Raw genomic sequence first — 286,573 nt, forward strand, 5'->3', positions numbered from 1 at the left:
GTGTGTAGTGTGAATATCTCTATTGAACAGTGTGGGACAGTGTTTTATGAAGCTTGCTTAGATTTGTAGGTTCCTAAATATTTTTCAAAGGATTTATTCTCCGTTGCCTTTTATGCACACCCCAGAGGCAACCTACAACATCTACATCTGGAAGCCTGCAGAAGTAGAGGACTGAGTTTAAAAAGGTGCTCCTCTTCCTGCAGAGAAGCTGGCTCTTAAATAATCACAAATGGTCCTCAACGCAGCCTCAGCCCCAGTGTTCAACTATCTGGCACTCAGAAGAAGAGTTTGGCACTCAGAAGAAGAGTTAATACCTCTGCCCATCAAACCAACACTCCTTTTCCTCCAGGGCTGTCATTTTTCTTTCGAGGTTTCCCATCTAAGTGGCAAACACTTTTGTGCCATCTATAAGCCTGGCTCAGAATGAAAGGTTTGCTTGGCAACTTTCTCTTTATGTAGTGCCTGATTATAAATACCTGCCTTTTGACACAAGAATGAGAATTTGCTGGGTTTGGCTGTTGTCAGTAAAACAAGAGCTGAGTGTGAGCCATGGCTCAGTCAGGCATTTCCTTGTGTTGCACACAGGCTTTCCATGAGGAAAGATGACACATAGAGCCAGTTTTACTCTCGTTACATCCTAAATATTTGAAATAAGGAAATTTGAGAGGTTTTAATGTCATACAATTTCCATTAGAGATTCAGCAGAGGAGGAGGAAAGGGTGGAGCTGGCTACTCAGCCAAAGTGTGCTGACGTTTCAGTCTACAGATGAAGTTCCCAGGCTTTACTGGCTCAAAGAGCTAAGCCAGGCTGTTCTGAAATTTCTCCCACAGTCTTGACTCTGAAGGCTGTGTCCTAGCTGTTGGGGAGATTCTCCAAGATCAGGCGACCTTTTGGCGTGACTTAGTTTCCTTTGGTAGGAAGCCAGGTGCACGGGGGAACATATTGCAGCTTCATCTTTCCTCATTGTAGTATCAGGATGTGGACCAGACTCCAGTCATGGGACATTGTGACCCTTGTTTTAACTTCTTAGGACACCAAGAAGCCAGAATTCATTTTCCCATGCTTCCAGCACCTGGAAGATTGAGCTGATGATAATGCTTTCTTTCCCCTTACCTGTGAGCATTTCTCATGCTGTTTTCTGGAAAATGTGTACGCTCAACAGCATTATTTGTGGATCAATAATTACTCCTAATGCCTCGTTTTGAAGGTCAATGCAAATTTTTCCTTTCCTCTGACTAGCTGTTCTCATTTTTGATGTATGTGGTGCTGGCCACAGGAAAGTCTGTGTAGAAGCCTTAAAAGAAGACATGTTTTCAATGAGCCAATGATGCTCTCACATCTGCCTTTCCTTTCATTGAACGCCAATGACTCCTGGGCTTGCAGTGATCCAAATTTTCCACAAGGTCTCTCATGTAGTTCCATTTCTTCCTTCTACAAACTCAGGCTTATGTTCAAGCTCAGCATGAGTAACAGGCCCAAGTGGTAGCCACAAGAAGCAGACAAGCTGCTGGTGGAGAACAGTTTATTGAATGATCTTATACCATGTTTCTGCTTTGGGAATTATGAGTATGAACCAGAACTATGCAGGCTTTCCATAGACTTAAGTGGTAACTGCATCATAGCCTGACTGTGAATGAGATTTTCTTTTTTCTAAGTTAATTATTCTTAAACATTCTTTTATTTTTTGGCCAGTTCTGTGCCAGTTTGCCATCTGCCCAGTACTGGTCATATGCATGTTACTTGCTCAGCTTTTTAACTACATTTGGGTAGATAATTGAAAGAGCACAAAGGGAGCAGGCTTTATGACGAAACTGGAAATAAGTATTCCCCAACATATCCCCTTCTAGCCATGGACATTTACATAAAAGTGATCTTTCCTGAGACCCAGAATGCAGAACTAGTTATAGAAGAGCACATTCAAACCAGATCCAACCCAAAGAAGGTGAGTGGGAGTGGGAACAGGAGGCATTCAGCTTATTAAGACATTTGCAACTCTACATTTGTAAAGGTGTTAGCTGGGTCTTGAACTAACACCTGCTGAAACATGTTTCATTTTTTCCCTTAATGCTTTTGTGAACTGTGTGTACATAAAATCAGTCGGAGGAGCAAGGTGGGGGTGCAGACAATAGTGAAAACTCCACACCTCCAGCTGAGCTTAGGACCTCATCTTTGCTTTCACTCTTGGAGGATGAGCACTTGTGTAACTCTTCTCCACAGTGAACAGCCAGGCCTGTTGCTTCTTCCTAATTTGGAGTCCTGATATTTATTTCAGGAATGTTTTGCATTTCTTTGATTAGGCACTTTTTTTTTGCCTTAAATGCATTTTCTCAGTTACATATCCAACTTCTTGTGTTCACATGTTTATGCAAAACACATTTTATGACCTTTTTATAATGGAGATTTTCTTGGCCCCAAATTTTAAAACAAAACAGAGCAAAACTCACAAGAAACATTCATCTCTTACCAGTATCCCAGCTCCCAGAATGCCATGGAAAAACCAGACCAAATCAGTTATCTCGCTGAACTGCAGTACTTGTCCATTGGGGAAGTACAGGAGAATGTTGGAGACAATGGCACATACTGCCAGTGGGAAGAGGGTGATCCCAATGCACTTCGAACACTTGCCCGTGCACATGGCAGCTCTCTGCTCAGAAAAGATACAGGGAGGTTTGGGTTACTGCAGTTCAGGGAGTACTGCATTTCAGCAGTTTTATTCTTTAATGAAAGAAGAATCAACTTTGTAGAAAGAAATGCTCCAGGTATGACTTACACAGGTAATCCTGTTCTGTAGATCCCATTCCCTTCAGAGAATTTATTTAAAATTGAATTATTCAAAGCTGGGATGTTTAATTGAATTTATTTAAATTGTAGGACTAAACCTGTGTTGATAGGAATTTAACAGTTTCATTTCAGTTGTTACTGGACAATTGTCTGTCCATTAGAAGTATCAGCAACAAAACCATGACCCCACAAACAGATACCCTGGCTGGCAGTCAGGACTAAGGCATTGAGTGGAAGGAGAGGTGGATGCACTGGGTTTTCTGGGACCACTGTCTCAGGAAGCAGATGTGAAATCTCTTGCACTGAAGGTCTAGAGGAGCAGGAAATGGCTTCTGTCGCGGTTTAATGATGTGTGGTTTTCAGCTGGGTGAGTGGTTCCCTGTGGGGATCTGGCAGAGCCAGTCAGCTGGCTAGGTTTGAAGATTGAAACCCAGTTAAGCCACTTAAAAGAGTAGAACATGCCTCTATGGAAAACACATTTAAAAATTAACAAAACCCAGGAAAGGCTCTCTTGGCTTCTGGCCATCAAACAAGTGCTGTGCAGGGCCAGCCCTGCACGGCCAGGTCAGCTGAGATTTCTGGCCCCGAGGGGAGCCCACTGGTCCTTTTTCCGGCAGTGCCGCCAGGCCACGCCAGCCAGAGGCTATATCAGCATTGGGAACAACCCCATGGCAGGGACCAGTGCCAGGAGTGGCTGCGTGGTCAGCACTGGGGGCAGCCCTGAGGCCAGGGAGCCAGGAGTGGCCACGGTGGCCATGTGGCCAGGACTGCATGGCCAAAATCAGCGCGATCGGGACAGCGGCGCGTAGCCGTGACTACCTCAGCATGGCTTGCAATGAACTTTGTTTAGCTGCTTTTAGCCAGCCATGCTGTGGACAGGACAAAAATGGCAGCAGCTTTTCTTGTTTCCGTTGCTCTGCATGAAGAAAAGTGCCGAGTGGAGCCAGCAGCCAGCACGGCTCACACGGTGTTGGCGGGGACCACGCAACCAGCAGCGAGAGACACAGCAAGTGATCTCTCCAATGCAGAACCTGGATGAGACCAACCTTTCAGCACTGCAGAACTCTGTAAAAACTGTTCCAGTTGATAAAGCTTGAGAACAAATGAACCTACGAACACCAATTCTCTCCCGAATCAGGAAAAGGAAAGGGTGAAAACACATAAGGAAAACAACATGGGACACTGAGGTCATTGAAAAAGAAGTCAAACTCTAGATGGGAGGGGATTGAGGAAATGCCTTAATCTTGGGCTGAAATTCTTTTGTGAGGCTGTAGTGAAGATATATATTTGATATATCAGACTTTGTTTTTTCCCTGTAATTCATGGAATACATTAGGGGGACGTAGCTCTCTAACTACAACTGTGAGCAGAAGCATCAGTGTTGAAATAAGCAGATGTTGCAGTAGCTGTGATCCAAAGAGAAACTTGAACAGTGAGAGATGAGAGAGATGAGAAACCTTGCCCCAGGAATAGAAGAAGAAAACCTCTGTTCCCAGGGATGGATGAAGAGAACTTCTGTTTTTATGCTAGACCAGCTCATCCTTAAAATAGCACCCCAATAAGTTGACATGGCTCATGAAAGTAGCTGTGGGAAAGCTCAAGGCATGGGAGGGACTTCCACACTGCAAACACATTTTCCTTTCCAGGGTGGCTGATTCGCTGTGACATTGAAGCCACGAAAGAACTATTTCTTGTGGAGAAGTCTCCACAGCATGGCAAAAGAGACTCCTCTTCCAAAGTGTACCAAAGAAAGATTATTTTAGAGGTGGTAAACCGACTGGAAGTCCCAGGTTTTGTCTCTTTATATTGTCAGTGGGAAAGAAGAGAGTGTGTGGGGGGAGGCAAAGTGTTCTGAAGGTTTATTCTGATTTTCTTCTAATTTTTTCTTTTAATTCTGTTAATAAAATTTTCGTTATACCCTTTAAAGTTTTGAGCCTGCTTTGCTCTCCTCCTAATCCTTTTATCACTGCAGAAAATGAGTAAATAATTCTAGTGGATGTGCTGGCATTTGGCCAGCACTAGACTCACTACAGCTACCAATGATACCATGTGAATATTCAACCCTGCCTGGGCACTGGGACAAGCAGGGAAGTCTCCCCAGGGTGCCTTCCAGCTGCATTTCCTCTGTTTCAGTCAAAAATACTCCCTTGGCAAGAACTGGATAAATACTTATTATTGTTTACTGTGACATGCTTATTCTGCACATAAGGGTAGATATGACTGTGGATTATGGGCCTGTTTGGCACCCATCCTAAAATATCTCAAAAGCTGCAATCTTGTCTAATTCTATGTCTATTTGCTAAGGGCAGATCAAAAAGCCATCCCATCTCATTTTCAGAGATCTGTCATAGCATAAAGTAGCTTAGTAGTTCATAGCATTCAGGTTCTTTTTTAAAAAAATCAAAGAATCAACATGAATGAAGCTCTGGTTGAGAGAGGTCTCTGCAGGTGTCCAGTCTGACCTCCTGCTGAAAGCAGGACACTACCACCAACACTAGGTCACTGTGTCAGCCATGGCTTTGTGTAACTCAGCTTAAAAACCCCCAAGGATGGAGCCATCACCGCCTCTCTGGGTGACCTGTTGCAGGGTTGAGCCAATCTCTTGATGAAAAAGTCTTTTCTCATGTCCAATCTGAATCTCCAAAGCTGTAAACAGGGCTGTTGCTCCTCACTATATCCTCGCACACCACTCCATCACCTTGTTCACGTCCCAATTTTTTGTAGGCTGTTATTAGACCCCATTTCACCAAAGTCTACAACCTCAGCTCACACTGCACCCATGCTGGGATCTACAGCCAGAGAGAAAATCCTGATTGCTACAAAAGTGGATCCACAGATATATCTCCATGTCAGTTTGGAAATTTCAGACTACTGGCTCAGAAATTATTGAACTTACTACCTTCAATTTTATGGCACAAACTGATCACGACTTCTTCATTATGTTTTATCATAGCTTCATTTCAGCTCAAGTCTTTCAAATGCATAAAAATATAAAATGTGCATGAAAATGCAAAATATCAAGCTGTGGATTTCTGTCCTCAGAGAGAACTGTCAGCTTATGACAGGCTTGCCTGTGAGTAAGTTAGGAAATGCAAGAGAAGGAAAAGGGCCTGGACGCACACCATTTCATGAACACGTAGATGCCTTTGCTTGTTATGTGCAAATAGTTTTTGTAATAACTCTAGCAGTCAGCAGTGAAATGTCCCTCAATTTACTCATGTGTATTGGCTAATCCAGAGAGTTTTACGGCTAAGATTGGTGTGGAGAAGGTATTAAGCAGGCTGGGAACACAGAAAGCAATCAAGGTTGGGTTCCCAAGAAAGAAAAAGGCCCAGGTGAAAGGCAGCTTGAAGCCATTTGAGAAAGCCAAAGACAGGCTAAAACAGACTTTGGTAACAGAATGAAGACAGTGAAGAGGTAAGGTAAGACAACAGGTGAGATGTCCTCAGACCTTTTCAACTGAGAGGGAAAAGAGAAAGACTTTATGGGGTGCCATATATTGCTGTGAAGCAGCTGTGGCTGCCACAGATGACTTCTGAGTTTGCACTTCTACAGCAAAAAATTTGCATCGTTCTCTGCTGCTATGAGTTCAACAAGAGCCCTGTGCTTACATGCGTTTTCTTCTGAGCACTTTGCAGCCATGTTGAGCTTTATAATTCATCTTTAAAATAAGCTAACTGGCATTAAACTATTCCAGAAGAGATCATTTTTAACAGAGGTACTTCTGTGTTTATGGTCATTACCTGCTGTTTATACAGTGCTCAAAATTTGGCAAAGCATTTTGCAAGCATCTGGAAAAAGCCCTGGCTCAAACAGATAAAAATCTAAACAGACCAACAGCGTGCAAGTGAAAGAAGTGAGAAATGGAAATGGAGGAAAATGGAAAGAATACTGAATATTTCACTTGTCTTTCAAATAACCAATGTCTAGGTTAATTTTTGACACTGATTCTCATCTGCCTGCTTTCCCATCTCATTCCAGTTTTAGCTTTTCCATTTGTTTGCCCAACCTCACCTAGTTTCCTTCCCCAGAAAGAAGCAAACAAGCACAGGCACAGCCTAACCTCCTTCTACAAAAGCTAAGCCTTGTAGTTGAGCTATAAATTCTCTTCTGCATCTTTCGTACATCGCTGGAGGGCCCAATTCTTGTAGGGCACAAAGCAACATGACTCCGCTTTGTCTGAAGAACTGGGGGTTCCAGCCCATTCTCTCTGACCTATCTCAATACCACTTCAAACTCCAGGGAGAACTTAACCTAAACAACAATCACCAGACCTAGTGAGAGCCTCTACCACCAAAATCAATGCTGCCTTGCCACCTGTGCACATCAGAGGATCTGCATGTGTTATTACAGCTTAGGAAAACACTCTGGTTTGCCAGAAGCACTTAAACCACTTTATTAATTAACCAAAAAAAAAAAGCACATTCTACAGCTTCGTTAAGCAAGGTGGCTAAAGCAAGCTTCTAATTTTCAGTGAGGTTTTTAGAAAGTTTTGCTTTTTAATGCTACAGTAAGCACATAAATACTTTTGCTTACCTTCCAAACAGGGCTAAGATGGCCTCCAGAGTTCCCCACAGCTGGCTTCAGGCTTTCCAGCTCCTCTCTCCTGGAGCGTGGCTGTCCGAGCGAGGCACAGCGAGGTTTTTGGGTGACGGCCTCTATTAAACAAATAGCTGTTTCTCTGAGAATGAGGAAATACCCCAAGTTATCCCTGGTTGGCCAGCGCCAGGCTGGCGTGTCAGCCGCGGTTATTGATTATTTTAAGGCAGTGTTCCAATGGTCAATGCCTCAGCCCCCGGGACACGTGGATCGCAGCAGCGGAGACCTTTTTACAGCTGTTACCATTTCAACTGTGTGTGTGGAGTAAGGCGGGAGATGGCAGGGGAACAATGAGTACCTGGCAGAAAATGTGTTTGGAGAGCGAGGTGGTGGCACAGCAGAGCCTGGCCATTGGTGTGGCGTCATCTTCTGCACACCAGGCTGTGGCTGTTAAAATTCAGTACATGTTCCAAAGCATGCTCTTGGGAGAGTCAGGTGAGGAGAATCCAGATGGGAAGGGAAGGAGACTCACAGTAGGACAGGATCAAAAAGAGAAAGAAGGACTGACAGGCTGGGGAGAAAAGAGAGGTGTGACAAAGGGAAGGAGCAAGGAAACAAAAAACCCCACACTATTCCAAGGAGGAAAGAGTAGGAATATGGAAGGGAAACTGAAAATTTGCTTTGGCAGTGGAGAAAATAAAGGTAGAAGAGCCACTAGGGATGGGCCAAGAAATGTAAAACACAATAAAGAGTATTAAGACATTAAATTGAACTGGGAGAAGACTCACACTGAGGAGAAAGGGAGTTTCTTTTGTAGAAAATATGATGAGAACAGTAACAGTTAAAATATGTCCAAACTTTAAAACATAGAAATACATATGTTATTTAGTAGGTCAGACTTGGCCCCAGTTGTGCTGGGAATGTACCCAGATCCCTCCCTTCAATGAAAACATCTCTTCTCTGACAAGCATCTGCATCCTCACCTCTCACCTTCATCCTCTAAACTTTCTAGGAAAGATTGGTTGTGAAGGGTGGAATTCATCTCATGTGGCTTTGGGCATAGGTGTCAACCTAGCTGTCTTATTTCTTGTGAGAGAATTTTCTCGTAAGGAAAAGAACCACAAGATCTGTTTTAGGAATTACTGTAGGGATACAATAAATCATTAATGGTAAAAGAATCTCACCACTTGTTCAGAGCTAGATATCAGAATCTATTGTCAGAAGAACTGCATCCATGAGGACTACCAGCATGGCAGAGTGACTGCAAAAGCACCAGGAATTCCCTGGTTGCATATTTAATATAAATAATAATATCAAATAATTGCTGATTCACAGTCAGAGAAAACCTTTAGTGATCTCAGAGGGATCTCAGGCTAAAAACCTTAATTAAAATGAAGATGATAACGAGAAGGAAAACTGAACTAACTCACTGAATCCAATGCCCCAACTGACATGAGCAGCAACAGCCTTTAACCATGTCTTTTGTGGTAGTGCTTCAACCCCAAGGGACAGGAACAAAGTAATTGTATGACACTGACTTGTCATACAATCTTCAGGCAGGACAAAGGCACCAGGTCTGGCGACATTTACATCAGTTAAAGCATTAACTTTAGAACAACTTGAAGACTATCAGCAATTTGCACTGACAGCTGGAACAACTGGAAGGACCAGCCAGCTTATGTAGAGAGTTAAGAAGCAAATGAGGGAACTTCATAATGATACTTAAGATGAACCCTGCCCCTAAATCTCATATCCTGGTTGCTTGGAGTTTTTATAGACTTTAACTCCATAATATCTCTCAGGCTCCACCTTTCCCATTTTCACATGCCCAACAACCCAAGCTGGGCTCAGCATCCTTCGTTTTGATTCCACTTTCTCTGGTTTTGCCTGGCTCATACTCCTCCAGGATAATGTGCAAACCTCACCTGTGTAGTTTCTCACCTATACTGTGTCCCTAGCATCAAACATTCTTTTACTGAACTTTTTCATTTTCTTCTCTGCACTTTCCAAAGTTTGTCTATTGACAATGTAGATTTTAAACTATTTGGGGAAAGTTCAGTATTTTCATCTACATTTGTATAAACACTTATGTGCTCAGAGGCTTAACCAAAGACTAGTGCTTCTAGTCACTACAGAAAAAATAAAATACTAGTAAGCTGTATTGAACTCTATTCTCTCACTGGTTCAAGAATATCTTTAGATGTGCTCATTATTTAGTAGGATCTACATTCAATCTTTGATGAGTTCTGTGCTAAGTACTGCTTATTGCGAGGCACAGGAAGAATGCCAAAAAGAAGAACGTAATAAAAATCTGTATTAACACCTGGTATCCTGACTTCTACCTGGTTTTCTAAAGTGACAGACTCACCCAAAAGAAATGAAAGCAAGCAACCTCTAAAACACTTAAAAACACTGAGCTTTGTCTGTGAAGTGTTTGGTGGCTAAGCTGAGTGTATACGATTGTGTACATCTATTTTCCCCCCCGCAATATTGACTTTTAAGGCAATGAAAACATTTTGTGTTCCACTGATCAATGCCTCCTGATTATATTGACTTACTGTACACCAGCTCTGATCCTCCTTTTAATTCTACCCTTTTAGCACAAACTCATGATTAATTTTCCAGTTACAATAGTACACGGGAACTGAGAGAGGAAATGCAAATATATAGGAATGAAAACAGGTCCAGCCCCACAATTTCCCTGAGTGGTGCAATGTGAGACACTGAAGAATTACAGCCCCGTGCAGGTTTTTGAAGGGCATATCTGACTGCCCACTTATCCTATTAATTGATCTGCCCCATTTGGAGCGTGGCTCCTGCGCACTAAGGAAAAATGGCCTTTTTGCTGTTGATACCATGTGGAAAAAGGAGCAAGGCAGGTCTGTTCCCATCTATTCTTGTACAAGACTTAAGTGTTTGCTCTGAAGTCACAACTTTTTTCTGAGTACACAGTGACACTCCACTCAATTTAATTTATTCCATTTTGACATAAGTTATTTCTTGCTGCTGTTAATGTTCCCTTCAACTGAGGGAAAGGGAGGTTGATTTTCTGGAGATCAGCTGCTATTAGGAAATTTAACTGCTGTTAGGAAGCTTTTTCCGAGATGAGCTGGCTTGGGCATTGCAGGTAACCTGGCCTGGAGCAGCAGCTGCCCCTGCTTCTCTTGCAGCAGGTGCCCACCTGAACCTGCCTGCCTATATCCAGGACCATGCAGATGCTCTGTTAAGGTAGAAACAGGAAGATGTAAATGGCACTACCAGTGTTATTCAGGTTTTTCTATATCTGGAATATCCAAGACGTGCATGACCTAGGCCACAAAGAGCTGATTGCACAGCAAAGGTGTTGAGGAAGCTGAGAAACAGCTCAGGACAAAAAGGCTCATGACTTGAATCAGATCAGAGACAGCCAGAAAACAGCTACTTTCAATGGCTGAGTGGGGCAAATTAAGGTTTTTATATTAGGGACACCTATGAGTCTAAAGAGGTGGAATGGAAGTTGTTCTGGAGAAATTTTTAAATAGGCTCTCTGCACTCTTTGGGAATGTATTCACTGCATTGCACCATCATCCACTGGAGGTCCCAATACACAGCGTATCCTGGACATGCACCTCGCAGCAACAACAGTCATGTGGGTGGACCTTTCCTTCTCTTCTGTTTTACCCATTTTTCACTTCCCCCTTCTTTCTTTACTCTTGTCTCTCCTTTTACGCATAATCCCCTTTCCTACATACTTAGGCTCTCTCTGCTCCCTGAGATGCCATCCTGCTAAGCACACATTTCCCCCTGCGATGGAAGCACAGCATGTCATTGCCCTGGGGACACTTGCACCTCTACTGAGAGACAGTGGGAATAAACCCCGTCATTATCAGCTACTCTGTGACCCCAGGGCACCTCAGGGTGGCACAGAAGCACCTTCTGGGGTGAGGAGAATGGTCCTGAGACAACACCCAGTGAGCTCTGCCCATCCGACAAAGCATTATACATTGCTTGCTTGTGTGCGTGTTTGTTCATCTGATTTATAACAAAGCTTGTTTCATTTAATTACCTGAGTGGTTTGCCCAGGGACAGCACTGTACCAACCCCAATGTTTTCTAAAAGAGCAATGAACTGTGACCTGTGGCCAAGGGTTGTTTGTACTCCCAACACAGAACAATGCTGTCACTATCCAATATTAAAATAATTAGAGGTTTGTGCTTTCATTTTGTTGGTTTCATGCAACACTTCTTTCTGATTTTGACTGAAAGGCATTTCTCATCCATATGTTTTGACACTGGGGTTTGCCCAAGAATGTGCTTAGGGAGAGAGTGAATTAGGACCTAAAAGTAATACTGACTGGAAAATACCCCTCTTTACCTGAGCAAATAGGAGAAATCTTACTGGTGACCCTTCTCCTCCCTTCTTCTCTTCCCTGAACTGCCCCAGGTTTCTTAGGAAGTCTTCAGCAATAAAGAATAAATATTAGGAATATGCTGAAGAAATTTCTGATTTGTCAAAAAATGCTTACTGGGGTTTTTGTAGATGTTTGACACTGTCAGGAGGGAAGGTTTCTGTAGTCCAGAGTGCTGGTTTTGGTCAGACTGAGAGATGTAGCTGACCCAGGTAACCTGAAAGAGATTACAAATTTCCATGCAAGGCTGATGCACCTGGGGCAGTGACTCCCACCAGAATGAAAGAGGAGGTCAGAAGTGACCATTAAGTGTTTTGTTATTGCAAAAGGCACTGTCCTCTCGTTCACCATCTCCATTTGGTTTTGTGCCAAAAGGAAAAAAAGGAAAATCAATGCTAGCTCTGTGTGCGTAGTTGTGATGTTTTGAACATGCAGGTTTATAGCCAGAATTATTGCTTGCTAGTAGAAGTACTTACTACCTACTTTGCCTGTTTCAGAGAAATTAATATATGTGGAAAATTGGATAAGTCTTTGGAAATACAGCTAATTTCCAGATCCTGAGGTTTGCTTCTTTCCAGCTGGTGTTGGCTGGTTGGAGAAACTTGCTGACTCCAAAGCTGTTGGTTGTTTGCATCCCTTGTGGGACAAGGTAGTATTTAAAATCTCCACATACGTAGCAGAAAGGCCTGAGGCAATTAAGTCAGTATTTCCCAAACTGGGAAGCGCTTTTGGGCATTTCTTAGCACTGCATGGGTTTCTGAAAGAGATTCTCTGCTTCCACAGACAAACACATCCCAGATTTCCCCAGAAATCAAGCAATCTTAATCTTCAAATTATTTATTCTTTACTGTTTCTATGTCCACTGAAAGTCAGATTCAAGGTTTTTTTGAGGGTGGTGGGATGTTGAGGAAAGTGGGGTGCAGGCATTTTATTCATGTGTAAAATTAGGCAGACCAGATTAAAGGTCCTTTCTGAAAAGGGGTGAACTGTGTGTCTCGATCCTTGGAGATACATAATCTCCAGTCCTGGAAATATTCAAAAGCCTGCATGGTCTAGGGTAGCCAGCTCCAGGTAGCCCTGCCTAGGCCTGCATGAAGAAGACGTCCAAAAACTAAACTTAAAAAAATGAACAAAGCATCTGGAGTATGCTCTTGTCATTCCTTGGTGGTGTAATCCATTTTTTATATTAGGTGTGGCCTGAACTGAGCTAAGGACAAGACCTGCATTAACTCTGCAATGATGGCAAGACTCCAGAAGCTGGGAGAAAAGCAAGAACACCAGGAAGTGATAAGAGGGAAGATACTGGGTGGAGACAGGATCATAAAAGAGCTAGGTGAAAGATGAAGCCACACACATTACCAAAATAAAAGCCTGGAGGGGCTCTTCCAGGGGGCACATCCCCTGTGCTGTGCTGGGGCTTCGTGCCTGTGTGGTTCCCCTGCAATGGCACAGAGGGACAATGACCCACGATGTTGATGGCCATTAGAGGGAGCTTGGAGGAGCCCAAGGATGAAATACATCCCTGGAAAGCAGAAGTAGTGTATGGAAGACAGCTGGTTCAGCATTTTAAACCTATTTTAATATCCTTGAGATGATTAATGAGATAAGGAGGCATTCCCCTATGATCTCCAAGAAATACAGCTGCCTCTTCCTTGGAAGAATTGCTTTCTGAAAGAGGCTGGGAATCTTTTTAGAATAGTTCAACAGTTAAATTAAAACATGTGTCTGATGATGTCTTCCATCAGGCATCCTCATCCCACGATAAATTAAAATTTTTAAAAATTCAGCTGATGTTGTCCCAAGCATGTTCACTAGCTGTTATTAAGTGGACTGCATGCTTTTACTTGGGAAAAAGCAAACAAGAATATAATTTGGATTCATACAGCAGTCAGAGGAAGGTTCAGCAATTGCTGGATTCACCCAGGACATTGCAGGTCCAGCTACAGCCTCATTCCACTGATGGGTTGAAACAGACCCTGAAGGAGCGAGGGATGCAGGTGCCTGCCCCCTGGGCTAGCCTGGTACTCCCTGACCCAGGATCTGCCTGCATCTGAAGGAAAGGTGTGATGGCTCAGACTGGCACATCTCATCCCAGAGCATCCCACTCCAGCTGCGCCACTGGCCTTGGTCATGTTCCCCACTCCCTCCACTGAGCCAGCGCCAGCCCTTTCACAGTCTTGTGTGAGAGCTCTCAGCATCTGTCCCGGACCCACCTGGGTTTTTCACTTCTGTACCTGTCTGCCTGTCTAGTCAGGCATTAGATAAAGGAACAAATTACCGTGGAGCACTTATCCGCTGCATGTGAGCTCCTTCTAACACCCAGCCCCCTGGCACTTTGGGGAGAATGAAAACGCGTTTTGAGATTCACTGGGTACATGGCAGGGAAGAGGGATGAGCTGTCACCAAGCCCATGCTCACTTCCTTCCTGCTGAGCACCTGATTGACAGCAACCTGTTACCACCAGGAATTTGTCCTACCTATCCAAATATTTCAAATTGTTCGTGGATAGTTTTGACTTCTTCTTTATTAATGAAATGCTCTCAGTACTCATGTCTGCAAAGAAAAACTTCAAAGCTTGATTTGCTCAAAAATGAGAGGGCAATTTAAGGCAAGTTGCATTTACTACCTTTTGTAAAAGACTTTTCCTTTTTTGAGATGCTGACTTGAGATTTTTTAATACCTCAGAACAGTAACATTGTGCTTTTTTTGGCTAAGAGGGCACTTGTAAAAAGCAGCAGTTGCACAACCCAGCCCCTGTGCGGTAAGTCACTACATGCGCTGCTTTTTGTCTGGCTTTGTGCTCCCTTCCCCGCTCTTTGTCTGGCTGATCTGGCTGGTGAGATTAGGAGCACTGCAGGGCAGGGAGGATCCCCGTCTGTGTATTTGCGCTGTGTCTTGACACTTGTAAAGGAAGCGAGTAATCATCACTCTTGCTGCTTTCATGTCTCCTTGCACAATAGAAATAATTAATAGTAATAGCAGTGCTTTGCCTATCTGCGGCCCCTTTCATCTGAAGACCTGAAAGTGCTTGACAAGCATTAACTAAATTAGCTTCCAAATACCTGGAGAGGGAGTCAGATGTAATCATCCCCTCTTTTAGATGAGCACACAGGAGGAGAAGCTAAGCTAACTGAGTGCTTACAGTTAGTCAGCTGAAACCAAGTTTCCTCCATTGGGGGAGCTTGCTCAGCACTTAGGAGGCTCAGGCTGCTTTCTGAGGTGTCCAAAGGTGGGGTTTGATGTCCACTTTCTACTTCCAAAACATACATGCTGTGGAGCTGTGTGATCTGCCCTGCAGGAGCTGGACGATGCATGTCCTTTGTGAAGTTTGCCGTTTGAACTACTAACCTGGGAAGGAAGGAAGTTCTGCTGACACCCTGATGGCAAAGCCAGAGTGGCTCTGAGATAGTCCTGATTTCAGAAATGTAAGTGGCCCCTGGCACAGAAATCCTTCAGCTTGGATGCAGGGTTGGTGCAGCCAGGTTTGCCTTGTGCTACCTTTTGCTTCATAATACTTTTGGAAAGGAATCTGTACCAGAACTGGCAAATTTGAGCAGCCTTATACAAATAGTGCGGGCTTACCAGGCCCTTGCAAAGGAATATGCTGAGAGTCCTGACCCAAATCTGGAGTCTTAAATAGATCTCTGTTAAAGCAAGGGTGCTCTGCAACTGCCAGGACTGTACTCAGCAGGAGAAAGGAAGAAATTCTCAGTATCAACTATGTAAGATCTGGTACTGACATGAAATTATAAAACAAAGGCAGATGAAGTTTTGAAAGACCACAGCAAGCTCTTCAAAGTGGTAACTGGGCTGGTGGACAAGAGAGGGTTTTTCCATAGACTATGGAATTTCTAATGCTGCAGAAATTATTTTCCTTTTTAATATCAGACCTGAAAGGCTTCCATTCCAGGAATGGTGCTCTGGCTGTAAGATAGGCTCCTTCAAATAGGAAGTAGAGTCACTGAAGAACAGTAGGGCTGCTCCTTATTGCAAAACTTTGTAGACTCAGATGAAAGACTCTAATATTGTTGGCAGCATGTCCCATGAATCACATGATTTCATTGTGGGCCATCATCCAGGTTTCCACAAGGTTGTGACATTTTCCACATTTTCTCCTTTCCAGCCAAGAAACTGGCCAGAAGAAATTGTCTGGACATCGGGTAACTCCTGTCAGCTCCTCCATTTCACATTACACCCTCCCATTTAATCAACAGACCCTAAGCAAAGTGTTGCAATCCTGCTGGGAGTGTGCAGCTTAATATCACTCTTGTGGATGGGCTCCCTGGCAGAAATGAGTTTGTAACAGTTTGGAAGCCACTTGTGGAGATGCAATCACATCAATTCTTTCTTCTCTGCTCACAGTGCTTGATACCTTCCTTTCTGCTGCCTGCTTTAAATAGTCCTGGTTAGGTTTCCAGTGCTGGGGTTTATAACCACAACTCCCCTATTTACCCAGAGACAAAATGAGGCAATGATCTCATAGGAGGAAAACAAAAGGGTCACATTTCCTCTAGAGTAAGTAGGTCAGTGCCACAAGACGCGATGGAAGAGGATCCCATGATGCCCACAGGGTGACTAGAGGAGGCTAGAGAGGAGCAGAGCTGCCTGGGGGAGAACTCAGGTCTGGAAGAGGATCCCATGATGCCCACAGGGTGACTAGAGGAGGCTGGACAGCAGCAGAGCTGCCTGGGGGAGACAGGTGGACTCTGCACAGGCCCTCCTGCTGTCAGGTAGCAAAGGTGTGTGAGAGAGTTTCACCATGCAACCAATCACAGCATCACTTCCACTAACACTGGAAGTCCCAAGACCCTGATCTCCACCTGCCCCGTGCTCAGAGGGAAGCCTGTGGGCCAGGAGAGCTGTTGCCTTGCTCCCAGCTCTGGACAGGGAGTCAAAAAACCAGGCAGCCTTGCTTTGTGAGCATCTGGACATTGCGTACCCTTCCTCCTTCCTCGTTTGTATAATAGGGTTAATGAACACGTTCTGTCCCACAGTGCTGACGTAATGTTAAGCTCTTTCATGTTTGTTAAGTGCTACAATAGGCAGCACCATAGAAACTCATAAATAATGTACCTTGAAGTTCTGTCGAGGTATTAACCTTGTTTGAACACTGCAGATTTACATGAGTTACCACACACAAGCAGCTTCTCTTAACCGGGATCAAAACTTACTTTTTTTAGGTTTGTTTCAATGGCTTTTAAGGATGAACAATTTTTACTTGCCCAGCCTTTTTGGCAATTTATTGTAATCTCTTCAAGCTTGCTGTTCCTTTCAGTACATAGTTAAATGCTTTTCCTCTCATCATTGCATTCCTTTACATTCTTGAAACTGAAATATCTTTAGGGTTTTTTTTACAAATGTATAATTGGTTTCTCTGAAATCTTGATTAATCTATGTTATTGTACTTTGTTGGTGGTTGCGAGAGATACTGGGTTTGGCTCAAAATCTTGACAGAAAGGAAAGGATCTGTGTGCTGCTTCTGATACAACAGAGGCCCTTTTTTCCATTTCACACCCTGCCACAAGACTTGTCCACTGGTAATGAACCAAAGCAGCTGTTCTGCAGGAAACTGTCTGCACAGAGACATTCTGCACAATGATGTGCTGACAGCCACTGCGGTAAATGCCCAGTTGTGACCCTGAGCTGGGTGCATGGACTGAGCCCAAATGGCTGGAAGGCAATGCCAGGGAGCCATGTGGGCTCTGACATGGGAATCTGGAGGGATGGTTCCAGTTTCCATCCTGCCTAAAAGACTTCTGGGCAGATGTGAGTCAGGCTCACCGTGTCACATGTTGTATGGGATATAGCTGCATTTCTAATATCTTCTCTGATTGTAGATCCTTGTTATTCTTGGAGTTCCAGCAGCTTCTATGTCCTTCTGTCTCCAACAGTTTCAGTACTCAGACTTGGAATGCTCCAGGGAAATGACAAGGAAGCCTTTCTCACCAAAGTCTTATCCAGAACTCCAAACAGAAATTCTGAATGCCTTTTAAGATTTCCCATCTACCGGTGTGAACTCAAAAGATTCAAGTAATTCACATGCACCTTGTGTGATTACCCAAGATAACATGAGGTTTATATTGAGATTTATATTCAGTTCACTATTGCTGCAACTCAGAAAATTATTACAAAGTGCAATCGAAACTATTTTTAAGAGATGTACAAAGAGGCTTTTTTATTTAATGTGTGTTTGTGTCTGGAGAACATGGGACAACTGATGAACAGGAGGATGCAAAACTTAGGAAGGTTCAGTTCCCAGATATTTCACAGACACTCTTTGTCACCTTGGGATGGTCACTACAGGCACAGTCCCAGGGCTGGCGGCAATACTAGCTGAGGGTAATCTTATGCTGGAAACAGAGATTAATTCCCCAGCCTGGACTGCAATGGAGACACAAACTAACATAGCAGAGGCACCAGGAAGGATCAGCTATGAATGGGAACTACTATTATCAAGAAGAAGCAGAGGAAACAGAGTAGAAAATCACGGAGTAGACAATCTGCATGAACATCAGCTCATCATCTGTTCAGTGGAGAATCAAAGCTGGGCTGAATAAAGTGCTTGTCTATGATCTAATTTCAAGGAACTGACAAAGATCAGCACGTCCATCATCTCTCCTCATTGATCTTACAGCCATCACAACTTAAGTATTTTAATTTAATCATTAACATTAGTTGGCGCAAGTCTGGGCTTTAGGGCAGTAACTTAAGCTAATTCTTGCAGTAGTTCCTGATTTCCTTGAAAAGAAGGCTCTATTGGTGATGTTTCGCGGCTCATTCTCAACCTGGTATTCAAGATGTTCACCCTTCAGTTTTATGAACATTGCTTCTCATTGCAAAACTTTGAAACCCAGCCATGTTTTAATTTTAGCCTTCAGAAGGACAGAAAATTTCAGAGTAACCAACAGCCAACCCCTTTGCTGAAAGGATCCTGGACAAAGTGACAAATTTAATCCCATGACCTCACTGCTGGAAGGGAGCTTCCCAGAAATTTTCCTGATGGGAAGGCAAAACAGCTGTTCTTTCATCTTTTTCTGAGTCACGCCCACAGCACCTTCCCGGAATGCAAATGTGCCTGGGTTTAATGATGTGACAAGGTAATTAAGTGTTAATGTGTGGATGCAAAGGATATACAAGTTGCCAGATCTACTAAGTGCTGAAGCCAAGCTAAGGCGTTTACCAGACTTACAACACATTGCTGATATGGGGTGCTAATGTCTACACATTATTCCTGTTAGGCAAGTAAATTTTACAGTAATAGACAAATAAATTAACTTCATATTTGAATTTTAAAGAGTTATCCTAACAAGAAAGCAGCCAGGACCCAATCCTAGGCGCATGAGAAGCAATAGAAAATCTAGGACATAGCACTATTATTATTTAAATGACTATAGTGCCAGCTCAGAATTGGACACTCCCCCTTCCTATTCCCTATTAGCTTGATGCATTTATGTTATATTAGTCCACATATACAGAGATTTAAACATAACAGAATTCTTGAGTTACAGAAAAGCACACAGACAGGAAGTCATAACAGCACTGTCTAGATTAAATTGGCCCTGTACCCAGACCTTAAATATCTCTACGGCATGGAAATGGCTGATTTAAGCAATTGAACTCCGCACAATCACATTCAAAGTGCACAGTGCCCTATAAATAAACATATTTCCTACTCGAATGCAAATGCTTGCTACATTATGACAATGAATATTTGCATACCAGGCAGGAGTTCTTGTAAATGCAGGTGCTTGAGTGACAGGTGATGCAGTTTGGAACTCCCCTGGGCTCAGGAGAGCTCCTCTGGGCAATGGAAGTATTCCTAAGCCCTTTGAAAAGATGACAGTGGGATCCTGTAAACGTCCTGGTGTCGCCTTGGCCTTTTCTCAGGTTTGTAGCCCAGCAGCTGGCCAGTCTGTCCCTCCCCAGGGGCATGTTCCATGGCTGTGCCACGGGCTGGCAAAGCTCTGTCCCACTGTCATTGTGTTCTCTTTTGCTTTCTAATTACGCCTGTTAGAGCCACAATGCTTTTAGTCATCATGGTTTGAGTAACGCAACGAGGTGACACAATAAAGCAGTGGAAAAGGAAGATGGCTTTTAAGTGTTTTGGAAGAGAGGATGCAGATTGACGTGAGAAGACAAGAGGCTGGGCGTGGTTTGCAGCAGAAGCGTGAAGAGATCAGCAAGGTGTCCAAGGATATCAGGAAGACTGTAGGTGCTGCCTCTGAGGATCAGGATCTCTGTACAACACCTGCATTGTCCTGTTGCACAACACCTGTGTTGTCCTCTCCTCTTTCTCGTTCTTCTTCCATTAACTGACATGAGAAAATGAACATCAGCATGTATCAGAGACGATTTGGGGGCCAAGGGACTCCAGCTTTTATAACTTTATCAAGCTGACCATTTGCAGTTTGTCTAACTGTATCCTTAACCCACATATACTGGGCTTTCAGTCCTCGTAGCTAAAGAGATGGAAAGCATAGCCTAAAACCACCAAAAGCTTCTTCAGCACGATACTGTATGTGTCTGTGTGCCTTGTCTCTTAATTTGGATGAGACCTATCAAGGTCCAGGTGTCTGGAGCTGGGCTGCTGTGAACAGCGCCTGATTTTTTGGGTGATTCTCTGTGACTTCAGGGATACTTGCCCACCAGTGAGGAGAGGGGAGCTCAGCACAGCTGACCATAGATGTAGCCATCGCTGCCACGTACCACAGGGTGAACCTCACCCTACTGCCACATAATTCACATCACTGAGCTAAGTCTCAGTGGACAGCATTAAACCTGTCACTCCCAAATCTGTTTCTGAAGCCTCCTGCACCCCTAGTCATGGATAACCATTAGCTTCCACAGGAAGAGGTCAGATGGTTCTGGACCTGTAAGGGGAATTTCACAACTGTTCAAACTTGCAATGAGTCTCAAGAGCTGTATTCCAGAACTGCACCTTTTTTAATACCTGTAGTCACATAAAAATTAGGAACAGAGCAGTATAATTTTGCAAAATGTCTTGTCATCTTGATGATATTTTTTAGGACGTTTCCTTAGTGGTTTAAAATATTCTATCCCATCAAGTACACCTTTACACTGGGCTTTGCCAAGATGGTAACACAGATATCCTCTTAGAAGAGGTTAAGCTATAAAGCGAGGGAGTGCTTTTCTAGAGAGCTACGTGGGCATGTTAATTACCAAGGTTAATAAAAGGGTGATCTTTGTGTGCCTCAATTCTTAGGTGTCCAAATGGAAAGACTTTTATAAGGGCTCTAATTTCCAGGGATGCTTGTAAAAAGGTACCTCATTTTGGGCATTCTAGAACTGAATATGTTTAAATCAATTGCAGTCTTAATAAATAGATCAGAAAATGCTGGGAGGTACTGGCCAATTCTTTTGCTCTCTCTGATAATGCTGGATTAAACCTTAGTGTTATGTCTTTAAAAATAAACAATGAAGGTGACAAGATGCTATTTCTAGAGATCTCAGACATGATAAAGAAGTTAAAATAATTTTTTTTAAAAAAAGGGCTTTTACAGGGATGTCAAAAACACTAACCCCTCCTCTGCCCCAATATGCAATATAACCTAGTCCAGAAAAAGGAGGACTAAAAAGCATCCAAACTTCTAAAAACCAGCAACTGACTCTAGCCTGGACAGGTAAGCAAGTAATTTACTCACTAACCAAAAGATTGGCAAAGGTCCTGCCATGACAGCAACCTTCTCCCTGCCCTGCATAGCCTGGCTCTCTACCTATCCCAGTCCTAACCTGCTGGAAAGGAGGAGCTTTGCTCTGTCCCTTCCTTATTTATAACTTGTTGAGAGCTGGGAGGGAGGGAGGGGTGAGCTCCCTGTGGTGCATCCTGCTGCTGCCTGCCCTGCCAGGTGCCAGCCTCGCCAGTGCCAGCGCCACAAATGCCTCCCGCGCAGTGCGGTGGCCACCTGCGTGCCCTGGGCTTCCTCTGGCTCTGGGCACTGGTGGGAGCAAGGACCAGAACTTACTACCTTGGCATTGTGGAAGAGAACTGGGACTATGCACCGTCTGGGAAAAATCTGATCACGGGGCAAAGCCTCTTAGAGGACAAGTAAGTGACTGGGGGCTTTGATGTACCAACAGCTCCAAAGCAAAATTGGTTAATTTGGTTATTTTGCTGCAAATGTCTTAAGATGGCCTTTTCCTTGTTTTTATTCTGATGATGTTGTCATAGGTGGGAATTCAGCTTCAAGGCAAGAGTAGGCTTTGATTGATTTCTCTTCCATTGTGGTTGATTAAACAAGGTGATAGCATGTATTTGAAGAGGATGTCAATGAGCTGATATTTAGCAAAAAAGCATCAGGTATGGGCTCAAAATCACATGTATTTCATAGAGATACAGGTATCCCTGGGACTTGGGATCAAAAAGCAAACTGCAATTTTGCTATAACCAAGCACACTCTTTGCAGTAAAACACAAAACTGGCATATGATGTAATTTTAAGCATTTTCCCTGATAAAATTCAGGGAACGTGGTAAGATACGAAATTCAGATGTGTATAATACCTACGAATGAGATACAAGCCCTATATCCATGCAACCTATACAACTGTGGGGATTTTCATTTTGGAAATGCATTTAGATAAGAGCTCAGATACACAACAGTGAATGGTCAGACAGAATTCCTGGTGGTCTCTGAAGCTGGGAAGTGTAGGTGAGCACTGTGATGAACTGTGCCCTGGCCAGTGAACACAGGTGTCTGTTCTCATGTCCACAGGGCTGGGGCTGGCTGTGTGTTCCTCCCACAGCAGGAGAGCTGGCCTGGGTGATGGATGGAGATGGCCCTGATCCCTGGTGCCTGTCTAAAGAATGATTTGGGTTGGAAAGGACCTTTAAAGGTCCTTGTTAACCTCCCCTGCCATGTTCAGGGTCTTCTTCAACTAAGTCAGGTTGTTCAGAGGCACGTCCAAGCTGAATTTGAAGTCTTGCACCACCTCTCTGGCCAGTATGTGCTGGTGTTTTACCACCTTCATTGTTAAAAACTTTCTTCTTACATCTGAATTGACTCTCTTTTTGTTTAAAAGCATTGCTTCTTACATCATGGGATTCAAATGTGAGGGAATATTTTTAACATTTCATTGATATTCTTGTCACACTAGAGGTATTTAGGGGAGGTCCTTCCTCAGTGTCTAGGCTTGGGATTGGAGTGGGAGCTGTGAGTAAGTGAGGAGGTCCTGGTCTCTGTACCAGGTTTGGAGGCTCACTGGGAGCTTGATACTGCATCCCAGAAGCTAGAAATGGAAATGTACTTTCTGACTTTTCAGGAAATCCCAAGCAAGTCTGGACATGTCTCTAGTGGTAAGTAATTTCAGAATCACTCCCAGATGAATTTCATAAAAGAAACTATTTTGTCACAAGAAGGAGATGAGAAAGAATTTTGTTTTTCAACACAAATTTATGCATAAGCTTTTAATAGCTAGAGGTCCCAGATGGCATCCAAGTCAATAGGTATTACATTTATAGCTAGAAATAAGGGTAAGAGTTTGTTCCCAGCCCATGAAAACAAGCTTTACTGGCAAAATTGTCCTTAATTTATATTAAGCACCTGAATTTATCACTTTCCTAGTCTTTATAGCAGAGGATAACTTTCTCCTTTCAATAAACTAGATCTCTCACTATAGAGTAGTTCAGCTTTAACTGAAGAGCAGCTACTTAAAAATCCACTTCAGCTGAGAGGTCTTCATTAGAGAGATACCATAGAGAGATTGGAATCTGTTCTGTAAATTGTAACTTTTGAGGCTGTCTGCACTTGGTGCTCCCTGAACATCAAATGGCACGTTTACTTTTAAGTCTGTGACATAAATGCAATTTTTTTTACTGAATGGCAACACAGGGACGGAAGATAACTTATGTCTTCAGTCATCGTGGCAATGTAATAATTACAGAATTCTAATTACAAAAGGTTTACCCACAGAGGATTTCAATCTAGACTACACATTCAAAGCTGGGGAGATGTTTGCCATGAGCTCCCTACGTGCAGAATAATTAAGTGATTTTTGTTATTTTTCTCCATTTTTAAACTCTATTGACTTGAGCCAGGATAAAGTGCTGTATTCTGGAATAATAGTGTATCTGCATGTGGGTTAAATAGTGAACTAGAAACAGCTATTTTGACTATTTCAGCTCTTTAGGATAATCTCTAATTTAAATTTAAAGCAGCATAATAATGGGCTACTTTTCAGCTAATTAATTGTTTCCTACGGATACTATAAAAAAGTAGTTCCATAAGCAAAGTTTAAGGATCAGTTTCCAGGCAAGGATAGGAATGCCTTTTGAGCCAGCTCTGCTCTGCAAGCAGCAACACTTAGGCTCGCTGAGCCAAGCACTTCTCACCTTGTGAAGCATCCTCACAGCCCCCATCTGATGGGACACTATCCCAGTTTTATTGAGAGTGAAGTGAAGATAAAGAGGTTGCAGACAAGCTGATTATCTTTAAAAGAATTGATGCATACACTAAAAGGAATGTTCCCTTGATTCCAGCTAGCCCAGAGAGATAGAATCAAACCCCTTATTCTTCAGTACTTAATGAAAATCCTGAATTAGCAAGTGTGCAGTGGAAAGTGTTACATTACATGGATCAGATAGTGACATTTAAGAGATGATTTTCAAAGTTGCTTGCCAAAGTCAATAATATCTTCCTCAACCTTTAGTAGTAAAAAGGACAAAGGAGGTTCTGGTAGCTGAAGCATGGGGCTAGAAACCTGGTGAGCCAATTCTGGCACGAGACATCACTACGCTGCTCAGTTCCCACTGGTGCTGAGTGAGCTGCCTCTGGAGCCAGGAATCCTAGTGCTGCATCAGAACCTGCCTGGGTGTGAGCTAAAAAGACTGCCTCTCATCAGAGCTGATTAGCCCAAATGAGCCCTGTCTTAGCAGAACTATTCTGCTTGGATGATAATTTTTATTATGTCTTGTCTTACTGCAGTGCTCCAGAGCCAGCCTGCTGCTTGCACAGAGTAAGTATCTTGCTGGACATCAGTACTTTTAAAGCAAAAAGACTAATGAGGCTGTTCGTCTCTGCCCTTTGTCTTGTCTGAGGCCTCAAGCTGTTCTACTAATTCTCATAATTTGGGGTGCTGTGAGTAAAATCAAGACATTTTGGTCTCTGTTCTCCCTTCAGAAATTAAACTTACATTTTCTGGAGTAGACAGGGCTTTGGAAATTGCAGATCCAGATCACAACCACTGAGAATAGGTGAGTTGTGAAGGTGGTCAGCGTCCCTTCCCACCTGACATAAGTGGTGGAAGAGCTGGCATCCTTAAACCATGTTGGACTAGACACACAGGGTGCAAGGTGCTGCCAGTGCTGCTGGACATGCTGCAGATCCCAGCAATATTTTGTGATGGGTATTGCTGCTGCAGGAGGATGAGCTTGGATGTTTTCTGCTTTCTTTAATGGCCAAATGGCCTTTCAAGAGGAAAATATACCTAGGTGTTGTGGTTTAACATCCACCAGTCGTTCTTTCTCCACTGTAGCTCAGCCCTGAGGATTAAAGTGTAGTTGATAATCCCTTGAAATTAACTTGATATTAGTTATGTGACGGACGCTTAAATCTTGCTCTGCTGGTGGTAGATGTTAATAAGTTTTGCCTGATGTAGCAGCTCATCCCATCTCTTTAGGCCATCAATCCTGCATTTATTTGGGCCAAGTCTTGCACCCACCAACACTAACGGGTGTTTTTTGTTACCACAGCATCAAACACAGTTTGTGCAATTTGCCTATGAGGAGATCCCACCCAGAGAAATGACGGTGAAACTGTCGTCACAGATGCTAGACTAATGGTTGAGTCACTGTGAGGCCAAATAACCCAATTGCAACAGCAGAGATGATCATTGTGGGAAGGGTCAACATCAAAAGGGTATTTGAGGTGAAATCCTGACTCTAATGAAGCCTGAGAGGAGCTTTGTTACTGACTTCAGGGGCAAGTTTATTGTAGGAGGGAAGCCATCATACCACACCAGTGACACCTCAGAGCCTCATCTGAGATTTTATGGATTTTATTGACCTCTGTGGCTCACGTGGGTCGGAAAAAGCCTAAAAACATCCTTTGAGGGCTTTGTGTCTCTGTCTTTTGAGGACACTCAGCTTTGTTGTTTGATGCTTTGTGGTCAGGGTGCCATCTAGAAAGGTGAGCTGGCACCACTGGTCCCCCTTCCCTGGCCATCCCTGAAACTCAGACCTTGCACTGGCCTGGGCACAGGAGTCAGGGTTTCTTGGAGGGTTACCTTGAACAGGTTACGTGACACACGGGTTAAAACAGTTGTGCCAGTCTGGAGCCCTGTCCTGGCTTACTTCAGCCACAGGAAAAATCAGAGACTTGGAGGAAATAAAATGGTTATGAACCCAAACTCAGAGTATGTAAAGAGGATGGAGAGTAAGGAAGGTTTCACCATCTACAGATTTTAGGGAATAAACCCATAAAGATCGTTGTTTAAATAGTTAGGAGTGTAAAGTGTATGGGGCTTTAATGGAATAATGACAATAAAAAGAAATTTTGCATTTGTGTGCATTTGCACCCAGGAGTGTACAGTAGCCATTGGGAATGTTAACCACAGGAGAAAATCTGGGACTCTACATCTAGTAGTTATTCTGAGTGCTGTTTTTCTGGCACTCAGTGGTGATTACAGCAGCAAACAAACTCAGGAGGCTTTGAAATTGTATCTGCAAGGATCTGTCTCCAGGCCACTGAAGCACTGAAGAGCTGTTTGCTTGGCCATGCACGAGTGTCTTCCCATTTCTTACTGCTCTCTGTAACACAGTGCTCATGTCAGCACCTCTTGGAAAGCATAATTTCTTGTTAGGTTGTAGCCTTGAGATCAAAGGTAACATGAACACAGTAAAAACTCTGGCAAAACACTTCTTCTGTGTGATAAAAGAAATGGGTGTAGAAATTACACTTCACACATGGATCTTCCTGGAAATGGCAGATTTTCTGCATGTCTAGTCTTGATTTGGAGTAGAATCTACACGGCACTCTTGTTTTACTCTTTCTCTTTGTGGAAGAGTTGCATTGCTTGTTGTTGCAGGGAACTGGATGTCTATAATTATGCTTGCACTTATTTTAAAGAACTAGAATTAATTCCCTGTTAATATTTCCCTGTTACACTCAGGTGCATTTCCAACTTTTCTTGGAGTTTTGTGAGTGCTGAGAGGGGTCAAGCACCAAAATGAAATCAGACACAGAAATGAAGGCAGGATTTGCATGGCTTTCTTAGAAAGAGATTTTTTATGCTGATTTACAAACCTGCTTATCTCTATATGTAACCTCAAGTCTGCAGGAGATGAAGGAAGGAATTTATGAAGTTTGCATGGGTACTGCCCCAGAGGATGGAGTATTCCCCTTTAGAAGAAAGGCTGTCTGAGCATCATGACTTTATGCACATGAAGTGCAGGCTGACAACTGAGTTGGAAGGAAATAGTTAAAATTTAGAGGAGCAGGCCTTCCATCTTCAGAAGATGAGAAAGATGGAAGAGGTTCAGACAGCAGCATCACAAAGCTGCCAGGAAGAAGAAGCAGTTTGAAATGAGCAGGGGAGTATGAACAGGCAGGGAGAAGCTTTGTGTTCTTGTGACAAGTGAGGAATGGCAGATGGGAAACATTCAGTGTGGCTATTTGGTATGCAAAAGGGCTTTGAGCACTGCAATGTGAAGCACAGCAACACCTGCAAAGAGGCACAGAGCTACTTGGTAAGGCTGAGGTGGGCCCCCAAAATCCTCCTGGATGAAATGGGGCAGCCTGGACACCTTGAATGGGACTCACAACAACCAGAGTGCTCTGTTTTCAGGTACTGAGGGCAACTGAAAGGGTGTTCTGAAAACACATCTCTGAACACACCTACAATGTGACTGGCTGCAGCTGATACCCACTGCACCCATTACAACAGCCCTCCTTTCAGAAAGCTGCCACTAAAAGACTTCTTTTCCTAACTTCTAGATGGCTTTAAGTAGGAGGCAAGCACAGATCCAGATACTATAGCAAATACTTTAGGCAATGAGACTTTCTTAGTCCCTAAGCCTAGAGGGTTTTCTCACAGTAATTTCTTGAACTTCGATTTCTTGAATTAACTAACTGGATTTTGTGATCACAATCTAAAGGAGCTAGGCTCATGTGAAGCCTTTAACAAAGTCTGACTAAGACATGGATTTTTCTGGGGTACAATTCTTCAGAGGAGACAGTGTATCCCAGGAGTGTTATGAGAGAGCATGCAATGTTATCTGGACATAATGACACTGTCATCATGGCGAAAGCATGGCACCACTGCACCAAAATATTTAGTGGCTGGTGAAATTGGAAAAAAACCTGATGAAAAATATCTCCTGCAAATATGGAACTTTCTGAAAAAATTGATTGGATATTTTTCTAGAGAAAATTTCTTATAAACCATTCTTTAAAAATCAGTTCATAATTTGAATTAGGGCAGAGCCATGTGAATACATTGCCATGAGGTAAGGAAGCATGTGCATTTACACTGCACTCCCACTGACATTTAAACTGCACTCCTACTGACACCACCTCCCACTCTGTGGTAAACATGGGTAGCAGCTCTTCCCCCAGGCAATAGAAGGCATCTTCTCCTTGGTGAATGTGGTGTGACTTGCCAGGTCTTGCTATGTGCACAGACTACAGACCTGCTAATTCACTGAAAGTCCAGATTTCTTGATAACTCATTCCTTAACCCTGCTTTTGGGGTGTATTTATCCAGCATACATTACTCTGTGAAGAAGCAGAATGAGATGCTTCTGTCCCTTCCCCCCCAATCCTACCCCACTGTTTCTGCCCCAGCAATATCACTGGCAATGTTTTAATTGCTGCCAAAACTTGTGGCTTCTTATAAAGTGCACATTTCAAATGAAAAAGTGTATTTTTGGAGGCTTTTATATCTGGATCACTTCAGGGGTCTGATTTAGACAGTGATCGTGGAGGTGTAATGACCACAGGTGTGGGGTGTTGTGTTTTATGGTGTCATAGAAATCACAGAATCATAGAAAGGTTTGGGTAGAGGTAGATGTGGATGTCTTGGTGAAGAACTTAAATCATGCCTTTCCACTTATGTGACATCCACCACTTAGGTTGCTTGCACTTCACAAAAGAATCTAAACAAAATTGGTTAAGCAAGTGAACTGACCAGTCAAAAACCTCACAATAAATATGAAATCGTTTATCTCTACCAGTGATACTTCAGGAAAGTTTAGTTCAATTTTTTTAATAAGTTTTTAAGAAAGCATGAAAGTTCCAACAATCTTCAGGAGATGGAAAAGCTCATAGTCAGTTACGGTGAAATTGGTCGTACAATCCCCTGCTTGGTGTGTAGCAAAGAGTTTAATTTCTGCCTTCACTGAGTGTTATAATTAGAGATGAAGATTGTAGATCATATTTACCAGCTGTAACATGGAGAGAATTAAAAAATTGATTTTTTATCATGACAGACAGGATGAACATGAGTCATCAGTGTGATGTTATCATTCAAAGGGCAAAACTGATTCCCAGTTATGTAAGAAATATTGACTGGGAGCATCTCTGGCCCTAGCTGGAATATTACTTGCCTATTGTGTGAGTTCTTGTGTTCAGACTTCAACAGAGATAGAGAAATATTTGCTTTCAAAAGAGAGCTTTGCATAAGATTTGTGGCATAAAGGGTGCCAGTGTGCTTGGTTTGTCCAGAAGAAGGGTAGGAGGCAACTTAGTCAATTAATTAAAACTTATGCAAGTGTCTGCATAGAAAAGAAGTTTCTTTGGTATGTGGCTCCTTTGATCTGAGAGAGAACTTGACTGGAACCAGTGGTTGTAGTGTGGAACTGGATGATATTAGACTGCAAATGCAATTTAGGCTTCGAAGGGAGCAGGTATTTAAAAGTTATAATATGCTAACCACTGACCATATGGTGGGTTCTCCATCACTTGAAGTTGCTGTAAACACGGGCTCTGGAATGTGGAAGTTACACATTTCATGCAAAACACATTTAAAGCTACTCTTCCAAGGAGTCGAGCTGGTTGATTAGAATCTCTATTATTGGCTTTTGAAAAATCTTGATTTGGTTTTATTTTCCTTCTGAACAGTCATGCTTTCAGAGGCGAGGTTTCAAACCTTCAAAAGAGGGAGAAACTGTTAAAATTGAGCAGCCTGAGGCTTGAGTGGCTGGTCCTCAATGAAGGCTTGGAGCAACTATGCTGAAGACAGGACCCGCAAGTGGGGTGGTTGTTACTGTACAGAAAGGGTCTTGGTCCCTGCTAGTCCCGTGCTGATGTACTCCTGAGCTTTAATTCCACCAGCCACGAGATGTGTCCCAGGGAACTGTTTGTCTGCACTGCAGGCACCAGTTATTTGATCAGTTCTTAAGACAGGTTTACTGTCTCTCATATTTTCCCTTCCCAACGCTAGGTTTGCAAGCGTGTACGCAACGAGAGGAGCCAACCGGATAGGACGTGTGTACAAAAAGGCCATTTTTAGGCAGTTCACAGATGACACTTACTCTCAGGAGATCCCCAAAGCAGCATGGCTGGGGTTCCTTGGTCCAGTCCTGAAGGCAGAAGAAGAGGATGTTTTCATCATCCATCTGAAAAACTTTGCTTCCCGCCCATATTCTGTGCACCCACATGGGGTCTTCTATGACAAGGACTCTGAAGGTAAAATCTGGCTTGCCTTTTTCTCTCTTTTTCCCTGGAGTAACTAATAGCATGACTGCAAGTCTGTCCAAATATTTATTGTTATTGACATTGACATTAGAGGACTTTAGATCAACCTCTTATAAACTCATCAGTAATTGCAGCTGATGACTAAAACCAGGAACAACCTCATCTCAAACTTTTTGTCATGAACTTTCAACACCTGGGATAAATCCAGTACTAAAACAGGTTAGATGGGTCTTTTTGACTGAATTATTTTTCTGAATCATAAGTCACAAAAACATCTTCCCTCGTTCCTTCTACTTATAGTCTATTTGAATAGATGGTGCTCTTGAAACTAAATGTTTTCCTCTCTTTTGGCCTATAACAGCATGACCTAATTTTCAGAATCCCAGACCTATGCATGTGTATTTTTGTTAGAGGATTGTGTGATGTGCCTACAGCCAGTATTGTCATAAGTTTTCTGTGAAAAAATATACATTGTTAGGTGACAAAATTCTAGATGACTTATAAGAGTGAAGAGATTAGGAAAAAATAGAGCCATTTTTAAAGCTTTATCTACCAATAAAAAATGGATTTAAATCCCATTGTATTTGTGGCGAACTTGTCAGAAATTCTGAGTTTTTTCATAATTTCTCAGTGACTCTGTATTTGTAAGTGCTGTTATAATTTTATAAATACAAGTTAAAATAGAATAAATTATACATTTATTTAACAAAAACATCTAAGGCATGGCTAAAGTCTTCCTTTTTCCTTTTCATGTATTAGGAGCACTTTACCCTGATGGAACTGGTGGTAAAAGCAAAGAGGACGACTTTGTTGTTCCCGGTGGAAATTACACATACACATGGCCAGTAAGGAAAGATTATTCCCCAACTTTGGCAGACTCAAACTGCTTGACTTGGATTTACCATTCTCACATTGACACACCAAGAGATATTGCAACTGGTTTAATTGGGCCTCTGCTGGTGTGTAAAAAAGGTACTGAGCTGGGAACACTGATAGAGCAAGCCCCTCTGCCAAGCTTGGCATCTTAACAGTCATTTTTGCTTACAGGTTTAAACATGATGGTCTAGAGTCTATCCCTACATAGCCCATAAAAAGGGGCAAGGAATAGATGGGCCATTCCAGGAGCATCCCAGGGTAGGTATTGTAGCTCTGGGATAACCCCCTTCCTGCTCCCCTTTGGCTTCATGATAGATTTGCCTCGGCTGGTGGAGGGACTGCAGCATGCTCTGTGACCACCCCGTCGGGGCCGAGACCAAAAATAAGCGTTCCCAAGCTGGGGAAGTTTCAGGATGAACAAAGGACTCATTGCTCAGGAGACCAAATTAGAGCTGGGTGGGTGAATTTCGCATTAGCATTTACACATTTGAAAGCCCAATCTTTGTAATTTTTTTCCACGTAGAGAGTGTGTATTTATTTTTGTTTACAAGTTATATCTTACAACCATATGAGGATGTGCACTGATCAGCCTGTCCTGTGTATTTTATGGCCTGCTAATGTTGTGCTGGAGCCATCATGAACCAGCTCTCTCCTCTTTATCAGCTGGGTCATTGCCATCTCTCCCCCGGGCACAAGTAACTCTGCCACCTCTTTTCAGTTACTCCCGGAGTACAAAATCAGCCCTGATTTCATATACAGTACTTTTAAGTGAAGTAGGTTCCATACATGAAGAAGATAAAGACTTTAATGTGGAAAAGACAGGCCTGATTTCCAGCTTAACACACACAATTAAAATGTCTCAGGCTTACATTCTCCTCGAGAGCCTTTGAAATCCACAGACCTGAATATGCAACACTGAGCTGATAACTATGAGACAACACATGGAGCTAGGAGACAGCATATTCCAAACAATCCTAGCCTGAAAGGCTAGATTATCTGCATGTTTGGCCTTGAATTAAGGAAGGTGGATATCTACATGTTACTACTCTAGTGCTCCAGCCAGTGGTGGTGGACACAGGATTGAGAGCAAGACTCAGAGCTTCCTCTCGTAGAAGGCAGAGGAAGTGAAAGTTTTCATGGGATCAGAGATAGACTGATTGGAATGAAGTCTACACCCACCAGTGGATAGTAACAGACTACTCAGTATCACCAATCCTATAGTCTCAGGTTGCTCCCCAAATAGATACTGAATTGAATTTAGATATTGAATTTAGCTGGAGTAAATTCTGTTAATACTGTCTTCAGCCTTTTAAAATTTAAGTATCTAGTCCTAGATAATGCTCACGGATTCCTTGTCAGTCTGTGGAGAGTGAGCCACATTCAGAGGGCCACTGTGGGGGTATGGTTCAGCATTCACTTCAGTGCAACAGAAATGCAGACTACCACTCATCATTCCTTAATTCCTTGTCAAAACACCAAGAGTCACCGGCTTCTGGATAGATCCAGCTCATGACCTGGCTCACCGTGCAGGAACACAGATGCCAACACTGACTGAGGGACAGGGTTGGGTGCAATGGGCCAAAGAGTGGGGAAATGGGCAACAGATATCAGCAGGTGCTTGTGCTCATGTCAGACCCAAGAGATACTGAAATAGCAGCTTGACTTAGCTCAGCTTTGCCTTCTGGAGGCACTCATCTGTTCACAGTCTGTTGGACGGTGGTCAAAATGCCTTAGGAAGAGCAAAATTAGGTGAAATTCATCCTGCCCTGCTGACTATGGGAAAAGAACTGTATTTCCTTGAATGTGTCAAGGTTATTGTCATTTTTAAATTCAATCCTGTCCCAGGCTTTTTTTATCACTTTCCTTTTCGTTTGCAATTTAGGAACTGCAGATGAGACCACAATAGAAGGGACTGGTGCTGGTAATGCTTTTGCCCTGATGTTTAGCATTGTAGATGAAAACTTCAGCTGGTACCTTGATGAGAATATAAACACCTTCTGCTTAGAACCAGACACAGTTGACAAAGAGGATGAAGGTTTCCAGACGAGCAACCGAATGCATGGTGAGAAAAACTTTTGGGTAAATGGTGACCTATAGCGGTGACCTACAGCAGTGACCAGGCTCTTTTCAATTCAGAAGGACTTTCCATCCCCTGTGATGTCTCTCCTTTATCTGTGTCAGCAAGGAATGGGTCAGAATGCTGAAGTACTGTGTTGATAAAAAACTTCTCCCTAAAAACAGCAGGACACTTGCAGAAAGGAGATTTGGCTTTCATGCCCAGCTCTGACATTTGCTTAGCATTTTATCTTAGGCAACAGATTTAAGCCTATTTTTTTCCTGTCCAGCTGTGGAAAGAGCAAAGAAAGCTGCAGAGCAATTTGAGATGTGTGTTTGAAAGAATTCTCAAGAGGCCTGTGGATGGTGGGCTGGCTGGTATAACCAACCATTCCTGCCCTTCAGAGATATATTGACCAATGTACTTTGTGTTATTTGGTTACTTTGTGGACATTTGGTGTAAGAAGTTACTTCCAGATATTTCTGTATACTTTCTTTGTTCCAGTGAGCCTAGGAAATAAAATATTTTGCAAAATATGAATCTCATTCTCCTAGTGTCCTGATACATTATCAGATGCGGAACAGAGCTGACTTCACTGATTCGGATGATATAATTTTCAAATCTAAATTGCTTGAGCCTGGCATATAATGGTATATTTATGACTTAGGACAAGAGGAAATAGATTTCAGCCATGCTAAATAGCTGCAGAACAAGTTAACTTCATTATCAGGCCTTTTTGGTGATGACTTGGCCTTTGCAACATCTTGATGTTACCCAGGATGTTTTTCACAGACACAGACAGAGAATTTGAGGCATTTGATCATCCAGAGCAGTAACACTTATGTTCAAAATGTTACTCTTCATCAAGGAACTTGTGAGGGCCTTATTCAGTGTGAACATTCAGGTATTTTCTTTTCTGGGCCAGGAAAGGATCATCCTTAGAAATGGCACCAGAGGCACTTTCCGTCCACCTCTCATAAAGTCTCCTACTTCTGTTTCTAGCTATTAACGGTTACATATACGGCAATCTGCCCGGCTTGGAGATGTGTGCTGACACGTCCATGTCCTGGCACTTGTTTGGCATGGGAAGCGAGATAGACATCCACGCTGCCTATTTCTACGGCCACACGTTCACCAGCAGGGACCAGAGAGCCGATGTGGTCGGTCTCTTCCCAGCGACGTTCATCACGGCGGAGATGACTCCCGGCAGCCCCGGGAGGTGGCTCATAACCTGCCAGGTCAACGAGCACTTGCGAGGTATGCTGCTATAGAACTCCTTCAAATGGCCTCTGATGTGTTTGCAAAAGAAAAATGGGAGATGTTTCCAGGGAAAGCAGGATTTGACACTTTTTTTGGAACTATTTGTTGCTGTTTCACCAGATAAGCATCGTGATTATGAGTTTTGTCAGCAGAAATTATATATGTTGGGCCAAATCTGAATGATTTGGCCGTGTAACTCATGTGAGAAGAGTTGGTAGACCCAGCACTGTCACCATGCTCCCTAAGTAAACCTGAGATTTTGATTAGTACTTAACACATTAAAAAAAAAAACATGTCAGCTGAACACTTAATAGCTTCTTGCTTTATGAAAATCAGGCAAAACTTTACAATGTTTTCACACATCATTATGTGAAGGAATTTGATGGTGGTGTTGTGACATTTGTGCTATGCAAGGCCCCAAAAGCATATATAATAAACTATGTGTCATGGGAGCAGGCAGTGTATGATTATCATAGTTGGGAGAATTTTTACATATTGATTCCAGCAGGATTTGCATCAGGCAAAACAGACTTGATTCTGGCAAGGAGCAAATACCTTCAGCAGAAATCACCAGTCAATCAATGGAAGGCAGAGGGAGAGGATGCTGCTTTGCAGATTTCTGGAAGCACTCTGACCTCCAAAATCATTCTACCATCCTTATGCAGATTACGAAATCGAGTAAATAAGTCCACTAAAGAGTGTCATTAATGTCCATGGGTTTCACTTGCTGCATAAAGTGTGCCACCTTGCAAGGGAAGGGTGTTGGTATCTGGCCCATTGAAGGCAGAGAATGTATTTTGAAATAGAAATTTACTGTAATAATTGTTTCCAATCCATGTAGCTCCCAGAGTTTTGAATGTGCATTTGTATCCATGAGATTGCTGACTCTGCAGCTGGTCAGGGACTGTCTCCAGACTCTTTCTCCTCCCAGGTGGCATGGAGGCACTATATGATGTTCAGATCTGCCAAAAAAACCTGTCTCACCCTTCACCAATCAGTCATATGAGAAGATATTACATTGCTGCTGAAGAAGTGCTCTGGAATTATGGACCTGACGGTTATGATAAATTCACTGGGCAGGGTTTGAATGCCACTGGCAGGTGAGGTTTCTTGTCAACTCCAGTTGTGCTTTAATTTCAGGAGTCTGTATGACACTGCCCCAGTGATTCACATGGGCTAGGTCCTGCACTGTCATTAATTTAAATTGAAAGGGGCAGGGAGGAGTGGATTTAAGCAGCCTTGTCAGGAAGCTAGATGCATAACTGCGATGCTTCAAGGTGCCTTCTGGAAGCACTTATCTTACTCCATTAAATCCATGGGGAAAGTGAGGCACGCCAAGTTCAACACAGTTAATGACCCTTCATTGAAAACCTTCAGCAGCTTTCACACTTACACTTAGTTCAGAATGCAGTTCAGAGGTGCCACAGTGGCAGAATTTCCCCTCGTGATATTTACTGATGAGGACAAACTGCATTGTAGTGTCTCCTAGAAAAGCCAACAAGGGTTAGATACACATTGTGCAGAGTTCTTGCCCTAAGATAAGCTGATATAGCTGTCTCCCCAGGTAAATCAGGGTTAAACATAAAAGTCTAATGTACAATGAATGTTCCTTTGTGGGCTAATTCAAACCAGTAATATCTTTCTTCGTGTGCTAGAAAGGTTAGTAACTTGGGGGGGTTAGTAACAGGTTAGTGACTTGGGGGGGTCATTTCTCCTGTATCTGGAGTAATAATTTTATCTGAAATGAAGGGTTCTGCTTGAACCTTCAGTTTTCTAACCAGTCCAATTTCCTAACTCCACAGTGAATCTGCAACATATTTCACTCAAGGCACTGACAGAATAGGAGGGCAATACTGGAAAGTTCACTATGTGGGATACACTGACGCAACGTTCAGTAAGAAGACTTGGTCAGAGGACATGAAGCACCTGGGAATACTTGGTACAGTGAACATTTCCCCCTCCTGTCATTACATCAGGTTTGAATGTAGAACCATCTGGACTGAGCGAGGAATTTAGTGCACACAGCTCTATTTTCTTTTGGTGGAAATATGCTGGAGACCTGTCCTTCAACATCTTCCCTCACTCTGTTTTTAAGGCCCTGTTATAAAAGCTGAAGTTGGAGATACACTGCTGGTTACTTTTGCCAACAAAGCCAGAAGAAGCTATAGCATTATGGCCCATGGTGTAAGCTTCAGCAAGCTGTCAGAAGGTGCTCCCTACTTAGATGGTGAGTTTTGGCTGCACTACTGTATTGTCACATCCAGAATACTTGAGTCTAAAAACCTGCTGCTGAGCTCTGCAGGTTTGCCCTTTTGTGAATGCTAAGGCACAGAAAGGATGATTGGATTAATTTGTATCTACCCTTCATGTCACAATCAGTGGGACTCCACAAGCCTGCAAATGTGATGGTTCTTCTCCTTAGATATGTGCCAGACAAGATATCTAAAACTAGCTGAAGTCTAGGTTGAACAAAAGTCACAAGCATAATCCAATTGCTATTAGTTGTAATCTAATATTGCAAAGGAGCGGATCTCCTTTGGACACACTCCAGAATTATGACTCTTAGGATCTGATATGATGGCCCTGCTGAGTCTGACTACAACCATCCATATGGTCTCAGCTGCATCACTCCCAATTCTTTAATCTAGGCTGGGCATTGCCCTTGCTTTACTGTCAGGAAAGTCAGCTTCAAAGGCAGCTTTTATCTGATTTCCCTGGAACATGAAGCAGTGATAATCCTTATTAATTCTTATAAACACATAAATGCTGAATTGGAGCATATATGAAATTCTTCCTCTCATTCTTCCTCCCATGAAATTCTTCCTTCTCATGCAAGAAGAGGGTCTTATCATCTGAGTTCAACTATTGAAAATCAAATATCATGTTTAATTGGTAGGCACCTTTTACAGTCAGTGACAAGAAAATCCTCTGGAGATGTGATTCCATCTCCACTAACCACAGAAGTCTAGAGTTTGAGTTAGGGACTAAGCTTGAGATGGCCCAATTAAGGTGAGGTGAATCCCATTCATAGCATCTACAGAGATAATGCTATGGTCTCTGAAAAAGTTTTTGCTGCATTTTCAGCACTGAAAAGAAATGTAACCTTCTTGTTGCCTACATTGTTTTGTTTCTACTACAACACATCAAAAGGCACTCATGGGACCTAATCCCTCTTTTGAAAATTGTGCTGAGAGAGAATTAGGTCAACATGTAAAACTCATCATACAATAAAATCAATGCAAAAGGCTTTATTAAATTGTTGTCTCTTGTTCCTGACCTTGCAACTCAACAAATTTGCCAGGAGGCAAAACATAAAAAACAACTGGCGTGAGTTCAGCCTTGAAGTTATCTGCGCACAGATCCTAGTGCCAACCATGTCAGGGATAGTTCTCCAATGGAAGTGCAGCTTCCTGCTTGCAGAGCTGTTGGGCTTTTGTTTAACAGTCCCTGGTAATAGTGCCCTTCAGCACTGGACACTTTGATGTGTAGCAAAATCAACCCAAAACCTACAATTCAGCAGCTATGTGAGCTGGCACACCTCTGGGTCTTTGGAGAGAAACCTGGCTTTAGATTCATCAATAATCTTTCTGCCCCTTCTCTCATTTTAACTCTTGTGCTGTGGAATTCCATTACTCTATCTACAAGTGTACACATGCAGAAATCCTGTAGGTAGACATGCAGAGGCTGTAGGTTTTATGCTGAGGGTAAATAATTTTTCAGAGGTTGTGCATTGTCTAAATGCAGCTTATTCATGTGAAAATACTGTAAATAAAATTACTTACATCTAGGGATGTCTGCAGATATATGTCTTTTTCAGTGCTCTCAGGAAGTACCTTGCATGTTGCAGTTGATACTTGTCAGTCTCAGAGGGCTTTTGACTCCAAGTCAATGTTTGCCTCATTGAGGACTGTTGCAGGATGGATCCAGTAGTATCAGATACTGTGAAAACTATACTCTGCTTTCAGTTGCAGTTTGCAGCAAATAGCTGTGCTCAGATGTAATACTGCTATTTTCACTAGTGTCTAAGTTTCTGAGATTTTCCTGGAGCAGTAGAAACTGACTGTGCTGAGAAAATACAGACAATGGATGCTTAAGTGTCAAAGAAAATCTAAATCTACCCTTTTCATGGCAGTAGACAATGGCCCAAATCCTTTAAAAATAGCCTCCAACAAAGAACAGTATCATCCACTCTCTGGAGATGCTGACAAAGGCTCCTGTGCAAAAATCAAAAAGAAACAATTACCAGGACCAGATTTGTTTTGAATTTCTAAAGAGACACAGCTCCAGTTCCACTCACTAATCTAATTGGTTTTTTTGGTGCTTAATGAAAAGCAGAGTCTGAGTTAGTGCCACAGATAAATTCCATTTTAGGGCAGGTAAGCTACAAACATTAGAGGAAGCCATTTAAGCACCAGGATGAGCTCTGCATGTCTTGTGTGATTGAACCCAGATAATCCAGCATAGCGTCAGAAGGTGTCTGAGTGGAGCAGCTAAGCTTGTTCTGCAGGGAATGGGCTTGGTTGTCCCTATGGCATGGGACTCAGGTGAGATATTCCCATGGCACAACTGCCCAAATCATGGGATTTCCACAGAAATCAATTGCTATGCCTGACTTCCACCTAATTCTCATTGTCAGGAAGACAAAGCCTTCCTGTAATCTTGGTGCACCTCAACTTTCTCTCTACAGGCTACCTGAAGCCAGGAGCCCACGTCAAGCCAGGTGAAACCTTCACCTACAAATGGAGGGTGCCTGAGAATGGAGGTCCATCAGAGAGTGACCCCCCGTGCCTGACCTACCTGTACTATTCAGCCACCGACGCCGTCAAGGACACCAACTCTGGCCTCGTGGGACCTTTGCTGGTCTGTCGGAAGAACGCCCTGAATCATGATGGGACACAGGTGCCCAACGAGAATATCTGCTTGTCCCTAAGAGCAGGGTGCTGCACTGGGGGTTCCCTTGCAGGCAATTTGCCCAGTTCCCAGCTCAGTTTACAGAGATTAAATAAATGTCACTCCTCGGGGTAAAAGCTGATCTAAGCAGATGGTTAAGAGGACAAAATCATAATTCCCTAATATCCTGGCTCTTCCCTAGCTTTTCTGTCTTTTCCATGCAAATAATAACTCTTTTCACACCACATAATGGACACTTTATTTATCCTTCTAGCTGATGAAAAGGTGCCAATTCTTGTCTCTATGCAGACTTAGTAAGAAGGTGGCTTCAGGGAAAAGAAAGCTTTGTTATAAAAATCTATTCATTTTTATTGAATAGACCCTTTTTAAAATTATTATTTCTTGTCTTCCTTCTTGTCCACAGAAAGGAATAGACAGAGAATTTTACCTCCTCTTTTCAATCTTTGATGAGAATGACAGCTGGTATCTGAACAAGAATATTGAAGCATTTACTGGAGACCCTTCGAAAGTAGATGAAAAAGATGCTGATTTCATGGAATCCAACAAAATGCATGGTATAGAATACCTAATATCTGTTAATGATAGCTTTTATTCAATCATATTGGGAAGATGAATTGGCAGGTTTTATTATCATTCATAGCTCCCTGCACTGCCCTGGAGAGTGAGTTGGAAAGCTGTCAGTCAGCTTATGGCCAGCTCCTGATGCCCTTGGAGTGCACGTTGAAACCCCAATCACAGTGGCAATGAATGTGTCCATCCACCAGCTACACCTGGAAAAAGGGAGTGGAGCGTTGGTTTTAGATACAATACCTAGTTCTTTAAAAAGGCACAATGCCAGAGACAGGCATCAGATGCAGAAGAAGCCAATGTTCACTAGTGTTTTAAATTTCACTGCTGGGCTTGGCACTGATTCAGGATTCAGGCAGTAAACTCTACCTGCCCTGCTCTGCCATCTCCCATTTGGGCAGTGACCACCTCTGGAAGAGGAGACACAAAGACTAGGGAAATGTCCAAAAATATTTTACAGCATAATTTCTGGATGCTAGTATCTGGCTTCAGCGTGGATCTCCTCCAAGGTATCCCTGGGATGACAGACTTGAGCAAATCAAATAACCCATCTTTGCTCTAGATATACATTGTTAGAGAACTCTGGGGCATTCTGGACCTATTTCTTTTATTCTTCTGCTATGAGATGGACCTCATACTGAAGTTTTGTTCTTTTATAGCATCTTTCACACATTGATCACAGAGAACATTTGAGGATTAGGGAGTTTAGTCTCATAATACCCTTAAAGAAAGATACACATTTAGGAAGTAAAGGTGGAAATCAAAAGTCAAAATTACATTAAAAGGCTCCAGTAGAACTGAATTTGTAACTCAGACTCTTTATGGCCCTCTCCACAGCCTAAATGACCTGGTTATACTTTCTCCAGGCTGAAAGGAGGTACCAAATTTATACACTTGGCTGGTGTAAGGGAGGTACACTGAAAAGCTCGGAGGAGGAATGCTACATCATCACTGCAAAGGGCTGTTACAAGATTTTACAGGTTTAACCCAGAGACGAAAAGTTCTGAGTTTATAGGAATAGCACTTAGATGTTAATTTGGTGTCCTCCAATGCTACCTTTGCTTCACAAAAGTCCCCTTTAGTGACTTGCTGAGTTGTGAGTCTCTGGCCAGGTAGGTGAGGCTCTGGGATGCTTTTCTGTGGACTGGCTGCTAACCAGGATTTTTCCTTCTCCTCCAGCTGTCAACGGCTACTTGTATGGCAATCTGCCAGGCCTGGCCATGTGCAAGAATGACAAGGTCTCCTGGCACCTCATTGGGCTGGGCAGTCACTACGACATGCACGGGGTTCATTTCCAAGGAAACACCATCGACTTGAGAGGGACGACAAGGGATGGGCTGGCCTTGTTTCCTCATTTATCAGGGACAGCACTAATGCAGCCAGACCGTGTGGGTACGTTCATGAACTGATCTTGGTTGTGTGCCACTTGCAGATACCAGTCAGCCAAGATAACAGACAGTGAGATGCTCTGCTCTGCACAAGGAGGATGAAAGCATGGAGAGAGACCCTGGGGACCCGGCATAGCTGAGCATTCAGGCTGGATTATTTTTCTGGGAAGGTGTATAAATCAAATATGCATGTTTACCCAAGACCAGAGGCTTTAATGACCTGGAGATGGGGAGAGCAGCAGGGAGAGAGATAGCTAACGGGATGCTCACAGAATTCTATAATTCTCCAGACACATTTTTTCAGAAAAGCTAATTCGTTGCCATCGCGGACAGTCAGCATCACTTAAGGGATTTTTTCAACAAAAGCTTTTCAGTAATAGCCAGTCTTTAGGACTTTCTTCAGAAGCTTGTACATTAAAGGTACTTTTAAATCTCATGGGTAATCCAGTGATTCATACTTCAAACTAGGAGAGTATGAGTTGTTTGCTGGAGACACCAAGTAATCTTCATAATACAGAGTACAACATTACTTTGCTTTACATTGGTGCAACGCTGTTTAAATTAACAGAGTCATCAGGGCTGTACGAGGCTATGCCAAGGGCCATCCATGGCCAGGGCACCTGATAGAAATGTACATTGGAGTTGTGTATGTGCTAGGTAAGACCTCTGTTGCAGATGCCTGTAAATGGGGAGAAGGAGAGTATAAGGAGGGTATAAATATTAAAATCTGCTCATGAACATGCCAAAATATGCTCTCACAATCACTACTGTCTTGGACTACCAGAGCTTCCAAACAAAAAGCCCATGGTGGTTTGGCCTTTCATGGAGGGAATACAAAGGTCAGAAATTTACAGTTTACCTCAACTGTGCATACAGTTAAATGGCCATAAGGAGGCATTCCTGTATAGTGGGTCTATATCTGTATTGCAGAGCCCTTCATTAGCCTGATTACAGCAGACAAACTGCAGGGGCTCAGTGGAGAGTCCCTTGCACTGAAGGCTGGTACAGTGGCTCTGTGCTCAGGGACAAGGAACCAGCATCTCTGAAACACACCCTTGTTTCTCCATGCCTTTACTGAGTTTTGCAATGAATGCTTCCTCCTACATCTTCTTGTGCTCCTCATGGGCATGTCTGCAGCATGGGCTCACTGGCAAGCTTATTCCTGTTGCCAGACATCTAAGGGCTTCTCAAAACTTCCTTGGCCAAGTTGATTTGACTCAAAGAGTTAGAAGTAATTTATGGTGGTTTTTGAGCAAAGTTAGAGCAGGCTAGTTTTTCCTATGGAGCAAAACAAGGTCAAGTCCTGCTGGGTCCTGCACTGGCTTCACAATAACCCCATGCAATGACAAAGGCTGGGGGCAGAGTGTCTGGAAAACTTCTCAGCAGAAGAGGACCTGGAAGTGCTGGTCAACAGCAGCTGAGCATGAGCCAGCAGAGTACCCAGGTGGCCAAGAAGGCCAATGGCATCCTGGCCTGGATCAGCAGCGGTGTGGCCAGCAGGACCAGGGCAGTGACCTCCCCCTGTGCTGGGCACTGCTGAGGCCACAGCTCCAATCCTGTGCTCAGTTCTGGGTCCCTTACAGCAAGAAAGACATTGAGGGGCTGGAGTTAGTCCAGAGAAGGGCAAGGGAGCTGGGGAAGGGTCTGGGGCACAAGTCTGATGGGGAGAGGCTGAGGGAGCTGGGGGTGTTTAGCCTGGGGAAAAGGAGGTTCGGAGGGGATGTTCTCACCCTCTATAACTGACTGCCCAGGTGTTCGTCTCCTCTCCCAGGTAGCAACAAATGACAGGAAAAAAGGAAATGGCTGCAGGTTGCATCAGGGAGTTTCAGTTCATTGGAGCAGGCTGCCTAAGAAGGGGTGGAGTCTCCATCCCAGCAGTGCTGGGTTAATGGCTGGCTTGATAATCTTGGAGGTCTTTTCCAGCCTAAAATATTCTATCATTCTATTTAAATCTCCCCTTGCTTGACTTTCCATACAGCACCATAGATTAGGATTGTCTGAGGACAGATCAGAGATGCACACAGGACCTAACTTGCCCAGCTGCTTGTTAGGTTCTTTTAAATGTTTAGATATCATGTGCTTTTCTTTCCAGGCACATTCAAAGTGGTTTGCAGGACTTTTGATCACTTTGTTGGTGGGATGAAACATCTCTACGAGGTCAGCAGCTGCCGCAACACCAGCCGAGCCCAGCAGCAGCATGGAGCCATGAGGCTCTACTACATTGCTGCAGAGGAAGTGGAGTGGGACTATGCCTCAAATAAGAGCTCAGCACCAAAGACTTACAACATCAGCAGCTATGAGGAAAGGTACCCAACCCAAAAAGCAGTTGTGAGCACACAACACACTTAGAATGGAGGGTAAACTTTGAAGCACCATTTCATGATGCCAGCCTTATATTTTTTAGGAGGACTCTTGGCCAAACGTAATATGTAAAAATGTATTTACAAAGTCACAGCCTCTCAGATTAGACTAGTTCACAGGCACCAGTTTCAAATGTTTTCACTTCAGAGTGTCTTGTAATGCTGTTGAATTCAAGAAGGCTTCCAAGTTTGTTTCTAGCCCTGGCTCAATCTTACAATGATGCTCCCCAAGCCCCTCCTCTCCCTGACTCTCCCCAGCCTTGCCATCTCAGACTTCTGGTTTTCATAGAAGCACCTGCTCCAGATGAGAGCTCCTGTAGGCAATGCAGATGCATGAAGGGGGTGCTGAGCCTGCTTTCCTGCAGCATGGTGGCCCCTAGATCCCCTGAAAAGATAAGAACATAAGTAATCTTGCAAGTGAATCACTGTACTGTGTAAAGGAATAAAAAAAAAACTTGTGAAAAAAATACACATTCCACATCATATTGCATAGACTGTCTCTGAGGACATTTTGATGAAAGCAAAAAGGAACATATGTCAAAAATAAACCTTAGAAAAGCATCTGGGAAACTACTCCTTGTACAGAGGAAGAGGAGTCTGTAAAAAATACACCTGAAAGAGTCACAGGTGATGATGTGAGTTTAAAGAAAACATAAACTCCAGTACTGTAAAATACTGCTGTTGCACACAAAGCTCAGTAAGCAGTATCCCTGGGGCAATTTTTTGATTTTATTTAGCGTATTGTGAGCCAACCTTGCAACTCCCCTGCCAGCGGCACCTTGGAGATGAGCTGCCAGGAGCCAGCTGCTCCCAGAAGAGGGTGAACGCTCAGCTGCACAGCGGGTTGTGAGTGTCCTCTGCTGGCGAGTCAGCCCTCTGGGATCCCATGGGAGCAGCAACAAACTGAGGGTAAACATGGAAAGGACCCTCTTCCTGGTGCAGAACAGAAAATACATTTCTAGTTTTATCATCATGCTGGGAAAGCATCCAACCTGTGCAGCACACAGCAGCAAGAGGGAAGGGTAAAGCAGCTCCCTCTTATCTCAGATGATGGTGTTTGTTTTCGAAGGTGAAGCTTTGTTTATCATCTTCCCACGGCTGACTAACAGGATAGCAAAAGCAGCCATTATGAAAAGAGCACTCAGGTCTCCAGGGACAGGCAGTATCTTTTATTGGAGTGAAGGATGCAGCTGGAGAGGGCAGCTGAAACCACTCTCATCTCGCACTTTACCTCTGCTCTGACAGCTCTGGTGAAGGTTTTATGTTCCCAAAATTCTTGGAGAGTGCAATTTATCATCAGCTTTACCTGTTTGAAGAGGGTATGCATTCAGTGAGGATTATCACTCTTGCTATTTAAAACCTCTTGCATCTCTCAGGGCCTTCACATCCAACAGCACATTGGATCAAGCTTCAATTCAATATTCTCATTGAATCTATTGTGACTAACACAACAGCTATGAGCTTTCAGATATGTATGCTTTAGTGCTTTTATTGCCTTTTTATTTTGCAGCTATGGGCATGTTTTTCTGAGCCAAGCAGAGGACCTGATTGGTTCAAAATACAAGAAGGTGGTTTACAGGGAGTACACAAGTGGCAACTTCACACAGCGCAAAGTGAGGACAGAAGAGGAGGAACATTTGGAAATCCTGGGCAAGTAGCTCTCATGTCTCACAGACCAAGTCTGTGGTCAGCAAGATAATTGCTTTCCAAAAACTAAGATATTTTCTAGCTTTTTAAAGATGAAAAATAAGGAACACTGATGCCTATTCCAGGTGTCAGTAGTTTTACATGCTGTTTATGTAATGGCTGAGTGTAAAGATCCTTTCCAAATTAAAGAATTCGTTCTTGAACATCAATAAGAAGTATCCTAAGGAGCGCTATAATGGCAGTTCCAGGATTCACCTTAGCTTCAGAGCTTGTAACATGGGGGAGACTCTTGCAAACAGATTAAGACAATATTAAGGAGATGGATTTGTGTTTGCAATTGGGCAAGACGGAATTTTGCCCATCATAAAATAACCATCAGCTCATTTTTTTTATGGGGTGAAAAGTGGCAACAACTGGTCATAAAAGAGTTATAGAATCATAGAATATTTTGAGTTGGAAGATCATTGAAATCCAGCACCAGGCCCTGCACAAGATCACTCCATCGTCCTGAGGGTAAACACTTCCTGAACTCTGTTGGGCTTGATGCTGTGACCGCTTCCCTGGGGAGCCTGTTCCACTGCCCAGCCACCCTCTGAGTGAAAAACCTTTTCCTTATATTGAAACTAAGCCTCCCTGATACAGTTTCATGCTGTTCCTTTGGGATAACCTTCTCTAGGAATATATTTACTATTTCCTTTTCTGAAGTACAAGAGTTTTGGGGGGGAAAAAAATTAAAACAAAACAAAAAAACCTGACAATTACCAGCCTAAGAAATAAAATTTTGAAAGATTCAAAAACCATCCTTAGGAATTTTTCTTATAAAACCAACTGTCCAAAGACCTGTCTTCAGAGAGAAAAATTATTTTCATTGACTGAAAAGGGACTACTTATACATATGGAGTTTTTAATCAGCTGAGATAAACCAATTTTGATGGCTTTCCTGGAAGAAAAGCCCAAGGGTTTTGATAGAGACCTTGGCTCCACTCCTAGGCCAAGCTATTGGAAGTGTGTTGAATTCAGAAAAGCAGCATTAATCACTGGCACCTTCTATTTGAATTTAGGGCCATTGCTCCATGCCGAGGTCGGTGACTCTGTACTGATTGTATTTAAGAACAAAGCCAGCAGGCCTTACTCAATAAGTGCACATGGTATAGAAGAAGTGGGTTGTGAAGAACAGCCTGAGACACCAATTACCCTCCCTGGTAAGGCTTCCTTTTGTTTTCTTTCCCCTTCTTTTCTTTGAGCTACAAAGACTCTATATAAAAGCATTTTAGCACATTAATGACAATCTCTCTTTCAAGCTTGCCCATATTTATATGTTCTCCCAGGCACAATATGCTCAATGCTTATTCAGCTACAGGTCTGAGTTGCTATACATGTAGGTTCTTGACCAAGTGACATGTTTGGGCAGAGAATGAGGCTTTATTCCTATCAGGGCTAGAAACAGGAAGGTATTATCACTGGACAACTTCCAAAACAGAGAGAATCAGGCCCATAATCATGGTAGGAGAAACGTGAGCTAGTGCTGCTTTTGTCTCCAGACTGACACTCTAACGATGTTTTAAAAACTTTCAGATTCAGAGGTAAGAATTACAGATGTTAATATTAACTCTGCCTCTTTCAAGCTACACAGAATTGGCATTTGCATTCAGAGTCATGCATAAAATGCAAAATGTACCTGTCATACGAATGAACAATCTTTGGAAAAGTGTACGAAATATGCCTCCGTTTCTTGTGAGGAAAACAGTGGAAAATAGCTTTTCGTATAGAAAAATTCCAGTTAAACGTTTTGCACTTTAATTTTTTTATTGGGTTTATGTTCTACTAGGAAGTCAAACCCAGGCACTGTAGTCAATCCAAAATGTACACACCTTTGCTTTTCCAACACCCATGCAATTTTTTTCACAGTATTTGCAAACTTCAGTGTGGAACTAAATGAAAAGAAATTTTGATGTAATAAAGCTGTTTGCAAGCTGAAATTTCTTTCCTGTGAGCAGCTGTGTTGGTACAGCACAAATACACAGAAATCCATGTCCAAATGTGAGCCAACATCTGCCTTGCTGGAGTTTGATGAATGTATACCTAAGGTGCAATACATGGGAGAGGGGAAAAAAGAGGAACTGATTTATATACAATTCCCTTGTTTTGTAATTTGCTCTGTGGTGTTGTTGATGCAGTTAGGCTGGCAGTTGAGGTGCAACAACGGGAACATTACTGCCATGTCTCCTGCATCCACATGGGAGCAGGCTTGGGATGAGTTAGATGAGGGAGGGTGTGTGAGAGTAAGCCAAAAGTGCTCTTCAGCAAGATCTAAGGGCTGACTTTTCTTTAGGAGTTTGGAAAGAGCAGTTAACACAGAAATGATATCCTGAAAATAAGAAAAATTTCTGGGCACCTCAGTCCCCACCCCCATCACCTAGAAATCCTCACTTCTGTCTTCCTAGCCAGGCTAGACTGCTCACCCCAAACTTGCCAAAGACTGTCTAATTCTACTAAATCAGTCATCAGACAGATGTGCATCCTAACAAACTGTACTCCAAAGAACACTGCCAAGTCTTAAAGAAACTGTGGGGAGCATGGTAAATAGATGAAGAGAGCAGCAGCCTATGCTAAACCAGCTCTCATTTGCCACAGCTTTGTTCTCTTCCTGTCGATTTTCCCATTTACTCAGAGGAAAAAGGAGGAGAAGGCATCAATTTTCCTCATGTTTATAGCTCTTTCCAGGGATTATTCCTTATTTGCACTTCAAAGATGGGCCTTCAACGCCTTCTGAAGTGTGTCAGCTTTTAAGTAGGGTGGAGATTTTTTTCCATCTACAGCCTCCAAACATCCTGAGGTGAGGAGGAAAAAGCAAGGAAGGGGTGGAGGACCACGATTAGCCTCCCTCCTCAGTTCACACTCTCTAAAAAGAGGTGATGACATGTCAGATACAGGTGGATGACAAACAGTTCCCTGGCCGATGTCTCCATGACATGGTACTTATCCTGTAAGGGTAAAATATATTGCAATACTTATATGAGACCCATCTCAGAATGTATGAGAGTTGAGAGTCACCATTTTTTTGTTTTTGTAGTTACCACTCGACAATACAACACACTTGCATGAAGCATGAACAGTGTGGTGGCTCAGTGACACAAAACTAGGTTCAGACACTTCCCAACCCTTTAAACTTGAGAACTCTCCTTGCCTAGATGCCCACAGCTATTGGCAGCTATTGGGTTGTAGCGGTACTAAAACCATGGTTCTGTGATTTCCTGGTTTTCACCTGATTCATTGCATGTCCCACCATGATCTTGGCTGTTGTCACCATGAAAGACTTTTGGGACAGAGATTGCTTGGTTCAATATTTCTCCCCCACTTAAAAGGGCAAGGTGTTGGACACATCTTGGTCTCCTACCCTTTCTTGCAGTAACAGAAAAAAAAAAAAGCAGCAGGGAAACACAGCATAGGCAGTTAATCTGAACACAGATGTTTGTGTTCAGTGTAGAAAAATGATCCTCACTCAAATAGATCAATTCCTCACCCATTTGTTATGGGTTTTTTAAAATCAGAGGTCAGGGAATTTCTGCTCAGGGAGAATATGGCAGAGATGGTGACATTTGGGAAGGGATAGAGGTTCTCTGTAATTGCTGTGGAGCAGGGACTTATCCGGAAGAAGAAAGAACCCTCCTGCTGCTCCCAGACAGCAGGTTGGTATATATTCAGCTCTCCTCTCTGGGCCCCCAGCTGACACACTTCTGCAGCACCCTCTACAAAATCCCGGTGGCAACTGCCACTTCTTTTCGCCCTTTTCTGTCAGGTTGCTTGTTTTTGAGAAGGTCTAAGAAACATTTTCTGGGCTTGGCTTCCAATGCCTTGGATGACTTTAAGCATCAGCAGCCAAGATCACTGAATTACTACAAGTTTTGCCAAGGGGAAAGATGAAGAGTCCTGTCTGTAAAATTCCTTCTGTGGGATGCCACTATTGTCAGTATCATTTGGAGATCTTCTTTTCCAGAGCAATCTGCCTTCATTTATACCACTGGAACCTCCCTGACCTCCTGGAAGGTAGAACCATATCCCTATCCCATTGCTGCATGCTTCCACAGGTAGTTTTGATGCAGACAATTTTTTGATGAGGAGGGTAGGAGGTCTGAATTAGATATTATTCAAAGCCTTTAATACTTAGCTGCTCAAGGTAAAACTGTTCTCTCTCTGTTTCAGGGGAAATAAATACCTACAGGTGGAATGTCCCAGAACGATCCGGTCCTGGCAAAACAGATCCAAATTGTATCACTTGGGTTTATTATTCAACGGCAAATTTTGTTAAGGTAACCAAGAAATGGCCATGAAAGCTTGCATTGCTTTGGCTAACACTTCATGCCTTGTGTAATGTTTCTGAAAGGATCCTGTTTCTCAGCTGGGAGAGGACCACAGGCTGGAGAAACCATTTACAAAGCTAGATGCTTTGTCCTCTTTACTGACAGTTGCACATGCCTGGGTAATTTAATCTACAGAAATCCCAAGGCATGCACTACAGTAATGTGACTTCCTCCTTAAAGAGGAGTTGAAGGGATTTGGGGTAAAGACAAAATGTTACACAAAATCACAGAATCACAGAATGAGTATGGTTGAAAGGGGCCACCGGAGGTCATTGCTTTGGTAAATTACCAGAGAGGCAAACAGAGAAAGAAGTTTTAAATCAGACTGATTTTTTCTCATCTGCTAGGAAAAAGCAGTTTAATCTTCAGTTAATCTGTATTTATTTCATAACTGGATGAACTGAAAATCTGTAATACATATATTTATTTTATTTCAGGACACATACAGTGGTCTGATTGGGCCTCTTGTAGTTTGCAGAAAAGGAACTTTAGATGAAAGAGGTCTAAGGAAAGACATCGATCGTGAATTTACTCTTCTGTTTATGGTGTTCGATGAAAATCAATCCTGGTATTTGAAAGACAATATTGAAACATACCTTCACAAGAATCCTGATTATTTTAATTCCACTGAGAACTTTGTAGAAGGCAACAGCATGCATGGTATGTAGGACTCAGCAGCAGCAGCCAAGAGGAAAGAGGTTTATTTTTCACAGCCCTTTTAGGAAGATGTTGGACTTAGCCTGCAGTTACTCAGCCACATGACAACTTCATAAACTGTAGTGCTGGATACAAAAAGATTTCACGAGGCCAAGCCAAGATGTTTTTCTAACAAGATAGTTTACAAGATAGTCTTTTGGGAAGAGGGTGCCTTTCCAGAATTCCCTTGTCATTTGGAAGCCATGCTCCTCCAAGGCTTGTTGTTTTAGGAGCATAAGGATAATATTTTAAAATGTGGCTGTATTTGCAGCCAGTCCAGGAGCCAGGCAGAATAGACTGGATGGGGACACACACAGCCCTGGCAAAGCAAGCTCCTTTTTCTACAGCTGGTACCCATTTTAGGCAACAATTCTATTCCCTCTTTTTCCATGTAGCTTCTCAGCATAAATCCAGTTTGCTCAGGAGTTCAATCTCAACCAGTAAAACACCAGTTTTCTGTAAGACAGAAAAATGTTTGCTGATGTATACTGACAACAGTTTGGAAACTGAAACAAAAGCATGACTGCCTCCCTGTAGTGGCAGTGGTCACTATGGACAGCACTTGTCCTGACCACACATACCTGTCCCCTCTCTGCCTGAGCATTCCTTCTCCCCTGAAAGCGCAAAAGGTACCTGAAGTAGAGGTTATAATCGCCCACACTATGGCCAGTTATTAATCATTCCTGTTTTGACATTCTTCCAGCAATCAATGGGAAGATTTACAACAGTCTCTTGGGTCTAACGATGAATGAAGGTGATAGGACAAACTGGTATTTGATAGGAATGGGCAATGAAGTGGATATCCACACAGTTCACTTCCATGCACAGACCTTCATCTTCAAGGTTGGTAAATAAATCAAAATAAAACTTTTATAGTGTGATGGAAAATTTGTAAGAATAACAAACCAAAAAAATCTATATTTCCAGCCTGGTTTTGTCACTTAGGCACAAAGCCCTGGGCTCATGCTGAGGTTGGTGAGAGTTCTGCATTTGAAGGAAATAAAAAATTAATGAGATCCTTGCAAAGCTTCTATTACTCTAGTAGAAGACATGCTAGGTGGGCTAAAATACGTGATTACCCATAGGTGTAAGGGAAGATACAGGGAGGAAATTAGAGTTACACTGGGTTAGAGTGTAGTTTTATGCTGTGACAGTTTGCCACTGGCAGGACTACCTAAAAAATCCATCTTTCAAAGAAGCACCTTTGCTCAACCTGCAGTTGGAGTCATCAGGAGGGGTCTGCTATTGTTATATAATGGATTAAATGAGAGCTGTCCACAGACCTCAGTTTCTCTGGATGATGCTCACTAGAAATGCACAAGAAGCATTTGATCTACCTTAAAGAGCTGGAAGTCTAACTGGAATATTTCAGTGCTCGTGGAGGAGTATTTGAGGCACGACTCTCACAATTCTGGTTTTCCTTGTCCACAGACAGATAAGGACCACAGAGGAGATGTATATGACCTTTTCCCTGGGACTTTCCAGACCGTTGAACTCGTAGCAGAAAACCCTGGAACGTGGCTTCTGCACTGTCATGTGGCTGATCACATCCATGCTGGCATGGAGACAACCTACACCATCAATAAATCAGGTGCAGTATCAGAAACGTCCTAGGACTCAGAGGTGGTACTGCACACAACTGGATGGAAGGCAGGGGTGAAAGGAAGAGAGTTCACCTGTGCACTGGTGGGAAGCACCTGCACTGCCATGGCCAGTTAGCAGTGACAAGAGACAGGACAAACACCCCTAATGACATGGCAATGACAGCAATCTTTGGTGCACTTTGCTGCAACTTTGAAGCAGTTGGTGCCTCACAAGTGCCCTTCTGAGACAGTGGCAGCCTAGGGACCATTTGTCATTTAAAGGTGGCGCAGAAAACACCTGCAAAGCTGGGATAAAAGGAGCTCCAGAAAATGTCTGTTCATCTTGTCCAAGAAAGAGGTGATCTCTTGGCCAAGAAAAGTTGGCAAACTTTTTGAATGGTGCTTGTCTCTTCCAACACATGTGAGTGAAGCCAGTGTTTTGTGAGCCTCTCCACAACACATCACTTCACTAAATGTCTAGATCCAGCATCTTCCACCTAGGTCCCCACTGTGCTGGCTACTCCCCTCTACAAGACTTGAACCAGTGCCAGTAGGCACATCTCATACCTATAACCCTGTAGCAGCATAATGACAAATGTAGATGCCAAATGTAGCCAAAATACTCCTTCCTTGGATATGAGGAATTTATTTGATTCCACCTGTTCATGTGGACTGTGAGATTTCAAATGGACAAGCAAATGTAGAACTGATTCATGGAATGGTTTGGGTTGGAAGGGACCTTAAAGATCATCCAGTTCCACTCCCCTGCCATGGGCAGAGACACCTTCCAATAGACCAAATTGTTCAAGGCCCCATCCAGCCTGGCCTTGAACACAGCCAGGGATGGGGCATTCACACCTTCTCTGGGCTACCTGTGCCAGTGCCTCACCACCCTCATGATAAAAAATGTGTTCCTTATAGCCCATCTAAATCTACCCTCTTTCAGTTTAAAAGTTACTCAGTGTCCCATCACTACTGTAAGTAGCAGAGTAACAGAGATGCCTCCAGAGAAGGGGAATGATGCCCATGGAGCTGCCCAGAGGAACAGCTGTGATGATCTAATCACAATTTCTGTTCAGATCAACAAAGTAGAAATAATGAAATAAAGTGAACTCTACATTTTCAAAAGAGAAAAAAATTATTAAGGTTTTCAACATAGCTATGCTTTTTTTCCCTCTGAGAAGAGAGAAGAGAGTGGGAAGTTCCTTCAGAAGGAGGACACACAACTGGAGCATACAATACAACTACTGCAACAAATGGAACCACTTCAGAGGGTAAGGAATTTTTAAAATGCCATTTAAAACTCTTCAGATTCACGTGCAGATTTCTCATTAATGACTCTCTTTTAACAGATGATGACAACAAAGTGGGCAATTTTTTCAGCAAAACTTTGAGTCCTGGAGAAGCCAGCCTGATACTCGCAGCTTTTTTTTGCATTGGACTTGTTCTACTGTCAACAGCATTAATCTTCTTCTGCTTCATCACCCACCAAGGAAACAGAATCCATTACACAGCTCTGCATGACAAAAGTGCATTTCTGGCAGATTCCTTGTAAATCCCCACTTTTAATATCATTCACAGGGGCTCACTGGATTTCACGACATAGAACCATAAAACCATTAAGGTCGGAAAGTACCTCTAAGATCATTGAGTCCAACCATTAACCTAATACTGCCAGGCAACATGCTGCTAATAGAATTGGAGCAGGGCATATGCTGACAGTCCTACCCCATGGCCAGTGCTCACAAGAGTGAACACGAGCTGTAGGGCTCAGCTCCAAGAGCCATGTACCACCCATCACCATTTCCACTCCTCTGGAGCTCAGATGAGCTCTGTCCAAGATCCAATCCGGCAGCTGAGCAGAGCAGCACACCTCTTGGCATCCATAGGGTGTTCACAGGGGCAAGGAGCAGGCAGAATGGCATCCATGTGCTCTGTGCAGAAACATGGGGCTCACACTAGGAAATAAACACCACCAGGGACTGGCTTAAGTTATCAGCTTCTGAAGGAGCAGGTGCTAATCTCCAAGTACCTGCAGTTTCCCAAAGTTTGGCTCAATGAATTCCCCACCAGTCAAGTGATTTTCCTTTTTTTTTTCCTGTTAAATGAGGAAACTCTGCACTGTGGACAGATTTTTGAAGACCTACAAATAAATTTTAGCACCTGACAGGTTCAGCAGTGGCCCTGCTGTTAGTTTCTAACAACTTTTTCTATCTCTAAAAATCTAACCCTGAACAACCTTCAAGAGATTAATTGACTGTAAATGCTGCTTTTTATGGTCCTGATTCTGTACCTTTTCATTGCACTGAGGAACACCTCTCTCCCTACCTGTAATGAAGCCATCAGGAGGATGACCTCTGTGCTCTGTGAGGCAGACAGACAGAATCAGGACATGTTTAGTGATACTTGAATGTTTATAGCATATCTTTTGTTAGGCTGTGTTCGTTCTTGCCTGCTCATACCTGCTATAGCTCTTGCAGAGTAATTCTGGAACAAATACCTTTGTAAAACTGTTTACACAAATTTGATTTTGAATGTAAATTCAAGTTGCTGTTTTGGTTTTTTTAAATTTTATTTTTTCCACTTCTGTACTTCAAATTATGTCCAAAGGTAGAAAATTTTACTGTGTAACACTCTTACTGTATCTTAAATGTGTCCTGATGTCCAGTCAAACAATATGTTGAAGGTTCTTGGATGTTTCTCAGTAATTTCTTTGTTTTCCTCAGTCATTTGAAAGCCCACAGATGAAGTAGAAATGCAGGGCTGAGCCCTTACAGAATTTACATATCAACAAACAAAATTTCCTTCTCAAAATCTCCCATTTGAGCTGCCAAAAATAGATACTCTAAACCCTTTCATCTTCCTGTCCTGTAAACATTGAAATTGGCATCTCTTGTTCTGTGCAAAATTACTGTCTGTGCAGAACTTTTGTTCTCTGTGTACATATAAAAGTAAAGCCTTTCACTTAAAATTCACTGTTAAGAAAGGAAATTATTTGGTACTTCACTTCTAGGGTAGTTAATGTGCCTGATATTTTAGGAACAGAGTCGTAAGTATCTTTTGACTGTTTGCCAAAGTGATTACATTGATAATAAAAAAATCCAGTTATTTGTATGAACCTTTTGGCACAGTTCATTTCCTCTCTCCCACTCCTTAGCTGGACAGTGGCTGTGAAACTGGAGTGAAGGCTCCAAAGGGCCCCAGGACACCACTGCTGCCACAGTCTGCCACAGGGGTCATGAAATGTCACCAAAAAACATAAAGCAATGAGTTTATCATTGCCTGCCTGGTGCAGGCAGCCCTGTGTCAGGTGGGCCCTGATACGTGTGTTGAAGAACAGCATCTGTGTTGGGCTGAAGAATCAGCAGGGACAGAGTTAAGCAACAAAATGAACAGAAGATCAAGTCACCAAGGCAGGGATGCTCTCCACGGAGTGCTACAGGCCCTCAAGTATGAAAAGTCTGGACTATAAACTGGGGTAGCAGTTGGGAACTGTCCTAAATCCAAATGCTTGAAAGGTGACAAATACAAGGTCAACCTGTAAAAACTTTCCAGAGGACTAAACAGCTCTGTCAGCCACACAACAGGAACTGTCTGAACCTGTTCTAAAAACAAAACCAGGAAAGTGTCCAAAGGAACAGAAGAGAACATGGAAGAATTTATACTTTTTCAACCTCCCCAAAAAATTGTGCCTTAGGAAGGTTTTTGAAGGACTCAGTGCATAAGTAAGAAATGTGGATTAATATAAGCTGCCTACATTTCCATAAGATCTTAGAGAAGGTCTTCAGTTAAAGCTTCTTAAGGAAATGAAATCACCATGGAATGAGGACTCCATAGAAGTTAATAACTGGTTAAAAGACAGCGAAAAGTGATCAGATTTCATGTTGAAAGTCACTCATGGGGCTACGTGACTTGTAGGACACGCTTTTCCTTGCTCTTTACTATTTTATTTAGGTGCTGTGAAAAAAAGTGGACAAGTTGAGTGACAAGCACATGTAGCATGAAAATCAGTGAAAAAAAGGACACAATTTATTACTGATACATTTACAGTACTACATGTGGAAAAAGCAATCCTAATATTATGTTGGGTTATCATACTGTCTAAGCATCTCTGAAATGGGATCTTATTTTTATTACTTTAATGAAAACATTAGCTCCAGTGTTGTTTAGTGAGCAGAAAGGCAATTAGTTATTATTAATCAGTATAAATTAAGAATAGAGCAAAGTGGAAAACCACTTAGTCCCATTACACAAATGTCTGGGGCACCTGCATCTTTATACTGCAACAGTCAAATCTACCAGCCTCATTGAGCAAAGCAGCACAAGACCAGCACAAAAAGAACAAGAAAGGGAATTGGTACTGTAGAACAGTTTCCATATGAGGAATGATTCCCTTGGCTTATGGCTTGTAAAAAATAGGAATGACAATTGAAAGAAGATAGGATAGCAGTTTTATAAACAGGAATTTGAGTGGAGAAGGGAATAGTTTGTCCTTTTTGTAGAAAGCAGTGAACTGCGGGAGTGTTACATGAAAGCACAGTACAGGAGGTGGCTCTTCATGGGACAGATATGTGACTTCTCCTGTGACTCCTGGGCTGAGGATGCTCCAAGCTCACAGAGGTCCAGAAGCCAACAGGAAAAGTACAGAGGGACAGATAAATTAAGGGTTATTAAAGGTGCAGGCGCTACAGTGACTACCCCAAAAACCTGACCTGAAAAGAAGTGATCAAACAGTTTGGGTGCTAGGTAGGTTAGGGGCTTGGAGCATCAGTCAGACTGCGGTGGGGAGATGAGTGCTGAGACAGCTGGGGCTCATCACCCCCTGCAGAAAGAGCCTCAGAGGCTCTCCATAGTGTGTGCAAACAGCTGATGGAAGAGTAGAATGGACAGAGTCAGGTTGTTCTTGGCAGTGCCTGGCAAGGTGACCTGAGCTGATGGGCACAAACTTAAGTCTCTGTTTAAACACTGTACCTGGGTAGAGACAACCACAGACATGAATACAGACGGGGAGAACACACTGAGAGTCTCCCTCGCTTGGGTTCTTGTGGATGAAAAGCTGGACATGAGCAAACTGCTCAGAGTGCAGAAAGCTAATGTCATCGTGGGCTGCATCAGAGTGTGGCCAGCAGGCCAAGTGAAGTGATTCTGCTCCTCCACTTTGCTCTGTTGACACCTGGAGTGCTGTGTCCAGCTCTGGGGCCCCCAACACAAGAAAGACATGGACATGCCACAGCACATCCAGAGGAGGCCACAAAGACGCTCTGTGCAGGGGCTGGTGCAACTCTCCTAGAAGACAGACTGAGAGAGTTGTGATTGTTCAGCCCAGAGAAGACAAGACACTAGACAGAGCTTACTGAGGCCTTCCAGTACCCAAGGGGGCTTATAAGAAAAAAGGGACAATGACACTTTACAAGGATATGCAGCGATAGGAGAAAGGGGAATAGCTTTAAACCGAACGAGGGTGGGTTTAGAATAGATTCTGTGAAGAAATTCTTTATTGTGAGGATGGTGGCACACGCGGCACAGGCAGCCCAGAGAAGCTGTGGATACCCCATCCCTGGTGGCGCTCAAGGCCAGGCTGCATCTGGCCTATGGAAGGCGTCCCTGGCTGAAGCAAGATGATCCTTAAGTCCCTGCTAAGCCGAGACGCTGTGCAGCTCCGTGCCGCAGTCCCTCCCCTGACCTGCAGGCCGCCGCTGCGCGCCCCTCGCCGGGCGGGGCCGGGCCGGGCTGCGGGGGCGTTCCCGAGCGGGCCCAGCCCAGCTCAGCCGGGGGCAGGCCAGCCCAGCGTGGCCCAGCGCAGCCGAGCCGAGCGCAGCCGAGCCGAGCCGAGCCGAGCCGAGCCGAGCCGAGCCGAGCCGAGCCGAGCCGTGCCGAGCCGTGCTCGCCATGGCCATCGCGCACATCGCTACCGAGTACGTCTTCTCCGACTTCCTGCTGAAGGAGCCGCCGGAGACGCGCTTCAAGGGGCTGCGGCTGGAGCTGGCGCTCGACAAGATCGTCACCTGCATCGCCGTGGGGCTGCCGCTGCTCCTCATCTCCCTGGCCTTCGCCCAGGAGGTGTCCATCGGTAGGTTCGCGGCGGACAAAGGGCCCGGCGGGGCGGGAGCTGCCGGCTCGGCTCCGGCTGGGTTCCCGCTCGGGGCAGGGCTGAGGGCGCCTTCGGGCCGCGGGAAGGGAGGCAAGGGAAGCTGCCTTCCCGGAAAAGCCGTCCCGGAGAGCATCCCTGGCACACCTCATCCAGGTGTGCCGCGCTTCCCGGCCGGCCCTCCCCGGCTTGCCCGTGCCCTCCTCCTCGCTGGGCATTGCCTGGCCGCCGTTCTTCCACCACCTGCCGAGCAGGAGCCTTGTCAGCGCATCTTCTCCCGTGGGACTGACGGGGAGCGCTGGAGCCCTGGCGTCCTTTGTCTCCCAGCGCGGTCCAGGCTGGAGCAGCCAGGATGTGCTCCCGGAGCTGCCCGGCCGCTGCCGCTCCCGGCGTGTTTGGCAGCAGGATCTCGGTGTTGTTCTGCAGCTGTCAGGGCCGGGAGAAGGGCTGCCAGAGCTCTGCCTTTGTGCTGCGGGCGGCTCGCTGGGGTCACGGGCAGTGGGAGAGCTCTCTAAACTCCCCACTGCTCCTCTACCCTCCTGCAGCTGTTCCAACTCAGTTTTCAATTTTTGCTGTGACTCGGTAGATGAAACTATGCTTTATAGGTAAAAGGCCAAGTTCCCCAATTATTTTACTGTTTTTTTATTTACCCACCTCCCCAAGTTATAAAAGTGATCATGCAGGAGCCCTTGACGTGAGGAGTGGAACAAAATAATCTTTAAGGTTTCCTCCAACCCAAGCCTTTCTATGATTTGCTAAGTATAGCACTATATGAATGAAGATTTCAAAGGTGAATAAGCAATGCTATCCATTTTGAGATGGGGTGAATCAGGATTTCAAGCCTTTCAAAGAAATAGTTCGATTTACTTCATGTACCTGTTTATTTATTCAGTGATACATACCTAATCTCCATCATCTACAGGACTGAGTCAAGTGCGTGTCAGGGGAGTGGAAATTGGAATGGGACTTTGAATGAGTGGTGAATCTGTGCAAAGCTGTCATGAATAGCATTAGTCACATACCAGATTGTTTAAGAGATAAGATGTCCCAGATTGCTATATTTACAAAAAGCTATTGCACAAGATATACACCACATCACTTCTGCAGGGGAGTGAAGGACAGCCAGACTGGGAATTCTGAGACCAGGTCTGAGCCCTGTGGCAGCTCTGTTCATCCAGAAACTGGATGGATATATCTGTGTTTCTGTACTCTAACCTGCTGCTTTTAGTTTTAGATCTGCTACTGATATATACACATTTCTTACTCTTAAAAGAATGAAAAAGAGTGTTTGCGTTTCCATACAGTAGTTTCTATGTGGGTCCCTTAATTCTTCTTTGTACTTCTATTCTAGAAGCGCTGGATCCAGTTTGAAACAGTGCCTGTATAATGTTTCTTTTATTTCTCTCATTTTCCTCCCTTACACAAAGATCAAAAACACAGTTGAACTGCAGAGTTTGTGCCTTTCTTCAGATTAGTTAAGTCCTTATCTTTCAATGATTTCAATATTTAAACTATTTTGAATTGAATCTGTGAGTACAGTAGATTCATAAAGCAAGAACAGAAACGTGGGCTGCATCTTGCTAGTGTTTCTTTTTGTTTATGATCCTGAGAACCTGTTAGAAGAAAACATTGTGTTGAAAACTGTGCTTTTTTATTTGAGAAATAAATATGCAAGTAAGTATGAGAAGTACTTGCTGTTGTTATTTCCGGGCATGTGTGAAACTGCACCACGTGGTGTCCATACAGAAAGTGATAGTAAATCAGCCATGCTGCTGTGACAGCTGTCACCTATTTCCCACACAGTCCTTGCAGCTCAGTGGGCTGGATGCTTATGGGACAGCCCAGAACTGCTTCCATTAAGGCATTTGGGCAAGCACTGAGGATTTTTGGGGCTGGGAATGCCTGGTTGTCTGTGCTGTAGTGTTCAGCCAGTGATATAATAGACAGCAAGGTTTGTTTTCAAACACTTTGTGATGTAATCACGCTCTGAAAAAGCTCAGGAGTGCTAAACTGAGGGGAAAATGTCAGGGTCTATTTTTAAGTCTGAAAAAGAACAACTCAGAGGTGAATGTGAAAGTGGAAATTTGGTTGAAATACCTGCCTCAGAGTACAAAAACAGAACACCCTTTCCAAAAATGAATGCTCAGCTCCTATTTCTCTTGGGATAATTGCATTCTCCCCACCTCGGGCTCTCTTGGCACCTCCTCCTGTCACCTTCCCTTCCTGCCCTGCTTTGCTGTTCCATTGCAGTGTGGTGTCAGACACCTGCAATTTCCCTCCTACAGCTGCTCTTAATTGTACGAAGTTATTAAAATGTTTACAAAGGCTATGGAAGTTTTGTGAAGCCACCAAGTAACTTCTAGTTTTGGTGAGAGTTTCAGGAAATAAATGAGATTCCAGATGAATCACAGAGGACTTCTCTGCTGGAGGTGTGGAAAATCCAGCTGCAGCACCCAGACAGTGAGCAGTGCTGAAACTCTGGGGTTAGTGCCTGCATCCCGCTTTGGCATTCTTCAGGGGCAGGAGGAGAACTAACCTGAGTTTACTTTTGGCTAGATTTTAGAAACCCATGGTGAGCTGTAGTTTTGTGAGGATTTTAAGCTAGTTCTCGTAGTAGTTAAGCAGTGATTGAGCTGTCATCTGCTATCCCTGTGAATCTTTGCTGCTTGAAATCCTGCACCTGTTACCTCTTTGCAGCTAGACCTATTTTACACAATTTCACATAACTTTATGCAATTATATATATACCCTGAGAATGGGGAAATGGAAATAACAATAGGATTGTGAGGATTATGTTGTACATGTATATTCCTTATATTGTGGCTTGATATTATTTCCTTATATTATTTCACAGTTATTGGGTAAATTATACTAAAGGTGATCAGGTAGTGTGGTAACAGAAACCATCTAAATATAACTAAAGCAGGGAAAATAAACAGGGAAAAAAGGGGAAAAAAAGCAACCCTGAAAGATGGGGCACCCTCAGCAGTGTATGAGCCAGAAATTAATAGATTTTATCTGTGTGATTTTTAGCAAGAACAGCTCTAACTCAGGTTTGAGATTGCAGTTTCTGAACCCAGATTGTGTGTATTGCAGGATGAGTTTTCTTACTGTAGACAGCTTGGCTGAAAACTTAGATATTTATTCCCAAGGTGCTGCTTGGAGCAGGAGGCTGCAGCCCTAAGCAGACACAGTCAGATGAGCAGAGAGGAAATCGAAATGAGCTGCTTCATTTTGGCCTCTGCCAAAATTCACCTTAGTTCTGGAAAAAGTATCAATGGCCGTCTTGGTGAAAGAAAAGCAGATGTGAGAGCTGTCCACTCAACATCAAATATTTTCATCTTTTTTCTGTAGGAGGGCAACGCTGAACTGCTCATGTGTGCTTGTCACCAAATGGTGACATGCAACAGCTTCAGGCACAGCTGTGCAATGATCAGCCTGTGCTGGCTGCATTCCATGCAGCCTCCTGTGGGAGGTGATGGATGGGAAGGGACACAAGAAGGGAGGGAGAGAGTGGAGAAGAAAGGAATTTTGTGGTGGCCACAGCAGCCCTTAAAACATATTTGTTTGGGTCTTGGCTGTGCATGGCTCATACATAGCTGGGATTAAGTAAACCACATGTTTTAGCATCTCGATTTTATCATATAAGAAAACTCCTTGTAAACCATTACAGAAACCATCACATGTTGAGTAAAGATAGCTGAGAAATGTGGTTATAATAATAATTAAGGCTTGGGTAGTGCTGCTGGCTTATCAGTTGTGGCTAGGAAGTACCAGACCATGGGCCAACCCGCAGCATCTGCATGAATCTGTCAAAATGGAGATTTGCTGCTCTAAAACAATCTTATTTCCCACTGGTGCTCTCTGGTGCATCTTACCGTTCTGGAGGGTGCTCAGAGGTGGGAAGGAGCCCTGCCTTATGCTCTGCACACCATGGGGTTAATGTCCCCATTGACCACTTTGGACTTGCCCAGTGGTGACAATCCTTACTTGCCCTGCTCATTTTCCACCTAATTTATGGGTACTTTTTTCACCCAGTTTGTTTTTTTTTTTAGTTTCCATCCTTGCAGTTGCCTGTGGGATTTGAGGGGCTTTGGCTGGCAGAAAACACAGAGTGAAGGGTCTTAGTGGTGAGTTCTGGGTGCTGCATCCCAGAAGCTTTTGTAGGAGCCACAATGGCATCAGTGCTTCTTATTGCACGTCCAGCTGGGCCTGTATCTTTCTATGTAAGTTAATCACGTGTCTGAAGCAGTCATGAGAATAAAAGGTACAGAAAATGGAAAAAAAAGAAACCCAATTGTGAGACTAAATCACTACAAATATACTGAAAAAAAACAGTCTTAACTCTTGAATTTGGGTCCTTTCCTCTCTTGCTACCCCATCTGGTCCTCTCTGCTGATGTCCCTCTGCCTTCATGTTCTCAAGTTCATGGGGAGGCTGTTAGGAAATAATCCTATCTTGTGACTTCTTGAGAGCTGGGGGCTAAAGTTGGGTTGGGTGTTATTAAGCCAAAGACTATAACTATGGCAGCTGCTGGCTGAGAGCTGGAAAAACCCCTCCCAGTGCTGCTGAAGCAGGTTGTATGCTAATGGTTGACATTTGCACAACTTGCATTTAATTCAGCAGGATGCTGTGAAACCCAGGGCATGAATGAAGAACTGAGACAAGTGTGTGAGCAACCTCAGCCCAGAGCAGCCAGACAGGCTGAGGACTTCTGTCAGCAGATCCCAGCAGGATACCCTGTGCTGCTCTTTGGGATGTAAGGGGAGTGCTCAGGAAAGAGCAGCAATTCCAGCATCAGGCAGTTCCTACCTGGTCAGCCAGGACAAACTTGTAAAAACATTTGCTTTAATATCAAATTCTAAACTGGCACTGGGTGAGCATCTTCAGCTGTTGGTAAGATTTTTCTGTTTAATTCCTATAGAGCCAGCTTTACATTTCCTGTAAATGATGGTAAGCTGCTTTAGCTACCAGAGGAAATGTAAAAAGAATCACTGGTCTCTGGTATTGCCTGAGATTTGGGGTACCACCCATGTTGGCAGGGAAGCTAGATGGTCATTGCCAATGTTTTGTAATGCCTCTCCTTCGGATGAAGAAGAACTTTTTTTGTTTTCCTTAAATCTCAGTGGTGGAAATTTAATTCACAATTCTTCTTCCCCGTGAATCGAGAAACTTCTCACTCTGAAGGTACGTCTGAGAAGAGGTTCTTTTCTCCACTGCACCCATTTGCTCCATGCTTCCTTCTTCAGTAGATTCTGTTTCACCCAGCCTTCCACTCTGGTCATTCCTTGATGCATGTGTGTACACATGTACGTTTGTTTCTTCTTTGGGATGCATTTGGATTCCTTTTCTCATTCTTTAATTTTTTTTTTTTAAATGTTGGTCTGGAAGATGTGTTTTGGATGGTGCCTAGCAGTCTGTACATTGTCTATGGGTGTCTTGATTTTCTTGTTTAGGTTTTTCTTTAGTGGCTACTGAAGAGCATAATTCTTGCTAGGTGAAATCAGATGTTTCAGTATCATGGCAAGTTCATTTTGTCTTGTGGGAAATTATAGTAATAATTAATGGCCGGGTTTTCCTCCAAGTGTATGCAAATATTTTTGCAGTGACTGCTATGTATTAGAATCTAAATAATTACTGACTGAAGGTTTAATTCTGTCATCTGCAATCATTTGATCCTGGTTCAAGAAAAATAGCTAAGCCTATGGTTAGCATTGATTCTTGAAAGTCCTGTCTGTTTGTTAATTAGTTGTGTAAGTCAGCAGAGAGGTTTTGAGCCACTGAAGAGGAAACCAGTCTGGCTTGCTGTCTTTACCCTCTCTTTTGTAAAGAATGCAGCCAGAGGGTGCTGATCCGTCAACTCGTCCTGCCTTGGACCCAGCAAAGCAGTCCAGTACTGAGTAGGGATTCTCCTTTGATTTGTGATTTCCTTGGGGTTCTGAGAATTTCTTCTCTTACACAGATTTCCTGTGTAAGAGCTGTGGAAGAGCCAGTTGCAGGGGAAAAAAGGGTGTTCCTGGTACAGACATGGGGGCAATAGCTGGAAGTTTGTTGGCAAAGCACCCATGAAGATGTGCCACAGTTGCATGGAGTGACAGCTCATCCTTGCTGTGCACTGGCTGCAGTGACTCAGGCTTCTACTCTGCCCTCAGTTGCATGCCTGCAAGTAATTCCTGCTGCCAGCAACCAGCTCCATCTGGTAATCTTAGCACTCTTGGAAAAGTCTCAGTTCATCATACGTGGCTGCACACCTGTTGCTGCCTTAGTTTCCTGCAGCTCTTTTGGGGGGGTCTGTCTTTAGGACAGCCGTCGAAAACAACATTTTTTTTATCCTCATTTGTTTGCAAAAGTAAAAGTCAAATCCCTACTGCTCCCTCTCCAAAGCCAATTCAGTGTCAGGAAACATTTACAAAAAAAGTGTGTTGCCAAGGGTAAGGATAAATTGGCCAAAGACTGTTGAGATAACTGCTTGACAAATGCAGTCATTTGTTATTCCTTATCCTTCTTGCTGTGTATTTTATCTCCCTGTTGTTACAGGCTTTTACTGCTTTTCTCTTTCCTAAGCTATTACCTGTAGGAGCAAAGGACAGGAATGGCTTCACGTCACCAAGCCAGGAGGCTGTTCCTGTGATAGCATGGGACTATTAGGCTCTCATAAACTAGCCCTGTGCACAGCGGGTCTGTGGAAGGCATGTAGCCCTCTGCCAAATTTCTCCAATAGAAACTACAGATTTTCTTTTCAATTTCCTCCTGAACAGTCCAACATAAAGTAAATTATGTCTCTATATGTACTGCTATTACTCCTTTGGAAGAGAAAAGGAAGGAAGGAAAAAAAGATGGAAAATGGTGACCATTTTGTGAGCCATGCAATGGTCTGTGTTTTGTATGGATGATGCACAAAAACATCTTCCCGGTATGAATCCTAACATTACTACCATTACTGCAAAGTTGTAATTTGAATTAGCAAACGTTGACAAACAAGACTGCAGTCAGTTACAGTAATTTCATGACTATAAGGCGCACCCTTTTGACTAAAATTTTCCCCCGAACCCGGAAGTGCACCTTATAGTCCAGTGCGCCTTATCTGAAGGACAAAGTTCAGAAATTTGCCTACCGAGAAGTTAGAGCTGCGAGCCGCAGGGGGAGCCGGCAGGGCCATGGCTGCCAGGTGGAGGCGGGGCGGAGCGGTGGCGGGCACGCCCCGGCCCCTCTACAGGCATAGCCTGGCCCCGTGCAGGTGGCATGGAGGGGCGGCAGCCATAGCCCGGTCCCGGAGAGGTGACATGGAGGGGCGGTGGGCATGCCCCGACCCCGCCGGATACAGGTGGGCCTGGTTGCTCGCGGCACCACCCCTGCTGGGTACAGGCGGGCCCGGGGGCCAATGACTGCCGGGTTGAGGCGGGGCTTCGACCAACAACTGCACGGAGGGAGCTGGGGGCGGAGCCTTGCTGCAAAAAAAGTGCACCCTATAGTCCGGTGCGCCTTATCTGATCTACAAAGTTGCGAATTTTACCGACTCCCCGGGGGTGTGCCTTATAGTCCGGTGCGCCTTATGGTTGTGAAATTACTGTAATTAAAAACCAGTGCAACAACTGGAGTGTTCCCCTGCTTGAGGCTGAGCTCGGTCTGGTTGGCTCCCAGGTCAGGTTTTCGGTGTCCCTGCTGAAGCACTGGGGACTGTGAGCAATGGTCACTGCTCTGCTGCAGCACTGGCATCGCTGTAGCTATTCTGGTATGACGTTGTGCGCATGACATTTTGGAGACTGGCTGCCTTTTTCATCACTAGTTTTGGAGAAGGGGCCTTCATGCCTTTTTCCTCACTCTCCTGCCTTTAAAACACTCCATCTCTTTAAGTGGTGTTCCACCCGTTGATGAGAATGAACACATGGAATGTGTTTCTTTCTGTGGATACACAAGCATGAATAAGACAAAGCATCTTTCTGGACACTCCATTGGTTTTCGTTTGAAAGGGTCACTTGTTTGCTGCTCCACACTGGACGCAGCCATCAGCAGGAGATTGGTTAAGTGATGAGAGCAGGGCATGAATGGTCCCTATCCAGTGGAGAGAAGACATTAAATGCCTGTTTTTTTCTTTTCGTTCTTTCTTCCTCCTTTTTTTTTCCTGCAATGTATTATTTCTTGAGTTTCCACAACTAATGAAAATCATCTGGAAAACAAAAACTCCCAAGCCTTTGGGGGAGTGCAAGTGCTTGTCTGGTGCCAACTTGGCTAAATCACATGAGCTCTGAGGTCTGCTCTGATAAACAGTAACTTGTTTTCCATAAGGGAAATTGGTGACAAGTCGAACCATGACAATCAAAACATGTCCTTGTGATACTAAAGCCCTAGAAATAATTATAATAGTGACTCATATGGAAAGGCTTTTATTCATAAAGCTCCTTGCCTGTGCTACATTGTAAAGAGGCTGTACAAGTTACAAGACACATGCAGTTGGCTCCTTTTCTGAAAGCAGTTCTTATTCTCTGAAAACTAAACTAGGAAAAAGGCACGATAAATGATAGTCTTACATTACATACTTACTCCCATAAAACACACAGCAATGCCATTACCATAACTTAGATGAATATGTTAAGGGGGGAAAAATATAGTGATGTTTTTCCCCGTTGGTCCTTTGATATTGGGAAAAGTGTTGGAAGTGTTGCTCTTGGAAGAAATGTTCCTGTAAGAGCCATGTCCAGTTTGTGTAATTATTTGGTGAAATGACTGTCCTGTTGCAACATTTATGAAAGTCTGGTGGAAGTGTATGTGTGTTGGGGGAATTGCTTTCACCCTCAAAACTTCACAAAGAAAGTTGAACCCCTTCATCCTGGTGTTACCTGAGGAGCCACTGATAGTCCATGTCCCATAGCCGCTCTTCCTGGTTGAGGTATGCTGTGGGAGCCGTCCCCTGGTGCCTGTGACTGGCCAGAGCAGAATTTGCCCCTAAGGCTGGCAAATAGCTGCCCTTGTTGTCAGTTAGAGCCTTGATCTTAATTTGGAGCTCCTGAGCAGCTGGAGGTCCTGGGATTAAGTGGGAATGACTTTTATGTGTAATCTTGGACACAGCACGTCACTGCACTAGTGAGGAGAGGCCTGGCACCCTTTGGAGGTGTCTGGGGCCACAGTTTCTCTGCCAAAAATTACATGAGGAAATCCTTGTTTTCAGAGATAAAACTTGAACCCCTCCAAATAATTTGCAGTCTCAGAGGCAGCACCCTGGGAAAACCTGACTTTCCGTCGTTGCAAGGACTGCTGGGCTGCAGAAATTATGTTTGAGGTCATGTTACAGCAGACATGTGAGCAGTAGGTTGTGCTTTTGGGAAGTGGTGACACCATAGTGTGTGATGGCATTTGTTGCCTCTGGCCTGATCTGGTCACACTTTGTATCTGTTAGTTCCCCTTTGGCCGACCTGAGTTAAGTGCAAGTGAGACAGGCCTGTAAGGTGACATTCCCCACAAAACTTACAGAAATAGGCCTAAAAGATGGGTGTTCTAATATGCTGTCTCAACCCTTAGGAGTCGCCTCTGATGGATCCCTGTGGGAGTGACAGCCTTTGGGTGCAGTGGGAGCTCAGGACCCTCCTCCCTGCAGAACTGCTATGCTTTGTTTGATCGCTTAACCTCATAACTTTGGGTACCATAACATCTTTAATGTGCACTTTTCTTCCTAAACTTATTTCCTTCTTTTTTTAAAAATATTTTCAGGATGCAATAACTTTTGCTTTGTTTTCCCAGGTGCTCAGATAAGCTGTTTTGCACCCAGCTCTTTCTCCTGGCGACAAGCTGCTTATGTGGACTCCTACTGCTGGGCAGCTGTGCAGCAGAAGCAACCATCCCACAACAACTTAGAAAACATACCCCTGTGGCTGCATAAAGTATGTATAGGTCTCCATCTCCTGGCAAAGTTATTCCTACATTGAAACCTACCTTTGTCTCACTTTTCTTGTTTCTCTGCTCTGATGTAGTCCTTGACTTTAACTTGACTCTATTTTTTGAATGCTTTCTTTCCCTTACTTCCAAAGAGGGTAGTACTAGAGAAGATATTTTCTGCTTTTAATAAAAGGCCACAGTTGTCTAACGCAAGGTTAATGTTAAAGTTGCTGTGTTGCCCCGTGAATGCTTCACCTAACTTTAGCCAGGAACTATTTTAAAACTGGAATATAGGACATAACAACTGCCTTAAGGCTTGTATCAAAAGCTTATTTTAGGAAAACAGGATAATAAAAACATTTTATATTTTTATTGTGTTACTCTTGGCCAGTTGTGCATGGACTTGTGTCAGATTGACATTTTGGGAGAGATGAAATTCATCACTGGTACCAACAGGTTTAACCCCTGTCTTCAGTGTGCTCTTCTACATGTCCACAGGCAAACCATGAGCTGGCTTTTATTGCTTCAGGTAAAGCAGCATCATATAAAGCACAGAAAGAGATTTACTTTATGGGTTAAAAGTGCAGTAGGTTTTAAGATACTTGAGCTGGCTCAAAGCAGTCAGCTGAATTTTGGCAGGAGTTACACACTGAGTTAGTGCTATGCCAGTGCCTGGAGCTGACTCAACTCGAGAGGCAGCTTCAGCCTGCTTGAGCAGTGCTGATGCCAAACTAAGAAATGCTTGTTGGGCTCTGCAAATTTGTGCTCTGCCTTCCTCAGCCCTTTTATTGCTTGCCCCAGCAAATAAAGCCCTGACACCGGGGAGTAGAGGAGAGCCTGGTGCTAGAGGGAGCTCAGGTATGAGACCTGCACCACCTGTGTTTCTGGCTTTTGCTTCTGTATCCTGAGCCTCAAATTTTATTATGGAGTCATCTGGTGGTATAATCACTGGGAGACTGTTCAAGGCTGTCTCTGATTTGTTTGCCGACTCAAATCATTAATTGAGGATTTACTGCTGGCTTCTCCAAATAGCTCCACTGATAACCTTGTCCCAATAGGCATGTGTTTCATGGATATTAAAACCAAACTTGTTGATTTCTAGCCTGAACTCTTCCTTACACAGTTAGGACTTTGCTTCAGCCAGACCTACAGAGGCCAATCGAAGCTGCTGGACCATCTTAGAAACTCCACCTGCAAGCCTGGATATTTTGCTGCCCCTTTCTCTTGAGGGAATGAGCTCTTGTTAACCCAAATTCTTTATGTTGAATTTCATGTGTTGAATTTCACCTGCTGATAGCACTAAGCCTGCTTATTTTCCATCCATGAATAGCTTAAGCACTCATATTTTATGATGTTAATTTGCTGACTAGTACTGTATCAGAAATTGCTGCAGTTGCTCCATGACCTGTATGTATATGATGTTCCCTTGTAAATATCCTGCAGACTGTCTGCTGGAAGTGCATCTGCACAGCTGAGCCAGGGGCTGTGTAACAAAGGCTGGTGACTCATCTTCCTAGATCCATGATTAGCCACCCACCCTTCTGACCCACACATTGGGAGCTGCAGATGCTCGTTAGAGCTCAGTATTAACTTATATACTTCTGGTTGTTCATCAGCCTCCATGCTTTACAAGTTTACAGGGAAGGAGTGGCATTACAGTGTTTAACAGTGAACTTTGGTTCCCACTCTGGTATCTGAAGGCTGTTCTTTGCATCCAGGGCCAACAGCTGCTGAGTGGCTTGGGATCACTTCTGCAGGATGACTTGGGTTGTCCCCCCAGCCTTGCACTGCAAAGTATGCACAAGCTCATTGGTCTGTGGATTTTGGCTAGATAATAATTTTAAAAATGGCTGGGGCAAAGCCTTTTGGGAGTGATGTTAAGGAGAAAAGGGAGATTGCTGTGCTCAGGTCAGTGGAGACTTGACTGCAGTGTGAGGACAGGGATGCACACAGAGGGACAGCAGGGGTCATTAGGCCCAGTTCTTCTTAAAACAACACTTAAAACTTTTTTTTTCCTGCTTTCTGGGAAGCAGAGCTTTTGTTTTCAGGGCATCTCAAAACTGACTCACTAAGTATCTCACTGCATTGGCATGCTGGAAGGCTCCATAAAAAACACTTAGGGAGGCATTATATTAAGGTTTTGGGTGAATGAGGTTGTTGATCCCATTACTGATTAAAATGGATGGATGTCCTTGTGGCATGCTGTCTGTGCTCTGTCAGAATATTGCCTCTTGGGGCAGTGCTCAGTGTGTACAGAGAGGAAGTAGGAGCTGGTAGCTCTTGACTGAAGAAGCCAACTTGTAGTAATCTGGCTTGCTTTTGTTCTCAGCGTCTGGTTGCTCTGGAGGATTATCAAGCCCAGGTTGCATTACAGAAAAACTGAAACCTTACTATCTCCCTCCTACTTCAGAATTCAAGTTTGCTCTGGGATTTTTGAACAGTAAAATGTAAGTTTCAGTTCTGGGCGCTCCCCAAAGCTTGGCACCTTCACTGGTTGTCCTTTCTACTCCAGGAGATCTCTCCCAGGGGTTGAATTTATCAGTAGAAACTGAAAAGGAACATACTGCAAACTTTTAGATTCCTTGACTCTCTAGTGGTCAGTAAGCTCTTAGAGGGTGCCCAGGACCTGAATCCATGGAGAACAGGAGTTCTGAAATTTCCAGTGATCCTGGAAACTCTTCACACTGGATAACCCTTAGCAGGAAGCAAAATGAATTGTCTACTAAAACCACAATTCAATGAACAAAATACCTGCAGATAGATCAACGCAAAGAAGAGACTGGCAGGTCCTGCCTGCATTCTCAGTTTAATGCTAAGATTTCCTCCTCTTTGTCAGTGGAAGAGCTGTCAAAATAATTATATCGTAGAGTCCTCTTCAGATTTGTCATTGATGAAACTTACTCTGCTCAGGCTTCACTATTTTGCTGCCCCTCTTTTCTTATGGAATTTTCCATTCAGGTTTAATTCCCTTAAGAGGTTTCTTGTGTCTGTCTGAAGTGTCAGAACAGATATGTTGGTTTCTAGAGGTGAGAAGTAAAGACAGTTAGTGGTGATGGAGGAGTTTTGCATTTGCCTGCCCTTTGCAGATAGTTTGCTTATTGTCTCTAAAGATGAATGCTCCACCTGACAAATTATTTTGGTAAAATTTGTCTGGAAGAAGAAGAGAAGCTTTTGGCCATTGTATATGGGCAGTCCTCACAGTCTAGTGAAGGAGAAGAGGAGGACACTGCACTGTGAAGTCTTTTTAATCCATAGTGCACAGAGAAATTTATAAAAACTCAAGCAGGAGGACAGTGAGAATCATCTTACTGTCTCTTGATAGCAACCAAGCAAGTTGAGGGGTGGTTGAACACTGAGTGATGACCACTTTATAACCCTGAAATTTGGATTGCCTATGATCAAGAGTTTTCTAGATTTTTTTAATTACTGTGTTTTCTAGGCTACTGTTAGGGAGAAGCAAAGAAGATACAGGTAAGCAAAGAAGAGGTAGAGGGCTGTTCAGAAGGAGATTTGCACTCATATGAAATGCAGGCAAACAATTCATCTGACTGAAAGAAGAGGTCTTCACATGTGGCACAGCCAGGAGAGGTCAGTTGTCTGACTCAGATCTTTCAAAGTGCAGGAGAAGTGCTTTGGCATCTGCTGAAAGCATTGCATGCAGAGAGTTGGTCTGCAGTCTTTGTGTATGCATGATGTAAAATTATGTGAAAACCCTCACTTTTTGTAAAAGAAGCATAATTTACTGTGGACCCTTGAGTTGTTCTTTGAATGACCTTGGGGTTATTAATTGTATTGGTGGTACAGTTATTGTCACGATTTTTACCTGGTTCTAGTTAGTCATTGTTTGTACAATTTCTTAGTTGTCTGAGGGCTCCTCATGTTTCACCTGTTAAACCCTTCCCAGAGAGATTAAGGGCTGTCAGAGCAAGGAAATCCATATGCAGATGCATTTATAAAAAGATCTTTGAAAGTGTCATGCTAGAGCTACATCAGTCTGTTGCAGATGGAGTCATCCACTTCACTCATAATAGAGAAGCAACAATGTATTGATAGAAAGCTGTGAGTTAATACAGTTCAGTGGTAAATGTGACAGTGGTTCAAGATTCAGTTTGAAAATACACCAGCTGGAGGTCTGGGTCACTGTTCCAGACAGCCCTTGACTGCCACACTGTCATCTGTCCCCCGAAGTCCAGAAAAAACTGGATACAGCCATCACAGCCTCCACTGGTGATCATGGCTTGAGCTAATTGAAACTGGAGAAGGGCAGTTTTGAGGCTGCATCAAAACAGAAAGTATGTAACAGGCGTGATAAAGGTCACATCGGGTTTGAGATACACTTGTAGGTTTGGAGACAGGATAGGATCACATTTAGAATGATCAGTCATTTATAGCTGTTTTTGCTGAGCACCAGTGAGACACCTCCCATTGCTGCAAACAGAAATAGGATCATATCCAGGGGGAGTTTAATGCCTTTGCTTCTGGATATGTGTAATTACTGTCATTAGCCTGTTTGGGGACCAGCGCCTTTGCTTGGGCTGTTTCCAAAATTGGAACTGAAGAGGGAGATATCTCACCATGTTCATGTATTCTAATGTCAGTTGAGTGAAGGCACATCAGTGCTTCATTCTTTTAATTGTCTGCCAGTTAATTTTCTCAAGGCTGTTACCCAGAACTGTGCAGCTAAAGTTTTGTGCTATTTGAAGTTACTCTTTGACCATGGTCAGGTAGGTGGAAGTCAGAATGCTTTCAGTCACTTGTATAGTGTTTGCCATGGGGAAATAGGGACTGAAAATGCAAGATGCAGTAAAATTAGAAAGTTTTTGTTTTCTAAATACTATTAAAGTTATTTTCATCTTCTTGCAGCCTCTTTATCCAGACGCTGGCAAACTTTCTGTAGATTAGGTCCTTGAAAATGTCTTTTGTGTCACTCCACCAATTCCAGCTATATATATTTTTTTGCATGATGAAAGCATGTTTGAAGTTATAAAGCAGTTATTTTAAATTCCCTTTTAACTTCTTTGCTGTGTATTTACTTCATCTTAGCAGAGTTGAAGCTGTTGATGACAGACTGTTTTGTGCTTTAGTCTGATTTTATCTTTCGCCTTTGGGAGAGTGTGGTGCTTATGCATCTTTAAAAGTCAGTTTTGTGATTCCAATACCTTATGTGCTTCTGCAGATGGACTGCTCAAATGCCTCTTCTTCTCTACCCATGTACATGTTCTTTGCTGAACAGTAGCTGAGTTCTAACAAATTCACTTAAACTGGAATGTGCACAGGGCTCAAACGCTTGTCAAGTGACATGACCTGCAGCAGTAGAGGGGCAGCCTCTTGGCTTCCAAGTGCTCTGCTTCCTTGGGAGCCTGCTGTCCCCTCAGTGTGCCATCTAACTGAGGGCCAAGCAAGGTAGGAGAACCTGCTTCCAGCATCCTTAGCTTTCAGGAGCTCAGGAATACATAGCAGAAAACATACAGGGCACTGCAGTTTGAGTCCCTGCTGCACACACCACTCATTTTGTCAGTCTCATACTGAATATGTTGAAATGGAACTTGATAACTGCACAGCAAAGGATCAGTGATGCCTCCTTCTACTTCAATGCTACAAACTACCCAAGACTGAAGTGGCGTTTCCTCCTTGTGCGTTCGGCGCCTTGGGAGCAAATAAACCATAAAACCATAAACCATAAAAGAAAGGTGAATGGCATGTGGTTGTCTGTGCACAAATACCACGGAGTCCTCTTCTTAAAATGAGTAGTCATTATGTTTGACTGTCAAATGTAGTCAGATCAGCTGGACAGCCCAAGTCTGTCGCTCTGAAACCTAGGACTGATGCCAGCTGACTTTGCATTTTCACTTCTGCCTGTCATTCAAGACCTTAAATTTTAATGATTCGTAACAATTTTCTGGTTGTCTAAGCCTACTGTTAACAAATAGAACAAGTGTATCTTTCATTTTTAAAAAAGCCAGGATCTGAGAAGGATGGAGTTGTGCATCAAGTGCTGTGGAAGAGAGATGACAAATACAGGCTTTTGTCTGCAAGCAAAAAGAGCTGCACTAATGCTGCTCTGGTTTTGAGACTATTCAGGAAAGAGTTGCATAGAGTTTACTCATGCTGCCATAAGCTGCAGCTTTCAGAGTGATGAGAGCCTGGCGAGAGGATGCCCAGCAAATGTGTGAATAGCAAATGTGCCTTTTCCCCAGCAGCAGGATGCTTCTAGGTGAGGAGACAGTGGTGAAGGAGTTGGGGAGAGGAGGAGGTGCAAGGCGAGATGGCAGAGGCTGTTTTTTTAAGGCAACAGTGTGAGGGTAGGCTAGAGAGGGACATTGGAAGACATCTGGGATGGAGCAAGAGGGCTGATGCCAATGCGCCAAATTCTTTTTAAGTTACAAAGGAAGAAGTGGAGATTGGAACAATGGAGCTTTGGGGCTGTAACTTCAGTGAGGAAACTATCTTGCCTCTTACCACGTGTCTTGTAGTACTCAGGATAAAGAGATCTCTAGGATTATATGGGATACTGCTGACGGTATTTCCAGTTTTGAGGGTCAGAAAGGGAATTAATTAATCTTTTTATCCCTGTGAAATTTGAAATGAGTGAGTGCTAAAGCCAAGTGGTATAAACCAATGTGAGGCATTTTGGATGCTCCTTACTAAATCAGATGTGTCTTTGTATCTTTCCCCACCTGGCACCAGTGGAAGGTGGCTCAGAGGTGAATGGCACAGGTGTAAGTGAAGTCAAACAGGCTTTGCAGCTATATAAGCATTTGTTAAGACCTATGGAAAATGGGCTGCAGCAGCTTAGAGGAGATTATAAGATGGGTTCAAAGAGAGATCATTTCTATTTCTACATAATACAGAATTCAGAGGACTCATAGAGCCTGGACATGAAACCATGAAGTTTTGGTTAAACCAAGGCATCAGGACTCAGACCTGGTGGCATTCTCCACGGTGATAAATAAGAAGATCAAATTCTTGTGCTGTTGATGAGATATCCAAAGTATGTCGGACGTGCCAGAGCTTTACATTTCAATTGGGAAGGCTAGGCCTGGGAGAAGGGAGATGATCTGATGTTATCTGCTGTGTGAAGAGGAAGGAGAGGCAGTACTGAGGGCAGAACTGTGCACAGTTTTTATGGATTGCTGTGGGAAGGGGACGTCAGTAATTTAAGGTCTAATACATCATATGCATTCCTACTGCCAGTAATAACACAGGATTTTGCTTTAATGGTAGGTGATATTAGAAGTAATTTTCCTGAATGAAATGTTCCATAACATCAAATTACTTACTTTGTGCATGCAAAACTTTAATCTCTCTTGATTAATGCAAACACAAGTTAACATAGTGATATTAGGTCCAGATTTTCATCTTGTTAAATACCTACAAATGTACGTGTAGCTTTTCCACTTGCGGTGATTAATGATTTCAAGCTTCCTCTAAAAATCTCCACTAGCTTTGCCAATGAATGTGCATGGGAGCATATCTGTAATGCTTGTGATGTCTTACAACTGTTTCATATTTGTTCAACTAATTTAAAGTTCCTTATTAACTGATGCTGGATTTGAGTTGTGTGCTTGCTATCAAAAGCTGAATGTAATGAATTTGGCTGAATTTGCAGTACATTCTCATAAAAAAATGCTTGTCTAACCAGATCTTACATCATGTCTCTGTAAGGGTAATGTTATGTATGATTTTATACTTTGGATATGATGTCTGAGTATGTAGAAAACACCATTGTTCCTGCAGCTGCAAGGAATTAGAGTTAAAATTGCATGGCAAAAACTACTTGTTGATGAATAGAAGAAAGATGGAAAAACTTCAAATTTGTGTTTTATACCTGGTTCAGCCCTTTCCCTAAGCAGTTGTGACCACGTAAGGACTGACTTCTCAATGCTGCATTGACACCAGACCATTCTGATCCTGTGTGTTGGTTTCCATTTAGGTGTTATCTGAAAATCTTTGAATACCCTGAAGTATTACAACCACACTTACATCCTTTGCAATCCCTGGATGTCATGCACTGTGAACAGATGTGTGTTTGCAGGCAGAGGCAGAGCTGTACCAACTCTATCCACTAACCTTCTGACAGCTAATGGAAAGCATGAAGTATTTTGCTGGTATTTGAAGTGTTTTAGTTGCTATGAGTGGTGGCACATTGAGGAGGGAGAGTTTGGTGACGTTCTCTTCTTCTTTCAGTCAGCCCCTCTGATAGCTGCTTTGCTTTGCTATTTGTTTTTGCCCAGGTTAATGTTGTCTTTCTCAATGTCATCTCCAGCAGTTCTGAATATGCTGAGGATTGAAAATGTTATCAGGATCATGGCACCTTTATTCTGCACGCTTTTTTTTCCTTTGGTAGGGGGAAGCTCTAAGCAGCAGCAAAGTTACTGCAGCTGCTTGAAAAGAGATTTTGCTTCCCTGCATATCCCAAATAATCACAAAATTGTATTTTAGTAGAAGGATTTAAATAAAATTATAGGGATTTAATAGGCCTCTAAGAAACCTAATTCTTAGGGGGGATAATGGTGATTGGCTGACTTATTGCTTGTGCAGTTGAAGCCTAATCAAGGTTTTTTTTTCCTTGCAGTTCTTCCCATACATCCTTCTCCTTGTTGCTATCCTGCTGTATCTACCATGTTTGTTCTGGCGCTTCACTGCAGCACCTCACCTTTCCTCAGACCTGAAATTTATCATGGAAGAACTTGACAAAGCCTATAACAGGGCAATCAAAGCTGCTAATAGCATTCGAAGTGGAGACCCCAGGGACCCTACTGATTTGATTCCAGCTACTAATGAGAACTTGACACAGAGGTGAGATGTTGGGGCTTGGCTCTCTCTGCTTTTTTCTTCAAGTTCATAACAGATGTGACATCTGTGCTCCCTTAGAAATTTATTGCAAAGGTTTGAATGGTGACCTGACACAATTTTAAGTTTGGTTGGAAAAAAGAAGATAGCTGAAATGATTACTTTGGCACTTGGAGCTGGAACTTACCATTTTCTTTTTTCAAAGAAAACATGTAATGAGCTCTTCAGATTGCATATTACCTGAGATGTTCTGATTTCTTTAGTTGCAGTAGGTGTTAAGTAGTTTTGCCCATTACAGAGTAAGAAAAGAGATACTTCAGTCCTCAGTTCTCAATGTTCTTGACAGTTGCTTGCACGCTGTCAAGTTACTTGTCATCTCCTGTTCCTTGAGATCTAGCTCTGCAAAGTTTCTGGTAAAAAACAAAAAGATTAAAAAACCCAAACATCAAAACCCACAAAAGCGATCCCCTCCCCTTATGATCAAGTTGGTGCACTGTTTCAACCAGATCCAGTTCCTGCTTTCTTCTAGGTCAGGGTACCTGTTTCTCTCTGTATGTGGAGGTACAAGTAGTGCAATGGGGACTTGGGTTTCTTCTTGAAATGTGGAGTTAGGTCTTGACAAGTAAAAAGCCTTCTAGTGCTATTATTGAACAAGTGCTTGGAGAGCCTGCTTTTCCACGTGTATTTGCTTACTGCTCCTGTTTTGTACTTGAACAAAAATAATTTTTTGAGGGCTGTAAATTTTTTTTTCATTTTCCAGTTTTTGAACTCTTTGTTTCTTAACAAAGTTAAGAAAGTTAAAAAGTTTGCAACTTTTCGGTATTAGAATGTTGATATTTTTCCTTTGTCTGCTATTCTATTGGTGTTCTATTGACTTCAATAAAACTACCCTTGATTTCCCTCAATAAGTGGATGTGAACATGTTTGAGTAGGTCTAGAGGAGGATTACCTAGATGTTTAGAGGGATGGAACACCTCTCCTACGGATACAGACTGGGAAAGCTGGGGTTGTTCAGACTGAAGAAGAGAAAGGTTCAGGGAGACCTTAAAGCACCTTCCAGTACCTAAAAGGGATATACAAAAAAAGTGGAGGGGGGTTTTTAGAGGGGCATATAGTGACAGGACAAGGAGGAATGGCTTTAAACTGAAAGAAAGTAGGTTTAGATTAGGCATGAGGAAAAAATTCTTCTGTGTGAGGATGGTGAGGCTGGCAGAGGTTGCCCAGGGATATTGTGGGTGCCCCACTTCTGGAAGTGCTCAGGGCCAGGTTAGGTGGGGCTTTGAGCAGCCTGCTCTAGTGGAAGGTGTCCCTGTCCATGGCAGAGCAGGGAAATTGATTGTAGATAGATGATGCTTAAAGAGCCCTTCTAATGCAAACCATACTGTGATTCTACAATTATAAGAAGGTTTCCAATCTTTTATCTCTTTTAGATTATTAGGTTTTGTTGGTATTTGAGGTAGGTGAATGCTGCAGCATCTGTTCTGTATGATCTTATTTATTTTTCTCTCTTTTTCAGTTTGTGGGAAATATCTGAAAGCTACTTTAAATACCCAATTGTGGAGCAATACCTGAAGACAAAAAAGAATTCCAAGTGCTTAATAATTAAATACATTACATGCCGTTTGCTCACACTAGTAATTATTTTCATCGCATGCCTCTATCTGGGCTACTACATTAGTCTTTCCTCTTTGAGTGATGAGTTTCTCTGCACTATCAAAACTGGGATCCTAAAGAACGACACAACTGTTCCAGAAGTGGTTCAGTGCAAGCTTATTGCTGTTGGTGTCTTCAAGGTACTCAGCTATATTAACCTGATAGTCTATCTGCTGGTGATGCCCCTGGTAGTGTATGCAATGTTTGTTCCATGGAGGTGGAATTCAGGTATCCTCAAAGTGTATGAAATCTTGCCAACTTTTGATGTACTGAAACTTAAGTCAAACCATTTTGATGACTTAAGCCTTTACCTCCTCTTTCTTGAGGAAAACGTGAGTGAACTTAAATCATTTAAATGCCTTAAAGTGCTGGAGAACATTGCAGTCTCTGAGAAGTTTGATGTCATGCAGCTTTTGGTAAACCTTGGTACTATTAAGACTGATACCATAGATGGGAAGCCAGGGACTGCTGAGTTAGAGAAGCCTGAAGAAACAAGTACAGAAGGGCTGGAAAAAGATGCAACAGAGTTACAAGGTAAGCTGATCTAGATGTGTATTCCTACCAAAACCTTATTAATATGTTCTGTGAGATAATGGACCTGCGTAGTCTTTGCTGTGTTGCCTTCTGTTTAAGTGCTGTAACCTCAGAAGACTCTGGTGGTGTAGGTCTGTGACACAACTAAACCCTGAAGTGTTTGTTGGGTTGGTGGTCCTTGCTGACATCTCTGCTCTGGCACTAAGAGGCTCCAGCTGTTTGAACTTGAACAGCTTAAGACCCCCTGCACAGTAGGAGAGCTCTAGGGTAGGCTGTGCTTGAAGCAGCTCTGGTGAGAAAGCTGGTGGTTTCAGGACTTTTCTTCAGAAATTAGCTCCAAAATGTAATAACTGCTGCTTGTACTGCTGCCAGAGCTTCTATTCAGGCTCTGGCAGAAGTCTTGGGTGAATATAAAAATATGTCTGATGCTCAGAAATGTTGCTGGCAGAGGAACAGAAAATGACAAAGGACGGGAAATGGGACTGGGGTCAGTGAACACACTCCTGTTCCTGCTTTGATAGAGAGCAATCTCTCTGTAAAGAGATTTTTATCAAAATGGTCCAAGTCAGTCTGGATTGGTGCAGCAGTGGATATCCCATCAGTCCCGTTGTCAGCTTGAGCAATCACTCATATAAGATGCAGTCTCAGATTCTGCCCTAAAAAGTGACATATCTTAATTGTGAAACCAGTTTCTTCCTCAAGTGCAGAATTAGAGAAGCCAAATATCCAGGGGAGGTATAAACCAAAAGTGATGATGCTTTAAAATATTTAGAAGCTACCTGAGTACATGAGCACAATGCTGAGGGAAAGTTAAAGAGCTGTTTAAAGGCAGGAAAAGAATAAATCTATTTTCTTTTCAGAAAGCTATGCCCTGTAATTAATAAAAAAAGAAGCATCAGTACCCAGGGGTTAGCTGTTCCTCTGTACTTGGGTCAAGCAGTTGTGGTAGGCTGAGATTAGAGAAGTCAACTTATACAACAGGATAATTCAGAACAGTCAAGCAAGAATTACTTTTGAACCAGAAGAAGCCCTTTTGGCAGCCAGCTCTTGTGCAGCAGCTCAGATTAATTCTGACAGCATATAGTTTTTGTCTCAGATTTGCCCATTTTTTAAATGATAGGTGGGTTTGGATGCAAAATATAGGAGCCTAAGGTGGCTGAAAAATTAATAGAAAATCTGACTCATTTTATCTGAAAACAGAATTTTTGAGATTGTCTTCATCTCAGGAAAACACTTCAAAGATTTATTTTTGCCCAGATCAGAACAAACTCATGCTTGACTCTTAAAAAGCAGAAAGAAGCTGCTGAGTTCATGACCAGCTTGGTCTGGTGCAGCCCCTCTCCTTGTGCCTGGGGACAGCTGCAGGCTCTGCCACCCATCAGCAAAGCTTCGCCCACACCTCATTATCTTTTCCTCTGTCCCTTGTGGTGTCAGCATGTCTTTATTAGGGGCTGTTAGCAAACCAGTGGTGCATGCTGGCTTTGAGAGAGTGATGTGCAGGGCACCCTGGTGCTGGGCGTGGGACAGTGGAGGCAGCACGGGCATGGTGGCAGCTCCTTTGTGCACCAGAAGGTGTCGAGTGGTTTGATGGCCCTTCCTCTTCTAAAAGTTTTCCTTCTCCTCAGTTCTGGCAGACCGTGATGCAAGTGGCAGTGCGAATACAAGAGAAGACAAGAGGCTTCGCCAAAGACTTATAGATTCTTCATGCTGATGCTTCCCAGCTGCAGGAGCCAGGAGCCTGCAGCCTCCTCTGCCTCTGCTGCGCTCAGGGCAAGGTGCTGCTCGTTGAATGCAACGTTCTCAATCTCCTGACAGTTCCCCAGAGGCCAAACTGGTTTACAGACTATTTGTTATATAATGATCAGGAGTCATGTGCCTGAAAAAATCATGCTGTACACGTCCGTTATTTATTGAAAAAATCAAACCACACACAGGGAGGAGCAAGAACAAAACAATTCTGTTGTGAGTAACAAGTGATGTGCATTGAATGCAGCTGAAGCTGGCAGCTGAACAGAGCTCACTCCATGCTGATGGGATGGGAAATAGAACCCTGCAGGTAGCAAAAAGATATGGCCACATTGCTTTCTGAGGTGTTGCTCTGCACCTGTGGCCATCTCAGTTCTGGGGTTTAATTAAGGTAACTTTGGGCTCTCTGACCTGGAAAAGAGGGGCTGGGGGTGGGGTTTTATAATGAGTCTGGTTAATCTGTCCCAGATGGTGGCTGCCACTGATATGGGCTGTGTCTTCATTGGAAAAATAGAGGTTATTCTGTTCAGCCGGTCATCCCAGCTTTCATGTCTGGGTACTTGATCCCAGTACTTGACACTGGTGGAAAAGAAACTACAAACAGTTCTAGTGTTCAAAAGGTACTGCTGTAAATATTAGGGATTTTTAATTTTCTATGTATTAATAAATTAATAATGTCTTAACACTTTTTTTACAAAATGTAATTTTTACAAAATGTAAGCTGAGTGTTGGTTTAATTTCTAGCCCTCAGTTTTTCGGTCTTCGTGTCTAACAAATCCACCTTGGAGTTTTAGACTGAAGATCAGTGAAGTTGATTCTATTTTTGTAATGGTTTGTCGAAGTTTTTTTTATGTTGTAATGTTTTTATGTGTAAAATTTTTCTCAACATATTTGTAGTATCAAATTCAATATTAGTTGTGCTGTTTTCCAAACCACACTCTAGAAGACAAACTAACTTGTATTAAAGTAGCACCAAATGCCTCTGCAGGGCCAAGCACCCAGCAGCCAAGGTGAAGTAGATCTAAATACTAATAATATGAAAGGTTGTTCTCCCCCAGACACTGTGACTATATTTTAATTAAAGATGCTTTGTGTGTTGGAACAGACAAAATAAGGGGGAGTGTTTGTACATTAATTTGTTATTGGACTGTTTCGGGAGAGTAGAATTCAGCTTTAATGTTGTCCCGTCTGCCCAAGATATCAACCTTCATTAAATATTAGAATGACCTTTGTCTTGAAATATTAGATGCAAGGTGAGGTGGGTAGAGGGTGAAGCACCATAGTGGCAGTGTATATCTTTCACAAATGTGATATACTGACTTATTTTTCTGTATTGTCCATATAAGTGAAATGAACTTACCTTCTACCAATGTCACCTCTTCCAAGTTGGCATTTTAAACAAAGGAGGACTTCTTTTATAGCTAGATAGGACTTCCAGTTTCCAGTTCCTTAGTGTAACCCACTTTTGTGCTCTCATCTGCTGGCATTCTCCATATGGTGAATGAGGGGCAAACAGGAGTAATCAGTGTTACTGTTTTTGCACAGAACTCTATATGCTGCAGCAGATTTCAGAGAAATCTTGCATCTAGCAGCTGCTGTTGAACAAGTGGATCTGAAAGTGCTGCTGCTACACTTAGGGCTAGCATTACAAGAACTCTTCAGTTTTCTTATGGCTTTGAACTAAGACAAGCCTTATTTTAAAATAAGTCTTTTAAGCCACAGTTTTATGCTACCTCTGCACAGGACAGCAGCACAGCTGCAATCCTAATGTCTCTTGCACTACCAGCACAAAACAGGGCTTATGTTGGACACTGGTTGCCCACACTGCTGAATTTTACTGCCATACTTCTGCCACAAAGCCTACCGTCCCTTTAACCTTGCCTAGATTCTCTCTGGCTGTGCTGATGTGTTGCTGGTGGTCCTCTGTATGTAGGCAGTGCAGGTGCACTTTGTGTGTCTTGGGCAGGGAGCTATAGTGCAATACTAAGATTTTGTGATGTGGATGTGTTTGAACTGTTTGATGTAAGTAGAATTCTCAGTCTTTAAAATTCCAAGCTCCTGAAAGCCACATATTCATATTTCATGTTGGATATGTACCTAACTTTTTACTAATTCCCCTTTTGTATTTTAAAGTATGACTTGCTGCAGTAAATTTGTTGTTGTCTTCTGAAGTGTTTAATAAAATGCCTGTCAATCCTCCTTATTAAAATAAAATCCTCTTTGTTAAAATAAAATCAATTTTGTGAACTACAACAGCATAAGCATCGGAAGGTTTCAGGAACAGTCACGTGTTGCCATATTGCAAATACATATGGTCTGATGCTAAACACAGAGAAAACATTTTGGACAGTGGTTATATTTCTGCTCTTTTAATTTTTGTTCTCATAAAATTGTCAGAGCAACATGAATTGGTTCAAAATCTGTTCAACTTTGAAAAAACTATTCAGAAAATGTCAGCACATGATAAATAGCATATCCACAATGCAATTTGCTATCTACAACTTGGCCACAGTCTCAGCACATACTTTTCAGCTGTGTCTTCCTGTTTTAAGATGTGTTTCTGAACTGCCCACCTCAGTTCTACTTCTATTTTAGTGGCACTGCTTCTGCTGTGTTCTGCCATTTTCAAAAGCTGGGCTGAGTTCCAATTTAGGTCTTATGAAAAAGAGTCTGTCTTCAGCCTCTTAATCACTACACTCTTTCTAGAAACAGGTACATACATCTATCCTCTTTTAAATATTCCAGAAGGTAAAATGACAATGTCAAGGTTCAAGTTTGAGCCATGCCATTCCCTCTTGCCCCTTTTCTCTCCACCACTTGGGTATTAATAATCTTCTAAATGCAGGAGAGTTGCAGCTAGTTCCTCTGCACATGCTTTGCCTTACAATGGCTTTTGTGAGATTAAAAACTTGAAATTCAAACTGCAGAGAGCAAGTAAAAATGTTTCTTCCATTAGCAGATGGAGTGCCTCTAAAAGTAGCTGTACCCTGCTGTTTTTCTGCCTCTGCATGTTGTCAGTCACTTTTAGAATAAAAACATACTTTATGTCCCTTTTTTTTCCTTATTGGGAACAGTGTAAGTTTTAATAGCAGCTTTGTTGACTAGTTTAGTGCCTGTGCCTAGAGCCCCATCAACAAAGGATGTCCTGACTGCACTTTGTGAACAGAAAGACAGAGATTGGGTTGTGAGTGGTTTTTTGAAGATGGAGGTGGTAAGAGGGCTTTAGCCCCCAGTGCAGGCACAGGTGAGTCACAGAACACTGCAATAACTTTTCTAGGAATCTTTTCTTTGAGCGCTACTTTGCACAGACCGTGTGAGAGTGGCACAAATGAAAATCTAGCTGTAGGTTCAAAGCAGTTTGTGTGTTTCTGTCATGCAGGTTGTGTGGACAGAAGCTCCAGAAGTTGCTTTCCTCATAATGGAATATTTGACTTAATATACTAAATTATTAGTGTAGTGCTAAAAAGTAATTACTCCTATTAAACATTAGAAAAGTATATTTCTGAAGTGACACAATGTAATGAAAATATTATGGCTTTATATCATTACATTTCAAACATCTATTTGGTTCATGTCATATTATCAACCCTCCCCTGAAGGACTGCAACAAAGAATTCGCACTATAACACTATTTAATCTTTTTAGGTAGTAAAATTTGCATCTTCTCTCTTGTTTCTTCAGATTTTTGATGTGAGTCATCTCAAGGTTTTTATAATAATTGAGATTAAACAAACACCATGCAAACAACATTCCTGGCCTACAAATGAGCTCCCACCCAACCCAGGGGCTGCTGAGTTAGTCCCCTTAAATCAGATTCTCACTTCCCCACAGAGTCCAGGGAAAGTGCTAGGTGCCTTTGAGGGCATTTGAATGGGTTAGCAGTCCAGGGATGAAAACAGCCTGGGGTCACTCTGCTTGTGCTACCTTTGAATTGCTTTAACTCTTGCACACTTACAACCTCATGTGAAATCTCCCAACCAGCAACAAAAGAATTGGGGTTTTTGTTTGCTTTTTCACTCTTATCTGAACTCAGCTGAGATGAGAGAAATACAGCTGAGATGAGAGAAGTATGTGCTGCTGCACAGCTCAGAACAAGGCTTCTTTGCTGGGATTCTGAGCTGCAGGATGAGAAACAGAGCCTAAGGCCGCTGTCTGCTTGTCTTGGAATGTGTTTGCACTGCTGAACAGGAACACCAGGGACAAAGCTCAAGAGTTTGGTGCTTGCTGTCCTCCTTGTTCAAGTGTCAGATGATTCCCCAGCCCTGTCTCAGGACTGCTTCAAGACAAATTCTAGGCAAATAGTTCACTTCTAGAGCAACTCCCAAAAGTCACTAGGAGTGAGACCATAACAATTTGGTTATCACCACCCTACATGTCCCTCCCAACATATCCCACTGAGTTTTGTACCTTCAGAGGCTGATGATATGCTTTTAGAACATCTGATACATGTCCTTAGCTTCATATTCTTAAAAACTGGTAACCTCTGACAGACCTGTCGCATCATAGTGTTTTTAACTGAAAAAAAAAAGGCCTAGAAAAAATGTAATTATGTCTTAAAATCCTCATATCCCTGTGACCTTAGGGGCTAAGAGTCAAGCGCTGTGAGCCACCACATATCTGGTCTGCTTTAGATGGAACTAACCCTACATGTTGTGGAAATAGGTGAGCTGACACTTTAGAGCCAGGAGTCATTTGTTAGACCTTCAGTTACTTAACTGGTATCCGTGTTTCATCTGGGATACTGTTACTTTTTCTTAGTAGCTGGCACAATGCCGTGTTTTGGACTCAGCATGAAAACAGTACTGATAACACACTGATGTTTTGGTTGTTTCTGATCAGTGCTTACCGTAAGCCAAGGACTTTTCAGTTTCCCAAGCTCTGCCAAAGAGCAGGTGCACAAGAAGCTGGCAGGAGACATGGCCTGAACCCAAAGTGGCCAAAGGGATAATCCATACTCAGTTTATAAACTGTGGTAGTTGGCCAGGAGACACTAATTTGCTTTGTAGATAAAGGCAGTTTTGTTCCTGGTGAAGACATTATGATGATGACTGGATTCACCTCTGCCTCTCTAACTATCATTAAATGGTTTTGAGCCTAAGGCAAGAGGTGCAAAGTTTCATCGCACCATGGCTCAGAAATCCCTTCAAGCCAGAAAACAGGCTATGGGGACATTGTACCCAGAAGTAAAAAAAGGTTGGGCCAAAGAATTTCCCTGTTTCCCTGCCAGTCTAAACCTTCTCCCAAGCCCACTGTGCCACCCCTAGGAAGGAGCAGGGGCTGCCCTTCTGTTGGACTGTGCAGGATAGGGAGAGCAGAGGAGGATCCCATCCTTATTCCCGTTCGGTGGCACAAGGAAGATCAGGAATAAGAGCAAGCCACCACCCACCAGCACTGGACACTGAGGCTGTGGGAAGGCACAGCACTCCCAGCCAAGTTTCCAAGAGCTGTTAGTGGTGTAGGTGCCTTTGTGGATGCAGAGTGTTCACAGCCCTGTGGCTTCTATACAAGGGCTGGCAGACTGCGCCGTCAGGGACCTGGCTGCACTCTCACTCAAGAGCTTTACAAATAAGGTAGATGTGAATAATAGTTAGTTTCCTGGGAAACTGCTATTCTAAAGCTCTCTCTCTGTGTCCACATTCAGTTTCTAGGTCAATCTACTTAGACGACTAAGACATCCCTGGAACTCTTGAAACAACTAAGTGCACACATGGGTCACAGCTCAGTGCCATGCAGATGTACCTGTTCACATCCAAGAATTGTACAGCTTCATCCAGCTGTTGCTAAGCCCAGCATAAGCTCCCTACTCAGTAGCTTCAGTGCACAATTATAGCCTGAAATTTGGAACAAGCAGACAAGTCTGTAGCTGGCAATGATGTCATGGTCTTGTAGAGCAATCCATTAATGACTTCTATGCAGTTCATAGCCAGACTCTTTCAATTGTGATCTACCCAAACTGCATCAAAATAGATCTTGAAGTTTCACATGCAATATGTAAATATTTAAGACTCCCCATAATAAAATATTAATAAGATATCCTGAATTGGAAGGGAATCTGTCAGGACCATTCTGGCCCTGCACGGGGCACTCCAAGAGTCACACCCTGTACCTGGGAGTGCTGTCCAAATGCTCCTTGAACTCGGTGCTGTGACCACTGCCCCGGGGAGCTGTTCTAGTGCCCAATCAGCCCATGGGTGCAGAACCTTTTCCTGATATCCAGACTAAAGTATACCCAACTCAGCTTCACGCCATTTCCTTGTGTCTTGTCACTGGTCACCAGAGAAAAGAGATCAGAGCCTGCCAGAGATAAACACCATGTTTGTAACAGCTAATGGTGGCTAGTTAATATATTCATTAAAGAAATTAGAGGTTTATGCTTCTCAGAAAACTGTGATTTTGAAGTCTTTGGAATCTCACTTATTCTATAAGAAGGGTGGAAGTAAGTAACAGTAGCTTGGAGATGGTGTCGGGTATCCTTTGAAAATGGCAGAGAGACAATGGAATTACTCTTCCTGAAGGTACAGGACATTTCTATATTTTAAGCAGCTGCCTTTTCATCTCCATCTTTCATCAGCTGAGAGGAGAAAATCATCCCACATTGACAGGAGAAGAGGTGGGCTGGCTTGCAGTCAGAAACTTTACCAACCAAAGCTGAGGCTCCTTTCTTCTGTGCAGGACAAATTTGTCATCTTTTCTTTGAGTGATCTCAGTGTGCCTTGAAGAATTGACCTCCTTTTATATGTAAAAGCAAGAGGTGGTTTCAAGGATTTGTTTTCCCCTGAGCACTATTCAGAATAGCAGAAACTGTGAATTACTTCATGACACTGTCTTTGTTCCCTTGCAAGGTCTCTGCATCATTCTACACACAGAAAATTAATAAAACACTAGGAATGTTTTTAGAAACTGAAAATTAATATTCATGAATTCCTAGAACTTGCAAGTTTGTTTTCTGAGGCCTGTTACAATATTTTTCTAGGAAATAGGAAAATATGAAAACAGTATTGTCGATACAAATAAATTCACTTTTGAGTAGAAAAACCCAAAACACACTAAACCACAGATGTTGTAGAGCCAACCACTCAAAGTTTTGGAGACGCCAGCATTAACTTTACCTTTGTAACCCTAATTGAGTTCCTTTATTCATGTGCCAGATATTGTATTCTCTAAATGCACTTCATTTTCCCACAAAATGCCTGTTCTTGGGCTGTGCAGACCTCCTGCAATGAACAGCTGTTCAGTGCCTTATGCAACACCTCCCAAATTCAAAAAGATATCAAAAACACCAGCTACAGCAGGAAAACACACACCAAATGGAAAATTAAAGGATTTCCACCCTGTACACATTGTGTCAACACTCAGATCCTCCCTTCACACCCACCAAGATGACCTCTGAATGCAGTTTATGCACCAATGGCTGTATTAGAATTTTAAAAGAACCCTCTGGTCTGCAGGAGAGATGGGGTAAAATGACAAAATACCCTTGAAGCCTGGATGCCCAAGTTAAATTGCCCAGAGTGCAATATTTTGGAGTATTTGGCATCATACTGCTCTTTGTGTGTGCAGAGCACAACCCTCCCACTGATTTCAGCAGCACTGGTGAATGCCAAATATGTGTCCAGAATCCCAAATCAGACATGAAGAAAATGAGAACTAGGTAATTATTAGAAATTACGCTGTACCACGTTAAGCACATTGTAGCACACGTGGTATATGATACACAGTTTCCAAGGACATAATTTCTAGGGCTTTAACCATGTCCCCTTCTACCACGCTGTCCAAGTCCCTCTGTGACTTGTACCTCTGCTGGCCACCAGCCACCTGTTCATTCCTGGACAGGCTCCTGAAGTTCACTGTCCAATCTACCTCTTTCCTTTATCCAGTCCATCCATCCTGTTCCTCTGAATTAAATCAAACAGCTTCAACTGCTTGCATCCGCCACTTGTGCCCAGATTCAGGATTGAGCAGAGCCTGGAGAAGAAAGTTTTGCCACCCAGTGCAGGGGTGCAAGATCCAGAGCTGCAACTGCAGGAGCCCTGCTCCAACCCACCAGCAGAATTTGAGTGGGCATTTGAGGATTTTGTCTACTGGAGTTACAGCAATGCTCCTCGTATATAGCAGGATGACAACTGCACTCAAAAATGGTGAATCTTATGATGCTTCCTGCTTCCTTCAGCTTCAGAAAGAACATCTTACTGAGGTACTCAGCATTCACAGACATTTATCTGCTAGTAAAGGGCTGGATTCTGCTGCCACTGGAATGGGGAGCACAGTTCACAAGGTCTGCACAATTGGGAATTTAGAATAGAATAGAATAGAATAGAATAGAATAGAATAGAATAGAATACAATAGAATAGAATAGAATAGAATAGAATAGAATAGAATAGAATAGAATAGAATAGAATAGAATAGAATAGAATAGAATAGAATAGAATAGAATAGTTCATTTGGAAGGGACCTGGAGTGATCATTCAGTTCAACTACTTTAACAATTCAGGGTTGATATGTTGCAGGTGTTGAGGGAGGAAATGGGACTTGGTGTAAGGGGTCAAAGAAAGAAGGAGGAAAGGTTTGACTCTGCAGATCAGTGATACAAAATATTCTGACTCCAGGAGCATTGATAAAGGGCAGTAAGATAGCACTGGATTCACAGTGAGAGACTGATAACCGCTTGCGCAAGGGCAGGCTAGCTGCAAGGAGTGGTAGATACTTCAGTCTCTTTAAATACTGAAGTGTGAAAACCCTACACAAAGCTTTAAATTATTTCAGAACTGTAAGTTTATTACAGGACACTGAGATACACAGCTTCACTTTTTTTGTTTTTTTGGTTTTTTTTTTCATTTATAGTAAGATTTTCTCACTTCACTGCTGAATGCTGCAAGTTAAATGTGGAATGGGGCACCCTGGTGTGATACTCAAGCTAATTTCCACAGCATGAGGAGGTTTGTTTTTCTGTGCAATATAAGGTACAGTTTTTTGTTGCTCAAACCCATATTTTCTTCTGCTAAGAACATTAAGTTCTGAAATCTACTTCAGACACTTGCAGTTTCTTAGCCACTCCAAATAGGACACATCTCAGCTATCTTCAAATGCACCAAGATTGTGTCATCGCCAGAGGATAACTTGCTGTCAAATGTTCCACTTTTATTACTTGCTGTCAGAGATACGGTCTCTCAAAGCAGTTCATTTATGAACTCATTCCAGAGAGCTAACTTCTTAGTTGGAATTAAATGTCCCAAATGTCTGAAGTGACAAGTGTACAGGTGCTTTACAGGGTAAGAGAGCAACATTCAAAGGCAAGTTAAAAAGTCGAACTGTGTGATCCTTTAGCTGCAACTTGACAGTGATGCAAAGATGCTTTGATAAAAGCTTTTAGTCCAAACCCACAGTAGCACTTAATTATCCATTCTCCAACTGTGAATGGCATGTCCAACTTTTTGTATGATTTTTAGGTTTAGTTATCTATTTGAAGAAAAACCATCAACTTGCTTTAAGGATAGGCATCCACTTTTCTTCAAATTGATCTTAAAAAAGGATTTATGGAATAGATCTGTTCATTCACTCTGAAAAAGTCTTTACTTTTCAGACTCCAGTTCAGAAAGAATGCTTTCCTACCCAGTTGCACTGGATCAGATAGCAACATAAAGGTCAACATCTCAATCATTTCCAGGTTGCCACGAGGAGACTCAGAAAAGGGGAAGGGAGATCTGATGTGATGTCGCTGTTGTTTAAGTACCAGGAAAACACACCCACAGTCCTAGTTCTAAAAAGGCTTAGTCATGCAGGTAACAGCAACACACATGCAGAGAATCCTATTCTGTGAGCCAGTCCAAAGTCACCTTGACAAAGACAAAAGTTCCTTCCTGGGAAGAGTTTACTTTCTCCCCTGTAGGGTCTCCACACCATTGTCATCAACCTGCATCAAACATGCAGGTCTTTCATGCTGCCTCCTGCAGAACCTCCTTCTTGGTTTTATCACCTGTTGTGTGGCCCAGGGCTCCACATCTTCCACTGTTTTAGCTCTTGCCAAATTTATGTGCAGTCCGAGGTCACTGTTTAACTCACAGCTACTATTGGCTCAACTGCAGAGATGTCTGTCTTCCCTGACTGGATGGTGGAGGATGGTGGAAGCACATGGGAGGCCTGCAACCTCTTGAAGTTGCCATTTTCTGGCCAAGCCAGTCGGTAGGATGGGACAGTGGAGGGGAGCCTCTGCTCCGTGGGCCTGGGGGGTTTTCTGCACATGTTGAGCAAAGCCTTTAGTTCCGATCGGAAGCTGTCGTTGAGCCAGCAGTAGATGAAGGGGTTGTAGCAGGTGCTGCTCATTGCAAACCAGTGGAAGGCGAAGTACAGGGCGTTGTTGGTGCGGATGGTCTGGCTGGAGAGGAGGACCACATAGCAATTCAAGGGGAACCAGCAAACTGCAAAGAGGATGACAACGAGTATCAGCATCTTGATGGTCTTCTTGTTCTTTTTGCGAAGGACGAAGTACTGCTCGGTGGTGACATCCCCGATGACGTTGCGCAGCCAGAGCTTCTTTGCCACCGTCATGTAGGCAGCAGAGATGATCAGAAGGGGCAAGACATAGAGCAAAATGAAGGTTGTTAAATCAAGGTACTTCCAAAAGAGGTCAGCAGGCTCAGGGAAATCTGGCAGACACAGGCACCGGGTAACATCCTCACTGCAAATGGAGAGATGGGACAGGATGAGAGGCACAGATGGCCTGGCAGGGTAGGGTAAGTACATCAGAAACAAGTAGGCAGTTGGGAGACGGCTCCTGCCATAGGGCCTGAAAGCAAACACTGTGTTAATCTCACAAATGTCACAGCTGAGCAGAGCTCTGCTCTTCAAGGATCTGAGCCATGGAGCAGCCAGTGAGCAATGTGGTGATAATTTCTTATGGGCTTCATGACCTTGTGATAATCTTATGAATTTCTTCAATTACAAAATTGCCAGCTGCACATAAGCAGGTTTTTATTTTCTGTCCTTTGGCAAATAGGAACACAGTCTCTACACATATTAAGAACCTTTCCCTCATTGAAGCATTTTCCAAATACAAAGGGTCTTGGCAGCTGAGGCAGATTTATATACTTTCCTAGGGGTAAAAAGTAGATCAAAACCTGTTGGATTTTAGTGTGTTTTTGTTTGGTTAGTTGGTTGTTGGTTTTTGTTTCCCATTTCTGGTCTGCCCAAACAGGTCAGATTGGTATATGGCATAAAATGCCAGTGTATAGAAGTAAAGCGGTAAAACCAGATCCTCTAACTTCTTAGCTTGCTTTGTGTGATTAGTGGGACAGAATAAAGATAAAATATTTAAAAATAAAAAGGACAGGATATCAGACATTGCAAAAGGAATCAGATGAAAACTGTAGTTTAGATCCATATTTGTCTGACCTTGACATATGCTCAAGGCTTTCAGTAGGATATACCAAAGTATGACTGCTCAGAGCTTGGCCTCCAGGGAGACTGTGGAGGAAAGCAAGGCACATCCTTACCTGTATTCAAAGGTAAAGAGCTTTTGGTAGATAGCATGTGGTAGGGAAAAACAAGTTGCCATGATCCAGATTATGGAGATATAGATGACACCTTTTCCAATTGATATGCGAGGTTTCAGGGGGTGCATTATAACCTGTGCAAAATAAACAAAAACCTAAGCTTATTAGAGTTCTGGAAAAATTATAATTTTTTTTTCAGACAGCCTTCCAGCCTTATATCTATTACTTAATGTGACAATTTAGCATGCAAGCAGTACAGTCTTGACCCAGATCCCAATGACCATAAGCTGTACATGAAAACCTGAATTTTAACATCATGAAATATAGTTCAAGTCAGATACTAGTCCTGCTTCAAATTTCAGTACTTTCATCAAGGTAGGAAAAACTGCATACCAGGAGGTGCTAACACATGTTCATTATTAGGTTAAATTTCTTTAATAGATAAAGAAAAAAAACAATTAAAAAACCAAAACAATCCCCCCCCCCCCAAAAAAAAAAGAGAAAAAAGTCTCAAACTCTTCAAGAACCAAAGGGTTTAACCAGACCTCCATGGGAATGCTTTTGATAGTGCATTTTCTGGAAACAATTTTTCTAGCAGAAAATGCCAACTGTAAACAGTTTTATGTGATTATTGGGTGACTCCAAGCTGATAATACTCAAATGTCCCCAATTTTGAGTCCTTTATCAACAGCAAGCCACAGCTCTGCTTGTGACAAACACCAGTGTGCCACAGTTGGATCTCCAGTATTCAGGTAACAGGAGGTGGGACATCCCAGAACATCGGGAGAAAGAGCTGAGAAAGTTAATTGGGACGTCCCTTACAACCCTGGTGCTGGCCAAGCCACCCCAAAGGAGAGCTGTCCACATGAATTCCTGTCAGGACCTTGATCTTTTTCCTTGTTTGAGAGCTACTGGATTATCTACTGCATAAAAGCTCCCTTTACTCAGCTGGAAGAGATAGCAAGGTGATGGATATCTCCTTCCTTGCTGTGGGTTTAAAACTATTCTGACAACAAGGACTGCCCCTCTACTCTGTCAGCTCCTCATGAATCTTATTATATTCTGGGAGCTGAAGGGGAAAGGACATGGGTTCATCCTTTCTCAAATTACTTATGTTCTCCCAAGCTTTCCATGTCTCTGCTTCAGAGAGGTCTCACCTGGTGTCTGTCCACAGCAATGGCTGTAAGGGTCAAGGCAGAGACGTGGAGGGAGCAGTACTGTGCAAACCTACTGACATGGCACATCCCCTTCCCAAAGATCCAGGTACTGTTCACAAAACGAGCCTAAAAAAGAAGACCATTAGTTTTGTGCACCCCACAACTGCTTATGGGTACACCTCCAGTACACAATTTCTTGTGCTCTGTAAAAGACACTTATAAGACAGCAGGTTCTTTGTATAATTGTATAATTTTCTGGCTTCTGAGCCCTGAAGAGGTAGATTACTGCTGCTCAGTGGCCTGGCAAAACCATCCAGAACGATGCAGCAGCGCAGTACCAAAGATGTTTGTTCTGTTTTATTTACAGTGCGTCCTTCTGCAGCCTCACTATTGAGTAAATGCATTTGCTCTTCCTTTTAATTCCTCCTTATGGGATAGAGCTGACCTGCACATCTTATCTCACTTCAAGCAAACAACAGCTTTTCAAAAGGGCTTGTTAAACGATGCTGAGCAATAATTTTTTTCAAGAGGTTTACAGCATTGCTTTCAAAGTACTTTAGAAAAGAGAATGGGAAAAAAAGATCAGATGCTACAAAATAGCAAGCAATCACTGCAAGGTTATTATTGCTCAAGTACTACTATCAGGGACACATTTAACAAATGGGTAATTTCCGATCTTCAGCTAAGTAACATCAATCAGAGAAGAAAAATACATGTTTTCCAAAGGCAACTCCAATGGCTGTAGCAGTGTAAATATGCTATAGCAGTGTCTATAGCAATGCCTATAGCAGTGGAAAGCAGCAAAAGCCGCCAAAGCACCTTTATGGCATTGTAGAGACCCAGAGAAATTGGCTTTAGTCATGGGGTGGATGGTGATGGTGCATCCCCCTTCCCAGGCTGCTGAGGTGCTTCCCTTCCCTTAGGAGTGAAGAGTCCCAGGCATCTCTGCCCTCTCTTACCAGCGTGAAGGGTGTGTTGAGGAGGGTGATCATGATATCGGCCACAGCCAGGTTCACGATGAACAAGCTGGTGGCAGAGTGCACCCGCTTCGTCTTGATGACAACGTGGCAGACCAGGACATTGCCGAAGAGGGAGAAGACGATGATGAAGGAGTACGCCGCGATGAGCAAGGCTTTCACCGTGGTGCTCTGCGACTCCGCTCCGTAGCGGCTCCTGTCCACAAAGCTCCGCCAGTCCGCCAGGCTCTCATTATCCCAGGAAAAGAAACCCGACACGTTCGGGGCTACAAAAGTCTCCTCCAGGCTCCCATTGAGGGGCAGCTTTGGGGTCACAAAGGCATTAACCAAGTCGGGGAGGGCGAGCCAGACAAAGCAGGACAGCATCTCTGGGACGCCGCTCTGCCGCTCCGGCTCTGGAAGAGCTCATTTGCGAGAGCAGAACTCGCTCCGTGTGCCGGGAGAGCCGCTCCCGCCTCGCTCAGCCCCGGCGCGCTCGGGGGCTGCAAACGAGGTACGCGAGCAGCCGGAGGGGAGATGCTCCTGCCTCCTGCTATGTGCTTCTCTCCTGCTCAGCTCGTCGCTACTTTTGCTCCTTCAGCCAGCTTTATATCCCCAGGCAAGCTCTGAGCCGGGATCTTCTGCAGTCATTGGCTGCATGACATAATTTGTGCTCTGACGTGCTGCATTTCCTCGCAGTTGCGCTCCCGGGTGCTACTCCGAGGTAAGTACATCGGTGGCAAAGGCAAAAGCACTCTTCTTCAGATGGCAGAATCCGTTTTCTCTACCAGCAGCCCAGCTCAAGCAAATTCCGTGCTGTTCATACACCAGCAGCAGAGCGTGTGTGCCAGCTCTGCTCTTTCACAGGACAGATCAAATCTGAGCTGTTTTACAGGTCTGGAAGGCAAGTTTCAGACTATTTCTTAGCATAATGAATTGGAATGGAATGGAAATAGAATAGAATGGAAATAGAATAGAATAGAATAGAATAGAATAGAATAGAATAGAATAGAATACAATAGAATAGAATAGAATAGATGAACTGTAAATAACAAGCTGCCTTATTGTACCTACAGTATTTTTCCAAAAACCTTTTTTCGCTCAGGGAGACATGGAATACTCAAGTTTTCCCTTGGTAGGTATTTTCTCTCAGCCAAAGGAATAGACCGATGTGGAACTGCCTTCTAGGGTTTGTAGAAATAGAGGTAGTTACAAAGATGTGATTATTATACAGGACAGAGAACAGGAACTGTCCCAGCCCAGTGAGTCCAGTGTCCAGGTAGCTGTATGCTGGTCCCAAGCACTGATGAGATGGCAGCATGTGTGTTCCCTTTGCCTTCCCCACAAAACACAGCAGGAAAGAGAAAATCAGGACCAGGAGATCAACACCCACAAATGTTACACCAAAAGATGTGCCACTTTCCAAGTGCACATGTACAGTGCTGCAGCTCTGCTGAGGACTGCTTGGGTGGTGTTAACTAACCCCAGCTGGTTCTATATATAAAGGTTTTATTTAACCATTAATTAAGTGATCATCATCCAAAAAGCTTTTATTATAAGCTGGTCACTCACTGGGGAAAATAACTCTTCCAAATGCGACAACTGCTCAGGCTGCCTTCTCTTCACTACTCCCCAGGCGCTGGACACAGTAGGATAAGCAGAATGGACAGCCCACAGTGCTACTCTGCACACTTCTGCCAGTCTTCCACAGAATTATCCAATTCAAGCTCTTTAGGCAATTCACCTGTTTCAGAGAAAGCTTTCCAGTGAACCTGCTAGAGCTGCTAAGGTGGCAGTCACACCTGACCATTCCGAGAGAAGAAACATGTCACACTCACAAGTGCTGTCAGGAAACCAGTCTCAAATAAAAGCCCAAGAAAATAGTAGAAAGCAGGACAGAGCAGTGTTCTTATAAGCTTGGGATGAGAACAGAGGGGAGCCCCTGCTTGCTAAGCTGCTCCAGCAGCTCCCAAGTTCCCCTCCTTTCCAGTGCTGCTGGTCAGTGCATAAAGGCATTCTGTCTTCTGCCACTCAAACACCAGCTCTTATTGTTTCACATCTGCCAGATCCTGCTCTCCTGCACGGTATCTGTACTCCAGCAAAAATTATCAGTCTTGTTTACTTATGCTTCTTGATATAATTCTTAATTTCTAGCAGGGTACCCTTGCAAATGTAGCTAGAGCTGCCATTTCCTGTTGAAGACCAGGTGCATCCAGGAGAGCAGGTATCTTCTCACCTCCTAAGCCAGGCTCCTGGTAGGATGGGAATCTCCCTGCTACTCAGTTCAAGCCCACCCTCCTCTGAGTTGCATTCTGTGATTTAATTTGCATTTAAAACATGCTCCAGTATGAGCTGTTTAAGCAGCTCATCTACGTTTGGTTGTTACTAGAGAACAGGCTACAACAGATTTGGCAACTTGGTACCTGCTCCTGCCAACATCATCCTTGTTCAACCGTCCCCAGCACTCCAAAAGTAAAACAAGCAGCCGCACAGGAGTGTCATGATTTGGCATGCTGAATGTGGTTTTTATAAAAGGTACCTGTGAAATGAAATTTCTAAAGTGAAAAATAATGTTTGAAATTAAGCTATATGGATGGACCATGAATTCAGATAATAAAAAAAGTAATCAAAAATACCCGTGCAAGAGTACTCCTAACAAGGCTATAACAAATTAGAAAACAGGCCTAGTGGGAATAAAAGATTGTAACAAGAATATAAAAAAGAGTCAGCTAGACAAGCCAAAAAAACTGGAAGCATTCAAAAAAAGGAATAACACTTTTTTTTCTTTTTAAATTTGCAGCACAATGTGCTTTTCTCCCTGCTCCTGGGAACAATCTTTTGCTACTATGGCTTTAATCAATTTTTGAGCTGTGCTGAATTTTTGAGCTTCTCTGGGGCAGGCGAATTGAAGTTACAAGGGTGAGAAGTCATTTTTCAAAAACTATCCAGTGTGACCTCTGAGAAATCACGTTGATTTTCGGAGCATCCTACCCCCTCCTATAACCAATCACACCAATGTTTAGGACAAGCAGGTCTTTACCGTACAGTCTTTCTCCACACATCTGTTACATGTTTTCCCCTAAAGTGAAGGCTGATAAGTTTATCTTCCATAGATAAAACACAAAACCCCTGTGAATTTGACAGCTGACTGAAAAAAAATTGTGATAAGGGAGAAAGAACCTTTGATATGATTCAGCTAAAATCTTTTCCTGCGAGGTTTGTAACATCAAAATAGAGAGTCCCCATTCGTACTTCTTGAATTACAGAGCTGAATTCATTCCCACATACATCGATGTTTAATAACAGTGCAATACTGGGTTTAAGTTCTCTTGGTGGAATTGAAATCATTAAGACATTTTATAGCTTCAATACTGAAAACTGTATTCCTGTGTCCACCTTTGACTCTGACTTTAGAGTTTCCAACTGCATTCACAGCAAATTGCAAGTAAGTACAAGTACCAGTGTGCTGAGACTGCATACATACTCATACCTGCAGACTACTATAAATCTATTTCTCTGCAAAATTCAAACCAAAGAGATGGAGTTTTCTATAAAAGATATAACTGTCATTTTTATTATCAACCCAAAAAGAAAACAGAGTTTCGGATTTTCAGAAAGAACTTGTACTTTCAGGCAGTACTTCAGAATATGAGACCTTCTAGCCTAGTGCATCAAGCAACGTAACAGACATTATATCAAATATGGTGAGACTGAAAAAAGAAACAACAAACCCAAACCAAACCATTTCATGGAAGTGAAAATGGAAGGCAAGTATCATTTACAGAGAAATATGACAAAGTCTTGCAAACTGCTTTCCATTTTCTTCACAAACTTCCACAGTCTCTCTTGCGTAGTAAGCCAGAAATCACTTAGTTCTTCTTGACGTTGCAGGGGTCATAAATGGATCATCCTGAAATTTGCAAAGAGATACACATTATTAAAACTAGCAGGCATTCCAAGTCATAAAAAAGCAAAGTCACCTTTAGAAAAAACTAGAAAGTCTGGTCATATTTTCTGACAGACCTGTTTTGGATGGTTTTGATATGAAAGAGGTCATTTTTTGACTTAAAAGTCCATGTGATGTACATGAAGAGAATAGAAGTTTACCTCAACATGACCAGAACAGATATTTTGAAATAAGGAACAATCTATATTTCACTTGTAAATGAGTAGCACATACCTCAGTAAAATTATGTCTATATACACATTGCACACCATAATTTACTGATATTTGTACCAATCAAAATTACTGTTTCTTTTTGCACATTCAAGCAAACATGTAGGTTTTTACTTTAAGTACAAGAAGAGATAGCACAGTGGGGAGAAGGAACAAGAACACAGTATTTTCTCTGAAGTGGCCATCATCTGACACTGTCAAGGAATGAATTCTAACCATGCATGACAACCTGTGAAAACACTGCACAATGCTTGATAGAATAGAGTGTCTTCTATTCAGTGCAAAACTGTAAAAAGTTTTACTTGTTTAATTGTGGAAGAAACAATTTCCTAGCAGTTCAAAGACATACCGCAAAAACAGACATATTAGACTTGAGGAGAGTGTTTTAAATTTTTTAAAAAGTGTACTTAGATAATTTGCAACAAAATTGCCTTGGAAAAAAGCCATTTCTAAACGCAAAAAAAAATAAAAATCTTCCTTTTTAGAAGAATAAAACATATGACTAAATAATAGGATATAGCTAAGCACTAGAAGAGATTATAATTACTTTCTCTCCCAGGTAATTTCAGGTCCACATTTCAGTAATGACAATTCACTAACTAAAAATTGAAGGGAAAATGCACTGGATATTTTTCTGAGGTCCTTCTAGCCTTATTTTTGATAATTATGCAGGTCGTCTAATCAAAGTTGGTTGCAATAATCTAGCTCTGTTGATGAAAAAAGAATAAATTCAATTTCACTCTGAAATGCTTTACTCAAAGCTGTAAAACAGTGAGCTATAGAAACTTACATAAAATAAAACTAAAAAGTAGTACTATATACCATACCTCATCTGACTCAAAATCAACTCCCTTAGATGTTTGGCTTTGTGAACCTCTTTTATTTAGTGAAGATAGAGTTGAAAACCTTGAAACACACAAATAGAAAAAAAATGGCATCAGCATGTTCTCAGTCACCAGACATTCCAATAACTTCCCCTTTAACTTAGAGCTAGACCACCAATATACAAAGTAAAAATAAACAGACATAACAGTAAGTAGAACAATACAAATTCTTAAAATAACATATTAATAATAAAAGTTTGATTAAGTTTACTTCAATCAGTAAACTAATTTTTTCTGTTACAGAAAGATAACCCATATTAACAAGTAAAAATTTATATAAATTCTCTAAGCAGTGTTATGACTTTCCTAAAAATCTGGTAGTCAGTCAGATCCTTGGACTCTGCTGATTGCCAGTCAGAAATAAGGCACACATTGCATTTATGAAGCAAACGTACTGACCTTTGATTTATTTTGGAAGAAGGTGGAACAAAAGAAGTATCTTCTGGATCAGAATCAACATCTATAATATCCTGAAAAAAAAGTGTAAAGATTTTCCACAGAAATTACCCTTACAGAGAGAGTGCATAACGTGTCAGCACAGAACATCTATTTTTTTCCCAACTATACACATATTTAGTTAGAATAATATACATCTGAGAGGGCTCCAGGCTAGAACTGCACAAATTTGCAAATACAGCAGGAGTTTATTCTCCACACCTTTGACCTTGCAGAACCCAGCAAAACATTCATGCATATACACGTGGTATCTTAGACTACGGTCACAAATAAAACATGGCTTTTCTCAGACACTGTAACAAAAAAGGATACAAAAGGTCTACAGATTAACATGTAAAAACTTAATGCTGGTACAGATACTTTGGAAGCATCTGCTGATTTAGGCTAATGTTTTGACTGTGCAATTATTTTTCAAATCAACAGTAAAAACAACACAGCTTCCCTCATACAACAAGGTGCTTACCTCAGAGTAAGACTGGAATGAATTTGAAGAGTGGGCTGTTTTCGAAGACCTAAAGGCTGGAATAAAACATATGAAATATTTTTAAACGCTCACACAATTAAATGCAAACAACATTATGCAGTTCTTTTTTTTTTTTTTTTTAAGATCTGCCTAGCATGCATTTCCACTGCAAAACACCCTGTAAAACAAACCAACCAACCAACCCAAAACATAAATTAAGTCGATTAACCCAGGGATATAACCCTCTGTGCAGCTGCAGGTGCTTCCCAGTCCGGCTGAAAAACCATCAGTAATGTTGGTTAAGAGTATATGAAAAATACTACTGTAGCTGAAATTCCTGTATATCTAACAGGTTAAATATGAAGACAGCTGCTAAAATTAATTTCACTGCAATATTTCAGGTCATTTACTGACCAATTTTAAATTAAGGTAATTTGCCGATTACAGTATTTTCACGACCATAAGGCGCACCGGACTATAAGGCGCACTTTTTTTTTGCAGCGAGGCTCCGCCCCCAGCTCCCCCCCCCGCCGTTGCTGGTCGAGGCCCCACCTCAACCCGGCAGCCATTGGCCCCTGGGCCCGCCTGTACCCGACAGGGGCAGCGCCGCAGGCCCCCTGGCCCGCCTTCACCTGGCAGCCATGGGCCCCCAGGCCCGCCTCCGCCCGGCAGAGGCAGTGCCGCGGGGCCCTGGGCCCACCTCCACCCGGCTGCCGCGGCACTGCCGGCTTCCCCCACGGTTCACGGCTCACACTTCCGGGGTGCCAAATGTCGCAACTTTGTCCATCATATAAGGCGCACTGGACTATAAGGTGCACTTCTGGGTTCGGTGGAAAATTTTAGTCAAAAGGGTGCGCCTTGTAGTCGTGAAATTACTGTAATTTAAAATTCAGTCTATCTTGGAGTATTTTGTGGGTTTATGTGTAGATTAGTGAGTGGTAATTTTTTCTTTAATTATAGATTCTTTATGCTGTTTCCTCAGTGCCTTCCCTCTACAGCAAGGAACAGCTACTCTCATATGTAGGCAGCTTAAAGATAAGGTTTTCTTCCCTAGTAAAAACTGGCATTTCCAAAACTCGCTACAATGTAAGGCTAAATGGATTTGCATTAAAGCTTACTAACTTGTAAACAGTCAAATCTAACTTTTTATCCCCTGAGGAATATTCTGCCTAAAATGTTAAGTCACATTCTTTCTATGCTTATTCCTTAAGAAACTGCATTATGTAATATGTTTTTTATGTGCAGTTCTAGCCAGAAGTTCCTAATACATTCCATTTTACCCTGTGACAGAAGAATATCACTAATTTTTTTCCCTTCTCTTTTTTCTTTCTCTCATCGCTGTTAGTTATTCTATTTCATTAGTGCTGAAAGAATTTCTCACAGCTGAAATGGACTAACATAATGAAAGGCAATTAAAGCACTTCATTATTAAACAAACACCTTCACTACAATTCGAGAGAGCAGATTAGGGCAACAGATATATCACAGGCCTACCATCCATGATAGATGGTGTCTTGCCAGTCACAGATTTGTAGGATCTGCTGCTAGAGGCTGACTCTTGGCTGGTGGTTCCTGCAAACAAACAAACAAACAAAATGAAAACAAAATGTTCAGTGGTTATTTTTTTTCCTCTTCAAGTCTATAATTACTGAGTGGGAAGTCACTTCAAAAAATCTACAATCCTCTTTACTCCTCATTTTCTCCTTGAATTAAAGCCCTCCTTACAGGCAGAAGAACTGGGTCAAGTATTCAAAGGTCCACAGACACAACCTCTTAACACACAGCATTCTACTCTGATGGGACCACAAGAGTGTTGGAGCACTGAGGCTCACACAACTAGTTTAAAAGCATTAACCAAATCAGACCCAAGATAACAGCCTTTGTTTCAACTCAACCTGCTCTCAGACATTTGGACATATTACTGAGACAATTCAGAGGAGTTATTTATATATATATATATATGTGTGTGTGTGCATACATATATATCTACAGTGAAAGTACATCTATAATGGAAGTATCACTACCACTGCAAAGTGTACAATCACACTCAGTCCAGAAGCTATTTAACTCTTTTTGCTTAAGAAACACTCCCCATTTTTTCAGTCATTAAAAACATTAAAGTCTGTTGTAAATTACATTAGGATACAGACAATCTGTAGCTCTTCTTTACACTGATCAAATGCTTTGCCTTTAGCAGTGAAAAAGGTTTATCCATGCACTTCACAGTACAGACCTTCCCAATAAAGCATCTTTTAGAAGTATACTATGTTTTACAGCTGGCAAGCATGATATTTTTCTTCTAATCACAGTGAAAAAGTCACAACTTAAGCCTTGCCAATTGTATGCAATAGGATACCACAAGTATTTGAGAAGAGCTTTTTTCCCAGTAGGAGTTCTTATGCAGCAAATTTCCACTTGATGGAAGCATCAGAAGAGAGTCACCTTTTAAAGAAAAAAAAAGTCTGAAACTGCAGTACAAAGACTGCAAAATTTTCTTACCTCTTCCTCTTCGAGATGAACCTCTTGCTGTTGAATTTTGTCCTCTTGCACCTCTTGCCCTACCTCTTGCCCGACCCCTTCCTCGGCTCAGTGTTGAAGAAAGGCCATCACTTGGATTGTCTGTCGTCTCTATATCCATGGAATCTTCATCACTGGAGGCTGTGACCAGAACTTCATCCGCAGATCGCTGCGCTCTGGCCCTCATCATTGCCTGAAATGGAACAATAATTACAGGAAAAAGAATCTTAAATCATGAAACACTACATTGTTATGCAGTTATGTACAACAAATATATAACTATAAATAAAAATGTGTAATTCTAAACCAGTGAGGCTTAGAAGACATAAATCCAGTGTTATGGAAGGTGAGGACACCCGTGAAAATACTTAGTTTATTTAATTAGATGTGTACATATAAAGTAGTTAGCTAAGATCTCAGAACAGAATTGAGCTCGTTAATGTGACACACTGTTGGTGAAGTTTGGTGAACAGCTCAGGTCATCCTCTGTCAACTACATGTGTCTGCTCAGAGGAAGCACCCAACGGGCTCCCATGACTTGAACTTCATTGATGACAGTGGGTGCTTAAGACAATTAGCTCAGGCGATGATATCCCAGATTAGAACTGAATCTCAGCCCAGGTGTCCTTTATCTCAAAATTTCATTCCAGTTCCACATAACTTGCAAAGACAAAGAAGCACCCATGCTATCAGTAGTTGGCAATTTTCTTTAGGAATACAATGCAATTAAAGTACAAGTATGTGGGAGATCTAAGATTGCTGATAAGGACAAAATACCTAAAGGTTTATAATACATCCCATTTGTTCCAGTAATATCACCCAACACAGACCATCTACCATCCATAGACATGTCCACTGGTGATGAGATCACAGAGTTTAAGTTGAAAGATCTCTGAAAGTCACCTGCCTAATCTAACCTCAGTTAAAAGCAAGAAATAATGAACATTCAGGTTCACAAATTTGTACAAGAAAAGAGACCTCGAAAGCCAAATTGAGCAGTAGCTTAGGTATATATTATCCTAACAAAGATTTAAAACAGGCTTACTAAGCTTTAAAAGCAGACAGGCACTTTTTGGCAAGGACAATGCTGAAGTATTACTGAAGCATTGCTAAATGACTGCATTTATATGCAGAAGTCACCACTCCATTATTTAGCCTATGTTCAAAATTCAGAGCAATTACCTCACGGACTTCCTTATCTTCTTCTTCAGTATTCTTTTTTCTACTCTCCCTGAATTTTCGCACCTGAATAAAAATAAAAAACCAGTTTCTGTCAAAATAACAGTTCATGTCATACAATAATGAAAACACAGTAAGTGCAAAGCTGTGAGAAGTGAAGAGTCCAAGAATAACTGAACAGTTCTTTTAGGGCCTTTTCATGCTGTCCTATGGTTTAAGAATCTCACATTCTGTTATACTTGAAGCTACATCACTTGGGACATGATGAAGGAGATACTGTGTTTATGAGGAGAGTATAGTAATTTTGACAATAGGGGACACTGGAATATGAATAACTGGAAAAAGAGGTAGAGATGAAGAAGCAAGACAGAAAACTATTATGAGGAGAGACAATGTTGCAGTACATATACAACTAAGGAAGCTCAACTCGACAAATATGGAAAAAAGATACGGGGCATGATAGAAGATATTAGTTCTAAAAAGAAACAACAACAACAAAAAACCACCCTAAAGTGTCACAGAAAGCCTGCAGGCACTGCTTGTTTATGGTCTCTTTCAACCCCTCATGAATTAAAGCAATCAGTAAAAAAATAAGTAGATGCAGTCTTTCTTCCTCACCAAATTATTCTTTAAACAGTGCACAGATAAGCTGCAGAACAATTTCTTCTACAATTCTGAATATTACAGCTGAATACATGGGCTTATGTGGAAGCTCAACAAGTTGAAAAAATGTCATTCAAGGGCTGCTCAATATACATAAACCAGGCCTGTCTCTGAGATACCATGAGCTGCAAGCAGTTAAAAGCAAGTAGAGCACCTGAAGGATAAATTTCCTTTATGCTTGTCCTGTTCTTGTACTCTTTCCTAAGCCAATACAAAAAGCTACAAAGAGATTATACCTACCATCTTTCTCACAATAGTAGTAAATATGTAGTTCTACATGTATTAGACAGATTTTTTTCTATGAACATGTGTGCAACCTAAACCCCTTTTTCAGTACAAGTTTTGAAATCATGTATTTGAAACTTCATCATAAATTAATTATTCATTTATTAATTGCAGAAAATGACTAGAAGCAATTGTTACAGATGCTCCACACACTAGCAAATCTATTCAACCATGTTTGAGCACTGTTTTTTCTACTGTCTTGACCTCTCTTGGGGAATCAACGTTAACAGAACATTACCTCCTCATCTATTTTTTCTTCTACTGCATCAGTGCGACGCTCCTTGAGAAATTTCTGTGTTTTTTCTAGTTGAAATTTCACCAGCTCTTCTATGGCATCTTTTTCCTCTTTGTCCACAAACTCCTGCACTGCTTCTCCCATTCCTCTTTCAGTTAGAAGTGAAAGCTGTACTTTCTTTAGAATTGGGGAAAATAATTTGTTAAGAAGCATCTGCCATTGGAGAAAGTAAGCAATATTCCAGCTATTTCAGATAAATATTACATTAAGTTGGTTGCAAAAACAGTAACGTGCATTGAATATTTGAATCAGACAAAAGCACTGCAATAAGCAAATGTTACTTGTCATACACCAGTTACAACTCTCTTGTTACTAGCATGTCACACCAATTTTAGAGAGTATTTCTCAAACTAGTCAAAGCAAAGCTTTACAAACAGTAAAGAAATCACAATGCTAGTAACATCTAAAATAAAAACTTCCAGGAAATAATGCTGCTCAGAGGAATAAACTTTCTAGTTATTATAAAATAAAATGTTTAAATAAAATAAGTAGAAAAAAGTAACATGATTTATGCTGTCCTAATACTGACACCTAGCATGTGTCTAAGGTTAGGCAGGATGATGTAATTTGAAGGATCTTAACCTCAAGAATTCTTTCTCTAAGGACTTTTCACAACTAAAATACTTTCTGCAAGTTATGCTTGGTCAACTACATCAAGCATTTGTGCACATGGCTCACTGATTGTTTTTTTATCCCTTAGATGTTACTGCACTGTAGTTGGGAAAGGGAAATATACTAGATTTAACAACAGGGTGGGAAGAAAGTAAATTATCCAAGTTCTCTCTTTCTTCTCACTGCTCTCCTTTAAATAAAATGTGGAAAGCGCACTACATCTGAGGACACAAATATACTGCAAAGTAACAAGTGACTCTAAGTAATAATAAATGCTACAGTCTCACACTGGCCCTAGAGTAATTTAAGGTAGCTCTTCCCTCACATTTTCCTCCTGTACTTGAGTACATGACACATCACTGTAAGTTCACACGAAGAGCTATCACGCTGTCAAACCAGTGTGTGCTGACATACCTACACAACTTACACACAATAGTTACTTGCTAATCTAAGACACAGACTTCATGAGGTAATTCTCAGACAGTTTTATGGGAAATAAATTCACTTTTTGGTGAATGTCAGTCTTTTCAGGGCACACTATTTCCATTATGAAAGAAAGAAAAAAACCAAATAAAAATATCATACGACATTAAAAAGGGACATTATAAAAGGCAGAAAAATACCTTCTCTGCTGTCTGGAAATACTGCTTTACAAGGTCTTCCACCCTGAGTGTTGTTCCCTCAGCAGGTCTGCTAACCAATTTTTCAAAATTAAGATCAATCTCTAGAATAGAAAAGCACAGTGGCATCATAAACATTTACAGCTTTTAATTAATACCATCCCACTGACAGTATCAGAAAAAAGGTGAATGCAGGCCTAAGTTTCGTGGTACCTTTTACATGTAAAGCTTTTTGCTCTTTTTAGAGTCTATTCATTGGAAACACGGAGAAACATCATAATTGTGCAGACAACTCCACCTCTAGCAGATATAAAGAGTTCTAACTAACATATGTCAGGAATTATATATTGAACACTGTGTTCTGTAGGTTATAATTGAACTCTAGAAAATCACAAATGGAAGAAAATCATAGGAGCTGTCAAAACACAGAAGTTTTTTATAAGTAACCCATTTACTAGAAAAGCAATTTTTCTCCACACATGCTGACTGATTTTCAATAGAAAATCTCATAGCTCATCCTCTTTTCTCAGGCAGCAAGGTAGGAATGGCAGAAGGATGAGGGACAACCATCCTAGCTTAGCACATACCACACAAATAACATAAAGTGACTATAGATTGCTTTAGATTATAGACTGAATTCCTGAAGTCTTAACATCACCTCTACTGAACCACAATGTGCACATGTAATGAAAACTTTGAGTGCTTCATTAGCCACTTCCCTTGCATTAGAGGCTGTCTAATCCCTTCCTGAAGCTGACATGCTCATTAAGTAGGAAAAGTAAATTAGTGAAACATGGGGGCAGAAGTGGCAGCTACTGTGTACTATGAAAATGTTAATGAAATTACACAACTATAAAAAAGGAAACCAAAGCAAAATAAACAGAGCTAAGATCAATACAGTATAATTTTAAAAATGTCACAATAAAAGCAGTTTTTATTCATTAAATGATGTTTTGAACTGATGCTTTATAGAACTGATAGCATTCATAAGAACTGCCACTGGAACTGGACAATGCACTTAAAATGCACTAATGCAAATTAGTAAGAGTTTTTTTGTACATTATGTTTGTGTACAAGCTGAATCTTCATTAGCAACTATTACAAATCCAGTATTTGGACAACATCTATTAACCATTTATTAAAAATTCTAGGCAACAGTGAGAAATGCTGCAATAGGAACAGCTATTACTGGTTTTGCACATATTTGAATAGAAATATATGTGGAAGAGACAAGCCAAGAGCACCTCATACAAATGGTTGATTAGGGAAAACAAAACACTATCCTACATTGGGACCTTTTTAAAGAAATATATGAACATCTCTTAAGCCCATACCCTTCATTACTATTTTAGGTATGAACAAATGAACTATTACAAAATAAAATTAAACCATAAAAAAGCACTATTAAAAAAAAAATCACTATACCCATCTCTTTTCCTTCAGCGTGTTCAAACCCAATCATCTTACCCTAAGAAGTCTCGGGAGTGAGCCACAGAACCATAGAGTAACTCAGTCTGGCATGGGGCTCTATGTATCACTATAAGCAACTCAGTAAGGTCTGAGGCCAAAGGAAAATGAAACTGTTTATGAATAACTGTCAGAAGATGCTGTGCTGAATATAAGAATTTTGGACAAACCCAGATTTAGAAAACAAATAATTGTGCAATATATACATTTAAATAAGACAATGCATCTTTACTCTTCCTATAACCCATTAGATGGTAGGCACCAAGCCTTTGCAAGTGCTGGCAACAAAATACAGACAGATGAATGATAACAAAGGCAAGCCAATGATCCCTTCTTTCATAATCACCTTTTTTCTCTTTTTGTTCACGACGCCTGAAAAAGTGTATGATGTCTTTTGGGTTAGCCACCCTATGCATGTACTTCTGGCTGAAACGATGGACACTGAATGGTTCAAAGCCACCTGCATAATCAACCTAAGTGAGAAAAGGACAAATTAAATATGAATCAAACCGAGACAGAGAAGCCACGCAATTCAAAACAAATTTGCTATGCTTCAAAGGAAAAAATAGTAAGAAATAAGTCAACCTAAAATCAATGCCTTACTATACAGAATAGTTAATGGCTGATTACAGCTAATAGTAACATTAACAGAATGGCTAATAGCACATATTTATATATATTAATAAAATTCATTTATATTTATATATATACATATAATAGTTCATATTTATTACTTGTTCCAACTTGTTTCCCTTACTAGCCTTCACAACACTTTCTGATTGGGCTAGGAATGCACACAGGATAGTATGAGTTAAAAGAACTTCCCAGTAAATAAGGGCACTTTTGATGTCCGTACTCAGAACACTAGCGAAGTACATTTATGACCAATCTCATCCTTTACCTTACAGAACTGGCTACACAGGTAAACAGAAGTATGGTAGGTGATTTATATTTGACTGTACACAGCAAAAAAAAAAGTACAGTAATTTCATGACTATAAGGCGCACCCTTTTGACTAAAATTTTTCCCCAAACTCGGAAGTGCGCCTTATAGTCCGGTGTGCCTTATATGATCTACAAAGTTGCGACATTTGCCACCCCAGAAGTGAGAGCCGCGAGGTGGGGTGGCACCGCAGGAGCGCCGAGTAGCCATGGGGGGGGCAGCCGCGGGCAGCCCCAGGCACCGCGAGCAGCGCGGGCTGGAAGGCAGGGGGCGGCCCCGGGCGGCCCCAGGCACCGGGAGCAGCGCGGGCAGGAAGGCAGGGGGCGGCCTTCCTGGTGGCCCCAGGCACAGGGAGTAGTGTGGGCAGGGAGGCAGGGGGCGGCCCTGGGTGGCCCCAGGCACCGGGAGCAGCGCAGGCAGGGAGGCGTTACTACTTTGTTACTTTGTTGTGCGCAGCGGCCTGAGCCGAGGGGCCACAGCCCGATAGGGGTCAACGAGGCCGCGGTGCTGGGGGCAGCGGCGCCACAGCTGATAGGGGCAGGCACGGCCAGTGGGGCTGCGGCCAGCACGGGCCAGCGGGGCCACGGTGCTGGGGGCAGCGGGGTCACAGCCCGACAGGGGCCGACAGGGCCGCAGTGCTGGGGGCAGCGGGGCCGCGGTGTGCCCAGCCAAGAGAGGGCAGGGCGGCTGGGCTGCCGAGCCGAGGGAGGGAAGGGTGGCATGGCGGCGGTGCTGCTGAGCTGAGCGAGGGACAGGCGGCATGGCAGGAGAGCCGAGTCGAGCAAGGGAACGGCACGGCGGCTTCGCAGAACCACGAGGGGGAACAGCACCGCAGCAGCATGGAGCCGCAAGGGGGAGGCGGCCCCACAGCTGCGCCGAGCCGCACCAGCCGGCACCGGGGGCGGGCGGGAGTGCCAGGGCCCACTGCACGGGGAGGGCGCCTGGGGCTGCCTTTGAAAGCCTACAGTGATCTGTGAAAAATGTTTGCAAATTGAGCCCCTGCCAGTAAACTCCACGATCATGGGTTTCTGTTACTAATTCGTTACTTTGTTGCGTGCGGCATGGATCTTCGCGGCAAAAAAAAGTGCGCCTTATAGTCCGGTGTGCCTTATCTGATCTACAAAGTTGCGAAATGTGCCGGCTCCCCAGGGGTGCACCTTATAGTCCGGTGCGCCTTATGGTCGTGAAATCACTGTATATATTATGCGTTTACACAAAAAGCATGACTTTGCTCTGAAACTTTTCACAGTGACCTTTAAAAACTAAGCAATCCAAGCTATATAATTTCTTACTCTTAATCTTATGATAGGCTTCTCTGGTTGGCGGGGATTTCCCAAGCGTTCTCTTTCTGCTGTGTCCAGCATCAACTCCACCTGTGAAGGAGAATTATAAATTCAGTTCCACTTTGTTCTGTTACAGATGCTTGAATGCTTCAAGTATAACTTAAAATACATCCAGTTGCAAGAGGAGATATCAAAATAAATCAAATGTGCTCTCATTCCTGAACACATATGTACCAGTATGCAGCCAAAAGCCATTAAGAATGACTGAGAAAAACATGACAATGAAAGGCTTATCCTTCAGATATAGTGTAGTCTAGCAGTATCTACACCACTGATCTCTCATATTTTATACCCACTATGCTTTGCTAAATTTCTAGTTCCAGAGAAAAGCAGAAGGAGTCATATAAACCTAAGAATTAAACAATTAATAAACTTGTTCAGTTACTTCTGCCACTTCAGACTGCATGGCTGAGCTCTGATGGTTTAGGCCAATGCATTATTTATGCTGGTTCCAAAGGGCACATTCAACACTGACACACTCTTAGGTGCAAGTTTTTGTACAAAGATGACACAGACACCCAAAAGCCTTTAATAGGCCATCCCAATCAAGGAACCTGGAAGCCAAGGCTGCAGAATTAATATAATGAAATTAGCTTCCTAGGGAAACACTGTCTAAGTTTGTTTTAATATGGGGTAAGACACAAGATTTCTCATCTTCCAGTCTCAAAACCAGTCACAGATCCCTTCCCTTGTCCATACACAGTTATCTATAAACTGTTAGCATCACAAGTTACCTTTTCCATGCAGAATGCCTGTATTGCCTGAGTAACATTAGGATTGTCAGGATTAAAAAGATCTGGATGATCAGCTAGAACAATATCCTCTATATGGAAAGTTCGCACTGTCTCTAGAGCAATCTTCTCCATTTTCATTTTTTTCCCTTTAACATGCAGCAAACCAATGTGTCTAGAAGGAGAAAGGTAACTTACTAGAAGATAAACTTAAGATAACTGTGGTATAAAGATTTGTTTTCAAATTCATGTTTACTTTCCAGTGACCAAGTTTCAAAAGCTATAGGAAGATCTGTACTTCAGGGTTGGTCCTGTAAAATTTCCATTTTCTCATATTTACACTGTGCTTGTTCCATATACAAGAACCTGCACTCAGTTCCTTGTATTCCAGTTTATCAATTTGTAACTCCTCTTAGCTAAGTTCCATTGGCTTCAAATGTTAGATTAAATTGTAAGCAAAGCAAAAGTTATACCAGGTACTCATTCCATATACTTTGCTTATTATGTCACACTCTGCAGCTAACCCACACAGTAATAAGTAACTAACCCACACAGTAATAAGTAACAAGTCTTTTCATACTGTATACAAGTAGTTTTCTGCTCTCAAGAAAACACCTGAGACATGTAAGACAGGGGATAAACAAGAACAAAAAGGAAAGCTCACGCACTTCTTCACAGCTTCTCCAGGGGACAGAGATGTTACCACTGAACTTCCTGGCTGAGAAATGTAGAAACGTTGCTGCTCATTTTTGAATGGAGCTATTTTGCACTCATGTTCATGACCCCACACAACAAGATTAATAAAGTCATCTAAAAACTGCTCTGGAATGTAGTTGGTAGCTCCATGTTTGCTCCTGTTCAAGAGAAGAATAATGGATGGGCAAAGGGAGAGTGAAGGAGAAGAAAAATGTCAGTGTGATTTATAATTATACAGGAACTCCAGCAATATCAGACATACATGTCAGGTCATCTTCACATTTATTCCTTACATAGTTGTTTATAGTGTTTGGTTAAACAAAAGGGCAACTTACATAGCTCACTTTTTTACATAGTTCACTGTTTTCTGCTCCCCTCTTTTTATTTGGATCTCCCTTTTCTTCTTACTTGGTTTGTAAGACTTTTGGTTTTTTTCTATATTTATGGTTTTATAGCATTTCATGTCAATCAGATTTGGTTGTTTTTTATTTTTAAATGGTGGGGTAAAACCCACTGAATTAAACAGACATGGGACATGCCATCCCCAATCCCTTTCTGGAAGACAAGCGAGATGGAGGAGTGAGTTCCTTCAGTTTACAGGACAGAAATCAGTACACAGGGTAATATGAGCTATATTAGTTTATATCTGCCTCACCATTATTTGAGCATAAACACTGCCCTCTTCTTCAGGAAAAATCAGAAGAAAGTATTCGGAAAAGAACTTTGTTCCTACTACAACTGCTAGGAGAAGCCTGTAGGCAGACAGAACGTATTACCTATCTGGAAAGCATAGCAGTGCAAGGGAACACAGGGTACTTGTTGAACTATGGTTCAAACAAGAACAGAAAATACAAGATGAAGTTTGGTGTTCTCCCAGCACCAACAAGCAGAAAGGACTTAATTACATGCATATTACACTACAAACCCTCCACTGCCTCTGACTATAAAAGTTTAGTATAAGAGATTTCCAAACTCCCCTCATTTACTTCAAACCTTTTCCTTTACAGTTCTTCTCCAAAAAGAGCTGCAAAATGATGTTTTCACTTGTACAAATCTTAAGAAACCAGCTACTCACAAGAAGCATGAACTAATACAGTTGGCTTGCTCACCTATGCCTTTCCAGGCAGTTTAACAAAGTAACATAGTAAATTACTGTAATTCATTCAATACTGTTACCTATTTTGATGAATCACAAACAAGTTAAACCAACTATCTTCATCTTCCTTTGGTCTCAGCATGGTTACTTGCTTATTGACAAACATACGATACAACCTCTCATCTGGAATAGCTCCTGGAGTGGACAAACAAACAAAAAAACCTGTGTGGTAAACAAGTCTGTATTTCATAGCATTTTTACTAGCAACTCTATTAAAAAAGCACGAGGAACTAAAATATAGCAGCCTTCCAGTACCCAAAGCGGGATTAAAAGAAAGCTGGAGAGTGACCTTTCAGAAGGAAGAGTAGTGATAGGACAGGGGAACGGCTTTAAACGGAAAGAGGACAGATTTAGGTTGGATATTACAATGAAGTTCTTCACTTAAGGATAGTGAGGCACTGAAATAGCTTGCCCAAGAAAGTTGTGTATGTCCCACCCCTGGAAGTCACTAATTATTTCCTTGATGTTTTTAACTAGGAAAAAAAACCCCAATCTATCCTTAGCTGGGGTCATGATAGATATCAATAAATCCTGAATGGAGTGTCCATATTTTGTATAATAACAAATGCTCTCTGAATCAGAGAAAGTGAAAAAGGTATACATAATTCTGGCACAAACACAAAGAAAAATGTCATGAACATCTTCATACAGCAACAGTGGTACTTTAGAAAGTTATTGCATTTCCCAGTAACAACTTTGGTATCGAAAACTTTTGTATTTTGATTTTAGAACATTCCACCAGCCACCAACCTTTCAAACATCTAGCAAGCTTTCGAAGTATCTCATTAAACACGCAAAAACATGGCCAACAAGGACTTAATTTAGAGCTATAAAAGTTGCTTGGAATTAAGTGTTTAAGCACACATGACCGGACAAAAAATACGGGTGAAAAAAGAAGATCATAATAGTTAACTTCTCTAGACAGAAAGCAGTCAAAAATAACCATTCTGTGTAAGAAGTGAGGGTAGAGGGGTATTCCATGTAGAAAATACAAAGGAACAAACCCATCATAGAACCACTTTAAAGTATGAAACTCTTAAGTTTCTTTAGAGAAACTGAGATTTCCCATGGCTAATGTTACTTATGAACCACTTCAGACAGACATGCAAGACATTAGATTTCTGCTCAGACAGCTTATGTTTTTAAATATAACCAAAATGGCACATGAACATAGGGTGTTTAAGTTTTGCCTAAGTAGGCAAAGTAGTAGAAATAAGCTTAATACACAACAGAGAGAATTTAAGAGTGTGATTGCTCTAACTTGATACAGTGGCACTATAGTTAACTTAAGCAGGGTTCATTTAACACCAAAAAAAGTACAAAAATCAAGTTTAGGAAGATTTATCTAAATGAGTAAAAAAACCCTGTCAGCCAGTGACAGAAAGCAGGAGGAAAAACCTGAGTCACAGAATTGATATGCTTTAATTTAGAATCACGTAGACCTTCATGTTTGTTGCAGCCTCATATATTTGTTCCAACTTTATTTAGACCTATTAAATTTCAGTAACACATGAACAGTCTAGTCACAGTCTGGCAGACAAATACTTACCCAAGCCATACAGAGCAATTTTTGTTCTACCTTTACGCAATAAAATGGGACTAATATCTATTTTCTCCACGGAAGTTGAACGTCCAAAGTGATTCAGTAGTCCAGCACAGCTTAAAATATCCAACGCACACAGTGCATCTGCCTACAGCAAATAATAAGAAACAAATAAAAAACTTTGAACATTAAGTGTTTCATGTCTAAACGAAACTCTCCAAAATAAGAGAGAGTATCTTTCCTTAAGTAACTTCTGCAGTTGAAAAGCCCCATAACATATATTAGGGGTTTTGCTAGTACTCTAGAGTACAGAAGCAAATCCCTTTTCCTTACAAGTCATGTTTCATTTGAACAATATGAAATTAAACATTAAATCATTCAGAAAAACAAGACCACAAAAAACCATTTGAACCAGTCAGTCTCTAAACTACTACAAAAATTATCTGGCTAAGGTAACTACCATATAATAAATTCAAAGTTAAACTGCTGCTAAAACTCTCATTTCCGTGATACACTGCTATTTGATATAAAATGCAAAATTATTAATTCAACACATGCATTTTAATGTTTTCTAAACATCCTCTTCCTGCTTACTTCTCATAGCTTGTTTTCAAGCTACCATTTCACTATTATTAGATTATCCTCCTTGCAAATGCATGATGCATATCAATTACATATGCACAAATCAAAGTATCAAAATTCTCCTTCTGTAAGAAAAAAGCTTTCACTCTCTACAGATGGATATTTTAGAATATTTTAGAAATGTCCTGAAAGACTGCCACTTCTTAGCATGAAAAGCGATTCTATTCTCAATGACAGAAACATACATAAATTACAAAATTATACATAGTTTGTATGGATCTCAACTTATTTCCTTTTTCCTAAAGCTACACAAAATATTTAACACTCCATAAAGAGTGGAGCAGCTGACTAAAACTAGCATGATGTCCCAGAACTGCATTTCCATACAAGTTTCTATTTCTCTATCTTTGTCATGCAACAGTACAACTATGGTAATAATTACCCCTGTGGGATCATCGTGATTGCCATGAATACTAAAAACTGGAATAGAAATGTTGAGATTTTCATCCTGATAATTCACCCAAGGAAACCTGAACAAAAAGAGGAAAAGAAGTTAAACTATATCTGAAATTTGTGTATGATTCTCAATATTCTCTTCAAATTCATCACAAACAGATATGGTACAAATCAGAATGAAGGGGTTATGAATAAGCCTAAGGTTAAGCTTAAGCATAAGAAGATTCTTACTCATGATGTGGAATGACACTTTCCATGGGGAATAGGGTAGCAAAAGAAACCTTTTTTTAAGAACAAGTCATGAAAAGAATTGTACAAAAAATTGTGCAGTAGTAGTGGATTAGGTTGTGCAACCTTTGCTTATGCACAAGGAACTCTTCTGATTTTACCGAAACAACTCATGTGAATTGGTTTACTTGTACTGTACTTGCAAAATGGAAACTATAGATTACATAAATATATCAAGAGTCACAGCACATTCAGAAGTTTCTCAAAATACTGCACCCATTCCTTTACAGACTTAAGATGACAGGTGAAGTTGTCCTGTAAACTGTCCCATATAAATAGGCCTAAAAATTAAAATTCCAGGATCCAGTCATGGAGGATATAAAATAAAAATCACAACACATTCACCCAATATACAAACCAAGTGTTACACGATAATTTACAGTAACATACTTACTTGCTGTAATGAAAATTAACTGCCTGATCACTCAAAATTTCAAACTGAACAGGACGATCACCCATGCAGTATTTCCTTAGTGACTCCAAACAAGAGTGTACTGTTTTTCTGGAGGGTTTGTTGTCATGAAAAAGGTCCCCACCTAATAAAATAAAGTCCACCTGTATGTAACAAAAAGCTTTATTATTTTAATACAACATTTTGTATTACCTTGAAAGACTTCTAAGCAAATTGTTTAATTATTTCTTCTAGGGAGCTCCACATACTTCCTCAAATATGAGAGTGTATACTTCTAGGTAAAAGGAGTAGTAAACAGAAACAATACTTAACTTTCTTATGAAAAAAAAAGTACAGTAATTTCATGATTATAAGCCGCACCATTTTGACTAAAGTTTTGGTCCGAACCTGGAAGTGCAGCTTGTAATCCGGAGCGTCTTATATATGAAAAAAAGTTCTGAAATTTGCCAATCCGGAAGCGCGAGCTGGCAGCAGCCCCAAGCCGAGCTGAGCCCATCCGGCCCCGGCGGGGCAGCGCTGGGCCGGAGAAGGGAACGCGGCGGGGGCCGGGCGGAGTGAACACAGTGATGGCGGGACCAGCAGCGCTGGGCCAGGGCCAGCCCACCCAGCAGGGGCAGGGCCAGCAGCACCGGGCCCCGACTCGGGGGAAGCGAACGCGGTGGTGGTGGGGTGGGTAGCGCCAGGCCAGGGCCAGCCCAACCGGTGCCAGTGGTGCAGGCGGGGGTGAGTGAGCCCGGCAGCGACAGCCGGCCCCAAGCAGCCCCACCGAGCGGCAGTGCCGAGCTGGCTCACTCGGCCCCGTCAGCAGCCCCGAGCAGGCCGAGTCTGCCTGGTCCCAAGCTGAGCCAGTAAACCCGTGATCCCACGATTCTGTTACTAATTGGCAACTTTGTGAAAGTTGCACAGGGGTCCTCTCTGCGAACGAAAGTGCGGCTAATAATCCGGTGCGGCTTATATATGGACAAAGAATGAAATGTTGCTGACACCCGGACGTGCGTCTTATAATCAGGTGAGGCTTGTAATCGTGAAATTACTGTAATTAAATTGTTAATTAAAACAAAATCAAACCCCAAAAGACCCATTTATGAAGAGCCATAGGAGAAAACAGGTGATAGTGATAAAAAAGGATTAGTGTACTATTGTAATAAGGGTCTCCAAATTGGCTCCTGAACATTTTTTGGCAGGCATGAAAAGCAGTGACATTATTTTCTCACTGCAGCACTACCTAGTGCAAAGAAACCAGTAGCTATTCCCACTTTATGTTGAGAAGGTACTAGATGCAGTTTCTGCATATATTGCACAAATTTAGCTGTCTTTGTTGCAGTGAGGGGCCCAGAACTGAACACAGCACTCAGGGTGCAGCCTCAGCAGTGCCCAGTACAAGGGGACAATCGCTGCCCTGTGCTGGCCACACCATTGCTGATACAGGCCAGGATGCCATCGGCCTTCTTGGCCACCTGGGTACACTCTGGATCATGCTCACCGGCTGTCAACCAACTCAGACCTCAGGGATGCAGCAGGCGTCCCTAAGAAGTGGAGCTAGTCTGCATATTGGGCCTTCTCCCATTAGAAGGGGGTCCCCTATAACAACCTATCTTTTATCATCATGGAAGGAGTTTTGATATTGGGCACAAGCACAACCTCAGCAACACCTCTATGCTAGATGAAGAACTAGCCTTGTTCAGGCGCTCTTGCAGAGTCTCACATCTGTTATGTCAGGGCATGTGCGGCAGTCATGGAGGGGAAGCACCTGCTGCGCAGGGCAGGAACTTGTTGCCATTGCCCCCTGTCCCTTAATTCAGTGAGTTCATTCAGAGGAAGTGAGGATAGGGAGTCCCCTGGATCATGTGTCCTGTCTGCCCGTTAGGAAAGCAGGGTGTGATTCCAGTAGTCTTTCTCATACACACTCCCTGATACTCCTCAACCGGAGCTGTGTCTGGACAGGGAGTTCTGTCTGGGCAGCTCTGTCAGCCGTGGTGGAGGCAGAGAAAGGCCACGGCTTTCTGCCAGGTAGATATGACCGCTCCCTGGTGGAACTGGCAGGAGTCAAGTGCTGTTCCTGCACAAAAAGCCATGCCACGGCAAGTCTGTTTGCCGTGTTGGAGGTGCTCCTGCTTGCTGCCACCCCCCAGGAGCTTCTTCTAGAGGTGTGGAAGGGTTCTTGGCTGTCACTGCTCCTAATCCCACCCAGGTCCCATCAGCCTGGCAGCTTTCGGTTCCCACTCTCGGCTCCCCTAGTCCAGGAAGCCCCTCTGTCCACCCCACCGCAGGATTCTGCTGCCGACTGTGCAGGCACTGGAGCTGCTCAGCACCAGAACTGCTCACTTCAGCGACTCAGCACTGCACGACACTTCAAAAGCTCCAAACAAATCTCCACTGATTTGGTAGAAGACTGTACAGCACTACTCTCGCTCTCCTCAATTATTTTTCCTCCTTGCAGTGACAAACTCTCTCTAGATACCACTGAAACTGGTGCAGGCAATCCAAAATCACTGCTAATGCAACCAAAGTCATGATTCAGCAAGAATGCTCTCACTAAGAAACAGACATTCCTTATACTAAACCAGAAACGAAACTGAATGCAACAAATAGTTCAGTCATTTGATTTGGTATTAGTACCAGGACTAAGATTTACAGCTTCTGGTACATTGGACCATATATTCAACAGCCTCAGTCCTTCCCTCTCCAGAAAGTAGCACTTACTTCATTTTTTCGAGCATGGTCCAGTATTTCATTGAAAGTTACAAAGGTATCATTTCCACGAACTGGATCCTTCTCCATATAGCCAAGATGAATATCAGTAGCAACGAGTATTTTAAAGGTATCTTCATCATCCCTGAACAAGACAGGAAAACTTGTGTCAGAGGGTAATACATATAGGGAATTTCTAAACAGTCTTTACTAAGGTAAGCTTATCTGTACAAAGTAATGAAAAACGGAGATTTGCCATAAAACTCTACCAAATATCAGTCCTGTCAGAGTCTCAAAACACTTCACTACTTGTATTGCAAACAGGACATCGCCAAAACAGCCAGCAGGAAGATTTGTTTATCCCAGCCACTCTACTCCAATAAAGGGCTGCAAGCACCCCTCAGAAGCATCTAATTAAAAACTAAAGAACCCTTTGCGTGTTTCTTGTTGAACAGTCTAATTCTCTCTTTGCGCTGGTAATTTACACGCGCATGAAGGCAAACATGGTGATCACAAGGACCGGAGGGAAAACACAACCGATGATCCCAGCTCTTCTTAACTCGTCCCAGACATCCAAAACACTTGTCAGGACTGCAGGGAGGTGCAGACAACGGGAGCTTACTGCGAGTTGATGGAGCTCATCCTCGTGCCGAGGTTCCTACGGGAAGGCTCTGGCACAGCTCAGGGAGCCAGCTTCTCTCCTCACAGACGCGCAAGAGACCAGACCAGGCGTCGGGCCAGGGCAGGGGCACAGTGAGGCGCGATCCCACAGCACGATCACTGCCCGCGCTCCATCTCCCGCTCCCGCCGCCGCCCGGGCCAGCACCGCCCCCGGCCCGGCCCGGCCCGGCCCGCTCCGTCACGTCCGGCGGCCGCGCGGCCCGGAAGCGCTCGCCGGGCCCGCCCCGCCCGGAGCACCGGCGGCGCTGCGGCCTCAGGTACCCGAGCAGGCCGGGCGGGGGTCGGTCGGTCTCCTGCGGGCGCTGGGGTGATGTGGGCCCCGCGGAGGGGAGCGGGGATGGTGCAGCGGGCCGGGCCGGGCCTGAGCAGAGACTCTGCCCAAAGTCCGGGCTGCTCTCCAGACCCTTTGTTGGTAAACTGAGCAGCCTTTCGAGTGCACTCAGCAAGCCCCCCAGCAATGCTGCACTCTGAAGGTGGTACCGTTCTGGAGTCAGGTTAACACGGTGCTTTTCTAGTGTGGATGTTATCTGTGAGTTCTGGCAGAGCTGGCAAGGCCCGCGTTAGTGGAGGATCACTGAGTTGTTCCTTGAGTTTTGCTTTGTGTTGACACCCTCATCATCCACCAGATAGTTTTACTGACAGTGCGCCCGTAACAGGTACAGTTAGTATAAATATTGTTGTACATCTGCTGCTCTCAGATGCTGACTAAAAATGAATAAAGACAAGCAAACTGATGAAGATGATGATGACAGCGAGCTGTTTGAAGACTTCACGGAGCATTTCAACCAACTTGAATTGCTGGAGACACACAGGCATTTGATTCCTGTAGGAACTCAGAGCTGTTGGTCAGGACAGTCTGATGATGACGATGATGAGCAAGAAAGAACAGAGGAGTGGTACGAAATGCAAGAAAAGAAAATGGAAAAAAATCCAGAGAAATTGCTACTCTGGGCAGCTGAAAACAATCGGGTAAGGCACTTGTTCTATGCATATATATAACTTACAAGAATGTTATTTTGAGCACACATCTGTAGTCTCATTCACAAACAAAAAATTACCCATACTTTTCGTTCTTTTTATGAGCCATTTTTATTTGGTTTTGCAAGCCACTGTATGTAAAACATCCCCCTTTGTAGCCCATACACACTAAAACATCTCTGGATCCATTGGCTTTTAGAACAAATTTTGATTCCAGTTCAAAGTTCAAGTAACAGCACTTTCATTTAACTTCTGTGAACTGAAAGCCTGCTAGGCTCTTCATGGCAAATAAGCCTTTTAACTGGGGTGGAGAGGACGTATCTTGAGAATTTATGAGTGCTTTTGACACTGACAGAAATTGCTTTTCCTGAAGTTTTTGAGGACCATGAAAGCCATGGTCTTGTTTCATAGAATCATGTGAAGTTCCCTGTTTTCTTTAAACAGCTGGGTACCGTGAAGAGGCTCCTGACAGAAAAGCTGGCTCCAGTGAATGCTCGTGATGAAGATCAATACACTCCTCTCCATCGAGCTGCCTACAGCGGGCACTTGGACGTTGCACACGAGTTGGTGGCCCAAGGGGCTGACGTTCACGCGCAGACTGTGGACGGCTGGACACCCCTGCACAGCGCCTGCAAGTGGAACAACACCGGAGTGGCCGCCTTCCTGCTTCAGCAGGGTGCAGACATCAACGCACAGACAAACGGCCTGCTGACACCCCTGCACATTGCTGCAGGAAACAAAAACAGCAGGGAAACCCTTGAGCTCCTACTGATGAATCGCTATGTGAAGCCAGACTTGAAAAACAACTTGGATGAAACCGCCCTTGACATTGCAAGGAGGACTGATGTATATCACTACCTTTTTGAAATAGTAGAAGACTGCATAAATGCTGTGTCCCCATAAAAGCTTGTGAATGTGAGGTTTTCTGCCTCTTTCTTGTTAGTGTTCTGCATGCCCATCGGTGGTGGTCTGTCTCTTTGCAGCGAGGTTTTAATGTGAGATCCTTCAGTATTCTCCTCAGGCAAAGTGTCACTTCCTGCAGTGCTGCTCAGTGGTCACGCTCGTACTTCGAAGCGTTACTGATGTTAGTCAAGCTAGTCAGAAAGTCTCAGTAATTTCTGTGAGTTTCTGTTTAATTAGTGCAGATTTGGAGAGGCCTTTGTAAGTTGTCTGTAGTGTCAAAGCAGGAGGGAAAACTGGAATATTTACTTGATGTGGAATAATTCTGGCTTGGTTATGCAGAGTTTGCTACTGCTCACTTGAAAATTATTTTTTGAGAAATTCTAACTTTTTTAAAACTGCATGAAAGCTCAGAATGAATGTAACTTATTCAGGTGATACACAAAATGTTTAATGAACCTAATGTAAGGCTTATGATAAAATAAAATATTTAACCCAAAGTATTTTGTCATATTTTTAATTTAAAGCCCAATTATCAATGCAATCGTTTGTTCCTAAATCAAACACATTATTCATAGGATAAGAAAGTAATTTTGGGTTTTTTTTCCTGGTGCTTTTCAACAAAGTGACTTTCTATCAAGCTCCTGTTTACTTTTCACTTGCAATTAAGTTGCATGAAGACTTAATGTCAAGAATGTGGCATTAGTTGGAAAAAATGAGCCACAACCATATGAGGATTAGCAGTCAGTGTACTGTTGTGTCTTATCTAGTTACAGGTAATTTAGTATTTTTCTTGCACTTTTGAGTTAGTACACTAAAATTTCCCCATGGTAAGGGCATGCAATATGATTTTTAGTTTCAACTTTACTGTCTGTAATTTAGAAGAGAAAGTTGCTTCTCTGTTAAACGAGTTGAACTGAAAATTGAATGTAAGTGCTGAAGTACAGTCACTATGAGAGCTGTAGTAAACACTTCACTGAGTGATCCCAAGCTCCCTCCCCTGACACATCCTCAGCACAGCTGCAGCAGTAGCAGCAGGGTTGGGGTGTGCTGGCCCACACTGGGTGCTCTGGTCAAGCTGCTGTGGAGGGTGTCTTGGTCACCCACCTTTTAGGAGCAGTGTGTAATGTTCAGCACTTCCTGTTGCAAAATGGAAGCACAGCTTCCGAACTATGAATGGTGTGACATGATTTTAATGCTTGTTATTTTTGAAAGTTTGATTTCAGGACATCTGTGGAAGAAGATGAATATACCTTGAAATGCATCAGTTGAGATTACAAGGCCGCTTCAGTCCCATAAGCAATGTCTGAAGATGCCTCGTTTTGTGACCAAACTTTCGAGTATCAGTGATACACATCAGTTAAACTGGACTCTCGTTCTTCCCCTCAGCCCGGCATTGCCTCGGGCGAGGATGACATGGCACCCATCCTTAGCGCGGGCTCGTGGTGACAGCCCACAGTGGTACCGAGTTCGTGATGTGCCTGCCCCGCTGCCGTGGCCGTGCCGAGCGACACAAAGGAGTAGCTGCCAATGACAACAGCACAGCTGTCCCCCGCCCCGCGCCCCATGCGGCGGCCAGGGCCCGCTGTCCCTCGGGGCAGCAGCCGAGGCGGCCCCGCCCGCCGGGCAGCCTGGCAACCCCGCGCAGCGCCCGGCACAACGGCCCGCGCCGGCGGCCATGAGGGCGGCGGGCCCGCAGGTGCCCGCGGCGGCGGCCGGGGAGCCGGGCAGCGACACCCGCGGCGAGCAGCCCCGTGAGCACGGCCGTCCCCGGTCCCCGGCCACCCCTGCCCCAGCCCGGGCCCACCCCGCGGTGTCCCCTCGGGAGCCCCGCCGTTCCCCGCGGCTCCTCGCTGATGTCCCCCAGCACCGCGGCTGGCCCTGGTGCCGTGAGGTGTCCGCATACCCCTTCAGCTCCTTGGAGACTTCCTGCAGCGAGGACATCTTCTTGGATGCTTTTCCATCTGCGGCCCTGCCTTGGGATGTCTGTCCACGGGGAGGCACAGTGGCCATGTCCCCGGGTGGCCCCTGGGGTGGCTTTGGCTACCAGCACAGCCCGTCTGGCTGTGCCGTCCAGGGTCCTGTCCTGTGCCAGCCCCCTGTCCTGAGGAATTGCTCAGCGTTGGGGAGTAGGGCCCGGCTGAACGCTATCATGTATTTGTAAATTATTGGGTTCACTGTGTCTTGAAGACAGATGCAGAGTGGCATAACTTGATAATTGCATTCAGCAAAGTATATCAGCACTCAAGGGATTTATAATAACTGGTTGTTTTGTAATATATTTTACAAACAGGACAGAAATCTGTATATGTTGAGCCACCTAGGAGAGTTAAAGAAATACTGGAGGAGCACTTTCATTTTCAGAAAGAAGAATGCAATGTTAAACATCCAGCTGCAGGTAATCCTCTTTATCAGCAATTGGCAAGTCTTTGTGAAGGCAAGTGATTGTTTTGAGGAACTGTGGCAAAATTACAGAACATTTATGTAATAGCATGCAGAACATTTAGAAACAGCAGAATTGCATATTGTCTTTATTACTTTTTTATCTTTTTTGGGGTCAGAAATTATGAGACCAGAGAGAATACAGGTAATTCCGTATGATATATCAGTTTAATAAACCAGAAACAATTGCCAAACAGTAGGGAGGTTTTGTTACCCTTTTCTTTGAAAGAAATGCTTTAGTTATTAGAATTGTGTTTCTCTTGTGTAGGATTGAGACCCATTTCTAAGCTCACTCAAAATGACTTTAAAACAGTTGTATTCACAGGCAAAAATGTACCTAAATTAGGTGATATAAAGATAATTTGAGCCTGTAATTTTTATTACTGTGATTAGGCTCTGTAGGGAATTACAGCACACACCTGCAAATGATTGACTTAGGTAGCCTCTATGTGTAGTAAGCAGAGGAAAAAAGGCACTTTGGACATTCTTTTGACTTGTCCTAGACACCTGTCATTGCATGTGTCATGTTCTAAAAGTGCCTGTTCCTTTCCTGTTGACTGAAAAGGGGTCCTGAACACAGAGCTGAGTTGCAGATGTTACTGCTCAATCTGCTCACATGCCTAATGTTATTAAGAGCTGAATACAACTATTTTTCTGCATCCATCTGCCAGTGGGTGAAAATTGCCTGGAATATTTCAGTCTGGTTGAATAAATGGACGCTACTTATATGTTCTCATGACTTGTGAGGAGTGTCCCAAAGAAGTGTGTGTTACAAAGGCTTTAAGTACTGAAGATAATGGACAAACACTACACAAATATTTTTACAGGACTGTATAATGGTGATCTATAGCAAACTCAGTACAGAAATGGTATGTACAGCATAATGTTATAGGCATAGCATAACCATGATAAAGGATAAATATGATAAATACAGATGCTGGTGTACAGATTATTCAGCAAGTGCTGAATTCCTTTTTCAGCTGTGTGGACAATTAGAGATACTTGCTGGCTCTGATAGACAAGAGTTGTGAGGTTGGATGGCTACTGGTTTACACAGTTCAGAGTAGTAAAGTGTATTGTTTAAAATAACTTAGATGGCCAGTAAATTGTAACCTTTCCACAAAATAAATTTGCTTTTACTTTTGTTCTGATAGTGATGGCTTTGTTTTTTTTGTTTGTTTGTTTAGTTGTTGGGTTGGGTTGGGTTTTTTTGGGGGGTGGGTGTATTTGTTCTCCATATTTTTATGAGGGCATTTAGTATTCCAGTATGACCAAAAAAGGATGCTTACTGCATCCGTGGTATCACTGCTATTTCTTATTTATTATAGACACACTGTATCCTGCTTCAAGTTAGGTGCCTGAGTACTCTTAAGACCTTCTATAAACAGTAGAGAGTGTTGTGTACCTTTAGCAATCTGAATTGTTCTGTGAAGATGTCAATCTCTTTTCATTAACTATGGAAAAATATTACTGTATTATTATTTATATTAATTCTAGAAAAAGCTGAAGTAATTGATTATAAAGCTGTTTTGCCAAATTGTTAACAGTGGCTCTGGAAGAAGTTTGGAATATGAAGAACAATTTCTCCATTAGAAGACTGAAACCAGTGTCACAGAACAGCAGCGATTTACTTTTACAGCCTCAATTCTACTCAAGACATGCAAGAATGAAAAGTAAGAGTCAATAATAAGAAACTTTCACTGCAGCACCTCATTTTTAAGTTGCGGGGCATCTTTCTGCAGAGCTAACCCATCTCTTCCTTTAGTAAGCAGGAAACAGACTTTGAAATCTTCTCAGGAACTGCTGCTACAGACAAGTGGTGCCCTCCTCAACTAGCTATGCTGCCTGTTTTGCAGTGGGCAGGCAGGCATCATGAGAGAAGAGGTGGCAGGAAAGATACATAATGGGAGAAAAACTGGGAGCAATCTGGCTTCAGCTCCTATGTTCACCAAACCATCCCCATGCACTTTTCTGTGCAAGGATCTGGGGAAGAAAGGAGACGCTAGTGGGGAGATGGAGTGGGTAGAGGCTGTAGAAATGGACAAAAGGCAGGAGATGGTGAGAGAAGAGGAGCCCGCTGTGTTTAGTGCCAGAGGGAGAGGAACCAGTGAAGGAAAAGGAAGAAGCACTGAGAGGAGGAATGAAAGAGGAGATATACAGAAGGTTAGAAATTCCTGGAGGAAACAGAAAAGAGGAGAATACAGTTCAGGAACACAGAGATAGAAACTGTAAGAAATGAAGGGAAAATATGCAGGAGATATAAGTAGAAGAGAGAAAAAGAGAAAAACAAAATGTATATTCATATTGCAGAATTTACTTAATGAAATGCATTTTGCTTCTTCCTTTTACTGCCTTTCCCTAAAAGTAACCAGTAGTTTGGAGGGCTCACTGTGTGGTGTTTCATCCATCCTTAGAACAGATGTTGTTTTTTTTACAGATTACTGAATGTCAGTGCTGTGAAGACCTGAGCCTGCTTTGATGTGTCATATCAAACATTGGCATAACTAGCTATCTTTGGAAATGTAGATGTTTATTTATAGGATTTTGAATAAAGTTCTACTTGAATATGGAGCTGTTTCGGTTTCATTTTTGTTGTTTTATTCACATCCTCATACTACTTCTTAATCTGAAGTTGTAAAGAGCCAAATCTGATCTGTATTTCCACCAGTGATGAAAACGTCACAATCCAAAGATTACAAGATGTCCTTGCTGAAAAATGTGCAACTGTGAAAGTCAACATTTTCATAGTTTTCTCTTTTGCAAAGGGATTCTAAGTTCCAGTAGATGATTTTAATGTAATTGAAGAAATGCCTCATTATGCTTTAGGCTGAGTTCATCCATTAAACTGAGCATTTCAGAAGCCAAGAGTTTGTGATTCGGTATCCAGCCTGATTTAATGAAAGTTTAACATAAATGAGCCTCTCTCCATATAAGACCTATATGTATCAAAGAACCACAGAAGCAGCATGGAACCTGAAATAAATTGCCACTCTTAAACCTTACAATGAGCTAACACCAAATAAATATTAAAGTGCTTTGTATAATCATGCCACTTATGAAACACATGTGGATCCTTTGTACTGTATAAAACCAGAGAAGATATGGAGTCCTCCAGAGGCTGCTTCACCATGGACTTCTGTGTGCTGCAGAGGCACAGCTGACTCACCATGGTCTTCTCCACGGGCTGGCTCCTGGAGCACCTCCTGCCCCTCCTTCTCTACTAACCTTGGGGTCTGCAGGGTTGTTCTTCTCACATATTCTTGCTCCTCTTTTTGGCTGCAATTGCTTCCCTGCAATAATTTTTTCTGTCTTAAATGTGTTATCCCAGAGGTATTGTACCACCACTGCTAATTGGTTCAGCCTTGGTTAGCAGTGGGTCTGTCTTGGAGCCGGCTGGTATTGGCACTATTGGACACAGGGGATGCTTCTAAAACTTCTCACAGAAGTCAGCCCCCCACTACCAAAACCTTGCCTAAGAGGTGGAGATGGGATTTGTTCCTGGGGCCTCTCAGTTCCTCCGGAAGTATCTATAACACACTGAATGTTTTTAAAAAGGAGGTCTCAGTGACAAATTTATAAAACTGGACTTTGATTTTCTTTGGAGTTTTTTTTACAATTACCTGTGAATTTAATCCAATGTTTTATCTTTGATTTTCTGGATCTCTTCTCTGACATTAAAAGTTTGATTTTATTTTTCTGTCAGTGAGAAGGGAAAAAGAGAATAACCAAAACCAAAATGGCCCCTCAGCTGCCTTCAAGCCAGCTCTTTTCAGTGTTTCTGTTTGACTTCTAAGTGAAAAAGGTTATTGTACTGAGTATTGTCCCTGAGGCACTAGAAGAGTAGCTCCTTTTGAAAATACTATTTTAGATGCAAATTTGATCATGAATCACATAATAATCTTTGAAAAGCACTGGATTTTCAGACAGAAACTTTGATTAGGCTCGTTGCATCTTGCTTCTGCTTAATTTCATTTTCATCCTACTCTCCTCTCCTTGCTTTCCCATTGTGTTTCATAATCTTGTTTTAAAATTTTCCAAATGAGAAGACTTTCTGGTTCTATGCTGGATTCCTGCACTAACTCAGTTTTGGTGCAGCATTTCGTGCTCATTTTCTCTCCTTTTCCTTTTTGTGTGACCTTCTACAAGAGAAAAATCCCTGTTAGATCTTTTCTACTGAATATATTACCTCAATTATGAGGCTGTGGTAATTCTTACCTAGTCTGATATGTTCATGTTTGTGACCTTTTTATGTGTCTCCTCTTTTATTTGAATAAAACAAAGCAATTTGTTTAAATATAATATTGTATAATGAGAATCTTATGAATATTACTGTGATATTTATAATATCTTTATAATATTTCATTAAATAGGGTGTTGGGTAATTTAAATTAACTGTGCTTACATTTTATAATAGTGACTTTTTACTGTCTAACTACTGAGCTCTGATTTTCTCTTTTTTAATTCTATTATTTCATTGCCAAACTCAACATTATTGTTTTGAAAGACAATTGTTATCATTGCTTATATCATTACATAGTTACCTGTATTAGTACCAGTGATTAAACACAATTTTCCAAGGCTACATCTACATTATTAAGTAATGAAGCACAACAGGAGGGGGCCAAGTTATTAAAGCAGTTGATATTGAGAACCCCATAACTAGATTATATATGATCTAGGAGATTTACTTCAAATTAGGGCTAGTTTTGTCTCCTGGACTGAGATATGTCCCTGATCCCTGATGTTCAAATACCAAAGAGAAGTTTTACCACAAATCCTTGCTCTCTGTTTTGGGAGATGCTCACTGTGTAAAATGAGAGCATCAGTGCTGGTTGTACATCACTGTCTCTTGTCACTATAGCTGCATAATGTGAAGTCCAAGTGCTCAAAAGTCCCAAGGAAGATTGAAATTATTGAAATATCCATAGAGCCAAATTCTGGCTTGCTGGTACCCACATGCATGTCAAAGTGTCTGAGGATCGTGTGGGACTACTAGGAAAATTTTCTGCTCTGATCTCTGCTCTGGTCTATGCTGGTGAGCAACAAAGCTGTGTGCTTCAATGGAAGACTGAAGAGTGTCCTGAACAGGATCCTTCATTCACAGTGTGCACAACACATTTGTTCAAGCCTGTGCCTTGACCTGGAAATATCAACTTTGCGTGGTTTTAATCCAACATTGCTCACAGTCACAAGTGAAACTGCAGCTGGGCAGAATATTTTAACTTTGCCTCTGTTGTGTGTGTGGAAACATCAGTTTGTCTGTCCAGAGACTGTTCAGGCATCAGCTTTCAACTGGATCTTCTATCTCTCGTTGTGTTTCCGAATTTAAAGCTTCCAAGCAGAAAGATCATAATCCTGCATATGAAACACTACGTAATCAAATTACAGGCATTTTGACTTCACGCTGAAATACAAAATGTCTGAAAACATTTATACAGAACAAAACTTTTATCATGCCTTTTTATAGAGAATTTAGGTTCTTACTTGGCAAAACTTCCATTGAAACCATGGGTATTATTTATGAAGAGGAGACTTCAACATCATTGTTAGTGTCATTTTGGTACCAGACAGCATCCTCCTACACTTTGAAGCTGGTCACATTTTCTTATGATGAAAAACTCCACAAGGTTTCCCTGGCTGACAGAATGTCTGGGTAGAGAGCTGTGGCTGAAAACACAACCATGTCTTACAGTATCTTTTAAACTGCCTTTGTGAAACAGTTGACAAATAGCTTCAAAGACTTTTCTAGGCTTAAATATTTCTGAAGTGTGACAAAACAGAGTGAGTCAGAGTAGAGGAGGAAGCCAGCTGGGAAGATCCAGGCGAAAATATTTACTGCTGTTAGTGATGGCAAATAGTCAACCTTCAAATAAGCAAAATAATTTTTATTTTGCAACAGCTTCATTACTAACACACAGAATATTATTTTAAATTCCTTACTATCAGCAACATGAGAACTTGCTGTGATTTCCATGGAGCACCTAAAGCACTCCCAAGCTGCATATATAGTGCCAAGAAGTCTGTGTGGTCCTCAGTCCATGGGGCTATCTCCTGCACTGGTTTATCTCCAAAGCAGATAAAACCAGATGTGTTCCCTGTGGGAGGTCTTCAGGCATCTGGCAACACTACTCACCCTTCATCTTGTTGTACTTCTCAGTGATGTCCATGGAGTTTTTCCCAAGTCAGAGTGAAAAAAACTGCTTGACAAAACCCTGCCAGCACAAAGTAGCTGATGTGATTGTGCCACAGATGTGCTGTGTATTATGGCAGAAATGAGGCTAAATTGACATGGGTTACTGCCAGGCTGGTATTAATTTTCCTAGACAAGAAATGAGATATTAAAAAGAGAACAGATACATCTGACCTACACACAGATCTTAGGACCTGACTATCCAACCTTGGTCCTGACAGTGAGGTCACTCCCTGTATCCCTCACTCTACAACAACATCACATCTGGCTGTTAAATTTACTACACCAAGATTTCTAGGAGTCTGTTAGACTTGTAGATGAAGGGACATCGATCATTACTTTCAGTAGTGACTATGATGAATATCCAAGTAAAATGTATTTCTGCTATTTCCCATATTGAGAGGGTTTGAAAACAGCAGCAACAAAACAGTTGGATCCATAATTTGTAAAAATTCTAAAATATGTCTCAAATACATTTCATCTTGCTCTAGATACAAATTCTAAAAAGATTTTTGAACTAGTGGATTACATACAACATGTAAATGTAAACATATATTTTGTTTCCACAGCGGCAGGTGTAACAGGAAAATTAATTTAAGGTGACAATATTACTCATAGAAACTAGAAACTCATAGAGGCTACTGTCCTCTTGTCTTGAAATGATTAAATTATCATTTTTCATAATAAACTAAATATTATTGTAGTTCTTGATATCTATGTTGCATATACAACCATAACTTACTGTGGATTTCAGTAGTAGTGTTTTTTAAGATGCAGTTTAGAGCTTTACTGATGTGCTGAGGAATACAGAAAACCATGTTTTGCTTTCATGCTAAATAATTCAACAGATTTGTCTCAGTATAACAGTAGTCTTAATAGGGATGCCACTGAAATGCAGATGAAAGTCACATGGAAGTTTCACTGAGAGACTGCAAAAACTCAAAAGTAACTAGGCAACTCTTGCTATGAAACCTCACAAGGGAAGTTTTTTTGTTTGTTTGTTTGTTTTGTCTTTCAATTTATCTACTTGGCTTATAAAGATTTCCATATTACATTATCCTGAAACATTTCATAAACGCCGAATTATTGCCAACATTTTTGTTAACTTACCACAGGCAGATCAGGCCTTGCATCATCAGTGTAACTGGCCAGGCTTTGAATTTGGAATGCTTAGCAGCAAATCTTCAAGCAATGGAAATGAAAACATGACTAGATAAAAACTCCTCCAAAGTCACGTATCAATGCTGAAAACTCCTGAAGGAAAGTAAGAACTGTCATTGTAGTAGATATGATCAAATTTATTGAGTGAATCAGAATTCCACAGAAGTCAATTGAGCTCTCCCAATTTCTTTCAAAAGTCCCAAATCTCTCATATTATTGGAAAAATGTAGTGTTCATTGTATCATGTGGGCTCTGGATTGAATCTACGTACAGCTTAAGGCTTCACAGGATTCTACTCTTCCTTAGAATTGTATTTCTGTATTTTTTTCTTTTTTTCACTTTTCTACTTCTAGCAAAGTAACTTCCCCATATTCCCATTTTGTGACTAAAATCAGTTATTTATCAAGACAGGTTCTAGTGCCGGCAATGATTTACCTCATCCACTAGGGTGGACTAGTGTGCCCTGGAGATCCCTTCTGACCAAGTCTGCATATTGAAGCAGGCAGCCAGATACCAACTCCAACCACAGCTATTGGCATTTCTTATATTTTAGGAGTGCTTGCAGCATGGATTATGGAAGTACTGTGTACACAATGTGGAATTAAATCACTGTGTACAATAGGGTTATGGAAGTACATGACTTAGTTTCTAACCTAACACCACCCTCATTTGTGCTTTATTTTTTTTTAGTGAACAGGCCTGAATCACTTTTCTTACTACTACAGGGTAAAGTCACAGGGCCTTGACATATGTGGTGTGCAAAAGCTGTGCTGAAATCCAAACAGTCAGTGAGAATATATGCCTCGTGTAACTCTGCTGCCTTCAGTAGATGTATATGAGGGGACCTTGGATCTACAGCTGTTGGATAAAATCATGTGCAGTGTCAGAGCTGGAAGCTTGTTCGGTTCTGTACAACCACTGTTTAACTGTGTGAGTTAACAACCTCTCAGTTCACTGCAGCAAATTGATTAGGAAAAAATTCTGAGCCTATGTGCTGTACTTTATCATAGCAACTCTGTGAAGCACAGCTGGGAAATGTAATTTTCTGGTAACCATGAGGTTTTGTAGTTTCTTAATAACTGTGAGATTTTAAAGTAAACATGTATGATTCTATCAAAGTTGTAAAGGAGCAAAAAGAATCCTCTTTTAAAATCTATTTTCCTTTAGTTTTCCAAATTGTTATTCCTCCTAGAGGAGCTCAAAACTGATTTAAGTTGACAGGAATTCAAAGCTATTATGGCAGCTGCCATTTCTTTTTTTTCTTTTTTTTTTTTTCCCTAAATAAGTGACTTATTCAAACTTGCTCTCAACCTCGCTCTCTAAATTACATCTGTTTTAAAAAAAATCCTCTGCATCTTCCAAAGTACTTCCCTGTGAGGCCACGGGATACAGTATCTAAGTCATAGCTCAGCTGGTGTGTGAAAACCCTTTTGCCAGAGTTTAAAACCTCTGGCTGTTTCAGGTGTGGACTGGAAGAAATAAGTGAGAATGCACATGGGAAGCAGTCCTGCTTTCTCATGGGCAGGGCTCTCCTCCCCCTGTGGCCCTCTGCCCTCTGCTCCTGCTTGTGCTCACAGATGGGGTGTGTGTGGCAAGGTTCTGGCAGTGATGGGGTGACAGCGGTGGCTTCTCTGAGAAGGTGCTAGAAACTTTCCCCCATGTCTAGTGGAGCCAATATCAGCCAACTCCAAGACAGACTCAATGCTGGCCATGGCTGACCCCATCAATGACAGCAATAGCCCCTTTGGCATAACGTATTTCAGAAGGAAAAAAGTTGCTGCACAGAAGCAATCGCATCCAGAGAAGAAAGGAATGAAAATATGTGAGAGCAGACGCCAAGGTCAGTGCAGAAGAAAGGGACAGAGGTGCTGCAGAGGCTGGAGCAGAGGTTCCCCTGCAGCCTATGTCCATGGTGAGGCAGGATTTTTCCCTGGAGCCCATGGAGGACCTCATGCCAGAGCAGGTGGATATCCATAGGAGGCTCTGCTGCATAGGAGGTTGCCGGCAGGATCTATAGCCCTGTAGAGAAAGGAAGTACACGCTGGAGCAGGTTTTGTGGTAGGACTTGTGACCCCACAGGGGTCCCACACTGGAGCAGCCCCTTCTTGAAGGACTGCACCCTATGGAAGAGACCCATGCTGGAGCAGTTCATAAAGAACTGCAGGCCCTGTTGGACTCCTGTTGGAGAAGTTCGAAGTCTCCCGTGGAATGACCCACATTGGAGCAGGGGAAGGGTTTGAGGAATCCTTCCCCTGAGGAGGAAGGAGCAGCAGAGACAGCATCTGATGAACTGACCCAGCCTCCATTCCCCATCCCCCTGTGCCACCGTTGGGGACCAGGCAGAGAAATTGTGAGTGACACTGAACTCAGGAAGAAGGGAGGAATAGGGAGTTTTTCAGTTTTGGTTTGACTTCACATTACCCTAGTCTGATTTGATTGTCAATAAATTAATTTGTCCAAATCGGTTTTGTTTTGCTCGTGACTGTAACTGCTGAGATCTCTCCCTGTCCTTATGTCGATCAGAGAGCTTCCCCTTTTATTTTCTTTCTTCTGCTTTGCTGATGAAGGCGGTGACAAATCGGCTGTGACCAAGCCAAGCCGGGGTCAACCCACCAGAGGTGCGAGGGTGCGGCTGCCCTGTGAGCATCCCTACAACCCCTCCCGTGCGTGCTGGGGCCTGGGCTCTCACCGGGGATCCCTGCTGAGTGCGGGGACACAAATTCCCTCTGGGCCCCGATTCGGGCATGACCAACCGAGCGTCCCGGGGCCGCAGCTGCCCGAGTGCCGCGGCGCTGCTGCGGCCACGAAATCCCCGCGGGAGCCCGAGCACCGCTGTCCCGAGGGCGGAGCGGCAGCGGCCGCGGCGGGCGGGGCAGGGTGGCACCCAGGGCGGGGGGCGGCCCCGGGCCGGGAGGTGGAGGACGGGCCGGCATGGCCGGGAGGGGCGGCGGCAGCAGCAGCAGCGGCACCTCCCCGCCGCCGGGGCCGGGGGTGGGGGCAGAGCGGCGGCGGCGGCAGCAGCCCCAGCCCCAGGATGCGCTGCCCGGCCCCGGTGCCCTGCGCGGGGCAGAGCGGCGGCGGCGGGCGGCGGCGATGGCTGCGGCCCCGCGGCGCTGCCGCGGCTGCTGCTGCTGCTGGCGGCGCTGGCGGCGGCGGCTGCGCTGGCAGCGGTGGGCGCTGGCGGCCGGGCTGCTGGGCGCCGCCGCCGCGCTCGCCCTGTACTCGGCGCTGCCCGAGCCGGCGCGGGCGGACGGCGAGGCGGTGACCGTGCTGCTGTGGTGGGAGCCCTTCGGCCGCCCGCGGCGCTTGCCCGACTGCCGGCGGCGCTACAACATCAGCGGCTGCCGGCTGAGCGCCGACCGCAGCCGGTTCGGCGAGGCGCAGGCGGTGCTGTTCCACCACCGCGACCTGGCGCGGCACGGCGCCGAGGGGCTGCCCCGAGGGTCCCCGCCGCGGCCCCCGCGCCAGCGCTGGGTGTGGATGAACTTCGAGTCGCCGTCGCACTCGCCCGGCCTGCGGGGGCTGGGCGGGCTCTTCAACTGGACCATGTCCTACCGCCGCGACTCCGACGTGTTCGTCCCCTACGGGTACCTCTACGTCCCGCCGGCGCCCCGGCCCTTCGTCCTGCCCCGCAAGACGCGGCTGGTGGCCTGGGTCATCAGCAACTGGAACGAGGAGCACGCCCGGGTGCGCTACTACCGCCAGCTGAAGGAGCACCTGCCCATCGACGTGTACGGGGCGCGGGGCATGGCGCTGGCCGAGGGCGGCCTGGTGGAGACCGTCTCAGCTTACAAGTTCTACCTGGCCTTCGAGAACTCCCAGCACACCGACTACATCACCGAGAAGCTCTGGAGAAACGCTTTCTCCGCCAGCGCTGTGCCCGTGGTCCTCGGACCCCGCAGGGCCAACTACGAGCGCTTCATTCCCCCCGATTCCTTCATCCACGTCGACGACTTCCCCAGCCCCCGGCTGCTGGCCACCTACCTGAAATTCCTCGATAAGAACAAACCCAACTACAGGCGGTACTTTGCCTGGAGGAAGAAGTATGAAGTCCACGTCACCTCGTTCTGGGACGAGCATTTCTGCAAGGTCTGTGAGGCTGTTAGGGCAGCTGGGAATCAAATCAAGACTGTTGGAAATCTGGCCAGCTGGTTCGAAAGCTGATGTTCCTGGTGAGGCTTGCCTGGACAGCCTGGGCCAAGGGCCAAGGTGTTGGGGAGGATGGGTCTCACAGAGATCATTAGCCCAGCTAGTCGGCGTTAGCCACACAGGACTGGCAACAGTTGGAGAAGCATACAGGTACAGGAAAACAAGCTGTGAAAAACCTACAAAAGGAAGATTTTTATTAAAGAGATAATTATGAAGATACGAAGAGACATTATGCCAGACAATTCCTAAAGAGCAAAGTTAAGTTTCCAAAAGCTGTACAGTTACAGAAGTTTCAAAGTTCTGCACAGCTCAACATAAATATCCGATGCCAAATTCCTCAGCTGTACAGCTGAAACCAATTTTGGCGGCTATGACAACTTCCTGTACCGTGAAACTTTCCTCTTCTCACAGAGGATACGTGATCAGTGCTGGTTTTCTGTAATGCTAAGACCAAAATGAATGTTTTAAACTGTTTTTTTATGTGTGTGAAAGCTATTTACAGACAAATTCAGAGCCGCAAGTGTTGAATGTACGAATCTTATGATACAGTAGCACCTTTTAGCAATGCTTGAAATTCCAGCAGCCCTTTAATAATACTTTGAACCAAATAATTGTTCCGCTTGGGAAAAAGTGTATGGAGGGGGCTGAATCTGAGTGGACAAACAGCTCAGATGATGTAAAGTATTTTTCCTACTACCTACTGAAACCATAGGCGTATTTATCCTGTATGGAAGTAGAGTAGAACTTCAAGTACAGGAAAACACAGACTGTAGGGAAGAAAGTTGGAACACTTCCACCCTCCCTTTATTCAGGAATTAGAAAATGTTTACAGGTATCTGCACATTTTTCTCTGCAAAATATTTGCCATACAGGAAAATGCAGGGAAAGGCTCAGAATGGCAGGGGTTTTATTACTGTATTGAATATATATACAGAAAGACTGACTTTTTTCTCAACTCTCAGTAGACATTGTTGTGTAACAACTCTTTTGATTTATGCATGCATTTTTAAAAATTCTGCTGGGGCATAGACTAGTTAGAATGCTGTTTTGTTGTTTTTAAAATAGTAATTACCAAAATATCCCCAAACTCCCAAATCACTTTCATTCAAAAAGAAAATTACTGTAGAAGATAAGATCTACACTGCGGTTAAAATACAGATTGCGTGAGGAAAGAATATAAAAAGGGAAAGATTTGCTATTTTCTCTTCCTTTGGTTTTGCAGTCTTTTTCTGGCTCATTTTTTTAATCAATAAATAGGTTCTTAAGGTAGAACTCCCTTTGCTCAGTGCCTGCCAGGAACATTTATAGTAGTTATTCCCTTTTAGACTCCCACATTTTGCTGGAGCCATCCTAGTAGTGGATGTGTGGTTACTTTTTGGTTACATGTAATGTCGCTCAGCCAAAGCCAGAAAGAAACTTCATTTGCAATTGCACATCCTCGCCAAGCTCAGCCTGCCTGTCTTTTGCAGCTATGAAGTTTGGTGACAAAAAACGACAACCTACAAGAGACCTGCCCAAATGAATAAGGTATTCATTCTGCTGCTCTTTGATACGTGGAGTCACTCAGAGACTTCATTCAGAATAAAACCATGGGCACAGAACGGGTGGGAAAAGAAGAAAGTCAGTTGCAAATAAAAGATGGGTATCAGAACAGGCAACCTCAGTGGCATTTGTGAGTCATATTTAGGTTAGGAAAGGATTAGATTTGATTTAAGCAGTATGGGATGCTGGATGAGGGCTTTTAAGATGCATGAGCTGGCAGTCTACTGTAATTTATTTCTAGTTACATGTTCTCTATGATTAGGTAAGCATGGTGCCAAGAATTATTGAAAAAAAAACTCCCTAATAATAATGAAATTAATAATTTGCACAGTTTTACCAGTTCAGATCTTGCAGGCTTCTGCAATTATTCCCTTCTGCTTTTCTGCGAGGAGGGTTGGCTGAAAGTACTTAATGAACCTTTTTGTTGTCAGTGCCAGAGTTGCTGTAGAATATTTATTGGGAAGGGAGTGAAAACAATCTATGCAATGTGGGATATAGTAGGGATGATTCCTAATGCTGCACATTCACTTAAAGAGGTATGAAGTGATTGTTTGAAGTAAAAGAGTGTTCTTTATGGCATGGTCATCTGTTTCTCGTACTACCCCAATAATACTGAGTTTGATATTTTTAAAACTCTAAAGTGTGGCATTAACAGCAATACCTAAGTGTCAGGATGATAGGGTCCCTCTTTTCCTTTGAATTTATAATATTTTTTTTCTGTTCAGTTTTTATCAGAGTTCACATAATTGTATACAAAAACCCAATCTTAAAAGTGATGAAATAATACTTAAGATTGCACTACTTTTTTCAGTCTTCTGAAACTAGTGCATTTTTTTCAGTCCTCCTAATTTTTTTTAGCACTTTGTGAAAGTTTCCAGGCACACAGCTCCTCTGTGTAATCATTAGTATTGCCATATGCAGAAGATCAGGCTGCAGGAGCATGGGAATTTCCTGAGATCACAAATGTTACTTTTTTTCCTCAGCCTTTCTGAAAAAAGGAGTTGAAATCTTTGAGGAAGTATTTTTTGTGAAATTCAGAAAAGATCTACAAAGCAATTAAAGCACCCTTTTTGTAAAGTGATCAGAATCGCACAGTGTTTACAAATTGTGCACTGAGGATTTTCAAGAACTGTACGATGAAAACTGCAGATTTGTAATAATTGCAGGGCACTTGCATTGGGAGAAGAGAAGCCTTTTCTAATTTCATTATTCTTACATGGATGTTGCAAATTTGTGGCTCTCCGTTTGGGAGGCAACTCAGCCCAGGCCTGTAGCTGAAGTCAATGTTACAGAATTTCTATAAATCTCTGGTTTTTGGTGTCATCTACACCGCAAGCTAATAGTGTACTCTTACAGGCTAAGGACCAGCTTTTGTAATGCACTTTGTAGAGCTCTAGTTCAGTAATAAATGTAAAGTTTGCCTGAATGAACTGGTTTGTACATTGGGTACCAGACTCTACAAGGTATTGCAGATGATGTATGCAATCCAGGTGTAAAAATTGGGGAAAGCTATTCTCCATTTTAAGTAGAAAAGTTTCCTGTAATACATTTTGAAAAAGTTTTTATTCCATGCCTTAAAATATTGGGGTGGAGGGAGAGAAAGGAATATCATTATCTTGTGGGTTTTATAAGGTGAAGAATTACCATTACTTTTTGATTATAATGTAAATAGAATAGAGAATTGTGTGATCACTTACATTGAATATTGTATCTCAGGGAATTTTATACTGGAAGGTGTCTTGATCTCCATAGAATGAAGTAACTTTATATTAATTATATAGATTGACACAATAAAATTAAAGGAAGTAGTGCAAAACAACCCTATTTTTTATTCTGTTTTCTGTGTTATGAAGACTGAAGAAAACTTATTTTTAAAGAGAATGAATGTCTTTTCATGTTTGTTCAATAAATAAGTGGCTGATTGTTCTCAAAGTAGTCAGACCATCCGAGGTTAGGCATGAAACCTGGTTCTGCAAGGAGAAAAATATTTTCATAGGAGAGACTGTGCTGAGTTATTTTCTATATGAAAAGGTGCATTTATTGAAGTTAGGTGTTGGAAAGATGTCATTTCAAGCAAAATCAAAAAACAAACATTCTCTTGACCTGCAGAGAATTTGAATGTGGCTGGATTCTATTTGCCCCCCTTAAATTTAAAAATGAGATTATGTTTATTTTGGTATTCAGCATGTAGTGCTAGATCTATGTTTTTACCTACAGCTTTTTTCACTGTTGTTCATGGTTGTCTTCAACTGAGCAACAACAAAAGACCAAGGGCCAGAAGCTGTTTTCCCTAAGCTTGTGCTAACACTGATTACTGCACAAGAGATGGCTTACCCCTCTCTTTACTCACCTTCTGTATGGCTTGGTGCTCTGTATTGAGAAAGCATTTCTGAAAATTCCTGCCCAGCCGGGAAGAGGTCAGAGCTACAGACCTTGCTTTTACCCCTAAGGTGATTGATGTTGTATCATTATCACATTTAACTTTTGTAAGTAGAGCTTAAACTGACTACAGCTTACTCCTGCCTGAGGGGGGAAACATTTTTTTGCTCGTTTTCCAGATGGGAAACACTGAACACTGAGCTGGGGAAACTGATGTAAATATTTTTCTGGCAAATATTGGGTACCATTTGTTTGGTGACTCCTGAGTGAGTTATGCCTGATTAAACTCACACAGCTTTGTATCCAACAGTCATATAAAATGGTGTTTGTTTTAAGAGAGTAAATAACCCTTTGTAGGGTGCACAGAGCTGACTCAATCTAAAATCTGTTGATGAGAACAGTGACTTAATGTGGATTTAAATGGTGTTTAACTAAAGATAATTCAGGATCCAAGTATAACAGCCTGTTTTTAATCAGTAAAAAAAAAGTCATTATTTGAATAATTTGCCTGTAACCAGCTTGGTTTATGAAACCATCTCAGTTTAACAATTTGCATAATTATGTATTTTCTTCTGTGTGGTCATTTAAAAAGCAATAGCCCAGGCCAGAATTTCTATGTCTTCTTTGCATTCTGCAGATTTTTTTTTTATGGTCTTGAGCTAAAGACCTAAGCTTAATTTTGACACAATGACAGGTGTTCCTGAGAGTCTCACCCCAAAGATTATCTGAGACGAAAAAGTGGAACCTGTTTTTCAGGAGTGCTTTGAGAGCTGCAGGGATTTCTCACTGCTGGTGCTAAAGGTGCTCAATGTGTTCAGGAAGCACTGAGAAGCTATGACCCCCTTTTAATTGAAAACTTTTTTCTAAAGCAGTGCATACTTTTTTGAATTCCTTCAATGATTTTAGGTCCTTATAATTGCATGGCTTTAATTTTTGCAACAGATTTAAAACTGGACTTTATTTTAGGAATGCTCAATATTTTTGTAATATTCTTTTAATAACTATGAAAAATGGTCCCAAATTTGGAACTTGATTTTTTTCTCCACTTATCAGAACATCTTTTGAAATTAATCAATCCATGGGTGTGCTGTATGCATTATGGAAGAAAATTCTACATTTGCATCCTTGAGTTTCCCATTGATGTAAAAGGCACTGTCTGTATTTTGGATTATGAGAAGCTCAGTCCAGGAGAACACAAAGCATTAGGAATGCCGAAGCTGCAGCTCTGAGATCCTGATCACATGAATGCCTATGACTGGAAATTGGCCATCTTGCTTTTAAGCAGAAGGCAGAAAGATGATTGCAAATAGAAAGCATAGATTATCGGATTGTGAATATATTTCAGTGCATTTGTAATGCTGCCAAATAACTTCGTGTAGTATAAAGATGATTGATTTTTTTGAAGCAAGCACAACAGGACTACATGAAATACAGCAAAATAATTGTCCTAGAGGCAAAGTTGGATTCAAAATGAAAAAAATGATACTGAAATTAAAAAGAAAAGGCATGCAATTGTGGGAAAGCATGGGTAGACATTTTGAATTGTTAAATGGGAACAAACAGAGAATGTTCTTGGAACTGCTGACTCTAGCCCAAACTGAAACCAGAAAACATAGGTTCAGAGTCATGCTCGTGCTCATGCTTATATCTACTTCTGAATAGGAATGGCCTCCTGAAAGTAAGGCAGAGCTCTGCACATTTTTATTCCACTTCCAGTCCCAAGTGTATATGTTGCTTGCCTTATTGTTGGTTTCCCTTCTCTGTCTTTCCCATGTTGCTCCTCAAATGTGCACAGACCTGAGGATGTCTTCTTTAATGTCTTGTTACTTTAGAGCAGGAGAGCTGAGAGGAGATAAGTTAATATACGGATGTTTGCTGGGAATTTTGGTTGTATTTTGCAAGAGTTCTGGGGTAAGTGCAAGTGAGCTGTACAAGTTGAATACAAAAGAGAGAAGTGTGTTTTAGGGCAATATCTCTTTGGAGACCCCAGCCTGATCTGGAACATATCATCAGTGTTTAAGGCTGAGACTTTATGCTCTGAGTTTGCTATTTAGTGGTGAAGATTATTGTATCACATATCTCCAAATAGTCCCACTGATGTATTATCTGAGAATAAAGAATCATAGAGCCAGACTATGAACAGAGACAGTAAGTCTGTGCTGTGAAAAAATTTGTCGGGTTAATTAGAGCAGAATTTATCCTGAGTTCAGGCTCTGATAAAGCATATTAATGAAAATCCTTAATAATAAAAAACAACAGGTTCACTACACTGTCTGTTAGGGTGTCTGTGGTGGGGAATGTTTTCTGTGCTGTCTTTACAGTTGAGTCACTTTTGTTGCTACTACTGAGGTATTTAATAAAGTGAGAATTATTCCGCAGGAATTACTGCACTTTTACTGAAGAATTTTTTATGGGATTGGTGCAGAGGGGATGAAATCTGGTCTCCTGCTCAGAGTCAAGGAGAGAGGCATTCTGGAGGAGCCCAAAGGCACCAGCACTGCAGGTTGTATGAGTGAGTAGCAGACCTGGCCTTGACTCCACGTGGGAGATGGAGAAGATAAGGAAATGTCACCAAAGTGGTGGGTTTTTTTATAAAGTTACTGAAGTGCTTTGAACTGCATTGCCTATAGCATCTGAGAAATGCGAGGCACTTCACAACAGAACACGAAAGGAGACTCTCTTGGTCACAGGCGTAGACTTTGCCATAGTCTGAAAATATTCCCATGGCTAAAAGCTGCAGAAACAAGCCAGAAAGGCCCTGTAAGCTTTTTCCCAGGTAAGTGGCCAAAAGAGAGCAGAAGAAAGCAAGGACATCACCATGGCTATAAAAGAAATGTGTTAGTTGAGAAGTTTGCAGCAGCCTCACTGGCAGCCCCAGTGCCCTGACCAGGACAGGAGATAAGGGAGGATTCCTCTTGGATTTCACATCTGGAATAATTTTACCCTGAGCACAGAAACAAGATACATGATCCTTTCAGCTGGGTTAAGTACCATCAATAGGACCATTGGGGCACTAAGGAACAAGTTAAGGTACATCTCCAGTGTGTGAAAAGAAAGATGAATCTCACTCCTCCTCTTGTAGGTGTGTGAGGCAGAGGCACAAGCTGCTTTCCTTGCAATGGTTAATGACTTGTGACATACTTTGGGAAAAATCTTTCTCCGAACATTGCCTCAAGGGCAGAAGTGGTTTTAGCCAACCTTTTTTTATAACCAATGGTCTTAGAACTTGACAAGCTCTCACAACTGTCCAACCCTTTCAACTGGCTGAGCTATGGACTCTTAAAACAGTGTCTCCTGGCTGTGGGAAGCTACACGTGCTATTTAGGCATCTGAATAGGCTTTTTACAGTCTAAAATGCTTGATTTATTTCTTTTGTTGTAGTGGTTGATGTGTCTACCTGTCACATTTCTTCTATGGATCAATCTCCACATCTTGCTCTCATTTCCCTCTTGATGAGGGAACTTGGTGTGTGAGTGCTGGCATCTCAGATTCCACGCTCACATCTAGCTGGGGGATGCAGAGACAGACCTAACTACTGTACAGCTCCTCCCACATCTCCCTGTGCCCCTGCACGTTGTAACTTGTCTTAATACTTGAGCAGTGTTGCTTGTGGCTCTGCTGGCTCTGCACAGAAAAGCCATGAGACAGCAGCACATCCTATCTTGGCCCCACATCCTCAATCAGGCCCACAGGCCAGCCCACAAAGTAACCCAGATATCTCTAGGTACACCTTTTATGAGACATCAGATACTTCAGAAAGGCTGTTATCTAGGCCATATCCTGTGTGTTTTCTCATTAATAACTTCATTTATTTTGCAAATGCTACTTAACAAAGGCAGAGTGTTATACTGACCGAATAGAAAGTAGTCTGCTTTTTTTCCCCTCTGATGTTAGCTACTGTAGTATGTACAGGCTGCCAAAAATTTCTGGTTGCTTGGGATATTGTTCAGCCACGTGCTGCTTGTATTGTCCTGTCAACATCCATGTATCCTGTGGATTTCACAAGTGGTTTTGGAGTATATAGTGTCATTAGCTCTTATGCAAATTTCTGTTTCTTGTTGGTCTAGTCCACAGTATGTGCTATGAAGCCAGCAGCTGGAGCAAGACTTTTAAAAATAGCTAAGTTTCTGTATGTCATGTCCATCTCTCTTGGTCTAGATTGGGATCTGTGTTTTAAATCATGCTGGGACAGTACACTTACTGCACAGGTGTACTCTGCTCTGCTGCTTTTGCATATATCTGGCATGGTCTAGCAGCTTTAATGCTGCCACAAAATATGTGCAAATGAGCAAACAAATATAATAGATTTCATGAGTTCAGATGCAACTGTCACTTTTTAACCCTTAGGTTAAAACTTAGGAATGCAGGGGGTAATTTCAAATGGTTTATCTGAAGTTGCATAAATAAAAGGCAACTTTGAGACTAGCAACCTGTTGTCTTGTGTTAGAGTGAGTCTAATGTCACATCCACATAGCAGTCTGAATCTGACCCTTTCAACTTCAAGACTGAATGAGAGCCCAATATGAAGTCAGGACTGGTTTGACAGAATACAAGTGAGAGGTGGGCAACAAATTTTATCACTTGCTCATTTTTGCTGCTCTTCAGATGAAACCAGAGATCCTAACCAGTGCTTATTTATTTTCAGCTCTGGTGTGTCATATTGATGCACATGTGTTTTCCTTTTGGCTTGACTACAGACTTCAGTTTGAAGTGTGATATGAAAGAGTAACATGGATATAATTTTTACATTCTACAAATGTTTGTGTGTTGTAAGATGCTTCACCATCAGAGATCCTACAGGCAAAGCAGACTGCTGTACCATTAAGGTTTGGACCCAGAAGGACCCAGGCATTTCACTTGATACTGAAATTAAATTTGATTTGTACACCTGTAGAATTCTATGTTTAGATTGGAAGCATCTGCTTTGAATCTTGTTTCTGTGCATCCCTACTGCATTCAGCAGGGTGCTCTCAGGAATGTTGAAGTAGTCTCTTGGATAATCAAGATTTACCTGTGCACATGTAAATGCTGAAGGAATATGAATGACTGACAAATGTGTAAGAGAACAAAAAGATGCTGCTGCAAGGGAACACTGGCTTTGTTCTCACTGAAGGATCTAACCACATAGTGCCTCTTGTTTCTCATAATGTTTACAGCGCATTACAGCTTTCTATATTGAGCCTTCTGAAATGCTTCTTCTGCATTAAAGGGAGAGTATCCATTTGTTTCTGTGACATCTCACCTGGCTGGTGAGAGGGTTGCCAATCATCTGATTTTACAGGTACTTCTCCATTCTTTTAAATGAAAATAATTTCACTTACATCCCAGGTTATTTGGTTTATATTATGAAAACTCAGCATTATAATTAAGCTGAAGAAAGGTTTAAGTGAAAATGTCACAAAATTTTATTTTTGTTTCAGCCTCCATAAAGTCTGATATAAAACAAGAGAGAGATATCTGAGGGGCCCTAAGTCCTGTGACCAGACACGGAATCTTTCCTGATCTTTGCTCTTAGGACAATATTCTAGTTATTTTATGATTCCATGTCTTCTGTAAGAGGTAGTCCAGGAGGCACAAGTAGGTTTCATCCTTTTCTAAAGTCTTGCATATTCCTAATTCATTGGAAGCAATTTTAGCCTCACTTTCCTGGAGATAGCAGTGCTGGTTCCTAGGATGATACATTCCCCAGCATTTACCTCCTCCTTCAGTGGGTGACCCAGTGTGTGAGTTGTAGAGGTGAGAGACTCCACTCAGCCTAATATCTCAGGTCCACATGTGTGCTTACAGCTGTCCTTCACACAAAACTGTGCTCAAAATAGGCAGATATGTCTCATGATCAGTTTTTATCTGAGCTCAGGGATGGTAGTAATTAATGGTGGTGGGATGCTAGTATGTTTGGGACAGCCTGACTCTTTGTCCTAGGAGCACCTTAGAGCCTTAGAGTAAGACAGGACCTGCCCAAACCGTTCCTTGTTCTCATTTTCCCCTCACTTTGATTACAGTATGCAAAGAACCCCTCTCTTGGTAAATGCACCCAATATTATCCTTATTTCCTAGAGGAATTCTGACATATTTTTCTCCAATAATAAAGTACTTTGAGATCTATAAACAAAAAAGCTGCAGTGGTATGAAGGAGCTGATGCTAGAGACTAAAGGTGGGCATGGCAGTCTAAGATGAGAAGACTGCTGTATTAAAGCAGCCTGGGTCTATGGGATATCACTATGGGAAAAGTCACTTTCATCTTTTCTAACCTGAGGCTCTAGTAGAAGTTGTCACTTTTGCTCTGAGAATGCAGAGCAACCTCGCTCCCATCCCCATTCCCACCCTATTCCCATCCCCATCCTCTGCACGTTGTCTTTGAGAGGAGCATTGCAAACATGGTGGAGATAGGAATGTCTCCTTCACGTCAGCACTTCCCTGAAAGTTTGACCTGGTTCAGTTAAAAATGTTCACCCACGTCCCACCAAAGCACAAGGGGAAGCTCTCCAGTGGCTTTCTTGGTGTACCACCCTATGTGTTAGTGTTGTATCTGCCTACATGGCCACAGAAGTTATCACAGGAGACAAAAAGAGAGACAACAAAAGGACTGCTTCTATACCAACAAGAGTGACCATGCTGATGGGATGTTTATTCTGAAAATAAGAAGAAAGTGAAGTAAGGTAAAACTGTTATTTCCACGTGCACTGTTTGCATTGCATTAGTGTAGTAATATGTTTATATACCCCATGTGTTTTGCATCTCTTTGATCTTTGCAATCTCACTACAGCACAAAGCGAGCAGGGTCTGCAAGAAACAACAGTGCATTGTGTGCCTTTGTTTGCAGTGAGCATGACCTAATGGATTGTGTTTCAAAGTTCCAGAGAAGCCCATAGCCCAAGAGCAAAAGGGAGGTTTTTATTCTTCACTATTTCTATACACCTGTTTAATATAAAGGAGAGGTGTCAGAGGGTCATGCCTTGTGTTTTGATTTTCAGGGGACACACCATGATTTTCAGGAACCTGATGCTTTACCCATCATGTGTACCAATTCAATTTTCCTCCCTGAAGACACACACTGGCAGTAGGGGATGTGTTTGTGTCTGCACACAGCAAAGTGTGTACAATCTCGGGGCCATGGGGAAGAGAAGGTGCTGTATCAGAACAAGGGGTCATTGCCCCTTGGAGCAAACAGCAACAGTGATGGTGGCAGGCACCAACATCCATCCATGGCCAGGCTGTTACAGATTTTTGGGTGATTTTCCTCATCTTTGAAGGTGGTGTTCCCTATTCTCTTCAAAGGCTAACAGAAAATTACTTTGCTCTTACATGCGTGGTATCCAGAGCAGAACCTCAAAACAATGGGCTAGAGTGAGCAGAAGAAACATGACCTACTAAGTAAAGAACACCTTTCCTTGATCCTCAGCCCAGCTTTGGTGATAAAAGTGCCCTGAAGGGTAATGCATATACCAGCTAATGGAGCTCACTGCAGGCAATGTCCTTTTACAGCAGAGGTGGGCTTCTAGTTCAAAAGCTGCTGCCAATTTTAAATAAGACTGCATTGAGCAAAAAGAATCACAGGTTCGTTGGTAGCCCACCAGGTCCCGAAGACCATTCCGGATGTTTTGAGTAAAAATTAGTGTCTTGGATTTTATCTGAGACTTGGAGAGTGTCCTAGGGCAGAGGGGTGAAAGACACAGGTGTCATTCAATTCTAGAAGAGAAATTCAGGTCCATGGGGTCACCTTGGGAAAAGTTTGGAGGCCACCCTGGATCTCAGTTGAGCAGATTTTCATACCATGGCCTGAGAGCAATTTTGTAGCCTTCCGTTGCTGTGATCCAGTCCTAAAGTAAGATAAGCATGGCTAACTGAGACAAAGCCTACATAGAAAAAGGCCTGGTTGGAAAATGCCCAGGTACACAGAGAGCTCCTCCTTCTCCAGGAGCAGGTTGGGCTACCACAGTGCTTCTGTTTTGTTCTGTACTTATATTACAAGTGGCAGCTGATTCCCATCAGTCGGGTACATGGATATAATTGTCACTTTTGCTTCTGGCTCCTTTCCAGAAAAGAGTTAGGTTATCTCAGTCCTTGCTGAGGCATTGCCAAGGTGGCTCTCACCTGAGGCCAGGACTCACCAGAACACTGAATCCTTTGTTCCACTGCCCTTCCTTGATCAGACAAGAAGCAAATAATCAGATCACTGTTTACTGGCAACCTCTTTTCCTTAGGAAAAGAGAATGAGATCAAAAGGTTTATCATCTGGGGCCTTTCCTTTGTCAAATCTTCATCTAGCAACCAACATTTTGCTATAATTAAAGTGCTAAATGGAGGCAACCTTACATGCAATTAACTGCATGAGTGTTTAAATAGAATGTGTGTCCATGGAGAAACACTCAGAAATATCAATTTCCTTTGTTTTTCTTCTCATTGTCACAGTGTCATCACCAGTGAGGACAGCTGGAGTGTGCCTGCTCTTGCAAAAAGAATGGTCTCTGTTAAAACTCAAAAAATACAGCTTCTCTCTGCTGGGTCCATTGATAAATGCACTTCACTTGCTTATGAGTTTTCTAGCAGTGTAGCTGTACAGTGATTTAACTGGGCAAGCAATTAAACACCGCCCTGACATTTGGAAAAAAATGTGAAAGTGGTGGGTTAAGATAAAGACAGTTTAATTGGACAGAAAGGGAAAACACTACTACTACTACTACTACTACTACTACTACTACTACTACTACTACTACTACTACTACTACTACTACTACTACTATTACTAACAGAAATAAAAGAATATGCAAAACAAGTGGTGCATGCTGCAGTTGCTCATCACTTGCTGAATGATGCCCAGCCAGTCCCTGAGCAGAGATTGGTCTCTCCTGGCTGACTTCCCCAGTTTTATTATGCAGCGTGATGCCATATGGTATGGAATGTCTCTCTGGCCAGTTGGGTTCAGCTGTCCTGGCTGTATCTTCTCCCATTTTCTTGCACACCCCCAGCCTTCTCCTGCTGGCAGGGCAGAGTGAGCAGCTGGAAAATCCTTGACATAGAGTAAGCAGTACTCAGCAACAGCTAAAATGTCATTGTGTTATCAGCATTTTTCTCAACATTATTCTCATCCTAAATCCAAAACATAGCTACTAGGAAGAAAATTAATTCTATCCCAGCTGAAACCAGGACAAGATTTGTACTTCTTGTGCTTTGAAGCCCTCTGCAACCTGTGTGCGTTAGGAGTAATAAGAAGAGCGAAGGATTCCTCTAGGACTGCCTCTGTTTGACCTCTGTCAACAACGTAAAGATTGCATGTATCAAACAAGAAAGCATACAGACTTTCTGAAGCCTAAAATAAGAAAAAAAAAAAATTACAGCAGCCTTTCATTGAGGAGCTCAGCTTGTTCAGATACCCTTAAAAAGTCCAGCAACTGAGATAAGCATGACAGTAGGCTCAGGATGTTACAAGATTTGAGTAATTTTGGTTTTGATAGGTGAGGAACTGACTTTCAATGTCAGATTGCAAAATTCACTCCACTAACACCTGCCAAAGCTGCTGCAAGAGAATGTTCTCTGCCATAACTCTTCCAAGTTGGCTCAGAGATCTCAGATTTCAAGTATTTCAGATTCTGTAGAAAACAGCCCAAACTCCATCTCCTAATTTGCATGCCATCAGTACAGAGTATGGATCTGGGATTTCCTGCAGCACAATAATGCTACAAATTCCTGTGATCCAGCCTGGTGTCCTGTGTGCCTACAGGAGTATCTGTAGAACTCCGTAGAGGGAGAAGTCAGCAGGTTACAGGTATCAGGGTGCTAAAATTGTCTCTCATAAAGAAGCATGTGTTTTCCTGGATATAAGGAGTAGGTGGGACTGGATAAGGGCGTCGGGTTCAACGGGCTTTGGCAAGGGCAGGAGGCAGAGTGCAACAGCTTGGCATCCTGCAAGTAGTAATTAATGTCTGCATGCAGTTGAGAACAGGCAGGAGAGCAGTTTTTGACCTCTTACCTCTTGCTATTGATTTCTCCTCTTGGAGTTTGCTGGTTTAGCTGAAGCCTTGTGTATTGAACATCTGCTTTGCCTCTGTCATGATGCTGCTTTCACACTGCCTTGCTTTTGGAACATTAAAGCTTTCAGTGAAGAGCTGAAAGAGAGAGGGGTTTGATGGTTTCCTTGCTCATTGCTTCTCTAGTGTCCCATATCTCTAGCTGGAGTGTGGGAGTCTGGGTGGGAGCTGGAATCCATGCTCACGTGTATTGGCAGAAGGTGACAGCAGAGCCAGCTCTGCTCCCCCACTTTTCCCTGCTACAGCAGAAGCCAGATCCATATATATAAACCAAGAACAATACCAATTAGGATGGTGTAAATACATATAAATGACAGCCCTAATGAATTCTATCTTTATACACTGATGGCCACTCTACATTCCTCTAACTGGGAAAAAAAAAAAAAGAAAAAAGAAAATAGAAAAAAACCTGTATTAATTTAGGGAAGACTTGTTTTTCCTGCAACTCTTGGAAAACATTACTATACTGAATATACGATGAGCACTGTGTTTTTTCTGTGCTGCACAAAAATGTATATGAAGAATGGTTATTTCTCATCTTTTAACACCATTTATCCATGCCTCTCTAGCCAGTTATATTTAGGATGAGATGAATCATGAACTGCTTCTGCCCAGCGACTATAAAAGGAATCTTAAATGACCATCTCAGATGCAGGTGTCTTTTGTAACCATTTTTGTAGTACTACTTTTCCTTAATTTAGTTTCACAGCTTGGATAGAAAAATCTGTTTGTAAACCAGATACCAGATTACTTACACCAAAACTAAGTGCAGAATTAATTGATTTTATATAATAGAATTCGGCCTGGAGGTTATAAAACAATTGCAGGTGATGGAGTAACCCCCACAAACATCTCCAGAGCCATGGCTTGCTGGGGTGGCTGCTTTGGCATCTCTTGTGTGCAGCGGGTGGTGTGTCAGTACCATGACTCTCCCTGCCCATCACCTTGCCAGCAGCAAGCCTTCCCACTCCCAGCAGAAGACACAGTGTTTTTCAAACAGTGTGCTGCGGTGGTGCAGTGGGCATGGCACAGCGCAGATGTGACCAGCTGTTGTTTGTGGTTCCACAGATGGATTGACAGAGGCGCTGAACCAGTGACTGCTCGGGTCCTGCAGCCTGAGAAAGGAGAGTCCACCTGGGCTGGCCACAGCGGAGCATCAAACCTGGCTCCAGAGTGGGAGCGTGCAACCAGCTGCCCTGCTTTGCCTAAGCAAATGAATGGTGAGCAACATTAGAAGCTCATTAGGGCAGGGAACATCTCTTCTGTTCCCTCTCTCTTTCTCTACCTTATTTCCTATACTGTCATAGTAGAGATAATATTGCTGTTGTTAAATATCTAATCAGATTGCTAAAACATAGTATTTTCTGACCAAAGGTATTGGTATTTATGAGCTTCAGGCAATGAGTACAATAAATAAATTAATTTCAATGTGTGTAGAAATGAAATGGTTTTTGTTTTGTAAAATAATTTACCTTTGTTTATAAAACAAGTTTAAATTAATTAAAAATAAAATAGTTTTATTAAATAAGTTTATAAAATAATTCTTGCTTATTATTCTATAAAACTATGCAGTGTTTTGCAAAGTAACTTGTCTTTTGCATTTTTGAAAAAAGAATTAATGTATTTTAATGCCACAGTAGTCATTAAATGATTAGGACAAGTTTAGTAAGATTAATTTTGGATTCCAGTACTGAGTACTCTGAGTACTATTCCAGCTGAGTACTCTGCTGGGCAAATAAAAAAACAATTAACTATAACAAACCTTCAGACTTGCTATTCATTTTGCAAACCCAGGAGAAACAGAAGACAGAAATACCAGCTGTATCTAAACTTCATCAATCCCACTGGACCCATTAAAAAGAATGATTTTAGGTTTTTCTCCATATTTCCATTTGCCCCTGCACTTCTGTGCTGCAGGATGGAGGAGTTTCCCAACGGCAGAGAGTGGGAGGAAGGCTCACCGTAAGGTTCAGGACTGAGCAACAAATACCAGGAACACAGTCAGATGGCAGAGGTCATAAACTGGATAGAATAAAGATGTTTTTATTCCCCTTCCCTGCATTTATGGGATGGGGTTTGGATAGTGGCTGAGCATTGGAAGGAGGTAACCTTGCAGTTTTTGCTGTCACTGACTCATAAGTGACTCAATCAGCTCTTGAAAGCACAAAAGCGCTCTTGATAAGTTCTCATCTCTGGTTATAGGTATTCATTACCTCTGAGAGGGTGCTCAGATCCATGTGTAGGAGTTTCTCTCTGCCAAGAGAGTATTTTGAGGTGTCTGGTTTTTGACAACCAAGGTTTTTTTCCACGCTTCAACTCCTTCCTGACAGGACAGTTGTACAGAGCTTTTGCAATTTTTTGGTTCAAGGTTTTTAGTAAGTCCAGCGAGGGCAAAATCCTGTTTAAAAAATAGTAGAGATAGCTTTCCTTTTTTTTTTTTTTTTTTTTTTAACAAACATTATTAGTATTTTTTAAATACAGGTATTAAATACAAATTTAATTTTTTAAAATTTGCATTCACAGCTACTTGTCATCTTGGCTGTCTTCTAGCATTGCTCAGAGTCAGATTGAAATAGCAGGAGTCCTCAGACACAGAGCATCAAGGTGATCGAATCCCCTGTGCATTACCCACCTTTCTCTGGCAAACACCAAGCACCTCCCAAGTTCATCAGGCACCCTGATATGTTAGCCCATTAGCAGCTTCTTTGTGCCTTGAAAACAGATGCGGGCTGTGTTCTGCTCGCTATGAACATCCTTTTGTTTGTCTCTTGTAAATCAGCTCAAATTATATGGCAATCTTTGGAAAGACTGTGGTTGGTTTTCTTCGCACTGGTATGGTGCAGAGGGAAAATGCAGGGCCCATTGCTCCCATCAGCAGACACCTGAAGGATATTTTGGGTTGGATCTTTGCAGGGAGATAGTGCTGCAAATCACAGTGGTGTGCAATGGGATCGTGTAAGGAAGCTGGGCAGGCTGTGTTGTGTTGCTGACTTTCCAACAGGAGCTATTTGGATGGAGTGGCCCCTCTCCTAATCCCTGTTGAAGGGATTATGGCATTGTGCTTCCTGAGGGGCACTGGAGGATGTAATCCCCTGCTACGTGAGAGATTTGCCCTGGGATGATGCTGAAATGCAAAGTAGTGTTTTTACTGGGAAGATGCTGCTGTGCTGCAGCAGACCCATTATGTCGGAAGATATGAAAGATCCCTGTGCTTGTTACAATGCCTGTCAGTGGGAATTTGGGTTCTCTGCTGAACTCTTCAGTTCAGCCCCAGTTCTCTGTTATAGTCTAACAGTGTTGAAAATCAATGTTTTACACACAAGGCATCTGCCTTCTGTGACAGAGATTTTCAGTTTGCTTTCAGTGCAGTTGGTTCTTGATTCTGACTCTTATTTCCACAGTCCTTCAGAAGACCCCAGAATGTTAACTCAGTGTCTATATTTAGTTGTAGGTTTAGAGTTATTTTTTCCCTTATTTTTGCTGTCTTTGTAATATCCATAAGGTGTAAGGTACTAATATAATAGTGGAAAAATATTTTTTTATTCTCACTTTAGGCTTCTTAAATTTTCTTGCATTTCACAGGGTAGATACTGTTATCATGAACCAATAAGAACTAAGATGTTTAGTTCTACCAACAATGTCTTCAAGTAATTTTTTCATTTAAAACTCAGTTCTGTAGTGGAACTGAAAGGAAAGCAGACACAAGCCTCTATAGTGTAAGGTTTGCCAAGGAGACTGCAATTGTATCAGTTCTGCATAATGATATGCTCAAAACTGGCTTCAGAGTGCCTGCTAATTGCTTGGCTTTACAGCCTGACAGAATTTCATAGGAAAGCAGGAGCGCCTGGTGGTGCTGTCACACAATCTAGGAGCTTTTAACCCTGCTGAGGTAGATACATAGGCATGCAATTTTGCCTGTGTGTATGGCAAGAGAAAAAAACCAACAACTTACTTGCTTTGTGAGCACCTTAAATATTACACTTTCTGGACCTGACTGCCCCTTCCAACACAAACCATTCTATAATTCTACCTTTTTCAGAAAAAGTGGGACCCACAATGCCCATGCATGCAAAACTGAGGACTTGGTCTGCAAAAGCACTCAGTAAAGTGTAGGATGAACAGAAAGAAGGAGATGCTCTGCATTCCTCAGTACTAATCTTGATGTGAACAGAAGCTGAATGTTTCATTTTCAAAGTCACGTTTGATTTGGCTTTTTCTTATTGTAGCAAATTCAGGGGTTTACTGGCTTTTTAAAAATAATGTTTGTTTCAATCATGTTTAACCAGTCTAATCCCTCATAAAGTATTTGATTTTGTAAAGCACATACTTAGGTTTATCTATAATCAGTACTTACTGGGGGCAACAAGCCAAGAAAATGAAGACCAGAGTAGCACGACACGAGGTAAAACTAAATGAAAACTGAAAGGAAAAAGAGTGTGCTGTAGTGCAGGTATAATAGGGTCCAAGAGCTGCGTGACTAATGAGTTATATGGAAAAGGCAGGGAAAGTGGGGGTTTGGGGCTGGAACAGTGCTTTTTGTTCAAAGGCAGTGCCCTTCTCAGCTAGCCCCGGGCTGGCAGCTGCACATGCCTCTGCAGGAGCTGAGCCCTGGCTCAGTCCCCTAGATGGGGTTAGAGCACTGTGGTTCTCAGCTGCCTCCTGCTGCTCCATCTGCACTCTGAAGGGACCAGCTGACAGAACAGGCAATGTCCTAAGTGGGTTTTTGGAAGGGTTGCATCATGCTGGCAGCTGCCACCCAATCTAATTAGCCAGTATCAGGTTGCTTTTCTCAAGTAATTGTGCAAAATACAACCAGATTCTTTGAAAACTAAAGCTTGCTTATTTGATAGCTGTTTCTCAATTATGTTAGTGTGCCCTTAAGTTCTTGTCTTTTATACCAAATAAAATGCTTCTCCAGAAACAGAGGCATGTCTGATGTTGCAGACTGTGTGCCAATTTTGTTTGTGAACAAGCTCTCACAGATGACAAATCTTAGAAGAGGAGAGAGTAAGTTCACAAACCTAACATTCACTTTAAATAGTCTATTTCTGTGTGTCTCCACAGTCTGGAACTGCCCATCAAGTGTTCTTTATAGCAACACAACTGGGCTTTCAAATCATGGAGAGAAAGGACAGCTATGTCCTTGCCTTAGTCCTAAACAAAATTAAAGATTGTCTTTGATTTAATGTAGAGGATTGCTATTCACTGTTACACAGTTTGTATCTGTGGTGTATACTTCCATGAATAGAAAGAAGTTCCTTGGCTGCAGGGGCTGCCTGAGCTGCTGCTCTGTAGGGAATGACACTGGATTGCCTCTTTATCAAGGTGCAGGAACTCTCAGGAATGACAATTCCTATCTGCTGCTGGTGGAGCTTGTTTGTGAAGAGAACCTGTGATGATTGTGGAAGTGTGGGGAGGCAAATGAGTGGCATCAGTTGGTGCTGTGCTGGCAGCTCTCTGCATTGCTGGTGCTCACTACCCAGCATGTTTCACAAGTTAAGCTCCTGCTAGAGCTGGGCTTACTTGGGGTAACTGCTTTGGACCACCGAATCACCAAGTGGTATGGATTGGTTAAAGATCACCTACTTCCAACCCCCCATACAATGAGGAGAGACACCTTCCACCGGACCAGGTTGCTCAAATCTCCATCCAGCCTGGCCTTGCGGACTTCCAGGAATGGGGCATCCACAACTCCTCTGGGCAGCCTGTGCCAGTGCCCCACTGCCCTCACAGCGAAGAAATTCTTCCTGTTACCTAATCTAAACCTACACTGTCAGTTTAAAGCCATTCTACCTAGTCCTATCACTTTGTAACCCTCTCCAGCTCTTCTGTAAACCCCCTTAAGGTACTGGGGGTGCTGTAATGTCTCATTGCAGCATTCTCTTCTCCAGATGAACAACCCCAGCTCTTCCAGCCTGTACTTACAGCAGAGCTGCTCTCTCCTCTGAGCTCACTTTGGCACACACGTTTGAATAAGGCATGTATGTCTGCAGACAGACATTTTCCAGGGTTACAGTGGCCAAAGTGCCTGCTGCCACCTGAAGAAGCTGCTGTTGAGCATGCTACAGCATGAAAGTATTATTGCAGCATTCTTTCTAGACTCATTTTGGAAGCAATTGAACTAGTTACCCCAAAAATCCAGATTTTACAAAAAAAGCCCCACACAACCCAATCACAAAACAGGTTTTGTGAGAATTATATTTGGTACATGTGGTATCACACTGGTTACTGGTCTTCCTCTTGGAAGATGAGCAGCAGACTGGCATTGGCAAAGTTAGGGCACAGCTGGATGTGTTTACTTCGCATGGTTTTGTTCAGATTACAAGTGCCTGAGCTCAGGGTGGCATTCCTGGGGCAAGGCAGCAACACTCAGATCTGAGGCACAGCTGGGGCTACTGCCTTTTGTTTACTCGGGCACCCATTTGTTTTGCACTTGAAGAAAATGCAGCCTGACTTCTGGCCCTTAGGGAGGAGAGTCAGAGAGGGAAGCAAGTGTTGACAGTGCAGAGATCAGAAAACTTGGAGCAGTTATTTTGGATACTGGTACCAGCATGACTGCAAGGGAGAAGGGCTACGTGCTGCCCTGCAACCTGCTCTGGAGGTTTGCTCCCATAGCTGGGCTGTCACTGGTTTTAGAGCAGCTGACTGAAAGCTGTATAAGGCATATTTGTACACAGGGCTGTCATTTGTTTTGTAGGATGGATGTGAAGAGGCTGAGGAGGGAGAGGGATGGAAGTATAGTAGGTGCAGGGTCAGCATCTACAGGGACACTCTATCCTGCTGCACCTCTAATGTAGTACATTTGCTTTATTTCCCCCCAGGAAAGGGTAAGAGTGAGCATGCTACATTTTCTCCCTGGTCTGGAAGCATTGCCACTGCAGAGGTCTCCCCTCCAGTGCTTTCAGCCTGTTTGATCCTAACAGGATTTGGTCTGGAGTTGTCACTGGTTTATTCAGCACAGTCCATTTGGGCAGATATCTTCAGCTCTGCTACATGTATCTTATTTTCCAGCTGTCATCTTGTATGAAAAAGAAATTTGTGGGCTAACCAGATCAGTCAGAATTGATAAATCCTTCCCATTTCATGAGAATAACTGCATGTCTTTAAAAACAGTGGAAAAACAGAAGTGAGTGGAAGCAGAGACCTACATCACCACCTCCATGTCTCCTGGGGAAGGGACCCATGTCTCCACGGGTTCTGTGAAATTTACATCAATATTTAATTATAATAAATAAAAACCACAGAGGCATCTGCATGTGTGGAGTCTTTCAGCCAGATTATGTGAAGTAGCTGACACAAGAGAATACTGTAAATTATTAATTATTGCTAATTAGCTCTTTCTGTTCACCAATAGATCAGAAGTTAATTCTATCTCATTTTCTAATTGGTCATTTAAGCATGGATTAGGCTCACATTAAAATGTTTCTTGATCTTCAAAAGTAAGCAGGTCGTTTAGTTGTACAATTAGACAATTATTTAGACAATATTGTACTTGTTATCAGTGTATTAGTTATAGAAAAAGTTTGCCCCTATGGTGTTGGCACATCAGCAGGAAAACCATCTTTCTTTACTGTTTTTCTCCACCGTATGAATTATTTCAAGGAGGTTTGTCAGCACTGTAGAAGCCCAACCACCAGTATAATTGGGTCACATACTTTGATTTAAAGTGACCCTCACTATGAGTATTGCCTCATTATTGAAATCTGCCTATTTGGTTTGACTTCTGTGCATGGGGATGTCAGGGGCCAACTCTAGTACTGGCAGGATTCCTGCCTCAATTACAGACATAAACCAAATTATTTCTTTCAGAACCTCTATGAGCACTCAGGATTTGTATTGGGTACAAGAAGTGGCATGAGGCATTATAAAAACTGTAATGTAGAAAATGTAATAATGCATTAGCGGCTCACTAAGTTGTTCCAAATTTAAATATGTTATTTCCCAGTTCACATCACTCCCAGTGATGGATGCTAGTAAAGATCCCGCCAGTGCAGGAGGCTGGGTAATGGGCTTGGTGACCCCACCCTAATTCCAGCACTGTGAGGTAAGGCTTTGCTAACACTGCTGCTATTATTGCTGTGTCTGCCTTCCTTATTAGGGAAGTCTGAGGTTTAATTTCTCCTTGGAGTGTTCCACACAGATCAGATCATCATTGAACTGGAAGATGGCAAAACCCTTACCTCACTTGCAGCTGACCCAAACTTCAGGAAACAGGTAAAAGAAGAGGGAGCATAACCGGCAGATGCCAAAATTACCTCTAGCCACAGCCAAATCCTTGCAGAATAGCAGAAAGTAATGACTCATCTGGTCAACCTGATTATACAGCGTGGGGCTTTGGTCCTGCCCTAAAGTGTGTGGTTTTGGGAGCCAAGGGCACCTCCAGAGCCTGCAGGGACAGCAGAAAGGAGCCCAAATCAGGCTCTGCATGGAGGTGCAAGGCAAGAGGATGAGAGAAAATGGGCAAAAACTAAAATATGAGAGGTTTGGATGGGAATAAGGAGAAGTCATTTCTCTGTGAGGACACGTACCCCACCACCCAGGAAGGCTCTGCAGCCTACCTCCTTGGAGGCTGAATGAACACTGAGCACCTGAGGCAGATCTTGGAAGATCCCTTCTAGCCTGGATTTTTCTCTCATATTATGGAAAAGCCCAGTGCTACCAAGGGAGATGTGGGCAGGCATATATATGTGCAGGAAAATATCCAGTAGATGAGCTAATGCACCTTCTCATTTGGCAGTGTTGTGGTGTCATCTAACACTGGGACAGTTTAGGAGTGAGTCACAGATTTAATGAAGTATTGGGAAAAGTGCCTTTGTTCTGAGACTCTTAATGAGCTCATCTACTTAGCTTAATGAAGTGAGGATTGAGAGTCAGCTTTGATCCCTGTGACTGTTTATCTGAGGAACAAATTGGATTGTGGAGTTTCCAGTGCATCAGATAAAGTCACAGCAAAATCCAGTGACTGAAGTCAAAGTTAGATGGATTCAGGAAAGAGGTCAATAACAATCACTAATAAATCTTTTTATTAAGATTTCTGATTTTTGGAAAAGATTTGCCGTGGATTAAGATCAGTCCTCTGCCATATTTAAATCAAATACATTTATTTGACAGCTATGATCCACCTTAAAGGAAAGTGCATTCAGGTGAGTCCCTTGCCCCCTCCTGAAGCGAGCTGTGGGAGTTGAATGCGTGAACCTGAGCAGAGATGCTGGCCTCGTCCTCTGGTCTAGTACAGCCCAGGGAAGGCACACAGAGCTGCATTCAAGAGCCTGGCACAGAACCACAGCTTTGTTTTCAGTGATCTGTTTCATCACTTGCACAGATATTTAGCAAAATACTTAGTGTTGTTCTAAGAGTGTAAATACTTCCATCATCAAGAAGCAGCTTAAATTGCACTTAGTTCCTGTGTCTTGGTCATATGGACAGTCATGCTTCACTTCTTGCAACTGTCAGATACAGACAATGATTCACTAAAATGCAGCATTTCATTACTCATCTCTCTGTAATTCACAAAATGTGAAGCACTTCTGATGAAAGCCACATAGAAGCATTTCAGTGTTGCAACTAATTGTCAGTCAGAGGCTTAACCTTTATTTCAAATAATGCAAACTTAATGTGAGCTCATAGTAGAAAATGCACATCCTTTGTCCTCAGCATGTTTAGCCAGCACTTGAGATGTACTCCACTCTAGAACAGTTTTCTTCAAGAGGTTTAAATACATTTAAATGTTAAGTAATTGACTGTCCAGCATTTTTATGAGAGAAAAAGATGAAGTAATGGTTTGATTATAAGAGCTTATGTTGAGGACCAGCAGTACACTGAGCATAATTCCTCATGGTAACATTGGTCATTGCAACCCTAGGCATGATTTTTCAAGAGGTTTTTTTTATTTAGAAAAATGTATTTACATTTTAATCTGCCTGTTGTGATGGTCCTCTCGCAATCCACCAGTTCTTACAACCCAGCAATTACTGCCTACCCCCCTTGGAATGAATTTTACACTGGTGAAGCAATTACTGTGACACCATGACCTGCATCAACTACTAGAATGCATTCCTGTGTAAATCATTCTAGATTGATTCTAAACTGATTATTCTTTGTGTGCTTCTCCTAAACAGTAAGTAATACAGTGAATCTTGCCACTGAACTTCGTTCAACTTTCACAAATTTATATTAAACTTCTTGTGCTAACACCTTTGACCGTGACTGAGTGGTTATAAATCTTCATTACTTTGGTCAGAGCATGGTGCTAATAACACCAAAGTCATGAGTTAAATCCCTGTACAGCCCATTCACTTCAGATCTGGACTCGATGATCCTTGTGGATCCCTTTCAGCTCAGAGCATTCTGTGGTTCTGTTATTCCACAAATACAGCCAGCTAACAGTTGTCAGTGCTGCCAACTGAGGTGTGAATGGGTATTGAGAAGCAGGGATGGATAAGCAGAATCACAAGAAATTACTCATCTAGAAGTTGTGGGATGCAGAAATTCAACTCTGTCTGGGAATCAGGCATCCCAGACCACCCAGGACCTCTAATAAATTGAGAGCATGACATCATGTTCAATGATGAGAATGTCTTAAATAGCATATGTAACAGTGGATAAACTCACATACCTTATACACCCATTCTGTTCTTTATTCTGGTAGCAAAATCAGCCAGAGATGGCCATAGGTGTTGAAGTTCCCCCACTGCTAAACGTCACCACAGGATGCATGAGGTTTCTTGGGATTTTTTTCACACCCTAGGAGCCTGAGCAGGTTCAACACTTACCTGTTCTGTGAGAGTTTGGGGATTTTTTCCCCAAAAAACATATATACAAAATTTTTTAAGTCTTAATGTTTCTTACTTCTCTAAGGAAGTCAGATTGAGAGAGACACTGTCTAGTTTTGTATCACTGAATGTCTTTCCTCTTCCATGCCCAACAAATTGCTGCATTCACAATGAAAATGTGTGGTTGCTGTAGGCTACACTGCTAGACAGTGAAGAAGGCCAGGAAGCTCCTGGGAGGAAACCAGACCTTAGAAGGACTGAGCCCATCTTCAGTGATGATCAGCACGTACTGATCCACAGAGATCCTAGGCCAGGAGAGCATCCTAGGACTTAGCTGCTTCAACTGCATGTGAGATACACCTGGGCTTAAATTCACTTACAATAATAGAAACTTAGATGCTTAGAAAATGTATATTGTAAGTGCCTGGATATGTGGCCTTTGTTTTCTTTGTTGTTTCAAGACCCAAATTGTCACAGCTGTGGTCTGGGACAAATGCATGCCTTGGTTCCTTGCATGCACCCTAAATGCCAAGGACACATTTACACCATTTACACCCTGCTGAGCAGATGTTTGACATCTGCATATGGTCCAGTGTGGAGAGCCAAGCTAAGGGGGAATATGTGGCTCAGAGAGCATCTGCCATCACTCATTCTGAGAAAAGATTAAATTCAAAACCAGACCATAAACCTGAACTGAATGAAGCTACACATGATTATTTTTAGCATTTCTTCATCTAATAAAACTTGCCTTGCCTATACTATTTTATAAAAATTCTCGTATTTTTTAAACTCCAGATATGAATTAAAATTCCAGTATGGAACTTGCTTACAGAGACATTAGTTGCATTGCAAAGGGTGCATAGCAATCCATATTAACTTTTTTCTATTGCTTTAGAATATCACAGCTCATTAAAAGTAGAATAAATTGCATATAGAACAATTTCACACACATAGACTTAGGTTTTAAAGGTAATTTCTAATATGTGTTCCTCCTAGAAGAGAAAAATACAACCGCAGAATTTCTCTTTAACTGATCCATATAAATCTGATTCCACAATTTCTAACAGCAGTTCTGCATTGCTGCCAGTACAATTTTAGAGTGAGGTGTAATAATAACCTTAATGGGCAAGAAACTGTATTAAATAGGTATTGTAACAGGTAATATATTGTGAAATCATGCATGGAAGAATTGTGCATGTGGGTATTTCACAACATTCAAAATCAGAAAATGAGGTATCCTGGAGAAGAACGACTTTCCTAGAAAATAAACAGGAGGGATGGCGCAGAGGTGAATGTGGAGCCAGCAGCAGGGACAGAGGCACTCAGTGTGTGACACTGTGAGCCTCCACTGCAAGTGCAGCCTCTGCACCTCAGGCATTTCATGCTCTTATGCACAAAATGCTCCTCCACTCCAGTACAGGTTCTGCAGGCACAAGCAGTGCTACCAGTGCCAAAGCTCGTTTCAGCTGTCCAGGGGGCCCAGGGAACTCTGGGGGAGCTGAGCAGGACACTGCTTTCTCCATGAGGTTCCTGGTGAATCATCTGGGGTATGGACAGGCTGCTCTGTCCAGGCTGGCATGGGCATGGGGAAGGGGGAAAGTGCCAGGCACTGCAAAGCCTTCCCAGAAAGCCTTCAGCTGCTGAGAAACTGGGATGTGCCTGTGCTGTGTTGAACCTGCTGTTAGTGTCCCTGAGAAGGCTGCAGGCTGTGAAGAGCATCACTGGTAGTTGCAGGGGAGAGGCTAAGCTAGTAACTTCTCTCTCTCTTAGTGTTCAGGGGAGACTAAGAGCTCTGGGGAGGGGTGGCTGGGAGCATGGCTGAGGAGCCTGCGCCATTTGGGACTGTTCCTTCCAGAACAAGACGGCCTGTAAACATGAACATTTAAAAGCTTTTGCATATCTACACTGAGCACACATTCTGTGCACTGTGGTGAAGGTAAAAAAAAATCATTACAAATATTTAGATGCTTGGTCTCACATGTCTTGAAAGATGGCTAAATGTAGAAGGCAGCCCAGCAGGCATCCCATCATGGTGCCTCAATGTGGATCAGAGCTGCCATCCCACCAGGCACCACCCCAGTGGCACTGCAGGCATCACTGCAGGCACCCCACTTTTTCATCTCAGCAGGCAAACCACCAGACATCTCTGCACAGCATCTCACCAGGACACTGCAGCAGGAACCACAACAGGGTGATGCTTTGCTGCCAGCCCTGCTTTTGAGCCTGATGGGGGCAGGTGGATGGGGAAGGGAGGGCTGTTCCATGGGCAGACACAGGCAGTGCAGATGGCTGATCCCCCACAGCTCAGCCCAGGTGGGGTAAGGAAGGGCTCAGGAATGGAGAAGCAGCAGCCTCAGAGAGCATCCAACAATTGCTAGTGGAAAGAGGAATCCTGAAGGTGTCATTCCGGTTTTAAGAAGCTTTTAGGCATCTTTGATCCAAAAATACTAAAAACTGGCTTTCCTTCTACCAACTGTATACATCATGTCCAAAAAACACAGTATTCATTGTGAAACTGAGCCCCCGGCTGAACATGCAGAATGTGATCTTGGGTGGTCTATGACCACCAGTGACAGGGACAGCAATTCCATAGCAGCACTGTGTACAGGATAAAAATAAAAAGAAGAAGCACTGGTGCAGATAAGAAATGACCATTTGCTTTCTCAAATACTTTATTCACAGGGTCTGGTTGGCCTGTGAGCACCCCATGCCCATGAACAGGGAGATGGAGCAGCCATGGGGAGTCACGCCTGGAGCTGCCTGATGGGCTTCTCTGCCCAGTGAAGTGAGTAGCTTCATAGGGTAAAAATGATTCTCTGAAATCTCATTGGAATCTCAAGGCTGCTAACAAAGCCTTCTTCCACACGTCTCACTTCGCCTCTCATTAGAGAGAGGAAAACATTTGGGTTTACATTTAAAATGAGGAATAATCTGTTCTCTAAATTAGAGCAGCTGAGGACTTTGTATGCCCGGGGTAGCAGAGCATCAGGAATGATGATATTTAAATACACATTCTGATGTCCAGGGGCAAAGCCCCCATTAGTGCCCTGAGATGTGGGGCATAAATAGACCATGTCTTACTCTGCAGGCACATACACTTGACTTCTGGGTTTCTTTTCAAGGTCACTTTTCCATTTACAGAACTTATTTATGGTCTGCTTACATGAAATTTCAAACAGTTCTTAAGAAATAAAGCTTCATTGCATCATAGGAATATTCTTGATATATATGTGAACATTGGATTACAAAAATATATTCTTTTCAAGCTTTTGCTGAACTCATTCCATTGTTAATCTGGATACCAAGGTGAGGAAACAGGCACTGGCACAGATGCTTTGGAAAACGAACCCTGCTGTCAATGCTGTGCAGTGTAGGAACAGATGAACGTATAAAACCCACTGACACATGGGCTGGAAATGGAGGAAGTGCTCCAAGTCTTGCTCTGGTGCCAGTCTGTAAAACTCAAATGTTGTTTCTATTCTTGCTGTGTCCCCACCAGTGACTTGAAGGAGGGCTCTGCTCAGGCTTGCTGTGCAGTTTTGGCTCCCAAAACACATGGTTTGTGAGGACAAACTCTGACTAAGCCGTTTCTGCAAGAAGTTTACATATTCTCCATATGTCCAGCCTTGATGGACACAACTGAGTGTCCAAACTGTTTCCCCATCTAAAGCAAAGCCTTTGGCCACACAAGTGTGGTACTGAAGAATGTTCTACTGTGGTTTGGATTTTCTGTGCTGTTAGCACTGATCTTCAGGTGAAGGATCCAAGGGGATTAATTGACCATGTCACACATTTCAAATGGCAGTATTTTGTGCATTTCCTGCTTATATTTCAAATATTAGAAAGATAACAGGTTGGTAATTTCATTTAAAGATGGTTTGCTGATACTGGCATCCACACTTGTCCTCCTCTGCTGTTCCCTGTATTTGTCAATCTCTCTGTGTTCTGTCCAAATGCTGGTCTAAGGTCTTTCCCCAATTACTTTCCACAAGGTGCTTATAGGATACCTGAGCCATATGTGACTGTGAGTTTATGCTGGCACATGAGCAGCTGATATGCTCTTAAACAGTAAGAAAACTTTCTGGAAATTATTTTCAAGAAGGAATGAAGGGGAAGGGATGGCATGAGTACCAAGAACTACCAAGGCCAAGGGAAACCTGCTCTTAGTGATATATCAGTAAAAAAGCTCTCAAAATCCAGATTTAATTAAGCCCTTGCTATCTTGCCATACTCAGCTGGATCAGACTTTCTTTAAATCAGTGGTGCTATTAAACAGGTACAAGATTATTACACTTCCTACCAAGGCAATGTGCACACTTGCGTACTTCCTATAAAATTATTTTCAAATAAGTAAATTAACTTCAAAATAGGAGTGGGAGTTTTTGACACCATAAAAGTGGTTTTTGCTCAATGTTTTTATTCCCTAATTTGTGGGTCAAGGAAAACTATGGGAACTTCATGCAGCAGTATCCATTACTTTACATTTTTATTGAAATATCTTAGCTTTTCAGAAAACAGTCACCTAGCAGAGGTGGTGAGGACCAGGAAATGAACATCACCTTGCAATATCTCACCTTGCATTTTATCCATCACCTGATCCAGACTCTGTCCTGGCAGTCCCAGGAAAGAGCTGGATCTAGAAGCATCTGACTTCTGGGGATCCCCACTCCTTCCTGGATCAAACCTTGAGCACTTTTGCTGTTGGAGCTGCATATGGGCATGGGCACAGCAGCCCCTCTGCTTCTGACAGCAGGTTTGCCCATGCACTAAACTGGCTAATAAAAGAAAAATTTCAAAAGTCTTTTAGTTAACCACAGGGAATAAAAAAGGCAAAAAAGAGAATGTGAGAATGGTTTTAATTTGGGACAGGTTTGAATCCAGCTGATTTAGCTGATGTACTTTGAATTATATATAGATTTAACATTTAGTCTTCAGAAACTTAGGGTTTCTTAAAAGGTCATATTTCATTTTGTATTAGAACATGGCGTGTTGGCTTTCTGCTCATGGTTTTTCTGCACATGTGAGCACTTAAGGTAAAATGCTTTTTATTTACAAAAGCAGCAAGTGTGCAGACGCTTGATAAAATAATGATTTCTTATTTCATTTCTAGTCAGCAGGATTTTTTCCTCCATCAAGCAGCAAAAATAGAGGAATTCAGGTTGATTTCTTGAGGTTTCCATCTCAGATCCTCCGGAAAGCGATGAATATCATAGTAAAACCAAATTGCTCTTCATGTTCAGCACCATCCCCAGATGATTCTTCTCTCAAACTCATCACACCAGTCTCAGCTGCCTGTTTTGTTTTTATGTGTTCTGGGAAATCAAAACAGGAACCAATTTTGCTTTTAGCAATTGTAACTTCAACCAAACAAGATACAAAGCATGTGTGAGCCCTCCTCCCTCCCTCCTCAGGCTTAGAAGCATGACTGAAGTTAATGGTGCAACTACTGTGATCCAACTAACAGAATAAAACAGAAAAGAACAAGGCCCATGATATTTACTCGAAATTTTACAAGAATTTGGTCTTTGGAGGTCTGGTTTTGACTCTGTTAAAACAGAGTGTGGACCCAGCTGTGCCATGCCAAATGTTCAGTGCTAAACTGAAAGGTATATCAGCTTAAACACGCAGCATTATACTGGTTTAATTAAAGTAGCAGAGCCCTGGGTATGCACACCACTGACAAGAGTGGCTGTCATAGAATTAATTTGTGAGTCAAATAGTAAAACTTTGCCAATCTGACCTGTTTTGGTTTGAGTGGCCAAGACATCTGCCTCCAGGTCCTGGATGCAGATGCAGAAGGCTGAGGTCAAAGCAGGGCACTCAGCCACACAGTTCCTCCAGAGGAGGTAATCTTTTGCAGATGAGGTACAAAACTGCAGCTCCTGTGCTCGAAGCAACCCTCTATGAAGCTCCACAGTAAAGTGTCAGGAAAAACTGGTATGGTCCCTGCAGTCATGGAGCTGTAAAGCAAAAAATAACTTTGAAGCAGAGAAAGTGTGAATTGTCTTTGAACTGAGGCCACTGGCATAATGCAAAAACAAGAATTGGAGAATGCAGAAAGATAACAAAATGCACGTGTGTGTATATGAGAGACAGAGACACATAGGAAGGAATTGTGTTTTCCACCTGATCCATCACCATGAGATCACTTTTTACATGGGCAGACACTGGTAGGGCAAAGGGGTATGGCTTCAAACTGACTGAGAGTAGGTTTAGATTGAATGTAAGGAAGAAATTTTTTATGCTGTATGGGGTGAGGCACTGTCACAGGTTGCCCAGAGAAACTGAGGATGGCTCATCCCTGGAAGTGTTCAAGGCCAGGTTGGATGGGGCCCTGAGAAGTCTGGTCTAGTTAAAGATGTCCCTGCCCAACTAGATGGTCTTTAAAGTCTCTTTAAATCCAAAATATTCTGTGATTCCATACTTTGGTGACTTCAAGTTCATTAAAATCATCTGCTAATTGCAGCCCGGAGAATAGTCACAATGTCCTGCTTGTTTCCCTAGAGTTTTGTGGATGACTCACTGTGATATTTTTGTTTAACAGCAGGCAAAGGAACATTTTTCTATCACACCAGTCTGTAGGGAAGCATTTCTCTCGATCTGGCTGTTGCTTTGTGCAGATGCAGCTCAGCATGCAGTATCCCTCTACCATGTTCACTGACACTTCAGTCTGCCTGAACATGCCAGCAGCAAAAACAGATGAGAAAATACCCAAAGGGAAACCACAGAGCATCTAAAAATGCCAGAATAAGACATAGTTTGCAGCACACCATCTCCTCCTGAGACAACATTCATAGCTCATCAGCATGCTTCTCCTAACAGGCACAGGAGGGACGTGTGTATGCCTAATTTAGCTTTGCAAGTATGTCACTGGGCACTGGGATGGAAATCTGCCTAAAGTTTAAGACATTACAAGAATTTAGAAGATCACAGCAAGAAATACAAACCAAAGCTGGCCACAGGTGCCCCAGCTCCAGACCTCTTGGACCACAGGGACTGCAGGGAGCGGCCACCTTCTCCCAGCTCTGGCTCTTCCTGACTGATCACCTGCTGGTGTCAGTGAGATGAGAGAGGGATGCAGCTTTTGAGCGTGAATCAAATCAGCCCAAGTCAGGAATTTTGTGTCATTAATCTGATCCTGAAACTAGGCTCCTCCGTTCTCCTGGGATGAATTTTAGAGCTTAAAACTGGTAAAGCTAACCTCATCTTTGTACCCTTTCCTGGTTAGAAAGTTTTGAAAGTAGTCTCTGCCTTTTTTTTTTTTGAGGGGGTGGGGGCGGAAATTTGGTCCCTGCTTTAGGGCATTCAGAAATTCATATATTCAAGTATTCAAGTCTAAAGTAGTTGTTTTAGGCTCTCTTTTTAATCAGTGAAGGAGAATGGGCACCTCTGGTGGGATAGTCATCTGATTTGGGAGAGCTGGTGGGCTGGTTGGCTGAATCATCCTTTGGAAATGCTCATGCCTTCTGATAAGGCAGGTCACTGTTAAAAACTGCTTGAAAGTAAGGAAAGTATTTTTGGGAATACAGAGTGTTTTATGAGCTAGAAATGCAGGTTTGCTAGCAGGGGGAGAGTCTGGGGCTGGCTTGGTAGTTGCACTGCTGAAAGCCAGGACAGAAGTGCAGGGGAAGTGAGCCCTAAACAGTCTTACACATGCACCAGACAAATAAAATCCCATAAGTTCTCTGGTCTCGGATAACATGAGGAGTGTGACTCCCAGAATAATCCTTGAGGATGGGACTTCAAACACTGTTTGATCAGGGTGTTCATGCAGCAGTGGACATGGGGTGCAGCTTCGCAGGGCTGACACCTGAGCCAAGGTGCTTACCTATGAGCCATCGCTCTAAGCCTGGGTCAGGGGAACGAGAGAGTGAAGGAATGAGACAGTGAGAAAGATTTCTGTCTATCCCTACACACAGAGAGAAATCAAATGAACTGAGATGGAAGGAGCTGCTGAAGCTCACTTCATGCTCCAGCACACAGGTTAGGAGAGGAAGGAGCTCAATATGGTTGCACATGACAAAGTAATTTTCTGCACTGAAACATCATATTGCCAGTTAGTACAGGCTGGGGCTGTGCTTGTGCACTCAGAGTTAGGAATTCATGTTGGTTAAAAACAGCAAAGCAGTTTTATCTGGAATAGGCATTTCTGTATCAGAAGTTAATTGTAGTGCAGAATTATAATTCAGTTTTGTGCCCAGGTACTGTGTAGGTGTAGCTGGTAGGAAGTTTTTGTTGCTCTATCACTCAATAAATACATTTTTGTTAGCTACAGGCTAAGCCATTTGTAGCACCTATTCTACTTTTATGGGTGATGTGGTGTTGACTTGGCCAACATTTTCTTAGCTTTTCACTATTAAATTGCATACAGAATCCATACTTAGCAATCAGAAATGGCAGAGTGCTGCAGACTGAGCAAGAAGAAACTGTTATTAAAGATGCAGATCCTTTGCTGTCTTGGCATCTTGCTGGATGAAGGGTTTTCTGGATGAAGATTTTTGTTTTGCTTTTGTATTATTTAACACAATATTAGTGAAAAAGCACCTCAGTTTCAGATATAGTGACACCTTTTAAACCTAAGTACGTAATTGTATTAATTTGTCATAGCACTCTGTAATTTCATAATGAAAGAAGTCAAATCAAAGGATATTTGATTATCTTAACAGAAAATATGTTATTATACTTTTGAAGAGAAGAACATATTTTTAGATGCAGACTATACATAGATGCAGCTAATTACACAACCAATTTTCTTGCAAAGTTATGTTTCATTTGATTCCAAGTAGTCTCTTTAATTATCATAGACCTACATGCTGGAATAGAATTAGGCAGATGAATGTTTACATGTCAGAGCCTTAAGGTATTGGTATATACTAGCCAAAATGTATAAAACAGCTTAGTGCTGTATGTACTGGTTGCAACTGCTCTTTTAAAAATAGATTCCTGGGTTAGAAAAGGGAATGAGACCCAACTATTTAAACTAGAAGAGAACATAGCTTTTAGAACAAATGGGTATGAACTGCCCATGAATGTGTTTAGACTGGGAATGAGAAGAATGTCCTTAACCGTGAGAAGATGAAAACATCCTTCTGAGTGAAACTAGCTGTGAGATCTACCTCAGCTGGCTTAGCACAATCTCCTGATGTGATTCCTTGTGGCAGACAGCTATGGACTATGATGGCACAGAAGCTCTGCTCTGGCATTATCTGGTTCTAGTATAATATAATGAGCACCTTTTATGTTAATAACCACCATGGCTATGCACAAGGCATGCTTGGATCTACACTAATCACCATTGAGTTAATTATGTTGAAACGCTTGGACATGAAAGCTGTGAGGTGGAATCAGGTGCCCTTTGGCAGAGGTAATTGCCCTGGTGGGAAAGGCTGATGACACGCCGGGACTGCAGCGGGAGGTGGGAAGATGAAGGTGCTTGCAACGTGTCCCTGGGCAGCATCAAAGAGAACACATTAATCAAAGTGGGAACAACAAAGGGCAGAGGGATGACTGATCTGAGAACCACGCTGTGTCTCTCTTGTAAGCTGGAGAGTCAAATTGCAGCAGCTGTCCTCAGTGGTCACAGACTTTGAAAGCCTGATGATGCACAATGAGGGTGGCTGTGAAATACGTAAATTAATGTCTGGGTGCACAAGAACAACGTTGGAAAGAAAATGAAAGTGATGGTATCTGATCCTTGAAGATGTCAGGTGCTTGTATTCCAAGAGTGAAACTTTTGGCCTTTTCTCTGAAAAGTATTTGAATTTTGTGACCATTTGAGAATTAGTAGAAACACATCATTCCTGATGCAGCAGGTATATTATTCTGCTGTACAGTGCTGATAAGGGCCTGTTTGCACTCTGCTGTGGAGGAGATACCCTGAACTTGAACCTTCCACATCTCATAGGCATGGCACAGTTTCCCAGGCCAAAACTCTGGGGACGATTTTCCTTGAGACAGAGAAATTTGGAAATACTCTCAGCAGCCCTCCCACATATCCAATAAATTTGATTAGGATCTGAAGAAGATTTCATATATATTACATTATATATAACAGTAAGCTCTACGGATTATTTTAGTGTACACTGAGGCAGCAATAATGTAAAAAAACAAGAGGCAGGACTTGAGTGCCATCAGCCTGCTTGGCTCCACTGCCTTTTGCAATTAGCACAGGCTTGGGACAAGTACTGAGAAAGCTATTAAGAGTTCTCTTGTTTCTCCCAGTCTGGGTTGGAATCAGGCGCTTCCTGTGGCTGCAGTTTCACCGTCTGTTTGGTGGCTGCAGAGCTACTCCTTCAGGAAAACAAACAGATGCTCTTTCCTCACACCCAAAATACTCCAGTTTCCATTTTTCAGGTGCCACAAGACTGCAGCACACCAAGACAGCTGCTCGTGCAAGATAGTATGCTCAGAAATAGAGAGCTGCTGCTTCTGGTCATGTTGAATTGGGTCTCTCACCATCTCCATGGAGAAGGCATGTGAAAATTTAAAGCTATTATTGCAATAGCTTTCTGGGATGTGCTTCACACAGAGATTAGAGAGGTCTTCGCAAGAGTCAGCAAAGAATCTAGAGAAAAGTAGAGCGTGTATGAAATACACTACAAACTACAGAATCTATCTTCTGGCAGGACTGGGGATGCCAAAACCAACCTGAATTGCAATTACACAGTTACAGCTTCCACCCAGCCCTACAAACATCAGACAGACTTGGGGTTCAGAGGCTCTTCTTGGGTTTTAGTTTCCTCTTCATCTTTTGGGGGATGTTGCCTCTCTTGTGACTTTTTCCCATTCCTTTTCTTTGGAGGTACTGTTCTCTTGTGGCTGCTCTAGTTAGTGAGAGCTGCAGCATTCTCTGGGGCAGGGATTTGGCAGCTGCACGAGGTGTTGGGGGAGTCCATGGGCTGGGACTTGCCCAGCTTTACCTCCCCTGCCATATCCCCACCATGAGAGGGCACCTCTGCCACTCCACAACCTTCTACCCTGACCAGTGGGGCAAGGACCTCCAGCTCCATGGGGCTGTGGGATTTCAGGAGGGGTCCCTTTGTCCATGTCACGGGCAAGCCTGAGGAGGCTGTCTGCTTTTGTGCTGCAGCAGAGCTGAGTGCACCTTGATGGGAGGTTATTTTTGAAGGGATGATGCAGCACAGTAGTGGAGCTGGTGTAGAAACTCCTGGCTCCATCCCCTGCCCAGTGCTTGGGTGGGAGGTGGTTGCAGGGCGTCGTCTCTCTCTTGTCAGTCTGGCAGTAGCTTCCCTACAGAGCATTTTAGGACTGTGCTAACTCCCTAAATTTAACCAGTGATGTCAAAGGCTCATGTTAGCTCTCTGCACGGAGTCCTGTACCCACACACAGGAATAACTCCACCACCACATAGATTTGAATCCTGTCCCAAGCGGTGGCACCCAATGCCCAGTTTTGTAACAGAGACCCCTAAGCCTTCGCTGTGCAGGTGGTTCAGGCACACAGCTGGTGGGAAGAAGACTGGAGCCGGGAAAACTCTCAACAGGAGAGCTGGATACAGCTAGCAGTGCAAGGAGAGACTTCTCAAGGTAAGCTGGAAATGGAACACTGTTATTTATTGATGTAGTGATAGCCAGAGAGCAGGCATGGGGTTGGCTGTGTTTGGTTTGACTGCTGAACTGATGAATTGGAAGAGGAAAGGAAACACACTTGGGTGTGTATCTAAATCAATGCTACTTTCTGTTGTTGATTTTGTCAGTAAAATGGCAAAGCAAAGAAGGTAAAGTTCTGTTCAAAACAAAATGTTGGATGGTGCTGTAGACACCTGTCTGACTTTGGATGTTGGCTCAAGGAAAACAAGGGAAACAAAGAGCTCGTTTCACAAAAATGCTGGATAGGTGGCAGCCCCCCTGTCTTCCCATTTGCTTCACTCCTTCCCCTCCTGATCCCAAGAGGCAGCAGTGCAACACCCCACCAGTGTTCAGGTCACGGACTAGCTCCTACCCAGCTCCTCCCTGAGAAGTGAGGCCCAGAAAGGCTTTGTTAGGAAAAAATGTTTGTTTTCAGACAGAATTAGTCAGCCACAGAATTTCTCATCCCTTTGCTTGGTGCAACCATCTCTCTCCATTTGTCTGCTTTTTTGGAGGACTGCAGTGATTGCAGCTGGGCAGATGTTTGCTGGGTAGATGTTTAGTACAAACTTTCCCCCACCAGTTCAGAAGAACTGGTGAGCAGGATGAGACATGCGGAACAGAAGTTTTGCCATGAAGATGGGGTTTTGTTGGGGCATTGTTGTTTGTGAGGATGGACGCATTTGGTGCTGGTAGGGAAAAGCACTCCCAGCTCTACGTTATGTTTTGCAGCCTGGGCAGGACATGGATGGGCAGAATGGCTGAGCCAAGTTAGCACAGAACATCCATCACCTCTGCATTTCAGTCTGGCTGCAGGCTGTTAAACACTCCCTGGGGCCTGGAGCCGTGCTCATCTCCCAGAGCTGAGCTGCAGGAGGTGTGGATAGTTTAACCTGGGAGTAAAACAGTCTGAGCTTTATATAGCTTCCCCCCTCCCCTCCTCCCCAGCTTTATAGGAGGATCAAATCTCACCTTTATGCTTTTTGATTTATTAGTTTTGTTGGTAGAAGACTTAAGAGCCCAAGATCACAACCAAAGGGTTAAGGATGTAGGAAGCTCAGGTCAGAGACCTGCATTAATACAGGCCTGCTGAGGTCCCACCATTGTCCTGCCCTGACTGCTGATTGCTGCTGCCTCCCAGGTGGTTTTTCCACACATGAACTAAAAGTTCTAAGAAGCTTTTCCTGGCAGAAGTTTTGTTGAAAGAGGTACATTCCTGAAATGAGGGTGGGGAAAGAAAAGAAAAATAATTAGTTGATAGTTTCTGGAAAACTATTGATTCCTCTGGCAACTGGGAGGCAGTGGGGTGAGCACAGGGGCCGCAGGAGCTGCTGCTGATCCTCATGAGTCCAAGTGTTGAGTGGACAAGGCATTCCCATGGGAAAGGAGCATCCATGAGGTCTCTGTGTGTCCTGGCCAATGCAGACACAAATGACAGCCCTTTGGAAAACTGCAGAGACTGGTGGGCAAGCTCCAGTGCCTGGGGAAAAAAAACAGCAAAGAAAAGCCCACTGGCACAACCCAAGCCACAGACAGCCAAGAATGGGCAGTTACAGCTGGCTCATGAGGAAAAAGAGGTAGGTTTGGTCTCCTTTGGGCCCCATCCATGGAACTTACTCAATGTTTCATCCATCATGAAAAATCTTGGAGAAAAAGCCTAAATCTTGGTGCTGCAGGTACTCCATTTGTACATTCAATGTGGTTCAGTGTCCCCACAGGGGAGGAGAAGATGGATTTGCAAGGGACTGTGTCTGTTTGCTGGGGAGAGACAAGACTGAGATATGGAGGGGATCAAAGACTGCCATAATATTCTGGGGGAAGCCTGAATGTAGTGGCTTACTGGAAGGAAAGAAAAGGGAAAGTGCAGTCTCTGTCACACCATATTTTTGGGAAGAGACATGGAATTGCTCCATACCCCAGAAGAAAGTGCCCCAAATTTTCTCAGACCTACTAAGAACGTTTCCAGAATAAGAGCAGAAAGTGGCCTGAGAGCAGCTGCTTTCGTTGGGGGAGAGGGAGTCAGGCAAAAATTACTGTATTTAATAGAATTTAAAGCTTATTCTTGATTTATTCATGGTAGCAAAATACTCCTAAACAGCCCCTAAAAGAATTCATAGCTATGATATTTCTGATTAGAGGATCATACTGGCCAACGTGGGTAGGACAGGCTGTTACAATTAAGTGCATGATAAAGTCACAGGAAAGGTTTTTAGGGTTTTATTTGCAACATCACAAACGTGTCAATATTAATGGAGGTATTGTCTTGGCTGTTAAGAAGTGTAGGGCAGTTATTTGGTACCATGTAGTAAAAAAACGGAGCTATCATCATCCACTTACTTTGCTGCAAATGGGGGGTCTGCTCCATCACTTCTTGAAGTAAGGGAAAATATTATTGACCAGATGAGGTCTCTCTTTGCCCCACACCTGGAGTTGTTCCCATTTGAGAAGTGTTACACCAATGTTGGATTGATGATGAATATCACAGTAATGTGCATATGAAAGTAATACTACCTCAAGGGATGATTAAATCACCAGGTGTCTCAGTCTCCAGGATGCAGCTGGATACATCCTGTCAGACGCTGTTCTTCCATAATAGACCTGAGCAGACACTTTTTTATGGTTGTTCCTCACTGATAGCTCATACGGCCTGCATGGCATCAGTGCTCGTCAGAGTCTCTTGTGAATCACCAAACCAGGGGTGGATAATTGTTACTTTGGCTCCTTGCTGAGAGTTTAAATAACACACACAAATTGAATCCCCTTTACTGATACAAAATAAAAGTTTAAGGAGTATTGAGGTGGTCACCTCAAAGAAGACAATGTGCTTCACATTTCAGTTGGAGCAAATGCCAGTGCAATGCTGATATTTTTATTGGTGGAGTTTTATGGTTTTTTTATTGCGTTTTTTCTTAAGTAGTAAGTAGACCTGGCTGGAAAATGGCATTTCTCTTTACTGAGAAATTTAGAAGTTTCATCTTTTGGTTTTGTTCTGATCAGAGCACTGTGTCTTCTGTAGTTTTTCATGAGAACCAAAGAGAACGAGGCAGGGACTTGGTGCCAGGGACTCACCCAGAACCATGCCTCAGGTAAGACTGGCGGCCAAAATCTTGCTCAGTGTAATTAGAGGTAGGGGTGATTATTGCACCATCCTCATACCCTGTGAACAGCCTCAGCTCCCCCGTGCCAGTGGGTAGAAGGAACCCTGTGTCAGGTGGGGCTCTGCCCTGGATGCGTCCAGATTCTCCTGCAACTAGAGAAGGCACATGCAGAGAATGACCACAGCATCCCACCACACAGTTCACAGGGAGGAACAGGTAGCCAGGAGAAAGTCAGCAGAAAGCAACTTATTGACTGCACTTCTGTGATCCCAATGGCAAGACAATAGGTGTCTGTGTTACTCAGGGCTGATCCCAGAGGCAGAGATTATCACACCCTCGATAAAATGGCACCAGACTGTTGGGTGTAAGGGGACAAAAGAGATTTGCTTCTCTTCACCCCAACACCAAAGCAGGACTTTCACATCCAATGGGAGTGAGCATGGGCTTGCCCTTGGATGGAAAAATACAGGGCTGGGGGAAATCAGATCTGCCCATTGGTGAGTTGCAGGAAGCAAAGGTGCTGGGTCAGCCCTGAGCCAAATGAGGAAGGATTGGGAGCCAGACCAAGTGCAGGACACCATAACTCCCTTAAGAAGTCAGATAGGGAAGGATGGACAAGGCGTCTTTACACAGGCCGCTGAAGTCTGGTTTTGCCATCAATTCCTCCCATAGTCACCAACATCACCACCAACATCACCACCTTACCAACCTCTTTTCTGCTCTTGTCTGATCCTGAGGGAAGTAATTCAGTGAGTAATTCCATGAGTAATTCCGTCTGGATTTTTCTCTTCAGAGTTCCAATTTTGTTTAGCACAGGAAGATTGCCCCAAAAGCAGGTTTCTCTGAATAGAGAACTGTAAATACTTTAGGTCTAAGTCAGTGCTCTGGAAAATATTACAGCAAAAAGTATTTCCTACCTGCCAGTTGAGATCCTGCCTGAGCCTCAATTGCTTTGAAGAATGTGTGTGGATATTTGAGCAAAGAAGCTTCCTCAGCCTTCTCCATCCTTCACCAGGGAGAAAATTATGGTGATTATGACTGTGCTGTCTGTCAGGGTCTCAAAGAGACAGAATGCTTCTTCTCTGACTCCCATCACTGAATAATCCAGACACTGCTGCCCATCTCTGCCTGCCCCACAAAAAACCTGAGACTCCCCAGTCCTGGGACTTATCTCCTTCCTCCCACCAGTCACACTTTCCTCCTCTCCCTGGCAAAGGTAACCCAGCACTGTCTCTGAATAAGATAGCATTACAGGCATGGTGTGGTTTAGGCATGGGAACTGGGAGAAACCAGCCCTCAGCCAAGAAACTCCACTCTCAAAAGGCAGCTGTGCAGGACTCACCACTGTTCAGGATATGGACAACCTCCCACCCAACCTCACTCATGCCTGAGCTGCCCTGCGAGGTGAAGCTCAGAAAGGCTTTTCTAGGAAAGAGTGTGTGTTTCCAGACAATTTTCCAACAGCAGTGGGATGGCCCCTCTCATCCTGTTGAGCCAATGATCCTCCGCCTCTATTTGCTCCACTCTTTTGGGGGAAGGCAGTGTTTACATCTGGGCAGATGTGCAGCAGAAGACAGGCCCCATTGGGAAGACTTCTTTCACCAGTTCAGAAGAACTGGTGAGCAGGATGAGGAGCAAGGGATGGGAGTTTTTACATGGGCACCCAGGGGCACAGCTCAGGTGATGTGGCTGGAGAAAGGGCAGGAAGCTGGTGATATCCAGCACCATCCCCTGCCCTCAGGACAGGGCAGGAAGAGAGGAAAGAGTGGGTTTATCCCCTTTGTGGGCAAATCTTTCTGCAGCAGATGCAATGCAGTGCAATGACTGCTCATCTCTTCCTCGCCCAGACTCACCTGGGAGCTTGGCTTGGGCTGAATCCACTCCATTTGATCCAAGGCAAATCGGTGCCTCTGGCTGTAAATCTCCTGGGAATCTCATGACTCACAGCAAAAAAGCAGTGGAGCACTGTGAATTATGCAGGGCTGGCTTCTCACCGTCCTGAAGGCGGTTTTGGCTCCCCAGGATGTTTGTGCAGGAGTGGATGAGCCTGTGCCATGGTGGGGCGACCACAGCCCTGCACAGACATGTCAGGAGGAAGGTAAGAGTGTGCTCCGAGTCAACAGGCCTGGAAAATCCATCAGGACTTGGTATGCCTATAATTACAAGCCTGCTAATTGGTATTTATTTTTTTTAAAAGAAGCTTAACCCAAAGTCTCCATCACGCAAATGTCCATCAGTTGGCTTCTATCCATCCAGTGATTTCTTCAAGTTTCTCCCACTACAGAGTTGAAGCCTGGTGACATCCTCATCCTCCAGGATGGATTTTGGTGCATCAGCACGTCAGGGCCTTTCTGGGAGAGCTTTAACACTGCTGGTGCTGCTCCTGCTGCTGCTCTACAGCTGTGGTGAGTGAGCCTGGGTGTGAGGAGGGCCTTGGGACATAGCAAGCTCCTCTCTCAGCTCCTCCCCTGTGCACAGGTCATGGCACAGCCAGAATCTTTCACTGCTCCGGACACTGACTGCCAAGACAGCCAGCACCAGTTGGCACCATGCTGGCAGTCACCAAAATGTCTCTTGGTCAGAGCTTGAGTGCTCTTTTCTTCGTGGCCAGAGCTATGCCATTGGAGAAGGAATGGGAATGCAGGTTGTCTGAGGATCTTTTTTCCCTGGCTGAAATCAGCTGCTCCTGGACCTGTTGGCTTCCTGAGTACACAGGCAGTCTGCAGCCCACCTCGTGCCTCACACTGCATGAAGGTGCCAAGCACAGCCAGATACCGACAGATACCTTAGGCAATGCTGGCCAGTGGAATGGGGTGATAAAACCAAGCCTCAGAGCTGGCTCCAATGCTGCACAGCACATTTCTCATTGTCATCCAGTACACAGGGGTGCTTGAAGCCCTCCTGGCCCTGCGAATGGGGGCTGCATGCCTCCTAGGTGTGAGGTTTTCTGTCTAACCTGGTAGCTGGAAGCAGTTAACAACAAAGCTCACAAATTTATATAATCTCCTGAGTACTGTAAGTTGACAGGAGACATGATGGATGGTGATGGTCTTTCATGAGATGGAGGTAAAACCAAGACCTGTTCACATCTGCTGCAGGTGTGTAGGCTGCCTATACTCAAGTGAGCTTTTGGATGTCATGTAGGATTTGGAGTTTCACTTTTGGGATGTCCTTATTGTAAATCATGTGGGAAAACTGGTCACTCTGAAAAAAGATTGCAGAGTTTGAACATCTGCTGGAGCCATTCTCACCCTGGTAAGACCATATTTTTCCTTGAAAGAAGGTGGGGTAATCAAGGCTCCCTTCACTCTTTCTCTTCATTGTCACCCTTATCTCCTCCTGTCTGCTTCTCTGGAAAGTTAACTTAAAAGGTATCCCATTCTCTCATGTTATTTATTCCTCTTCTGAGACTGCCTGAGGTGGCATTTGATCATGGCAGATATCCCTTTCCTGGTATCACTTTCCCCAGGTGCTTCTGACTCAAGGGAAAACCCAGGAAGACATCCACCATCCTTATCAAGATGTAACTAGCCCAGACACCGCTGCATCACACCATTTTTTCATTCCGTGTCACTGATGACTCAGCCTTCATTAGCAGCAGTCATCAGGGACTATTTCACCCTACATTTCCTCCTGGCTAGAGGCCACCCCATAACCTGTGCAACCCAAGGAGCTTCAGGTTTTCTCTTACAGTGCTTGGTTGCTTTTGAGACTGGGCTGCTCCTTCTCCTTGGCACTTCCCACATGTGCTGCTGCAAACTGCTGAGGAAGGCAGGAAGCAGACAGCCCAGAATCTCCGCTAGCTTTGGCATTTCGGACACAGGAATCAGCAGAGCCTCTGTTTGAGATCTCCTTGCAGGGCTTGCTTCAGACTATCGAGGGATTTGAGAGCCAGCTGGGGTTTTTTTCCCCTCTGCTGTGTTTCCACAGGTTACTTTCCCGTAGGTAATTAGGTGACTCAGGAAGACAGACACATACCTCGCATACTTGTGGGAGCCATAATGCGATAGGTGGTGTGGGGCGTTCTGCAGCTCTTTGAACTCACAAGAGCAGCTGAATTCCCGTGCCTTACCTACCCAAACTAAAGCAAGTCCAGGCAATGGCTACATAGTTTTTGTGGAGCTCTTACCCAACTGAGGACAAACATTTCCCAGGAAAGCTTTGGTCTTGCAGCACCAAGGCACAGACGCTTTTTGTCGCCAGAGACATCACAGGTGTTTTTTCAGGTAAGATTTACCATTGCTACGTTACCACTTTTTTAAGATGTTTTCTGAACTGAGGCTGGAACAGGAACATTTTCTCCTATGACTATGCAAAAAAAAGGCAGTTGTGTGTTTCCTGAGAGGTCAGGGAAACAGCACAGAGAAATTATCCTCTCTTAAGTAGATAAGTGATTGTTATGGCTAAAATATTCTGGAGGCTAATTGCCTGTGAAGATAACTGGCAGAGCTGAGGTATGGTGGTGTTTGGTGCTGCTAGTTTAGTATAGACAGCTCTGCAACAGTCATGAAAAGAGACAGAGGATTTTGCTTCCAGTGTTTTAACATTTGAATTATGCAGTTCAATTTTCTGACCTTGGAAGAAAATCAGAGAAATAAAAAAGAGAAATTTTATTCCATGTGGTGACTTGCAGGACCTTACAGATCTCAAACTCACCCCAAATCTGCACTGATATCCTTACCCAGCACCTCCTGTACTGTGTCATCAGAGCAGTGGTCCTGGCGCACTGCAAAGTGGATGCTGGTGTCCCACCATACCTGTGAGATGGCTGGGACAGGTTTGTGAGCAGCTACTTGGGGACCATTTTGGGGGGTACACTTGCTCAAGAATGAGAGTTTGGTTGAAACTGAGGATACTATTTTCAAAGGTTTTCAAGATTTTGTCTGGTTATCTGTGTAGATGGTTGTCCCCAGTTAGAGGTGAGCTATTTAAATGAAGTCATGACATGCAAATAGGAATTTACCTTTACATCCAAAGGGATATAAAGGATAGAGAGGAGCTTCTAGTGCCCATCCCCATCTGTGCAGGTGACCTGAAACTACCCACCTGCTGTTATGTCCCCCGAGAACAGACTGGGACAGGTCCTCCAAAAGGGTTTTGTCCTACAGAAAACTTATCAAAAATGCCTTAGGGTTCCTGAGCAATGCTGGGATCCTGTCGCTGAACCCCTTCCCTCTCTGGTCATGCTTGCAGCCCTGAACTGAGTCAGGGAGATGGTGGCTGTATTTAGGGGAAGGTTCCCTTTGGAGGAGATCATGTATTTCCTGGCTTGTGAATGTTTTTGTTTGTCAGGGTGAGGGGAGCAATACAACTTGCAGCTTGCCCTGACATGTGCCTGCTGTGTAAACCTGCAACTTTTACAAAAAGGGCTCCTGTCTTGAGAACTGTGGAGTGTTCAAGTGCTTCTTGGCTCTGGGCTTCTCCTTTAGCTGTCGTAAGATCAGATTAATGATGTATTAGTTCGAGATAACTGCCATGAGATCATGTAATTAGATTGTGATCATGCTCCGTGCCAGTTGGCTGAAACTCAATGCTTTAAAAAAAAATCTCTTTCAGACCAGCTACAAAAAGAGCTTTTTGATTGATGACATTAACAAATAGTTCATTAGTCACCTTTTGGGCTAATTAAAGGAGAGCACATCCAAAGCATTAAAGAACAGCTGTGGGTGATTAAAGGCAGCCATCAGGCTGAGCTCTGGGGTACAGGGGAAGTAGTTTATCACCTTGTGCCTTTCACTGTGCCCATGCTGTTCCAGGTTAAATGAATTGGTAACGTCCCCCTCAAAGTCCTGATCCTGCCCTGCTCAGCTCTGTAAGGCTCAGTCAGGCCTTCCCATTCCCACTCATATTGCCTTTGGGCAGATGAACAGCTGCAGGAAGGCAGTGCCTTTGCAGAGCAGTGATACCTGCCCAAGAGCAGCTGCTGTTTGCCCAAGAGACAGGACTTCCCCTTGGCACTGCTCTCACATTCCAAGTACACGGCCTTATTGACACAGAAGCCATCTAAAGTTACTCAGTTTTTACTCTGGGCAAAACCATGGGTCACGGGATACTTTAACTTCTCTGGACTCATTGGGATTGGGAAGGATCTGGGTTATTGTGCAGGCACCATAAGGTCCCTTCAGTGAGCGTGGGGAGGGAGGTTTCCAGCACATTCCTGATGAAAAGGAGGCTCTCCCTGTATTATTGCAGGGTGCTGGAAAACATCACAGATAAAGGGATCTGTCTCATAGCATTCAATCCCATGTGTGATTCCTGCAAGGCTGCTGCCTGAGACCCTCTCCCACAGATCTCTTCCTCTTCTCCAGCTAACCAATCTCTTTTCTTCAGTCCCTGCTTCTTGTCTGAGCCCCAGTTCTGCCTTGGCTGCCCATATCATCCCTTTGGTGTGGTGAATATTGATCACAAGCCCCAAAAGTTGCCTGGGAGCACATGTTAGGATCAGTGCCCTCTCTTGCTGGAGAACACACTAGCAATGTGAAGAGAAACAAACTGATACTGAACCCCATGCTCCTTGGTGTGCTCCCTGCTGCCCCATCTACCAGACCTGCTATGACCCGCGACCACCTCAGCTCTTGTGTTGCCTTTCTCTTGCCACAGCCCCTGCCCATGCTCACTCTTACAGCAGGCTGCTACAAGCTGGTGGTGGCTCTGCAGTCACCAGCCCTGGCCTGGCCACCTGGCAATGGGATGGTGTGGCTTGGGGCTGCTCTGATCCCAGGAACCAGTTGTGTGCACCCCAAACTGTCTGGCTCCCCCAGGGCAGATGCTACCCAGAAGGGATCACACATGAACTCTTCCTAGGTGTTACAAGGTGTTGGAAAGGTTGTTCTTTTAAGTAAGAAATCATTAAATGCAAAGGGCTCCAGTGTGCTGTTCTGGGGGCTCAGACCAGCAGGGTGGTGTGTGAGTGTCACCAGCCCTGGTGCTGATCTAGCTGGATGAGACTGAATTGAGTATCTCATGACCCTGTGCCCTTGTTTGTTCCTCATGAGGGAGAAGTAGCTGAGTCTGTGTCTTCTGGAAGAGGCACGGAATTTTCCTCCCAGTCAAGCAGGTGGATGCAGTTATAGCTCTAGAGCTGAACTGTATGCAAGGAGACATGATAGCTCAGAGAAATGTGAGATCCTTTGTACAACACCTGCATCTCCACTCAGCAGCACCTGAGCCACTTGGATGGAGCCAATACTGAGGGCAGTGTTTGGGCAAACACTTCCAGCCTATTCTTGTCCACCAGATCAAACCCTTGCATACTGTAGCATTTAGGGTTTGATGCTTTAATCTCTTGTCTGTCTGGGTTAATCTCAGGTCATTAACTTTTATTTTCCTGCTGTTCTGGCCATGTGCATTCTACAGTTCATAGTACTAAAAGAAATATCCTCATGCAGTTGCTGAGTGTCATGAGAGGCTGTGTGGCAGATTGTCTCGAGCTGGAAATGCTCCAGAAGAGGAGTTTAACTGGGACTTGTCCTCCAGCAGCCACTCCTGACAGATTAGAGGGATTGTAAAACATTGCTGAAATGGTCATTCCGATATTATGCTATTTTTTCCTGTGGTTTGAAAGAGATTTGCAGGTTAGATTGAAAATGGACAGTACTTTGTGATCTGCATCGCTGTTTATGAGGAACAGTAAAAGCTGCAGAGCGGAAGGTGTCTTAATGTATTTAGCTCCTGTTATATTTTTAATATTGTAGCAGGATATAGGAGGAATGTGGGTCTTTTCTCACCTTGTTTTTCCTTAGAGGAGTGGTGGAACTATAGGTGTGTAAAATGAGCACTCCTTGCCCTAAGTGAAGATTGCACACAGAACTCTTTGGAAAATCTCACATTTGATTTGTCTTCTTGAGAGATGGAGGTAAAGGGTGTTGATTTTTGACTGTAGCAAGGCTGAGCCCTTCAAGCAGCTGGAGCTGTCATCCCAGCCCTGGTGAGACACCAGTGATGCCTCCTTCTCCAGCCCTGCATTTTAGCAAGAGGCCTATTGCATGAATGTAAATGCAGGTAGTGGGCCCTGTCCTGTGTTTTCACCCATCCCTTTCCCTCCCACCCCATGCTGTTGGGCAGCCACAGCAGATGGTGGGCACAGTGCATGCTCTGTGGTGAGACAGGGACCACAAACCATCTCTGACACTGGCACTGAACACCTGATGCCAATAGCCCCTGCTGATGTCAGGCTCAGCTGTGAAGAAATGGATGCCTCAAAGCTACAGCAAGGACTCTTTAAGAAGGTTTATGATCTTCTAGGTGGTGTTACTGACCCAAAAAAATTTTGACCTTTGCTTTCTCTAGTGATGGTTAGACTTTACATGTCAGTGAGGTCAGAAGGTTTTACATCTGCAATTAATCTTCTGTGTGATGAGAGCTCAGGACTTGTGTCTATATGATTTCATGTCTATATGACTTTGAGCAGAGTGGGGCAGCAGGCAAAGAGCTGATGTTCCTTCTTTCAAAGAAACAAGAAAATATGGAAAAGCCATTTTGTCTTCTATGCTATGTTGATAAATTGCCCCTTCGTTCTTTCTCTCTTATGCTGTTATTGAACTTGCAGACAAACTCCTCCCTTGGCAGGTAGAAAGAAGAAATTGCCAGCAGTATACATTGAAGTGATACCTTTCAGCAGTGTAGCTGTACAAATAATAGGTTTTTCATTTCAGTGGCTGAAGGGAAAAATTGAAAATACTTTTTGGTTTGGATCATCCCCTAAAGGAGAATGTTTCTTTTCTTCTTTGATTTCTTTTCACAAGCGTAGTATGAGACATTCTGGTGTGAGATTATTTACTGCTTTTCATGACCTAAAAAAAATAAGAAAAAAGAAAAGAAAAAGCAAACTAGGTCACTTTCAAATCAAAACCAGTACTTGAAAGAACAAGAAAAAAAAATTTTTTTAAATGTCAAAATGCATCCTTGCTGCTTTTCTCAGGACTCTTTTTCTTTTCTTTCAATTTAGACAAATTACTTAGTCCACCCAAATTTGCCTGAAGACTCAGAACCTCTTAATTGCAATTCAGGTGAATTTGCTACATCAAAAAACTCCAGTCCAGCTCTGCCTGCGCGTGCAGTGACCTGTCCTGCTTCCTGCTCACCAAACATATACTGACAAGTATTTAATTCTACTCAATTAAGGTGTTGAGCAAGAGAATGTGTGAAATGACTTCTTGCAGGTCTGGACAGCCAGGGAAGCACCAGCACACTCCCAGTTCATGCTGGTGAGACCTGGCAGTGAGTTGAGGTAGGGGCTTGGGCTGTGCCATGCTGGGAGCCACTGGGAGCCACTAGGAGCCAAATACCTCTACATGGGGCTGCTGCCCCTTCCTGCAGCCCCATCAGCTAGAGGTACCAGTGCTTGAGAAGTGCAGTGGGATGGCTCAGCCATTATTTGCTTCCCTGTGGAGACAGGGCCCCATCCATCTCTCTTGGCCTCATTTCCTAAGGAGATGGTGCTGGTGTCCCCCCACTGCTATCTGCCTGTTCCTCCCAGGAGTGTTCTGAATTAGGGTCATGACAGCAGAAAATTCAAAAAAATTCCTGTGAATAATGGCAAAGAAAATCAGAGGTGAAGTAGTGATGATCAGCTGCCAGTGTGGTGGGTCTTGTGGGACTCACCTCACCATGAAATCAGCTCCATTGCTGCCATTTGGGGTCTGGGTTTGCCTCAGACAATGCTAGGGAAAATCCTTGTCACTTCCTTTTCAGCCTCTTCCAACAGAGGCAAAAACTTGTTGCATCACAACACTTCCTTAATAAATCAAAGGTTGATGATACTGCAAGGACTCTATTCCCTTCCAAATCCGTGTAATCCTGAAGGCCCAGGGATATATTAAATGCCTGTATGTGTTACCCCACCAGGCATCACAGAACCATAGAATCACACAACTGATTGGTTTTGAAGGGACCTTAAAGGTCATCTAGTTCCAACACCCCTGCTGTGGGCGTGGTGCCACCCACTAGACCAGGTTGCTCAAAGCCCCATCCCGTCTGGTCTTGAAGACTTCCAGCTGGGCAACCTGTTCCAGCGCCTTGCCACTCTCCCAGTAAAGAATTTCTTCATAATACCTAGTCTAAACCTTTTTATAAGCCGCCTTTAGGTACTGGAAGGTGTTCTATGGTCTCCCTGGAGCCTTTTCTTTTCCAGGCTGAGCTTCCCCAGCTTCCTCAGCCTGTCTTCATAGGAGAGGTGATGCAGTCCTCTGATCATGTTCATGGCCCTCACCTGCACTGCTCCAACTGGTCTCTGTCCTTCTTGTGCTGGGATCCCAGAGCTGGAGGTAGCACTGCAGGGGGGGTCTCAGCAGAGCAGAGGGGCAGAATCCCCTCCCTCCCCTGCTGCCCACACTGCTTTGGATGCAGCCCAGGATGAGTCTGGCTTTCTGGGCTGTGAGCACACACCATTGGATCATGTCCAGCTTTTCATCCATGAGAACCTCAAGTCCTCCACAGGGCTGCTCTCAGTGAGTTATTTTCAGAGTCTTTGCTCACATCTGGGGCTGCCCAGATGCACAGGTCCAAGGAGTCAAGGTAAGGAAAATGTCTCCATGAGGATTCCCAGGTGCAACAAACCGGTGGGTTGCACTGAATGACCAATAGTCAGGAAAATATTTTAGTGTCTGTATCACAAAGCAACTTTTTAGCGTGGAGAGCTCCCATGTTAACTGCTCAATAATTCCCATCCTTCCCTGGCGTCTCACAGCCACCACTCTGTGGCTGGGGCAGCTGTGAGAGCCAAGTGGCCAGTGGACATTGACTTGGAATGTATATCTGACTGTAACTTCCAGCCTGCAATTCCCATCTGTGGAGGAGCTGGGATGTGGGAACAAGGGCCATTAAGCCTGCCCAGTCCCCTCACTTGCCAGGACCTGATGGCTGGGTATGTAAAGCCAAGATGCACATCCCTGATGGATGTCCTTGTGAAACATCACCCCACTCAGAAGTAAAACACCATCCCTGCAAGTATCGTGATGGATTAGGAACTTCTGAGTCTTGGTCAGACTGATTACAGAAATTTAAGAGGTCCAAGTGTTGGTGGCTTTTTGATGCAGTGGGGAGGTTTCTTGATGTGATAAGTTGAGTAGAGTCAGCAACTCCTTGGTCCAAGAGTTTGCTGTGAGCTATGTGGATTTTTCCTCAATTTTTAAAAAAAATTTATTTTTTTCCTGAAATATTGACAAGATTTTCCTCTGCTGAGGTGAGCTTCTCAGCAGCTGGCTATGGTCTAGCAGCATGACAGATGCTCAAAGTATCTTTTGGTTATTCCCCAGAGAGAGCAGCAGGAGGCATTGCAAGCAGATCTTTGATGCTGCGGATCAGAGATGGACCCTGGTGAAAACTGGAAGCTGGATGAAACAAACTGGTTGTCTCATGGTGGGATCCACCCCTTTTCCAATGTGAAAGGAGGTAGGATATGATTGCTGGCTCTTAATCCACCCAGTGAAAATGCTGAGAGCCTTCCCAATGTGCTGCTGCCATTCACTGTGCTTGCAGTGGTCCCAGTGGTTTTGCTGGGCTATGTCCGAGCCAGGCAGTACTTGGTATGAAGGTGGGAAAGGTCAGATCCAAACTGTCACACTGACACACTCACTTGATCTGTGGCTTGTTTTCCTTCTTTGGAGTGGACTTAAAAAAAAAGGAAAAGAAAGGAAAGAAAAAAGGCCCTAACACCCATCTTTTGGCCAGTTAAAGTGCCACTTGTGCTAGATACAAGCACCCTCACTCTCCACAAGTAGGACTCTGCAGATGACCATAGTTGGAAGGAGTGACAGGAACTGATAAAATATTCTCTTCAATCATATTTCTGTGGGATAGTTTAGGTTGGCTGCAGGGATACATACTGTCCTGGCAATGACAGGGGGGCTGCCCCAACAGGAGCTCCCTGTGCAAGGACTGTTCACAGCTTCAGCCCATCTTAGCCAGACACAAGACGTCCCACCTCAAGGCTAGAGTTCATTGCTTGCTAGAAATTCCCTGTTTCAGGAAAGCACTTGGTGCAGATGCAATGAGGAGTAGTCAGCAGTCCTATTTCCACTATCAATTCATCTCTACCTAATTTCCAGTCAGCTGCTTTTACTTGCCTTTTAATTCCCATTTGAACATTTGGCAGGAGCAGACACAAGTGCTCCTTGCTTAGCTTCAGGTCATCTTTTCTACCTGAGGTCCCTGTCCCCTGGGCCAGCCCAAGCTGTCCCTCCCTGGGCAGAGTTCCTTCTTTGTCTGGGATGTGCTGTGCCCCAGACTAAAACCAAAATAAACCCACAGCCTTCCAGATGGCAGCACCTTGGGAACGGAAACACTTTGCTTTGGTAAAGCACTCGCTTATCTCCATCTGTTTCCCTTGGCTTCCCGCTGATAGCCCAGATGCCGGGGGAAGGGAAAGGGACAAACCAAGATGTGGCATCGCCTCCTTTTCTGAGAGCTGAATTACATAAGTAGCTTTATGCTTTTGAAGCCATAAGTAGATTTATGCTTTTGAGCCCTGGGTTCAATATTTCCAGCAAAGCACCACTGTGCAACATCCTTATGCCAGAACATCTGTTGCTTCTGCAGGTACCCAGCCTAGGGTGGCTCCAGGGGAACAGCACAGGGATGCTTGCTGCAGTCCACTCTTCTTCCCCATTAAACCAGTCTCTGCTTCTGTTGTTTCTTAAAAGTCTTTGCTATGTGCATGGTCTGTATTATTGTTTATAACTGTATTGTTAAATGCCTGCAGACTTCAGGATTGCACTGTGCTTGTGCCTGTAAGGTGGAGGATGGCAGAGTCACTGCCATCAGTAGTTCATGGAAATCTAAACCATTTGAACAACTGAATGTGGATATACATCGGCTTTTGGTTTTGTATGCAGCCCTTTGCTATCCTAAACTCGTGGCTCACAACTATTTCTAACTGTTGGGCCTAAGAACATTTTATAACAGGGGGCAAGATCTCTTAGAAAGGGCACAGGTATGGGATTGCCGTAGGGCATCATGCACCTGCCCTTCTCAAATGTTCTCCTGGAACCCCAGGAGTACAGAGATCCACAGATTCCAGACCAAAAGTTTTTAAAGTCAAGCCCATTCATTGAAGAAATACCATTAATAGTAAAGGGAAGAAGAAAAAAAAAAACAAAAGCGCCACAAAACTCCCCACCCACTGCAATTTAATTTTTTAAAAATTTTAATTGGGCTTTCCAGTTTAGCAGCACTGTTGACATGGCAAGAAATGTTTGAAAATAACAAAATCCCCACAAACTATAAGGCAAAAATGGAATTCAGCACTTGGTCACGTATGGTTGTGGATCTTACTGGCACTGAGGGATCTGTGTGTGCTGTGCTCTGCAGCTGGGAGCAGACAAGACTGGGTGGGCTCATTTATGGGATGCAAAATAAACCCCTACACGTTTTTGGTGAGAGATGCCACCAGCTCAGGGATTTCCAGAGCTTGTGCTCTCCCCTGTCATGGGCACTGAGTTACTGCAGTGCTGTTATCAGATGACTCAAAGGTTTGGTCAGCCTCTGAATAATTCTTGCTCCTGCTGGTTAAACCTTCTCCAGCTGCTGCTGTTGGAGGAGACTGTAGCAGACAGGAAAGCTTTGCTGCAGGCAGGGTGCTCCTGGCCATGCCCTGGGCACTGGGTAAATAGAAGAAAGGGAGCGAAGAGCTGTGGTGTGGGCAAAAGGGGAGCACTGCTGGGGATCCCAGGGAGGGTACAGACAGGGCAGTGGAACTTCTGCTCTTCAGGGTTCATCCTGACAAGTCTCTGTTTTGAGCTGGTTCTGAGGTTTTTCAGTAACAGCTGAATTACAAGAAAACCCGCCACACGCACATGAAAGCTCTCAGGGTGAACTGGAAGCAAGCTGAGCAGGGGCTTATCTGCAGTGTGATTAAAACAGCTTTGTCACCCCATCTGTCCTCATCTGCCTCTCCAGCTGACTTCCCTAGCATTTGTTCTTCTTCCCTCAGACAATGAGCTCTCCGAAGGTGCCCCAGCCCTCTTTGCTCTGGATCAGCTGGGTAAGTCCATGCATGACACATTTTCCTCTGCCTGTTTTTAAAAATGTTGAGTAATTAGGAGATGACTTAAACAACAGGGCAGCTACTAAATGCTTTTAAATTTATCAGCACCAGTGCCTCCTTTCTGTGCTGTTTTTGAATGCCATCCATCAGAGGGATGGAATAGCTTGACACTAGATGTATTTGGTAGATTTGTGTTAAATTGATGCAGGGCTTTTTCCCCTAGGAGAAAAGCTGTTACCTTTCTGGTGCAGAGCACTATAGGATGCTGTTGTTACTTGGCTGGGGGTTTAAGGCTTAGCCAGCAGCTGGTACTGGAGTTTCTGTGACTTTTAGGCACCTTGCAAAATGATGAGGGATTTTTCTTCGCCTGAGAGGCAGAAGTAGAGATGTGTAAAGCAAGAGAGAAGAGTAAGACACTTGGAGAGAAAACAGCCTCAAACGAGCAAGGAAAGCTGAAGGCTTCAGAGGTTGAATCCATGGGGAAACCTCAAGTTAGTGATCTCCCTTTATCCTGGGGCCAAGGTCAGAAGAGGTGTGATTCTCAGGATGAGTTAGAGGTGTTCTAGGTAAGGTGTGGTGAGGACCTGAGCTGCAGCATGGGAAGTTTCTGAAGGAGGGCTTCTGGCCACCCAGAACTAGAGGTCTGATGTGCATGGAAAGGGGAAAATAACAAATCACAAAACGTGTAGGCTGGAAGGGACCACAGTGAGGTCATCTGGTCCAACCTCAGCTCAAGTGCCATCAGTTGCACAGAGTTGCATCCAGATAGTTCCAAAATATCTCCAGTGAGACAGATTCCCCAGTCTCTCAGAGCAGTCTGTTCCAATGCTTGATGACCCATGTAGCAAAGAAGTTTTTCCTAATATTCAAGTGGAACTTCCTGTGCATCAGTTTCTGCCTGTTGCAGCTTGTCCTATTGCTTGGCCCCATTGAGCAGAGCGTGGCTCCATCCTCTTGGTATTCTCCTTCAGATACTCACAGACACTGAGAAGGTCACCTCTCAGTCATCTCTTCTGAATGAGGCTGAATGACCTTCAGCCAATCCTTGTAAGAGAGCTGCTCCAGTCCCTTAATCCTCTTTGTAGCCCTCCACTGTATCTGCTCCAGGAGCTCCATGTCTCTCTCGTACTCAGGAGCCCAGAACTGACCAGCTCCCAAACCCTCCTGAGAAGAGCATGCTGGAAAGTGTGAAATAAGATGTGCTGGGAGATATGCCAGTCTCAGGACTAGGTACCCTGCCTTGCTCTTTGGCAGCATGGTGGGACTGCTCTGGCACACTGCAGTGTGCATCACCTTGACATGACTGAGCACTGGCCCTTCCTCACAAAGAAAAGACACCATCCTCTTCATTTTCAGGGCAAGAAATTCTTCATACTTGGAGATACTCAAAAGCTGTCTAGACATGGGTCTGGGAAATGGGCTGTAGGTGGCCCTGCTTGAGCAGGGGATTGGACCAGATGAATTCCAGATGTCCCTGCTAAACTCAACCTTTCTGTGATTCTGTGACTACCCTGCCACTCTTGAAACCCACCTTGACCCCGATAAAGGTGATCCACATGCACCCACTGGGTACTCACCACATATAGCAATGGTGGAAACTTGGGGTAGGAGGGTAAAACTTCAGGAGCCAACAGAGAGGTTTTTTATCAAGTATAACTATCTCCAATATATGTTTCTGCCTTTAGGAGATATGTTCTTGAAAAAAAATTCCTAGAAATACAAAACTGCTTAAAAGCTGGTTGGTGCCTCACTGGTTCTAGGATGGGTGGCACATCCAGAGGTTGTTCTCACTGCCAGTGAGGATATACACTTGATCACATTTTAAAGTAGTCCGTGTGAGCTCTCTCCACTTGGTGTCAGGATAGAGACTGCTCTGACATGCATTCACCCAGAGAAGTGTCTTAACAGGGAATGGGAAAAAAGCCAAGAGCCTTCCTTTGGCTGCCTCATTCATTACCTGATTGTGCCTTTTTTTTTTTTTTTTTTTTTTTTTTTTTTTTTTTTTTTTTTTTGGTGACAGAACTTAGACCAGCTCCTTTTATCCTCTTGGTTTTCCTTCTCTTATTCCTTGAATAGAGTCTTCCTCAGTGGCATGTACCCACTTCTCCTAACCTTGGCAAACCCTCTAGATCTTAGTATTTAGCGACAAAAAAAGCACTCCCTGTCCCAAATAAAAGTTGTGGTCGATTTTAGAAGGAACTCCTTGGATACCACTTTCCTCTGCACAAGCATTTAGACATCTCTCAGTCTGGAAAAGATTATCCAAACCAATGTTTATATCACCTTACAATTCCACTCTGCTTTCCAAACATAGCACAAGACGTGGTTACTCCATCCAAGGTAGACAAGACAGACAAAGAATATGAGATAGCAGAACAAGTAACGGAAATATGATTTCACCTCTTGCCTTCCTCCCAGCTGGTGAGTTTTCAGCTGGATCAGTCCCCTGACCTAAGTTAGGCACAGTTGTCTGGTTTGCAGTGCCAGGTAATACAGGCACTAAGACCAAGCACAGGTTGCAGAGGTAGAGGACAAGACCATCCCAGTTGCACCTTGGATTTATGGTATGAAGTGATTGTGTAACCAAAGAATACCAGGTCAAAAATACTCAGCCCTGGTCAAACCAGCCACCTGAACAGCACGAGTTGTTAGTAGAGGAGTAGCAGGTAAAGGAGTATTGTAATGACAACATGCTGAGACAAAACATCAATATTGTAAAGAAGCATCATCAGGATAAAAGTCACAGAAAGGCAGGTCTGAGCAGGATTTCAGGAAGACAGATACACCCCACTTCTGCCTGGAGGCTGGGATAGTGGCTCCCGTTCACCCATCACCCTGTGTGCAGGACCAACTCATCCTAGCAGCCTTCCAGGCAACTCACTCCAGTTCTGTGCTGCCCTGGAATGGCTTCCTCAGTGTCTAATTAGATTTCCATAATGTAAGCCAAAGGCAGGCATAAGCAGGGAAAAGGCCTTCCATGGGTCAGATGAAGAGTTTCTTGCCTGCTCTGCAGGGGCTGAAGCGGGAATCCAGTGGAGGCTCAGTTCAGTTATCCCTTTTTTCCTGGGCATCATATCTTCCTTGACCTCTAGCCCCGTGTCCAGCTTACTGTCAGCTCATCCCAGCTTGCTGTCAACTGGAAATGCAAAAAGCTGTGCTTGGATTCTGCATTATTTGTGGAAATGCTGATCAGGACCAGATTCATGAGAGGTGAATCTTTTGCATCACATCATACCACGAGTAACTGACCTCTAAGAAAAGTTTTGACCAGTCATGCATCCATCCTTTCATATTTTATTGTAGTCCAGGTGTTCCTATCTTGCTATAGTGATTTCATATGACACAGTACCAGAAGTCATGCTTATACACCAACACAGCATCTGCATCTTCTCGTTCATCTACCAGTTTTGTTGCCTCATTGCAGCAGGTCAGATGAGTCTGACAGCTCTGTTCTTGCTGAATCTGTGCTGGATGTTACTCATACTCTTCTACATGCTCGCAAAAATTTTAGTGATTCCAAAACTTCCCATGATGGAATTAACAATGAATGGGAAATCCCTTCCTAGCTCCTCTTTCTCTCCTTGTCTTAAAGATTTCTGCTCTGCTTTGCCACGCCTGACCTTTGAAAACCTCTCTGTGGTCTGCAGCTGTGTAAGTCAGTGCATGGCTCACCTGTCCCTTGTGCAGTAAGAACATTTCTGACATTCCCTAGAGAAGTACCCGGCAAGGGAGGCAAAAGTGACTGAGGGAGAGAGCAGCTTCCATGAAAGCAGATTCTGAGTAACCTACAGCCGAATTAGGTGGAAAAGAGATGCTTGAAGGAAGGTACAGTAGCAGTACAAGAATTATGAATGGCATAGAAGTAAATAAGTGCAAGAGAGACATGAACACAGTGGATGTAGTCCAGCAAAGAGCCATGAGGGTGATGAAGAGACTGTGGCACTTCTCCTGTGAGCAAAGGCTTAGAGAGCTGGGTCTCATCAGCATAGAGAAAGAATGGCTCTCAATGTGTATAAATACCTGTAGGAAGGTTGTAAAGAGATTGTAATCAGACTCTTTTCAGTGGTGCCCAGTGCCAGGACCAGAGGCGATGGGCACAAACAGAAACACAGGAGGTTCCCTCTGAATATCGGGAAACACTTTTTTCTGTGACAGTGACCAAGCACTGGCACGTATTTCTCAGGGAGGTTGTGGACTTTCCATCCTTGGAGTTATTCCAAAGCCATCTGGACATGGTCCTGGAAAACAGGCTCTAGGTGGTCCTGCCTGAGCAGGGTGGTTAGACCAGATGACCTGAAGAGCCCCTTCTGACCGCAACCAGTCTGAGATTCTGTGAAAGAGGGAAAGCCCAAAGGAAGTATGTGTTCACTCGGCACACAATTCCATTGTGTAGCTTGCAGCCACAGAATGCCCAGAGTGCCAAAAGTACCAATGGGCTCAAAAAGTGATTAGAAAACATCATGGGAGAAAGGTCTATGAAGGGTTCTTAAACTTGATGATACAGCTAAAACTTCTGGCTCAGGAAGAGAAATGGGACCATGTACTAGAGGAAACAGCACTTGTAATATTCTATGTATTTTCTCTGCAGTCATCTACTGGAGAGGACACTAAAACTTTGCAATAATCCGATGTGGTCCTTCTTGTCTTAGGTCAGCAGTGACTAACCAGGAGAAAATAAAAAAAACACCACCCCTTCCTTTCTTCATCTCCTCTCCCACAGCTTTAGCTGCTGGATTTCAGCAGATATGAATCAGATGGTGACTGTTGTGTTCCTTTTGTTCTGTAAATGATTAAAACAGAACATTTCACACTTGCTTTGTGGCCCAGCAGAGAAATGCTACATTTTCGCCTTGGCAAATCCTGAGGTGGAATTTCTGGCTATGGAGAAAGTGAGATCAGAGAGAGAAAAACTATCCCAACAGAGGAACATATGCAGACTGCTTTTCTGTCTCTCCCGTGCTTGGCATATCTTCTCCCCATTTTCCATTTCCTCATCCCTCCTTTCTTTTCTACCTCCTTCCCATCCCACTGGCATTTTTTCTGCTTGCTGCTTAAAAATTATTTAATTGAAGATCAGAAAAAAAGGAAGCAGACTGAATAAAAAATGCAAGGTAGAAGCCCCCAGTGCAGAAAGGCCCGGGTAGAGCAATGAGAATGTGATGAAATGGAAAAATAAAGAGGGAGTGGGGGATATGAACCTTACCCTGCCAAAATCAAGATGAATGTGTATGGGAGATGCAATATATCAGTGAAACCACTAGGACCTGCGCCTCACATTTCCTGACAGCCGACCAGAGGAGGAATTAGCTGGCTGTGCTATTTATAAGTGCACCCTGGGCATGGTCAGCTGCTGGAGGAGGTTCCCCACAGCAGCAGCTTGCAGGAAATACTGCTTTGGTGATACTGTCTGCCTGGGGAATAAACACGCCCAGAAACGAAATCCCATTGGATATAAAAGGGAAGGAAAGAAGCAGCCCTGGTCTCTGCCCTGTTTCTTCCCACTGCTTCATAACCATCCAGCTGTTTTTTTTTTCTTTGTTGTCCTGACCTCATCCCGTACTGGAGCGAATCCAGAGAGCGAGTGCTCTGCTTAGCTGTCTTCTGCCAGAAACCAAAGAGGTCAAGTTATTAGAGAAAAATGAAAGCTCTTTGGCAGAACTGGAAAAACAGATGTGCAGAGATATTTCTGCTGCCTCCAAATACAATGCTGCCTATGAAATGTGTATCAGAGGCAATCTAATAAATGTGCACAGTTGTTGTGGTAGAAATCTTAACAGTGGCTAATTATTTAGCAGAATGTGTTTCTTTGGGGCTCCAGGTTTACTGGCTGGTTTGGAGCTGAGTTTACTGCCTGCCAGGTGACAAGATTACTTAAAACCCTCTGGCAGATTTAGAAAGTAGTGCTCCAATACTTCAAGAGGATCTGCCTCTGCCCAGTAGCTAAAAGTCTCTGCAGGGCAGGTAAAGCCTGTGACTATCAAGAGGAGAGAGTGTTCTCCATCTAGGGTATGGTAAGGACATCTTTTATGTCAAAGCCTTTGTGGCTTCAATTAACTAAATTTGCCTGGGTAGAAGTTTCTATGCAGTGTATTCTGATTCCTTGATTCAGCTCTTGCTGTGGTCTCCGCATTGCAGGGCAGCTATTTGTGCCATCCCCAGAGGTGGTGTTAATGGGGCTGGAACCCTCTGGCTGCCCATCAGCCACTGCTAAAAGCAGCAGTGACAGCAAGAAGTGGAATTGTGCACAGGCATTTGGGGTTGCCGCAGTGTCAGGCGGAGCGGGACAATTATTTGTTTGCTTGCAGCATTTGGAATCTGTGGGATTACACGCATGGTTGGCTGCAAATGTGACGAGCATCAATACCCGGGTGTGCTCGTGGTTTGGGATGGCTGCATCCCTGCTGCAGGGCCTCAGGGGTCCAGCCCCAGGTCTCCCAGTAGCAGTTGCTCAGAGCTCCCCAGCCAGCAGGTGCTCGGGACGGTTCAGGGATGCTGAGTGATGCAGGGGGCTGCTGAGAACCGAGCCATGGTGGCACCTGGAAATGCTTCTCCCTTCCCAGGTAGCTCACCAAAATGCTTGGGATATCCATTAGAGGTGTTTGTTTTCCCTAGCAGGGTATAAGAGACATGGGATGTGTGGATAATATGTTCTTCTGAATCCATGGCTACCAGGGAGAGGCAGGAGGGAGGCAGTGAAAAGAGGTGGCACTGTCATATCCTGAAATGGGATATCACTGTCATATCATATCTGCTGACCTTACAACTGGAGTTCTGGTGGCACTTGGTCCTGGTTGAGCAGGTTAGAATCAAAAGGGATGAAAAATCAACTTCTTTCCTTTCCCAAATTTCTTAGAAGAGTACATAAAACAAACAAACAAACACACAAAGAAATATTTAAATATTGGAGCTATTCCCAAATTGAGGGAACAATATATCTTAATAAAATATATAAATAAACAAATTACTAAGTAAGTATGAAATTTATTAAAATATTGAGCTGCAAAGGGGAGAAGCTTAGTGGCAATTGCCTTGCCCTCCTGGGCAGACACAGCTCCCCAGAGGTTATCAGACATATCAAACCACAAGGGGCTAGACAACACCCTCTCCAATCTGCCATCCTTTGTGGCCACTTACCAGTTTATCAAATCAAAATGGAATTGAACAGGAAAAAAGATTTTGAAAATTAAGTGGAAACACACACCAGAAAATTAATAATATGAGAGAAAATTGAAACAATACTTTAACTTAGGCAGAAAAAAAAGTATTTTCCTTTGGAATGTAACAGCATGGTTCACCAGGTCCTTACAATTCTGCTGAAACATTAAGATAGCAGATAATCTTTTTTCTTGATGTATTTCTTCTTCTAGCACCAAAATCATAACTGATCACCATGCAACAGTAGGTGAAAGGGGGAGTACAAACCCTGGGGCTAGAATGAGAAACAAAATAAGCCCTTGAACAGCTTGGATCTGCTTGGCCAAAGGTAGCCAGATTGCCCCCAGGCCCCCACGACCAGACTGGGAAGTAGAATAACCAAAATGATGTGTCCCATTTTGCCCAACCAAATGATAAAGCAGGAACATGACAAAAAGTAGTGCTTGAATTGCCACTTTGAAGTGGACTCAGTGGACTCACTTGACAGCAGTGCCTTCATGCCACTTCATCTGCCTCAGTGAACAGGCACTTAACAAGCAAGGGCAAAATTTCACCTTCATTTTACAGCTGAGCTGGTTCATGGTTCACCTGTGCTTACAAGCAAAGCTAACCTCTCTGGGGGAGGTAGGAAAATCTGAAAAATCCAAGGCAAATTCCTTCTGTGGACTGAGGTGTCTTACTGTATTGTCAAGGTTCCCCATTGCAGAGGATTTAGGGATTAAAAAACCTGAATTTGGGCTTAATCTTCTCCCACATTCTCAGGGTATCTGCAGATGACAAAGGAAATGAACATCTATCTCTAATCCAAGTCGGGTACCCTAAGCACTGGCCTGTAGTTTTTCTTTTGAGGAGATCAAGGATGTGATGGTTCCTTTTGTCCCCCACCTCAAAAAGCAGCATATTTGCAATTCAATGCTCCCCTGTTTGAGCATAACCCCAGGGAGACAGGTAAAAGATGCTTCAATTTCAAAGCTTCAGAGAGACATTGCAGGGACAGCACCTGGCTGGCACCTCGCCTTGCACACAGGCATGAGGGAAGGGCACATCTGAGGACGCCCAACTCACATGGCAAACATTGTTCTGAGGTAACTTCTGTCATGGGAGACGCACAGATGCGGGAACTGAGGAACCTGATTTCACCACCAAATATTTTCTGCTTCTTTGCCTGTTCCCATATCCTATAGCTTCCCTGTGTCTTGCATCAGAGCAAAGCCCAAATCCTGAGCAAAGCTGGGTTTTGTGATGCCTCGAATTGCTGTTAACCACAGCACACTCCCAGCACCTGGAGCTGCTGGGAGTCCTCTCTGCATCCACCCTGTCCTGTGGCCACAGCACTGGGCCAGTTCCTGTCTTGCTGTGCCCCTTTATGGGGCTGTGGTGACAGTGAGTGGTTTCTTGTTCAGACTGTTGCTGCATTTCTTCCCATCTGCCTTTATCCATTTGGCACAGTATTGAGGAGGGAGAAGCCACCGTCAGTCCCTGGGAGAACAAAGTACAAATACAATGGACAATCCTGGCATCACTGGGCAGCTTGCTGGACTGAAAGAGGTTGAAGCACCGAGATGGGGAAACCCAAGCAGTGTCCAGGCATTGCCACTCATCCCAAAAGATACCTACCCTATGGGGCAGTGCTGGGAATAGGGTGTGTTGGGACTGCCCCTCTCAGTCTGTGCTCATATGGCTGAAGGGATGGGAATGAAGTGCTGTGCAAACACCAGAGGAGCTCTTCTACCTTCTGTCCTCTCTGTCAAACCCTTGGCAGCAAGGCTGGAGTGGTCTGGGGAGATGGAGCAGTGGGTCACTCCAGCCCTAATGAGCGCTCATCCCGTGGAGCTGGTGTGCCAAACCACAAAGACGTGTGATGGAGCAGGTGGGCAGCAGGGCGAGGGGCTGCGCTCAGGAACGGGGCCCTGAGTTTAGTAACGGGGAGCTGATTTTACGAACAAACCCCGAACAGCCATCGGCTCCCCGTGCACAGGGAGAAGCTGGAGCCCTGGGAGATGACGAGGATGCCCAGGGTTAATTCACGGGCTTGGGACTCGGCGTAACCCCCACCAACTATCCCGCAAGGGACTAGGGAACCTGCGCCGGTACCTAGGTCGGGATTTAGATCCCGAGCATCCCCAGACACGAGGCGGGGCAGCCGTGCTGTCACACAGGCTCACCCTGGGGGTACCCAGGTGTCTTCAGTGGCTCCGGGTGGGGCTGCGAGCCTCCCACGACACTGCCTCCCCCACATTCCCGACAGGAGGGGGAGAGGGGCGGGTACGGCCGCCCTGCGCTGGGAGGTGCCTGGGCCGCCCCCGGACCCGCCCCTTTGGCTGTCCCCGCCCCGCTGTCCCCGCCCCGACTGTCCCCGCCCCGCTGTCCCCGCCCCGCTGTCCCCGCCCCGACTGTCCCCACCCCCGCTGTCCCCGCCCCGCTGTCCCCGCCCCGCTGTCCCCGCCCCGGCCCGGCCCGCGGCGGCCGGCGGAGCGCGCCCGGCGGCGGGAGCGGCGCGGATGGCAGCGGTGCTGCCGGGGACGGCGGGGCGCGGAGCCGGAGGTACTGGCGGGGAAGGGGGCGGTGTCCGTGTGTCCCCGCGCGGGTGCGTGTCCGTGTCCGTGTGTACATGTTTGTGCACACGTGTGTCTGTGCACGGGAGTGCGGGTGCCCGTTCCCACGTGTGTGCCGGGATGTGCGGGGTGCCGCTGCGGGATGTCGCTTCTCATGCCCGCCGGTGGGTGCTGCCGTGCCCCGCCGCCCTCCCGGGAGGATGCGGGAAGGCCTGGGCAGCCTTCCGCCGGCTCCCGGAGCCAGCGCACCCCGCCGCTCCCCCGGGCTGCGCGGAGCCCGCAGGCGGTGCGGGAGCGGGGCCGAGTCCGCACTAAGCCGGTCCGTGCTAAGCCGGCCCGGCGCTCCCTTAGACCCGAGCCGCCAGCCCGGCAGCCGCCGCTGCTCCCGCTCCTCCGCTCGCGGGAATCTTCCCCGCTCCGGGAAGGCAGAGCAGCGCGGGGCGAGCCCCGAAACAGCCCCGGTCAGAGCGGGGTGCCCGCCGCGTGTTGGGAAGGAGGAACGCACCGGGGATCCGCCGCCCCGGCGCTCCCGGGAAGAGCGGAGCGCCGGCCGGAGCGCGGGGAATGTGTCGTTTCCAGCGGCGCTCGGAGCGGCCGCTGCCGTTTCCGCAGCAGCGATCCCCGCGGGTCCCAGCGCCGGGCTGTCACTCGGAGCGGCCCCGGAGCACCCAGCGGGGACAGCGGCCCCGTCCCGTCCCGTCCCGTCCCGCGGGTGCATGGGGACACGCAGGAAGGGCCTCCCACACCGGGGGAGCGCTTTCTCGCGTTGTTGTTCCAGGGGGATGGTGAGAGGCAACTTTTTTTTTATATTTAACCTTCCATGCAGGGAACAAAGATAAACTCCGGTTAAAAAAAAAAAAAAAAGAAAAAAGTGAGCTTTGAAAGAAAAAAAAAAAAAAATAAACAAACGAAAAAGCCCACGACGTGAATTTAACCCGAATCCTCCTGCCAGGTTTTGTGATTCATAGCTTTAAGTACAGGAAGGTCGCTGCCTGGGCTTTTTCCTCTTTCGATGGAAAGAGTTTTTTTTCTCTTTCCTGGTGCTGTGCGAGCATCCCGGGAGCTGTGGGCAGCGGCCGCCAGAGACGAGGATCTGGTGGCTTAGGGTCTGCAAGGCCCTTCTCGGGCATCCACTGACTTCAGCTTATGTCTTTTTATGTATGGAAATAAGCCTGAAAGCTTCCTCAGGGAAGAGTGGCAATGAACATGAGTCCTATGAATTTTTCTGAGCACAGCTAGCTGGCAGAGCCATTCCTGCTAACAGGTGTGCATGTATATAGTTATATATAGATATTTAATCTATTTAAAAATATATGTAGATTTATGTTTGTGTATTTTTTATGTATTTACATATATATAGACATATATGGTTATGTATATTGTATATAAATAAAATGTAAACCATGTGTATATATTTACTTTTATATATATGTGTATATATACGTAGTCATTTCTAATGGCCAGAAAAGCTTTTCCAAGCTATATCAAGAAATGTATAGGTGGTGAGGGCAGGGAAGGAAGCCCACAGTAAAACCCTCTCTGGGGCTGTGCTGGGTGCATGGTATGGCCCTGCATGGAGGGTCTGTGTCCTGCCCAGCCTTCCTCATCCCCAGCAACGACTGGAGCAGTGGTGTGAGGGGATGAATTCGGGGATGCTGGTTTTGGGTTGTTAGATAGGGGAGGTATGTACCCCACAGGTTGCTGGGTCTGGGCCTCCCAGTTTCCCCAGGCTGTGTGTGACCCCCCCAACACCTGCATGACCGTTCTCATCTGTCCTGATGTCCATTGCTCCCCTTTTCTCTCTGTCAGCATTTGGCAGGGGAAACTTTGCTTTTCCTCTTCTTTTGGAAAGCACTCAGCTGCTGGAGGAGGGCAGCTTCAATCCAAAAGGGCACGTGTGGCCTCTCCTAAGTCCAAGTACCTGCAGGATTGGTGACAGGCATGGGGGCAGTTTCCAAGTCCTGGCCTCCCACGGCGATCTGGACCAAACCCTCCACGTATTCGTCTCTGGATGTAGGGATGGATGCACGGATACAGCTCTGGTGCTCCTTGCAAGAGCTCCTCTGTGAGGAAACACTAGCATTTCTCCAGCAAAGACACAACTAAGGGGGTTGAAAGGGATCCCAGCAGCAGCCTGGGGAGGGTCAAACACAGCCAGGCACTGTGCACACGAGTGTTTCAGGATTATGCAGAGATGTTACTGCTGACCATTGCAGCTTTCCTTCAGGAAACGAAAGCCTGACTCCACAGTGCCCCTTTTTTATTCACTGATAGGCATGTAACTCGCTTTAAAGGCCAGGTCTGGTATAAATGTTATTTGGTGCTAAGGCAGGAGTGTGTGCCCTGTGCAGCCTTCTTGTCCTGGAAACCATTAGGAGGACGGCTGCATACTTGGATTTTCACACACGGACTATCTGCTAATGTAATAGTCCCAGTGGAAAGTTTAGTGCTCGGGAATATTTTGCGGATTTGAGAAAAATCCCAGGAGGATTTTTGGTTTCATACAGCAATTGCTTCTTGGCAGCTTTGGGATAGATGTAATCTGGTCCCCATTTGTGTCCTGGATTTTTAAATGGAACGGCCTGCCTTCCACTCAGTGCAGAAATAGAAATAGGGGGAAGTAGAAAATAATAGTAACAAGAACAACATCACCTCTAAAAAAGAAATTCTCAGGGCAACTTTTCTGTTCAAATGTTGCATTTAGGAAATGTGTATGTCCATTTTTGATCTTTCTAGTGACTTTTTGAGTAGGTGAGATGCTACTGTGGGTGTAATGTGAAGCTGGTGAAACTGCGCCAGGTTTGGATTGGTGCATGTGGGAGCAGAGTTTGGCCACACAGTAAGGTGTATCCCATTAGGGGCAGGAGGTCCTGCAGCATTTGCTGGCTTCCAGTGGCCTTGTCCAGGTTGGATGTGTCCCACCACGGTGTGTGGCTGTGGTTTTCCTGATGCATGTCCGTCCCACATCTTGAAGTCGTGGCAACATCATTTTTGTGCAAACCAGGCACAGAGAGCATGTGCCAAGGCAGCACCAGCCAAAGAGAGGGGTGATCTACAGGGCCATGCCACGTCTCAAGGATGCATAGCATGGGGTTAAATCTTTGAGCAGCACTTGGGATTGTCTGCTCTGACCATATTGGCTAACACAAATATAAATGTGCTTCAGACAACAGTAACTCCAGTGATCAAGTCGCATGCTGGAAAATAATAACATTGTTAATTTAATTTAATTTAATGAATGATTTAATGGTTTAAAATGCTTTTAGTGAAACTCCTCCCTGTGATGCCTGCCTGAGACAGACAGAGGGTCCCTGCTAGTGACATGTTCCACCTCCTGGGGTGTATCCCTCTGCTTGTGACCAGCACCATTTTGAGGCTGGTTTTGATATGATGGCTCCACACTGGTGGCTGTTGCTGTGATTTTCCCTGTTCTAAATCTGAGCTGAATCATCTGGGAGCAAGAACTACAGGCAATTATCTTGTTAGCACTTCTGCGTATAACACCTTTATTAAATTTCTGCATTTTGAAAGTGGCTGAATATAAATTGCATGTAATGATTTCATAATGGAAAGATCATAATTGTAATATATATTCTGGTGGGAAGAAGGTTTAATTTCTTTTTGCTCTAAGTTATGGCACTTAAGGATTGTGCAAAGACTCTGCTTAGTGTAGGATTATCACAAGCAGTTCTTCATACAGATCAAGTGAAGAGCTGTGGATCCTTAGGATCGTTTATTGCTTGTGTTCCAAAAAAAAAAAAGGAAAAAACTCTAGAAATCTGTACGATAGAGTTCAATGCCCGCCTTTTCAGTTAGAGAGTACTGTACAGCCTTTGTACTATTTTTGTTCTGTCCTTATCCCAGGCTCCTTTGTACGCTGCAAGTTTGTGGGAATGACTCAGGGAGAAAGCTATTTAACCTAAAGGACACCACTGGCAAAAAAAAAAAAAAAAATAGACGGATAAAGAGCAACGTCTGTGACTGTAAGTGAGAACCAAGAGGAATATTTGTGTGTGTCTGAGAAATAGAGATCCCAAAACCTCCTCCAAATGGGGTGAAAAAATTCCTCTTCTTCAAGATGCTGCTTATTCATCTCAAGAAGGGAATTTTATAACATAGTTACTTGAAGTAACAAGGAACTAAGACTGAATGATCCACAGACCTAGGTCCTATTTCACTTCTGGTTAATTAATGGAAGGGCTTAAATATCCAAGGGACACAGATCATGCCAGTGCTTTTCTGTAACATGATCATTTTTAAAGGCAGTAAGTACAGCAAAATTTATCATGGCTTAAACTCCTGCTCTACAAGTGTCTTGTCTGCGCGTTGTAGCTGATTGATGATTTTGCTTTTTTCCCCCAGTGGAAGAAGAGTTCCTTCCCTAAGAATTTATGTGATGAATTTTATCTTGGATGTTTTTTTATTGCTTGGAAATCAGAATTTATAGTGTAGTGAAAATGTCTGCAGACAGTTACCGGGCTGACAAGCGATGTGGCTGTAGCAGAAGTGTTGTCTCACTCGCGAGCTCCATGTCAGCCTTTGTATTTCACTCTTTTACCAGGAGTTTCTTCCCCTCCTTTCAGCTCTGAATAATACTTGCCCTTTCATCTCAGAGCAGCAGTGCTGACATGAGCCGTCATTGTGCCACTGGCACTTTGATCAAAGCAGGAGTTTCAATTATTGATTCAATTCTTTGAATAAATTTAGGCTGGCTGTATTTGTAGACTCAATGTTATAGCTGTGAAGGCAAATGTGTAGCTTATAGTGTAGAGAGACCATAAAAATGCACATATTTTTGCGAAGCCTGGCAGAGCTGCCTAAGGAATATGCATCTCTTGCTCCATCAGGTTAATGCCCAGGTAACTGCTTGGCACCTGAAGGTGTGATGAGACTACTCCTGCCTCTCCTCTGGGGTGAGCCTGGGTTGAGGGAAAAAACAGCATGTTATTCTAGCATTATAAAACCTGCTACCATCTGAGATGAAAGAGTGGTGATGGGCACGGTTTGCCCCTACACGCAGCACACCTGATTTCCATCGGGAAGGTGAAAAAGGGCGGGCATCCAAGGGGATCTCCCGGGGAGGTGGGCTTGGCTCCACTCTTTCCTGTATCCATCTGATCTCATGCCAGGTTTGGGAGCTGCTTTCAAAGCACATTTGCTTTGCTTCTCTCATAGGTTTTTTTTTTTCTCTCCTGCTTTGGTTTTTGCTGAAGGGAAGCATATAGGAAAATAAGCATTTGAGGCTGAAGTTTCATGGAGAATGTTAATCCTGGTAGGCAGTTAAATTTGGACATGTTAGTACAATTCTTTGGGAGAAACGGCATTTGGCTGCCTCCATTGCCTATTCCCATTAGTCTTGCTTGTGCTTTCTTGGACAACGCACTTTCTGGAAAGTGAAATGACAGTACCAAGAATGGGTGACTCCAGGAACTCTTCCTGAGCAAGGGAATAACACAACAAAGATTCTGGAGCTGATAACTGGGGTGAGGATTTCTTTCCCCAGAATGGTGAGTTGTGGAGGCGTAGCTTGGTCTGATAATCCTGCCAGGCACAGGGGTGCAGCTTCTCTCACTTTCATGTGGGAAATGAGAGGTGCTGCTCACTCACATCTGGTATGCATTATGTGTGTTGGATTTTTGTCCTGCAAGATATTGCTCTACTCCTGTGAAAATAATACTAGTGATGCTTGTTCAGTCCTTGCAGGGCTCAGGAGCCCTGGCAGCAGATGCAAGGTTCACAAGCAAAATTATAGGGTGTGAGGATGAGTCAACCACCCCAGAAGTGACCTAGAAAATTTGTGCATTGACTGGGGAGCTGCTGATGGGAAACAATCACCAGTGGCTGCCTGGTGCCAGTGCCTGAGCCCCTGCACTTCATAGGAGCTGTTGCTGCAAAAGAATCCCGGTGCTGGTGGAGTACCAAAATCATCACTTGGAACATTGTGAGGAGTCCAATTTTTATACCTAAACCAAGGAGCGAGACACATGAATTATTTGTTTCTGTGCCAAAGGAAACTCAAATCTTCCTCCCAGCCTTTGGGAGAGTGGCATGACGGTGTGACCATGCAGGGGGTATGGCAATCCCTGCTCTCAAGGCTAGGCCAATGCTTAGGAGAGAAAGTAGGGTTCATGGACACGATGGACATGGAGGGGTGTCCAGCCTCAACAGAGGGTCCCTGTAACTCACTGCAGGGATTGATTGGTCCGCCCTGGCAATTCATGGCACAGCCTTTGTGCAGCCCCTGGGAACTTGGAGTGCTTTTCTGTTCTTTAGTTATTTCCCTTAAATAATTCTCTTCCTTTTTTGACCTGAGATTTTTATGCAGCAACAGGGCAGAGAAAATATTTTAAATGTGGAATAAGTATTTATATTCCTTTTTAGCATGACTGTGATATAAAAGGACAGATGTGGGTTTGGAAATGATGTAATTTTTGTTCTGTCATTTTTGGAGTTCCCTTACATACTGTGGTAGGGTTTGTAGGAAAGTGTAAAGCTGCCTTACTTTTTAATTTCATGTGATATTTGAAACACCTCAATCTCTTTTGAACCACTCTGTCAGGGTACAGATTGAAAGAGGAATTTTTAGAGGTCAGCTCTGTGTTTTTATTTGGCTGGGTGACTTTTGGGTGGTAGAGGAGGAGTCATATGTGCCAGCAGCATGGGCTGTGCTGTGGGCAGCCACATTATGTTACCTGGGTGGGCAGTGGGGTGTGATGCAGAAACTTATTACCTGTGCTCTGCCTTGAGGTGTTGCCTCTAAATAGCAGCAAACTGTGTTTTCACAACTGGCATCTTTTAGTGTTTTACTGAAGACGAGAGTAGTAGTACAGTTTGGCTGTAAGGAAGCCATCTTCTCTGACTGTTTTTGTAAATTTGTTTCTTGGGGATGCTGTTACTGCTTTAAAAACATGGCTTTCCTCTCATGTCACAGCAATGAGCTTCCTATGTGGTTTACTTAAGATCCTTTTCAAAACCAGACTGAAGCCACATCAGAAAAAGGAAATATTCAAGTATTGCTCCACTGTCTCTGGGTCCTGGCTGACTGTCTGGTGTTAATCTTAGCAACTGATTCATTTAAATAGTTCTGACTTTTCAAATGAATTGCACTGCTGTGCAGTAACCTCCAGGATAATCAGGATAATATAACTGCTTCTGTACAGTGGAATGTGTGCTTATCTAAAAGAAAAGGAAAACAAATGAATTGGTGTCAGGCAGTCACTTAGATGCAGGAGAGTCAATAGAGATGCAGAAATGAAGGCCTGGAGCAGCTGCCCAATTTAGCAGGGACTGAACTGGGCCAGAAGTATAGCCATGTCTTACAGAGCTGGCCAAAAGAGATGCTAGATACTGGGCAGTTGAGGGCATGATGTCTATGGACTGGGCTGCATCCTGGCATTCTGGGGCTGAGGGGGCTGGGCTGGCTTTGGGAAGTCGAGAGGAGAGGGCTCAGCATAGCTGGCAGCTGCCTGCAGGCACCTACAGACATGATGAGGTTGGTTCTTCTTGGCAGTGGCTGTCACAAAACATGGGGCAGCAGCTGTGGTTTGTGGGTTGTTTGGGTAAAAAGCCATTCCCCAGGGACACGTCCCTGGCTTGGTGATGATCTTCATCCTAGGTTGCCCTCAACTGGCTTCTTACTCCTGGCTACTGGGCACCACTGCTCTGGCACCAGGAATCAGTTATAGGGATGAAAATTGCTCTTCTGGTGAGCATTGTAGAGGAATGAGGTCTGGGAAAGGAACAAGTGCCTTGTACCATGTCAGAGCTGAATGTAATAAAGCTTTCCCTTCAGAGAGGGGAGCTGGGATTTGGAAGGCTCCAATGACAGCAAGGGGAGAAAGAAATCAGCCTTGCTCCAAATGGCTTGTGAGGTTCCACTAAGCTTTCAAGTGGTGCCTTATTGCCCATGATCTGGATTGTGGCTGTGTGCCAAGCACTGATATCTTGGCAAGTGTTTTCTGTGTTACACAGAAACTGGTTTTCTGTGTCAGTTACAGCTGACATTTTATTAAAACCTGCTGTGAATGAACATAAAATATTGTTACATAATTTTTAACATCATAAAACATCATTACATCATTTTATGATGATCAAACATCAACATGGGTGTAGCACAGTCTAAAAGTTTCTGCCTGGATTGGGGCTACTTGATTTTGACTCTGATATAACAGAGATCAGAAACTGAACAGTTTGACAGATGCTGGTATTTACCAGTCCTGATTTTAGTAGAATATAGTTCTGCCACGACAACCAAGGACAAGTGGTTAGGTGAAAATTTCTGCTCCTGTTAAAGAAAAACCATGTCTTTTTTTCTCCATATTGTAAAATTTGAAACCATGACCCAAGGGTGACTACAGACTCGAAATGCAGAAGGCGAGGATACAGTTTTACTAACAGTTTATTTCTTTTGAATTCTCTTTGGTGAGTGGTAGGGCCAAGCCAGTATCTGCTGGCTGCCCAGGTTGCCTGTAATACCTGAAGCTGCTTGTCTTCTTTGGGTGTGCAGGTTTTCTTTGCTTCACCCCAATCTACCTTTTATTCCTAAAACAAGCTTGGGTTTGAAATGCACTGGTTATGTAAGGATTCCAAATTCCAAGGCGGGACTGTGTGTGTGGAGGAGCAACGAAGGGTGTCTTTAATCCTATTCTCTACCAGAATTGGCCAATAATTTTGGGAATTAGTGTACTTGAGATTTCTCTTGGGTCTATGTCAGCATCAGCACAATTTACAGAGCAGTCTGCTGTGCTTGTTTTCACAAACATACATGGGTTAGATCTACTCAAGCAAGCAATCTTTCCCTCTTGCTCTCTAAATATAGAAAACTGCCATACACATTCATGCATAATATGAATGGTAAAGTGATGAATTCATTAACATTTTGCAGAAATGCTTATTTCCTCTCATTTTAGCACAGAAGAAAATATTATCTTCATGCCTGTAGAAATGACAGGCTGGATCCTACTCCCTTGTTATCCCCCTGCTGCCTTGCCCCATTACAGTTGCACGAGGTTAGCGATGACCTGTTTAATACATGCAGGGAACATGCAGTTAACTGAGCACAAACCAAGCAGTCAGGATTAATAAATCCAGACTGTTTGTGGATTTCCTGCGGAGTGGGGTGCTATGGATCCCTGTGCTTGTGGGCTTCCTGCCCCACAGAGATGGCTGGATGCATCACCAGTGCCACTGTGAGCATTCTGCCTCCTGCTCAAGCAAGTCCTTGGCAGTGGCTGGTGCTAGATGTTGATGACCATTCCCTTAGCCTAAAACCTGTGACAGCCAGTGGGATGAGTGAAGAGTGAGCCTACTATGTGCCTGTTGTGCCAGGGAACTTGCAGCCGGGAGATGCTCATTTCCAAGGTTTGAACCTCAAAGAGCCTCTCTTTACAGAAACAAGTGAGTTCTCAGAAAAAACGAGAAAGTAAAAAATCATAAAATCATAGAACAGACCATGTTGGAAGTGATCTCACAGATCGTCTGGTCTAACCTTTTGAGGGAAGGAGACAATTTAGATGAGATTATCTAGGACAGTGTCTAATCACATACTGAAAACCTCCAGTGATGGGGAGTCTGCTACATCCCTGGGGAGATTGTTCAGTGAGTGATTGTTTTCACTGTAAGAAGTTTCATGCTTATGTCAAGATAAAACATCTTAGTGCAACTTGTGCTTGCTGCCCCTTCTCACTGGAGAGAGGAGAGCCTCGTTCCTCTCTGTAGCCTCTCTTTAAATGCTGCATGACTGTAATGAAAGTTCCCTCCTGCTGTTCTCCAGGGAGAAAGGACCTGACTCCTTCAGCCCTTCCTCACACAACAGGTTCTACAGCCCAGTGATGATCTTTGGATGCTCTATGGTCTGTATCTTCCTTGAATTGTAGGATCATGCCAATGTCAGTTTGGCTTGAAATACAGGGTCAAGCCAATGTCATTCCTGGCTTAACACAGCTGTGATGCATTTTGTATCAGCTTGTTAAAACAAGCACCCCTGAGAACAGATTTAGGGTGAGCCTTGTTGTTTGCCAAGTTGCAAGCAAAAAAGGCTTTAATGCTGTGTAAGTGCTGCTCAGCAGAGACTAAAACATCCCTGTGTTATCAACAATGTTTCCAGCACAAATCCAAAACATAGTCCCACACTAGCTACCGAGAAGATAATTAACTCTGACCTAGCAAAACCAGCGCAGTCCAGCCAGCATTGTCCGGATCTGTGGGATGCTGGGGCATGCAACTCCTGTGCAGTTGGTCTGCAACACAAATTCCCATGGCCCTCCAGCTACATCCGCTCCTTGCCATATTAAGAACATCTGGACAAAGTGATTTATAAACTCTCTCCCTTGATAGCACTGGTTATATTTTATGTCTCAGCAATTTTCTGTATTGCTAAACCATTACTCAGGAGCAGATTTTGTGGTAAGGCCTTTCCCAGACTATAGCCCTATTTAATGTGTGGCTGTGTCCTCACCTTTCCTTCTTTTTACCCACTCCCTTTACGCTGACTCTGCTGGTTTCATGTCCTGGAGCTCTGCCTTGATTTGTGAGCTTGTAATTTGTTACTGTTAGCTCTTACAAACCTTTCTCGGACTTACCTGGACTGGGTACCTTCTAGGCCAGGCTGGGTCAATGCATGGGATAGTGCTGGTGACTTGGTATTTTACCTCTTATTCCTCAGAGCTAATGTGTTATTTGGGAAGTGCTGACTGAAGAGGTGGTTTGCTCACTAGCCTCAGAAGGGCTTCTCAGCACCTAGCCATGCTCAAGAAATTTTTTTGGACTGCTGTCATAAGTCATAGCTCATATTTTCTCATTTATGCAGTTTCTTTAATGGCATTCCCTTCTTTCTTACAGGCTCCACATCTGTTTGTTACAAGCCTACCAGCCCTGTCCCGGTGCTGGAAGACGCTGGCTTTCTCTACCAGGATCACCAGTTGTTTGCTGGCAGGCATGAAGTGTCCCCGCTAACGGCTGAAGTGATCAGTGCCAAAGAAAAAGCTGGTAAGTGCATGGCCACACTTCTATATCTACCTACTGTATTTACTTCCAGGTTTTTCTCAAAGTATAAATCTAGCAGTTTAAACCATTTGCAAGTAATATTTAGAGAGTTGAAGATCAACTTCTCATCCTTTGCAGAGTCAAAGTTACCTTTGACTTGTGCATTGTGACCCACTATCACTTGTCACCTGTATTTGTGGAGGGCGCATAATTTCCACTTGTCCTTTTCACTGCGCAGCTGGACCTATTTCCACAGCTCTTTTGCTGATGGAGCAAGACCATAGGCACTGTGGAAAGGTCACTGTGGTCAATCCTTCTGGACTTCAATAACAGGCAATTTGAAATACACCTCCCAGATAAAAGGATGATAACATGACTAGCACAGAAGTGGAAATCCCGATGTATTATAAAGAACTACATGATGTTGGCTTTATCCCCTTTCCTCAGGCTTTTCTCTGGCGTTGTCTAACAACCTAGACTGTAAGCTTTCTGGTGTGTTAGGGAGACATTATTGCTTGTCTGCAAAAGTGTCCAATGTGATGAGGCTTCTGTGTTCTGTGATGACATGAACGAAGCAGCAAGAGTTTGCTGTAGCTGCAGGGACATATAAAGCAGCTGGATATTTGGCTGTTGAGCAGACAGGTAGATGGAGATGCGCTGTGTGTCTGTGCATGTTTCTGGCCCAAATACCATCCCAAGGAGCTGACAGCTCTTCCGAGAGCTGGTGGCCAGGCTGCTAACCCCAGCGGGTGGGACTGGCAGGCAGATAACATTGTTTCAGGGAAAGCAGGAGCCGTGTTTCTCCTAGGGCAGGTGTGCAGTGAAGCAGCCAAGGAATTTTCTCTCCCTCTTGAGCCCCACAGTCATGTTTCAGGCTTTGCCACAGAAATGTTAGTGGAAGGGACCTCTTATCATTGTCAAGAGTCAAAGGCTTTTCTTTGCCTCTGGCATCCAGGTTGTATACGTTATCCCACAGCATGTGCAGTAACTGGTGAAACCTCAGGGAAGTGACCAGACCTCAAGAGAAAGTTTGCTTTTAAACTGCTTTCAAATGCCCAAAAACAAGTGTAAGTCCTGACAAACTCCTCTGAGAATTGGGAGCAGCAGGAGAGAGAAGGTTGCCAAGAGTGACCTCAAGAAACCAAACTGCAGAAAGCACCTCCTTCTTGCCTAGGGACACTGGAAGACTCTTCTCACTTTTGTCTGCACTGGAGTTTTTCAGAAACGTTCCTCTGAGCTCAGGCAGTGTTCTGATAGATATCTTACTTTTGGGATAGAGAGAGGGATTCCAAAGGTCTCAACCATGGTTAAATCATAGAATATGCTGAGTTGAAAGGGACCCATTGGGATCATCAAGTCTAACTCCTGACCCTATGCAGGACACCTCAAGAATCACACCATGTGCCTGAGAGCTTTGTCCAAATTCTTCTAGATGCTTAGCTCCAGACAAGTTCCACTGCATATATAGTGCAAAGATGGTGCCATTGACTCCGAATGACTTCAGTAGCCTGTGTTAGGGTTGTGTAGCTAATCTGTCTGTGCTTTTTAAAAAAAAAGCTGGCATTACGTCTATGACCATAATGGCTTCCTTGTGTTGACCTAGCAGAATTACAGCAGTTAGTATTGACTTCCTTAGAAATAGTGTTTTCAGCCAGAAGTGAAATTGCAATTTTAGAGGAAAATGCCAGAGCACAGATTATTTTCAGGCCTTTAGGACTATTTCATTTTCAGTTCCATTTCACAGTTTTTCTGTGACACATTTTACATTTTTATTTTGTCATGGCACACAGTACACTTACATCTTTGGCCATCAAAAATATAGCAGTTGGTGTTGTCATGCAGGCTGCCTCTGTAAGTTGTGTGAACCATCTCCAGGGAGAGGTCAAGCACTGGAATAGGCTTCCCAGAGAGGTGGGCAATGCCTGTCAATGTTTAAAGAGGCGTTTGGACAAGGCTCTTAATAAAATTCTTTAACTTTTTGTGAGCTTTGAATTGGTCAGGCACTGGAATGGAGATTGCAGCTCTGATCCTATCCAATCCTATCCATGTTAGAAAATACCAAATTTCCCTGTGACATGGAATGTCCCTTGTTTACTTAGAGGGAGGTTCAGAGCTGTGGGTATGGGACACATGGACTATTATGGAGGGGAAGGCCAGGGATGGGACTGGAATGTGTTCCTAGGGATCACTATCAAACAGAATTAGGGTTTAGGAGTGGAGGATGAGCAGTGCTCTACCTCCTTTGTTGGCTTCCAGCCATGTCTCCTGTGCTTCCAGGGGAATCCTGGCCAGACACTGCCCATGGGGTGCATCCTGGGCACGGGGTCACCATTGTGGGATGTAGGAAGGGAAGAAAGAGGGGGAATTAGATCTCCTGGACAGCAGAGCTAATGGCCACCTCTCTCTCCCTGCCCAGCCGAGGAGACCCTCTGCACCCTGCGCCCACCCAGCTTCCGCCGTGTGCCAGAGGCGGAGATGCGAGGGGCGGAGGAGGTGGCAGCCGGCACCGTCCTGCAGCGCCTGATCCAGGAGCGGCTGAGGTATGGCAACCCCAGCGAGAACATGAACCTGCTGGCCATACAGCACCAGGCGACGGGCAGCGCCGGCCCCTCCAACAGCACTGCCAGCACTCTCTCTTCCGCAGAAAACCTTGCTCCCGAAGACCTGCCAATGGTCCAGCCGTCAGGGCGGCAGGAACCACAGGGGCAGGAGCACCAGGGGGACGGTGCTGCCATGGAGAAGCAGCCTCGGGCCCCGCAGCCCCCGCACAGCACCGAGGAGCTCCCCACCTACGAGGAGGCCAAGGCCCAGTCTCAGTTTTTCCGTGGCCAGCCCGCGCCGCCGGCCACCGCCGCCACACCGGGTTTTTATGGCTCCTCCAGCCAGAAGTCCAGGACGGAGGGGAGGCCGACAGTGAACCGGGCCAACAGCGGGCAGGCGCATAAGGATGAGGCGCTGAAGGAGCTGAAGCAGGGCCACGTCCGCTCGCTGAGCGAGAGGATCATGCAGCTCTCGCTGGAGAGAAACGGGGCCAAGCAGCACCCCCCAGCCCCAGGAGCTGGGAAAGGTTTCAAGGCAGCCCCACAAGCCAGCAAGGCCACGGACCCACGGGGCCCGCCTCCCGAGTACCCCTACAAAGGCAAGGCAGCAGCCCCAGGCAGCAAGGCCCAGGAGCACGGGCTCTTCTACGGCGAGCAATCATCACAAGATGTCCTCAAGGCCGCCTACGCCGCCCCCCAGCCCGCCCGGGCAGAGCTGGCCCTCGTCCGCTACCAGCCACCCCCAGAGTACGGGGTCAGCAGGTAATGGCCACTGGGGCGGGTCTGCAGGGTCACCTGGTCCTGCCCTGGTGTCTGTGGGGCTTGGGCCTCTGTAGACATGGCCAGAGTGTGTAACATCCTGTGCCTGGGATGGCAGGCCCACCTGCATCTCCCAGAGGACTTATAAAGCTTATATTCCACTTATGTGCTACTTAAATCTTCCCACAGAGCTCACATGGGGCTTTCACGGTACTGGGCCCCTCATGCCAGGCCTCCTGTGAGCACAGGTTTATTCCAAGCGCCTTAAAAATAATCCAGTGTTTGCTGGCTGTGCACTGATCCCTGTGAGTGGTGCAGGTCCTGCTTTCAGAGATGAGGTGGAGTGTTAAAGGCTTCTTTTCCTTACTGTACCTAAATGCAAGTGTTTCTCTGTGTCATCCCTGTCTCTTTGATCTCTCAGACAGTTACTTTGTTGGGTTTGGAAGTCTGAAGTCCTTTGGTGTGTATATGAGCAGTTTCCATGTTGCAAGCTGCCTCATTGGGTCTTTACTGATCCCAGAACCCCCAAAGGTTTTGTTGGCATCACCTTAAGTTGCACACAGTTATTTTACCACAGCATAGGCACAAAGAAAAGGTGGTGCAAATGACCTGTCTCTGTCCAAAATGTGTAAGGCATGAAATGCAGGAGGGAATGCTTGACTTTTCCACGATTGCAGAAAGGATGGGTTTTGTATCAAGACAGGTGGTAACTCAAAATATTGTTTCAGTGACAGGGGCAAGGTGGCTGTGACAAGTGGCAGGCCTGCACTGAGTCTTTGTACAGCTATATGTATGGCCATTGTGTGGAGTTTATGCAATTTTTTCAGAGCAAGATGTTATTTTTAAGACCTCAACAAAAATGCCTGTGTATGCAAAGAGACCTATATGGATGTGAAGGCAACTGGGACCATGCTTTCCTGCAGTTGTTTGTGGTACAACAAACATCTCCAGCACTGAGCAGATTCATCCCCACAGAAAAGGAGCTGGTTTGGGTATTTTTATCACTCTTGGAAAATGCTGGTTCAATAGCCACAGAGTGTTCTGAGCTGTGTAAGTGAGTGGAGCTGGGCTGCATGCAGTGCTTCAGCTAACTGGGCGTGTCAGTGGGGTCATCCCTTTGTGGCTACTTCTAGAGCTTTTCCCAGTTGCCTGATCAGCAAGGTTAGTGCTGAAAAACCCCCTTACTTCAGTGCAGATTTCCATGCCAGTCCTCAGCAAAGGCTGGATCACCCCAGCAGCTGTGGGGAGAAATCCACTGGCTCGTGATGGTGGTCACTGCTTGTTCCTGGCAAGGCAGCATCGTTTAACCCCCAATCACACTGCAGGGGGGATGTCTGCTACCCCTGTGTGCTGTTTTCTCTGCATGGTGCTGGAGGAATCTCCCTCCAATCAGGTATAGGGGCAGCAAGGGGAAGGATATGCAGTGCAGCAGAAGATTGGCAGCGTGACAGAGCAGAGCTGCCAAGTTTTGCACACTTACTAAAGCAATCTTCACCAGTATCTTTCTCACAACTCAACAAGGATCTTAATAGTTCTCAGTCTGCATATATCCCTGCTGGCTGTGCCAGCAAGCTTGTACAGATGTAGGTTAGAGGGTTGGCAGGGCTGGGAGTTATTTCACCAAAGCCAGGTTTGCTCTAAGGTTTATGATGTCTCTTGAGCTTTATTTAAGGCAGTTCTGAATCCTGATGTACAGGTGGTTATTTTCAGGCTGTTCTTGACTCCCTTGACACGGTGCCTGGGTTTTGGGGGAGTTTCCTGTCAGTGATGGGGGAACATTTGGCTGTGTTCAGATGTCAGACAGTGAGCCTCTGGGTCTCAACAAAGTGATGGTCTTTATCCTCATCTCAGGCTTATCTATATTTTTTAACACAGGAATGTTGACCTTTCACTTTCCTTCGGCACACTGAAATATTCATTACCTGGGCTTTTTCTCTGTTATTATGAACTGCTATCACTAAAAACCAGGAAATAAAATCACTTAGTTTATTCTGTGCTTATCCCAGTTTATAACTAGTCCCGTGGTCTGTTGTATCCCTGAATGGTTCCATAACCCAGGAAGATTTGGTTGACGAAAGCAGTTAGGAGGTGACTGTAGTCCCTGTATGCTTATTCATCACTTGTCATTTCTCTACCTGCAGCAGCTATGCTCCAGTGCATCCTTGCATGCATCTTGGGCTGCATGACAGGATGGGCTTGCCCACATCTGGGATGGTTAAAATGCAATTTCATGAAGTGTTCTCTGTGCCAAGTATTTCAGTCTTTGGAGCGGAAAAAGGCAGGTTACCTGTTCAGGGATGTCAGCCCTGTCTTCACTAGAGCATTTGGCTGGGCAGCAGTCACTGTCTGAGCCCTGGAGGAGTGGGATGCATGGAGGGGGATGTTACACTCCTGGGTTCCTCCCAAGCACAAACCTTCCTGTGAGTCTGCACTTGCTCACTGCTTCTCCCCTTACCTGGGCTCTGGGGACACTCACTGCCAGGCATCTGGCTGGGATGGAGGACCTTGACCGAAGAGGTTGAGATAGTGGACTACCTGGTTTCATAAGGTTAACAGTAGGAGTAGGGTTTGGAGAGGCTGTTTATTCTGTTAGAGGAACAAGTGAGGTGAGGAATTTCAGCTGTCATCTCATCAGGAGTGTCTGGGAAAGAAGCTGATGGATACAGAACTTTGCTCATGGTCAGATGGGAATCTCATATTCTGGGGTCTAGGAGATCCCAGCGTATCCTTCCCTCTGTCTTGGTCATATTAGCTTCCCAGCCCATCCATCCTGGCATCCTCTGGACAAGGCTTCTGTGTTCCAGAAAAGAGGAGAACCACAGAGTGCATCAGTCCAGAACAAGCACTCACCATGGATGGAAAAGACCTAAAGAGTCGCTGAGCCCCCAGTTCCCCCCAGTCCTTCTTTGACAAGGGAAGTGTGACTGGAAATGAACCAGTGCTGGCAGGGAGCTGTTGAAGGATAATGAAATAACTGCTTAACTGCCTTTTTTGGTTTGACTTTTCTTTTGCACATGATTGGTTTTAAAGGAAACATTGCGTTTATGATCATCAGGGTGCAATCTTGAAATTTATTGTAAATTTCAAGATTATTTGTGTTGTACTGAAGAACTCCTAGAGTTAGATGATGTAGGGGTAGTCTCAGCATTTATATAAATTAGATTTAGTGACTTCTGTTTTATGGATATCACAATTGCAGAGCGGAGCTTGAACCTTGAAACTTAAAGGACGAAACAACCAGAAGGCAAATAAAAATGAACCAATTTTTTCCTTTTAAAATATCAGTATTTTTAAGCCAGTTGCTTGATGCTTGGGGCTCTGACTCACAACTTCTGAATGCTTTAAGTTGGCCAAGTATAATAATCTTTAGAAAACGTTTCCTTTCCTAGATGTGCAGCTATTCCTGAATAGTGTCTTTGCTAACTAACTTTCCTTAGGTGCAGGTTCAGAAAGTCACAGTCTGTTAGGTAAAAGGGCTTGGAACTAATCTAATTTAGCTTTTTGCACAATGCCATGAATTAATTCCAGTTTGAGAAACATTCGGTCCTGGTGAGTATAACAATCTCCATCTGGAGAATCCATCACGGCCTTTACAGCCTTGTTCCACTAGCTAATTGCCATCTCTGGCATAGGTTCCCATTTTAGTTTCAGCCTGTATTTTCCAGTTACCAGGGATTTTGCAAAGTCTGTCAGATGTGAGGAGACCTGTGCTATCAGTCCTTTAATGCATTTAACAGATGGAGTCCGGAGCCCTGTACTTATTTCTCTATTGTCAAAATCCCTTTTTTTCACTGTGCAAAGCCAACCTGAACACTGGTTCAGTATCAGCTGGACCAGAGGCTAATCAGGTGTAGTAACACCTCTGATTTGACTCAGTGTTCCTTGTTTACAAAGCTCATTAACACTTGCAGTTGGCACCCTGGGATCTCCCCATACAGCTTGTTATCCAGTCAGGCACGTGAGGGTTGTCACAGCCCAGGATAGTGTTTTCCAGCCTTGTACTTTAGCTTGCTGTGTTTATTCCTGGATGGATGACCAGCTCAAGTCGGTAGTGTTTCTCCATGTCCTGCTTAAAGCAATGATCCAGACCACTCACTGCAGTGAGTCTTCTTCATTGATCCCAGTGGCTCTTGTCAGATCCTGATGTCTTTTATTCAGAATGATTTCCTTCTCTGCACTCTTAATAAAAAGTGTGTATAATACAAATGAAACCTTGAACTGGAAATTCTGCTTCTAACTGAGGGGAATTGATTTGTGGTACGTGCAGAAGACAATCATGCAGGCACCTTTTCATTCTGATTTAATCCATGAGTATTGAAAGTCAGCATGCAGAATCAATGAAAAGAATAAGTCTGGGCTGTTTTTAAATACATCCCATTTTTTATGTACTTCACAAAATTCCACCCTGCCAGGATGTAGAACTCTATAATTAACAGCTGAAATAGTCTGTTGCTTCTCCAGTTATTTGTGTATTTATTCCCCCTACATGTATTGCTGCTGTTTTCAGACAACCTGTTGATATTTACTGATTCAGCCATGCCGGTGGCTGCTGACAGGACACAAGGAGCTCTTTCTTCCCTGAGACAGCCCAGGCAGGCAGGTTTGCTGGCAGTGTGGACAAGCTGAAGGATGTTACACCCAAACTGACTTGTCTTGGCTTTTCTCTGCAAGGATATCCCAAGCATGAGCATGGGTTGGAGGCTGTGCTTCCATCTGACGTGAATGCTGGCAGCCCTGCAGGGGAGCTTTGCTTTGTATCCTCTCCTTCTGGTCTAATATGCCTTACATTAAAATAAACGAAAGAGAAATGAAGCTGTTTCCACAGCTTGGTGTGATGCCTTGTCATTTCCCCTTACCCTTCTGTGTTATTATCCCAGCTGGTTCCTCTAGAAGTGCTGAGGTTGAGGAAGGCACCTTTTCCTTATGCTGAGAATCTCTTCTGAGTGTAGAGATCTGTGAGGAAATACAATATCCTGTCCCTCTCTTAACTACTGAGGATATGTTTGATACAGTGTATGTCTTTTTGGATTATAACTTTGCCCTGCAAAATTTTTACATAATCATGCCAAAGAAGCTGAGCCAAGTCTTACCAGAACTAACAAATGTCACCAACGAAATAGTGGATTCAAGAGATGTGAGTCCAGGTCTGCAGAATGTTTTTTGAAACAAACACTTGTGTTCACGAGGTACTGCAACTATTGCTGATTCTGTAAGACAGAGAATACCATGAGGGCCATGTCTGGGCTTTGGCAAATGTTCTCCCATTTCTTTCTGTATCACCATAGATAGATCTGTAATTGTGTTTCCTTGCACCATGACCATCAGACTGGGCTTGCTGACTTTCCCGGGATCCTGTTTTTTTTCCTGCACAGTCTGTTTCTTCCATGTTATTCACAGTGAGACAGAATAGCGTTTGAAGTCTGCTTTGTGACTGCAGAAATCATAATGAAATCTGGTCTGAGGTTAGTATCCAGACTGAAGGCTCCCAGTCAATGGGCAGGAAGAAGCACATTTCCCACACTTTTTTACTCTCATTGTAAGGTGAAAGCTGAAGGCAACTTCAAAGAACTGCACTCAGAAACGCCTTTTTCTCATTGCTGTTTCAGCCAGAGCATCCACAGAAGATGCATGAAGTTGTGAGATAAAGTTCCTTGTGAGAATCTTTGAAAGATGAAATAGGCCAGTCTGCCCTAGAGGCAAAGGAAGGCAGAGAAAGATGAGCTAAATAGGTTAGAGGAGAGTGTTTTAATTATGAATGTAAATGCCATGGTGTGTTGGAAACAAAGTCCTTCCTACACTGGCCCCTTTCCATCCTTAGACAGAGGAGAGCTTCACTGTACCTGTAGCAAGGCTGAGGTGGAATTTTCTTTCCAGAACATTTACAGGCATTTTCATTTTATTACTAATACTGTGCTGCTTTATCCAACAACAGCTCTTTTGTATTTATGATTTCCTGGTCATTAACAGCAAGTAGATTTTTTCATTAACTTTCCTTTCCAGGTTTCTTATTCCTACAAAAAGTTACAAATTCTCCCTAAATTCCTCTGTCTTGGTAATTCTTGCTCCCAGGTGGTCCAGTATAAGGTGGAATATTAAGACCATGCCCAAATTTGGGGGCTTGGGCAGCCCCAATAGCTTGAGGGATTTCTTATGAAAGTGAGGTCCGTTGTGAAGTATTTTGCTGAAGACATTATATTGCAAGCTATAGGTAGTAAGCTATTATATATGTATCACAAGCTATATCTGTGAAAAGAGAGTGCTTGGTGACCCCAGCACAGTAGCCCTTGAAAGCCTCATTGCCTGCTGGTGCTCTTTATTCAAAAAACTGTTTTCCTTAATTTTTTTGCTCTTTTTCCTTCTTTGCAATACATTGCAGAAGCTTATGGGGGCCCTACTTCTACAATAATATCAACCAAAAAAAAAGTTTTTAATATAAATATAGCTGAAATGTTGCAGGGATAGCCAAAATGCATAATGTCGCACTGTCACAGGCTTTTAAGAAGGATGATTTTCAACTAGAATGTGTTTGGCTGAAAGATTTTAACCTGCTCTAATGCAGAGTTAGATCAACATTTAAAATACAGTAGAAGCATTGTGAGAATGTCATTCTTTACTAAGCCCAAAGGACCTCAGGATAATCCTGATTGCTGCGTTTCTTTGGAGCTTTACATGAGAATTTGGATAGGAACTAAGCTGATGTTATAACATTCCTATTTTTGCAAATGCTGTTTTGTTAATGTGAATTGCTGTGTTTATTGCATATGTACTCAGAGATTTTGCAGTTGGATAAGTCAGTAAATTGGGACAGATGGAGCAAGTAAAAAGAAAGTTAGAAACATTAATTTTGTTGAACAACTGTGCCTCAAGAGGTGTAAAGTCAGTTGTACCTGTTCAGTTTCCAAGCTGGAAAACACTGGAGGGTCTCTCCTGTGGCTATGGCTGCTGAGACTCTGGTGACTGGCAGCTGCTATAGGATGTAAATCTGTAGTAGCTCAAGAAGTAATTTGCAGTTCAAGAAAATAGAGATCTCTGTGGTGTTTCCTTCCTCTGTAGTGTAAAGCTAGACTAAAGTGACAAGAAAATATTAAATTGATGAAAGGCTAAGATTTCCCAAAAGTACGGTGTCAAAAGTTCGTGCAAGGGTCTAAGGGGTGTATCTATAGACAAAGATTGCTGTGCTTCATAATGAAAAAGAAAAATTGCTGTATCTCCACTGGTTCAGATTCAGAGATCAATTTAATTCTATTGCTCTGCACCATTCCCATAAAGAAGTGAGAAAATCTCTGCAGCAAGTCTTCAAAATTTTCTACTTGCTATTAAATGTCTTTGTAGGGATATAACTGTATCCAGACAGTTGGGCTTTTATTTGCGTAAAACCAGTGGTGCCTTTTCTTTTGTTAGAGATGAACAAGCTCACGCTTAACTGAATTAATTGCTGTGGTAAAACATAAGCACAGACTGGCTGTCAGCAGCACTGAGGAGGTGTTGCATGCTTGTCTGAGTTCACATTCACTTGTGGAGCATCCTTTGCACTGTGAGTGACATCCCTCACTCATGATGTTATATATTGTTCAGATTTTTGAGCAAAAGAATGTTCATGATGGGCATCAAGTCCTGTGATGGGCATCAGGTCCCTTGCCAGGTTTGCACACTGGAGCACCAGAAGCAAAGGGGGACTGCAGGGATGGTGTGAGAACTATGATCTTCTTCTTTGTTGTTCAGCCTAGAGAAGAGATCTTACTGCAGCCTTCTAATACTTAAAGGGGGCTTATAAGAAAGCTGGAGCAGGACGTTCTACCAAGGCCTGTAGAGATGGGACAAAAGGAAATAGATGTGAGCTAGAGGAGGGTAGATTTAGATTAGATATAAGGAAGAAATTTTTTATGCTGAAGGTGGTGAGGCACTGCAACACGTTGCCAAGAGAATTCTGGATGCTCTGTCATGAGAAGTGTTCAAGGCCAGGCTGGTTGGAGCCCTGAGAAGCCTCATCTAATGGAAGGTGTCTGAGCCTGTGTCAGGATGGTTTGACTACATGGTTTTTAAAGATCACTTCCTACTAAAGCCATTCTGGGATTCTATGAATTCCCATGTGTTTTGTTGTGAAGTGTCACACAGCACCTCCCTGGCTTCCTGTCGTTTGGAAAGTTTTATCCTCTTCCAGTAGACATTCAGCTTCTGTGTTACTAGCCTGCACCTCTGCCAGAGAACTAATATGACTGGGACTGAGAGCAAACCCTTCTGGCCCTGGGAGCTGCCCAGGGGAACAGCCCCTTTCCAATGCTCTTGAGCTGCCTCCATGGATGTTTTACAGGAGAGACACAGCCTTAGAGCGTGTCTATGCTAGGCAGGTAAAGGCCAGACCGAGCTCAGCACAGCTTTCCCCAGTGCTGGCTGCATGAAGCTCTGCTGGGATCTTCTTCCCAGGGACACTGGTCTGTGCTTCTGACCGTGTTAGCAGGGTGCTTGTGTTCGGTGTTTCCTCCATTTCAGTACCTTTCTGTGCCAGAATGGACGCATTGGGCAAAGCTGGGATGAGAGTGTGGGACTGTGTGTGTGCTGTGTCTGGGGGCCTGCAGAGCCCGATTTGCTTTCACTCTAGTTTGAACAGAAGATTAAGGCTGAATTGCTGGCTTGCTTTGCTGTCGTGTGGCTTGGCAGGGACAAGTTTGTTAGAGCAGTGCTGTTCATTTTCTAGGGCAGGATTTTGAAATTGCCTTCACTTTTCAGCTTTGTTCTACTGCAGTTGAGGAAAGTGGTGTGTTATTGTCAGTAGAATTAGGCCAACACTGAAGGCTTTTGAAAACCTTGTTTTGAGAAGCTGTGTAGGTGCTGAAGACAACAGTAACCATAATTACTATGTATTTATATAGCACAAAATTGTCTGTCTAAGAAAAAGCATTCATGGGTCTTTGAGGCCCAGTGGGATAAATACGTCTGTTCATTATGTCTTGTACCTTGTGTAGGGTACAGAAATAAAGATAATGATATCAACAGCAAGCCTAATAGCTTGTAGCTATCTTAAAATACAAATCCTGGAAGGTGCTTGATTGCAAACTTAGGTGAGGTCCAGCAGCCAGCTTATTTTCCAGCCAAACTGGGCCCTGACACTGAGGTACCTTGTGGTCTGGGTTGAGTCTCTTTAATAAGATCAGTGTAGAAATTTCAGATCTTTGGCATGAGGGCTGAGGAGTGCTCAGCCTGTGTGCTGTGAGATTTGGCCTGAGGCTGCTTCCACTGGCCAAGGCTTCAAGGGCTGCCTGTGCAATGGATGGAGGGATGAAGATAGGTCGGGTGAGGGACTCTGATCTCACCTGTCTGTCAGCTGCAGGCTTACCCTCACTGCTGAGACATCCTCCTGGATTATCTTCCAGCTATTGCAAATTATGATTCAGGTGTGTTAAAGAGCTGCCTGCTGACAAGCTTAACTCACAAGCAGATCCACTACTGGCTCACTTCTTACTCTTCCCTGATAGGAGTCTGGTGAGTGATAGATGCCCTTAATCGGGGAGTGACACAATGAGGTCTCCCACTGGAAGATGGCTTTCATGGCTCACTGTAATTGAATGGGGCTGTGCCTCCAGCAGTTCTGCAGCAGCGCTTCCCTCTTCCACTTGCTAAAGCCACTCAGGGATGCTGCTTTGTTCACATCACTTCTTCTCGCCTCACCACTCAGCTGGTCCACTGGTCTTGTTCTGGGTAGGGAGTGGTGTTTGAAGGGTGAGTGATGCATCCCCTGTGTTTTCTTCAAGCCTGCAGGCTTATGCTTCTCAGCCATGGAGTTTTGTAGGAAGGGGAGGCAGAGAGAGGCTGGCTGCTGCTGAAGTATTAGCTGCACACCTAGGCAAAAATGGTGGTTTTGAGTCATTGCTTCCTTTATCTGTTCACACCAGATGTTTATGTCATTGTTAAGAGCAGGTGAGGAGACAATTTGCCCAGTCTGTGCTGCGATTGTTGGTATTGAGGAGTTGTGACTGTCCAGTTATAACACTATTAGTAAACCATGCCGTCATTAGGTGAAAGCTCCCGTGAGCATTTCAAGGGCGTGCGGCTCTAACGCTTGGCCCATGTGTGCTTTCCACAGCCGACAATGCCAGCCGCCCTTCCCACCGCCGCCGGCCCAGCAGCACAGCCCCATGTCCTCGCAGGCCACCACTGGCCCTCTGCTGCCAGGCTCCTTGCCCCCACTGCCGGCCCCCACAGCTGCCCAGACCCCGACGCTGCCGGGCCAGCAGCTGACACCTGACGCCTTTGCCATCGTGGAGCGGGCGCAGCAGATGGTAGAGATGCTCTCCGAGGAGAACCACATGCTGCGGCAGGAGCTGGAGGGGTACTATGAGAAGGCAGACAAGCTGCAGAAGGTAAGTGTAGGGATTGGGATGGGGCCTGGCCAGGATAACCATCTTGGTACTTCTGCCCTTGGGCAGCTGTTCTTCATAGTTGTGTCACTGCAATAGACATGCACCACTGGCCATCTCTAACCACTGCCTCTCTCTCCATGGTGGTCTCACAGAAGGATAATCCTGTGCCTTGTAGGCTCCACTGCCTTTAGGATGAAACAGGACAGCCCATCAGATATCTCTTAACTGAATATTTTCCCCTTCCATCCTTCCCTGCTAGTCTCACTGGAGATTTCCCTGGGAGTCTCCTATGGGCAATATGTTCATGGTGCAGCAGGGTCCTGCACCATCTGCACAGGGGTTAGAGATGCAGGTGAGAGCCATATGAAGAGCACATTGTTATCTGTCCCAAGCAGTCTGGTCCACCACAATAAGCTCGTGTGGTGCTCTACACTCTTTGAAAGTGTAACAGCCACCAGTGGGGTTGTCCATTGTTTGGAAATGGATTAACTGGGTTGTCTTAAAGGGTTTCAGTTACTTCTCCTTGAGTTTCTAAGAACTGGTGTTAGACATCTCTTTGAACATGTTGGTTCTAAAAGCACTGCCCCTTATCTGAAAGAACCATTTGGTAAAGATTTTGCTCAAAACCCATTTTTCTGAGAGATCCTGCATGCTCTTTCTTTTCTATAAGCATGCAGGTGTTTTCAGTGGAGAAGGGTGATGTCTTGTTCAACGCTGCCTGGGGTGAGAAGATGAAGAGTTGTATCAAATGAAGTAGAAATTGCTTAAAACTGAGGCTCACTGAAGGCAAATCAGAGATGCTTTCCAGATCTGCTGGCTTTGGTCCCAAGGGCTCAGTCCAAATAACTTATTTAGGACCTTGCACTACTATTTCATTTATATCTTCCCACCACTTTTACACAAATGAGCTTAGACTGTGAGTCTTTTCTCTCTGAATTTAGGAGTCAATATAGGAGCTCAGTTTTTTGGTATGCTATGCAGATCAGGGTGTTCTTGGAGATACCCTTCACAGAAGAAGAAGCAACTCTGAGAGACCATGTCCCAGTCTCAGCTTTGGGAGAAATTTGTGATAATCTGTTCAAACAGATCAGAAAAAAGACCAGGTGTTTTGTAGCTGCTGTCTTTTCTGCCTCCTTCTCTGCAACAAGATGAGTTGAGTTTGTTCACAGAACTTCCTAAACTTAGTTAAATTTTTTTTTGCAGCAACATGAGCTATTTGTGAAGAAATCTGCAAAAACTTTAATACTGACTTCCCTGTGGCCTTTGTGGGCAAAAAGAAATATTCCAGCTATTAATTTTACAAAAGCTGCGTTGTTCAGTAAAAGGTATTTAAGTGTTATGCCCTATAAATATTCTGGTTTCTTTCACTCTTGGAAATGGCTCTCTCTTTATCTTGGATGTCCTGCAAGTCTGTTGCATCAGACACCAACAGAAAGGTATTTGAGCATGGGCTGAAGTCTCACTTCAGCCAATAAAGTGTGGACTTGAGTCCCATTGACTTTGGGGGAATGTAAGTGGAGTATTAAAGTGAAACACATTCTCAAGTGCATTCTTTCTTCAGGAAACCAAATCTCTAACACATGGTATCCCTCCCATGCTGCTTTTGCTGTGTTTGAACACAAGGTCAGGGCAGGTCTTCCTCGGTTCCCACAAACATTGCCTCCGAAAATGTGACTGAGTTTAATTACGTACTTTGGATGTGAAAACTCTTCCCTCTTGTTGCAAGTGGAAAGGTCAGGAAGGAGTACTTCTTTTTTATGGGTAACAATTTTATTATAGGTTGGACCACATTACTTTTATTTGTTACAGAATAGGAGAAGTTAGAGAAAGTCAGCCTGACTTGTAGGACTCCCTGAGTATTTGCACAAATAGATCAGTTCTGAGGGTTGCCACATTCTCAGTTGTGTGTGAACAGACTTTTTTGTAGAGAGGTACAAGATGGTGATGAATCCCTGTGCTGTTTGATGAGTTCTCTCGTTTTCTTACCTCAAAAGAGTTGGAAGAGGAATTGTGTGCATTTAATTTTGAGCTTTTTTCCCTTTTTTTGAGCATGATTTTCCCATTTCCAAGTGGTGTTACCTTGCTGAAGTTTAATTGCCAGGCTGGGCTGGCTCTTCTCCGTGCCACATGTGTGGGTTGTTTGAGTGGGTTGGCTCCAGGAGCTACAAGGCAGAGAAAAGGCTGAATTGTTTTTTTTCTCCTCCATGGAAGAAGGAGAAGGAAATCCCAGAGCTGTTGAGAAACGCCAACACATTTATGGCTGTTCTTCTGCTCTGCTTTAATTTTGTTCAGTGCTGATGGAGCACTTGCTACAGCAAGTTTTTGCCTCCAGGGCTGAAGACTGTGGGTGATGTGTTTTGGGAAATAGCAGCATACAGAGGGCCAAGCAGAGCCCTTGTGGTAACCAGCAGCATTGGGCCAGACTGTTAGGCTGTGGAAACCCACTTTTGTGCTGGCAAATCTGCTTTGCTGTAGTAGGAGCTCTCTGGAGAAAGCATCTTCTGCATACAGTGGCTTACCAACTCCCTGAACAATTCAGAGTGAACCAAATTAAAGCATCTTACTGAGGGCATTGTTCAAATGCCTCTAAAACACTGACAGGCTTGGGGCATCAACCACCTCTCTAGAAAACCTGCTCCAGGGTTTGACCACCCGCTCAGTAAAGAAACACCTCATGGCTAGTCTGACTCTCCCCACTTGTTTCAGCTTTCATACTTACGGACAAGCTGGAAGCAGAGATTGGAGAGGGCAGTCTGGTTTCCCAGTCATGGCTCTGCCAGGCTTTTTCTGGTGCATGGTTTGGAGGTGCTGCCTGCCCATGGGCTGTATCTTGACAGAGCGGCTCCAGCATTGTGGGAAGTACAGATCCAGGCTGCTGGAGCCTAGCTGCAGGTTCCTACACTCCCAGTGGGTGACAGCTCCAGTGTCCCTGGAACTTTCATTCTGCAAGTGCTGCAGCTGGAAAATCATTATTGAAGCTTAGTGAGAGGGACCTAACTCTTCAGCAAGTGGAGGTGAGCTCGCACCCTGGCTTCAAAAATCATGAATCTGTCCCACCCGTGACTCAAGAGGCCAAAAAACCACCAGATTTAGAAAGGTATGTGGAAGGCTGTATATTTATTTGGTTTTCCAGCCTGTGCACATTATCCAACCTTTCTCCACAAACACAAGGGCCAGGCATGCAGGAACAGAATTCCCACATCAGTATAGATCATCTCTGCAGCAATGATTTTACCAAAGCTGTATCACTTAACATGACATTATCTTATTAAAAGAGTTGGATGGATTGAGCTGAACAGCAAAACTCTACCCAGGACTATTCTTCTGTCAGTCTTTTGGGCTCAGGTCTTAAGTTGCAAGTTCACCACTAAGGGATTCCTCTGCATACCTTGCCTGCAGTTCACCAGATTTCAAGAAGATGAAGTTAAGAAGACTGAACGAACAAAACAATTGGTTCTGTCTGTTACAGTTTCTCTTGTATAAAGCAGTCTTCAGTCAAGGATGGAAAGGAATGAATCACAGTAGTTTAAAAGCGACATGAGGCCGGAGCTGAGCCTAAAATACTTTTGGTGGCATTCAGAGATAAGTTCTGGATCAGGGACCTCTTGAATAATATATGTTGACTCTTACACTCTCTAGGAGAGAATGCAGCTCACACAAGTACACCATTTCTTGGTTTTTCTCCTTTTGGGTGGCATTAAAACAGTCTCCTTGGTCATAGACCAAAGGCAAACAAGTAGTTCCATCGAGTCTAGCCCACCTCAAGCTTTTTTGGAAGCTGTCAATGGGGTGTCCTGGGATGTTGTGACATAGGGAGCTGCCCCACAGGGTGTTTACAGGGGTCCCCACTGCAGGAGCCACCAGCATTGCTGGGGCTTCATTCCATGCTCTGCCAGGGAGATTGGTCATTGCAGAGTTGGTGACTGACGTGACACTGGACATAAGCATTGCCCTGACCCCTTGTGTCCTGTTGGAATGTGCTGGGCAAACACTGGGATGGGACACATTCCTGCAGGGCTTTAACAGGAACTCTCTCTGCTTTCAGTTTGAAATTGAGATTCAGAGGATTTCAGAAGCTTATGAGGGTTTGGTCAAGACCACCACTAAGAGGGAGTCCCTGGACAAAGCGATGAGAAACAAACTCGAAGGAGAAATTAGGAGACTTCATGACTTCAACAGGGATCTCCGTGGTACGTTACAGTTGCTTGTGGTCTTTTTCCCCTTTGGTTGGCCTAGTGTTTCATTTACAAGCTCCAGAGCAGCAGGCTTTAGAGGAGTGGCTTCATACAATATTTAGCAACACATAATGAGAAATAAGGCCTTGCTTATTGGCATTAGACAAATCTGCTGTCAACCCCCTGGTGGCAAGAAAGCCTTCTGGCAAAATGTAAGAATTAGCTCCAGATGGTGCCTTTGTGTTGAGCACTTGAAAATATGAATTTGACAGCAAGGCCACCAGTCACAGTATCCTGTCCATTCCTGAAGAGCAAATTGTAATGTAGAACATTATATTACTGTGTTACCCATAAATCCCCAAGGTCAGTGTCTTCACAGACCAGTAGTAAGTATCAAAGGGTATCTCTTTTTAAGAAACTTAAAATTGAGGGTGTATCCTTTTGAGAAAGGAAATGGAGGATGTGTTGGGTAACTATTGCCCATCCAGGTTCCTGATGGGGGTACTTTGGTACTCACTGCTCATGCAGTGAGGTGCCTTCTGCAAGCTGACTTACAATTTTTGCAATGGTGCAAGGTAGGTCATGTGGTCTTTTTGAAGGGGGGAAGTTTCTGAAGGCAGGACCTTCCCAGGGGAAGCTGTCCTTGGCTGCAGAAAATGCCTTCTTTCCCAGGGCATCCCTAAGGAGAGGTGTCACTGGGCTGGGGACTGCCTTTCCCCAGGGTGTCTTGCTGCACCAGGGGCAGCTCTTCATTGCAGGAAAGCAGCCATCCCCTTGCAAAGCTGGCTAATTCAGATTGCAGATGCCTTGTGCATTTTGAGTAGTGTGAGAGATGATTGCCTGGGCATGTCAGCTGTGAATGGAAGAGACTTTCCCCCCAGTTTCTGTGAATCTAAATAACACAGCTTCATGGAAGAGGTCAAAGGCCTCATCTTTTATGTATGTGTCAGCCTCCATTTTAATATCCTCCTTCAGAGAGTCTATTTATACTGCTCTGCTGGCAAGCATCTTATTTTCTTGGTTGGCCTACAATTTTATATACATATATTTATGCTTGAAGTATTTCCTGTTTTTTGCAGAACGACTGGAGACAGCCAATAGGCAGCTGGCCAGCAGAGACTTCGATGGGCACGAGGATAAGGCAACAGAGGGCCTTTATGCCACTCAGAGTGAGTACTGTGCTTATCTGTTTGGAAGATGCAGATATATATATGTGCATATGTATATGCATACATATATACATGGTGGAGTGGAGGTGAATACTTTGCTTTTAATTGTTGTCCTGCTTGTGGCTTGCTTTTACTCAGCTAATTCATCACATACTCTTGTTTAAGCTGCAGACTGGATTGTTTAGGGTAGGGTTATTTCTCTCTGAGCACCAGAACCAAGCAGTGGGAGTTAATGGTAACACAACTTAGCTTATTTTTGATAAATATTTATCTGGAATTGTGAAGTGTTGCTTGCAGAGATAATCTCTAGGGATGCATGCTTTTTAGAGAAGCCAGATTCTTCTCTTGGCTGGGAAAAGCCCAGAGTGAGCTCTGCTGACTAGTTGTCAGTCCTGCGGTTTGACTAACAGCAGAAAGAGCAGAGCTCAATCATGCTTTTTACAAAGGTCTGAAGTGACAAAGATTTTACAGCTTCTGTTGCTATGGAAGCATCCATTCCCAGCACATTGTAGGCTCTCATAATGACTGACCATAGTGCTGCTGATTTCCTTGCCATGCACTGATGTGTGTGTGACCATCCAGCCCAAGCAGCTGGATGCTGTGTGGCAGTATGTGGCTTCTTTTATATCCTGAGCATCTTCAGCATGCTCCCAGAAAGGCTTGTCCACCTGGAAGCTGTGCAATATCTTGTGAGCTTAAATCCCAGTGAAGCTCATTGCTGCTTACAGCTCATCCTTCTATTTTATCACACCAAGAGCTTCCTTGGAAGATGAGCTGCTACTGCAGTGGAGAACCATCCACCTCTGTTAGCACTGGTACTATTCAACATGCCTCACCACCAGCCCTGTAATGTCTAGCAGCTGCTCCAAATACTAGAGAGCCTTCTCCTGGCTCCCACCAGCAGCAGTGATGCCAGCATGGCTGATTGTTTGGTACATGTGTGCACAAACCAGAAAAGAATCCTGTGATCTTTTCCATGACGTGTTAGCTTTGCCATATTAGCAAATGGCTTAAAGGTGTGTACATACTGCTGCAAATCAATAGGATGATCTCTTAAGGAAATGGCATTGCTGGATAAATCTTTTCATCGTCTGGAAGAGTTCAAATGGGACAAGCTACTCAGTGGAAATGGAGACTGGGATCTGCTCTCTTTGTGTAGAGACAGCCTGGCAGCGTTACTATATGCTATTAGCTATATGGAGGAGTTAAATCCCCAGAGTGGACTCAGTTTGAGTTCTTTTCCAGTACATAAACGTGCTCTGTGCTTCTACTCATAAATATCCAGCAGTGAAACTGCGCTGTGCACTCGGCATATTGCTGCAATCAATTCACAGCTTACAAACAAATATAGCTTTTCGGATCCTATCACATAAGAAGGTCTGGATGCTTGGAGTGTCTCCTGGGTAGGCCAGAGAGCTAAATGTTACTAATGCAATGCAGAGTGCTTCCAAGAATAGAAAAATGGGCACATGTAAAGCAGGTCCTCTTCAGTCATGTTCTTTGGGCTGCTGGGACATGCACAGTACTGACCTCGATATCAGGGTGTCTGCCTGAAACACTCCTCTCAGAATCCATAAAAGGTTCTGCTGCTGGCTGCATTTACACACTGGTTTTTTAGTGTGTTTCTGAGTCTTCCACAGGGTCAGACTGTGACTGGGGTTTGGTTGTACTTCACTGCTGACCTGGGGGTTTTTGCAAGCACAGTTTGTATGTTCCTCATGTCATTTAAGGAGATGCACAGGCAGAAAATTGAGAAGGAAACCGAGTTTTAGCTACTTTATATACACTGAGATTGAAATAGTCATTTTTAGAAGAAGAGAAAAAAGTTTGTTGTGGAAGTGATATTTTGGTTTTTTCCAAAGAGTAGCAGGTTATTAAGTAAATGCAGTTTAGTAAATGCAAATCTTAATTTTCATTAGGAAAACAAAAGCAGATTTCTACTCCCTATGTTTGTGGAAGACAGCTGGGAAACATGACCCAAATTATATAAGAAGACTCCAACATCACCAGTTTCCTAAAAGTTGTCATTTATAAGCTACTCTGGTGATGAGCTGAAGAAAGAAAGATAAGACTCTTGAGTCTGGTAATACTGCATACCAGTTTTTCTAAGGTAAAACTCCAATAATGGGAAAGACTCTCTGAAAAAGAAATCTGGCAAGGCAGGATGTTCAAGGATCATTTCTCAGTTGCTCGCAGAGCTTTCCATTAGCAGTGCAACAGTGCAGAGCAGTCATGTGCTCTGAGATGGAGACTGCAGGTGACAAAAAAAAAAAATCTTATTCTTTGCAATAATAGACAAAGCCGGGCCACATGCCTCTAAGTATTGAGTGCTAGGCATTTGTGCCTAGGAGAAATGCTACGCTTCTATCACAGGCTGGAAAATACTCACACAGTATTAGTTTCAAGATAATTATGTGATGTTTTGTCAGTGAAAAGGGCTTTTTCAAGGAAAACCATGAAGAAGTGACTGATGAAGTCATATGGGCCCATATGGCAAGAGAAGAGGCAGGAGGAGGCTAAGAGATGCTGTGGAAAGGAAGAGGCAGGAAGATTGAGGATGGTTTCAAGGGGATGGGGCTGAGAGGAAGCTTACAATGTCCTGTCTTGGGAAAAATATGTTTTGGTGGAGTGTGAGAATTTTGTGTGGTTTTTGTGGGGGATTTCTGAACTGTGGGAGCACTGTTTTTTCAGGTGTCAGAGACAGATTGAGGCCTGTGCCCATCCATGTGGCTCTGCGTCTGTTTGTGGGGATGTGTGGACAGTTTTAGCAGTGTGTTGATAGAGCCTTATGCTTTGTGGGAGTGTTCAGTTCATGTGCTCTGCACTTGGGCCTGTATCTCTGTCCCAAATATCCCAGGCAAAGAAATGTTCCCATTTCCAGACCGGAAATAATCTGTATTGCTGCTCCAGGCCTCCCTTGGCCCAGCTTTTTCAGCATCAAACCACAGATGCAGAGGACTGAGTGAGGCTTGGGCAGATGGACAGATGGACAGTAGCTCTGCTGCTCCTCTGGAGGGAAACCTCCATGTCTGGGCCTGGCAACCTGGCCCTATTTAATGTGCAGGGAATTTAGTAAAGCTGTGGAAAAACTTCTCCTGTTTGGCTGCTTGGTGTAAATACGGATTCATTTATTTTGCTTATTATTATGGGGTGGATACCAGCTGCTGAAAGATCTTTGGAGCAGGCAGCAAGGTCCTGTCTTCATCTCAGATTCCTTCTGAAGTCAGTCTGGGGAGACTGTCAGAGCATGAAGGCCCATCCTGCTCTTGATCCCATCTCACAGCCATGGATTTTTGGGAAGGTTGAGTCACTGGAGCTGGCTGGGACACAGCTCCATCTAGGTGAGCAGAAGAGGTGACCCTTGTACCTCATCCTGGTACATCAGCTGGTACAAGGGTGACTGGCAGCTGCTGCCATGGTGTACACCTGTGATCAGGAATGGAGGATGCAGAGCTTCTCCACACACTTGCCATGTCAGGAGCTGCAAGACTGACAAGAGGCTAAAGAAGTCCCTCAGGCTTCACTGAGGAAAGGCATGGTTGCTGGAAAGCATCTGTGGAATTAACAGCTGTGAGTGAAGAGCCACCATTGGGAAATAAAAACCTGCATAAGAGAAATCACTGGAAGTGCTGCAAGGGAAGTGGTATGGGAGCCACTCTTGTTTGCAGGAAATCTCCTGCAGCCAAATTAATCTCTGGCTGCTGCAATTTGATATATTTTCTTCTGTCAGCAGTGGTCATTTTGCAGTAGCAAGGACTATCTTTAAAATATGTCCATGTTACCACTCTGCATCATCAGAGCAAGGCAGAAATCAGCTTGGGATGTATTGAGATGATCATTAAATTGGTCAAGTAAGTTGATAATTGCATGTAATGTGTGCTAAGGTGGGAGTCACATCTGAGTTACACTAAATCTGTGTCATCTTTTTGTCTAAAGTTTCCATTTCAAAGCAGATTCAAGACTTGTCTACTTTTGATGTACTTGCCAACAAGTCAGAAAGCCTGTTTGAGAAGCACTGAAGCAGCCTCCTTGCTTTATCCCCTTTCTTCTACCCAGCCAGAGTACAGGGGTAATATCCACAGTGTGTGGAGGTACAAGAAGTCAGAGGCAGTGTGTAGAAAGCTGTGAGATTACAACTGTGAGCTGCAACAGTAGAGCCTTTTGGAAACTGTTCTGTAATGGGGTATGGCAGTGACCCAGCAGAACATAGAAATAGTTATTAATTTGAGTCCTTTAGTTAAAAAAGTGTATGCAAGGGTAGTGCAGTAAAACAGTGGTTTTAGACTTTAAGCATACCTTGTTTGCACTTCAAGAGAATTTAAGATATGTTCAACTAAGTCCTTCTTCACTAAAAGTTAATGCAAGTAAAGTACTTATAAAATGTACCTCCAGGATTTTACAGGATGAGGCTGACATGGAGAAGTATTAAGAGCTGTTCAGGAAATTTTTCTTGCCGGCTTTCTAGTGGTGATTATTTTGTGTATTTGTGTAAAATTGGTCCTTTTTTGGTGGGATAGAAAGCACAATACAACAGGGTAGGCTGAGGACTTCAAGTTCCGTGCATGGAAGTTGAAAATTAAGATCCCAAGTCTTGTTTTGCTCTGTGTTATCCTCATGTGTAACATGAAATACAGGTTTCAAATCCATAGCAGAGCACGTGTGGTCCCAGCATGAGGTGGTGGAGTGCAGGGCTGAAATAGCGTTTGTCTTCCAGATTCCTTACCGTCTAATGACATTAGCTCCCAATAATTTGCCCAGATTTACACTTTTCTAAAATAGATATTACTGTTCCTTCTGGCTAATCTGATTGAAGTAAATATTTTTGCATTGAAGGAAGAGGTCTGTATGTCTAATAGAAAGTCCCTTGCCAACAAGGGAAGAAGAAGGCTACCATCATATCAAGATGTCTCATGGTAGCAATCAGGGGTGCAGTGTCCACAGCACTCACTGGGCTATGCTTGTGGGCTTTGCAGTGACCAGCGTGATGGTTTTGCTGCCAGGAGTTTTTATGAAATGCTGAGTTCCTCCTTTTAGGATAAATAAGAAGACTGCTGGGTGGGTTTGGACTCACCTCATCCACTTTTGCCTTTTTGCACATGGCTCAGTTTGTGTACATCTCACCTTGCTGCAGGCACCTGCTGATGGTGCATGAATTAAGCCTGTTCTCATCCCACCTGCCCTGCTAGGGGTAGATCAGGTCTGAAATGGAATGGCCTTGGCCATGTGAAGTTTTCTGACCTTGCTTGGGAAATGGTGGATGTTTGGGCTTCCAGCTTGAGTGGTCACATTTGGGTGGCATGTGCTGGATGTTTGGGGCAGATTTCCCATGTTTCAGTGTTTTTGAAGCATCTTTTAACTTTGGTTAAAAAATAATAAATTATGTAATGCTATATTTTAAAAATCAAAAACCAAAACAGCGTTTAATTGATGCCAAATAATTTTTTAGAGGAAATTTTTCTTCCTGGAGGATTTCCAAGTGTCTATTTTTGTTGTCATTCAGAACAAAGGCCAGATTTTGAAATTTCAGATGTCACTGAAAGAAACCTCGATCCCCTGCTCATTCCAGTCATTAACTGTTTGTGTTCTAACATCAGGGATCCAGTGATTGGCCTGTGATACTCATGTTCCCAGAAACGGCTTCTCAGCACTGTCAGGGCAGAAGTAGATGTAACCAAGCATTTCCCCAGGCAGCTTGCCAGCAAAGTCAATGGTGGGCCTGCAATTTGTTGCTGAAGATAAAGATGTGAGCAGAGCTGACTGAATTTAGCCAGCTGTTTATTTTTTAATGTTGTTTTAAATCTTACCCAAAAAAGGGATGATTTTTCAGCACAGAGGTTATCTACATGCTTTAGTCTCATTTGTGATGCTTAACAGAAGGGGAGCATTGGTCAGTGGATCCTTTAGTCCTGCAGAAGGTCACCCAGGGCCCCCATAAGCCTGAAATGGCTCCCACAGCCTCCTTTTTCTCTGCATGATCAGAGGAAGCGTGTACAGAGGCCTCCTATCACATTCTTCATTACCGTTTTCCCCTCTTTCCATTTTTAGGCTGTCTAGCACTGATTCATGTTTACTATTTGGCTTCACATTTTCTGTATGTCATGATCACCATCCTTGCAAATAAAAAGCACGAGGCACAGCACATCCATGGGGCTGAGTTCTTGGACCATTGCAGAAGGCAGCAGCATTGAAGCTGGCAGCTATCATCAGCTCTTGATGTAGGGCGTTGTGTAAGAAATAGCCAAAATTCTGCTGGGTGGTGTGCTAGCAGTTTGGCTGAATGGAAAGCTGTGAGGCAGTGTGAGGGGACCACAAACTCTGCTAGTCAGGTGCAGCCCAAGCTGCCACTTGCCTCTGCTGCTGGTGTTAGGCTGGGCACTGAGGGGCTGAGCCCTGGCAGTAGAAGCTCCTTGCCTGCTGTGTTCTAAAGGCCCTACTTGCTGCTGCTTTTCATGATTTTTGTTTTTCTAGGCAGGTGACAGTTTATCTCTGGTGTGTGGCCTGAGGCCTGTGAGCTGTCCTCATGGAGTGGCTGTTGTCTTTCTTTCAGACAAAGAGCACTTGAAGGAGAAGGAAAAGTTGGAGATGGAGCTGGCAGCTGTGCGTTCAGCCAATGAGGACCAGCGGAGGCACATCGAAATCCTTGACCAGGCCCTAAACAATGCACAAGCCAAGGTTATCAAGCTGGAAGAGGAGGTGAGGCATGGACAATATTTCTGTGTTTTTAGGATAGACATGGCTAATGGTTAGACCTTTCTCCATCCAAGTCCTGATTCTCTTCTACCCACAGGGTAGGTCTTCCTGTTTCCCTTGCATTTGTCCTTTTATAGAGAAAATTTGTAGCTACAAATTACTGAGCCAAGCAGGCAAGCAAATGAGACCATAGATGTGTCTAGGGCAAAGCCTTCAACGTGTAACCAGGAACAAGATCAAATTCAACCAGCTGGTGGCTGAGGTAATGGTAGGATTTAACAGAAAAATTGAATAAGAAACTGACTACTCACTGGCCTGGGACTGTGACAGAGACATGTGGTGTTAGTGCTTCCCATTTCTCATCATCAAAGAATAGCAGGAAGCTTTTAAGATGCACACAGCAACACAGCAGTGTAGGGCTTTGTGACTTCACATCTTAAAATATCTGGCCAGTCTAGCTGGAAGCAGACTAACTGACCAGGATTTAGAGATACAGGTTTCATTTGAGAGCTGAAGAGAGCCTATCATACTGTGAGACCCAAGAAGTGCAAAACTCCCAGGGGGTCTTTAAGCAGTAATCATATAAGCCTGATAGTGAAAATAGATATTCAGATAGGAAGAGAAATCCCAGGCACAGGGGACTCTTAAAACTGACAGACAGAACAATACCTAGTACTTGGAAGCTGAAACTAGACAAATTCAAAGTGGAAATAGTGCTCAGTTTTAACTGCAACGAAGAGTGACATTATCACTTCTCCATTACTGGTGAAGAAAGTCTCAGTTTATTGTATTCCTTAAGGACCTTCTAATCAGGAGGTGTGGATCTAGTAGCTATTTGAAAGTCTGTGCATTCTAGCAAATTGGGAAAAACTGTCAAAACAGGCCTTTTTGACCTTTTAGACCCCTAAAAATCTGTCCCTGGGACCAACAGAGGAAGAATGTTTTCTGGGAAGTAAAAGGAACATGGTCTTTACTAACCTAAGTGGCCAGGTCATTGGCAACAGGAAGGCTGTTGATGAACCTCTGCCCTAGCAGATTTGGTAGAGGTTCAGGCTCTGGCACAGACTATTGGCATGATCTTGGACAGCTCTTTTCCCCTTCAGAGCCTCATTTTCCACCTGTGCCCCCCCCAAGGCTGGCCAAGGGAGTGAGGGATGCAAAGGATCTTGTGGGCAGAAGAGAAAGCCTTTCCCAAATACCTGCAATTAACTTAAGTGCCATTTATTGTCTTGGTAAGGTGATGGGAGAATTGACCCCTGTGATTTTTGAATGTTTTTTATTGACATTAAAATGAAAATGACAGACTCCCTGTTAGGCTAACCAATGGTTACTTAGAGTCTGGAAGATTTAAAGTACTATATGTGGGTGCTGAAGTCATTGCTGGTTTGTACCTGACCATGGGCCCATTCTGGCTCCCTGTTTAGAAATACTTTAAAAGCTCCATTTCCTCAGGTGGATGCAATCAGCAGCAAGAGGATCACATTAAGTTTAACTGCTCCTTTGTTTGTTAGACTAAAGACTGCTCGCTATCTGGATGTATTTGGGGCTGTCCCTTTGGGCTAGCTGCAGGAGCCAGCATATCTTTAATTGTACATAATTCACTTGACACTCTTTGGCTGAGAGGCAACCTGAGGTGTTCTAATTGCATTTCATTACAAAGGACTGAATAAAGGAATATTTTAGGTGGCAATGCCTACTTCTACGCTCATGGCATCATGCAGGGGATGGGAAGAAATAGTGTACAGCTTATGTCTGGTCCACAGTGTGGTACTGGCAGGTAACACTGACTTGCTGATTAGAGACTAGTGAAGGCAGAAGCATATACAGTGATTGCCAGGCGGGTGTTTCAAGAACCTACCTCGTGCCTGCTGTATTGTAGTAAATATGTTTGCAGCCTTAGGGGTCTAAGAACTTGGCAGTAGTCAGGTTTTAGTCTAGCCATCCAACAGAAATGTACTTCTGCTGGATCCTAGATTGTGGACTGGTAGAGCTGAGGAGAGGTTAGATGTTCCCCTCTAGGGAGCTCCTAACCTGCCCAGGGCATGGTAAATTCCTGCCTGGGGCACTGTAGGTGTTACAGTGGTGGTAATCTCTTGCCTTGGGCATCGTAGATATCAAAGGTGACATATAAGAAAATGATGCCGTGGTATTTGCCAGAGTATATCAGAGTCCTCAGCCTGACAAACCCATGTTGATCTAGTACTTTTTAACTTCTTTTTTCATTCTAGGGGCAGTTCAAATGAATTTTAGCCCAGCTACTGTGTTTTAATTGCTCAAGGCAGTGTCAGGCAGCTGAGGTGAAGTGCAGTTAAGCTGAGGCTGCCAGCATGTGCCCAAGCTCCAGCACTCACTTTCCCTTTTGTCCTCTTCCATGGCTGAATCAGATCACCTTTTCAAAGTCTCCAGTGTTTCTGGATCTTAATTAGACACAGGCAGGAGATAAGTTGCAGTGTTAAACCTTCATTTTAAACCAGGGATTTTTACTATAATTCGGAATGTGTTGAGGAAAACACAAATTCAGTCAAATCAAAATGACTGTCATTATTGTTAACAGAGCTCTGGCTCATGCACTGCTCTGTAAATCCACCCAGATTTCTTCTACCACCAGCATGTAATTAACAGCGTTTTAAATCAACCCTTGAGAAATAAACAGTAGCTACTAAGTTGAATTAACATAAAATACTGTTCTATGTAAATCTGCATTATCCTGAGTGCCTGCTTGTAGAAGGATTTAATTCAAAATGTGTAGGTGGTATTATCACCACATGTCATTTAGCAGACTGCTGCTGGAATCATGTGTCTGCTCCATGCTTTGAATAGAAAACTGAATAACTGGAGATGGCTCATAAAGCAACTGTACAATTTGTTTGGGGTCAGAAGCTGTTCTTTGCTGGGAAGAATTAAAGTGAAAAGTTGTCTGAGCTTCAGTGTGTGCACATAGACATGAATCACAGAATGGGTAAGATTAGAAGGAACCACAGTGGGTCATCTGGTCCAACCTCCCTGCTCAAGCAGGGTTGTCCTACAGCACATGGCACAGGATTGTGTCCAGATGGTTCTTGATTATCTGCAGTGAGGGAAGCTCCACAACCTTTCTGGTCAGTCTGTTCTAGTGCTCAGTCACCCACAGAGTAAAGAACCCCCAAGTCCTTCTCTACAGAACTGCTTTCCATCAGGTCAGCCCCCACCCTGTGCTGGAGTATGGGTTATTTCTCCCCAGGTGCAGGGCTCTGCATTTGCCCCTGTTGAATTTCAAATGGTTCCTCTCTGCCCATCTCTCCAGCCTGTTGAGGTCCTTCTGGAGGGCTGCACAGCACCATGGGATATCAGCAACTCCCTCCAGCTTTGTGTATGCAGGGAACTTGCTGAGGAGGTATCTGCCCCTTCACCCAAGTAATTGATTAATAGGTTTAACAATGCTGGGCCCAATATTGAACCTTGGGGGACACCACTAGTGACAAGCCTCCAACCAGACCCTGGGCCACCCTCTGGGATCTGCTGTTCAGTCAATTCTCAGTCCTCCTCACTGTCCACTCATCCACAATTCCTGAGTTTATCCATGAGGATGTTGTGAGAGACATTATCAAGAACCTTGCTGAAGTCAAAGTAGAAAATATCCATTGCTCTCCCTTCATCCATCCAGGGATGGAGGAGGAAGGGATTGCTGTCAGAGAGATTGAACATAACTATTTAACATGAGGAAATAATGAAATGCATTGTTTGGAGGCTGAAGCTGAGAAAATAAGGCAGAAAATAAAGAGTTAAGAGTAATTAGCACAGAAACAATGTACTTAGAATGATAGTAGATTCTCCATCTCTTACAGTCTTTCATTCAAATCTCGTATCTATAGAATTCAATTGTTCAAACTGGAGTTACATTTCTAGCATGGATATTTTTACAAGACCCACTCATCTTTACTCAGATTTATTTGTTTAGATGATCCCCTTTTATCCTTATCTCTTCTACATCTTTATTATCCTAATCCCCAGGACAAGGGCAGTGTGGTCAGGCAATTTTGCTGATCTAGTGAGGAAGTTAATTGTTTAATTAAATGCTTTTTGTTCTAGTAAATCACAGATTGGAAAAAGAACAATAAGTAATTTGCTTAAATTGCATAAGAGAAAGCCAGATTAGGCATTAGGGTAAAGGTTTTCTGGCAGTAAAGGAAAATAAGCTGTGAAGTAGTTTGCAGGGCTAGATCTGTAATTGCTACCCCAGGGTGATTTTGTAAACAGCTTATACAGATATGTGCCAGGTTTTATGTACAGTTGATCCTACCATGCAGCAAGAGGATGCATTGGTACTTCTCCAGTTGCCATCCAGTTTGGGGGGTTTTTTGGAGTCTGTGTGTATGTGAGGTGTTAGACCTTAGTGTTACACATCTCTGATTGTAGTCACCCCTCCTTTATGGATCCATGTTACACTGGCAACCCAAATTAATTTGAATTACAACGATTTATACATTGTGTTTTAAATGCATTGGTGATTTTTTTATTTATGAATCTGCATGCAGAATAGGAAAGTCAGAATTGGCTGCAGATCCTCCCTATAAACTTATGAATATGAGAACTGTCTTGTTGCATATCTCCTGCAAAATTGTTTTTGGCCTTACTCACACACCCAGAAGTGTGTGAGTGTGAGCCCTGGGGCCTAGAGGGCTGCTGTGATACAGGACCCTGCAGCATTTGGCGGAACATGGGAGAACAGATGAGGTCTGCTGCCAGAGAGACCCTGGGGGAGCTCCCTAACCCTCTCTATCCATGCTGGTGTGGCTGGAGGTGACACAAACACTTTCCTACTGCCAAAATAGCACATTCAACAAGAAGTCTCTGATATGTGGGTCTTGCCAAGTCGTGAGTTCCTGAGGAATGCAGTCTTCACCCTGCTGCCAGAGACTAGTGGGGATTATAATCTCATTAATTTTCATGGAAAGCCCAGGGAGCTGTAAGCATTAGCCTAGATTGCAGCAGGGCTAAGGAGGTCACTCTGCCAGTTGTTGGTGCCAGGTGTTAGGGAGGTTTGTTTAAAGCAAGCTATGCTTTTGCTGTGAGCAAGCCTGTATTTCACTTCACCTGTGACATGGATGAATTTAGGGGGACAAAAGAGGAATTCATACCCCTTTTGGGGTATGCTGCTTGAGCAATCTCTGGCTGTAAAACCCTGCATTGCAAAATCCTTGTGTCATGTTTAGCCCTTCAGTAATTGCATTATAGACGTAAAGAGGGCCTGACTTTGGCTGCCAGGACATCCCATCTACAGATCAGCATGGAGAAGCCTGTGAGCAGGATAGAGTAGGTGGAATGCTTCTGTCTTCTGGCACTCTGCTTGTTCCATCTGTGTTGAGCAAATATACAGGAGTGAAGAACGAACTCCTCTGTTTGGGTACAGGCAGTGTGCTGAGTCCTGTGTGTTTGCCCAAAGATTATCCACCAACATGACAGCTCTTGCTTAGAAATGGCCTGGGGGGGTTCATGGTTGACAGTTCCCCAGTGGGTGGAAGATTTGGGGCAGCATTCCTTCCGAAATGGGTAGCTCTGCCCTAGCAATGCCTGCTGTGCACATTCCCTGCCCATCCTTTCCCTAGAGAAACTCTTGGAAGCAAATGACCAAAGCCATGCTCAAGCCCAGTGCATGCCTGCAAGTGCACAAGGGTCCCAGCAGGCCAGGGTGGGGCACAGTGCCCTCCAGACTGCTGACCCCTGTACCCCACAGCTGCGCAGGAAGCAGGCCTATGTGGAGAAGGTGGAAAAGCTGCAGCAGGCGCTGACACAGCTGCAGGCGGCCTGTGAGAAGAGGGAGCAGATGGAGCGGCGGCTGCGCACACGCCTGGAGCGAGAGCTGGACTCGCTGAGGATGCAGCAGGTGAGGACAGGGTGGTATGGGCAGCACCCCAGCAAGGGGCCTCTAGTGTTGGTTTTAACAGAGATGATCACTTGCAGCCCTGCCAGGTGAAACCGTGCCTTTGGATTTGTGGTTGGGCTTTCCTCCTAAACCATTCCTTTGAAATAGGGTCGTGGATCATTGGAAGTGTTCAAGGTCATTTTGGATGGGGCTTTGAGCTTGTGAAGTTTTCCCTGCCCATGACAGGAGGGCATTTAGATGGTCTTTGAAGGTCCCTTGCAACCCAAACCACTCCATGATTCTTATTCCTGATCTTCAGCAGAGGATGAGGCTCTTCTGCTCTGGGGCTCTGGATAGAGTTGAGTCCTGCCTGCTGCTGGGCTGAGATGTCCTGACTCCCCTGCCCAAGGGCAGACAGGGGAAAATGTCCTTCCAGGTTTCTCTATCTAGCAATGGAAGACTGTGCAAAAGCCAGCTCCACACAGAAGGAGGAGAGGAAAGGTGTGATATGTGTGACATTCACCCCAAAAATTTTAGCTGATGTTTCATTGAAAAGGCCAAGTAAGATGATGTGGGATCTGGTAGGAGCAAGACCTAGGCCCGTATTTGTTCTGTGCAAAGCTTGATCTACGTGGTTCACAGAAACTTTAACCTATGACAGATCTGGAGCCAAGTGATGTCATCTTCAGACAATGAATTATTTATATATCAGTCCAGTCCAGAATGGGCTGGGAGTATAGACTTGAATTTCTGTGTGTGTCCCCTTGTTTTTCAGCAACCCTTGTCCTCAGAGGGATGTTGTTATGCTTGTAATTTATGCACAGTTACTCCTTTGTTATAGCACCCTCATCCCTTAGTCATAAAGTCCAGTCATCTTCATAAGGGGAAAAAAAAAAAAAAAAAAGAGGAGGTTGAAGGGAGAATTTCCAGGCTGCAGCCTACACCAAATGCCAAATACATGGGCATTGGCTCTGGAGGAGAGTGAGTAGATACGCTAAATGTATCAAACTACGGCTTGGGGGAGAACCAGCAACATAAGCAAAGCATGGTGCTCTTGGAACTCCTGAAGGGCTCACTTGTATCTGTCATCACACGCATCTGCTACTATAACCTTTCCTTATTTATAAGCCATTAGTGGACACCAAAGCAGCTGTTACACCGAGCTTGTGCTGCCAGAAAGCAGAGGGGCTGATCCTGCTGGCAGGATGCCATTGGGAAATAGCTGTACGGTCAGGGTCAGTGTCAGCGGTTTGCAGAGTCATGAGGCGACCAGACCTGAGAGCATCCCCTTCCTTCTGGCAGCCGCAGGGCAGGGCAGGTGCCACAGCACCCTTCCCAAGATACCACCCTGCTGCTGCTCCTGCAGACCCTTCTCATTCATCTCTACTCTCTCTTGCTGCCATAGAAGTGTTTAAAGTCTTTCTTGCCCAGTCCACCATGGGCTTGGTGTTCAAGTCTTCTCAGTTCCCCCGAGCCAGCTCTCTTCCAATTTAACACAGGAATTACATGGAATATGACATGCTAATGCCATTTGAGAAAAGAACATCTGAGAAAAATACAATCGAAATTCATGTGAAAGTAAAACTAGAACTAAGAAAGGCTGGGATACAGAGATAAGTTGATGCATTAGGTAACAAGGATGGACTGTTTCTGAAATCCTTGTCTTGGGAGTTCAGGCTATGTCTGTTCATTTTGGCAGAAAATTCCTTTGTAACTTACAGATTGTTTAATTTTGAATTTTTTTGGGTAATGTATTGGCTTTTGGATTGACATAGTTTTCAAATGCCTGCACCCATTCCATCCAGTAAGTTTTAAGAGGAAAGATACTTAACTTCTTGTCTCACCTATCAGCTTTGAGAGAAGACTTTGGGTACTTTACTGTTGTTACCTGTACTGTTTGTTTATAAGCCGCAGTGCTGCAGAGAATCAGATGGCATCAAAATAACCCAGCTTTTCGTTTCAGAGCTGTCTTCTTGGTGTAATCACAATTACAGCTACTGAAACAATTTGTCATTGCAGGGAAAAGTATTTTTTCATTTTTACCAGAGTCAGCAGAAGGGACCCAGCACACAAGGAGACAGTGAGCCAGAATCTTTTCTGTCCCTGGCTTGCTGGTAGCTGAGTCCAAATGGCAAACCTTCCTTATCACTGACGCATGAATTGGGACCATAAACAAACTCTTTCAGTCAGCATTGCAGGCTCAGTGTGCAAGGCTGGCAGATGTTTTGACTCAGAAGATGACAAGCACTGTGATGTCCCAGGATACCATTTGTAGATTAGGACCACACTTCCAAAATACTACCTTTCTGACAGAGTTTTGACAGTATTTTTGCAGGAGCAGAGTCACAGCCGTTGTTCTCAAGGGCCATTCCATACTGCATTTCCAGAAAGCATCTTCCAAACATGTTACTGCACTGGAGGCAAAGGCTGCAGCCCTTCCCTGGTATCTCTAGTTTCAATGGTAAAGCTTTGCCAGTGGAACTTCAAGGTGCAGCATGAATTAAAAGCCAGTACTCCTGAGATATGGTTTCCTCTTTAGTACCTCTTTTACACCATGGAGTATAACAAATCTCTTGCATTTTTTATTTAAAAATTAATTTATTTCTACTGAATTCTCCCTGAGCTTCATGCCTCTCATTGTGCACTCATCCCTCTGCTTAGCCAAGGACTGGATCTCCCTCTGCTACCCATGCTGCTTAGGTGACTTAATTAAGTGCTGTGACTGGGTGAAATAAATGCTGCCTGGACAAGCAGGCAGCTTTTTTTTTTTCCCTTGGAGCATAGATGGAAAGAGTTATGTACCCATTGCTGCTTGTCAGCATCCCTTGGGAGCCATCCCACAGGTGCCTGGGGAGAGAGAAAGTTAGCTGTTACACCACAGAAAGCATCCCCTGAGGGCACAAAAGAACTAATGTGCCAGAAGGGACAAGCTTAAATACATGGCTGGGATAGTTTCCCAGGTGCTACTTTAAGCAGGGTACATATAATTAGGTCACCAGGTGCTTTTTTTTTTTAAATTTATAAACCCTCTGGTAATAACTGCCTGTCCATACCAAGCACTGCCCAGCCATGGGTATGAATTCCCAGCAAGAAGATCTTTTAAAGCTTCATTGCTTCTTTTCCTACCAGCTTTTTTCCCTGGCTTGGGGTATCCCAGGAAATCTCTGCACATCCAGGGTAGCAGGCAAATCCCTGCTTCTGTCAGCATAGTCTGGGGAAGCGTGTGCTAGGGTTGCACATATGGTCAACTCGCCTGTTCTCCTGCAAGCTAAGGGGTTTAGCCTGGGATTTCCACCTGCTCCTGTCAAAACACAGGGGGATGTCTTTGTATGTGCCAGAAAACTGAGGAAAAAAGGGTCAGCATGCTATGCTCGGCAGGGTGTGAGTATCTGTCACTGTTTCCACTGGCAGAGGCAGGGCAGCTACCAGGCAAGCAGCCTTCCGGAGCATAATGCCCCAGCCCTCATGGAGCTGGTGCGGGAGAAGGAGGAGAGGATCTTGGCCTTGGAAGCTGACATGACCAAGTGGGAGCAGAAGTATCTGGAGGAGAGTACAATCCGGCACTTTGCCATGAATGCTGCAGCCACAGCTGCAACAGAGAGGTAAGATGACCTTGCTGCAAGCAGGCAGCTCTGTTCACCATGGGAAGCATGGCAAAATGATACAGAATGGATGTTTTCTTAAGGCTGGATGCTGCTTGCCTTTCTCTGCTGAGTTGCTCTGCTGGGGTTAATGCACTTCTCTGGGGTGTGATGCCAGTAAAATAGAATAGTTGGTTGAGACAAGATTTATCCTTCTGACTGGGTCCAAAAATTCCTCACATCTGGGCATCAAATTGAAGCAATGGCCTCTGGCAGTCTCAAGGTGCCAAATTACACAGCACAGATAAGGCAGCTCCTCCCAGTACCCCAGTGAAGAGAGCAGGGACTTGGTATATGCTGCACCTGTCCCATAGCCTGCAACAAGGCTGTTTAACCTAGTTTTAAAAGCCTGCAATAAGGGAAATTTTGTTGCCTAAATACTCTTTTTCACCACTTCATTAATCTTCAAACTAAAATATTTTTCCTGATAACTAAGCTAAACTTCTTCACTGCAAATTATCTCCATTGATTCTTGTCCTTCTCAGGCATACAGGATGAGCAACAGACCACTGTTGATGTTCAAACAGCCTTGTAAATATTGGAAGACAGATATTCCCTGTTGTGTTTTCCCTTGTCTGAACTAGCTTCCTCCCCTCAGCCATTCCTGACATGCCTTAGTGTACACCCTTTCCCATTCATATTGCATATGTCTGGACTATCTGTCTCCAGTTTGTCTGTGTCAAAGCGGGGTGACCAAAAGCACAAAAGGCAATGACAGTTCCTGGTGATCAGGAAGATGGGATAGTTAACTTCTCACCCCAGTTTCTTAGGAACCAAATCCCCTGAAAACATCCTAAAAAAAGTTTTCCCTTTGAAATGTGCTTAGTGTGTGTCTCAGGATGGACTTTCCTTTCACACTTCAGTCTGGGCAGAAATTCCTGTGCTGTTTTTCAACTTCCAAGGTGTAGAGCTTTGTTACTGGTTCATGATAGAGTCTTGTTGGCTTGAGATCTGGTGAGGCCCTCTGATGTCTGACCCTATCCTTCTGGGTGGCTGTTAGCCCTGTGTGAGTCACTCATGATTCCAGCATGCCTTCTGTTCCTTTAACCCAGTTAAATTAATGGCATTAATGACCCAGCCCAAGCCAAGAGTAGCCTGTAACAGGATGCCTCAGTGCCAGGTAGCCATCCTCTTGACAGACAAACATTGCTGCCTTGCTCTTTGAACATGGGTTTGGGGTTTTCTTTGCAAGTTTCAGTCTTTCTTGCAAAAGCCACCCTCACAGTTTCAGGGACCTGACTCACTGCGGTGAATCTCTTTGCCAGGGATGCCTCAGCCCCAAGCCACTCACACAATGGCAGCTACGGTGAGGCAGCGCTGGAGGTGCGGGGCTGGCAGGAGGAGGAGGAGATCGTGCAAGCCAACCGCCGCTGCCAGGACATGGAGTACACGTAAGGGATGCTGTGCCATTCCTGCTTCTTGTGGTCTTGGGGCTGGGTTCAGATAAACCAGGATGTCCTTCTGTTCCTTCCTACGTGCCTGGAAAGGCACTTCACTTCGACTTAGTTTTTCTCTTCAGCATTCAAACAGGGATTAAAGAGTTGTTACCATTAGATAACTTCCTCCCTACCTTCCTATTAAGCCTTCTGTGGCAATCTCCAACATTTTTACAAAGTAGAGGCTGTTCCACTATTAAAAGTAGTCTGGCATGCAAGGACACAAATTTGCAGACACTTATATAAAAAAGGTGTATTTGTTGCTTGTGGTAAATACCAGTGATTGCTTTTAATGGGTTTGGGTTTGGTTTTTCACTCACAGGTGCAAGATAATCCTGTTTCCAGGGAAGTAGTAGAGTTTTGCCACTGCCTCATAAATACAGATTAGCATCTTGTGTTTACATTGCATATTAAGCATGTGATGATGAAAACTAATGCTTTCACTGCTTCACAAAATGCACCTGCACTGTATTATATATTGTACAGTACAGTCAGGCCAGTCATTTGACTGTCAAAGTTTTTTAAATTTTTGAAAAATATAGTTTTGTAGTTGTTCAGTATGATTTGGTGTTAATCATTCCTGGAGAAGGGCTCAGATAATCCCATTTTTTTAGTGATTTGAGAGTCTTCAGGGTCTGTATGAGAGAAGTAGTGAGCTTTGCTCAGCTCTGAACACCATGTGCTGATTTTTTGTGCAGCAGTGAGGGAGAAGGAAAAGTCCAGACCATCTCTTAGAGAAACCAAAAGGAACTCACTTCAGCAGGTCTTTACTCCAGCTGACAACAGATCTGAATCTTGAGGTTAACTCAGTCTGCCAAAGCATGGTTTCCAGATTTCGCCCCAATGTATTACAGGGTAAAAATTGCATATGTGTTTGTATTGTAGAGGTAGCAATGTGTGGCCTGGTCAGGGTACTGCTCACTGCTCCTGCTGGATTAGTAAAACCATAGCATAGATGGGTTCAGTTAACCTTGCGGAAAAGTTTTGGCTCAATAGCTAGAAACGCTGTCTGTATTGAAGAGCATGGTTATCCTTGGAGGAACTGTTGGGAGCTGTCTTGTCCAAGTATCCAAAACCAGGGAGAATGGAGCAGCAGGGCATCTGCCTGGGCACTTTCCTGCTGCCTCCAGGTGTGGAAACCTGCCCATATGAAAGTTTTTTCCATTCCTGTAAGCAGAGCATTCATATTTTGGCAGAATAAAGAATCTCCATGCCAAAATAATCGAGAAGGATGCCATGATCAAGGTCCTTCAGCAGCGGTCACGAAAGGACCCTGGGAAAGCTGACAGCGCCAGCCTGCGACCAGCTCGCTCCGTGCCCTCCATCGCCGCTGCTACAGGCGTGCATTCACGCCAGACCTCGCTCACCAGCAACCAGATCGCTGAGGAGAGGAAGGAGGAAAAGCTCTGGAAGGGAAGCATAGGTGAGTTCAGCTTTTACTTGAGCTTTGGTTCATCCATCACTTCATCCTAATCCTTCTGCTTGAACTCAGCAAAAGTGCCTTGTGTTGCCCTGACAGCTCACTTCCAGAGCGCTTTCCACAGGCAGAATGTGTGTCCTTGTGCTTAAGTCAAAAAACAGTCATTCTTTACCCTTGCATTGTATCTTCATTACGTTTTTCATCATATTACATCGTTCTTCACTGATTATAGAAAGCCATGGTTGAGGGAAGTCCTCCCAGACACAAGCACATAATGTTTGCAACTTTATGGGAGTAATTAACAAATTTGGGCTAGAAATAAAGCCTGAATAAAGTTAATCAAGAGAGTGAGCATCCCTTTGGATAGGACAACATGATATGGTGTGGCAGATAAATGGGAAAATCAGTGCAGGACTGCCCATTGTTTGGGGCCATGTAGGATGAGGGTGTGGAAGTGCGCAAGGCTGTGTCAGGAGTAAGTACCACTGGGGTGGGTGTGCAGAAGGAGAGGCAGGGAGGGGAAGCTGCTTTCAAAAAGCTGTTTTGTAGGAAAGTACCATGTGGATGCCAGAAAAAACAGCATCAAGGGGAAAAGCCAAGCTGAACTGAGTTACTGGAGCCATACCCAGCCTCTTGTAGCTCCAGGGAGGAACAGGGGACAGGACATATATTTGAGCCAGGATGTGACTGACCTCTCTGTGTTTTCAGGGCTGCTCTTGGGAAAGGAGCACCATGACCACCCATCAGGCCCCTCGCTGCCTCCACCTCTGCCCTCCTTGTCTTGCATGCCCATCCCAGTGCCAGCAGCCTCCCATGCAAAGACGGGCAGCAAGGACAGCAGCACCCAGACGGACAAAACTGCGGAGCTCTTCTGGCCTGCCACCGCCTCCTTCCCCGGCCGGGGACGCCTGGGCACCACCTCATCACACAGCCCAGCCCCACGGCCCCTGGGGACACGAGTGGCCAGCGAGAAACTGGGTGAGCTCTGCTAGATCCCCCGTCAGGGCAAAATGTCAGCACCCCCGGGGCTGTCAGCCATCCCCAGGGACACATCAGTATTAATGGGGGCAAGGTGGGGGTACTGATGCTGCCACAGTTTGTAAGGTACAGTGGAAGTTTCTTCAGGGAAACGAAAATTTAGAGAGAGAACTTTCTAAGGCTGCCCAGAGTGGCTTTGCAGAGCTTTTTGCTTGGCAGTTTCTATAGAGCTCCATTTGTCTGTGATAGGCAGAATTTGCAATTATTCATGCTGCCAGATATAAAATTGTAGTTTCACACCTCAAAAACACTCCACATCTGCTCACATACTCAGACCCTTCTCTTTTTTTTCCAACTGAAACCATGGTTAGTTAAAGCACCATTTTCTCCCTTTCTAAAGGAAAGATGGGGGAATGGTAAGAAGAAATTGGAGACTTTTTTTTTAGGGGGGATGAAGAAGTACAATTTTAGTTATTTTTGAAAGGTGGAAACTGCTGGTTTGCAGCTCTATTTATTTTATGCACATTATTTTGGAAAAGCCCACACATTCATCATCCCTCAAAAGCAAGTTTTCCCTCTTAAAACATTCTATGTATCATTAAAAGGGCTGACTATCACAGAACTAGATGGTCTTTAGCATTCCTTCCAACCCAGACCATTCTACAATTTTAGCTAATGAGGTTCTTTGGTCTGTATCTCTTAAATACCATCTTTGTGCCTGTCCTCGGGGTCTGTACACACTGACACACCTGCTGTCATTGTGCGGGGAATTCAGCATCACACGTTCTTAGTGTCCCAAACAAATTTGTTCAGTATGTAGGATGTACAGGTAATACATACCCCACCTTCAAGGATTTGGTTGATGTTTGGTTTGAACAATTTGCTGTTGAATTTGGACTGAAGACAAACTTTCCCTTCTTTCCATTGCAGAGAACTCCAGCCACGGGAAGCTGCCTGACAGCAAAGGCAGAGTGAGCAGCCTGCTCCACAAGCCTGAGTTTCCAGATACAGACATGATGGAAGTCCTCATCTGAGCGGAGGACAGCATCTCTGGGGTTTTGTGTGTGTGTACAGCCAGGCCCAAGATGGTTCTTGGTGTGCCAACCTTGAAAACTAACCCTGAGAGTCAAAAAAAAGACAAAGTGTATTCCCAAATTGAAGCTAAAGTCTGATATGTTGAGACTTTTGACCAGGCGAGAAGTCAAGAGCACTGAAGAGGAGTGATGAAACGAACATCTGAGATTTTCTGAGCAGAAAGGATTGTTGAAAATGGAAAGTGGTGTGAGAAGGAGAGTGTTGAGGAAAAAGGAAACTCTGTTTTCTGGCATGAAGAGAAAGTAGTGAAGTTACAGACTGGTTGTACGCTGCTGCTCTGTTTTCCTGCCTCTGCAACCAGGACAGGGAGGGAAATCCTGTCTCTTTGGAGGCCAGAGAGAGTTTCTGAGTAATCCAGGAAAAACTTGCATCTTCCTCATATCAATGCATTTCTCAAAGGTTTCAGACTAAAAAATTTCACTTCTTAATTTTTGCGAGTAATTGGTCTGTAGATGTACACGGCAGGTTCTTGTAAGTACTTGTTTGAAGTGGCATTGGTGTGGCTTTCCTGGGCAGGCAGGTCAGGTGCCTCTTTCCTGGCTGGACAAGTGTTTCTCTTGGAGCCAAATTCACAGTACAAATATTCATGTCTTGCAACCTCAGAGTTGCTGAGACTTCCTTTTTTGATAGGAGCAGTTGTTGGCTGGAATTCTCCTGGTGGATGAATGTAGAAGGGGGAGGGGGGACCCTTCTGAAGCAAACAAACCCTGTTGTAAGCACAGTAAAGTTTCAGCAGGAAAAGTTGGGGGAGGATCCCAGCAGCTCCCTAAATAGCTACACATTATAGAGTTCCCTCAGAGGGGAGCTGCAGGGGTTTGTTTTTAGAGGAGTTAAGCTGGGTTTGCAAGTGAGATCAGAAGGTACCTCTTTCTGGGCACTGGTTCCTAATATTGGAAGAATCAGTGTGTTTGTGGTAAGAGCAAGATTTTTCCTAACTTTCAATTCTAATAGCCAAATCCTACCTTCCTTGTGTATACAAACCTGCTGTTCAAGCTGATGTGGGATTGGACATTAAGGAGTGCAGGAGCAGGCTGGGAAGGGTTTAACTGCAAAGCAGTACGTGAGAATCATGTGTCTCCTGTGCCGAGCTGCGGTTTCTTTTCACCTTATTTTACCCAGGGTGGAACATTTCTTATTTTCAGCTTTGTCCCTGAATTCAGTAAGAGGCAGCCAACTTACTCGCTGTGTTACTCGTGGCTTCGTGCACTGCACATGCCGATGGGGAAATTTTCCTCTGTGTGGCATTTCTGTACTGGCTTTGTGGTTCCTGAGTCTTGTGGTACACCATAATGACTTTAAGGAGATCTTGGCTTTGGGAAATAGAGTGATGGGATCTAATGTGAAGTTGCCTAGAGTGGAAAAGTGATGGGTGCTAGAAGTAATCGTGCACTCAGGGCTGGCTCGAGGTCATCTCTTCCTGTAGGTGACAAATCAGAGCCCTTGACTCTTGAGAACACCAGGCATTTTAAATTCTGCTTTTGCCGGAAACTGAACTCCTTGTGAACTCAGAGCCTTCACAGGTTCACAATGCCAGAGCCTTGTGCTCAATGCTACCTGGCTGATACATTTTTTTTAGAAAGAACAGAATTGCTATGTTAAAGCTATGCACTTATTTTTGTGTGTACCTAGAATTAGACGTTTGTTGTTGTCACCCTCTTTCTGAGTTTTGCACTTGTTAAACAAAGTAGTGATAGGTAGGTTGTGCAGGAAGGAAACTCTGTGTTTCAAGTATTAGCAGCTTTGCATTGTGAAACCAAAGGTGCAGAACCCTTGGAAGATGTTATGCAGCTTAATATATGCCTTGTAAGATATTTTTTTTCTAAAGTTAATTTAAACGTTGTAATTGTTTGCATAAAAGCTGGGACCGTGTGTGACATCACCACTGACCCACTTTAGTGGCCCTTCCTCAAGCATCTGTAGTAGGAATGGGGCAGGAGAAAGACATATCGAGGGAATGAACAAGTAAAATGTTGGTTAATTTTTAATTTCATCACTTTTTATCCAAGAAATAAGGATACCCAGGTGCTTAGAAGTCCCTAAGCATTTCATTACTAGCTGTAATATTTCTTTTGGTGAAACTCTTCAGTAAGTTGTGTGCAGGCAGACAGTGAGGCATCCAGGAGAAACAGTGCTGGATCGGCATGGATCAGCTCTCAGTTATGTTTGGTAGTGGTTCAGCTTAATTTCTCCAAGTCAGCTATAGTACAGCACTGCTCTTTGAGGAGACCACAGTCTACCCAGTTTCTGCTATCCAAAGCTGGCTTTACACTTGATGCTGCCCCAGATTCATGGTCACATATAGGAAACTGTTACAGACAGCGTGTAGGCAGCTCTTGAGGTAGGCAACAGCTCAAATCAACCAAAAGGTTCATTCTCACCAATTGTGTTGAACTCAAGAGATGTCAGTTTTCCTGGAGGGAAGGTGTGGAGGAGTGGTGTGTCTCCCTCCAGCCCAAGCACTAGCAGGACTTGCATGGAGTACTACTGCCATATGTCAGCCACTCTGAGCAGAGCGGCACCGCTCCGTTTGTGCTGCCTTTCCCAGCTCTTTGAACTCTTTTGTGTTTTTGGGAGACTGTGCTGTAGCCATTCCAGGTGATGTTGGTGGTAACTAGTTGTAAAATACTGTCATTTTTTATTGTTGTTGGTTGTATAGAGAAGTTTGTGTACAGTGTTGTACAGCTGGAGGGTTATTTGTACATAGGGGGGAAAATGAAGGACGTTATGTGTCACCCCCAGCAAATGTTGATATTGTTGGTCAGCCAAAGATTTCTTATTCTTTGCTGTTTAAAGTTGTGCCTTACTATTGTAGATAATAAATGTATAAACATGTTTATTTTCTCACTTTTCCAGTGTGAATACATTCAGTCCTCCTGAAGAAAGGACTTTAAAAGAATTCTTTAAGCTTTGCAAAAAATGTGCTAATACTAAGAGGGGATACCTCAGGGACTTCTAAGGTTGCATCTTCTCCATTTTTTACAGGTGTTAATGAAAGGCCCCACAGCAGGTGACCCAGTAGGTGTATGTGGGCATGAAATCAGTGGGTCTCCAAGGCAGAGGATCAAACTGGGACCTTGCTCAAGCAAGAAGAGCATGATTTTAGAGATGATCAAGAAGAGATGATTTTAGTGAAACATCTTCACTGGAAGGAAATGAGAGAGGAAATTTAATGAAATACTTTGGTGAAGATACAAATATGTTTTAGCCCTATGTTCCTGCTAAGCATAGAACTCCCACTGATTTTTTTGTATTTTTTTCTTGAGGATCTGGGGCTTCTTTATTTGACAGATGTTGGATAAGTATGAGCAAGGTACCTAAATATCTTTTATATCTAGATGTTCTTGAGTTATATACTGTGCTTAGTAAGGAATAAATATCAGATCCCATTTCATACTGTAGTTCTGGCAAGGGGAATGCTCCAGTCTGGTGGAAATATTGTTCCTATGTTTGTTTATGCAACTGAAATAAATGGGGGGAAGGGAGAAAAAGTTAGCCAAGTGTCTGGCTTTGAGTTAGGGAGGTTTGCTCAGCAGGCTCTCACATGCTCTTGAAAGTGTCTGTTAAAAAATTCCTGAATCACGTCCCAGGGAGCTGGAGGCATGAAAGGCATGAATGCCACTGAGGGCCCCTCTCCCCTGTGAGTTCTTCTCTGCTTGTCCCAACCTTCTCTCCCCAGATCCTTGCACATGTGTAAAAAACCAACCTGTTCTGAGCAGGAGTGTGTCAGCAAAGATCCAGGCGGTTGCAGAAGCTTGAGGAGAAGTTTGCTTTACCCAGATCTCGGCACTGTGTGTTCCCCATGCAAGCACAGGTCAGCCTGACCCATCTGATCACTCCATCTTCAAGACATGGCAGCTGGTATTATTATTTCTGCCAAGAACAAAGTTTGGTGATTGTTGAGATTGTGGCTTTTCGACTTCCTTCAAGTCATGTTTTTCAAGGCCATGGAAGAAAAGAAGCTAACAGAGGCCAAACCAATATTAGGATGGGAAAAGCCTCATGGCCAGCTGTGTTCAGGTATAATAAGGAGAGGGTTTATTCCATTTTTGGGTTGTGTCTTCACCACAGATGCTGCAGCCAAAAAAATGAATACCACTGTAACACTGTCTGCAGGTTAAATTTATTATGCATATTAATGTCAGGAATAAACATGCAAAGTAGCAAACTTCCAGAGTCAGTTTGTTTAAACATTAAAATCCATTATTCAAAAGTAACAGACCTGCATCATGTAAAGAAAGAGCTCAGAAGAGCTAAAAATATTAGCAAGATTGCCGTTTAGAAGCATTCTAGAATCTAGTCCCATCCAAGATGACAAGACCTTCAGGATTCACTTGGATTCAGTGCACTATGCAGCTGTGACATCTCTTCTGTGCTGGTTTGTTACCACATTTGGGGCTTTCTCCTCCCGAGGTTTGAGGGGGCAAACATACAAACAGCAGTGAGGTGCATTCTTGGGGAAAAGCTGTGATTTCTGACATCTTTCAATACCCTCTGGGTCTGGACTTACGGTACACTGCAGTGAAACGTGAAAAGTTCAGATCTCACTCCCTGGCAGGAAGGATGCTGCCAGGAGTCTGCTTGTCATCAGGATGCCCAGTCTGGGGTGTGGAGGCAATCCAACAAACTGGGCTGGTCTGAGCACCCCGCTGTGTTCCTCGGCCACTCCGAGTCAGGTTAGTCAGCCTGCAGGTAAGTAAGGCCCCTCTCTGCGAACTAAAGCAAGTGGGGGAAACAGGCTACAATGTTCACAGTGCAGTCCCACCTGAGAGAGGGGTGAAAACACGAGCAGCTGTCATCGTGCCACTGTGATTAATGTTCATCCAGACCTTAAGCTGCAGCTTCGAAGCCTTGTAAAACCAAACACGAGTGCCCAGCATTCCTGAGCTATAAAAGGCCCAGGAATTCATTGACTCGAGGTATGAAGACCACAAGCTATTTTCTTTCATACCGACCACTTCAGCTTTAGATGAACAAAGTATCAGTGTGCATAGTTTCCAGAGTAACCCTGCACGGCCCTGCTGCAGTCCAGAACTCAGTCCTGTGCCCTCCACTCTGACACAAAGCAGGGCAGCAATTAAGAGATGAGACCTAGGCCCCCTGACCTGTGAGAGGCTGAAGATCTGCAGCAAAGTTTAGTGCTGAAAGAGAACTTTTTTCCCTGGTACACATGATGAGGCAGCGATGGAGCTTTTGGCAGGCTAAAAGTTGGAGGATGGCAGTGCCACCACCTCTCAGGAGGGCATACTCACACCTGACCATTGTGGTGGATTCTCCAGCTGCTTGGTGGACTCTTTGGCTCCTTGTTCACGGCTCCCCTGGTGCCTGAGTGCCCCAGGAGCACCACCTGCAGAAGCAGGGTGGACAGCCAGTGACCTTCCAGGCATGTGAAGCTTCCCCCAGGACAGCTGGGCTCAGAATGAGAACAGGGGACTGAGATGGCAGCTGACATCCCTCTGCCGGTCCCTGGTCTGGGCCTTGATCAGCCCAGGTAGGAAAAATCCTGCTGGGAGGAAGCTCCAGGAGAGAGAAGGGTGTTGCAAGGTGTGAGGAGATGGAGGTCCTCTTGCTTGGCCAGTTGCTTGGAGCATTTTTAAGATGACCCTTTAATAGGCTTGCTATTAAAACTGCAATGCATTGTGGTGTGCAAAAAAATTGCTGCTTGGTGTAAATCTGAATTCATAGAAGGAACCTTAAAGACCGCATGGTAGTTCTAACACCCCTACCCTGGGCAGTGACACCTTCCATGAGACCAAGTTGCTCAAAGCCCAGTCCAACCTGGCCTTGAAGGTTTCCAGGAACAGGGCATCCACAGCTTCTCTGGGCAGCTTGTGCCAGTAGCTCACCACCCTCAGAGCGCAGAATTTCTTCTTTATGTCCAATTTAAACTTTTCCCCTTTAAAGCCGTTACCCCTTGTCCCATCACTACATGCCTGTGTAAAAACTTCCTCTCTGGCTTTCTTGTAGCATCCCTCCTGTAGGTCTGGCTTTCATCCTCTCAGTGCACATCCCACCCTGCTTCTCTGCTGTACCCTTTCACCTTGCTGCCTCCAACATCTTTTTCCAGCTCAACCCTGCCAGAAATAGGCAGTGAAAGCCCAGGTGGTCAGATTTTCATGTGCCGCCAGTTTTACTGTTCAGTTTTAAGACTGAACAGCTTAAGAGGATGGGGCTACCCTCACCTAGGTGCTTGTACAGTGTCTTACACAGTAGGGCCATGTGTGGTAGTCCCAAATCATGCTCTCAAGCTGTAAATAAGGATATTTGTTGACGATGATTATTATTATCTGCATGCCAGCTCTGTGCACCTCTGGTTTTGAAATGAAACACTGTACACATTCCTCAAGCCTAGATCTGGCACACAGGTCAGAGCCCTTTCATTTAAGGTGTTAAATAATGCCTTATCCCCTCCACAGGGCTTTTTTTAGATGGCTGAGCCTTTCTTTTCAGATGCCATGAGTGCCTTATCGAGTTACCCAGATGGCTGTATGTGCTGGCTGTTCTGCCTGCAGGGTTCTGAAGCCTCACCTGACCCCGAACAGGACTGCATCACCAGCCTACAACATCCCTGTCCCCATCCACCCCTAATAGGTCCCCCTGTGCCATTCTCCAGCAGCCATGGGCAGCTCCTGGGCAAAGCCAGCTGGCACAAAGTGTCTGCCCCTGTGCTGAAACAGCATGGGAACCGCTCCCTCTGCTGGCTCATCCTGCCTGGTGCTAAAACTGGGAAGGCCCTGGGATGGGGGTTTTGGTCTTTGGTGAGTCCAGCTTATAATGATGATCCTAATGCCAGTAGTGTTATAGTTACAGTAATTATAGTAGCTGCACTAGTAGATGAAGAGAGAGAGCAAGAGGAATAAGACTCAGACTAGGAGGAGCATGATCTAGTTGAAGATGTCTGCTGTTATTGCCTGGGAATTGGACTAGATGGCCTTCAAAAGTCCATTGCAATCCCAACCATCCTATGATAAGGCTGTAAATAAAAGAGAAGAATAGGAATCAGAACAAGAAAATAAGAAAAACAGAAATAGGAATAAGTGTAATAAAAAATTTGGTTTGTTACAGGAAACAAGAAAATTAAGAAGAGAAGAAGAAGGAGAAAAAGAAGGAGGAAAATAAATCTGGTCACTTCTAGTGCCAAAAGAAAGTTTGAGTATGAAGAATTTGATTCTAGAGTGAGCTAGACATTCATGCTGTCCCGGTTTAAAGGGACAGTAATACCAGGAAAAGGAAATTCAGGAACTCTCAGGCACAAAAAAGGTATAGGTTGGGAATAACAGTTCTTTACTGATATATTTATAAGACAAACAAAAACAGCATCAGCTATATGAAAGAAAAAAAACCAGTGACAGAACAGAACAGAACTCAGTCCCAGTCCCTTTTTCAGTCACCAATGGCTCTCCGATGGAGCAGGGCAGGCGGTCTCTCAGTCGCGGCTGCTGCAGGAGCCCCAGGTGGAAGAAAAGGTGAGGAAGGAACTCTGCTCACCGTGGGCGTCCCAGTTCCCAGTTGTTCAGAGGAAGCAGGAAGCTTTAGCAGTCCAAATCCAAGAAGCCTGATCCCAACAGGAGAAAAGGAACCTCTCTCCTCGAGTTCGGCCGGCGAGCTGTAAGAGTTCTCCTACCCCCAGTGTCCTCTTACTTGCCGAAAAACAAAAACAGGACTCCACCTTTCCCTAATGGGGCCATCAGGTTGCTTCAGTCATTCCTTTGTCTCCAGCTCTTAACGGCTAATAGGAGAGCCATCCCGGCTAGCTTAACATAATAATGGGAAACATTTCTAAACCTCGCCAACCCACAACAATGCTAAGGGAAATTTTTCTGTCATCCCCCAGTGACCCCTGGCTGTGGCCAGGCCTGTTCAAATGTAGACCTTTCCAGGTAAAAGAGCTCCATCTAAGCAAGGGCTTTGAGCTTGCAGTGAGAAAATGGGAGTGTGTGCTCGTGGGAACTAGGTCTGCATTTGACAACTAGTTTATTACATAGCCAGGCGCAGAAGTCCTCTGTGCATCATCATCCAGTTGAACTGTTCAGACCCAAAACAGGTTCATTTCAGTTTTAGAGAGGAATTTTACACATTGCTTTAGAGCAAATATTAAACAGCACTTGACAGCCTTCATCCCACGTGTTACCTTTCTCCTTGGCTCTTTCACTAGCTGCAAGATTTTTCCCATGTGAAAAATGTACTTGAAGTTTCAAGTAGAAGAGACTTTTCTGAATGCAGGAGCTGTCCCTCAGCTCACTGGAGAGGCGAGTGCCATTTCGAGGCTCCCTTCAGGAGCAGCTCCAGAGTTGCACTGCACAAAGCATTTGTTGGAAGGGTGCTGCAGTCCAGGACTGCTCGGGCACTGGTCAGCACACTGCACCAACTCCATGTGTCCCTTGTGGGGGACCATCAGGAAAGTACCATGGAGTCTGCAGCCATCACTAAAGTAATTTGTGTGGACTGTTTTGCTGCTAGATGTGTTTTCTCTTAGCAGAGCAGCATCAAAAGAGGGAGAATTGTCAGGAACACGGATCACTGTGCATTGTTTGTTGGGCACTGTGGGATGTTAGAGGGCAGAAATATCATGGCCCTGCCATGATCCTCTTGGATCAGTATCACTGGAGCTCTAGGCTCTTTTCCTCTCTCAACCTAACAGGAAGCCTAATGTCATTTCGTGGCTGGGCCTGAGGTCCCCATCACCATGGGTGATCCAGATTAGAAAGATGTGGAAGCAGCAATGTTGGGGCCCTGCCAGGATCGCCTTGGCAGGACTTTTCCAACCCCAGTTTTCCTGGTGCTGAAGGCTCTTTTATTCTCTCAAATCTGACCTGAACCCTAAGCCTAAACATAGGTCTAATCCTAAAACTAGCTAACCCTAATGTCAGCTTGGCACTGTGGCAGAGGTGCTCATTGCTGTGGGTGTACAGATTAAGAAGTGTTGAGCCAGCAGTGTAGCACCCTGCCCTCATGCCCTTGCACTGCCTTTTTGAGTGCCAGTGTCCCTGGAGCTGCAGGCTCTGCAGCAATCTGAGCCCTAACCCAAACCCTATTGGCAGTAAATTGCTGCTGCTGAGACCCACATCCCATCCACACATGGCTGGGTTCAAAAAGTGTGGAGTGAGCAATCTGGTTACCCTGAGACAAAAATCCTTCATTTCATGAAAGTACACAAAATCTCGAGATTTCAATGATTCTTGCATGGTTTTTGCCTCATTTTGAAGCACTTCCTTTAAATTTCAATACAATGTTTTCACTTAATTCCTTAATGAAAAGTCTTCATTTCTTGAAATGATTTAATTGAAATCTCAATATTTCATTTCCTTAAATAAATGAAATGAGAAATCAAGAAATGAAGTGAAATGAAAAGATAGCAGAGGAAATAAAATGCCACAAAAATGAAACTGAAAAAGAAAATATTCTGGCCTACTGAATGCTGGATGAAAAAATCCCAAAAGGACCAAACCCTGGATTCACTCCCCCATTTCTAGAAGATGGTTTTGCTGAAAACCCAGTGCTTGTCCCACTGTGTCCTTCATGCTCCCACTCCACTGCCTCCATACTTCCTCTGTTTCTGCTGCCTTGGCCAAGAAAACTTGTGGGGAGTTTTCAGCTTCCTGACAAATCTATTTTCTTAGGAACAACAGCTTCTGGGTTAGTCCATAATGATGCCATTAAGCATCAAACTGCCCCTATTATGCCCAGCTTTCCACCTCGGATTTGGAGCTGGCGTTCTCAAACACTCAGTTATTCCCTGTCCCTGCAGCTAGCAGGGGCAGCTCATCCTACCAGACTCCCTGCATTTGGCAGGAAAATACATAGCTGACACTTAGAATGTCCAGGATATTGAAAAGCTCTCTGGTTTATTGTTATTTTCACCCTAGAAATTGTATTTCACTGAAAAAAAAAAACCAAGAAAAAAAAAGAAAAAAGAAAAAGAAAAAAATTTCCAGGTATTTAGAAACATCTTGGTCTTGCTCTCCCATTTACAACAGTAAGGGCCAAGTGTAACACTGGGATAAAACCAGAGCCATGCCAGTCACAGGATTAACTCTCAGACCACTGTTTTTTGAGCATTCTAGGACATAAATTAGGGCTTTAAAATCTTCCATCTCCCTTTCAGATGCCTCCTAACTGACCACAATCTCAGACGTTGCTCAGATTTTCCCACAGAAACTGAGTGCTTTGGAAACCTTGTTGACAGCCCCCTGAACTGGTTGTCAAAAGAGCAACTATCTGTGCTGAGAGTCTGAAACTCATTCTTTGGGGCAGCTGAAAAAAGTGCTGCTGAGCTGTGGAGCGCAAACAAACGAGTCCACCTGGTCCCACTTAGTGAGTTATCACCTCCTAGTCTAAAGCACATTGCAGGAGTGGGAAGAACTCCTTTCTGTCTGTGTTACTGTGCTCATCTTTCCTGCTTATCCATCACACTCCTTCCCATCTATTCCCTGTGGATCTCAAGATCTATTCCCTTTACTTAATTTCACCATTTTATTATCTTTTTTCCTTTAGCTTTCTCCATCTGCTAGTTCTGCACTGTGTTTCCCTCCAGCTGAGTGCAGTCCAAACACCCCCCAGGTCTTCTGTGAAATCCCTCCTCACATTCCCTTGTACCAAGGCACTTTGCAGCATCTCTCCATTTTCTTGAAACCCACTCACTCCAGTTCTCAGATTTGATACTCTTGGCAAGGAGTAATTATTTGAAAAAAAAAAAAAAGGATTAAATTAAATAACAAAACCACCAACTGCTGAAGAGGAGCCAGCAAGGCTACAGCAGTAAGGAATGGAAAAGCTTTATCCACACATGCTCCCATTTGCAATCAGCAATTGCTAGCAGCTTTCTATTAAAAGGAAGAGTAAAATTAACAATGTTTCTGATAAATATCTCTGCTAATTGATGAAAACTATTGACTTTGAAAACGTGGAATTTTAATGAAATCTTCATGCCAAAGGCATTCTCACTCTGCATCCAGACATGCTCTCATGCTCTGCAGCTACAGCTGAGCTAAGAGGCAACTCAGCAGCCAAAGGCTCATCCTCCTGCAGGAGTCTGACCTGGAAAGGGTGAACTTAGCCAAGTGACCAACGCTGAGCACTTCTGCTACCCCCTTATCCCCTGCCTTGAGCAACATTAACTCAGATCATCTGCACCTCTCTTGTGACCACCTTATGCTCCAAGGTGGGTCCTTGTCTTCAGCACTGCAAGAGTAAAGGAATATCCATCTCCATCAGGAACAGCTGAGCAGAGCTGGGACACCAGCATCCTTCTCTCTCAGATCCAGGGCTGGAACTGGAAGAGTTTACATGCCTGGGCCACTCCTGTAAATTCACAAAAGCTGAAGAAAAGCCAAAACCTGAACCCTGCTTTCCTCCCATCTCAGAGCAGGGCTAAAATAATAGTTTCATCCCTTTGCTTTCTGCCCAGCTCCATGAATATAACAAGTTCTGCAACACAACCCCATCAAGAGGAATAAAATCTGGGCCACCATCTTGGCTGCAAAGAGACTCCAGAGTCCTGATTACAATCCCTGCTCTAACACCCACATAACACCATCTGGCTTTCATTCTTTGTTGGAACAAATGGTAGAAAGGGATATTACATAAAGAAGGACTTTCATTTGCTTTTTATTTTTTAATTATTTGGCTCCAGAATTTTCTAAAATTATTCCTTCTCTCACTTTAAAAGAGGACACATTGAAAGAGAGAATATACATTTTTAAAAGCTGGTGTTTGAAAAACAAGCATAAATTAAAATATGAGGTGGGCATAAAGCATCTAGAGATTTCAACATCTAAGAATAATTACTATAGCTCTCAGAAAACATGATTTATTGTTGTTACCATCAGCTTATCTGTGCTCCAAGTGAAATGAATTCAGCCCTCAAAGTTTCAAACTGCAAAGAAGTTCCAATGAAGTCTTACCTTCTAAAATGAATCATAATGCTGCACTACCCAAAACAAGTCTTGCAATGAGAAATGTGATGAATCCATCTATTGCTAGGAGGAGTAATTGGGAAAGTTGGTTTAATGCAGTTCTTTCAGAGGTGCAATTGACAATTCTCATCACCAGGAGAAAGAAACCCAACAGGACTCCAACTTCTTCCACTCTGTGTTTGATGTTGGCAACCTCTGTTGCTTGCTGCCTGGTTTCACCACCAATCCCAAACACTCATGTGCCACCAACTTCAACTTGGCCACCCCAAAAGAAAGAGACCAACCACAAGGGATCCCATCTGAAAGTAAGCAGATTACTTGGCAGATGTATCCTTCACCCTTATCCAACTCAAATTCACAGCTTGTTCTCCCAGAGCAGGAAAAATAACCATTTTTCACTGGAGGAAGCCCAACTGCTTCAAATCCCATCCACTAGAAACAGCTCAGAAAAAACAGAATTAGCCCAATTTCTTAACAGGAGTATTTCTGAGACAAGAACTGTTGGAATGGCAGATTTGTAACACACATACCAAGGGGAGAAGAGCTCAATACTCAGCATCCAAACACAACTTTTTCACCTCTTTTCATTCTGCCCTTCACCCTGACTTCTGAGCATTTAAGCTCTTCAGAACAGACCCTGCTTTACAGCCTCTGTTTCCATAAAACTTACCATAACACATGCCCACTTTCAAGTGATATTCTAGTATACAATTTAGAAATAATATTTTCCTATGCAGATGATATTGATTTCAACAGAGAGCAATCAGATTTCTCTGTTCTACTCTTTCACCTCCTGCACAGTGCTTCTCTCTACTTCAGAATGTATTTCTTAGGCTTGGTGGCAAACTGGGATTTCTACTAGGAGACATAACTTGTTTAGATCTACATGACCCTTTCTTCTCATTAAAGCTGCACTAGACACATTAGAATTCCAAGTAATTTTGTGCTTGTTTTTTCCTTTGTCTGGTTTTGTTTTTTAATGGAAGTTTCCCACTTGAAATGGTAAGTTATGGAAAAATCAGTGACGTGAAGGTTCTGGTCCTGAGCTACTGGCCAGTTTCTACAAAGGGCAAAGAAAAATACTGCACAACCCTTTGGTATATTCCAACTCTCAATTAAAGCAATTTGAAAACTAGCCATAGTCACTATTTAATCTTTAATCTTACTTCCCCACCAGACACAACGTTATGGTCATTCTTGAGTTACATCCCAGGTATGCCATGTACATCCCACTCACCTATGCCAAGAAGACGAGGTCAAGTCTGAAACACTTGAAAAGTCAACCTGTCTGACCTCAGTTCAAGGAGGAAAGCAGCACAATGGTAAAATCTGTTATTGAACAAAAGAATTCAATGTGGGTTTTTTGTTGTTGTTGCTTTTTTTTTTTAAAATTTACTTCACATGAGTGGCATGTATGGAAACACTACTCCTCTTTCTGCTTATCCACAATTCAAAAAGAGAGCTCAGAAAAGCCTTTTTAGGAAATAGAAATTTTCCAAACATGCCCATTTATGCTCTGCTTGCACTGTATCTTGTGGGACATAAAGTGTGGTAACAAGGCTGTAATTGCTTCTATCACTAGATATGATGTGTCAACCTGCCTTGGTAAGGAAGATACAGCTGAACTCACAACAAAACTTACAGCAAGGCTTTGTTTCCTTGGAAGAAGCTTCCCAATTTTTTTCTTCCAAACAGGCATGACAAAATAAGACATGGAGTTTTGTTTCTGAATAACAACAAATTAAACTTCCTTCAAGAAGCTGACAGGAGATGGAGTGAAGACTTCCATGGATGGAAACATTTCTGTGGGTTTTTCCTTTCCCTCCTCCTGAATCTGTATTGCAAAGCACCATGCCATAACAAAGAAAATCAGAGAAGTGACTACATGTGATTCTGACTTTCCTTAAAAAAAAAAGCTTCAGACTCCAACTTGCCCTGGCTACAGCTCTGAATAAACACTTGAGTCTGAAGCACTTTCTGAGCATCAGCACATCCTTTCAAGGCTTGAATCCTAGATTTCTTTGAAGTGAAACACTTGAGGCCAATATCCCCCATGCATTTGATGCTTTGACCTAGTGTTGGGATCTCTCCTCCAGCATGAAAGACTTTCAGGTATTTGTAGCTGTACAGAGAAATTTCAGCACCTCAGTGGGAATTGATACCTGCCTGGCTGAAAGGAGACACTGGGCTGTCACCACAGCAGGCACCAGCTGAGCTGCCCAAGAGACACTCCAAGGCAAACAGAGCAAGTACCAGATCAGCCCTGCTCCAGGATTTTACTTCAAACAAAATACAAGTGAACAGAGAAACTAGAACTTAACAAAAAAAAGGTTTGTTTGGTTGGGTTTTTTTAAAAAAGAACTCTTTCCAGGCAATGATTGGATGCCTACCTGGTAGCTGTAACAATGTGAAATCCTGAAGGATGCAGATGGCATCCTATTGCAACCTTGCTGGTTACAATAGGAAGCCTGTAATATCCAGCCACATCTACTTGAGGAAGACAAATAGATGCTAAACATTTTAGAACCCTGTATACACACAGCACAATTATTTCCAGCTGCAGGACTGTCATTAGGCTTTATTCCTCATGCTGTTAATCCCTTCAGAATTATAAAACATACTCCCAAGAAAAATTTGAAAGATGAGGCTTTTTAAAAAGACCCTAGAAGTTTATCTGTCTATGGAAAACAGATCCTAGTTTTCAGTAGCAATGCTATTCCAAAGGTAACCATAAAAAATGGGGAATCTCTATAAAGCAGATAGGCTTTGTCTATACTTACTAGTTACAGTAAATTCAGGTGTTGCTCACAAAATCACAGGATCAAACAATCCCCATTACCAGGAACTGCAAAATAATGCCTTCCTTGAAAGGCTGAACATTCGCTTTCTTCCACTTCACCTCCTGGAACAAGTCACCTTTGCCAGATCCACTGGCCTTGTTGAAAGCTATTTGTCATACTGAACAGAGGTTCCTGGGAAAAAATCTCTGCTGAGAGCAGAGGTGTAGAATGTCAATCTGATTTTTTTGAGAACTCAGAGTCACACTGCAGTTTTACAAAGCAAATGACCTGCTTATTTTTCCTAGATGCATGCAAGAAGCACAGTAGAAAATTAAACCTCAATACAGCATCAATTCTGAAAGCACTTCCCTGACAAAAAAAAAAAAAGCAGAGTACTTCAGATTTTCCAGTACTAGTAAAGAAAGTTCAGTAATTAATGATACAAAACCCACCAAAAGGTAAGATTTGAGATTCCTTAATTAACATATTGTGTTGGTGTATTGCTGAGTCCTCAGATTACACTCAGCTTACACCCCAGGAGGCTAAAATACAAAAGCTTTGAGGGGGAACATCAGAGATAGGATCTACAAATTCTGGGTGGAGCTGAAGAACAATGCCAACAAAAAAACTCACATGAAACTGTAGCCTGCAGCTCTATGGTCCCTACAGATTTTTCTCCAGAACCTGCGAGGGAGGGAGCTGCTGGGAGAAAAGATCCAGCACATTTCTCTGCATTATGCCTAAATTTAAGAAGGAATGCTCCTGCAGGTGTGCAGAACAGCTGCCTGCATGCCTGTGGAAGACCTCATTCAACCCCATCCATCTGACTTCTCCAAAGTGTTATTTTTTCCAAGAGAAGTTACGTTACTTCAGGAACACAAATGATGGTCACTCTGGATTTGTGGTTTTCCATGAGGGCATTGAACTGGCATTCCACCTATGTCTCCCCCACCCAGTAAGACTCTACGCTCGCTCACTTTGGCACACCCAAATACTGTGAGACCAATGTAGTTTTTTTGTTGTTGCCATGACAACTATGCTGCTAGGCTGGACCCAAAGTAGCAGCAGGCTTCTCCACTGCCAGGCCCTGATAAATACAGCCCTTATTTTTTTCCCCACCTTCTAAACATGTTGCCCATATACCAAGATTTTAGCTGCTTTATTTTAAGGCAATTACAAACTAAACCCATTTTTCTGCTTCCCAAGAATCATTTCCATCATGAGGCAGGCAGCAGAAATAACACAAACACATATTCCTCCAGAAGCTCACGTGACCCTAGGCATGCTGAAAATCTTATTTCCCAGTAAAGGTGGGCATGAGCTGCTGGCATTAATACGCTATGCATAGCTTAGTGAAAGGGTGGCAAATACAGCTAAAGCTAAGGAAAGCTTACACAGGATATACCAGTCATGCCAAACAAAAATCTGAAACATTGTGCTCTACATTTACTCTCTTAAAATACAAATCAGGTAAGCTTTCAAATTAAGAACTTGAAAATAATACTAAGAAACAGCATCTGTGAGAATAAGCTCAATAAAGCATAAATAGGCTAGAATTTTACATAAATACATCTGAGTTCTGTCACCTCCCAGGCGGGAGGGAATTACTCCATTTTGAAAATGTTATGCTCCTACCCAGTGCATCACTTGGCCAAAATTTCAAATGTAACTGAGATGACAGGAGAATAGAAAAAAAAAAAAAAACCTTCAGCTTTTTTTGCAGTCATATATATTTTCTACTGTCCTAAGTGTTAACATGGATATTAGAAGAGTAAACAAAGTGTACTATGGTACCTTGGTATCACTTGTTTGATAAAAACAACTTGCAAGTTTCTGACAATTCTATTATTACCACTAAAGGACAACACACAGACTGAAAAAAGAAACTAAACACAAAGATTAACTAACTACCTTGTAAGAGGAAGTCCAGTTTGCTACAGAAAGTACAGTTCTTTTCAGTCCATGCTGCTTACCATACTCAGTTCTTTCTCACCTTTATTAATATTGACATCTATCTAGGTTGTGTAAGTTGCAAACCACCATCACTACAAATACAGGGCATTTTGGAAAGCGATCTGTCAACTGAACAGCAGTATTTATTGCAAATCAGCTTCTCTCTTTTACCATTTACAAGGTGTACAGTAAAAGTAAACACACACGAAGAAAAAAAAAAAACACTGATGAGACACAAACTGGTTTAATTAAAACTGTAAAGGAAAACAATATGCAGGAATAAAAACTCCAGGTACATAGCACTTATTCATTATGAAGCTGCTGCTGATCTTGGAAAAGCATTTGAGACTCCATGACCAAACATTCAGCCTTAAATTCCGAGGGAAGGGAACGGCTGTGACCTACCAAGTCCTTCCGCGCTACTGCACATAAAACTGCACTACTTGATATATTTTTCCATGAACTTTTTGTGAAACTCTGATCGCAGAGTATCATTGACGAATCTTTTGTCCTTTTTCGTTTCGTCTATCCCCTTGGCACAGTTCTTGAAGACAACATCATCATCCCACCTGAAAAAAAAAGTTTTTCATTTCAGTAAGCTTGTATGAAAATCAGGTGTGATATACAAAAACATATAAATGGAGTTTGACCCTCCTACAGAACAACTAGTCATTAGGATTAGATTTTAGCCTTTCAGAAAAGATGATCTATTTTTCTACCCCAAGCTATCTCCTACAAACTTGTGACAAGATCTGAGGAGGGAAATAGAAACCAGATACAGTGATAACATTTTCTGACTGAACAGCTAGAGTCAGCAAGGGGATGGGTGCCACTGAACAGACTGCACAGTACCTCCTTTTAACTTTGAAATTTGCCTGAGGCTGTGCTGGCCCAGTAAGATTCAGCAGTGGGTTACCACTCAGGATGTTCTCCATTCGAATTCTTTCTTCTTCAGCCTTTTGCTCTTGTTCCTGAGAACCAGAAATGGATATATTATTTTACTAGTTGGTAGAGATACACATTATTTAGTTTTGAACACTAACACAGATGGAGTTTTAATTCTTAGCTCAGGCTTTTTTGGCACTTACGTATGAGGAGAATAAGGACAGAAGCAGAGATACGCTACAGAGCTTAACTTTGCTAATAAAGTGTCAAACTAGCAACACTAATATCAGCTCTGGTTAGCTCTGACACACCATCTAGTATTCAGGTAAATTCTAGCTTTACTGTATACATATTTATTATATTAAAAACTGTACACGCATTAAAAGATTTTCTTTATCCCCAAGAGAAAAGACAGTACATACAATATTCACTAGATAGAAGAAACCAAACAGCATGTGGAAACTTCTCTATTTTCAGCAGCTGTTTTTTACAACTACAACTTTCCTGGGGACCAATTAAAAAGAATATTGAGAACCCCACAGTGAAATGAACAGATGATGTCATAAACCTATTCAAGAGTTTCAATATTAAGAAGTAGACAAATTTTCTTGTCCTTGTACTGTCAAATGCATATAACTCAAGCCTAAGTGAAGCAATGCACTACAAGCAACACAAAGTAATTCCACTGCCCACACTTCCAAGCTCTATTAGCACATCTAGTGACTTAAGTATTTACAGACTTCAAAATTAATGTTTAATATTCATTTTACATATTTTTCCACAAGCTTTCACGAATATTGTGTGTTCTCTGACGAAAGAACTAGTAGGAAAAAAAAGTAATTCTTTAAATTAGGATGACTAAGTAGGTTCCTACTCTGAAGTATGGTCTGAAGACATTCTGGTTAAAAAATTAACTGAAGCCTCATTAGCACTGCAGGAGAATCAAACCACGGCTTTTAAAAATTATATAAATTAAAAACAAAGAGATCATGAGGACAGGGGTTTTCCCAAGCTGGGAAAAAAAACATTCAGAAAATTAATTGCTGAGGACTTCTACAGGATCCCAAGAGAGGAAGCTGTTCCCTTGCTGCTGGAGTTTACAAGGTTTAAATGCTAAACTTGATGCTGATGCTAGCCAGAGTTCTCTAGCTTCAAACATTTAATCAATACTAAGTTATTTATTATTACCTACAATTTTCAATATTTTTTTTTACAATATTGATCAGGTATGTGGAATTTTGGATGGGGGCCCTATCCCTGGAAGCATTTAGGGCCAGGCCGGATGGAGCTCTAAGCAACCTGGTCTACTGGAAAGTGTCCATGTCCACAGCAAAGGGGTTAGAAGTAGATGACTTTTAAGGTCCCTTCCAACCCAAACCATTTTGTGATTCTATGAAATGCTCTTTTAAAATAACTCAGCTTTCTTAAGAACATGGATTTAATGTACACACAAACACCAGATGATGCAGGATCAGTGGTAAAGATTTTACTTTTCAAAATCTACTCAAGTTTTAGTTATGAAAAACACCTACCATTACATTGCTTCTCACAAAAAGAAGAAAGTAGAACCAGCTGCAATTAATTGACAGTGGGATGGCAAAAGCTCCCCAAAAGGGTACATTGCTCAAAAACAAAGCACAGCTTCAGGAGAAGACCTGTAATGCCCTTATTAAAATATGTGCCTTGGAAAAACTTGCTCTTTCTTGCTACTGTATCCATGGTGCTTTAACACAAACCACAACAATAAGAAGTTATTAACACAAATCAACTAACATTTTGAATTTTCAAACAGCTCTAAATCTAACATTTGCTGTCCAACTTCTATTATTATCATCCCAGCAAGTATGGAAACATGGAGAACAAAAATATTTGTTATGGAACAGCAATTTCCTCCCATATTGGAAATATAAATTCAAATGATACTTTTCTCTGTGGATCAGAGAAATGCATGCAGCTGCTTCTGCACAGAATGCCAACCTTTGATTTACCATCTCCCTTCCCCAAAACGCGGTGTAGCCAAAAGCCATGAAATCCGATTTACTGCAGCCTGTTGCCATGAGCTCCCCTCAGAAGTCCAGCAGCCCTCAGATTATTGTACAGTACATGCACGCAAAGCACTGCTTTGAAACCAAGCAAAATCTTGGGTACTGGAACAAGCAAAAACCCAGCACTGATATTCAGGTACCTCCCAGGAGGTGATCAGATACTGTTTACTGTTACATTGCAATTTACATTAGCAAATGCAAGCATGCAGAGTTTTCTCTGTGTTGTCCAAAATGAGGTGGGCTCTGCACCATTAACTTTTATCTCCAAGGCTCCATTAAAAAGTGAGGCTTTGAAAACACACCAGGACTGGGAAAAACACTGAGAGCAAATGAGAAGGCTATAAACCAAAAATTCCTAATCAAGAGAAGGTAGCACTACTAAGATCGTTTTAAGAAGTTAATAGTCCTCTGTTGAAAGATGGTTTTGTGAAGAGAATTTCTTCCAAGTTTATACGCAAACAGATGCAGTAGTTTCTCGCTTTAGAGCTGGACTCCAGGTGAACTCTACTGAAGGTGGCAGGTAAAGCATGGCACAGTGTCAAACTTCTGAGACATTAACATCAGCCACGACCCAAAGCTACTGAACCTGTGCATCATGCATTACCTTATCTGAGGCAGACATCACTATCTTGGTTTGGGTTTTTCTGATGCGTGGAAATGCATCCACACACCACTGACAGATAACTGATATAGAGAACTACAATGCACTCCATGTAGGATGTTTTTCTAGCAGTCAAAAATCGACTGGAGTCAGCCAGCACCTTTTCAGGAGGAATTGCAGTTCCTCTTCCCTCCCTTTCCCCATTTCAGATTTAATCTCATCACTTCCTACAAAGCTGATGATTCCATCACTCTCCACCATGCATGAAGAGAAACAAAAACACTCGGTCATTTGAATGGCAAATATTCAGAATCACTAGAGAAAGATAAAGTGAGTATTAAGAATCATAAAAAATACGCATATAGTACTCCAATGTACTTCCTAAACACAGATGCATATTCTAATTTTCTATACTAAGATTTTTAAAAGGCATGTTACACATCATCCTTTTATCTGCTTTGACACAGCCCATATAATATCCTTCAGCCTCAATCAGCCTGACATATTTCGATTTCTGAAAACAAAGAAAAGCATTAAGTGATAAAATGCAGTAACAGAAAAAATAATCAAAGCTGAAATAACACTTTTAAGAAGTGTTACATTACAAGCACTACTGTAAGAATAAAAGAGGGATTTAGTCCTTGGTTAAGACACCAATTGCTGGACATAGTCCCACAGGCACCTGAGCTCATATCTTGGCAGAGACCTAGAGGATACAACAGGGAGCCAAGACAGCTTTTGTGCTCACACTAAATTATGACACAGGAGACCAACCACGCTCCAGGCTCTACTGACTGCATCTCCACTGCACCACCATGCAGGCTAGGATACACAACTTGCACACTGGCCCCAAAAACTTGGCACTTCAGGCTCAACTGAATTCTGTGTTACAGCAGATTACTGCTAGCAAAAAACTGCATTGACTGAAGTCAACTACAGTTGCAGAGGACTGGAAAGTAGCAGATAAACTAAGTGGTAGAGGCAAGCTTGGGAATTTCGTTCCTTGGCATATCTGTTTCTGACTGCAAAGGAAAGAAAAACATAGTTACCATGTTTATTTTGAGCATAGTTCCTACCCTTAGCACGGAGCAAGATTACTTTTACAGAAAGTGCTGAAATTCTCCAAATTACTCCAGTATATTAAAGTCAATTATCCTACTCGCTTTTTATAGATACTGAGCAGCTGACAGAAAACCTGAAATACCCACATTTCACTGAAGCCTGAAAAAAAGTAAAAAAAAAAAAAGGAAAAAAACCCGGCATAAACTGATTTAAATGCTAGTTTTTGAACAACAAACTAGGACAGCACTGCCTTTAGCAGCAGGGAATGAAATTCAAGAATGCACAGATCCACTCCACTTATCTGACCCTATGCAAGTTACTAACTCTGCGCAACACAGAGATTCAAATAATTCATTGAAACTTCACAAATTAGGAGCACCAAGTAATCACAACGTCAGCTGTGTTGTGATTTTGTCCACAAGGAAAGGAATGTTATCATTAGTTCCTGGCAAGGGTTAAGTGTTCCTGGTGTGTCTCAAAAACTGAATGAAGAAACATACTTTGTCATCTGCTTTTGCCTCTTTATGGAAATCTTCTTAATCACTGATTTGATCTTCTAGTTTTAGTCAGACCCTTAAGATTAAAGTTAAAAGGTTAATATCTATCAAGACTCATTTTCTGATGTTTTATTTGAAAGCCTGTGACATGGCTAAAACAGGGGGCAAACCTCAGATTTACTCTGACCACTGGTTAAGTAATATATTCAGTTATAGAGAAACTTGGTGAAATAAAACTTGTTAAGAAAACAAATTCAAAACTAAGTCTGCTCTCAGCTAAGCAAAAAACAACTGGATATTAAAACAGGTTTGCCAGAACTGCACACATACATTCAGCTGCTCACTGGTTTGAAGTTTCTTTTTACTTATTTCAATTTACTTTCTAAGGAAGCACTTGAAAACTGAAAAACAAGAGCATTGTAATGCTTAATTTACAATATTGAAATGTTTCCTGAAACCTATCCATGGATGGTTAATACAGACATCAGTTTAGTGTTTATATAGTTTTATACCGACCTAGAATTATTCCACAGAAATGGCTTCCAAAACTAGAATTTCCTGGACAGCTTAGTGTCTACTAGAAACAATCTAAGATTACAATTGTAGAGGAAATGTCAGAAGAACTCCCACACTCAAACAATTTTTAGAAAACATTTGCAGTATTTATTTAATGATTCTACATAACTGCAGGGAACAGAAGAATTTGAGAAGTTAACAAGCTTTGAGAGGAACTATTTATTTGGCTGACAAAATATTAGAACCTCTTAATATTGTCAAAATTAGATTTAGAGGATACCTATGGAAGTGGGTGTTACCTATAAGGGAAGTTATATATGAGAAGAGAGAACAGGATGACGTGTAAAAAGCAGATTCTCATATTTTGTTTTAACTGCTGTCTCACCACAGATGCATTTGGAAAGAAGCTGTTCTCCTTTAATGGCAACTTCAAAAATGGACACCAAGTGATGAGTGCAGACTATTAACAAAAATACAGTTTACTCTAAATGAAGTCTCAACATTTTAATAAATCAAAATAACTAAAGTATCAGGGGAAAATCTACATATGGCACAGGTTTTGGATATAATATAGTAGTTTACCCACTTAATCTTGTTAACATCCTAGGATGTTCCAGGAAGATGACAAGAAGAGACACATTAATCTGTCTGTATAACAATGGGGTTTGAGAGTGATGATCAGTGTGAAGAGAGAACAGGTATTCACTCCACAGCTTCCCTTTGCCAGGCCACTGGCTTACCTACATTGTCTATTGTGGATTTCAGCAGCATTTCAGCAGGTAAAGCATTCCTCCACACCAATTAGTATTAACAGCAACTACACGGTTAAGACTTCACATGAGATATTATCCTGAAGTTATCTGAATTATTAATACAAGGTTATTTACAAAATTAGGTCTAAATTATGGCTTGCAATACACAGTAACATGAAATTCCATGCATCTGAAAAGGAATTTATATAAAATAACTCTAAAATGTTTAGCCAGTAACACCTAATTTCAAAGGTGTGGAAAACAAGGCATAATCTAAATAGACTGCACACTAAAGCCAACAAACACAAGACTGCTTTCCAAAGATGACCCTTGCTCCTAAAGACTCTTTCCAAGGCTGTACCCCACTCTGGCTTTTACTTTTTCCATGAAAATAGTCTTAGTTTTCTATTCCCTAAAAAACAACAAGAATATAAAATTGCAGGTACCTGTAGAGCACCCTCTATTTACTGAAGATGCCAGTTTTAAAGAGAGTCTACCTGCCACCAAACAGTGAAAGGATGAACACTGTAGGTCAGGATTCTGAGTGTGCAATAGTGGGCACTATTGCAAATAACTAACACAATTTTATTCAGTACACATGGAGCACTGGACATTACACAACCTCCTGCTGGTGTAAGAGGAACATCCATAAAAGTAACACATTATACCTGTAAAAGACAGCAAAATAAAACAAGTGCTATCCCAAATACTTCATGGCTTTTAGCACCCTCTAGTGACAAAATTAGAATTTCACAGAGATTATGATGTTCCTACTTTTCCACACATGATAAAGGAAGCAGGCACCTGGTTATCTGAGCTGCAATTTACTAACCATTATTTTCCTAATGCAAGTTTTCTACACTAAAATTGACAAGTTATGCTGTTTGATCTTGCCGCATAATTTCAACCATCAAGCAAAGTGGAAAATCCACACAGACCTAAGCTTTCATTTTAAGCACTGTGCAAGGACAGTTGAGGTCAAAATCTTTCCTACACATGGTTACACTTAATTTGTATTTCAGTACAGGAACTACAAACTTCCTATTCACATAAGAATACACAGTAAAATAGTTGACAGTGTTTTTCAGTAATATTCAATGTTGTTACTACAAAAGAAAATTTCATTGCTTTCTGATGTGCCTCAAATGCCTAGCTAGAGAGACAAGAGATGCTTTCAGATATTCTTTAATGCAGAAAACTTCTCATGGGCCAAATGGGCAATGAAGTAGCAAGAGTCCTCTACAGCACGATTTGTGCAATGAAGCAGCATGGTACAGCTTTTAACCTTGCATACCATTTAAGTGCAAAACTGCAGAGCAGCCTTTGATTAGCCTGCTGATCAACATCTAATGTGTTTATTTAGCATGTTCTAAAACAATACCTCAGGTGACAGGTGCCTTGGTTTTCTGACAGACTCTTTGTTTGGTCTGGGGTTTTTGTTTTGTTTTACACTAATGGAGAGTATACTTATAAAAGCATACAAAACTACTCCAGATGAAGGAACCAACATCTCACAAAGGCACTAAAATTATTTAAGCCCTACTCAAAAAGAGAAAGCACTTAGTAAAAGCAGATGAGGGAATGCTGCACCTATCTACTACTTCTGATGCACCACCAGAGGAGAGTGTCTCAGCAGTGCAGATGAAATACCCAGACTCTAAACTCTGCTGCAATACAATGTTAGAACCAGTACCCAATACAAACCTAAAACCTGGTAAGTTTTACAACACAGACCACTCCCAGAAACTAGTCAAAACTCCCAGTCCCTAGAAGTCCAATCAATAGTTAGGAATTTTGCTAATGCCCTCCATCCCAACAATCTCTCTTACACCAAGGACATAACAGCACCATCAGTACAAGATCTAATTCCACTCACAGGAAAACATCTGTAACTACAGAGATTTTCCTCCCCTTACAAGGGCATAAAATGGTATTTCTGTCTGGTGAGAGAGAGAGATATTATAGAGAGGTGTGAAAGCTACATGTGGATTGAGTTACCCAATTCTGAGAAGACTATTCTATTGTTACTTGGTTTTGCAGAGACATTTTTCAAATTAATTTGGCTGTGTATAATCACATGAAAACAGTTCTGGTCTTACAGTTCAAACTGGTACTCCTTCCAACACAGCACCAAAGCTGTGAAAGGACAACTACCATTTAAAACCTGCAGCCGTAAGAAGCACCACCAAAAGAACACATCTTTATTTCCTAAATAAAATTAATATTTCTTGTTTCATAAAAGCTTTCATAACAAACTAAATCACACTGGATTGCATGCAGCTCACTTATGTCACTATATCCTTTGGTATGATAGCTGAGTGCAGAGGACTTGCACATGAAATCAAGATTATCTTGACTCACTGCCATACAAAGTGTAGAAAAAGAGAATAAAAATGTTTCAGTGAGTAAAACATTCACTGTGCCTTACAAAGAAAAAAAATTCTTAATAGTTATCAGATAGAAGAACAAATCCATCATACTTTAGAGGAGATTTGAAAAGCACTTTGTTTACCAGTTCTCACCCATCCCAGGTACTTAAGGCACACTGGTTTTAACAGACACCAGTTCACAAAAAAACAAGTGCTTTTTAATGTGTGAGATTACCTTTCGAGCTTGTTCTTCAGCTCGTTCTTTCTTGATTTTTTCCAGTTCAGCCAGAAGAGCTGCAGTGTCATCATCATCACTGTCTTCCAAGTCCTCATCTTCATCATCTTCCTAATAGTAACAAATGGAAGGCAAGAATCAGCTTGTTCATTTAACTTCATAAAAAACAGCCTGGGCTGCCCAGCTAAGGCTACAATTTGCTTCTGGCTGATTTCTGAAGTACTTGGATAACAACAAATGCAATACAAATAGAGTTTTTGCTCTTTTATAGTAAAATCAAGATAAAAATATGTTCCTGCTTTTGGGATGACTGCAATTAAAAATGCTATGTAACTGACAGATTCTAGAGAATGGCTGTCCCCAATCACTCTCTAACCACTGTGATACAAGAAATTCTGTGTGCTTGATTACCCTGTCCAGTACTGCTGGGACCAAACACCACAGGACTAAAAATCCCAGATCTTATTGTCAAGCCTTTGACTTAACTCCTAGATCCCAGCAATAAGAAGCATAGTCAAAGGCAAGCATTTGTTGCTCATGCAGACAGACATTTGCAGATATCTCAACAGTTCTACCCTCGGGGAATTCTTACTAAGCCAGTGGTAATTCCCCATACTGAAAGTGGTATTTTCAGTTTCCTAGATTTTTTGTGTTTTCCAAGAATACCATTACAGAATGGACCAGAATCTGACCACTGAACCACTCTGGACTTTCACTGCAGCACAGAAGTTGTAAAAGGAAAATACATTGGAACCTGTCTGAAAACTTTAGGCAACCTAGAAGTACATATTGCATTAACAGCAAATCCTTAAGGCAGGGTAACAAAAGAAAAGAAGACAGAAAAGAAGATACATACGTCAGTAAGAGGATCATCTGCATCAAGATTTGCTGCAGGAATCTGGTCTAGCCGAGGCTTCTTAGACACAGAAGATGATGTTGTATGCTCTATGGTGTAAGAGTTAAAAGAAAGTGACTAAATCACTTTTTTAACAGAATCTAGTGTCAGAAAGCAAAAATCTTCAGAATTTGTCTTGAATTTGAGTAAGAGAAACAAGCTTATGATTACTTTCCCCTTACTTCTCAATCTTAATGCCCATGTTAATTCCTCCCCCTAGGAAGCCTCAAGAGCAGCAATAACATTCCAAACTTACAGTTTGGCCTCCAGAAGTTGAGCTCATTATTTCAAGCAGAAAAAAAAAAAAAGATGAGGAGAAATATTCTTATTATATATATCCAACTGGAGGATCCACATTTAGGATCATCCCAAAGCATTACTCTTGGCTAGTTTGGTCCAAACCACATGTACTTTCTTCTGTGAATTTCAAAGCCATGCAATAGCTTCATATCTAAACCTAAAGTACAAGAGATTGTACTTTAATACTAAAAATGAGTATTTCTCAAAAAGCTCTTTGATTTTGTCATTACCTCACCATATCCGAAAAGAATCGCATACTTTCAAACAGATTTATCGTTACACTGGCGCTGTAACAGCAGAAGATGAGTCATTACCCTTTCTCCTTCCTGTCTTGCTTGTCCAAGTACAAAAAAAAAGCCCTTTATTAGCTGTTGCCAATTCATTACAATTATGCTGTACCAGCTGGGCATGCTTTTCTACTGGTTGGCCTAGATTTCTGCTAGCATGAAGCCAGTATGAAAGCCAGTGGACATTCCCTTGCAGGTCAACAGTTCTGAACTATCAGGCCAATACCCTAAATTCTACTCTCATGACATGCTGTCTGAACTGCAAACTTCTTACAGCACCACATTTCATGCAAGAGCAATGTTTCACAAAGGCATTAAGATTTTTGTTTCTTGGTTTTTACCTCTGGTTGGTCTGTCCCTGTTCTTCTCTCTTGCAGCAACTCGTTCTCTCTCCTCCAGCTCCCTTCTGAAATCACGGTTACGCACTTCTTCGGGAGCATCCTGAGTGGTCTGTCTAAAACAACAAATGGAAGAAACCTTAAGTTTGACAGTCTGAAGCTGGGGACAATTTTTTCATGGAGGCCAGTAAATCCTGGGGTGAACAGGTAAGGATAGGGAACAAGAACTGGGCTCCACATAAATGTATATTTATTCTCTCCTCAGCAGAGCCCTCCTGTGCACACAGAGACTGGCCACTCCACACGCTTGTACTCCTTTGCAACAGTGAATTACAACACTCCTCCTGGTGGCTCTTGAATGAATGAAAAAAGTTGCTGCTGCAAATCTCATCTCTAAGGCTTACAGATAAGACCAAGACTAAAACATCCTTTTCATAAACCTTTTCTTCTCCATGAGCCCAGGCCATGACCAATAATAAAAAAGTTGGGAGAACAGGCAAAACACCTTGTGACCACTATTTTATATAATAACACAACAGCAAAAAGGATGAACTACATACATCTGAGTCACATTAAGTTCCACCTAGAGGCTGCTGAAATTTTTGTGGATACCATGAAAAGAACTAGTGAATAAAAACAAGCAGCTTTTAAACTGCAAAAGTAAAACCTTAACAGTAATTTCACTGACAAGAGTAACATCAATTAGATACAGTGAGCATTTTTAGATTGATACATTTAATTTAAATTCTACCTACTGACTCCAGATAATTATTATACATTTCAAATATAAGAAAATATTCCTAAGATCAAATTATCTTTTTCGCTGGTTAAAGAAATTTCTTCTCCCAAGACCTGATGTTAACCTGCAGCTTAACATCAGCTCTTCCAATACATCCCACTACCTGAGTGCTATTCCATGGCTCTCCTGCCTCCTCTTAATGCCCTTACCAAGGGGTCCTATGCCAAATACATAATGTGGTTTTCCTGCTTTTAAGATGTATTTAACTTCTCATCTCATCTTGCTCTGCAAGTGACAGTACTCTCTGTGGCTCAGGCCCAATGCTAACTTACTTTCCACTTCACTGCCCAAGATGTTCAGTCTCCAAAGCTTGTCTTCTTTTGATAATTCACATGCATAAACAGCAACAAATTATCACTAAAATTAAACCTCTCCAAATTACCTGCAATGCATTTGAGCTTCTAGCTCTGCTTTTGAGACTTTCACTTTTAGCCCACGTGCTCAGCACTGCTGGACAATCTCTGGACCTTGCTCAGTGTCGAGCACATCAACATGCATTGAGAAAATTTTAGAGTACCACTCATAACAAAAGTCATTCCCAGTCTGCTTTGCTCTGACACTCAAAAAAATGATACCAACCTGTATTTGATTTTAGTATGAGAAGGAAGATCTCTGCTAGAATATTGTTTGGATAGTTGACTTAAGTCTCCTTCACCTTTTCCTCTTCCTCCTCTTGCAGGTTCAAACGTTGGCCTTGCTGCTGTTGTCATCTTCACTCCTACAGAATCAAGGGATAAAAAAGTTCTTACTACAACTTAGAGTGTAAGACACTTATTAGGACCTACTTTGCTCCTGGAACTGTAGAAGCAGTGACAAGTCCCACTGCAGTATACCAGCTGTCACTCAGCTCATGATCCTCAAAATTTAAGTAGTATTTTATTGACAGAATCTATTCAGGTTTCAAAATAGTCTTTTCCAATATGCTTGAAATATGACAGATGGACTCTAACTTAAATATGAAGCTACCTTTGTAAAGTAACACCAGCCAGGAACTGATCTCCCATCCTTGAAGCAAGCAGTATAGTCTGTATCAAAACTCTTTCCCCTCCTGAAAAACTGCAGTCAAAAATGACTGCCTGTGGGGATGACCCCTTCATTATTCCCCAGACCATTGCTAGGTACTACCACCAGAAATGCTGGCTCACAGAGACCACAGCATGCCTAGGACGGTGCTGATCATTAACCACTAATGAACATCAGGCAACATAAACAAAGTGCAAGAAAAAAGCTCTCCTCTAGAAACTTCAGGAACTCAGCATGTCCTAAAAACCAAACTGGTGGATGCCCATATTTCTACTATCAGTTTTTCTGTTCAGAAGAGCAAAACAGACTCCAACCAGCCTTAGCCACACAGACACCCTGCGAGCACACACAGTTTTTGGCACTGCCTGGCAGGACCTGGAGACCCTGCAAGCCCAAATCTCTATGCCAGTCAAGAGTTTGAGAAGGTCAATCAATGCCAGAAAACATTGTGTGATCAGCCATCAGGACACGGAACAGCATGAAGCTGAGTCAGGGTAGGTTTGGGTTGGGTATCAGGAAAAGGTTCTTCACCCAGAGGGTGTTTGGGCACTGGAACAGCTCCCCAGGGCAGTGGCCACAGCCCCAGCCTGACAGAGTTCAAGGAGCATTTGGACAATGCTCTTGGACACATCATGGGACTCTTGGGGTGTCCCGTGAAGGGTCATGAGCCGGATTTGGATGATCCTTGCGTGTCCCTTCCAATTCAGGGCATTCTATAATTTTGTGACCTTAAATCTACTGTCCAAAATGATTCTCATTCCTGCTTCACCAAGGCATGCATATCCATTAGTCACAGCCTAAAGATATTTAGGACAGGAGAGAGAGACCTGAAGAGATACGCAAAGGTATCAGTCCTATCAACCAGGAGGTTGAATGTTGAAAGGTGACATGAAATCCTATTAAAAAATATTAAAAAGCAAAATAAAAAAAATGACATCCTTAATATACTTTTGTGGTACACAAACAAAAGATATTTATGCTCTGTTTATTTTGTTACTTTGTCACTTTGAATGAGAGCACAGAATATTCAACTTCCTCAAAATGATCACATAATGAGTGGCTCAAAGCAACATTCCATCAGGCAGAACAGTTACGGCCACTACTACTCAAAAAAATTAACAGAGGGAAACCCTTTAAAAAGTGTGACCATAACTTTTCAGTGATGCTGTACAAGCCAGCTCAAATTCAGTGAGCCATTTTAGCTCTCTGTTAATAATATATAACAGGGGGGATCCATGAAATCAGGTGAAGAACAAGATTTGGGATGGCTACAGTAGTTTTGGGAAGCATTAACAAATTGTCGGGAAAGCATGCCTGCTTCTCTTAGGTTACAGAATCAATCAGATTGAAAAAGACCTCAGAGACTGTTGAGTCCAACCTATGACCAAATACAACCTTGTCAACTAGACCAGGGCAGCAAGTGCCAAAATCCAGTCTTTCCTTAAACACCTCGAGGGATAGTGACTCCACTATCTCCTTGGGCAGCTCATTCCAATGTCTAATCACCCGTTCTGTAAAGAAATTCATCCTAATGGCCAACCTAAACCCCCACTGGCACAACTTCAGGTCACTTCCTCTTGTCCTGGGAAAAGAGGCCAACCCCCACGTGTGTCCAACCTCCTTTCAGGCAATTGTAAAAAGCGATAAGGTTCCCCTGAGCCTCCTCTTATCCAGACTAAACAACCCCAGCTGCCTCAGCCACTCCTCAAAGGACTAAGTCAGTCTGTATTCAGCTTGGCCTTCAAGGACTCAGACTCAACCTGAAACCTCTCAGGTTTTAGAAAGATCTGAAGAACCCTCTTCAGCGCTACCAGGAGTTATCGGCCAAGAGGGAGTGCCCAAGCTCGGCCTGCAGCTTGGCCTTGCCGGGCTGCGCCCTTACAGGGGGATCCGAATCGCAGCGTCAGGCGCGGCCGCACCCCGTGCCCTCGCAGGGCCCGCCTGCCCCGCCCCCCCGACACCCCCTGCCCCAGGGCCGCCTCTCCGCCTTCAGGTCCCTCCCGCAGCCTCCCTGCCGCTTTCCCGGGCACTCACAGCGCGGCCTCCTGCACCCTGCGCAGCCGGGCCCTACACCGCCACCATAGTTCCGCCTGGCGCCCACAATGCACCGCGGCGGGCCATAGACACGGAGCGCTGACCATAGAGAGGGCGCGAGCGTGTCCGCCATGATGGGCCGGGGCGGAAGTGCGCTGCGGCGGCCTCGGTAGCCATGGCGGCTGCGCTGCGGGGCTCGGGGCAAGGAGGGATGGGGTTAAAGGGGGAGGGAGGGTTCGGAGCCCTGGAGAGGTAATAGAGGAGGATAGAAACAATGGCAGGCGGAGGAAAAGGGAGTACCTTAGGCATTCTCTTTATTCGGGGGCGCGTGTTAGGAACATCAACTTGACTAAAAGGTAGCAAGCCACGTCTGACTTGTCCTCGCAGAGAAGTCCTTTACATGATGCAGATGTTGATACAAAGGATTTATACTGGCTATAAGGAAGGCATTTTGTACTGTGGCGGTGTTGAGGCGCTGGAGCAGGTGTACAGAGAGGCTGGGGATGCTCCATCCCTGGAAGCGCCGGGGCCGGGCTGGACGGGGCTCTGAGCAGTTCGATCTAGTGGAAGATGTCCCTGCCCATACAGGCGGGTTAGAACTAGGTACTTTTAAAGGTCCCTTCCAACTCAAACTGTTCTGCGATTCTGTAATCATTGCTGTCTATGTAAAGAAGCCAAAGCTCGAACAACAATCACTAAGAATCAAATTCCCCCTCTTAAAATGCAGCTCCTTCTTGTGTTTATTGCTCCTTTTGGATGCACTTTATCACCAAACTCCTGTGAATCCACACTAACGCAAGTGAAGTAAAAGGCTCCCTGAAATATCTACAAATGAGCAGGGAAACATTTTCCTGAGTGCTCGACACCCGACGTGCAGTTTAGAAGAGAGCCCACAAGAGGTCCCACAGATATTGCTGTCTGGGGAGCTACAGCAACAATGGAAATTGCACCCTTTGTGTCAACGAGCCATCAGAGAAAGCACTTGGGAGAAGTGGGCCTTTAGTACAGAAAGAAACCAATTATTTTAAGTAAGTTAAGCTTCACTTTGAAGTTGGATAAATAGTGACAGTAATTACGCCTGTCAGTAACCAAGTATCCAGCTTTGCATTTTCTCATCTGCAAGCCTCTATCAGCACCCTATGAAACGCGTTTATGATTTCTCCCACTACAGGTAGTTTAAACTCAAGATCAAACCTTGCAAAGAAGTCTGGCTTTGGGAATTTGGTGGTGTATAGATCACAGCAGCCTGAATTGAGAGCATCATTATGCGATGGTGGGTGTTATTCCTAGATTATAAATCTGTGGAGTTTAAATCAAGAGGCATTGACTGTTATGCCAATTTGACCATTGTGGTGCAGCAGAATGTTATGTTTTGCTCATAACATGTCCTGAAGGCAGTGCCTCCTGTTCAGTTGTAATATCCATCTGGCAGAAGGTATCAAGTCTTGATTAAAGACCTCCAGAACTGAAGGGACCTGTCCTGCTCTTGGGTTAGAGGAAAATGCGAGCATTCCTTTGCGTGTTAAAAACTAGCACAGTCTCTGCTCTGAACAGATTGGAAGATTCTTCAAATAGTAAAGGAATGGCTTCGTGTCTTTGGCCAAAATTGTTCCCAAGGGAGCTTCCCTTCCCCCAGATTGTGTGTATCCATGTGAAGATGTGTTTTATGGTCAAGGGCTTGGTTTCCTTAGAAGACTTAAGCAGTAAAGAAGGATATTGGTGAAGTGGAGGTGCCTGAGCCCAGACTCCTAAAAATACCAACTCAATTTTCTTGCAGAAGTACCTGACCTTCTAGGTCCACAACTTTAGGGTTTAAAGATCTCTAAGCATACAGAGGTTTTCCCAATCTTGAACTTGTTTGAATTTAGTTAGGAGTAAGAAGTTTAGCACCATATTGTCTCCAGGGCCTAACAATAATAGCTATTGGTCTATTCCTCAACTCAAGTCTTCAGAGACCCTTTACCTAGTAATTATTCTCAGACATGTCCACAGTCATCAAGATCTTCTCAGGCCCCCTGGGTCACATCACAGAGCTCTTTACCAAGCAGAGCTCACCCCACATATGGACAATTATTGCCCCACCAGGCAGGCCTTGACATTTAGGGACATTCTCCATGTGTTTATGACTAGCCAAGCATAAGGGAAGGGATTAAATATCCTCTGAAGTGCAGGGATGTAGAAGGGGACACCACTCAAGTTCAGTGGTAAAGGTGGCAAGGGTGAATTCCTGTGTTCCTGGATTATGCATTGTAATGTCATCAGGTAGTGTAAACAAACAGACAACAACAAAACCCTAGGTCTTCCCCTTTCCCATAGCTGCTCCAATCTTTGCTGAGCAATTTGTCTGTGGCAACCCTTAGAAAGTATTGTGTGCTGCATGGAAAACATGAGGAGCAGAAGTCACCACTTCCCTTGATCATTTCCTCCAGTGTGCAGTTTACAGCTGCACCTTATTTTTAATTTCAGTCATCTTTGTTTCCAGCCATGGTTGCCTTTTGTGCCTTTCTGTGGTAATTTAAAAGCCTGTGCTCTCACTAGGTATTTATGCTTTGTAATCTAGTCTTGCTGCTGCCTATGGACAAAGTAAGCAACCTGCGCTCTTTTAGTCTTGGGATTGTTTTCTTCCTCACACCAATTATTTGAGAGCTTTTTCTTGGTCTCTACCCATCTATCAACAACAAAAATATAAAACACTGTTTCAGCATCAATGCCATCAATGTGAACTAGAGAGACATAACCACTTTCCTCCCACCACTTTGTGGTTGTTTATCTGAGGATTACACTGGCCTTTTTACCCACACCACTGCACTGGGGGCTTGAATCCAGATACATGTCCATGGTGACTCTTGAATCCTTCTCAGGGTTGTCATTTTCTGGATTAGAAAATTTCATATAGTCTTTGAGCTGCAACAAATAAACATACTTGATTGTGTTACAGGCATAGATTTTAAAAATAAATCCTCTGCTGGTGTCACTGGCATAGCCTCTTAGTGTCCCAAATCCTTTATGGCACCTGTACACACTCTCAGTGCAATTTTGTATTTGCCTGTGGACCACCCAGGAGACCAAAATTCTTTGGTTATCCCAGTGCTTTAGGATATAGGTCTCACCATAGTGCTGGTCCTTCTCTGAGATCATGGCAAGACTGCAAAAGACATTGTGTCCTGAAAGAGAACAAAAATATTTCTGAAGACCTTGTGCCTGTTTGGAGCCTTGTTAATGTTTTTCTCATCTACTTCTTGGCCTGTAGCATTATGAAGATTGTTTATATTCCTAACAGACTTAAAAAACTCTCTTTTAGCCTTGCCAGTGTAGAGATTTTTTTCCTGTTTCCTGTGTATTTTTTCTGTTCTCAAAATCCTTAAATGTATATTCTTTGGGTTTTGGTTCCCCTTTCTTCCATCTCTAGCATTACTCTTACTTATTGATTTTCACTGATTTTTTTTCTGAATCCAGAAAGGAATTTAGTTGAAGCAATTGTAATTCCTGAGTTTTCCTGTCTCCCACTGTAGGCTGTGTTCTTCCCACCCTTAAAGTACAGCAGGACGATGTGCAATCTCCTCTTTCAAAGCAGTGCTCTGAAGGTGAGCACTTTCTCCAGCAAGACAGAGGTTCAATGCCTCAGAATGGAAATCTCCCAGCCTGAATTTTCCTGCTGCCTCTTCTTTCTTGTGAGAGCCTGTCTTTGGCCATCTGAGGCACAGCTTGTGTGGCCGATCAGCACTAAATTGTAAATCCTGTTTCTGCTTTGGAGCGGCCACAGCACCACAGCACCATTTCCTCCCTCAGGACACTCTGTGCTTTGAAGGATTGTGTCTCCTGCTGGGAAGCAGATATAGAAGGGCACTGGGGATTGTCAAGAGTGGAAACTTGGTGCAGGCATGCTCAGCATCCAAACCAGCCTTAAAAGAAGACCGTGGGGAGTTGCTGTTTCCTTGATTGGAAAAAGAATAGAAGCTGGGCAAGGCTGTGACTCAGCTAGTGAGTCAGCGGGGGCTGCTTTCCGATGAGGCCATCTTGTGTTCTTTTGCTCTCCGCCACACCTTCCCTGCTGCCTGCCATGGGATGGTAAATGCCATTTACTGCTGCTTGTCTTTGCCCACAAAGTCATTCCAGCCCGTAACCTCTGCCCTGACGCCTCCCACTCCACTCTCTCTCCAACTTTCTGCTTCTGTGCTCCATTCCATTCCCTGGGCTGCTGCGATTTTTGTGCTTCAGTACTCCAGTCATGGGGTGTATTTAGCAGCTGCAAACTCTTGCTTTGCAGCAACAGAGACAGATTTTTACCTATTCACTACAGAAGGAAAATTCCAGGAATGAGTGGGAATTCCCTGGAAGAAAAGACACAGGATGAGGAGCTGATCTGGATCCTCCCCGAGGCAGTGATGACCTTCATCAGACACCGCAGACTGTGGTTCCTCAGCCAGCCATTAAACGAGCCAGACCAGCGCTGCAGGTCCAACACACTGGTTTTGAATATGTCTTCTGTTAATTGTGTCTTTCTCTGTCTGCTTCCCCACGTGCGTGGCTCTCCGCTGAGATCCCAGTGCTTTTCCAACGTGAGACGTGATGTCAGCCAAAAGGCACTCAGGGACTTGGGGAAGGGAGGTGCTGCAGGAAGGAGTGGCGCCCCAAGACACACACAGCTAATGCTTCCTGGACTCACAGTCTTGGATGCATGCTCAGCTCCATGGAAGCTCTCTTGTTTCTACCGAAGAGATTCTTTTTGAGCTTGGACAAAGCAAATAATTTTAGCCATGCACTATTTACATCCAGGCAAGCAGCCAGGACATACCTCTGTCTATGATTGCATCCACTGTTAAGCAAAACTGTCCTACTGTTTTATTTATTAACCAAACATTTTTAATAGCCAAACTAATTTTATCCTTCCCTTAATGCTGCCTGATGATGACTCAGTCGGGCTGGGAGGAGTCTCAGTAGCACGGTGCTCAGATTTTGGAAACCGGTGTTGTACGGAAGGAAGGGCTGGCTGTCCATATACTGCAGTGGCTCTGGCTTTGGACCTGCTCACTTTACCTCTCTCTTTGTGTAGATGTGGAATAAAGAAACCAGTGAAGTATTCCACAAGTCAGTTTATTAGGTAGGATGGAGTGGAGATGACCTTGTCTCCCTAAGAGTCAGCTGCAGCTATGACTTTTAGCAATAATATCACAAACTGGTACATATATTTCTCTGCAATATTTTTTTATGTTTTCATGGTTTATCAATATTTTCTGTCTGAATCAGTCCTCAGTTTATGGGCATCTCTCCCTTAGGTTTAGGGTTACTCTCATACAGCTCCAGGTAAGTGAGGTATCTAGTCTAGGCAAATCTTTAGGGCCCTTTATCTGTTCAGTGGAGAGTGACAGGTTCTTCTGGGAGGTGATTTACTCACTTGCTTGAGCAATCCTAGAAAATCCTGCTCTATATTTCATTAGTAGTTTACAAAGGCTAGCAGAAGATGTGGAGTTTACAACATAAAACTCTCTAAGTAGTTATGTTCCAAAGATGAGGCTAAGTTAGATGAGATCCTTCTAGATTTAAAATTTCAGTTACTGAAAGCTTCAAGATGCAGGTAACTACTTGTTGTAAACAGGGCTCTGAGGAATAGAGAAACCATGTGGAAGCCCAGAATCTCATCATTTATCTCCAGTCCAGTCTCCAAACCAGGAATACAAGGAAGAATTTATAAGAAAAGTAAAACAACTGTATATCATCCTGACAAGTTAAAACACAATTCAGATTCCTTTCCAGCAACACCCCAGTAGTGCGAGTCCTCAAAGCAATTGAAAAGA

General features: G+C 43.5%; 9 protein-coding genes and 1 long non-coding RNA gene across 13 annotated transcripts in view; 6 read left to right on the forward strand and 4 right to left on the reverse strand.

The window, feature by feature from the left end:
• The window catches only part of LOC116992783 (transmembrane 4 L6 family member 1-like), a 15,567-nt gene extending 8,171 nt beyond the window's left edge, over positions 1-7,396 (reverse strand). Inside the window, exons 1-2 of the mRNA XM_033052745.1 lie at positions 7,319-7,396; positions 2,466-2,645 (exon numbers count right to left, since the gene is read on the reverse strand). Of these exons, the coding sequence (XP_032908636.1) occupies positions 2,466-2,636 (171 nt within the window). The 5' untranslated portion in view covers positions 2,637-2,645; positions 7,319-7,396. The remainder of the gene's footprint in view (positions 1-2,465; positions 2,646-7,318) is intronic.
• Positions 7,397-21,604: 14,208 nt separating this feature from the next.
• On the forward strand, positions 21,605-53,616 carry HEPHL1 (hephaestin like 1). The gene is made up of 20 exons (XM_042779027.1): positions 21,605-21,774; positions 30,103-30,347; positions 31,116-31,328; positions 33,115-33,294; positions 34,291-34,545; positions 35,480-35,648; positions 36,351-36,487; positions 36,644-36,775; positions 39,236-39,447; positions 39,863-40,013; positions 41,206-41,418; positions 43,507-43,720; positions 45,285-45,424; positions 46,483-46,623; positions 49,625-49,731; positions 50,220-50,442; positions 51,182-51,321; positions 51,910-52,069; positions 53,255-53,335; positions 53,414-53,616. Exons 1-20 carry the CDS (start codon positions 21,605-21,607, stop codon positions 53,614-53,616), a joined length of 3,486 nt encoding a protein of 1,161 aa, XP_042634961.1.
• Positions 53,617-57,915: 4,299 nt separating this feature from the next.
• PANX1 (pannexin 1) lies at positions 57,916-83,068 on the forward strand. Its single transcript, XM_033053097.2, has 5 exons — positions 57,916-58,131; positions 67,885-68,024; positions 76,595-76,818; positions 78,329-78,999; positions 80,625-83,068. Exons 1-5 carry the CDS (start codon positions 57,951-57,953, stop codon positions 80,708-80,710), a joined length of 1,302 nt encoding a protein of 433 aa, XP_032908988.1. The 5' UTR covers positions 57,916-57,950; the 3' UTR covers positions 80,711-83,068.
• Positions 83,069-89,149: 6,081 nt separating this feature from the next.
• Positions 89,150-95,228, reverse strand: GPR83 (G protein-coupled receptor 83). Its single transcript, XM_033053369.2, has 4 exons — positions 94,352-95,228; positions 93,393-93,518; positions 92,236-92,369; positions 89,150-91,421 (listed from the first exon to the last, which is right to left on the reverse strand). The coding sequence occupies exons 1-4, from the start codon at positions 94,733-94,735 to the stop codon at positions 90,797-90,799; spliced, it is 1,269 nt and encodes a 422-aa protein (XP_032909260.1). The 5' UTR covers positions 94,736-95,228; the 3' UTR covers positions 89,150-90,796.
• A 2,664-nt stretch (positions 95,229-97,892) lies between these two features.
• Positions 97,893-119,642, reverse strand: MRE11 (MRE11 homolog, double strand break repair nuclease). Of its 2 annotated transcripts, XM_033052661.1 has the most exons (19): positions 119,429-119,642; positions 118,819-118,951; positions 116,098-116,258; positions 115,402-115,489; positions 114,384-114,525; positions 112,855-112,969; positions 111,651-111,836; positions 110,986-111,157; positions 110,201-110,281; positions 108,313-108,439; positions 106,503-106,603; positions 105,211-105,384; positions 104,028-104,090; positions 102,828-103,038; positions 101,823-101,900; positions 100,329-100,384; positions 99,809-99,879; positions 99,353-99,431; positions 97,893-98,258 (listed from the first exon to the last, which is right to left on the reverse strand). In XM_033052661.1, exons 1-19 carry the CDS (start codon positions 119,446-119,448, stop codon positions 98,214-98,216), a joined length of 2,103 nt encoding a protein of 700 aa, XP_032908552.1. In that variant the 5' UTR covers positions 119,449-119,642; the 3' UTR covers positions 97,893-98,213. The 2 variants fall into 2 exon arrangements, with proteins under 2 accessions (XP_032908552.1, XP_032908553.1); XM_033052662.1 differs by lacking the exon at positions 119,429-119,642 and having other exon boundaries at positions 116,098-116,239; positions 118,819-118,905.
• A 36-nt stretch (positions 119,643-119,678) lies between these two features.
• ANKRD49 (ankyrin repeat domain 49) lies at positions 119,679-121,865 on the forward strand. The gene is made up of 3 exons (XM_033052663.2): positions 119,679-119,744; positions 120,186-120,456; positions 120,910-121,865. The coding sequence occupies exons 2-3, from the start codon at positions 120,199-120,201 to the stop codon at positions 121,366-121,368; spliced, it is 717 nt and encodes a 238-aa protein (XP_032908554.1). The 5' UTR covers positions 119,679-119,744; positions 120,186-120,198; the 3' UTR covers positions 121,369-121,865.
• A 1,185-nt stretch (positions 121,866-123,050) lies between these two features.
• LOC116992531 lies at positions 123,051-126,378 on the forward strand. 2 transcript variants are annotated; one of them, XR_004417068.1, is made up of 4 exons: positions 123,051-123,119; positions 123,659-123,763; positions 125,355-125,480; positions 126,245-126,378. It is a non-coding gene; the product is annotated as an uncharacterized LOC116992531 (long non-coding RNA). The 2 variants fall into 2 exon arrangements; XR_004417067.2 differs by lacking the exon at positions 123,051-123,119 and having other exon boundaries at positions 123,167-123,763.
• Positions 126,379-134,251: 7,873 nt separating this feature from the next.
• FUT4 (fucosyltransferase 4) lies at positions 134,252-138,668 on the forward strand. Its single transcript, XM_033051697.1, has one exon. It carries the CDS (start codon positions 134,252-134,254, stop codon positions 135,320-135,322), a length of 1,071 nt encoding a protein of 356 aa, XP_032907588.1. The 3' UTR covers positions 135,323-138,668.
• A 47,338-nt stretch (positions 138,669-186,006) lies between these two features.
• Positions 186,007-252,339, forward strand: AMOTL1 (angiomotin like 1). 2 transcript variants are annotated; one of them, XM_033052395.1, is made up of 14 exons: positions 186,007-186,106; positions 188,646-188,696; positions 209,249-209,395; positions 211,809-212,694; positions 222,773-223,049; positions 227,095-227,239; positions 228,304-228,393; positions 234,941-235,086; positions 240,797-240,946; positions 244,337-244,527; positions 245,832-245,957; positions 247,199-247,425; positions 248,131-248,400; positions 249,331-252,339. In XM_033052395.1, exons 1-14 carry the CDS (start codon positions 186,022-186,024, stop codon positions 249,432-249,434), a joined length of 2,895 nt encoding a protein of 964 aa, XP_032908286.1. In that variant the 5' UTR covers positions 186,007-186,021; the 3' UTR covers positions 249,435-252,339. The 2 variants fall into 2 exon arrangements, with proteins under 2 accessions (XP_032908286.1, XP_032908287.1); XM_033052396.1 differs by lacking the exons at positions 186,007-186,106; positions 188,646-188,696 and adding an exon at positions 198,349-198,398.
• A 14,026-nt stretch (positions 252,340-266,365) lies between these two features.
• Positions 266,366-280,882, reverse strand: CWC15 (CWC15 spliceosome associated protein homolog). Its single transcript, XM_033052839.2, has 7 exons — positions 280,779-280,882; positions 278,301-278,439; positions 276,926-277,038; positions 275,959-276,047; positions 275,103-275,213; positions 266,993-267,111; positions 266,366-266,709 (listed from the first exon to the last, which is right to left on the reverse strand). The coding sequence occupies exons 2-7, from the start codon at positions 278,429-278,431 to the stop codon at positions 266,580-266,582; spliced, it is 693 nt and encodes a 230-aa protein (XP_032908730.1). The 5' UTR covers positions 278,432-278,439; positions 280,779-280,882; the 3' UTR covers positions 266,366-266,579.
• Positions 280,883-286,573: the final 5,691 nt, after the last annotated feature.

The sequence above is a fragment of the Catharus ustulatus genome, chromosome 2 (genome assembly GCF_009819885.2).
Source record: "Catharus ustulatus isolate bCatUst1 chromosome 2, bCatUst1.pri.v2, whole genome shotgun sequence".
Classification (NCBI taxonomy): domain Eukaryota; kingdom Metazoa; phylum Chordata; class Aves; order Passeriformes; family Turdidae; genus Catharus; species Catharus ustulatus.

Bases quoted from the DNA above. Each gene is read 5' to 3' on its own strand.
- CWC15 (XM_033052839.2), bottom strand. From the start codon at position 278,431: ATGACAACAGCAGCAAGGCCAACGTTTGAACCTGCAAGAGGAGGAAGA. The intron at 275,214-275,958 runs GTATGTATCTTC...TGTTACTATTAG, and splicing joins CAGATGATCCTCTTACTGAC to GAAGATGATGAAGATGAGGA. The intron at 266,710-266,992 runs GTACTGTGCAGT...TTTTTTTTTCAG, and splicing joins AATTTCAAAGTTAAAAGGAG to GTGGGATGATGATGTTGTCT.
- MRE11 (XM_033052661.1), bottom strand. From the start codon at position 119,448: ATGAGCTCCATCAACTCGCA. The intron at 116,259-118,818 runs GTAAGTGCTACT...TGTTACATACAG, and splicing joins ACCATGCTCGAAAAAATGAA to GTGGACTTTATTTTATTAGG. The intron at 99,880-100,328 runs GTAAGCACCTTG...CTTTTTTTTCAG, and splicing joins CATTCCAGTCTTACTCTGAG to GATATTATAGATGTTGATTC.
- AMOTL1 (XM_033052395.1), top strand. From the start codon at position 186,022: ATGGACCCTGGTGAAAACTGGAAGCTGGATGAAACAAACTGGTTGTCT. The intron at 223,050-227,094 runs GTAAGTGTAGGG...CTCTGCTTTCAG, and splicing joins AGGCAGACAAGCTGCAGAAG to TTTGAAATTGAGATTCAGAG. The intron at 228,394-234,940 runs GTGAGTACTGTG...TCTTTCTTTCAG, and splicing joins GGGCCTTTATGCCACTCAGA to ACAAAGAGCACTTGAAGGAG.
- HEPHL1 (XM_042779027.1), top strand. From the start codon at position 21,605: ATGCCTCCCGCGCAGTGCGGTGGCCACCTGCGTGCCCTGGGCTTCCTC. The intron at 30,348-31,115 runs GTAAAATCTGGC...TTCATGTATTAG, and splicing joins CTATGACAAGGACTCTGAAG to GAGCACTTTACCCTGATGGA. The intron at 51,322-51,909 runs GTTGGTAAATAA...CCTTGTCCACAG, and splicing joins CACAGACCTTCATCTTCAAG to ACAGATAAGGACCACAGAGG.
- FUT4 (XM_033051697.1), top strand. From the start codon at position 134,252: ATGGCTGCGGCCCCGCGGCGCTGCCGCGGCTGCTGCTGCTGCTGGCGG.
- GPR83 (XM_033053369.2), bottom strand. From the start codon at position 94,735: ATGCTGTCCTGCTTTGTCTGGCTCGCCCTCCCCGACTTGGTTAATGCC. The intron at 93,519-94,351 runs GTAAGAGAGGGC...CTTCTTTTTTAG, and splicing joins TCAACACACCCTTCACGCTG to GCTCGTTTTGTGAACAGTAC. The intron at 91,422-92,235 runs GTAAGGATGTGC...CTCCATTTGCAG, and splicing joins CTCTTTACCTTTGAATACAG to TGAGGATGTTACCCGGTGCC.
- ANKRD49 (XM_033052663.2), top strand. From the start codon at position 120,199: ATGAATAAAGACAAGCAAACTGATGAAGATGATGATGACAGCGAGCTG. The intron at 120,457-120,909 runs GTAAGGCACTTG...TTCTTTAAACAG, and splicing joins GGGCAGCTGAAAACAATCGG to CTGGGTACCGTGAAGAGGCT.
- PANX1 (XM_033053097.2), top strand. From the start codon at position 57,951: ATGGCCATCGCGCACATCGCTACCGAGTACGTCTTCTCCGACTTCCTG. The intron at 58,132-67,884 runs GTAGGTTCGCGG...TTGTTTTCCCAG, and splicing joins CGCCCAGGAGGTGTCCATCG to GTGCTCAGATAAGCTGTTTT. The intron at 68,025-76,594 runs GTATGTATAGGT...TTTTCCTTGCAG, and splicing joins TACCCCTGTGGCTGCATAAA to TTCTTCCCATACATCCTTCT.